The sequence below is a fragment of the Patagioenas fasciata genome, chromosome 3 (assembly GCF_037038585.1).
Source record: "Patagioenas fasciata isolate bPatFas1 chromosome 3, bPatFas1.hap1, whole genome shotgun sequence".
In the NCBI taxonomy this organism is placed as follows: domain Eukaryota; kingdom Metazoa; phylum Chordata; class Aves; order Columbiformes; family Columbidae; genus Patagioenas; species Patagioenas fasciata.
The window spans coordinates 31,347,437-31,635,794 of NC_092522.1; the positions used below are offsets into that span (position 1 = coordinate 31,347,437).

At 38.5% G+C, this 288,358-nt stretch overlaps 3 protein-coding genes across 10 annotated transcripts; 1 reads left to right on the top strand and 2 right to left on the bottom strand.

Annotated features, from left to right (window-relative positions):
* Positions 1–52,239: 52,239 nt before the first annotated feature.
* On the bottom strand, positions 52,240–62,551 carry COX7A2L (cytochrome c oxidase subunit 7A2 like). Of its 2 annotated transcripts, XM_065834962.2 has the most exons (3): positions 62,149–62,550; positions 54,225–54,359; positions 52,240–53,357 (listed from the first exon to the last, which is right to left on the bottom strand). In XM_065834962.2, the coding sequence occupies exons 1-3, from the start codon at positions 62,218–62,220 to the stop codon at positions 53,214–53,216; spliced, it is 351 nt and encodes a 116-aa protein (XP_065691034.1). In that variant the 5' UTR covers positions 62,221–62,550; the 3' UTR covers positions 52,240–53,213. The 2 variants fall into 2 exon arrangements, with proteins under 2 accessions (XP_065691034.1, XP_065691035.1); XM_065834963.2 differs by lacking the exon at positions 54,225–54,359 and having other exon boundaries at positions 62,149–62,551.
* Positions 62,552–78,231: 15,680 nt separating this feature from the next.
* On the bottom strand, positions 78,232–91,467 carry KCNG3 (potassium voltage-gated channel modifier subfamily G member 3). Of its 2 annotated transcripts, none has more exons than XM_065834845.2 (2): positions 90,728–91,467; positions 78,232–81,858 (listed from the first exon to the last, which is right to left on the bottom strand). In XM_065834845.2, exons 1-2 carry the CDS (start codon positions 91,348–91,350, stop codon positions 81,213–81,215), a joined length of 1,269 nt encoding a protein of 422 aa, XP_065690917.1. In that variant the 5' UTR covers positions 91,351–91,467; the 3' UTR covers positions 78,232–81,212. The 2 variants fall into 2 exon arrangements, with proteins under 2 accessions (XP_065690917.1, XP_065690916.1); XM_065834844.2 differs by having other exon boundaries at positions 90,695–91,467.
* Positions 91,468–110,194: 18,727 nt separating this feature from the next.
* MTA3 (metastasis associated 1 family member 3) lies at positions 110,195–241,482 on the top strand. 6 transcript variants are annotated; one of them, XM_071806051.1, is made up of 20 exons: positions 110,741–110,861; positions 113,047–113,114; positions 114,975–115,068; positions 132,834–132,960; positions 144,862–144,925; positions 146,121–146,238; positions 162,018–162,120; positions 171,369–171,468; positions 172,795–172,983; positions 178,421–178,495; positions 183,657–183,715; positions 185,286–185,410; positions 185,986–186,137; positions 186,645–186,867; positions 195,471–195,557; positions 201,041–201,187; positions 211,636–211,667; positions 218,956–219,110; positions 224,423–224,450; positions 237,091–237,210. In XM_071806051.1, the coding sequence occupies exons 1-20, from the start codon at positions 110,834–110,836 to the stop codon at positions 237,100–237,102; spliced, it is 1,986 nt and encodes a 661-aa protein (XP_071662152.1). In that variant the 5' UTR covers positions 110,741–110,833; the 3' UTR covers positions 237,103–237,210. The 6 variants fall into 6 exon arrangements, with proteins under 6 accessions (XP_071662153.1, XP_071662152.1, XP_065691455.1 ...); XM_071806052.1 differs by lacking the exons at positions 110,741–110,861; positions 224,423–224,450 and adding an exon at positions 110,195–110,442 and having other exon boundaries at positions 237,091–241,482; XM_065835383.2 differs by lacking the exon at positions 224,423–224,450 and having other exon boundaries at positions 237,091–241,482.
* Positions 241,483–288,358: the final 46,876 nt, after the last annotated feature.

A 288,358-nucleotide genomic window follows, 5' to 3' on the forward strand; every position in this document is an offset into this window, starting at 1 on the left:
CAAAAAGTTCTAAACATTCTGAAGGTTCTGAAAGATTATTCTTAAAAAGTCTGTAACTCCATTTGATTATCTTACTTCAAATGAAAGATACTGTCAGCAGATGTAAGCTGGTAGATAATAAGCAAGAGGAAAAGAATGCTGAAGCAATAATTAGGTAATTCACTTAGAGTAGAAAATTAAAATTAACAGAATGCTAAGTGAAATTAGAGAATTTCTGATTCACACTGATCCAGCACATTGACACAAACATCTTTGCTTCAGCCCTTTGACTGCCCTCAAGTATTTCCAAGTTCTCTTGCAAAACTGAAGCAGGAGCAAAGGCAGGACTGCCTGGCCTTGCAGTCTGACCAGAGCAGGCACAGTGGACACGGCCTCTGTCCAGCCATGAGCACAGGCTTGCCCCAACAGCTCCAAGGTGTCTCTTCTCCCAGAACCTGCCTCTCCTTAAAGTTGTTAAGAAAAAGGTCTCCTCTTCATGTAAAGCTGTATAATATTGAAGTAATTGAAATTGGTGTGTTAGGCCACTTGAGGCTTAAGAAAATCTAAATGATAATGAATTATTTCAAGCACCCAATTCTAAGTCAACCTAAAACCTCAAATGAACATCAAACAGAGAACAGGTTTCATTTAAAGTCTGTAATTTTAAAAGAAATTGGGTCTGCTTCTACATGGAATTTTTAGTATGGCTACTATTCTATGTGAGACTCTTTTCAGTGCACAGTAAACTCTCCAGTCCATGTACACTAGCGATTAAAATATCTATATTATGACAAAATGTGATCTCATGTCCTATTTGAGTGGTCAAGTTAAATTAGAGGCAATTAGGACTAATTTACCTTCTTCCTGAGATCACAAATGTGCAGATGAAAGCTCTGATTAGAGAGAAGGGAGTGTAACTTTATTTGATTTTTGACTTTGAATAGCTAATGTGTTCTTACCTTTGAAGATCTGAACTTCTAAAATGACAGCAAAATAATAAAAACATCAAAGTTAAATTGATTTTAAAGATTAAACGGATGAATTAAAGGAAAGAGGTATGGATTTTTTTTAAAGCAACTGGCAAGAACTATCTGTATTTCAAAATACCTCAATATCAAACCTTTTGTAATTATTCACTGTGGCATGAAATGCATGAAACAGAAGGAGGTTCCTACATTTTCAGGTCTCGCTCTTGTTATCTGAGGAAGCAAAATAACTTTCCACTTCTAACAGAGATCCCTGTAAACCAGTGGGAAATTCCTTCTAATCCTGTGTCCCTGAGGTGGATTGTATTTTATCTTAAACAATATTTTCAGTCTAATTTTTTTCAGCTTTAGACTTCATGGCTCTAGACTTGCAAGCATTTGTTCAGCAAGCAAAATAGAGACATAACCTTTGATCTCATTTTGAATACAATTTTAAACTTAGGGTTGTCATATTAAAATAATTGTTTCTATTTTTCTAAGGCAAATAATTCCTCAATGTAAAATTTATGTGTGTGTATACATATATATGATACGGTGCCCTAGTTCTGTAGCCAGAACACAATGAGAACTTCTAAATGTCAACTAACCAGAGACCAGAAAAATAATGTAATATTTATAAGTAAATCTGTCTCTTCACAGTGGAAAAAACCTGTCATAGAAGAAGAAAAACAAACAAACCAACCCCCCACAAACTTTAAAGAATGTCATAGTGTAGTATCTGAGCTAAATGGCAACTTTCTGCCTATTCATCAGGTTGGTTCTGTAAGGTGAAGGCATTTCTCTACATTCTTTTTTAAAAAAACAGATTTACTAGAATGGCCCAACCCTTAGGTCTCCAGGCACTCAGATGAACTGCTGATCTTTCTCAAATAGTTTTGGCTTGTGTCTTGCAAATTTTAAATCTGTCACCTCTGCCCAAGTGAAGCAATGAAGAGACAGAATAAAAAATAGGAAGGTTGATTGGCTTCAAATGGCATTGGCATGTAGCTAAAGAATCTGTCTTTGTGTAGGGAAAACTAACGAGTAAATATAATTTATTTTTCAAAAAGAAAAATAGTTTAATAACCCAAGCACTGATTTAACAGACATGTCTTTGAAAGGCACCAGTTTGGTCCATATGTTCCTTTATTTTAAGACAGGGCTGAAGGTGGACAGACTGATGCCAGTTCTTCTAAAGAGGTTCTTACTTGTTGTCCAGAGACTTATCTCAGCTCAAACTAATTCTTAAAATTTCTATTTTAGTATTATCATCTCATCTGGGTTGAGAACAGTCCTTACCTCTCCTATTGAAATCAGATCATTGTTAAGAAAGGAATGCAAGTTTAGGATTGAAGGATAGGTACCCAAATCAATTCTTTTACTTCTGTGCAAATATTGTTAAAAACAGTCAGCTTAGGTCCCTGCTTTAGAAGTGTACCTTTATCTCAGTCTTCCTAGCTTTGGGAAAAGTCTTTTCTTGTGAAAACACAGGTTATGTCTTTATATGCTTTTATGAGCTCAGTTTGGTCAAGCTTTCATGATGCTTCATCTGAGCTGGTTAAGACAATTTCTGCATATAGAGTCTCTAGATCTGTTGTTTCGAGATATTGTTGTTGTTGTTTTTCTGTTTACGAGTACAATTTGTATTAACTGTATGTCACACACACATAACGGGTGTGTTGTGCTTATAAATTGTTATCGGTTGTTACTAGATTGTACCTTGATTAGGAGTATCCCAAAATGTTAATAAAAATTCCTGCAATGTTATTACTGACTGTCTGGCCAGCTAGAAGCACCAAGACTGGTGTTACTGACAGGTATTTTGGCAAGTTGCTTTTCTCAGTCACAACACATTTATGTTATGTGAGAAATAATTAATATGCAGACAAAGATAAATGTAGTAACCAAATGAAATCACTTGTTTTCTACCCTAATATTGCTCAGAATCCAGTATCTCCCACCTACTGGTCTGGCAGCATCTGCCCTGAAGCATATTAGTTTAAAAAGAAAAGGAGTAATGAGGACATAAACAAACAAACAAAAAACCTACTGAATATATATGAAAAGAAGGAGGAGGTGTGTGATGTGTGCATTACAGACAGAGCAGAAAAGACGTGCCTTTCAGAGGTTTGAGGATCTTTTTCCTTTGAGGTACAACTTAATCAGTGTCATGTTATGTGCATAGCAATGAGTGCCTCCTAAGGGTCAAACACGGGGTCAAGAAAATATAAGAAATACTCAACTTCTCTTGACGTCAGTGAGACTTTAAGTACAAGATTTAGATTAATATATCCCTGAATTGGATGGTAAGTAGAAACAAGGGAACATTAGAGCTCAGATTATTTGCTCTTTGACCTCAAACTTATCCACTTGACACCAAAAGCATAAAGGGCATGAGTTTGGTTTGCCTTTTTATTCCCACCCCCCCCTTAAAAATGTACACCAGATGGTCTGACTCTCATCTTTGCAGTGCCTTTGAGAAGCTCATACAGAATCCAGGGGTTACTTAAGATGCGTGTTGGCTTCATTTAGATCTGGAGAGAGCCCTAATGCAAAATTAATGTGAACACTCCCACTGGATGGTCACCTGCTGACTTCTGGGATTGTAAGAAGCTGTGTTTGTGTGTACATAGAGCAGACGTGTAGCCTACTAGTTTTTAACCGTGTCTGTGAATTGCAAATATGTCTTCTGAGAATCGGGAAACTTGGAAAGAATGAGGTCATTGTGCATAATAAATCCCCCATATGCTTTACTTCTGCCCTGCAGCCCACAAGAGAAGCATTTCAGAGAGGGTTACTTCATAATTTACATTCCTATTGTCATGAAGCACAGATAGGCTCTGAGGAATGGCTTGTTCATTATAAGTGAGGGGACTGAAAAAAAAAAAAAAGATAAAACTGCCTGGAAAACAAATCTGAGGTTCATTAAATCAACCATATTTAAAGGGGGTGAGACCAGAGGTAAGGACGAAAGAAAACTTACATACTATGTATTTTTTACTGCCATACATAGCATCTTTGTGATAGCACAGGTGTTAAATTAGCCACAGGAGGGCTCTCCTGTTCTTCACTTGAAGAAATATATTAGTAGGAACTGTGAAAATTGCAGGGGAAAAGAATTTATATTCCAGTAATGTGAATATTGGGCATACTGCCCTGGTTCACAGGGCGTACTCTGCTTGCAAGTAAATATCATTTAAAATGTGGCATTAGCACAGTAAATGCATGCTTCACTTCTTCATACAAAAATAATCATTAAGATATTGTCACAAGATAACTACTTCTTGATCGAGCATGAAGTGGGGAGGACTCCAAGCTATAAAGAATGTCTCATGTAGCTGGGCACCAAGCACAGGCTGGTGTTTAGTCATGAGACAATGGTAATTACATACAGACATTTGTACCTCTGGCCCCTTGCCCACACCAGGATTAGCCACACGTTGACATCTGGATTTCTGCAGCCACCTGGGGCTGCGTCGCGGCTCAGCAACAGCCTGTTATAGGAAGTGTGAGGAAGAGCTCTGCGTGTTGGCAGCTCCTGCAGGATTTCTGCTTACCAGAGGCAGAAGGTCCCCAGGGGTGTTAACTTGCTGAAGTATCTGATTGCCTCACAGTCCTGCAATCTTGCAATAGCCTTAGGAAGCAGGCAAGAAATATTAATAACAGCCTCATTTAACCAGCAGAGAACTGAGCAACCAGATTCGAAGGGGGATTAGAGCACTCAAGTCCAGAGTCTTGATCCAAATCTTTTGCCTGTTCAGTCTTAGCAGCATCATCATCCTGACACCACCTAAATACACTGGAGGTCTCCATGTCTGCAATTCCAGAAATGCTGTAGGCTGTGCATATATCCCTAGTGGCCTCTGCCTGAAAAGCCAGGCTCTGTGAGCAATACAAAGTGGCATCCCTGACTTCCCAAATGGATTTGCAGGTCCAGGATCATCTATCCTGTTTAACTGTTAGAATTTTCAGTGTCTCAGTTTTGGCCTCTGATAGCCTGCTGCTTCTCAAAGATGACACAGAAAGGGTATAGGGGATAGCATATGTCAGAAATTTTTCTAACAAGCAGCTTGGAGGCTCCTAGTATTGCACTGGAGAGAATATATTTGATAGAAAACTAGTTGTGCACTTGACCTTAGAGCAAGAAAAAGGTTTTGGAGCTGCTCTGTTTAGCATATAGGAATAAATATTCTCACAAACAGTAGTTGCATATTTTCTGCACAAGTTTTGAGCTGCAATAGTTGTTGGACTGCAATTTTAATCCTCCATGGTAGCCCAGTGGCTACTAAGAACATTTGCCTGTGCATATGAGAGAATTTAGTTCACTTCTATCAGTCTCAGCTTTCTCTTCCTACAGACATTTATTCACGCCAGGATAAGTTTTGCTTTTGCTGAGTTTTGTTCTTGATATAGCATTTATTCTGGAAACTTTCACCATGTGGACAAGAACATAAAATTCAGGACTTAAAGATAAGCAAGATGGAATCTGTTTCTGTCAGCAGAAGTTAGAGCCGTCCTTTGGGTATCGGCTTCAAGTTCCGTTTGACTCTGCTCTGCTTTGTTAAAGGCTATGAAGAAGAAGAAAAAAAAAAAAAAAAAAGAATTATGTTTCTGCCTCAGCTGAATTTGCACAGGAAAGATGATCACTTTTCCTCAACAGCTCTCCTAGGCTTTTCCCTCGTTAGAAAACTTGCTGGAAGTTCTTGCTTCTGACTAGGGAAAGGAGTGCTTGGTTGGATATGAAACCTCTGGAGAGAGGAGATCATATGCAGTCCTGTGTTTCATTGTGTTGGCTGTTGTCTGGCTTCAGGGAGTTTCGTGCTCAGCGGCTTTCTTGTATCCCTATCTTTTGGAAAGTTTTGGTTTTTCTTGTCTTATACAGGAATGCTAGGTGCCTAGCTAGGGCACTACTCTTTACAGTTTAGCTTTGAAGCTCTTAGGTCTTTTGCTGGTTCAAGGCGTTAACATATGGGCATAGCATTAACATAGTAAGGCATTGCATCTGGTTTATAGCCATTTACCTAAGCCCTGCTTTGTGCCTCACACTCTTGCTATTCTCTTTCTTCCATATCTTTGCTTTGCTAACCAGAATGGAAATTACCTGTCCTGTATATCCCTTACGTTACAGTACACTTCAACAATTAATTCCCTAAAGATCAGAATCTGCAACATTGTCAGGTTTTAAAATGCCTTTTCCCAGAAAAAAGAGCTCATTTATTCTTAGGAGGCTAGTGTGGTAAATGCAAACTGCCCTAATGGTTTCCAAATATTGCTGAAGGACTGTTCTTCTGGTAATCTTGACATCAGAAAATGTCTGGATCAAAAAGATGCAGACTCCAGATCTTTTCATTCACTCTCCTTGTCAGGTAGCATAATTTTCACTTGTCAGTAAAAGTTGTATTAGTGATTTTTTTTTTCCCTCTTTCCATGTCAGTGCTCGTATGTTTGAAGTGTCAGCACTTCAAAGTCCTTGCTTTCAATAACTATTTTTGTTGCATTAGCCAAAGCTTTAACAACTTTTTTTCTCTACCTTTTCAGTTTCTGGTTTGCCTTAACAAGACTATCTATTGTATTTATTGCTGTACTAAATATTCAACTCTGATTCTGCACCTTTTCCAACATATTCATTTTTAACTTGTCTTTCATTATGTTATTTTCCTACATCCTAGTTGTTCAGTTGAGGTTCACATGCTTTAGTGTTAGCATTAGTCTTCCAAAGTAATCAGGTTTGGGCAATGTAAGATTAAAGGAAGGGGAAGGAGAGAATAGAAATGCTTCCTATCTTATTTAAAAGGAATAGGTATAGAATATGTTTCCTTTGCTACTACTGTTCTAACTTAATGACCTATGCAATATGATTTGCTCCTAAGTATTCCTCTGGTGCAGTTTTAGGCTATTGGATCGAAATAGTTATTGCCGCTGTCATACTCTTCTCTTTCAATTAATACATTTAGAGTTTCTGGCCATAGTCTTCTCTAAAATGACCTGACTACAAGTTTTAATAATGTGAGGAGGTTTGTGGATCTCAGTGATGAGGTGTTATTTTCTAACATTCCATTTGCTGTAGCCTAATTTTGACATTTAAGCTTTTTTGGTTTTATGGTACTGCAATGAAAACACCTGAAATTCTTGCTTAGTTTAACATAGTGCTAAAAAAAAAGCAGCAGATTATGTGCTGTTCTAGCTGTCTGGATAAACCCAAGGTCCATGAGACTGAAAACCATTTGGTGCTTAGATCACCTGCTGTTTGTGGTATGCCACACAAACATTTATTTCCCTCTGCATCACCTGCTTGCACTCAAAACAGTAGAAAAATAGAGCTGAAAAAAAGCTTGACAAGTTATAGAGTCTGCTCTCCCACAACACTTCTGACTGTATCATAAAGACTTCCCGTGATGGAGATCCTGATCCTGTCAAACCCACTTATTTCAGTGCTTTAGTATTCTTAGCATTAAAAACTCTTTCTGAAGTTCAATTAGCTCTTGTTGCACCTCAGGTCAATAATTTCTTGTCCTGCCTGCTACAAATATGGAGGATAAGCTGCTCTATTCCTTTTTTGAAGACTGCTAGCATAGTCCTCTTTTTCTTTGGAAGAAATGATCCTACTTCTTTCTTCCATTTTCTCATCGTCCTTTGAATACTTACCCTCCCCCACACACACACTCTCCACCCTTGACTGCAAGGGACTTTATTGTTCATTTGAAGTGGACACAGCAGTGGTAAGGATCTCTTCGGTTAATATTCCCCGACCTTTTCCTTGAAGATACTTAGTCACGTTTACCTGAATGTGGACTCCTCTTCAGCTTGAGATTCAGTGTCATCCATAGGAGACCTATGCCTAGCTTGTTGTTTTGCAACCAATTAGATCCATTTAAGTGCAAAAGCTTGCATTCATCCAGCTTTTCATGGTAGTTCTGAATTATAATTTTGTGTTTCAGCATCCTCCTAGTCATAACTGGCTTTGTCATCTACAGATTTGTTATCCATTTAGTATCTATTTCTTTCTATTGACAACATGGGGAACATAGCTCAGCCATAGCTGTCCAAATTGGAGATTTCTAAAGTCAGGCAAGGTTAATACTCACCTGGAAGTTGGAGAGTTAAATTTAACCCACATAGGAGTAACTGAGAGCACAGTTATTACTAAGTCAGTCAAAGTAAGAAATACACACCTAACCAACTCCTCCTCCCCAAAAAATCAGACAAAAAACTCCACATCAAAGTCGGTCGATTTTCTATGTTCTATCAAGTGAAGGCAAACACTTGGATAGATCTGAGAGGGTGCACTTTTCTTCTTTACATAAGAGCCAGCATTCTTGCAAAGGGTTGGGATGAGGGGGATGGACTGAGAAGATACTACAAACCATTATGCAGATCATGTGGATTGTCAGTTGCCAAGGCGAGACTTTCAGGTCGCTGAGCAATAGCAGCACAACTGCTACTCCTAGGTCCTTGTAGGTGCGCTGGTAGTACCGTATCAGGTACTTCAGCCTACACTTGTTTGGTGAGAAAGCCACCTCTCCCCCTGTGTTTCATTTTTCCAAACACGACATGAAGTTTCAGATTTCCTGCATAAATATTATATGAGCCTCAGAAATTATTTATAACCAGTGCATTTGAATTCAGAACCAGCCATAGAAATAAATGTCCAGTACTTCAGAGGCAGTTTTACTAGTAGCAAATACAGATTAAATATGCATTTTGCCAGTTTATCACCTCTCAAAAACATAAGGAAAAAAGTGATAAATGAAGTTATTAAGATCCAAGCCTGATATCAAAGTGCCTGAGGTTTGATTACTTGTAACTCTGCATAAGTAATCAAAAGGATGCGTACCAAAATAAAGACTCTCACTATGCCTCCATTAATAAATAGTGATTTTTGAATCTTATATTGATATGGGTGTTCGTAAAGATGATACATTGAGTAATTTGGAGGGAAAGAAGTAACCTGCAAACTACCTGTCCTCGAGCTGAGCCTGACAGTCCTCTGACTACATCAGTCCCTTGAAATGGATAAGGAATAAGCTCAAGAAAAATAATAAAAAGTGTATTTGACTGTGTATTTAAATTCTCTGCTGCTCTGCCAAGATCAGCAAGTAGCCTGCCAGACTGAGAACAAGCAAGTCATAGTGCTGCAGAAACTTTGCATTGTCCTAAAATCACTAAGGGCATCAAAATAGACCCTGGGGAAAACTCCTTGCATAAGAGAACAACCTTTTATTTTATTTTTAAATTTTTTTTTAGACTGTGGCAAAGAGGTTTTATTAGCAGGGAGAGCACCGGGGAGAAGGGAACAATAGGGACTGGGAGGTATTGTTTTGGGCTTTGAGGCTCTATAGGGCTATAAGAAGCAAAGTGTGATGCAGAGTGCTGAAATTGTTATAGATGGTGCCTGGAAAGCACTCTATATGTTCTGGTTATTATTATTCAAATGTAGCTTTATGGTTTTTCTGAGAAAAAGATTCAGGAACAAAATTGACAGTTTTGGCTCTTTGTTTCACATAAACAACTGAAAGGCACTAGTTTGCTCCATATTTTCTTGAAGAGGACTTATTGCAGGACATTTTTTAATTCTATTGGGATATGATTGTTTACAAAAATTAAAAATAAAAAATACTGCTGTCAAAGTATTACCCATTATTTAAATCTGCAAAGGCATTTCTGTTCTGTTCGAGAGTCAGATTCCAAGTACATTCATCTTTGGGCACAACATTAATTGTTAGTGCCAACCTGAAGGTTTCTGGGGCAAAATGATATATTTGAAACTACTCTGGAAAAAGAGAACAAATACTCTAAGTTAGAAAAATGATCTCACAGTTCAGAGAAAGAGAAGTATGAAAAGCTGATTCCAGGGTAGCCCTAGCCTTTACTTTTTAAAGTATTGCATGGCTGAGGAAGTATAAAGTGCACTTTGAGTAGCTCCAAACTATCTGCTTTCAGAATATATATGTTTCAAAATGCCGTGCTGTACGTCCTGTCCTGTGCTGTGTCTTTGAAGTGGCTATCTCAAATGCAGGTTCAGCGTTGAGGTAGCAGCTGAGAATATCTGTTCTGCCACCTGATGATATCTCTGGCCTGAGTCTGGAAAAGCATTCTCATCTCATCACACCAGAGGCTCAGTGCCCTTCAGGAGAGATGGCAGAAACCCAGACACAGTCCAGAGGGGAGAAATAACAATAGCCAGGTTTGAGGAAAACATAGATTCTGAAAAGAAGCTGAATACATTGCTATTATTTAATCTATATAAAAGCAGATTAATTGTAAAAGTCTTCTATAAAGACAGAAAGAGAGAATGAGTCACAGACTAATTCAGGTCGGGAAGGCCCTCAGGAGGTGTCTAGTCCAAGCTCTCCTGGAAAGCAGGGTCGGTGCTGAGTTCAGACCAGGTTGTTCAGGATTTTGAATCTCCAAGGAGGGGAAGTCCACAACCTCTTCTAGTCTTTAATGATCCTCATAGTGAAAATGTTATCTTGATGTCCAGCCAGAACCTCCCCTGTTCCAATTTATGACCACTGTCTCTCTTTAATTCGTGGCCACTATCTCCTGCCATGCACCTCAGTAAAGAGGCCAGCTCTGACTTCTCCATAACATTCCCCTAGTTTTTCAAAGGCTGCTATTAAGACCTTTTTAAGTGCAACTGGCTATTCTCACCATCCAAGATACATAAGACAAAAATAAAATAACAGGTTGCCAGTGGAAGGCTCAGGTTTAACAGAAGAATTCCCAGTAGTGAGCACAGAGATGCTGAGAATGGGGATGTCAGCAACGTCCTTTTGTCCTTGGAGGTTGTTAACAATAAATTAGAAAAATGTAGTTATCCATCCATGAGGTGGAAATGCCAGAGGATGGTCGACAATCCCTTAAGGTTCCCTGCAACCCTGTTTTCTGCTGTTTTGTTTCTATGCTAGAAGAGCATGTGAACACAAGCTCTCGTGCCAGCTGAGGGCCACAGAGCTATGTACATCATCAGACTGAGCCCTAAGTGCATAACAAATTTCAGCACTTATTAATATTTCAGAAAGTTATGAATGCCTGAAAGTCATCAGGGAAAGATAGTTATAATGGAAATGATGTTGTAGCCTGAATTATTGCAGTGTTAGCAGATGTCCATTCTGCTTATGTCCAGTCACCTGAGATAAAAAAAACTGAGTATGCTGCCTTTTTCTTTTCTTTTCTTTTTAGAGGTCAAGGATGGACCAACAATGGACCTTTAAAAATGTATTGCCTCTACTACCAGTCAAGCTTAATTATTTGTATTTAATAATTTTAATTTAATATTATTTGCCCGTGTGTCTAAATATCTACTTGGAAGAGATTGCTCATGATATTACTATAAATACAGTATTACTATGGATACTATAGGTGTGGAAACTGGGACTTAGATTATCAAGCATTATGTTATTAAAACAAGAAAGAGAAGTGTAGATTTGTTGACATGCCTTCCCAAAGCATCCATGCCATCCCAAAGTCTCCCCTGGAAACCAGTGAACCGAATTGCTCAGACCTCTCTCTTTACTAGTTACGTTCTCGAGGTGTGTGCACGAAAGCACTTGAAGGACTCCGAATTAGTGGCCACTTTTGGAAATTTTACCTTTCAATTACTCAATAGGAGGACACTTGACAAAGTTAGACCAGGATTAAGGGTAAGCCAGCCCTCAGCAGTCTGGCACATCCCTCACCAGTGGGGTAGCCTGCGCGGATGTCTGAAGCAGTATGAAAGCAGCATGCAGCAAAATATAAGCCGGGCATCGCTTTGTGTATCTTCAGACAGCAGGGACCCCTTTCTGACCTATTCAGTGTGCAACATTGTTCTTGTACTCTCTTTTTTTCTTTTCAAATCCTTCATCGTTCTTTTCACCATCTCCATTGTATTTTTACAAAGAAACATGTTTCCTTCAGCAAGGTTTTGATACCCAGCGGAAGACACCCACCTCTTCTCTGTAATCGTTTCTGCTCTGCTGCCACAACATGCTGATTGCAGAGAGGGCATTTCACTTCCATTATCGTTTAAATAAAATGAGAGGCTGGCTACATAGGGAATCCATTAGCCTTTAGCAGTCTAGTCACCATTAATTACAGTTTTTAGACTTCAGAAACCCGTGTCAAAATTCTCTATTTTTTTCAATGGAAAGCTATGTCTTTTAAATGCTGTCTTCTGTGCACTGTTCATTCCCAGTTCTGCTGCTCGAAACTCAGCAGCAACTCTTCTATGGTAAGTGAACATCTGTTTTTTTTTTTCAGTATGAGCCCAGAACAAAAACCTAAAGCAAAACCCTCATTAAGCAGAGTTGACTCCACAGGCAAGTCATTTGTTTAACAGTTTGCTGGTGTGAAGCGGAAAACACCTTGTAAAGCTGAAGCTTGTAATGTTATCTAAAAGACAAAGCTGTGAAGGAGAAAGTGAGGTGACAGAGGCAGTTTGGAAATGATGTTATTTCAATGTTTGAGGGTCTCCAGAGCAAAGTCTGAATTTGGGAGGGGAGCCTAGAAGGGGTGTTTATTGAAAATGGAAGCCTTTCAAATAGAAATGGGAATTTCACCGAAGACTTTTTAGTCAGCTGTCATTTTGTGTTAAGCTTAAAAGGAAAAAAATCACAAATACAATGCTTTGCATTTTTTTTTTAATCATTCCTACCATGCAGTTGAAGGAAATAATCTGTAAAAACCTCAATACTGCAGATTTGCCTCTTTATGGTCTGTTTTGAACGCAGCAGCTAAGGCCTCGGTGCTCTGCTTGCATGCGAGCAGAAGAAGAGGGAGGGAGACGCAGAATGCATGGCCTCTGCCACCCACCCTTCTGCCAGAACCGCTTGGAAAAGGGGGGCAGTGTTTGTAGAAAGGCTATATCCTCTTGGTTGGATGTGTTTGGGCAGGGAAAATCCTCCTGGCTTCCATCCCGGTTGAAGCAGCTCCCAGGGCAGCTTGGGGAGCACCGTCAGGAGGTTCTGCTCTCCCCAGGACCATTACACAGGGCCGGCAGGAGCAGGGGCTGCTGGCTGCCTCCCATCCCAATTCCTCCCACAGTACAAAGCGGTCGCAGAGGGGCGGGAACACAATGAAGCACAGGACAAATATAACACCCCTTTCTCCTCAAGAATCCTAAAGGGAAAAGTGCCAGGACGGTTTGGAAGTTGTGTTGTTGTTGTTGTTTGGGCTTTTGCTGTGTTTGTTTGTTTGTTTTTTTCCACTTTGGTGGTAATTCCCAGGTAGTAGTATCTAAAACCACAAATAATTGAATGTGGTGAGAAACGTTGTCCTTTCCTGGCAGCATATTAGTGTGTTAACTGATAGAGGCAAATAGTAGGAAGACTTGCTGGAGGGTATAAAGGGTTCAAATGAAATCCAGAGTACCAAAGCCATGAGAATTTCAGTGGGCTGATTCAGCATGAAATATGGACTGCAGAGAAGAACAAGAGTCACTGTACTGACATGTTGTCACCTCTTGCTCACCTATTTCATTTTTTCCTTTATAACAAAACAATTCTTTTGTTACATAATGAGAACACCTTCACTCAGGAGATAGTTGAGTGATGAAGTTAAGGGTCAGATATCTGCAACACTGTCTAAACACAAATTAGTTCAAAATAGTGAGTTATCTCCACGTTATACTTCATTTCCCACTGAAATAGTCTTAAACAATTGTTTGATCATGAAAATTCAAAACGGTGACAGAGTATCAGCGAAGAAGGAGTCCAAACCTCATTTGACTTGTGCAGAAAGCCATTGTGCTAGGGTTTAATATCCAAAATCTTATAAGCTGCTAAGTCTGGGGGATTTTAATGATCAGTCTTTGAAGACATTGCAGTGCTACTTTTCTTGATGCATTTCTGAAATGTGCTTAAAATGATAGGGTCTCTATCAGAGTTCAGTAAGAAAAAAATTAAATGAGAATGTAATGTGGCCATGCTGTGTCTGTATATGACCTAGTCCTCCCACATATAAGTTCCTAAACTTTGTGGGAATAAAGTATTTATGTACAGTGGGTGTTTAGCTGTGAGCATACTCTGTTCGAATTTCTGAAATTACTGATATGCTTAAATGTTTCAGTAGATCAGTACCTCTACCTTTATCAGTTTTTCTTTGATAATACCATATAAATAGCAGAAGAATGAAAAAGAATGGGTTTACATGTGTCAGTGCAGGGATAAATATAGCATCATTCAGGTGACTTCTCTTTATGACTCATCTTTAGTTAGAGTGACAATTATTTGAAAGTAATTTAACATAGTTTCATGAAAGGTGAATGGTATTTTTGCTTTAAGGGAACTGAATACAACACAGATTTTGCTAGCAATACGAATCTAACCTTCATTTTCTTTAGCTGCTCTTCTAGAGCAATTTCCTGTGAATCTATTAAGCTATAAGCAAGCTTTTATTGAACAGAGAAGCCTGCATTAAGGTAAGATTAACACAGTCCAATTTAAAAGGTTATTTGTTACCTAATGTGTCAACGTGCTTACAAAAAGTAGTTGTTCATTTTTTCATTTAATTATTACTATTAACATTCAAAATGAGTGTAAGCTTGCAATTTAGAAACACAAAAGATTACTTTCCTTGATCTGTACGGTCAGGCATCAAATCCTAATTACGGAGGTACTTCCCTCTAGTGGACAAGAAGATATTTCAATCAGAGTATTTTACAATCCCCTTTCCAAATTTGATCAGGATCTAGGGAAGAGCATGCCTTTGAAAAGGTAGGGAGCAGGAGTGGGGATGAGCAGTCCCTTCTCATCGGGGAGAGCAGGATGAGGAAGGAGATGTCTGAGAGACGGCTCGGAACCAGGGCTGCTGGTCACCGAAGGCAGGAATCGCAGGGTGCCACCGCTCGCAATTGCTACAGGAATAGTCAGGATAATCAACACAAAGCTGCCTGAGGGACTGCAGCAAGCTCTCCTGATGCTGTGAAAGTGGCTGAGTGATAAAACAGCAGGCAGGTTTCAACACTGATAAATGCAAAGTGTAGTGTACCTGAGTTAAACAAAGCAGGTGCAATAATAGGCTCTATATTATCTAATTGTCAGGGCAAGGTCCTGAAGTCACTGTGATCTTAATGTTTGTTCTCCAAAAACATCATCAGTGGTAGAAAAGGTAAACTAAATTTTAGAAACTTTTAGAAAAAGAATGGAATGAAAAAGAAATATCATGCCTATGTATGCAACACTTTTGAGATTATAGTCCCTCTGCCTTAAAGATTGAGAAGAATAATAGAAATATGGAGCATCTTCCACGTGAGAGACTAAAAAAAAAGCATAAAAACTAGAAATTAAATACAAGAGGACACTCCAGTCAGAAAAAGAGGCAGCTAGAAGAAGGTATACTGGAAGTATATCATATCATGAAAGTTAGGAAGAAGGTGAATAGGGCTTATTATTCCATTTCTCATCTCAGAGGGAAAAAGACATGTTCTAATATCCTCATTATCACAAAAGGTTGAGAGTATAAATAGCCTCCAGAAAGAGCTGACAGCTACTAGATACAACAGTCTCTTTGAAGCCTCTGTCTCAGAAAGCCCCTGAACTGCTGACTGTGAGAAGCTACTTGGGTTGGCCATGGGGAAAAACACTGTAAGGTTCTTCTGGTTCCATATACTCTTTTTATAAATACCTGACACTGGGTTGGGAGATTGGCGATTTTACATCTGTATGTGAAACACAGACAACCTCAGTCATCCTTACTGTACTGCATAAACCATAGGGTTTTGGTTTTTTTATAACCTATTCAAACATGTATATATCATTTGCATTTTGAGTTGATACATTTGCCATGTTACCAGTACTTGAGATTTTTATCACAAATCTTCCTTGCACGAGTTGGTTAGGTTTTTTTCCTGACGGTTCTAACCACAGGTGATTTTGCAGTTGAAAGCATAATTAAAGAAAAAAAAAAAAGAGAACAGAGATTAAAAAAATTCTAACTGCAGTTTGTGTAGAAAAGTTTCATAATGCGTACCCATTTCTTTGAAAAAGAGGGAGTAAACATTAAGGAAAAAACAGCATCAGTTGATTCCATTTTAAAAAAAGTCAGTAATCTTATGAGCTTTCCTTATTAATGTCTGGACTTGCCAGCATGCCTTTTTATAAAAAGCAATGGTAGTGAAATGTTTTAATTATATGCTATGTAAATCAGCATTAAAATCTTGGGTCCTTGTATATCTTGCAGGAATATGGTTTAAATTGTGTCTAGAAAGATAATGTAATTGGTTTCAAGGCAGTTTCTCTTAAGTATAATGTGCATGTTTAAAACTCAGCAGCATAATATACTTCTCTATACACCATGAGAATTTGTAATAGTGGCAGTAAATTAAACATCAGCATTTACCTTTCTTCCTTGATGGCTTAATCACCAAAGCCCAAGAGCTGCTTAACGTCCCTTTGATGAATCCTTAGAAGAAATAAGGAGCCAATAACCATAAGAGCCACATGCTGTACATAAGTATGTGTTGCACATCACTCAGACACCTTGTACACAAGAATATGCTACAACTCATTAAAGGAAAAACAGAAGCATGGCTGGAAAGCAGGGACATTTGTGACTGCTGAAGCATGGCAGTGAAAGGACCGAGGGCAGCTGGGCATAAGAAAGGGTCCATGCAAAAATAAAGTTGGAAATAGAACTTGGGGGACAAGGGAGGGAAACCACCATACATGAACACCTGCAGAACCATTCACAGCTCATTTATTTCTGTCTTACTGGAGTTTTAACAAATTTTTTGTTTGAGTACTTTAGAGTGAAATTTTCAGGTTCCCTTGTAAACAATTGTGCTTAGTCAAACATATTATTTTCCAGCATTTTCTTTGCTCAAAATGCTAAGCAGGTCATTTAACTAACAAGCTATTTCAAGGTTCAACCCGTATTTTTGGATGTGTACTTATTTTGTGAAAGCAGAAGGAAATTCATTATAAGATCTTTTGCTTTCTTTCCATTCTTTGCTCTGCCATTCCCATCTGGGAGGACAATGTTGAAACACTTGTGCTATTCGAGCAGATCTACTTTTTTCAAAAGTGGGAAAAGGTGGGGAAAGTCATAAAGAGTGTCTGACTCTGAATTATCCCCAAACCTTGAACTTTCCACTGTGTTGTACCTTGTTTCTTATAGCTTGTACACATTCCCAGATGAGGATATGAAAACACTACCTTTTCCACGGAAAAATCTAAACCATAGAATATTTCATTAAAATAATCCTCCGCTGTCATCAAGAGATGGCCCATAAAAGAGTTAGGTCCCCGATAAAAACAGGACCCTTAGGGCTTTTATATAATCCTCACATCTTTGCTCCATGCCAGAGAGCTTTCCTGGCTGGTGCTGTTCACTGGAAGACAATTTGCCTCTCAGGCATGGTTCTCTGATCAGCTGCAAGTCACAGTGAAATGTATGGGACGACCCAGAGCGCTGGTGAGCATTCTCTGTGCCCTGGCATATTGAACACTGCTGTTTACCAGCTCCTGCAGAATCACTCTTCATTCAAGCCAAGTTAAGATATGAGTAAAGAAAAATGTTTATTTCTAAAACAGCCAACCTGGATAGAGAAGTTTATCAAGACAAAGGAGGCAGAAATTAAAGATCTATCTTCAATCTACCTGTGTGGAGATCAAATCTGAGCTGCCTTGCTGTGCTGCTGGAGGTCTATCCCTAACCCAGGCTGTTGGGGACTCAGGTCTCTTGCGCACCTGCACGCTCAGTAAATGTGATCCCAAAACACACAGTCTTTTATCTCAAACCCTTTCCTTGGACTTCCATTCAGCCTCTTTTTCTCAAAGATTATTGATGTTTAACTTCTCTGGAAGCAATTTTGCCCTTCTGCCTTCTGTATTCTGAAAATGCTGATATGCCTTCAGCAGAATGGTTGTGATCTCTCGTACATGACTAAATTATTAGGAAATTTTTAACTTATAAATGGGAAAATATGAAAATCTCATTGAGAATTTTTTACATTGTACATACAAAGCTAATATTTTGTATTCATATGTTAACCAACCAAGTACTCTGATATAAAAATGTAAATATAGTTGATGTATGTAGCTCATTACTGGCTCTGGCTCTCATTCAAAAGCAGAAGCCTGAGTGACTCACTATTTTGAGGTGAGAGTGAGCTTGGGGCAACTGAATTCAAGCAATGAATTATTTACTTTATTCCTTAACAAAAATTGTTACCTCTGTGCCTGATGGATAGAGCCCACGCCATCTTGAAATCAACAAACATACCAGAAACTAAGAGTGTTGCATAATGTACTATCAGCATAAGGAACAGTATGCTTGTCAGAAGTAAAAATCACAATTAAAAAGATTTCAAGAAATAATATAATTATGCTTTGGAAATGTCAGTATAATCATTAGAACTAGGAACAATAAAGGCACGGTAGGATGATTTCTGCTCTGTCTGAATTAGCTAACTAATGCAGGAAGAACTAAGACTTTGCTCTTTAGCATCAGTAAGGGGAAAGAGGACATGAATCTGTCAATGCAGTATCCCTCACGAGGAGGACCAGCCAAGGTGCTTTTTCCATTGTTATACTCATATCCAAGCAATGAAATGTGCCAAGGCACAAAATGTCCTTTGCTTGGAACATCATCACGTTCTATGACAAGTCTAAGACAAGTTGGAAGAGAGAAGTTGAAGATGAGGTGTCAGTATGTTACTAATACTGTTCAGATCTATGAATCATTACCAACAGATGTAGAATAAGTGAAAAGTTTTCTGTAAATTACAACAGTGAAATTCAAGAGCCGCTCTAGTGGGTTTACTTTGGATTTCTATCCAAGTAGCTGATAGAGAAGTATGGTGCAAAGATGCTAAGCTTCTTAAGAAGCAATATTTCCAAAAGAAAAATAAATAAATAAATGAAAACCAGTAGTGAAGTAAACTTCACTAAAACTAATTTAATCATGTGCTTAGAGAAAACATAAGTATAGCTGTAATTGGGTTTTAGTGATCGATCTTTTTTCAAGACACTTGTAGGGCCCCAAACACGTATCAGTATTGTCACCCAAACCTTGTTGTTCAAAGCAACAAAAATCAGCACAGTTGTGCCCAACAGAGTTTGCCTTAACAGAAACTAGTGATGCACAGGAAGTAAACTTCATTTTGAGTAAGGTAAGAAAGGAAAGCATGTGAATTGTCTCCTTACATTGAAAATGCTTGAAATTAATTTGAAACAAGAATTCAAAATGCACAGTTTTTTGAACATTATAGTTATTTCCACGTAATCTATTAAATATATATTACTTTTTTACTACTGGATAATGGTGTGTTCTTCCCAGAATACATCTGAAACTTCATGAATAGACCTTATGCTGGAGAGAATGTCTCTAGAAGAACTAAATTGCGTATGACTGGCATTTTGTCTGACTCGCACAAAACATGCCCTCCACCTCCTCAGACAAACACAGCTGTGCCCTTTTAGGAATACATTGAAAATGAGGTATTTGAAGAAGTCTGTTTGGAAAAAAAAAAAAAAAAAAGTAGAAAAGAGCACACCTCTTTAGAACTCCGGACTGTATTTCATCTGTTTAATGCGGAAACTCTATACAGTACAGAAGAGGTCATTTGCCCAGGGGTGTTGGGACTGACTCTTTTTAAATTTTTTGTCTGACACTTATTTCTGGATCATCAGAACATTCCAGTTTCTGTGAAGCTACAGGACAAATTTGCCCCCTTCCAGTAAATGGAGCCTCTGATAATTCAATCATTAATTGCTTTGAGTGCTCCCTTTTTCCTCCAATTTCTGCTGTGTAATACCACCTTTGCCATAAAGCCTTTCATGTTGAAATTTCTGGTTGAGATGAAGGAAAAAACAAAGGAAAAGCAGAAAGAAGGTTCTTGGACAAGTCTTCTCAAGTGACCTGGCAGTTTAAGGAAACATTGCCATTATAAGAAATGAGCTGTGAAAAGTACAGCACACAAATATATGTGTGTGTGTATGTATGTATATACATATATATATGTATATATATAACCTAGATAGTGTAGGTGGCAGTCTGGTTCCAGCAGTTCAGCTGGATCTCTTGCCATGACTTCAGGTAGCTTCAAAGTTCCTTAAGCTTTATCCTTAGCTTTTTAAAATCTTATACCGTCTGTGTGCACGCTTATACATCTGTCTTTTCTGCAATTCCTAAATTTCTAGGTACAACCAACTAGCCAAATTCAGCAAAATACAAGGAATAAATCCTGGATGGTCACTAAAGCCAGCAGTATCCCCAGCTCTGGAGGCTGAATTACTGCTGGAGTTGCCCAGCCTAGGCTGCATTGCATTTGGTACTGGGTATAGTGATGGACAAAGTGTCAGGGTGTCAGGATAGGTTCTGCTTCCTGCCAGGTGGCTGCTTTTCCTCAACCAGAGCCAACACTCATGGAGATTGTCCTGGCCAGTGGCTCTTTTGATTTCAGCCATGAGAAAGTTCCAAAGAAGAGCTGAGAATACAAACAATTTTCAACCTGAGAAATACAAAAGAGAGAAGGCAAGTACAGTCATTGCTCCAAGACCGCAACTGAACAAATGGTTCTGATTTAGTCCCTTGTATAGATTTTTAATAGAACTTGCAATGTCAGTGCACTCCCAGGTCCAGAAAGTCCTTTATTTTGATCTTCTCTTCTGAAGTATCTTCTTGCCTGTTTTGAGTTCTTTTCTAGATTTCATTAGTTGATATAGTGTTTAATCTACATGCTGTGCACATTTTTTGATATGAATGTTTTTGGAGACTTGATTTTTCTTGCCTTGAATTATCAAATTTGACATATTTTTATGTAACTGCTTTTTTAACTTTATAGTTAATTAAACTCAGATGTTATGCTCTAACATAGAATTGCCATTTTCAAATACAATTTACTGTACTTTTTAAATATTAGCTTGCATAAATTTAGAAAAAGGGAGGGAAATTCTTCAATGTACTTCTTGAAAACATCTAAAAGTAGCATAGGGATTTAAAAGTACAAGTCATTTGACTTGGAATAGATTTTCTGCAGCTTTCTCCCTTTGGTGTGTGGTTTGGTGTGTTGTTCTGTTTTTCAATCTACTGCTATGTGTTTAATACATATTTTAAGATTGCTTGGAAAACAGCATTAGCCACTTTAATGAGGACTTTCATGATTTAGATGTCTGTGAGGCCGAAAAGATACTCAATGCTTATATGGATACTTTTATTCATTCTTTCTACATTAAATGCTGAAACTCATTTTGAGTCTTATTTGGCTGTTTGGTGGATTTCTTCCTTTACAAGTCTACTCATTTCAAGTTTTAATAGGTTTTTCAATTTAGATTAAGTAAGAACAAAGCCAAGGACTAAAGAGAGACAGCATTCTGAGTAGAATTTTCAAAACCTTTAAGCACAGGTCTACATGTAGTCACTCAAATATTTACAGTGTATGATGCGAGTATCTAGGTTACCCATATCATAATTCATGCACAATGCTGCTTTGGCAATGCAGAAACAAAATTTTTTAAAAAAGGAGTTACAGTGGACAGGTACCTATCCTGCATATGATCTGATATCTTAAAACTTGACTCAGTTTGTCCTGAGCTGGTAGTACATTAAGAACAAACTTGCCCTAGCTGTCAAATATTTTAATTCCACAAAAAATGAAGGGTTGCAGCCACTCAATGTAGCCAAGAGTTGATGTATTTGGGTAAAAAGCATTGATTTCCTTGGGTTTTGAATTGGATTCATATTATATTTTTTTCTCCAGGAAGAAAGGCAGGCATTTAGATTAAAAGTTAATGCTTGGACTAAAACACCAGATCTGCTAGAGCTTTTCCCCTAATGCGTAGGATTCGTAATTCCCTTTTACATATGCAGATGCATTTGTAATATATTTCATCAATTCCATATGAATATGTTTCAGAACAACTGTCAGTCCCAAAACTGTCCTATTATCTATGGAATATGCTCAAATACCATGGTGACAGCCACAGAATAAGAAACCTTGTTAGTTTTTTTCTCGTATTTCCCACGTACTCTTCCCAAACCAATAGAACATGGTTTTGCACAAAACTAATTTATCTTTGTGCAAGTGTTGTAGTACCCTGTAACAAGGGAAAGTCTGTCCTACATACTGCTTTTATGCAATAAGTTTATTGAATATTCTACACTTCCCTTGTGCCTTTGAAAGCAAGAACCAAACATAAAGCTCTAGTCCTTGAGAAAGAAATGTGCACAAGTTCAGATAAATGAGTTATGTTTGTGATATATTGCCCTTAGCCTGACGTGCAACTAGCAATTACTGTCAATGTATATTGCACACAAAAATCTGAATTACTTTCTTTCTGCCATTTCATGTCCTTCTTGATTTCCTCCCTCCCTCTTCCACTGGAAACTGCTACCTTTTCCTTTTAATTCCATATTCCACAACATGATTTATTTAGAATAAAGCCTTGTGTGTGATGACTGCTACCTCGTTAACTTCAGGAGCCCCTGGAGACAAAAAAGGTGGTTTCTCTGCCTACCTCAGAGCTGGGCCCTGGGAAATTATTGAGCCCTCCATGATCTGCAGCAAGAAAGGACAGTGCAACATACCAAGGAGCATCAAAAGGCAGAGATGTCCTCCTGGCCTCAGCCTCATCTTGATACAACCTCAGTGTGCACTGACACTGAGGTCATGCTGAAAGCAATAAGACTACATGAGCATAGTGTTACATCCCCTGCTAGAAAAACCTTTATGCACATTATTCCCAGTGCCCCGTTAGTGACGAAAAAAACTCTGAGCTGTGTTTCTGCCCCATTCCCCATTGTGCACTGTACACGACACTAAAATCATGTTTTCAAGAGTACAGTGTCAATTCTTCTTGAAGATGGCCATGTCTACATTAACAAACAGTACAGTGCAATAGGAGCAGATCTATGGAATAAAACAGTTGATGCTGTGAGTGCAGCACCCACCCTTATACATATTTGTAGAGATGGGGTGGTGGGTAGGGCACCCAAACCAATTCTTGCCTGGACCTGTGGGCTGGCTGCCTCAAAGTGGTTGAATTACAGTAGAGATGTTCCCTGGGCATGTCTTTCAGCTAAGCATGGATGTGGAAGGAGCCAGGTTTGCGTGCTCTGAGACAGTTTTGCAAGGTGAGCCACAGCACAAGAAATGGGTGTGGTGTGGACTGGAGATTTACTGCAAAAGATTGATGTAAATACGTGGACCTGCTGTCAGATCCTGCTTCAGCACCCACTTTAATAAAATTCAACATGTGGAATGTTAAAATCATCTGAAGGTATGATCAGTTAGCACCAGCGGATGAGTACTCTTAGAAATCTGTGTGTCCCCTAGTAGCTTAAATGGTCAGGAAAACTTAATTGCAATATTAGTGATCTGAATACACAGCCCTGAAATCTTAAGAATCTGGTCTGCAAAGGTTCTGGTTCAGCTGCTTATTTGTGAAATGCAGTGATGTGATTTACTGATGCCAGTTCTTAGACTTTTATTGCGAATCTTGTGATTTCAGCATCCTCTGTAAACTCCAGATCCAAGATTCATGAGACAAGCAGAAAATCTTCTCCCTCATGTATGAAGCAAGTTTCACAGCATACAGTTTTAAGGATGCTTGTAAGTGAATCCCATTAATTGAAAGGTATGTGTTCCAATTTTTAAGAATTCTTAAATAGCATTGCATGTTCTTCTACTTACTCTTTGTCTTTTTTGCTCTTTTGTGCGTTGACTAGCTCTCAATCTGATAAAGAGCTTACTAAAGAAGCTTAGCAGTTAGTAAGGGGTTGAATAACATTGCACTTTCCTGCCATTAGGCAGGAAGGATGAAGCAAACATTGTTTTTGTACTTTTTAGGAGGCAAACCTGACAAAGGCAGAGGTTTCTTTGATAAAATAACATTTCTTTGAAAAGCATGTACACGGTTTTATTTCCCTGTATACAGCTGAATAAACCAGCAGCAGATTTGTTTCTTTGACCACAGCTTGCATCTAATTGTGCACTTGGTCCACAGCTCTCTGTAAGCTCATCTTGAGTCTTTCAGAGCACTCACCTTTTTTGCTTCTGGGGTTTTCTGTCTTCAGTCTGCAATTTGCAAAACTAAGTAGAGAATGTCAACATCTATCCACACATTTACATACCTACAGAAGTAGTACACAATGCAATGTAAATTCCTGAGTGGCCTGGCATGCACATTTATATTTAATTCTTACACGCAACTGAGTTTTGATGTTAAAAGTTGGGTTGTTTCATAAAGGAGCTTATCTCTTTCTGTTCTTTTAAGCAGAAAAAACAGTTGTGCTCACTTGCTTTGATATATTTTCCCCAGTTCACAGTAAACAAAGTGAAACTCAAAATGTGAAGGTGTTTCTTCAGGTGCCTGAAAGGTAACAACCTTGTTTTGAAGGAGGTTTGCAGTATGAAACAAATTTAAACAACTGCTAAGGCTGTGAAAATATCAAAATGAAGTCATTTTGGCAGAAAGTGAAAGATGAACAGCTTTCATTTAGCACAAGAAGTCCCTAACCAATACTTTAAAGTGGTTTGCTAGATGGCACGTCTGTTTCACTCAGCAAAGACAGATTTTACCTGAATAACACAACTCCTCAATTATTTTTTTTTTTATTATTCTTAAGCTCTCTTCATGCCATGTATCAACAAAATCAGGGTGTCCGAGAACTCTTTTTTTAAGTCTGTAACTTGTAAAAGTAACATAGCAGCTCAGACTGCAAGGGAAACGTTAGATGATGCTTGAATTCTGTAAACTTCCACCTATCAAAAATCCAGATATGATCTTGTGATACATACACCTTGCAAGTGGATGCCTAGTTTTCTGAGTCAGAGGAACACTTTAATTATTTCAGTTACTAAAATTCTGTTACCTTGCTTGTCAAATTAACATCCTAACCATAGGCTTGACCTGCAAAATGATGAATCGTTTTACATTACATTTCATAATACATCAGTTCAGCTGTCTTCTCTGCAGTCACCTTCCCCCTCATGAAGTTTGTGCCAAAACATAAAACTAAATTTAAAAACGGAAACTTTCATTTAAAAATGCAATGTTAGAAATCTGAGAATTAATGTATCAGGGAAGAAGACAATTTAAAACAAGGAGTTATAGTGTGGCAGGGTGAGGACATGCCCTTTAACACAATAATTTCAATTTGTAATTAAAAATGGTTCAATATAAAACAAGCAGCTCTTGCACTATGGCAGAGGTTACACCGTAGAAGGAATTGTCCATGTTAAGTCTGAGCTGGATTTGAAGGCAGAGAAGGATGGGCAATGTAATAATTTACAGGACAATGTCTTACAGAAAGGTTTGGTAAATTTACATTTCCCAAAGCTTTCTGAGGAGTATCTGAAATGAAAGTTAAATAAAATGTAATGTTGTATAGCAAATGGTCCAGAAAAGTAGAGTCAGATTCCATAGTGGAGTAAGGTAAATCCAAATGAAGACATGAGTAGACAAGTTCTTCTGCTCTTGTTGCAACCTGTCAGTCATAAGCACATGGTTGTAATATATCTGTACCGTTTTCAGACTGGAAATACCAACTACAGGAGATCAAGATTTGGGGTTTATCTGCATCTGTCCATGAAGACATATCCTTAATTCTGGAAGAAATCAGTAATGAGCCTGTCAGAAACTCTTAGGTAAATTATATCCTCATAAAAATTCTATCTTCTGCATTATTTATTGCTAAGACAGCTAATGACCTTCCAACTTTCAGAAGCTTGTAGCTGCTTAGATGGAGCAAATGGTACAATTCATTTCTGTCCTGATTACATAGCTGGTGTCTCAAGGTTTGTCAGCAATACAGGTAAAGCTGAATTTTGCCATTCCAGGAAAGAGATGGCTGAGAGTGGATCAGGAACAGCTGTATCCTGGAAAGCCACTTGTGTTTGTACCACTTGCTACTCTAGCAAGAGCCACCACCTCTCATGACCAACCCTCTTCTTGCACAGCAGCAGTAGCCAGCCTGGCTGTCCAGGTGCTAGCAAAGGTGGTGTGGCCACACAGCTCCCTAGGGCATGCCATTGCCTTTTTTGGTGGATGGGAAGAAACACAAATTATGTTTGTATACACCATATTTGGCTTTCAGTAGAACAAAAGGACTGTCTTTAAAAATCCTGAGACTCTAGCACCAAATGTATTGTTATCCACTGGTAAAGAAATACAAGGGGTACTCATCCAGTACCTGGATGCTACCTTTGATGGTATAACTGTAGATGAAGAGTGACTTGTCTTTTACTGTAAGAGCTTTAAGCAGTACATATCACTAATATCACAATGTGTATGGTTAAGCTTTTTCTATTACTCTTCAATCCTCTTCTTAGATTGTGATCCTAAATATTTTTGATCTGACAGAGAGAAAAGTAATCTGTTTGGTATTTAAATTAAGTGGAAAATGTTCATAATCAAGCTATATAAATCTTGAAAGATAAACCCTCTTATAACAGTTTTCTCTCAGGTACAAAGATTGTATAAAGCTACTTCTGAAAGCCCATGGCGGATGGTATGGACCGGCCACACCTCCACTGTAATACAGGCTAGCGCCATGGGACAGAAATACATGAGGCACAGTGAGGTTGCATTGTAAGGATTATTATTACAAAATTATTAGTTGTAGTTACAAGATGTGTTTTGTTTTCCAAGAAGAACAGTGAAGATGAAATCCTGGATGCAGAGAATGCCAGAGCAAATTCCTGCAGACTCCATTCCATGATGTTTTCACACTAACCTGTTTTTTCCTCTGTGCTTCCCTCAATGAGTTTTCTCATACCCCACTTTTCTGAAGGGTTGTGGTGATGGACTGAAGATTTTGTTCACTAGCAGGGCTGTGCATTTCTTTCTGCCTAACATTATGAGTCTTAACGGGGTTCACAGTTCCAGGTTTGACCCTGAAGCTCCCCTGCACCCAGACCAGCTCTGACTGAAGCTGGCCAGCAGCCTCTGCCTAGGAAAAGCTTTCACATGCCTCCTACGACTTGCAGAGAGAGACTCAGATGCTGAAGCCCCGTCTTTAAGGAAGCACCCTTGTTCATCAGGGTTCACACCCAAAAATCTCCTTGTCAGGGTGCAGAGGGGACTGACAGCTCCCTGAGGCCAGCAGCACTGGCGGGTCCCCAGGGTGGCAGGACAGGGCCCGGCAGCCAGAGCCTCTCCTGTGTCCCACCATCTCAGCCAGTAGCAGGGCAGCCGAGGGCACTAGGGCAGCCCTGGGCATTGGGCACCTCCCTGGGGATAGGCACAGGCCCCACAGGCTGGGTCACAGGCCCATGGATGGGCATGGCTTGTGAGGGCCCACGGCTGAGCAGGGCAGGGCTGTGGGGAGCTGAAGACCAGCCCTGCTGCAGCATTGCTGGGGCAGGGGCTGACATGGGGTCCTGAGCTGTGGGTGGGTTAGGGGAGAATTGTCAGAGGACATGACAAAACCAAAATGAGAGCAGGACAGGAGGGACAAATTGAAGAACTGGGCAATCACCAACCGCATGAAGTTTAACACAAGCAAGTGCTGGATTTTGCACTTGGACACTGGAACCTTGGCTGTAACTACAGACTGGGAGACAAGATGCTGGAAAGCAGCTCTGCAGAGAGGGATCTGGGGCTTCTGGTTGACAGCAAGTTGAACATGAGCCAACAGTGCCCCTGGCAGCCATGTCCTGGGTGCATCCAGCACCCATGGCCAGCCGGGCAGGGAGGTGATTGTCCCGCTCTGCTCTGCACTGGTGCAGCCTCACCTGGAGCACTGGGTGCAGGTCTGAGTGTTACAGGATAAAAAAGATTTGAAGCTACTGGAGAGTGTCCAGAAGAGGGCTACGAAGTTGGTGAAGGATTTGGAAGGGAAGTGTATGAGGAACTGCTAAAGTGAGTTGGTTTGTTCAGCCTTGACAAGAAGAGACTAAGAGAAGACTTGATTGCAGTCTACAGTTTCCTCACAAGGGGAGAAGGAAGGGCAGGTGCTGAACTCTTCTCTTTAGTGACCAATGACAGAATCCAAGCGAATGGCAGAAAGATGTGCCAGGGGAGGTTTAGGTTGGACATGAGGAAAAGGTTCTTCACCCAGAGGGTGGTGGACACTGGAACAGGCTCCCCAGGGAGGTGTCATGGCCCCAAGCCTGACAGTGTTCAAGAAGACTGGACAACACCCTCAGACACATGGTGTGAACTGTGGACTTGTCATATGCAGGGACAGGAGTTGGATTCGATGATCCTGTGGGTCCCTTCCAACTCTGGACAACCTGTATTTTTCTGATTCTGTGACTCTTCACAGCCTCTGCTGACGGTGCTGCAGCTGCAGCAACGGCTGGGCCGAGGGAGGAGGAGGAGAAGGATTGCAGAGGGGCAGGGGCTGCCGGCGGCCGTGGAGTCTGTAAGCAGCAGGGACCACTGAGGAGAAGGGGTGGCCAGGCTGACTTTGTCTCATGCTGCTTGAGGTGTCTCTCCTGCAAACTTGTGATCAAGGTCATGAGTGAGGCAACTGTTCTTGCACAGAGAGATTTCAAGTCATTTCAATGTAACCTTGAAGGTATTTTCTATATAATAGAGAACAATCAAAATTTTAGAGCAAATATGCATTTTTCCATTGGCTTCAAAGGGCTATGAATCACACAGACAAATTCTTGTTAAAATGTTTCTGTCAATAAAGCAATATCCCTGAAATGGTCATATGTTTCCAATTATTCTTTCAGAGGTGATTTTCCCCCTTCTTCAGATAATTTTTCTCTGGCTGTGTTAGGTTTGCAATAACTTAGGAAATCACTAATGATCAAAATCAACAGAAAGTTTTATTCTGTCGTATAATTGCTCATTTAAAAACCCTGAAAGTTAAAAAGTTACTGAGCTGGGTATTCATTTCAATAAATATTTTATGGCAGCAACAGTAGCTGAAGATTATGGTAAATTAATATTTGCTCTTTAAAAAAAAAAAAAAAAAGTTAGACAAATCCTGCTAAAATTACAAGGAATTCTTCCATTTTCTTCATTCCAGGTGGCTTGATCAAGGCAACCCACTGAGCACTTCATTCTACACAAAGTAACGTTCAAAACAAGGCTATTTTTGGACTGTGTTTGTCTGAAACAGCAACATGACAATCTAACCACTGAGTTGAAAGAGTGAGGTAGTGTGATATTGGTTTTGCTTTTACTAGAGAGGACCCCAGGACCTGACTGAGGAGATGAGAAAAATTAATCCTGGTAGCTGGTTAGAGACACTCTCGGGCAAAATTTAAATTTACTGAGTAGTATGTGCTAGACAGAGACTGAGGAGACGTCATTCAGATTTCTTTGCTGCCTAGGCTATAGACCAGCCCCAGTACTTGCAGGGATTAGAGTACGGGCTTATTCAGTGTGCAGAATGGAGACTGTAGAGATTTTCAGACAGCTGCATCTGTGCAATACAATGCACCATTGGATAGAGAGACAGTTCAGGGTTTAAAGTGGCATTGCCACATCTGCCTGTGCCTGAGTTTGTACACCTCACCCCCCCCTAGCCCTTGCTGGATTGGATGCTTTGCCCCACACTCCAGTGCACAGCCTTTTGCAAAATGCAGAAAGGAGGGGAAGAACTGCAAGTTTCTCTGCTTTTGTTCTGATATGACTTGGTACAGCATAGCTGCTTTTCCTCAAATGATGCTAAGCAATGTCCTCTTTCTGTTAGGAGCTGTGCTGCTCCCTGGGAAGATATAAAAACAATGAGATCCTTGTTGCTGTAGCTCATGCAGCAGTATGAACTCTCATCTATTCCAACAGCATCTTCTGGGGGTGATGCATACTGTATATTATGTGGTATAGGCTTCTTGTGTAAATGATGTTCACTAAAACGAGGTATAAACACCTGTCCTATGGCTTTTGGCACATATATTTGTTGGTGTGTGCAAACTATGTCACTTGTCGCTGTCATCTGCTTGCTGTCATCTGAATATGTAAGCCATATTTATTATTAACACGGATCTAAAAATGTAATGCAAACACAATTAAATGTGTCAATGCTTTCACCTTGGCAGGAATTGCCCTTTTCTTCTGAAAGCTTCTGAGATGGGTCCTCTGCATGACTTTCACTGAGACAAGCACACAGTATACATTTAGACTTTGATAGATGCTTTGCTCAAAAGGTGGAGAAACAAAAAAAGCAAGAGATCAAAGCAGCACACAGAATCTTATAAGTTTTAATTAAGCATAAGCAGCTGCATCCTGTCTTCTCAGAGAAGTCCCTTCATTTGAGCTATGTAACATTAATGCTCACTGAATTGTAAAGCTCAAGGGAACTCCAGGCACAATTTGCAAGAGACAAACATTTGTTTTTCAGAAACAGATTCATTATCATTTGAAGTACTGGTTTAATCTAACCAGAGATCTTATGGGAATATCTTTGAAGAGTTCTGTCTCTGCAAATCAATTTAGTTTGTAAGAAAAGGAAATAAAATGACCAAAAAGGACCAGATTAGTATTGCAAAGAGAACTTTGATATTTCCTCAAGATGACAATGACATTTTACCTTTCAGAAAATCACCAGAAAAAAAAAATGTATCCTAAAAAGAATTTCAAACAATGGATTATTTTCTACCTCAGGGAGTGTTGAACAACATGACAATGGAGATGATTTTGGCCACAATCTCCCCAAGAGGGATTTGAACTTCTGTCTTTCCAACAAAACAATCTCAAAGTAGCTTAGAGCAGTACTAATAACAGCCAGATACTTCTCTAGAGACTCTGGGAACAGAAGCAGCACAGCCTCAGTGTAGCTCTAGTAATACAAGCGTGGCTTTGGAGTACATGCCCATACCCAGTTTCTGCTTGCACTTGCAAGAGCTTTTTGATGGAGTCTGTGCCTCCAGATATGTGGTAAAAAGTTGGGGTTTTTTTACACAAAACTACTCATATAGGACTAAATAAATCAAATGTTTATCAGATTGCTTGGTTCTGATTGATTTCTGAATTGTACTTGATACCAGAAATGAAACTGATTAAGAAGATACCTTAACATAAAAGGCTTGTACCATTGGAAAACCTCACCAGGGCTGAAACTTTCTAGAAACACAAACTAGTAGCCAGCTCACTATCTTCAATCAGTCTTCAGTCTTCAAATATAGCTGTTCCTGTAGTACTTCCATTTTTCATTTTCATTGCACACATTTAATCATTTTCAGTTTATTCAAAGGAAATTGCAAGAGATTCATGTTTGTTAGCACCTGCCTACACAGCATCAACACTTCAGGAGAGCAATGTGGCCACGCAGCAGCTCAGGATAACAAAGACAATTGGATTTTGCCAGCTGAGTCCATCAGTCATTACTTGTATTTGAAATGTTGTGTGATGTTATTATTGATAATTAATTCTTGTTAATATGTTTGGCTGAGAAAAGGAAGATGTGGAGTACAGCACCTCAAAGAGGACACAGCCTGAGCTGTCTGGAGAACACAGCCTGAGCTGTCTGGAACTGTTCAGTGTGTTATTCAGAGGTTCATGTTAGATACATGTTGACTGGTTAGCACTCAGGCAAATCCCTGTTAGACTTCCCAGCTGGAAGTCATTATTGGAGAGTACCAAACAAATTCAGATCCTATGACCAGCAATTAGACTGTCTATAATGTTCCTCAAAACTGTAAGCCTGTGCCTGGAGATACTTCTCACACCACAACGATAGATCTGAAGATCTTCCATTTCTTCATAAAACTGCCCTAATTATCCCTATAAAAAAGATTTTTTTTTTAATGCAATGAAAATGTCAGTGTGACTGGTGAACAAACCTTTGACCTGATATTATCCCTTTTTCGATGTCAGTTTAGCTGACAGAAATGTGAGCATGCCTACAGCTAATTGACAACCTAATTGTTGTCACTAGGCAGAATTGGCTAAAGGCAAAAATCTACCTACCTGTATAGGTACAGAAAGGCAGAAAGAGCAGCTGAAACTGGGTGTAAAACCATGATGACAACTTCTTTGCAAACTGTCTTTGAATAAGAACTTAAAAATGTGGTGTATTTCCATAAATATGATTTTGAAATGGCAAACAAATATAAAACATACTAGAATAAGAAAATCCTTGAAGAAAAAAATGGACTCTGAATATAGGGATTTTTAATGTTGTAAAAAGATAAAAGCTTAGAGAAGAGTTTGCACTTGTTTTTTTTAAAACCATTATCACTCTATCTCCCTAATATAATTACAAGAGTATCTAAGGAGGTCAAACATTTTCTGCAGAAGTCTTCATTTGGACTGCTGGTTCTTTAACTAGAATAAAAGATGGAAAATTATCAAATATAATAGCTGATTTTCTCTACAGATCCCTAAGCAGAAAAGAAAATCTTCTTCTGAGAGAAAAGGAACAAAAATCTATTTGAAATAAACTTAAAACTCAAACTATGGAATGAGTGTGAGTGAGTTGCAGGCCTGGTTGCTCATTTGTTTCTAACTTCATATGAAATTAGGTTGGTGATTTTCCTTTGGGTTTTGTTTGCTTTCTCACTTGAAAAAAATGTAAAGATGTATTAAATCTCTTGATCCAATAATCAGACACAACAGCATGCCCTTTAACATGTGTGCTTTACTTTTTCACAACAAAACATTTTAATAGTTTTCTTTTATAAGGGAATATCACTGAGCACAAATGATTCTCTCAGCCCTCAAAAGGGAAACTAGGCTTACTTAACTTGTCCTTTCAAACACAGGTGTGTTGCATCCCAAGTTATCTTCCAGATTGTTCTCAACAACATTGGCAATTCTCATACCCAAAACTGAATTGTGAAGTCTAGATTTTCACAGGATGTCTGTTGGGTAAAAAAATCAGTCTCTAAACCAGCTTACACCTCTAGGCAAGTTCTTTCATTTCTTAACGTTCAGGTTTCTGTCTAATGGCTATTTTTGCAATATTTCTGAATATTCACCTTTTATTCTTATAATGATGGAATTAGGGACCAGACAGAAACAAAGCTCATGTATGTTAAAGATTTGGCTAAAACACAGTATCTAGAAATTCTCATTCTTCAAAAGAGTGAAGACTTGAAATGGGAAGAATAGAAAATGATACATAAGGTGTACGTAAAGCAATCAATGGGACTGCAGCCATGGTAAGCTTGTTTTTCTGATGACTGCTTATCTTTTCTCTTCTCTTGAAAAAGGAGGATTTCACTGTGCTTTCAGAGGTTTTTTTCCTAATTTTTAGAGTAAGACTTTAAGGATTTTCTACCAGAGAGGAAAAAGAGTAGAAGAACAATACTGGGATTAATGAATTGCACCAGGAGCCAGTTAGCAAATAAATGCCAAATCAGCAGAGAGTGGAAAGTATCAGCTCAGTCTTGCCCTCACTAGTTGCTTGGGGATTGTTCTTGCTGCTGTTGCTCCTGCAGGAAATTTTCCTTGTTTTGATTCCCTGCTACGAGTCCTTCCTCAGCTCAGGAACTGCAGTGCTGTAACAGTTCAGCTGTTCTCAGAGGTAAGTGAAGACCTTCTGAGTAGAGATTGGTAGTTTCCAAGAGGTGATGGTGGTGACCAGCTACACCTCAGAGCCTGGAAGCACAAGAGGAGGCCCTCAGGTGAACATGACTGCGTTATGGGATCGCAGGACCTGGGTCTGCCAGTGCTCACCCAGAAAGCAGAGTTTAAAACTAAACATAACCCTGTCAAGGTAGGGCACGATACGTCTGTAGGATCAGATCTAAACAATTTTGAAAGCATCACAGTGGAAGATATGTTGTATGTTAGTCACTTGAAACTAGACTTGGAGAGCTGAAAAGCTGAATTTTGTCTGGAGACTGAGCATAGAGAGGGATTTTTGGATGAGCCAAAGTGAATTTTCATATCTCTATGAATAAAGGTATTAAAATTGTATTAGCTTTACAATATTCATACTGTGTGATATAGTGCTCCTGGAAAAAAAAAATGTTAATTGCTGACAGTTGTTCAGAGTGCATGAAATAATTAAAATGACAGCTAATTGGGGTGCTTCTTAAATTTAGCATTGATTTTGGCTAGAAGAAATAGGCTGTTGAGGTCATTCTGAAAGAAAGTATTGTAGTGTATTTTGATATTGCCTGTGTAAGACCAAAAATCTTGTGAAAACTCTGGATGCTTAATTTTGATAGGGTAGAAGTCTGGTAATCTTGTGCTGTTGAAGTGTATGTTATTTTCTTTAGTAAAACACATGGTGATGGAGGCCTTCTGTTACTGCAATTGTCAGTTACTGCAATTAAGGTGAATTTAATTGTTTCCAAATAAACTTTGCAACCATGGACAGGGAGACTGCTGTGGTACAGCAGATTTCTCCCCAGCAGAAGAGAATTTAGTTTCTTTAACATCTCTTTATACCTTCTGGAAAGCAAGCAGGGAGGGAGGAATGAAAATACTTTTTGTCTAAAATCTTGAGGGGCATCATATCTCCTTGACTTCACACAAGGTTCTCCCCTTCATAGTTTCTAGATTCAAATTATCCGTAGCAGACTCTGCATAGTTGTTGGTTATTCTGTTGCACTATTTTAAACGCAAAAATAAAACTTGGTATTCTGCTCACAAAATATTTTGAGGTATAATACCTCTGTGAGCTGGATTTCCTGGCTTAGGGGAGAAAAAGTAGACATTGCTAAAGAGTTCTTGGATCCTCTTTATGAAGCAACAGTTCCTGTAATGTTAGGTTTTTGGAGGGTTTGTTTGTCTGCTTGCTTGTTCTTTGTTGTTTGCTGTGGTATTGGGTTTTCCTATTTATTTTTATTATTATTATGTTGGTTGGCTAGAACATGAAGGCTTTTCCTTCAGTACTGACAACTTACAAAAACATGCCTATCAAGACTTCACTTTCCAAGCTGTAAGTAATTTGGTCTAGGTGTCTCACTGAATAATTACTCATGCCTTCTGGTATTTCATGAAGCTATTTAATCTCTTATTCCTTCAAACAGCAAAAGTTCCATAGTTGGCAGGTATCATTTTTAGCTTCTTTCATAGTGCAGAGATAACATTCACTTTGGGGCATGGTAATACCACCCTGCTCACTCATTAACTTCCCACTTATGTTCTCACACACTCCTTCAAAGTCATCATCTGGTTGTTTGTACTGAAGAAATTAATCCACAAAAAAAAAGAAAGTGTTTAATACTTATTTCAGATATTTCTTTGAATCTTTCTGGCTGTAGCTGCATTTCATGCTGTGACCTCGGGTGTCAGCTATTTCTCTGGCAGTGGTGTCGTAAGGCTGTAACAGAGACTGTTGTTCTGCACCCTTATACCTGCATGTTGGGTGAAACGGCCCTTTTTCTGAAGAATGTGGAATAAATGTTGCATGGGATCTGTAGAGATCTGAAGAGAGGTGACTCGTGCCTTCTCATGGGCTCCTTTTGGAAATACATGATGCAGCAGAAGCCACAAGCTTGCAGGATCTACTTTATTGCCCCACATGTACAGTGATTTGTACTTGGCCTGATAAGCAGGACAGAAACACCTAAGTCTGTGACCTTCTGTCTCTCCTTAGAAGTGGCCCTGAGGAAGAAGCATTTAGGTACAAGTAATTGCTATTCCTATGTGGCATTTTCTCACAGATGTAAAAATGGTGGCTTCTTTGCATTAGTCACAGCTTTTTCTGTTTGGGTACAGAAGTAAGTTATTATTTATGGTGAGTTTCTAAGTGACAAATAATACAAGTATTATTCTTCATGCCATTAATGAAGTTAATAATTTTGGTAATTTATTGTTAAAAACAAAGGAAACGGGACAAGACAATTTATTTCCCTCCAATCTATTACATAGCACAGTGGAGTAGTTGAGTATTTACCTACGAGAGGTTGAAGACCAAACCAGAGAGTGAGAACATGATGTGCCATTTGATAGAGCACTCACCTGGCAGAAGGTAGACCTCAGTCTTGGCTCCTGCTATGTAGTCTGTGCAAAGTGCAAGAGCATCAAGAAATCAGAAGCAAGCCACTGAGTACTCTCTGGCAGATACTTGAAGCGTTTCTTTGGAATATGAGAGGGTAAGGTAAGTTTGTAGGCAGGAAAGGTTTGATCCTGAACTACTCTGAGTATAGCCCTTCATCAATATGTGAGCATGTACTCTTATTGAGAAGGACTTGATGTGTTTATTTATATATATCTTTATAAGGACTTGATCAATATTTTTAAATATCTCAAGGGTGGATGTCAAGATGATGGGACCAGTGGTGCCCAACGATAGGATGAGGGGCAATGGGCACAGACTGAACCACAGGAGGTTCCATCTGAATATGAGGAAAAACTTCTTTACTCTGGGGGTGCCAGAGCCCTGGAACAGGCTGCCCAGAGAGGCTGTGGAGTCTCCTTCTCTGGAAACATTCAAAACCCACCTGGACACATTCCTGTGTGATCTGCTCTGGGTGAACCTGCTTTAACAGGTGGATTGGACTAGATGGTCTCCAGAGGTCCCTTCCAACCCCAGCCATTCTGTGATATTCCTTGTAGTGGGGGAAAAAAAAAGATGACTGGGTGGCCAGGCAGGAGAAGGATCCAAGGAAAAAGTAAGTTGGACAGAACTGAGCTAGGGGAAGACTGGAATTAGAGTAATAGAATATTGTAGGTTGGATGGGACCTCTGGAGATCATGTGGTGTAGCTTCATTCTCCAAGCAGGGTTCACTTCAGTGTTAGATAAGGTTGGTTCACCTAAGTGTCCTGTCTGGTATAACTGGACTCCGTCTAATCTGCTCTCTTTTACAAAACAAAATCTTAGAGGTTGTTGGAAAAAATATCTCCTGTGTTTACATTACATTGGTCTAGTTCAATAAAACATCATATGCCAGTTGTAAAGGTGACACTGAAGGAAGGTGCTTTAAGCTATGCTAAGGAGTAATAAAGAACTGCGAAACTAATCTAAGATTTGAAGACACAAATGATACATAATGAACCAACAGAGGAAGGTTAAGAGAGGGAGCACAACTCAGAGAAAACATCAGAGCAGAAAAGCTCAGCTGCTTAATAATTTTGCAGAGTTAGCAACAGCTAACATGGAACAGGAGGCACAGACAGCTTTGCAAATCTATCTTTTTTTTGTTTTTTTTTGTTTTTTTTTTAATTAAAGATCAGGAGATTATGGTGTTGGAAAGGGAAGGATTAGGATATCCAGAGATTGCTCCTGAAGTGGTTAGTGTGAAGATAAAAACTATAATGGATTATATGGTTCAGAGTGTAAGAGCTGGAAAATTGTAGTATGAAAACTGGAAGAAGTATTTTAAGGCAGTTAAAATAATGGTATTTCACTGGAAGCACAAACAAGTGTTCAATTTGAAGTCTATGAAGATGGAAGGAAACAGTATTTATAACTGTCAGCCTGAAGAAACCTCGAAGTGTTACGGTGCCTGTTCTCAGTGCTGTTTAGCTTTCAGAAAGAAAAATTATACCTTCATAAAGGGGGTTTGGTGCCTTTGAGAATGGTACATGGACAAAGTGTGTTTTCCTGCTTGCTCTCATCATCTTCTGGGAAGAGGAAATTAAATTATTGCAGCCTGAAAGGGCTCAGTTGATTTCTTCTTGCAGGTGGCCGGATGCCCTGGTCCAGGGGGCAAAGAACACAGCAGGGACCCATCCTCTGCTTTATTGAGTAACTTTCTAAGAAAACTGCAGATGATAGGGCTTTGCTGAACACTAGATCTGGATACAAAATTTGGATCTTAAACTGGGTAGGATGAGAAAAATGCTTGGTGGGGCAAGGTGAAACCACAATCACCTGTTAACTGAAAGAATCACTATGGTATCTGTGCATTTTATGCTGCATTTCATCACTGCATTTGGATTTCTGTATGCACTTGCTGTTTACATAGCAAGGGTAATATGGAGAACCCACAAGGCGAAGATGTGTCTGAAAACAATGTAGTTGCTGGGCACGAGAGGTCTGGCTGTGCCCACGTACCTCAGCTCGCACAGGGCTCTGGTGCAGAAACACAAGCGGAGGGGCCAGGAGGGGAGACCCAGCTGTTCACCGAGGGAGTGTGCAAGGTGTGTGCCCAAGCACAAAGAAAAGTAGATCAAGAAGGAAGCCAGGCTGACTGCAGGTCTGGATTCTGTTGATCTCAGATATGAATGTGTTTCTAATGTTTCAGGGTAGAGTTTCTTTAAATTTTGTAAATTATAACTCATTTTCTTCACGTAGCTAAGAGGTTTGCTGGGCTGGGTGTCTTTCTCTGACTGTTCAGATTCCAAGCTATGTATCATATTTCATATTGGAATATCTTGGAACTTTGTTGGGTATTTTTGTTTTGGTGGGGGTTTCTTTGGTCATTTCAATATTCTCTTGTCAGGATAAGGTATATTTTCTTCCTTTGTCTTTAGTTTTTGTCTTAACCATCTAGTGCTCATGTTTCTTAAATGCAGCCTTAGATAGCAATTTGTCATGTTCCAGCTCAAAAAAATAAGGATGAATAGGTAATTAAAAACTGAAATTAGACTGAAAATGTTTGTACAATCCTCTCCACAGATGCTCTTGCATAGTGGTACCCAATAGTTTTATGAACAGGACTCAGCTTTAACAAACAGATGTGAACATACATGTGCCTATTTTACTGATGTTAAAGACTAGAAATACAGGGGTTGAGTTGTTTAGCTGAAGTTGTTTTTGTCAATAGTCAGCAACAACCCAGTACTGTGAAGACAGAATAACAACACTAAGGAAGGAAATTAATGAGCAGTAATGTAGTCAGGATGAGGAAGGATCTAGAACACGCAAGTACCTGGCCTGATTACAGATGGAAAGAGGTCTGTTTAATTTGTAGATAAATTTAGAATAATGAGTCTTAGAGTGTAGACTACAGTGAAAGAATAGCTGCTAATTGGAAAGTTGTTGTTGAATGCTGAATAGGAGGATGACTGGCGAGCTAATTTAGAAATAAACCTAGAAGATTTCTGATTAAGGCTCAATGACAGAAAGGAAAGGACGTGAGGATAAGAAAGGCATTGAGGGTGAGCCAGAACCTTTTTTTTCACGTCTTGCAAATGCAGGATTAGCTTGAATTGCACTGAGACCACCTCCTTGTCCTGGCATTAGGAACTCCCCTGGTCCCAGCGGACAGCCACCCTCCATTTGCAGGTGAGTTTATAATCCTGTAGTTTGTGCTGAGGGATTGACAGTGAATTCGAGCCTCTGAAAGAAAAGCTGCAAAACCAAAGATATCTCTGCTCAGCGAATACTTTCACTACCTCAAGAAGATAAAATGCAAGTGTTACATGTCAGGAGTGGAAAGGAAGGCTTGGTAGTGAGAAGTGCTATGGTTTGAACTGATAAGATTCTAAACATCTCTGTGTGCAAGCAAATACTATCGCTACCATTTGGTGAAATTCTATTGGCAGGGAGGGATCTGGCAGCACTATGATGTGGTATTTCAGCTGCTTGATCCATGTCCAGAAGTGGGAGTTTGTGTGAATTTATCAGCCTGGCTAAAAACCAGTCTGCCAGCTATTGTCCCGCCTTGTCACTGGAACAGAATCATGCCCAGGGAGTGAGATGGTGGGACTGAGACTCATCATGCACTCCATGATCTCTCAAGGTAAAACAGTTCCCACATGGGGTGAGTTGAGGTTACCTCCTCTGCCTGCCCAACCTGGGACCAGGAGACACCCTTATTAGCCTCATGGTCCTGTTCAGAGTTTTGGGAGGAAGCCACAGTGCTCCCTTTTGAAGGCTGACCGACAGGAGGGGGTGTGACACAAGGCCTTTGCAGTCTCAATTCCCATTCCCTCCACATTCACTGAAAAAGAGAAATATTCAGTAGCACTCACAATCCTTATATTAGATGGAATGAACTGGGAGTTGTGTATATTGTCTATAACTGGAATTAGAAGAAGGTCAGATTGCAGGCTTGCCTTCCCCTTCATGGTGGGCATTGAAAACAGTCCAGGCTCAGTTTAGTAGAAGATGTCTTCCGTACTAAAGAGAAGTGCTAACTGCATGGCTTCTGAACATCAGCATCCTCGCTGATAGGAAGTGTCCCTTGTCCTGCTTCTTTCAGTATGTTCTGTTTAGAAAGCGATTCAGTGCTCCCTGTTGAGATGCAAGCTATCAACCCTGTGGTGGGAGAAAGGACATCTCATAGGCACCAAGGTTGAGATGGATGCTGCACAACTAGAGCTGTGGCACTCAACAGCTTGAAAAGAGAAATTTTGGATATCCTCTGTGTCTGAATCTGCAACCTGAAGCAACCAGGCCTCCTTGCTTCATCCCATGCCGTGTGTGGCAGCCATACCAGTCAAGAGAGTGCTCTGAGAACAAGTTTTGAAGGGCAGGAAAGGTAATTTCTCAGTAAAAATAGTTCATCCCAAACCTGAACCCCTTCACATAAGAGCAGAAACAGGCTAATATGGAGGGTGAAGAACAAAACAAGATGAAGTAGAAGTTTCATCTAGGAGAAGACATCTGGCTTGTAGCTGAGTCAGGAAAACATAGGGCACAACAATGCTGAAGGTCTTCCCTTACCCTAATTTCTTTGTGGAGCAGATGTTTGCAGTCCTCAATTGTGTTTCCAGGGACTGGAGGATTGTACTCTACTGTAACACTTCTACTGTTTTTAATACAATTAATGAACTAAAATCTTCTTAGTGGACATGGGCATCCCATGTGCCAGCCTAACAAAAAGCATTTCTGAGAATAAGGCAGAGGGACTACTGTGCTAGGGGAAACAGGGGAAAAAACACTTCACTGTGCCAGGTGCTCAGAGCCTGGTGGTTAAAGCTAAAACTTATAGCAACCTGCCTGGCTTCCCCCTGCAACTGCTCAAAGCCAGTTTCAGCACACAGCCCACTTCAGTTGCTTAGACCTTCATTTTCACAGGATTTGTTTCTCCCTTTGGGGAAAAGCCTAGTATGTACAGCTCTTCCTTTTTACCCTTTCCCCAGAAAAGGCTTTAACATAGATCTGAAAGCACCCTGAGAGGCTATAGGAAACTGACTTTATTTTTTTTTTTTTTTTTTTTTTTTTTTTTAGGGCAATATGCAACAGGCTTTGTGGATTCTACTCGTATACAGAATTAGTGTAATGATTTTTAATGAGACAACATATTATGATTAAAACACCAGCTGGTGAATGAGAGCAATGAAAGTATTAAAGGTTTTTATCTTCTGTGTATTGTGGGCTCATAGCTCACTAATATCACTAATAACCTTGGGACTTAGATTGCTAATAATAACGCTTCATGTTGCTAGGGAATGATGTTGCATGATACACGGTGAATGCTGTGTGGAGAGGATATGCCTAAGGCATGATGGCAACTTTTTGTTATTTTATGGAACACAAATATTGTTTGATGACCCACAAAATTGGATGTGGTTTACACTGTTTGTTGATGTTGCTTCTCCTGATTAAGTGATTAGCTAAACAGCATTTTACTGCACACCCATGTTTTCAGTATTGGTTGCTGATGCAATACTCTAGATGTAGTAGGATGCAGCAAGTAGGGTTCTCCAAAGCTCTGGCTGTTGTCTGCCACTGAATTGCTACATGCCTCAGTGAATTGTACCAGTTTGTACCTTTGTCTACAAAGATGAGGCTTACCAGCAAGTATTTTAGGGCAAAGCCCAGTTCTTGCTCCCTTTTTATACTGTGCAATTTCCATATTTAGGTGAGGCAAATACTAATTTTCAGGTCTGTGGGTTTTTTTTCATTCAGATATTTAATTAATATTGTTATCAGAAATGCACATTTACACTGCAGTAAAGAATTGCATATTGACTCCAGTGCTTCATTTAAAAAAAAAAAAAAAGTGTAGACCTTGCAGTACTGCTGTGCCTGGCAGAAGATGCAGCTGAATTACCGTACTCTGACAGATGGGGACAGGGAACAGGGGAGCACCCCAAAGAGGACAGTCATGCTTGCAAACCAACTTGGACACATCATTTGGGTCCAATGGACCATCTTAAGCTACATCAGCTACTACTCTTACTCCTACAGAGCATTAGTGTCTTGATGCACTGTCACCTCTTTGTTTTGGCCAAAGGACTCATTTGCAGCTCTGTCTTCTCTACCAAGGAACAAGGTTTATTGCAATGCAGTGAGTCAGTTAAGCAATATGTGAGTTAATCTACTCTCCATCTATCAGTACCCCACTGACAATGATTTAAACGTGTTCGTTGATCTCCTTTAAATTACAGAAAATTAAATTCCTGGAAACATCTTAAAATTGATGCCTTGACAGAGTAGAAAGCTGAGAGATTTGTACTCCCAGTGTCAGGAAAAGTGGCACAATTCAGCTGCTGCTTGTGATTTGTTTGGGCTAATTTGCCAGCTGCAATCTTGTCTGTCAGACTGTCAGTAGCTCCAGATTATCTGCATGTTGCCTATTACCTGATCAAAATATTAAAGAGGACCTAAGATAAGTGTTACCTCGAAGGGAAGGAAGAAAGTTGAGAAACCAGGACTAAAACAGAAGTGCTAATAGCTCTGGTGCACACAGAGCAGCTTGTCTTTAGTTTTACCTACATCCTTCCATGCTGCTCTGTGAACATGGCATGCTCTTTCACCTTTGGCTGGAAATATTCTCTCCTAAGTGGTTAATTAATACAGATTTATTCAAGTACATCACATGGATGAGGTTTTGACACAAGAAGAACCTCCAGAAAACAAAATGCTGGGCACAGCAAGACCACAAGGCAGGTAGGCATCATCTGTACAACTGTGTGTTGAAACAAATTAGTTCTTAGAGTTTGAAGATCAAAGCCTTATTGTTCACATGTTTCTGCTCCTCACTTTGGTGTTCTGCCTGCTCAAAACAGGTTCTGAGCTCTGCCCCTGGCCCTCCCCGCTCACGTTTTTCAAACAAGATAAATTTCTAAGGTCAGTCTTGAGCAAAGTCATCAGGTAATGCTGTCAAGTGCTGAATGCTTACTGTCTTCTTTGTGAAGCCGAACTGCAGGTGTCTGATAATCTAAAAGAATCCATGGTGTTCACCAGGGTGAAGGAGCAAGTCAGCGTTGGATAGGGACATTGATAGGGCTCATCACAAAATATTGCAGATTTTCAGTGAAGTTCCTATTACAATAATTAAGATATTTGAATGGAAGAAAACCAAAGAGAATATTTCATTTTGCCAGCCTTTTGTGTTTCACTTTCATAAGTCTCTATAAAACAGACTTTCATTTCTGTTTGGTCTTGATGCCTCATGTCCCTTTTAGGTGCTGAGAAATGTTTTTCTGAAGCCTGTGTTTCTTTCAAAGTGGCAGTCGATCTTGGCACAATCTTACATTGCACTAGTATTGGATTAAAAATATTTCAAAGATATGATTACTTTATTAAGTCTTCCATATATTTGGAATGGAGAAGGACAGGTCATCAATAAGGAAGAGATGAACATATTTACAAGAAACACTGCAACATTAACATTCAATAGCTATGGTAAAACACAGAGGTCAATGAATCAGAAATTATTTCTAAATAATTCTAGCTAGAAGAAGTAGTATAGTCACTTTAATTAATGAGTCTTAAGCACCAAACAGAAAACACTACTTTATGTTGTGTTAAACTCGAGTGTTCTGCATCATCAAAGTTCCACTGATTAGTAGAAATCAAATCATTTTAAAGTGTTCATCCACAGACCTTGTCATCTTGACGCCTATGATCTCAGCATATATTCATCTGAGAAACACTTGTAAACAAATACCCTCTTCACCGAGATGTCTGAACACCCTCGCTCACACGGAACTCTTAATGGTCTGTAATGGAAGGTCTGCCTTCTGCCATCCGCTCCTAGACCAATGTCTACATCGTAAATTTAATTATTTGTATTAGCCCTGATAAGAAGTAAAACTATTTGGATTATGACTTTGCATAATAGCTTGGACATTCTAGGGAAACATTGCAGGGAGATTCAGTGTCATAATTGATATAATTTCAGTTATTTGGATGTTGCTTTCAGTTTTGTCTTTATGAAGCAGAGTGTGGGTTTCAGCTCATGTATAGGAGTCTAGTTTTATTAAAATCTGTAACAGTTTACTGTAAAACCTCAGGTTTTTTTCTCCATACTTTTTTCTTACGGTCTTCATTATGCTAAATTAGCCTTAAAATTAGTCTCTGTCCTAATTTCCTATTATCTTTTGCTTTGTATGCTCTATTCTAGTGCGTGCACTCTAGTACTTTAGCCCTGTGAAGTATAAATGCACTTGTTAGAACATCATCAAGCCATTTACACTAGAGCCAGATGAATTTTATTCTGTTTTATTAAAAACCTTCTATTCAGGGAGTCAGTTTCTGTAGAAGCTAAATGATGCTCAAGCTTGAGTTAAAATCAGTGAATAGTTTCATCTGCACAAGGAGGAAAAAAACAGTAAGAAACAGTGCATGTGTTTCTGTGTGACGGTCTTATTCCAAAAGTTCTAGTGTTTCATGGGGTTTCTTTGTCATTTAAAGCTTCAGAAATACTATGTACTTTTCTTTTAAAGTTAATAACATCTGAAGGTTACATTACTTGAGATCAGAACACCTTGTTTCAAATTGAATGGACTGCTTTAAGATCAACTTGAAATAGAAACGCCCCAGAATTATTCTTCACCCTAGCTGGCCACTAAGCTAAAACATCATTGTCCTAAGCTTACTTTGAATGGACATAATAATATTTGGATATAATAAATAATTGCAGCATATAAGTGAGAACCGGGCCTCTTTATTTTTTTTTTTTTTTCCCCCCAAATTCCTCTTGTGCAAGCTACAAAATACATCTCAAGCTTTTTATTTCTGGACTGAAATAAATACCCTGCATAGTTACTTTCTAACAAAATGCTATTAATCAAGGATTAATAGAGTAAATCACATTTGATTTGTAACCAAAATGGTACAAATAGCTAGAAACAGAAGATCATTTTGCATTTGTCTTTTCTAAAAATGGAGCTATTGAAATTAATATTAGGATTTTCTTAATTTCTACAAAAATAAAAATGTATAGTGACAAAATGATGCTCTGTGGCTGTTCAGGCTGCCAGATCTGATGGTCTTGTCTGGCTCACAGAATGCAACTGCTCATCACAAACACAGCTGTGAAGTTGCTTATAATTTTTGGTGCCATCACTATTTAAAAATGCTGCTGTATCATATAACAGACTTTGTATGAGATAAAGGTGATTTCAGAGTAAACCTAAGAAATTAAATCCACTTTTGATTTATTCTAGTGTATCTGATCCTAAATAGTTCTTTGTTGCAAAAATTATAGCAAATATGCAATTATTTCTATAACAGATTCTGCAACTCTCATATACCACTCAAGTGAAATTCCAGCCAAAGTTCACACAGACTGTAACATTTGGCTTCAGTGGCATGGTTGGGTGCATTGTAATGAGTGCTATCAGTAAATCAAGAGAACTTTGATCAAAATCAAAAATTATAAATTGTATTATATACAAAATATAATGCAAAGCTTCAAGGAGCTCTGTATCTATAGAAATATGCTATGAAATAACTGTGAAAAACTTTCAGTCTTAATGGTACAAAACTAGTTCTTGCTCCTTCTACACGCTTAAGCAATGATAGATTTTTTTTTTGCATATTACTCTTGCACTCCTGATTTTCCCTGTTGGAGTAAAGAATAGAGTCTGAAAAACAAAACAAATTAAAACAAAGCTGTAGTGCCAGGAACAGACAAAGCATGTTTGTCTTTGTAGGTGCAGTCAAATCAGCACCCTAGGTTTATAAATTATTTGGTACTCAGTGTAGAGAAAAAACCAAAACACACAACAACAGCAGCAAAACTTGGTGATAGCTGTTGACAGTGTTTGGTAAATGGCAGACTGCGAGTTTACCATGTGCAGTGCTTGTATTAAATGCTCTGGTCTCATCACAGAAAATGGGGGGAGATTTAAAACCCAACAATGTCACCCATCTTGCAGACTCTAGGTTGTATTGTCTCTGCAGATGGGACAAAAAGAACTGCATTTGTTTCACCAGGCAGTTATGACAATGCAGATTTCTGTGGGATACCTTGGATGGCAAAATAATCATTTTAGTATAATTGCTCTAGAGTTTGATCTATACTTTGTGTCCTGTAAACTTTTCAGTCCCAAAAGAGCATCAAACTGGGTCACATATACTGTCACAAATTCACAGTTAGCACTTCCATTGACGTCAGCATGAGTCCCATGTCTGGAGCGGCAGAGATGCGGCTTATTACAAACTGCTTCAGAAGAAAGAAATTGCTCTCTGCTATTTGATTCTTCTGATTGGGAGAGATGGAATGTGAAAGGAATCTCAAGAGGAGAAAACTCTGTAGGGATTTCCTGTCATAATCTGTAAAAATGGACAGAAATTCTCCCAGGTCTTTTGGTTTGTCTGTTTTATTTTGTTTTTCCTAATGCCTCTTACCCTAACCTTGAATGTTTGTGTAACAGACCATTGTGACAAGAACATAAAGGACTTTCTTCTTTCACATGTGCCATTTCCACTTTGGCCTAGATTTCGCCATTAGGAATTAAACTTGGAGAGGTTGCTATGCAAACCTGAATCAACATAAATTCTGCTGACAAAATAGTGATGAGTATAGAAATACAGCCTGAAAATGAGTTTATACTTTGCCAGAAACAAGACTTGTTCCGATTCAGACCTAGGAGAGACAACGTTAAAATCCAAATGTAGACAGTGCAGTAACAGTTCAACTCTAAATTGTCTGGAGTGGATTTCAACAGGTTAGTTATATTATTTTTTTTTTAACTTCTTCTTTGCCTTCTGAAGACAAGTTTTGCTGGGTCTTCCATAGTTTAATTTCTTCAAGGCAGTGGTGCAAACCATGCAAAATGTTTGCTACAGGTTCTGGATTTTGTTTGTTTATTGTCACTCCTGGAAATATATTCTTCCTGAAACAAAACTGAAAAACAGAATTAAACCTGCAGGCCTTATGTATGTATATGTGCATATTAATTCTGAGAAAGAAGGGTCATAATTGCTCATTCATGCACTGAGTTCAGTAACTTTCAGGTGCTGTGGGTCTATGGGGCAGAGTGGAGGAGCTAGGGGGCGTGGTCAGCTGGAGAGGGGCGTGGCCAGGCTGCCTTCATCATTCTCTGAGTGGGCACTGCAGTTGTTTTTTCAAAAAAAAAAGCTGTTATTTGTTTCAAAATTCTGGGAAATAGCCCCAAGTCCTCCCTGCTTAAATATTTTTAAAAATTAAATTATTATTAGTAGTAGTAGTATTATCATTATCATTATTAAAAAGCCAAATTTGTTCCCGCTTAAATATTAATTTAGTAAATTATTGATAAATAGATTTTGCATGTTTTTTTTTTTCTCACAGCCCGTTGGTCAGTGAAAGTAAAAAAAAAAAATATGCCACGCACAGATGAGAAATTTCTTGAAGGGTGAGTGCCTCTTTCAATTATTCAAACATTTTAACATTGTCACACTTGAATATTTAACCATGATTACATTTTCTACATGTTGTAGTAGAGAGAGATCAGATACACGGCTTCTCTGCAGGCAGACCTGATGGGCAGTATGGATCAGGGTCTGCAAAGCTAGGAACTTGTCTGAACAAAGGTTCGAAGCCCTGTCTAGTGAGCCATTCTTCAGTGGCCACGGGGAGCTACTACACAGCTTCACAAAGCTCCAACTGAACTTCTGGGAAACCAGTAAGTCTCTGAGATTGCCAGAAATCATCCTTTTAGCCCATTTTTGAAGTACCTTTTTTTGAAAAGAGTGTAAGAAGGGCATGGTGCTGAAAGCAGTTTGATTGGTTTCTCCATGTCTTGGTGAGCCCACATGGACCCCAGCCTGCTGTACCGCAATATGGCGTTCTGCTCCTGCTCTGGTTTAATAAGAGCCTCAGTCGTGACTCCTGTTCATTCTGCTGGGTCGGGCTGCTGACAATCCCTGTGCTGAAGTGTGGGTTTTGTTACGCATATAAGCAGACTTGCTCAATCAGTTCCAATTAGAAAACTAACACATTTTCTTTCGGCTTATGCAAGAATAAACTTTAACAAGCAAGCACTTGCTCTTTACGCCAGAAAAACAGTATTTCATTGGTTTTGCTTTCTTAGCTACATGACAGGATCAAGTTGCTGGAATTGACACAACTTCTCCACTTCTCCAAACATGCTCTCCTTGCCTTCTTCCAAAGAAGTGCTCTTACAGTTCTAGTTGAAGCCACAATTTGCACTTTTGCCGTATTGTGAATTAGACAATGCTCAACCTTCTCTTGCGAGTAGGTAAGCGACTAAAATTACACAGATTATATTCCTTACAGTGTAACAAGAACAATGTTAAATGCTCAGGATGGTTTTGTGTGGAAGAATACGTGGCTTACGGTAGCAGGTTGCACCGAACTCTGCTACAGATGCTATCAGCTGTCTCTGCTCTGTGCCTCAGGTCAAAGTTTTGTAATGGACGTACATTATAACTAATGCTTAAATTTCTGATTTTGGGTGCTCAGTGATGAAATCGGAAAGGGATTTTAAGATGTTTGAGGTAGCACCACAACACAAGCAACTTGTAGCAAGATTGATGCATGTGACTGAATTGCAAGGAAGATATAAAAAGGGTATAATACACATTCGAGGTAACATGATTTGAATTTTAAGACTGTTGCAGGGAAGGAGTATTTCCTGTATCTCTCTGAAATACAGTTGGGTGCTTGCAAGCAGCAAGTCTTTTGATGCCCCCACATTTACACACCTGTATAAAAGCTTCTTCAACTACCTGCCCCTGTAGTAAGGGGTTCACCTGTGTCCCTGGAGTAGATGTGAGTTGTTGACAGGACCATATATTTCACAAAGGAGACTTCCAGCATTTGTTCCAACTTGCAGAATAGTAACACGTTACAAATGAATACTTTCTGATATGAATATTTTAGAAGTTCTCTTGAAGCACTTAGAAAGCAATTAGAAATTCATTTCTTCTGTGGCACAGATTATTTTTAAAGTGTTGTGGAAAACTCATGAAGCAAACCATAAAACTTTTCATGGTCTTCAATAGAAATGTGGGAGTGAGGGAGAAAAGTGATGGTGGTATGCAGCTGATGTAAAGCGAGGCAAAATACTTCTCCTTCCCTCCCACCCCCTTAGTTTTGTGGCACTGCATCCACTGGGCAGTCATTTAGAAAAATGTTTTAGCATGGGATATCGTCCCTCTTTGAAGCCAAAGGACAATGAATGCCTTCTTGTAGGCCAGATACAGGATTCCTGCAGCACACTGGGGTGGGGGGAAACACACTCTTGAATTTAACACTCTTGCATTTTGGGATATACAAATGAATTGGCTCCTCCTGTCTAGTGCCACACTCAAAAGCAGTCTGGGATCATAAAAGAAGCACCAGGAGATAAGATCTGGTGCTATGAGATGCCATACTGATACTTGATAGTGTACATCCTATTTTCTGATCCACAGGCATGCTTGCACCCCCTTTCAGAGCAAATACGCTTCTGCTTCTTAGCAATCTGTGCATCGCTTGCACTGCAGCTAACTGGAGTTGATTCAAATTAATAAAGTAATCTTTAATAAGCTAAGATGCAATTAGTACTGAATATGTAAAATACTTAAAAGGTTGTTTTTCATGCCTATTGCTAAAATTAATGCTTAGATTACAGAAAACTTCTTCCCAATTTCCATTTTGAAATACAGACCAAACTCTGGTTTCCTGTGAAACTTTTGACTGAGGCTAAGGGCTGTAGAGGGAAAGAGTATTCTGTGTCACAAAACACAAGTAGCTTGTAACCTTGTAACTTTTTTTTTTTTTTTTAGAATAGTTTAGCGTGATTTCTCCATGTAGCTTACCCAATACATGCACTTCTTTCTAATTGCGTAAAAGCATTTGGATTTCTTGAATTTTAAGATGTGCAGGTGTAACAGTTTGCGACAGGACTGGAAAAAGCTGATCTATGACTTTTCTGAAGCCTCTTGGAAGGCTTAAATTTGGAGGAAGGAGGATAAGGAGAGAGCAAGTGCTATGTTTGTATGTGTGAGGAAACATCTCCTAAAACATTCTCTTCAACTTTTTGATGTCTGCAAGATTAGATTCTCATTTTCCTTGTTTCTCTTGCTTTTATTCCTTACACTGCCTTTTAATTTGACAAGTTTTACTTTAAGGCAAGACCAATGAATTAAGGTCTTAGTATTGAAATAATCCCTATTGACAATCTAAAATGTTAAGGCAAAAGCCTGTTGAGATGGTATATGGTCATACTGACATACTGTGGAGGATCGTCTCCTTAACACTTACTTTGAAAGCAGCTGAAAGGCATACGTGCACACTACCAACGTCTTTTCAAGCACATTTACTCTCCTACTCCCACATAGAAAGCACAGAGGTAGATCTTATTTTAAAACCACTACAAAGATCTAACTATTGAATTCAGATTGCCGGACAGATCATTTAAGAAGGAAAATCACTGTCTCTCGACAATAGGATAATGCCATGGGGAACGGATGATGATATAATTTTGTTCTGAAGTATTGTAAATCTCAGCTGCTTCCCCTTCCAAGCCAGGCACCTTGGAGTCTGAGAACTTATTATAATTTATTTTCTACTGTACATTCAAGCCAAAACACTAGAGTATGCAAGCTATCACTGAAAAATGCATCCTGTTTTCTCAGGTTTTGGTACTGGTAGGTGCCATAATTTCTAGGACAAAACTGAGAGGGTCTTTAAAAAAAAAAAAAAAAAGGCAGAACATAATACACATATAATGGAGTTGTAGCAGCTAAGTCAGATTCTTACTCCTGGGAATGACAACTCAAAATATTGAGTAGCCTTTTCAACACTGCAATTCACTCCTGGTTTTCCTTGCTTAAGACTGTATTTAACATCAGGCCGGGCCAGACTACTCCTTTTACAGGTAAGGATGTTCTTGAAGGTTTAAAAAATAAGATTAGGTCTCTCTATCACAAACAATAATTCAAAACACTGGAACTCTCTTCAATCTCCATAGAAGTCCAGCATCCGAAATATTTTAAAATAGATATTCAACAGAGCTTTTTTCCTAGGAAGAAAAAGGATTTACCATGTTGTAAATTCTTTATGATTCTCAAAGCTAATTGAGAAAAGGGGCAAGATTTTGCTGCTGCAGCCCAGCCTAACCTTCTGGTTACAGCTTGTGAGCTTTCCTGTTCTTCAGAGCACTTTCTGTGAGAATATAGAAATGCAATCTCCTCTTTTGCTCGCAACTGGAGCCCTGCCCAACGGCTGCAGACAGGCAATGCCTTTTTGTTCTGTAACCTTCAAGCGAACCAGGGATGTGAATCTGACAAGCTGAAGCAGCATTCTCATCCTGTTTCAACCGGGTCAGTTTTTCTGAGAAAGGCAAAGTGAAAACAATTTTTCAAAATCTAACCACTGTGAAAGCAAAGGATTATCTAGTATCTGTTTTGTTGTTTGTTTTGTTTTGTTTTTTTTCAAAATATGATGGTGTTTTCCCTTTGGCATGTGTTTTTAACTACTGACAAAGAGCTGGAAAAAGCTAGACCCAGGGCAATAGGAAGACAATTCTGATACTTGTAGTTCCACCCATGACCTCTATAGCAATACATGAACCCAATTTCGCTATTTGAGTTCTCTTTAAGCAAGCTGGTCCTGAGTGATAAGTCTGCGGTTGTTCTTTCTGCAAGTACTTGGAAGAGTATTTCCACTGGTTAATGAGCTACAATTTAGTTACTTTATCCACACCTGCCTTAGCAACTAGCAAAGTTGTTATCCTCTATGTAAACTCTAAAATAGTTGTTTAAAAAAAAAATAATACCCAAAACCTAAGAGCATAGAAATTCTCTGAGCAAAACTCATCCTCATTAAAATCTACCTGTCAACTTTGTGTGCAAAGTATCCTTTATTAGAAGATTCTTGTAGGCAGTGCTTAATATATGAAATGCAGGGAAGACAGAAAGTAACCAACCATGCTGCTTTCTCTTCCTCTTTTTTTTTTTTTTTAAATTTCCTTTTTAACAGCCTACAGCACAAGATTCCTAGTGCCACAGAAGCATAGATTACTGAGGATAAAATATTTTATCAGTAGAGGCAACACAGCTTTCAGTTCCTGGATAACTCAATAATTCTCTGCTCTTCTTTGAGTCTTGCTGTCCTTACAATATTATTTTTCAGTGACTTAATCTCTCCCATATCAACATTGACTGAAACCCAAGATGACAGTACAAGCAGCTATTTTCTTTCCTATGGAACAGTAATAATGCTTTGATTTAACTTGACTGGAAAAAAATCAGAATGTTTTTAGTAAAAGATTGAAGAAATAGGAGTTTTAGGTTCCTTCATCAACTGTTTTCCTTATTCACGTGGAATACAATTTCTGCATGGTTCTGGGAGAGATGGATCTTTACAGAGGGCAGTGGCTTCATGCTTATCCAGAGCCTGGGTGACTAAGAGTGAATACCTGATGTTCACAGAGGAGGATATATCAAAATAGAGCATGATTTTTGTGAAGACTTGAGTGAAACTTGCAGTTCAAGGCTATGATATTACAAAGGGAAGAGGATGAATAAAGATTTTTATTAGCTTCTCTGTCTTCCACACAAACAGCAAAGGAAATGTGTATGTGTGTACATAGATATGTGCATACACTGAAAATAACACACAGCTGCGCTATGACAGGGACCTCTGAGAGAGGGTTTTAAGACGATAAACCTCTCAAAAAGATTACAGTAAGGTAACTGAATCAATTGTCTGATTTGAGATCTAGAAATTGAACCTGAACTGAAGTGTACCATTATGTTTTTTTTTTCACTACCAACCCAGCTGAAGTGGTCTGAAACTTTTGAGAGTTGCCTGATTTATTATTCTTGTAGTTATCTTTATTGCACAATACGACAGTTTGACAAATTAAAGTCCAAAAATTGCTGTAACTGCTGCTACAACACTGGTGCACTCTGCTGCATACAGTGATACTACGTTATGGAATAAAACCACTTTGAATACTCCATGGAGATAAGCCCTTTGTACTACCACCAGAAGTATAAATACTTAATAACATACCAGCATTTGGAAAAGTTTCACTGCCACCTGCTTATGTAAAATGAGCTGTGTGACAGAAGAAGGTTTCTAGTATGTTATAATAATTACAGAATTTGCTTCTACTGTTTTGGAAACCAGCAGCATCCTTCCACTAAGGAATGTGGAGCATAGCCCGCAAAGGATTTGTCCTGTCCTATCTGTAACATTGTTTAAGTTGGGGGACGGAAAGAAAGAAAAGCTTAACTTTCTCCAATTGCTCATACACTCCTGCAAGACAAAAAATGCAAAGCTACAACCGTATGTTAGAATGAAGTCTAAGTCTGTTTATATTGATTTCTAGATCACATTAGGCAACCAATTTAAAAACATTTTCTCCAATAAATTTGATTTGAATAATGAATGCTACATGATCACAGAATTACAGCAAGTGCAGAATGATACATGCAGGAGGTCCTTCAGAGAAGTGTCCTAAGTCCCATGAGTTGTGGTTTGTTTACTTTTGGTTTCTTGGTTGTGAGGCCATGTACAGTGCTATTAGACAGTAGATAGTCCCGCCTATAGTTAGAGCCATAGTGGTCCGATAAAGCAGCTTATCTGGAACTCCTCTTTTCAGGTGTACCGGCAGTCCATCTGCTTTCTGTGGAAGAGTTTAAAAAGAAAAAAAAAAAAAACAACAACAACAAAAAACAAGAAATTAACATCCACACCAAGGCCACAAGAACAAGCTACCTCAGGTAAATGAAGAGATTTCCATGAAGGAAATCTCCTGACAAATAGGCTATCTACAATCAAGTGTATTACATGTTTTTCATTTAGCAAGACAAATGCAAAAGCAAGTTAATTTTGTTAGTCAAAGTTGCTAAGTGCAGGCAGAAATAACATAACTTGAAATATTTCTAAAGAGGACCTGGATGGGAAAAGTGTCACTAACAAAAGAATGTGAAAAGATATGTATAAAAGGTTATTCACCGAGTCAGACTGACAAATTCCCAATGCAAGTGGCATGTAAGAGAGAAAAGGGTACATTTATACAAAGTACATCCTTGATTTTTTTTTTTAATTCTTAATTCATTCATTTTATGACAAGTCCTAGTACACTAACAAAATGTATTTGAAAACTTTACTGTGCTCTTCTTATGCTGCATTATAAACAGCTTCAGTAATATTCAAATTACTACACACAAACCAGCAATGATCTGCTTTAAGACATAGGCTTGGATTCCCAGAAAGAAATTGCTTCCAACACTCAAATACTACAACAAGCACCTTCTGAAGCCAGCAAAAAGACAATGCTACTGGACTTTCCATTTCTGTATCTATCATCTCCTATACAAGGCATATATACCTGGTAGTATAGTACAAGTGTACAGGTTATACTGTACTTAGCACTTTCTTGACTAGACTTCACAAAATTTGGTATTGTAGAATGACAAAAATAATTAGCCACATTAAAATAAAGATATGTCCCACTCTCATTTTAAGGTACGCTCAAAGTTGTTGTTACCTGAAAAAGTTTCTGTAGGTCTGGCACCTTGTTTTTACCCAAGAAAGAATCAGTTGCTGGTAAATCTGAAGCAAGCTTAGTTGTTGTCCCAAAAATCAGAGCTGGGGATTCAGTGGAAACTATTGGTTTGAGTCCCTGCATAAATAAAGATTAAAATATCAAGGTATATAACACTTGCAAACGCAGCAGTTGTCACATTAGGCAGGCACACTGCCAGTCATTACAAGGATACATTATGAAGATTTTTTTATCTGGTATGAAGACCTGTGACAATGAGCTAAAGAGACATTGTTGGCTTACTCATTTCTCAGCTACTTCAGGTCAGTGCTCAGCAAGAAGAATAGAAGCCTTTTCTTTCATTACATAAATTCATATCACAAGTTTTTTCTGTGCTGGTACTTGGTCCAAATTGCTGCTTGTTTTTTGCACATAGTCAGACTATCCAGGGCTCTATCCAAGTAATAGGTTTAGAAGCAGGGGGTCAAGCAGAGTGAGGAGACTATACTGAACTCTTCCTCCTGAATGATTTATAGCTACTGCTTGCATAACTGGACATTAAATAATATGGATGTATAGTCTGAAGAGGGGAAAAAAAAGGGTTAGGACCACTTGTTTAATACAAAATTAGCAAGTGGTGCTCAAGGACACTCCAGCAGCCCTGACATGGTGGATATTTTATGCAGGTGTGATTGCACCCTATAATTCACATGCTGCTGCAACTTTTCACCCCTCAATGTATTTCCCATGAGCAGCATAATTTCATTTCCTTTCACTTCAGGTAGTTGTACTCTACATTTGCCATAATTTAAAAATTACATAATCCAGTTCTATGGATAAGATTGAGTGTACAAAGTCAGAGCCATCATGAGGTGGTATCCTTGCTTTTATTTTTATAGTTAGATTTAACAGTTATGCCTGGGCACATGGCAGTGATGTTTTACATTATGGCTCCTGAAACAGCTGTATTTTTTTTCTAACTTGCCACGGAAATTAAAAGCACTGTAAAAGCAGGTTAATGCAAAAGATTTTCATCACAAACAGAAGCAGTAATTCTCTCTATGGGTCAAGGCTGCACTGAAATTCTAGTTTCTGTTCAAGGGACTAGTTGATGCATCTTGTATTTAAAAGAACTGCTTGAACAATATTTGGAGCTGGAAGCAGACTGGCACTCTTTTTCTCTTATGCTTGCCATAGACCAGACATGTTTTTTCTATATGTATATTCTCTGAATTCTCTGACACAATAGACACCTTTAGCAGAAAGGCTGGATTTCTCTGCATCCCAAAACAGCCTACGAAATGGTTATCAGGGCTCCATCCTGAAGACATGGGTCCAGCTTCCCACTTCTCTAGTGCCTGAATGAATTTAGAATCCCTTCATTACCTTCTTGGTTATGTTTTGAAAGACAGCAGCCAAAACTGGATTCTCCGACAACATTCCATAACTAGTGCCTTCCTATGAACAGGTTTGCGCAGAAGAAAAGTACTGAAGTATTAAAGACTAAGCAGTTCTGGTCACACCGGTAAGAAGGAAGCATCTAAGAAAGTGATATTAGCCAGGAGAAGTCCCTGGTTATATATTCAAAGCTAAGTACCAGCTACATCAAAATACTTGAAGAAAGCCATTTTGGACGTGTATTTTTGTCTACAAGAACTTTCAGTACTTTATTAGATTAGTCTTAAAAGGTTGGTGACTTGACAGACAGAACTATAGAACAGATGCTTATACCAAATGTGCAGGTGACTTTTCCTCCAAAGCTTTTCTTGCATTCTTGATTGTCAGCATTGCAGTAACAGGCATCTTTCACCGTCCTTTAAGCTTCCATATCTGAATCTCACTTTTGCATTCCTGAGGGCCAACTTTTTCAGAAGCAGCCTTTGAGCTCACTTCAACAGTTACTAGATCATGTCTATTCCTACTTGTTGTGTTCATGCCTGCTTTATTTCATGAGCTATCTGTAGTGTATAAAAACTGTAAATACTGAGAACTAGAGTAAGCTGCAAACTACTTCAAAGAGTTCCATGATAAACATACTTCTTTCATCAGTCCTAAATTCAGACAGGGAGCTTAAAAATGTGATTATCAGCCCCCACCATTTATTAGCTCTAAAACTCCTGCCTCTACAGGATACCATGTAGATGCAAGACACACTCTATGAATTACTATGAGGACAGTGAAATCAGTTGTGTTAACAACTATAAGTTATCACATACTTTTTCAGGTTTTAGAAATACATTCCTGTTCAGATAGTTATAAGATCTCTTCTGCTGAAGCAACAGGATATTCAAAGCTGTCTCAGGTCACTAATTTCATCATGAAATCAAATGAAACAATTTCAGAAAACTCATATAATCATCAGTGTACTCTTGTAAATTACTTCCAAAGCAGCATGACATCAGTTTGGAATATCAAATAGCAATTTAAATAAAAATCATTGATATGGTTCATTGGCATGAGGAAAGATTACAACAAAACACATGCTGCAGAACACAGACATTGCCTAACACTGACATTGCATTACTCAGGGTCCCTTGCTCCAATCAAGCTCAGCTAAACTATAAGTGTGTGGCTGTTCCAACTCAGTGCTTGTTGTGTTCATCAAGAGAAAGTGGCAAGTGCTTTATCTCACAGCCAGCTTCTTGCTAAGCTTAGTGTGCATGAAGAGAAATCCTCAGTACTACACGTAAGAATGTCAATACAGATCATTTTTAAGCAAGTCCTTAAAACACTTAAAACGACCCTGAATTGTCACTTGTATATGACATGACTAAAACTGCAGGTTTAGTTAATAACATCAGTGCCCCACTACGCTCAAGATGGTATGCAGGAATTAATGGCTCTACATACTTGACCTATGCTTCACAGGAAAATGTTTCACATTGATAATTCCTCTTCTAATATTAAGGGGTTAATCTTTTATTCCTAATCACATTAACAGGAATTTGTTCCAATTCTTGAACAAAGTACAACAGATCTACTGGTACAGAAGAGTCAACATCAGCTGATTGCATCAGCATGCTTACAGCAATGACTTCCTCAAATGCTGAAGTCCTCCATGAAAGGTCAGGACATGGAGCTAATGCAAAACAACACAATTCTCTGCCTAACCCCTCTGTAAACTGTGTTTGTTTTCCTGTCAGAGGTCTGAAGGTCTTAGAATGCAATCTATCTGTTGGTTGGCCAACATACTCAAAGTTGAAACAAACTTATGCCTTGCTAGAATGAATTCCCAAGCTAGATTTATATTTTTCTGACAGCACAAAACAGTTAAAGATTTGGAACACAATTTAATGGAGATAGCACCACGCTTAAGTTTTTAAATGTTAGGAGAATTGCTCAAGCAGATCAGAGAATGAGAAAGTAGAGAAAACTGAAGGACCAAAATTAAAAGGGGAAACAGGAAAATTAAGCTGAGAATTATTCTTTCAGAACATGTATCAAAGTAACTTTCACAAACTTGCTCAACCTAGACACTTCTAACCTAAATAGCAGATCCTTCATAGAAGAAGATACCTCACTGTGTGAGGTTAAATATATTTGTTATTTCTAACACAAGTATGCTTTCAGGTAGGATTACTAGAGGCTTTGTTTGTATTGGGATGACACATGCAAGTAAAAGTGATTTTGTATATATTTTAAGTATCATCTACAGCATAAAGGGTTAATCATTATAGTTTCTCAATGAACTCTAAAAAATTCGTAACAGCTAAAATCAAAAGATCTGTGGAGATTTTAAATAGCTACAAGCACAATAAGCTGTATCAAGTGAACATAGGGTAGTATGACTTGAATTCCTCCTAGGATCATGGTCAGCCTTTGAAGAACTAGGGAAAAGTTCATATAGTCATTCTCACCTGACAGCATTTTAAATTGGTCCCACTATTTGTACTTTAAACGTAAGCCAACTCTTTGAATTAATGGTTTTTATTGCATTTGTAATGGTTATGGCAGTCATTCTCCTCCTAAATACAAGCAGTAGTATGAGCTGAGAAGGTTCCCATTTATTCAAACAGGCTGAATTGTTCATACTACTTTACATAACTTTGTTAAATGAAAAATTAAGTCATCTAAGAATGCTAAGACTGAGGTGAAAAGAACAACACAGGTTTCAAACTAAGCAAATTTTTTTGTTAGTGTAAGTTGTTAGTTATGTTACTGTCAGCAAAATAATTTCTGAAATACATTTTGACTGATATTTTGCAAGCTCATAATAAGCTTAAATCTGCATCTGAACAACACTCCATTGGGAAGCATCAAAATGCAACAGTACAGAATAGAGTAAATTATGACACTGCATATTTTGTCAAGCAAAATTTGAACACGAGGATGTCATCATTTTGCCAGAAACATCAAGATAAATAGAAGCATAAAAAGCAAACCATTTCACATGCTGAGCTATGTTTTTATTAAATATATCAATGAAATCAAAAGGAAAAAAATTGCTTTGAACTTAACACCTACTTACGTGATTACTTTCTTATTTTAATCTCTAGTTATTTTTCCTTTTATATTTTAATCTCTATTGCAAACAGTTCTACCAGACTGATGCATCTGAATGTGTCATCTGGGACTAGAGTCAAACTACAAAAAAAAAAAAACAAAAAAACAAAAAAAACCCTACTAAACCTACCAAAAAGCTGGCCTAAGAATATTGGAAAAGGGGACTGAATGTACCTTTTAAAAATGCAGCTGTTCTATTGCACAGCATGTTTGCATGCCTAAGTTGAGGACTAAGCTGTGTGAATGGTGAAAGATAGTGTTTCCTTCATCAATATGAAAAAAAAAAATTATAAACCAAGACAATATTCATAAGATTGCTCTGAAATGCTCCTGCTTGAATACAATCTCATCTTCTCAATTACGTTCTCTCAAAAGTTAGGTTTTAACATTTCAGCGATGACACTGAAATGAAATATAACGCCCAATGATGACCTAATGAGAAATCACTACAATGTTCTAGAAGAAAAGTATTTGTTCCTTGGACATTCTCTTTCCTGTCTTGCAGAGGACAGAGGTGAGATCTATCTATTTTACCTATCTGCAATGATACCTGTATGTGAAGCCAGTTTTGCATGGAACCTTTACAAACTGATTTTGATATATAACACTACAGCATTTTAATCTACATGATGTCTAGAATTCAGAATGCATTATGCCTATCTGTATATAATGCAATATTCATACACACCTAATATTCATTAACAGAAAAGAGAATTCTGTAATCCCCTCTTATCTTGCTTTTGCCTTTTTAATCCCTAAAACATAAAGATGTACTTAAAACAGGGTGATTGTTGTAATGGATTCTGCTGAATAGAAAGGTAGCAGTATTCTACAACTTGGGCTTCAGCAGCCCAGAGTGTTATCTTTAGGGCAGCTTTACTCCAGGTGGTTATCAGAGCTTTCTGTATTCCTGTGTGGGGGCTTTTCTCTTAGGATCCTAAAAAGGATGCATCATTTGCATAAAAATAGTCACAATGACCTAGAGACTAACACATAATGTTCTAAGCTATACTTTTCCAGAAAGGAGGTACTTCACTGATGGAGGCAGGCTTGAAGTCCTCCCTGCCCATCCCACCAGTGGTAACCCCAGCCTTTGTTTTCCTCTACACAAATTAAGCGTCAATTAATTTTTATTCTTTTAATATAACTTTGTGTAGAAGAGGTAAGAAGCGCTCCAAACACCGCAATAGTGGCAAGAGTGTCTTCTAGCACAAGTGCCTGTTGGACATAATCTTAATGAACTGACATACTTTTAGACTAGAACATATTATTCATTGCACTGTCTTCCCTGTGCCCTGCACCCCAGCTCCCCAGTAGCCACTCAGGAAGTCTTCCAAAGAGTGATGCGGAATGAGGAGGATAAAAAGCTTGGGATAGAAATTGCCATATCAGAAAGTCACTGGTGTCAGTATTTACTCAAGATCATAGGTTAGGTGAGGATGGAAGGGCCCTCAAGCGCTCTTCAGTTCAAACCGACATGAAACCAGGTTGCTATGGGTTTTGTTTGGTCTCGCCTTGAAAGTCTCCAAGGATGGAGACTGTGCAGCCTCCCTGGACACCCGCTCCGCTGCCTGACTGTTCTCACCATGAATATGTCCTTCCTTTGATCCAGGTTGAACTTCTCTTGATGCAGCTTATGCCTGCTGTCTTTTGTCCTCCCACCATTCACTGTTGTGCAGAGCCTGCCTCCATCATCTTGATAACCTTCCTGTAGGTGCTGGCTGGTCTTAGGTTCCCCCTACACCTTCTCTTCTCCAGGCAAAACAAGTCCCATTTCCTCATCCTCTCCTCACAGGACAAGTGCTTTGCCTTCCTGATCATCCTGGTGACCTCTGCTGAACTTGCCCCAGTTGATCAAGAAAATTCCCATACTGAGGGGCCCACAACTGAATGCAGTACCTGGATGTGATACGCGATATAATGCGCAACTTTTATTTCATTTCTGTGTGTACACGTTTCTATTTTTTTTTTTTTTTTCTTAAAAGCCTCACGTCATATGAGGTAGGTTTGCTCTCTGGAGGCAGTTCGTCAGAAGGCTGAGGTTTTTTAAAAAAAAATCATTCTTCCAATCCTTAACCTCCATGTTGTGTTTTTTGTTGTTGTTTTGTTTGTTTTTTAATTACTAAACTGTCAAAACTTACGTTTTTCAAAGTTTACTCAGACTTGAACACAGCACACCACTCATGCTGCCTTCATCCTGTGACAGATTCACTTTAAAAATCTTCCTAGTATTACACAGGAATCTGCACTGATGCACATAAAAGAAAACAAGTTCTGTGATTTCTTTTTCCACTACTATGCAAGTCTTCAAGGCCTTGAAATACCCAACGTAATCAGGATCCATTCTCCTCTCCCAAAGAATTAACCATGTATTTTAACTATAAAGTATGGAAGTATAAGCCTGTTTAATGAAGTCTTTAACCTCTATACAACTAGTAAATAAGCCAGCAACATACAGAGGAAAGGCTGTTTTTAGTTCTGCTTTAAATAATCATAGAATGTCTTGCATTGGAAGGGACCCACAAGGCTCATCAAGTCCAAATCCTGTCCCTGCACATGACAACCCCCCACTTCACACGACGTGTCTGAGGGTGTTGTCCAGTCTCTTCTTGAACACTGCCAGGTCTGGGGTCATGACATCTCCCTGGGGAGCCTGTTCCAGAGTCCACCACCCTCTGGGTGAAGAACGTTTTCCTCATGTCCAACCTGAACCTCACCTGGCACATCTTCCTGACATTCCCTCAGGTTCTGTCATTGGTTGCTAAAGAGAAGAGTTCAGCACCTGCCCCTCTTCCCCCTGTGAGGAAGCTGTAGGCCACAATAAGGTCTCCCCTCAGACTCCTCCAAAGAGACTTCTACAGATGTGTGTCTTCTCTAATAAGGTTTTTAATGCTTTCGGTAATTAGTTCTTTGGCATGCATAAGACGGGAGGACTTGCTGCAGTGCTGCAATCTTAAAACACCACCAGCCCCCATTCTAACTCAGGGACGGTCCTTCATGATGAATTCCTGCTGGAGTACCCACTGCGCCCCAAAACTGAACCGAGAGCTGCCCCGCAGCGCGAAGCGCCTCGCCCAAGGTCACACGGCGGGCCCGGCTCGCCGAGAGCAGCGCGGGTGCGTGCGGGGGAGCGGCAAGATCCCTCCCCCGCGGAATCGCCGCCGCCGGGGAACCCTGAACCACCGGCGGGGGCCGTGGCCGGAGTAGCAGCCAAGCGCCCTCCGCCCGGGAACGCGCACCCACCCGCCGACTCCAGCTCCCCGCGGCCATGCCGCCACCGCGCGGTGCTCGGCCCCGCCGCCTCCCCTGCCTGAGGCTGCCCCGGCGGGAGAAGGCGGCGGGCCCGGTTCGGTTCAGCGGGCCCTGGAGAAGAGGACGGCGAAGGTCACGGCCGCGAGGGCGCCCAGCGCAGCGGCGCCGTTACCTGCGGGTTGTAGGCGGCGGAGGCCGCGGCCCCAACCAGCCGCTGCGTGACGCCGTTGAACTTGTAGTACATGGCGGGGCCCCGGCGCGCCCGCTCCCCACGGCCCACCGGTTGCGACGCGCCTCGCGGAAGGACCCCCAGACCGATTTTTTTCTTTTCTTTTTTTTTCCGACGGCCGAACGTGCAAGGACCCGCCGGCTCGCGGAGCACCCCACGAGCGCCTGCGGGCGGTGAACGAGGGAAGCCCTTAAAGGAGCGGCGTAAAAAAGAGGAAAAATCCGGCGAAACACACAAGTCGTTACTAAAGCAGTAGGACTGCGTCCCTCCCTCGAATGCCTGCCGCTCTCTAAGTGAGGCCGGCGGCAATTTTCAGTCAGGCAGAAGGCTGGCCCCTAAGAGGCTGAGCTATTGTGCGCATGCGCACCGCTGCCCCCCGAAGGACAACCGCAGCGGGATGCAGACTGACGGGTGCTCTGGAGGGGTGGGGTTTCCGTCAGCCAATCAACGCAAAGCGGGTACGAGACCCCGCCCCCGAGAGGGGCGTGGCCGGGGCGGCAGTGGGCGGTGCCGCACCTGACGGGTTTTAGGGCCGCGCTGCCGGTGACGCCTCGGGTTAGGTTGGATTCGTGTGTGGGCGTGTCCGGCTCGTTTTGTCTTTGTCTTCTTGAGGACTGGCGGCTCCGGCCGCTTTAGGCCACCGTCGAGGTGGTCACGGGTGTCTGGTCTAGGCACCTGTCCAGGCTGCAGCCGCTGGGCCCCGGCGGCTGGGAACTTGTGGCAGTACCGGTGGCTTGTTCTGGAGTGTTTGGGTTTTGGAGCACAAGTCTGATGAGGTGCAGCTGAGGGAACTGAGGCTGTTTATCTTGGAGAAAAGGAAGCTGAGGGGAGACCTTATCGATGTCTACAGCTACCTGAAAGGAGGTTGTAGTGTGGAGGGTGTTGGACTCTTCTCCCAGGTAACAAGTGATAGGATGCGAGGAAGTGACCTCAGTTTGTGCCAGTGGAGGTTTAGATTGGATATTACGAAAAAATTCTTCACAGAAAGGGTTGTCAGGCATTGGAACAGGCTGCCCAGGGAAGTGGTGGAGTCACCATCCCTGGAGGTGTTTAAAAGGTGCTTAGACAAGGTTCTTAGGAACATGGTTTTGTACTAGAGTTAGGTTAGATTATGGTTGGACTCAACAATCCTGAGGGTCTCTTCCAAATGAAATGATTCTGTGATTCTATGATAGACATAAAGGTGGGACAGCAGCAGTTTTGTGTTCCAGAACTTAATCTTTGTGTCCCTGCGTTATCAAATTATTTCCTTCTATGCCACCATCTTCTGGAAGCATCTGAAATCTATAATTTGTCTCATGAGATAAGGCTTTTGTTAAATGAAATCAGCATCGTGAATGAGCGGCATGTGATGCCCTGCTACTTCTGTGGTGAACTTAATCTTCTCCAGAAGTCTGGCAGCCTGAAGGTACGATGTGGCAGGGTTGTGTTGTGCTTACAGCTTGGCCTGTGGGCAATGAGTGCTAATTTGGCTTCTGTGCACACCTTGGGTCACAGGCAGTTGCAAAACGAGAGTTTCTTTTTGGTAATCCAGAGCATCCTGCTATTGCCAGAGTCTGACAGTGCAAATGCATAATTTGAGTTCACCCTGTGAAATGCCTGCTGTTGGTTAAGGTTAAACACAAGGATTATGTGTTGGTACTGTTTAATCGTTAATCATCCGCACCAGTTAGGAGTATTGCTTGTTAGGAGTCCCACATACAGTTTTGCAGATATACTTGCTATTAAAATGTCTGTGGTCATACAGTAAGTGAAAACTACTAAAATATACTTTGCTTATAAACTGGGGGAAAATCTAATCATAGGGGATGTTTCAGAAAGTAAAACACCCATATGAAAATATGTATGATATGGTTTCTTTACCCACTCATAATGCCTTCTACTTAGTTTTCAGAATTTGAGTTTGGTGGCAGCAAAATGGAGCCTTGAGTCTCCTTGGGTTTATTCCCTTTTGAACAGACATGTCCTACACAGGGTAGCCACTGCTTGGTAATGAGGAAAGCCCCTGCAAGCCCTGTGCGTCCCTTTACTCGTGAGAGCAGGGCTATGAATCCAAAGTGTAGGTGCTTGCTGCACCAGTTCTTTTCTGTGCTTGTTGCCCTGCAGACAGGTTTTCTTCTTGGTGAGACTTCAATTCCACAAGCGCTGTCTCTGCTGTCCTCTCATCAAGAGAAGCAGCTGGATACCTCATACGTGATACCCTGAGTTAAAGTTCTGACTCTGTGTTAGGAACGTTAACTTGAGAGGTTATGTTATTTACTTAGTAAGTAGGAAACATATGGTATTTTGTGAATGTTACAGGAAGAATTGTGAAATCCCCGTAGCTTTCAAGACTAGGCAGCATTAATGAACTGGAACATGTGCTGTGTAATTTATGGTAGAAAAGAATTTGCTGATCAGGTTTCTATTTATTTCTGAGAAAGCTAAACTGGAAGTATTGTTTGATTACAAATCTGCCTGTAATGCAGCAGAAGACTCTGAGCATGGGATGTACATATTCTTTTAGAGTGGAATGCTGTGAATCATGGCTAGGTTTGTGTGGAGGGAGTCCTCACCTATTGAAATCTGTGGGATCTGGCTCGTATTATAACTACTCTGGAGCCTTCCCTGCGCATATCTCTGCAGATGTGCTATAGCTCTTCTTGTCCAGGTCCTTCAGCAATTTTCCAGAAGAAATAAGTATGCCTGGCAAGCTCATTTACTAAGATATTTTATATCTTCTACTTTTTTTCCCAATATTAATACATGTTACAATCCCAGAGGAGCACTGTTTTTGTGACAGGTCATGCATGGAGATAACACCATTGTATAACTAGTCCTTGCTCCGCTGATACTTTTGAATTAAATTTTTGAAAAGTCATTCAATATCGGCTGAAAGCCACAGAAATGAAAGGTTTGTGCCCTGGAGCTCTGAGGTGGCTGTGAAAAATGTACAAATTTAGCCCCTTTTTCAGTTGATCAATTTAAGTCACGATGCTTAAAGGTAAACTGTGAAGCTTCGCTGCTGCAAGCTGTTGAAACAAAACCTAGGTGCTGTCTCTCTCCTGTTTTAGCTCACAAAATCAAAGATGGAGTATTGTTTACCTTGTGAGAGAGATGCACAGGAGGAGGAGGACATGAATAAAATTACATTTACAAATGAAGCTTTTGCTGTTTTTCTTTTAACACAGGAGCATGGGGACATTCCGTGAAAAGGGAAGTAGAATCAGAATAGTGTAAGGCCTTTCCTTTAAAGGAAGAAACTTGTTTGTGCCTTAGGCTTTTGGTCCATCTTTTGCTTTAGTCTCTAGACTTTTGCCAAGACTGCTTTGCTTATCAGACTTTCTGACATAATGGATAATCCAGCTGTACAATTTACTGTCATAGGAAGCAACTGCGGCAAAATAAGGCCGCTCACCCTAGCAGGGTTCAAAGAAAGACTGGGCATTTTTATGGGCCACAAAACTATGTGCAGTTAATGCAAAGTGTCCCAGAAGGAAAAGACTTCCTGCACTGGACTTGAAGCTGAGCTCTGGCTTTTAGACACTGAGACGAATAATTCACGGGGACTAGCAGTTCTACATCTGGTCTGTTAGGGATTTATATCTTCATCTGCAGTGTGGTATTGGCGGCAGCTAAAGACAGTACTATCGTATAGGCTATACTGTAGTTTATTCAATTTCTTCCAGATTGTTAAGATAACTGAGATCATATATGTAAGTTTGTTTATCATGGCTTGTTCCTGGAATAGCACTAGGGTTATGCTTTAAGATGAGTAGATTTCTAGGAGTGAATGAAAAAAGCAGAATACCTTGAACTTACTCTGCCTTTTTTTTTTTTTCCTTGTCATTGTTGTGAGTTTTGTGTATTTATTTTCTTTTTGAGGATAGAATAAATAAAAAACCAAGACCTTATTCTGTTGTTTAATGAACAAAACCTTCATATGCTGATCATTATTTCAGCACAGATGTCTGTAACTCAAACTCTGTGAATCTGCCCATGCAGCTCTGTTTTTGAATTGCTGAGAACAACTGTGTGGGTGGATTTAGAACATGAAATTACTGTATGCGCTTATGTTTTGTTTATGCAGTACTCATTTATAAGAGTACTAGACTGGATTTGCTTAATATTTGCTTTGTGTGTCTCTGTGTGCATATACATAATATATACAAACCTCCTAACTAGAAGATGATCACTAAGCATGAGCTCTATTAATGTAAGAGATTGTGATGCTGTAAACATGCTGCATTTGAATCACGTTATCAACTGAAAGAAATAAAGTCAGTCTATGCACAGAATAAGGTGGTGGTTACTTCTAAAACCTGTGCCTGAATTTATTGGTGCTTTGTTGCCCCAGTGTACTGATACAGCACAGGTGACCTTTGGAAATAGACTGCTATTGTCCACTAAGAGATTTCTCTGACAGACTTAACAATACAGAAAGTTAATAAAAATAGTTTTTCATTGTAAAACTGTTCATACAGTTACAGTATTAATATAAATTTAAGCAGAGTTTTTACTATATATCTTTCTTATAACAAAATTGGTCACTTTTTTTTTTTTCTGAAGGAGATGGGATTGAAGAGGCAGCCATTTATATCTTCTTTATGAATTTAGAAATAATGCCACATTTCACTTCTGTTGAATGGGCACTTTGTCTTGACATAAAGCTTTTACATGTGAAATACCTGATAGCAATAGTTACTTAATAGCAATAGCAATTTTGGCAATAGGGCCGTTGCGTGAAATGTAGTATGATGGGCATCAGGAATCTTTTTTTAAGGTGTTGATTTTTATTTGGGGTATCTACCTCTTGTATAGTTTTATTTCCAGGTTCTCAGGCAGAACTTGTCCAAGAAAGTAAATTAAGGAATAGGAAACTTGACAATCTAATTACTATAAAACCTAATGATTGCATATTACTTCTGGGGCAATAAGTTTTGCTTCTTATAGGCAGTTTATCTGCAGTTACATGTTACCTGTATAAAAGCAGAATGAAAACTGTGAAAGTAACAGTTTATTCGAGGTTAGCAATGAAGTATACTTTTATCCTCCGATCTCCAGATGTAGAAAACATTATAAGAACCTACAGTAAATTTTGCTTTCACTACATTTTAGCTTTGTTGTCTTTGATTTTTTTTCCTGCTTTTATTTTCAGCATTGCAGAAGTGAAGGTAAATTTTTCATCTAATTTAGACGTCAGTGTTGGCTGTCAGTAAAATAATTACATAAAAACCCTATTTATTCTACTTTTGAGAAAGTAATCTTGAAATCCCCAGGCACTATCTCTATGGCTTGTAACACTTCCCACTTTTGAAATGCTGTACTGGAAGGCTGGATACTTTGCCTCTTGCTGTTTACTTTGGTAGGGTCAACCACAGCTCGAAGTCTCTGTCTGCTTTCTGCTGTGACTTTTTTTTTTCTCTCAATGGGAGTACCTTATTCTTCCTGAACTTTTCCTTTAAGCATTATACAGCTACCAAAGTAAGTTTCCAAATAAAGTGAGCATTGTCTCTGGACATCTAGAGGTAATATGTGTCTGCAAGGTTGTCTGTTTTCACACTGCTACCAAGGTCTTCCTTTAGCACATCCTTCTCGCTCTCTAGGCTGTAAGTGTAATGTTTATTTTTCTCAGATCTATTGTAGCTACTGGGAGGATGATGCATTGTCCTTCTATTTCACTTCTCTTGGCAGCCTTTTCATATGCAAATCCACAGACTGGAGTCCAGAGGAAACCACATTCTCAGTCCAGTATTGTAACAAACTTCCCTGAATAAGGCAAGATTTATAGACAAAAAAACCCCTCCTCTGCACATGTGTTAGAGGAAATGTTATATACATTTGTATAGTGTGAAGCAGAGAGTATTGTGATGGGGTGAGGCAAGATCCCATGCAGGGATTCTCGGTATTAACAACTAAAATACAGTTGTCTTGGAAATGCACAGGGCAATTTATGCAGGTGGCTTGACTTGAATACCTGATTATTTTGCATTCTTGGTCCAACACCCACTTGTTAGTCATTCATACTTAATTTTAGTTATTTTCAGTTGCATTTCAGAACTTAGGCTTAATTTACCTTTTCCCAACAGTGACACTGACCCACGTTTACTCTAACAGCTCCTTGGCAAAAGCAATAATCAATGAACATGCAGGATTGCCAACACCAGCTGTTCAAAAATCATGAGCTTGGCTTTAATAATTGGTCACTTTATTCATGTTTTAGCACTTGATCATGTTTTACCTCTTCTCTCTCATGCCTCAGGGATATAAGGAACATGAAGAGATGAAAACGTTGTTTCACGTGATAGGTTTTTTAAACAACTATCATAGGTAATAAATTTTGAATGTTGTCAGCTTCTGGGTTGTGGTTTCCTGAAGGAGATCTTGAGTATTGAGGGTGGAGCTCTAACAAACATAGTGCAAAGTGACCTACAGGTGCATGCTGAGGCAATCCTCTTTGACAGAGTGCATGGGATCCGCGCTGTTCAGGACAAAGAAACAAGAATAACAGCAATTCTTCCACCAGGATCACTGTTTGCTAACAAGTCTTAAGGTGGTGCCATCAAGTAGCAGTACTTTACATCTAAGCATCTTTGTGACAGGACTAGACATGTCTTGTAAAATCTTTTGTTTCTGTTTTTAGCCAAGGATATTGTCTAGGAAGCAGAGCCAGAGTCATCTCCTGGTTTGTTCCTGGACACAGTTTTCCATGGGTAGGAAACTACTGCAACCTTTGCTGAGTCTCTAGGCTGAGCGTATCGGAAACCACGACCGTGCAGAGCACCGTGGCTGCTCAGCCAAGGTGTAACCTAGGAAAAGCCTGGACATGCTGCAACTCCAGTGAAATGTCTGCAGTTCTGGATCCACAAAGGTTAAAAACAACAGATCTCCAGTATGTCACAGAGGAGAAACTGAAATACAAGGAGCAAAAAGAATTTTCCTCTAGATGTACTCAACTAAGCTTTTAATCAGAAATCTGCTTTTGAAGTGAACCTCCAAGTTCTACCTGTGCTTTAGTTGGTATCACTGAGCAGGCTTGGAGCTCATAGGTGTGATATCTTTTTGGATGAAGCTGGACTTCCTGGTTGACTGTAAGATGCACTTAAAGAACAAACCTAATATGCTCCAGTTGCTAATGAGTGTTCAGACAATAGGACCAGACTAGAACTAGTGTGAAGTAACGCCCCTCCAGAATGTGTATGGTGTGGGTGTCTGGTCCTCAGTATCAGCTGTTTCATTCTGCATATCACTCCTCTTGTCTCTGCTGCTTCCCACAGTAGGCACAACCTGGTAATTTGTGGAAGACGGGATGTGAAGATGGATTTTCTAGATCCTAATGCCTGCCTAGAATCGCATTCACAGCTACTGCCTCTAAGCCTTTCGTCCAAGTACTGCCATGGGAAAAAGCCATTCAGAGCTGACTGAACTGTCTCCACACTCAGGCAGAAGGTCCAGCTTTGCCCAGATTTTGTCATCAGGCTGTACTCTAAGGGGTTTCTATTTGACTGGGTTTTTTTTGGTTTGTTTTTTTTTTTTTTAAGACATACTTAAATATAGTAATACTAATGTCAACTGTCTGGTTACTAGAGAAATCTTTCTCATAGAAAATATTCATGTTTTATGAATCATTTAGCACATCAAAGGTAACATAATAAAAATAGATTGCTGCTATGAAATCAGTGTCTCCTGCATTGAAAATAATGCATAGTTTTTACTACATTTATTTTTGAGGATCATGTTCAGCCAGAAGTAGGAACCATTACCCTGTGGTACCTTTACAAAACTGACAGTCTCCTAATTATCTTTCCTGCAGCATCCTATAGGCTCACTGGCATTCTATAAGCATGTAACTATTAAGGTTTAGTCTCTTTGTATGGTAGGGTAGATTAGATCTGTTTCAGGAAGTCTTGCAGGTTTTTTGATGCATTTCCCCTTTGTCTTGTCACATTATAAATGACAGTTGTGTTTTTTTTTTCTTCTTTTTTTAAAATACTCTGTCAGCTCTTGTATACCTGTTTGTGCCTTCTTACCGCCATCAGAACAGGGACACTGTAAAACTGGGAGTACAAGCAGATTAAAGAACTTACCTGCTTCCTTATCACAGCATTTCCCTGCACAGGAGAAAGAAGTTCAGAAGATTTGGTGACAGTGTGGGAAGACACTGATGAAGCCCAGAGCGAGGGGGAGAGGGAAGCTCAGTAGCAGCTCTGCAGAAAAAAAGGACTGAGGTGTGCTGGAGTGAATAGAGTAACAGCAGGGAAAACTGATGGGGACTGCTCCTGTGCCAAGTCAGTCCACACATGGAAGGATGGGATAGATGGAGAAGTAGGGAGCCCTCCAAGCCATGCTGCCTGCAACATCTGCCTCTGTGCTGGACAGGAGCCTGACAGAGCCTAGGGTTAGATCAGGGCTCTTCATGTTATGCTTTGCATTTCTATTTATAGGGGTGACCTGTGTGAGTGCATGGCTGTGTACATGGATGGAAGCGGAGTGATTCTGTTGCTGACTGCACTTAACATCTGAGCAAAAATCGTTGTTGAAAACATGTATTTTGACAATATCCTACCTCCTAAACATTTTTCACAGTAAGTTTTGCTGAACTGGATCTGGTTTCTTTGTCAGGTTTTCTGATGCCAGTTTTAACTGAGAGTTTCATTTGGCTCAATATAGAGGAGCCTGGGCTTTTTAATGGGAAAATCTGAGTTCTGTCTTCTGAGGGAGTATCAGAGCTTGCAGTACCATTGGTGGCACAGGCATGTTCATTTAAGAGTGCTATATCCGATTCTGCAGCCTGAGGGGACTGAAAAAGGGTGGTGAGGAGGTGTGGAAATGGAGATTTAGCACCAAGATTTTACTTGCTTTTTACTTTGCATACTCTTGATTGTTTCCTTTCCCCAATATAGTTTTCTTTTTAGATTCTGCAGTGTGGTGCTGATGTGATTCTGGTTTCCTGAAGGATTCCCTGTCTCCTCTAGACTACAGTATTTGTTGCTCACTGTTCAAAGGCAGAATAAAAACTTGCTTCTATGCATCCTCAGAATTGCTGGAGGCATGGCTTTGACCCCATTAAATTGCTTGTCCTATATCCAGTTGCCACCAAACAGACAGTATCGGATTGATATAATTTGAACCCACAAACTCAAGCTTCTTAGCAGCAGCTAAACACTTGCCTCATAGTGTAGAGATTACACTAAAATAATGGGAACCAAATTAGTCCAAGTTCTTTCCTTGCTTTCACTAGATTATTGAATTATATCATCATGTTTATAGTGCTTCAGGGAGAAATGAATTAGGAGTGAGATCTACACGCTTGCTTTACAAGGAAGTTTTATGGATAGAGACAAGGGAAGCATTCTCCAAATGCTATTAAAAAGATTTTACTTAAGATCCCATATATTTTCAGTGTAATCTAAGAGCTGACCTTGATTCACACATAAACCAATTTGAACTTTGGAACAATACCTACGTGTGTTCCCTTTTATTCCCTTTTGGGTGATTGCAGTCTTAAAGCTTAAAAAACTTTCTTAAAGCTAGTTAAAAAAATCATAAAATATGATTTGCACATTTGATAGATGAGGAGGAAATAAAAGACCTACTGAAGAATTTATGGATTATTTATGGCTACTGATAAATAACTGCAGATTTCTACAATGGACTTACCCAATCTTCCCTCTGAACTGTGACATGCAAGCTGAACATCTTTTGATGCAAGAGACCTGTTTCTCTCCTCTGAAAAGTAAAAATGCCTAATCAAGTACTATAGTGAAAATCTTCTTGCTCCAGTCTCCAAGACAATGGGTGGTGATTTAGCTGAACTTTTGTTCTATGCTCTTTTGAAAAGCAAAGTAGTACATATTGTTTGTAGTATATCCTGCTTTAAAACAATAGGAGAAAATGGATAAAGATGTTGCTTGAGAGCCCAAGTTATGGAGCTGGAGGCAGCAACATTTGCTGCATGTGTTGTCATCCTGAGAACATCGGGAGTTGGCTGACATGGTGCTGACCCCAACTTTAGCCTGTGCAAGCAGCAAAAGGTTGTGCTTAGTGTAGCAGCTACCATGATGAAAGGCGAGCGGAGGGATCCTCCATGCCGAGCTGGCACATTCCCATAGAAATTTCTAGTGGTCATCTCTGAAAGGAAAGGATGTAACCTTTGGGGAGGCTTTAAATCAAAGCCATCTGTCTGGTTTTGTGCATATTTAGAGTTGTAGCCTGGAGAATCCAGTCCCTGGGTCCCCATGGCGTGGATGCCTTGTGCTTTTTGGTAGTTGTTAGCGTCCAACAGAAGGGGAAGCAACTGCTGAGTGGCATGAGGTGGTGTCAGATTCTCTTTTATTCTGCTGACCTGAGAGACTGCGTCTGCAAGCAGACACATTCAGAAAACATTTAGAGGGAAGTAGTAAATCACAGATGCTGGCAATAGTTGTTGTCACAATGTGTAACCCAAAGAAGTGAGTGAAAGTTTTTAGCAATGTGGGCAGGTATCAGTTGGGATCGGTGGACTGGGGAACTGCTTTTTAGCACAGTTCCTTGAGGGGCAGGACGCTCAATTCATATAAGTGTGTGCCTATAAAAATGACAGTAGGACAGAAAAGAATGGGCAGAATGGGATGGCAGACAATGGACTGCCCCTGCAATTTCAGAAATACTTGGTGCTAGTGCAGAGGCCTGTCAGTGTGGCTAGCAGCAGAAAGAAAATGGGGCAGCTAGAAAAAGGGTACAAACTGAGGAGGAAAGGAGTAGGATGACGGAGGTATGGCAAAGGAAGCAAGCAGAGTGTGGCAGGACAGCAGCAGTGATGGAGAAGAGGGCTGAAAAGCGCAGCAAAGTCCTGTTGTTTCCAGTGTCTGAGAGTCATCTGCCTTCCATGATCTTACTTTTTGGTGAGTCACTTAGCAAGGACTTCACTGCTAGCTCAGAGCCTTTTGCATTGTTGGATTTACTATTTTAAACCTCTCTCTATTGCTCCACCCCATTTTCGTCTTTCATTAAATAATCTTCCACCTGCTCTGCAGTGTTCTTTCAGTTGACATGACAGTCCTGGACTCTGAGTAGGGATAAATCCCCAAAGCAGGGAAAAAAAAAAAAAGAAGTAGCAATTCCCCTTATGGATCTTAAACTGGGATCTTTAGTACTAGAGTGAAAGCCTACCACTTTCTAAGGCTGTTGGTTGCTTCTAGCATGATTCTATTGCATGCTGGTGGAAGTGGACCAGCCAGTGGAAATGTACTGTTCAAGCCAGTCCAGTTTGGTTTACAGTTTCTTGGTAGAAACACCAATTTAGAGTAATCAACCAATAAGTGAAGAAGTACAAATCTGTATCTCCAGCATCCCATTGGTGATTCAGCTGTTAGGTTCACTCATATTGGGAGGACTAGGTGGCCAAAGGTAGATGGGTGATCTCTACTGCAGAGTTGTGAGTGGATTTGAATGGTGCCAGAGTAAGGCTGTAGATGAAGGGTGGGATGTGGATGATTTAGGCTATTTTATGTTGCTTTGTAAAAGCTTAGCTTTTCATGACTGTTTCTTCCCAAAATATATGACATTTATTGTGGGGGAAGAGAGAACTTCTTATCCTACACTGAGACAGAGAAATATATTGATGTTTGTTCTTAGCTATCTAATCTGGAGTTGAACTGCATTTCAAATGTGAATGGGACAGTCTATATGAAGAGAAGTCAAAGGTAACAGCAGCCTCGGTTCCTGGAAGTTAATGTTTAACCTTAGAGCTCCTTGAGTGAGGATCAGGTGAAAGGAGAAAGGTCTAAGAAAACAAGATAGAGATACTGAAGATGGAGTCTGCTATAAAGAGGGAAGTAGATGAGCTTCATGGTTGCTGGTCCTGTCTTGAGGGTAACCTAGCATTTACATCCAAGACTTTGTCTTCCATAAGCCAGATGACAAACAGATTTTCTAAAACAAAGCAAAATTCATCTTAGCTGGCTTTTATTCACTGCTGGTTGCCTGACTCCCTTGAAGAAGATTTCTGGAGATCAAAAAGCTGCTGTGACCTATAGGCTTAATTTGTATCAAATGACCCAACAGGTACAGGCTAAAGACGCTGCACCCAAAGGCAGAGGTACTCAAGGAATACATATAAATTTGAGGGCTATAAGCAAGAATCTCTGATAGGAATCCACACTTCTAGATTTGTATTTATTTATTTTTTAATTTAAATAATTAATTTTGTTACTGATGCTTTTCAGTGGGGTTCTGCATTGCTATACTTAGTGTATACATTGTTGGCATTGTTTTTCTCTTTTATTCTTATAAGCCATCTACATAACAGCATCCTTATATAGCGTCAAGAATTCAAGATGCTATTCTAATAAATGGATCCACTTTTACTCATTCATACTCAAATAACATCAAACTCAAATATTAAACCCTAACAACAAAAGTCATGGTTAGAGGCTGTGCTGTCTTGGCACAGCCAGTACAGCTGACAAGGCCTTTAACAATGTAGGAAGACTGTCTTCTAAGTGCTGCGTTCTCAGGCAGCCTCTCTAAATTGAAGAGAAAAAAAGTACATATTTGAACACTTAGTACTTAAAAGTACCTCAGACTCAACAGATAAGCTACACTCACGCTACAGAGAAATGTCATGTTGTTTGATTGTACTGTTGTCTGCATACAGCTTTTGATTTGTGTATCAGTCTTGGATCATATGGTTTTGAGGAGCAGCACTGTGATTTGATTTGTGGCTGTGGAGCTCTTAGTACAACAGAAGCCTGGTTCTCACTGTAGTTCCTGGTTGCTACTTAGATATGGGTAGAAGAGCAGTGAAAACAGGGTCCAAGGGAAATAATTCCAATTTTTAACTTCTAGATTCCCTAGATTTTAATGAACTTCTTTACTGTTTTCTTTTTTAAATTCTTATGACCAAAAAAAAGGTATAAAATGTTCCTGGAGAAAGCAAGGATTGACCTTGTTTGGGGGGAATTCTATGTATTTACAGTTGCATCTCAGATTGCTAGGAAGTGCAAGTGCTGAGCATATCTGTAAAATAAGAAGTGTTAAAACATTTAAAAAAACCTTTCTGCTTCCAAAATATTTTAGAAGTTCTTTTAGAAAAACACTTATAAAATGTACTTATATGACTATGTGGGCACCTTCTTCATTTCTTCACTGATTTTATGTGAAGCTTTTAAAAATAATAAAATATGAGAAGTAGAAATGTTCATGACTTCTAAACAACAAGTCAGTTCATTTTCATAATAATGCTTTGGACTGGTGCCAGAATAGTTCATAATTCAGTGATCTCTTAAAATATTTAAACTTTTTTTTAAAAAAAAGAACATTAGTTGTGATTATTTTTGGAAGTTGTTCTGAAATGGCTGCCTTTAAAGAATCACCAGAGTGTCTTTCATCCATTCATAATAACGCAAGCATCGCACTGGTGAAACTTTTGGTTGTTTCGAAATTCCAGAACAAACACCATGTTGATGTGTTGGGTTTTCTTTTTAATATAAATACATTTCGGCGAACTTGAAGTCGAATTCAATCAATTTCCCCAGATTTAGTCTTATAATCTCTGAGAAATAATCTGTATGTTACATGTTACTTTTTAATTTTGTTTTGACAGTTCTGTTGTCCATAATTATAACAGATATTAAGTTACTGAAGAATAACCCTGTGTAGGTGTAACATTTTTTTCCTCAGATTAATTTCTGGATCAAATATTCACATTTCCTATTGAGTAAAACTCTTATGTTCTAAATATCAGACTTCTCAGCAGCCAAAAGATTGCTGAGGTGCAATGCCAATATGAATAGCCACAGAATTCATTTGTCGAAAAGAATACATTTTATAAACGTTTGTGTTTTGACCAGTAGTCCATGAAATATAGCAACAAGACCAGCATCTTTTATTATGTGATTTTATGCATCTAATTCTGCATTCACATCAAAAACCATTTATTACCTTTTCAAATTATATTATACATTTTTCTTTACAGATAAGCAAACAATATATAAAATTAATGTTCTACAAATTTATAAACCTTTGCGCTTGTGAAGAATAAAGGAGTCAGTCTAAAATGTGGAGTTGCAAACATTCACATGGTATTAATTTGACCAAAGATTTACATTCTTCTTCTGCGGCTCTTAAAATCTCTTGTCAAGCAGGTTGGCAGTCTTGGTTGCTCACTGTGCAGCCTTCTTGATGCTCAACCTCTCCTGTTGTCTGCAAAAGATGCTCCCTACTTTGTGTTGTGCTTCGCAGGCCCCACATCACATTAGTTTTTCACTATGGAACCAGCAATTCTTGTTTCTTCCATATGGGCTGGGGCAGCTCTTCAGCCCCTGTAAACTCTTACAGCTCTAGCAAGCTGGAAGACCTTTCTCACTAAGTCTATTTATTTTAAACAGGGATCTGTGTTATGTAGCAAATTTAACTAGCATCACACATACTGACCTGCATGCTTGCTTTTACAAACAAACAACAGAAAATGAGAATCGATTTCCATTTTTTTACAATTATAGTGAAAAAAAAAAAAAGCACAATATATGGGGTTTTTTTGCTATGCATAGCTTATTTAATCTTCCAGCAAATGTCTCCTCAGAAGCTCATTTGAAAGGATAATTCTAACATTTTCAAGGTAGTTCAAATGATCAAACTTTAATCAGTAGTTGTATCCTGAACCTCTTAGGTAGGACCAAATTGAGAGCCCAGCAGCTCTTGTTGTTTGTGCAGGTTCCCAGGAAACTGGCTGGTTTGGCTGCTGAATTCAGCTGGCTGCTGTGTGCATACAGCCACGTCCTGGCAGACCTTCAGATCTGGTAAGATTCTTACAGTTGTTACCCAAAGGGGAAGTGTTTTGAACCCAAAAGAACTTCAGTTTTATTTTGGAAATGAGAAGGTTGAACACTACAAAAACTGAAGACTGATTCCTTTATGGGCACAAACTGGCATATACAGTATGAAAATCCAGTACCTTTTCCTTTAAATACGTGGGTAGCAAGATGTGAATCTTATAGTTACAGGATTGTTATCTTCCTCAAATTTGCCTCTATGTACACCAGGATAAGCCATTGTACAGTAAGAATGAACATCACATATTTAAATGGCTGATCTCTTGTGCTAATAAAACTGTTTAAAATCATCAGTCAATCCAATTAATCTTTTTGTGTGTGTGTATATTCATCAAGACAATATCGTTTCCAAGTCTTGCATCAAGGGAAATGATAACCCTCCATTCTTTATGATTTTGGGGATGGTGCTTCATGTAGAACTGTAGAAGGAAAATACACCCTAGACAGCTTTCCATTCCAGTGATTTCATTAATGATCAAATGCTTTTAAATGGCACACAGTACCTGGAAGAATTGCAGCCAATATATGGTTCCCAATAGGTCAGTCCTAAGGACTGAACCTACCATATAATGTATGGTTAAGCTTTGTTGCCATCAAAACATACAACGGCAGTTCCATACTCCTTGGCATTGGTTTTAGTTTTAGATGAACTGAAAAGCTGGATCACAGTTATATAAGCTGTCTCCATTTATCCCCAGTTTTCTTCTAGTTGTATTTCATCTAATTTGTTCCAACTGTGAGTATTTCAAATACTGGAAGAGGTGCTGCTGATGAAATACTTTGTTGTATAAGGTTCAAGCTGGCACGGATTAGGGATGAGCTGGCTTGTCTTCACTTGGCTTTGAAATGCTGTATTTCGAAATACATCACTGCACCCCATGTCTGCATAAAGCATGGTTTCAAGTAAACTTCTAGTAAAACAGTTCCATCTGTTTAAAAGCATGCTTATTTTTCACTACACATATAACTACTTTTTTTTAAAGTTGCACTAAAAAAAACACTGGTCCGTTGCAAATAAGATGGCATCTGTTATTAGAAGTCAGGAACCCTATTTACTTAATATGAAATCATGTTTTAAGGCTACTGTTGAGATCACACTACTTCAACTTGGTTTCTAAGAAAACTAAAGTCTACACGCTGACAAACATACAACAATAAAAAAGAAAACAAACAAAACCATGAAAAAACCCAAACAAAAGACCCAAAACAAAACAAAAAAACCCCACCAACCAACCAACCAAACCCCAAAACCAAACAACAAAAACCAAAACCACAAACCACCCCAGTATCTCTCCTTAGTGGGCTTATATAGAGAGCAGTTTCAAAATAATATTTTATTGTAACTCAAATTGAAAAATACATTGGTTATTCTGTTCACATTTTGCCATATAAAAAGTGAACATAAACTGTTAATAAAAAAAAAAGTACAACTTAAGATCATCTCCACAGACTTATTCCTTTACACAATTATTTTCATTACATAATTTTTTTACACTGGGAAAGGATTCTTTAGCTGGAAAACACTTTATAAAGGAAGAAACATTTTGTTTGTATACCACATATACCCTAAATCCTTTAAAACTTCCTAACCTTAATTGCTTATACAAAATGATTCATGGTACAAATTGCTATTCATAAGTTATTATATGCCATCATTTCTATTTTTTCCTTTGTACAGGCATCTAAAAATTAGATTTATGGGTAATGCTGAAATGCCTTTTAATTTGTCTTGAAATCAAGACTGCAGCGTACTCTAAAGTATATTCACATTCTGTATGGATTTCAAACTATTGTCATTGTGATGACGGTTTGGGCGTCTTGAGGGAGGAGGGTTGTATCTCAGAGTATTGGTTTGGTTAAATACAGAACATAGACAAAAGACAAAGTTTCCCAAGCGTTAAAAACAGCGTAAGAAAATCTGTAGGGCTAAGTTCTTATGTGTTGGTTAACAGGGGGGGAGTTGGTTGGTTGTGTTTTTTTACCTATTTTTAATAGAAAAAAAAAAAAGGGGGAGGGGGTGTTTTTCTCGTAAAAAAACCAGTTTTGATTCTATCAACATGAACTTTTCATTAGAAGATGAAAACGTCATTTTCTCCAACAGCTGTGTTTGGATTTGAGTCTGAAATTTCAGTTTAGTCAAGGAGGAGATTTTTTGTGAGAAGAAAAAAAAGTTGTCTGACTATAATATATAATATATGCAGGATATATATAGGTACACATGCAGGAATACAGAGCCAGCATCTCCACTGGTGCGAAGTCACAACTTAGCTAACGAACATCAGCTGTGAATCTCACCTTAGACAGAAATTTTTGCTTATCTCATTTTCACCTCTCTGTGGAATGCTGGAGCCAGTTTCTGAATGACGTGGTTCTGATATAGAAGGAATAAATACAGTAGTACGGGCAACTACAGAGGAGCGAACCTGAACACCAGGATGCATCAGTGTCAAGAAACAGAGGTACGGCTGTAACATCACTTAATGATGTAGTCTTGAAAAACCATTGAAGGTAAAGTCAAGCTTGTCAGCAAGAAGTCTACTTAAATTCTTTTAAAGTCTTCAGAAAAAAAAAAAAAAAAAGCATTTGCAATGTAATTCTTTAAGGCTATGACCACTTAAAGTGATAATGAATTTTTCAGCTCTCAGGGTAGAGCCTTCAATGTACTGGTTACTGACCAATGTGGTACTTTCATTTGAGTGAGCAACTCCGGAGATGTGTTTTCTAGGTGGTACTCGTTTCGCTTCTAAAGCTTTTAACAAATACGTTTATAAAAGATGCTTCTACAGCACAGTAATAATAAATGCAGTATTTTCAGGCAAGCATACCAATTTCAACTATGCTGATGACTCTGTACCTTCCTGTTAATAAGAAAGCTCCCTGTTGATGTTTATTGGTAGCCAGATTTGCAAAGCTGCACCTTAATGTGTTTTAGTATCTAACTGCACATTTCTACGTAGCAGCCTTTCAGAATTATACTGAATGACGCTATTAAGCAGTACTACACAAGAAATGTAGCGAACAATATTTCAGAACCTAACTTGATTCATTTTAATTTTCTAGTTACATTGGAGAATATACCATTTTGCCAAGTACAACTCACACTTCTATGTTTTACTTTCTTTGGTATGCTCTGGGCTTTTTACAGTTGTTTTTAAAACTTTCATTAAATTGTATCCTTCTGTAAGGATTGCAGAATTTAAAGATCATGAAGAGTCTCATCGGACAGGGAACAGCTACTCCTGTTTTCCAGCACTTTCTCCAGACTGTTTCAAGTGATGGAGTATTATAATCTATGATATTTGTGTTTAATTAAATGAGGGGGAAAAAAAATCTGTGCTTATGAGTATGTAACTTCAGGTGGATGGACTTGAACTGACCATATGTAAACTTTGGATAGTTCCCCCACTAAACTACCAGAAAACATATTTATCAATGCCTGATTCTTTTATGCTGATCTTTATAAAGTACACCACTTGCATCTACTAACGATTTGGTTCCAGAAAATAAATTAATTGTGTCTAAGGAAGTCCTTGCTACAACATTCAGAGGTGTACTTCTTTGAATTATCAAATTCTGAGCAATGCCACTGACTTCACTGGTTTTCCTGAAGATTTGTGTGCTTCATCAAAGATCAGAATCAGGCCTCAAGACTTTTTGTCCTACAGACCTATATTCTTCATCTTTCCTGAGTTACAGAACCAGCTCTGCTGTGTTGCGAAGCTCAAAAGTAGCAGTAATTCTCCTTCGGTATCTAATTTGGTTGTCGGAGTTAAAAGCAGAGATAGTTCAGGCAAGGAGTTATTAATGCCTCTGTGGAGCATTTAGATTTTGAAATCTCTGAAAAACTTCTGCTACAGGTTGCTTAGAATGGTATAGGATGTCATTATGGGAATGACAGACCTCAGTGTTAAGCCCATTTTTTGTTCTGCTTATGTATGGAAAGGGAACCCAAAGACCAAACTGGTCTGGTTGAGGACTTCTGAATCCTCTTTTGTTAATTTTGTTCTCTCAAACTTGAAACCTGACTCCCTCTCCCTGCAAGGTGCCCAAGGCAGATGGCCATCCTTCCTGTCTGAATGGTGATGGGCTTTCTCCAGGCTGGCAAGAGTGTTGTTCCATAGGACCATCCAGTCAAGGAGGACACGTGAAGGGACCTTCCACCATTCTCGTCTAAGACAAAGCTTAGCAAGTAACTACAACAGAATGTAATTTTGGTCAATTTAAGAATTCGGCAGAAAGGCTTCTACTGTACCTAGCGGATCGGAACTTGAGCTCATGGTAACATTGCACAAAGCTGTGATAAATGAAAGTGATCGGCAAGGCTAATAAAACGATGCCACTAACCACACAAATTCCTCCAAGAATCCTTCCTGGTACAGTGATGGGACACATGTCACCATAACCAACCGTGGTCATCGAGATGATCACCCACCAGCAAGCAGCAGGAATGCTGGCATAATCCTTATTCTTTGTTCCCAAGTCCAGCCCATTTTCAAGAAGCTGGGAAAGTGCACTGAAAATTGCCATAGCAACACAGATAAAGACAAGTAGCATCACCATCTCTCTGTAACAACGCTTCAGAGTCAGACCAAGTGTTTGAAGGCCAATGAAATGACGAGCCAGTTTAATTACCCAAAAAATCCTCATCATTCTTAAGACCCTCAAGGTGACTCCAGCCCTCTGAAGCTGCGAATTTTCCCCTGTGAAAACTGTCATGAGAACAGAGATGTAGTAAGGAGTAATTGCCAGTAAATCAATGATGTTGAGAGGTCTTCTGACAAACTCACACTTGTTTTTGGAGACGATGAACCTCACAATGCATTCTGCAGTGAACCAGCCTATGCAGATAGCTTCAATTATCCTGTCAAAAGAAACAAAGTACAGCATTCATGTTCTGTGCAAAAGTTTTAGTGGATGTTTGGTTTGTTCACAGGTATTACCAAACTGACGCTCAGACCTTCACAAATGACAAACAGAAAGACACGCTATTCTTACCCTACGCATGTAGCACCAGATTTCAGCAATCAACCTGAGGATCTAGTGAGGAGTTTGAACTGATCATTGCTAAAAACTCACTCACTGATCATTTTCTTTGAATTATAGATTAATACTGGTCCTAACACTGGGAAAACATGCTTACAAAAACTGGAACTGTATAGGAAAGGGTATGCTGCCTGTGCCAACGGGTAATGTTACCTAGAACACTTTTTTTTTTTAAGCTGGTTGGATTTCAGGGGATTTTATTCATTTTTTGGTTTCTTTTAAATCTATGAGGCCTGATCCACTTGGGAATGCCAAGGACTGTGGATCAGTGAACTGGCCAGTTAGGAACAGCAAGGGGTAGAACCAGACTGCTAAACTAAAATGGCAGTGAAGATCGAGTAGGCAGAAATCAGCTTTTGCATTGGATAATTCATGCAAATTGGCTCTTCGGGAACCAAACTAAACCAGTCCGCCTGATTTGCATCCCAAACAGGGGCAGGCTTAGAACTATTTTCAGAACTCTATAGGTATTGCCACTAAATACAGATGACATTTTATTTTTCATCATTGGGTACACAAAGTAAAAAGATTCTGTCCTCCAATTTACCACTATGCTCTGCATTACTGATTTTTTTCTTTTGTTTTAAATGTAACTCCACCTACACTGTGTTGCAGCAAAAATGTCAAGATACCCAAAGCAATAGGCAAGATCATCTTGCCAAATACAAGTATGGCCTTAAGAAAAGAAATCCTGGAAGGTGATCTCAGTGTGTTCTAAGTATTTCCAAGTCCCAGTGCAGAGAATGAGACTTGAGAATATCTCAACTTGAAGCCAGTGGAAGGTAGAAACAGAAGATGAAAATGTTGCTCTAAGATTATTTAATAACTATTGTGCATGTAGTCTGAAATCTCCCATCTGAAAATAACCCTTTTCTTAAGAATTCCGGCTGTGCCTGCTTGCTTCCTTAATAGAGAATGTGAATGGGAGCCAATCTTTTCCTCTTTCCTTTGTTTATCCTTTTTCACCAATGGTTTGAGCAAAGAAAAAGCCAGTTGCCAATGCCTTCTCAATACCAATAGGTCTGAAACCCCACTGATGTGAGACTGGGGATTTGAAAATACTACATACAACCAGAGCTTTTTTGCTACTGCAGGAATCCTGACAAGGTAGTGTCTGTAGAACCGTAATGATTTGCAAGTAATAATCCCACTGTCATTTCAAACCTAAAATTTTGTTTCCCTAACACATTTTTTTACCAGTTACAAAATCTATTGTTATTATTAAGACAACTGCCTGTTAGAAAGACAATTTTCTTCTGTAACTTCTGTAATTATACTAATAGCTATAAGCTAACTTTCATAAAAGTTTCATACACTGAAGTTTTACTTATTTGATATTAATTTAATCTTATTTGTTCATTCACTTTAGTTTTACACTAAAAAATGGAGGAAACAGTAACAGTCAGTTGATCTAAGGTCATAAGGTACACTGTGACTCCAGCCACAGCAAATTTAAATGAACAGAAATTAATTATTTAAAGAAATAGTTATTCACATAAAATAAGACCTTGTTTTACCTTGTTTCATGACTAACCATGAAAATTCTGTAAGCAAGTGGCCTTTCTTCATAAAAGGTTTATAAAACACTTGTTCCTGTTGGCACCTTTTGATGGAAAGACCTATGCATTTCAAAAACAGCTTGCTCGTAAGTATTATGGGTTGTCTCAAAAATTAAACTTTTTTTTTAAAATACTAATGCTTCTTTTAATAATGACAGTGAGTGCCGACTACCTCATAAGTGGATTTAATTTATTTTTAGCTCAAATTTTTATGCTCAGATCGTGATGTCTTCCAAACAGAAGTCATGTATGGGATACATGAAAGTTATTTTATGAACATGGATTATGTTTCTTTATGTTAAAAACATAAAGAAAAAAATGTTACTGGGTAAGTTCTCTTAGACTTTTTTTACACATTATGAGGAAATATCTAAGACTTTCCCTAGAAAAATCAGGCAAACAGCAAGACCAAGGTAATGGGCACACTGATAAAGTCTGAATGTACTTACATGTTGGCTAGTTGAGATCTCATGTAATGATTAAAAGAGAAATTGCATCTGAGTAGAAAGTTGCAGCCAGGAATATTCAACAATTTCAACAAACTCGCTTTAATTACATTTTGCGAGATTTCTCTGTTAGGGTTGCCTGTGTCCTATAATATGGAACATTTAAATGAAAAAGCAATTCGCAGTTAGACAATTTAAAGCTTTTTCACTCTGCATTTCCTCCTGATGCCCTGATAATGTTGGAAATGTGATTCCTTGGTTTTGTCACGAATGAGGCAGGTTATCTCAGGGTTGAGCTTTAAGGAGGTTTGGTCCTGATCCTTGTGACTCAGAGGAAGACTTCTTTATGAATCAATGCTGATTCAGTGGTCCGGTATAACTTTGGGGAATAGTTGTGCAAGTGAAAACAAATGAAATGTGATCGATTCATTGTTTTACTCTGGCAGTTCCCAGCACAAGAGCTACTGTAAATCAGTCTACTTCAGTAGGAAGGACTGAAGAAGACTTGTAGTGTAGAATGGACTTGAAGTTAAGGAACATCACTGATGCAAAAATGACCAAGCAAGATCGAGACAGTAGGAGATGCATTACTGCCACTGCATTATATATTGCACTTTCATTTCTCCATTCATTACATCTATCCTTCCTCATCAATTATATGCATCCTGACTAGAGAGAAGATAATGAATAAGGGTGTCTCTTATTTTTTCCTTTCCTCTCCTTACTTCTAAGCCATTTTTCATTTTTTCTCTCTTGTCACTCCTTTTTGCCTGTGTAGATGGATTTTGGCAGTCCTGGCAAATCACGTAAAACCGCTTCAGTGAGAAGAACTAGAAATCTCTGGCCTGTTGGGAAATCTGGAGTGCTACATACTATATTTCCACTTTCCCCCTCCTTGTAGTGATTTGTCTTTATAGCTAACCTTGTTAATGGATAAATAGTGTCTAATAAGGAAAGCAAATTTAACAGCTAGTCCTCAAGAGAACTCAGAACTGAGTATGAAGCTAAAGACAAATAAAATGCATGCACTCAGAAGACTAAAATTACTGTTTCTTCTGTAATCAATTCTTCAAATATTTGCTGCATATTCACAGGACAGACTGCCTTTTATTGCTTACTCCTGAAATAATGCTGTATTAAAATCTATGACCATATAATTAAGTCATGAGCTTTATATGGTAAAATGCAGTACCTATTTTATAAACTTCCATCAGTTCAGCTTGAAAATAGTTGGTATTGAAAAATGAGAGGGGAAATTTAAAACAAACTCATGAAGTGTTTACTTAAGATTCCCCGCAAAATCTATAACTAATCAGTGAAAATACTAAGTCCTAATTTTTATTCAGTTACAGGTTATTTCTGCTCAAAGTTATTTTGTCCCAGACCTAGGCACATGAAAGAGGGTTTTTCTCCTAAAATTTTAAGCCTCTTGGTACTTAACAGTCTTTCAAGATTGCTCTAATGAGTCTTTTGTCCATAAATGGAAGACCAAGCCTTTGTGAGCCTAATTTCTACTGTAATCCCATCACTGTTCAATTTTCTGTTCCATCTGATAACTTCCTTTCAGAATAAGCTATTTTATGTGTAATAAATTAAACTACTTCGGAAATTTTTTCATTCACTAACAAGATTAGTTTGTTATTACTAAAAAAATCATATTCTGAATGTCTTAGAGTATTTCAACTTAGCATTATTCTTTGCTCCAGTATGCCAATTTGGATACTTTCAATATCCCCTGGTGAGCTGGCTGAAATCTAGCCAAAATATTTGTTAGTGACACTATTATCTATTAAGCTTGTAAATAAAACATGCACATCAACAGGACACATGAGGAAAACAGATGATATGATTAAAGACAGTATATGACAGCACTGATTCGTTAAATTGTTGCTAAAGCCTATTTCCATGTAACGTACATTAAACCTGAAAAATGTCCAGCCGGTAGCCAGAATGATCAAATTCCTGCTCAGGATGACTCCTAGTCATTTCAGCAAATGTCTTTTTTTTTTAATCCTTTTGAAATCAACAGGGTTTCTGTCTCACTATAAACTGCAGAGTAAGTGCCACGAAACAGCTCGTTTCCCTGCATTAAAAACCTTGCTGGCTTTTTCCACTCTGTCGCTGTTTGGGTAGCAGTAATGCGTTTTGACGCGTTAAACTCCGGTTTCCTATGTGGGAGGCTGTAATGACCCAGCACTCCCCAGGGAAGGGAAAAAATGCCTTTCACAGCTCTGGGAACACCTGGATATGAACATCTTAAGCCCTGGAGTCGTCAGCATCTTTGCCATATACTTGAACACGAGTGGCACCTGGTGAGCTCGCTAAGGTTCTCCTGTGGCCAGGCACCAATACACATCTGTTCTTTGTGTCATCTCTATTTCTCAAAAGGCTCATAAATTCATTAGAAGAATCCACATCTATGTTTTTAACTTAGGTCTGTAGTTCCATTCTTTACCCTCAGCCTGCTGTTTTACTGTTTTAACTTAGCAAAGATGTGGTGTTGAGGTTAGATCTTACCCAGGAAAGAAGTTTTGGTTTTTTGGATTGTTTTTGGTTTGTTTTTTTTTGGAACGCATGTTGGATGTGAGCATTCAGGTGTTCTGAAATCTCACCACTATAAAGGAATAATGATTTTTGTATGTCTAAATTAAGCTGATGTTTTGCAGAGATGAAAAGAAAACCCACTGGCAACGGTTGAGAGATACTGAACTTCCTGTGTTTATTTGCTTTTGCTTAAGAACACAGCAATCATATGGGCTTGATAACCGAGTGATTCTTTCAAATTTAATCATGATTAGTAAGTGGAAAAGGGGCAACAGTCCCTCCCCCAAGCTACTCGTATTTACCGTTAGAAAAATAGTTTAATGGCAGGTAGATAGAACTATGCTGGCAATAAGTCAGGCATCTTCAAATGACTTCCTATGACAAGCTTGAGAAGCTCTCCCCAAAAGAAAATGCTTTTGATCAGTTTATGGATGGGTCCTTGATCAGAGACTCGCCGTATGCAACTGCTGGCAGTGTTCAAAGGAGAGCAAAGATGACTTGAAATTGCCAGAAGCAGCAGAAGGGGATACAGGTGTCTGCTGTCTGCTCCTAAACTGTGCAAATCTGATGCAAATCTTTAGCTCTGATGAGTGAAACGTGCCAAGGCAGGGAAGAGAGCAAAAATCTTAAAATGTAAGAAATTTAATAACTCATCCTTCTTCCTAAGAATGGACCTGGGGAAGGCAATCCCTCTGCAAATCAGGGAATTATATTGTCAATGTCTGTGAGGTTTGTGAAATTCAGAGGTCAGATTCCACATCCCTCTCTCCTTAAAAAGGCTTACTCATGGAGTTCTCTGTTGCCCTCTAACAGGTGTTACTCCAGCAGCCATAGGCTGTTCACCCTTAGAGAGTGTGGTCAGCATGAAAAGTCATAACAACGTAATGGTTTCTGAGAAGGGTTTGGTGGACTCAATTCCTCTTCTGGTGAAGAGGTGTTCACACAAGAAAAATAAACACAGCTGGTATTAGCTGGCAGCCACAGTAACCATCACTGCAAACCTCATTAAAGAGGCTGATTTTGAACGTCACAGCGTTAGTGACCCACTCCCTCACATCTAGAGATGATGTTCAGCTCAGCTGGAGACACAGGGCCAGAGCTGTTTTCACTACAGCTGCCCAGAACGGACGTGGGGACAGTTACCACAGTTCAGCCACAGAACTTATCCATGTGGCACCTTTTTGAGCTGTAACATAACATCGAGGGAAGGACAGGGGTTTTTATTAAGCAGCATGTGAGAGACTAAAAATATCGAAGTTGCTAAATTTCATGAGGCAGTTCTCAGCTCTTCTAAGCAGTGGCTTATGCTGATCTGAATAGTCAGTTACATCAAAAATCTACAGCCTAAGGACTTCTAGATAAGCCCATTTCATTTTCATTTATAAAGCTTTTCAAATTATGATTTGAGAATAATGTAGCGTTTCATACTAGTAATTACAGTGCCATGTGAATCAAAACTCGCATACAGCATTAATGTCACAATCTCTCTTGACCAAAAATATATATATATATATATATATATCATGCTTGATAGAATTTCTTTATTTTGATGAGGACTCTTGGTTAATTAAAAAAAAAAAAAAAAGACAGAATTTGGCTTCAAACTGTATCAGAAACTAGTGGCCAGATTTTTAAAAGCCTTCTCACCTAAGATGGACAGTATTGCCAGAATACACCATCCCAGAGACTCCTGTGTAATTTCTGTGGTCAGACTTCCAAATAAGCCACTTAGCTACTTAGGTTTTGAAAACCTAACTCATGTTAAATGCAATAACTTTAAACAAATAAAACTATAAACAAATAAAAGGAAAAAAAAATCAAATGACAACTGGGCATGTTAGGTCAGATCTTATGGCATGTGTAAGTAGCCATAGCTAAACTAGATCACTCACGTAAAGGCAACAGTAGCTCACCCCTTTTTTTCCAGGCGTTTTAGTCATTATGCAGCACACACAATAAAGGAAGGAGTGGTTCTCCTAAGAGAACTAGGCCACCTTGGCAGGTGACCAGCTGTGGACAGAAAAGAACACATCGTATCTATTTTCCCTGTGCACATGGGTTAAGTCACACGTGAAATCAGCCAGCATGTATTGGTGTTTATATGTGGCAGATTTTTGCGAGAAGATGGTTAGAAACTCTTTGGCCACAACTTTTACTGTTATTTCTCTCTTTTTGTTGCAGCTCTATAACCAGTACTGAAGAAGCTCACCCTACTGTTGATAGCGGTCCTTCTAGTTTGAAAAGCAGCCTTCACTGCCCTGTGAAGTGTTTGGCTGCACTGTACCTTACAAGTATTTAGGAGCTTATCCTTCAAACAGTTGGTATAAAATATGCAATTGTTCAGAAGAGTAAAATTACGTGTGTATATAATACACACATGTTCTTGAAGACAGAGGCACTATGAAAGAAAAATTACACTTATACGCCTTGTTCCTCTGCAAGTTAAACTCTTTCAGGAAGAGAAAAATTGATGTTGACTCCCACACCATGCAGATGTGAACAAAGATACGGCCGATGTGGCTAATGCTGTGTTAGTGTTGCATCTATTTTTCCCCTGTCTATTGAGGATATCTGAGCAATTTGCTGACTTACAAAAAGATCACCCAGAGCATCCATACTTTGAAATAATCTTGCAAAGCTTAAGTAAGTCTTTTTAACTGGAAGAACCTCTAAGGACAACTTTTCACGTATCTAAATCTAAGCAGGAATCAACAGCTTCTCAATCTATATCTGCTTTCTTTTTGTTCATACAACTAATTCTTTGACTCAGCCAGAATGAGAAATACAAAAATACAATTCCATTAAGCTAATGGAAACTATGAAAATACTTTCCAAGGAATTAATTTGGCTACTAAGAGATAATATATCACATTCCGATTAACTCTATGGTAAAAGAGGGTGATTTCATAATGACACGGTTGCGATTTCACTGTAGGGCCCCTTTAGCAGAACAGAAGCTGAAAACTTTTTATTGAATATCCTATCTGTTTTAAAAGAAAGGAGAAGCTAGGAAATACAAGAAACATTTACTTCTGTCTTTATATCTCAGCCTTATTTATGAGAGAAATCCTACCAGAGTGGTCTTGATTCTGTTCTCTAGGGAACAAGAAAGAGAGGGAGAGAAAGGGAGAGAGAGAGAGAAAGCGTAATGATACTGAAGTCAGCAGAGTTGCATCAATGTAACCCAAAACTGAGGTCACAAAGAAGATGAAAAAGGGTTTGTTCTTATTAGTAATAAGTCTTGGATTGAACCTTACACCCCAGGCCCTGGTTTCTGCAACTGTTCTGCAATTTTTAGCGTGTTTACATACATTTTATCTAAAGGAAATGTAAACATCTGTTACATTCATACAATGGGGTGCATATATGATGCATTTGAAAAAGCATAATACACAGTCTGATCATCTCCTCTGTTCCCCACATAGAGAATCTGAGATGGAAAGAGGAACGGAGATAAGGCTGCTCCCACATACAAGATTTTACAAGATGAGAACTGTAACAGGCACTGGATCTGCTCCAGTAGAAGGACCTGTATGAATACACGCAGAGTACATACAGGACTGTATTCTTCCCAAAGGAAAAGAGAAGGGAATTGTATTCTTTTCCTTTAGGGTTTTAATTCCCCCTTTTCCACAATCGCAAGCCTTAATGTGATTTGTCGAGTGCTTGAACTTCTCTATGTGGGTAGGGAGTCCCGTGGCTCCTAAAAGGGGAGAAATAAGAGCTCCGAGATCCTGCAGAGGAGGAGGCACCCTCACACAGAAGAGGAGCCGTGTTCCGATGGCAGCTGCCCCGCTGCCGGGCTGCCCGACACGCCAGCCTGCCCCCGGCCCCGGGCTGCCCCCCGCGCCCCCAGCGCTGCCCGGCGCTCGGAGCCACAGGCGCCCGGGAGAGCCCGGTGGAAGCCAGAGCTGCAGAGCAGCGCCCGCTCCCCCGAGACATCCCCGTATCCCTCTCGGCTCCCCAGTTCAGGGCCAGGGGATTAAGGCGAGCAGGCGATCCCCGCCGGCGGCGTCTACAGCTATGGACCGTCAGGACAAGGGGCAGGACAGACTGGACGGGACACACGGGGAGCGGACAGCGGGAAAATAAAGGATCCTCCTACCCTGAGGGCTCCCTCACTGACTCTGCTGTGTACCTGCTCTGCTCCTCCATGCTGCGGTTCTCCGGCGCCCGCCACTCGGGCAGGGTGCTGGCGCACAGCACCACCATGGACACGATGACAAAGAGGATGGAGACGGTGGCCAGGACCTGTGCGGCCACGGAAGACGTGGGCTCCTCGAAAGTCCTCCTCATCCTCTCCAGCCACTTCCCGCCCTCGGCTCCCGGCGGCCGCCGGCCCTTGCCTTCGGGGCCGCTGGCCGCCTCCCCGGGCGGTTCCTCTGCCGAGTAGTAGGTGCACGTCTCGGACATGCGGTCGTCGAGGCGGCGCTGGCAGCAGTAGTCGAGGTGGGAGCCCTCCAGCCCCCAGTAGATCATCTCGTTGTAGAAGGAGAGCTCGCACATGTGCGGCACGAAGCGCAGGTGGCCGTGCCGCACGTACAGCATGATGAAGCCGAAAGCCTCCGAGTGCCGGTCGAAGAAGTATTCGTTCCGCTCCCGGTCGTAGTCGTCACACACCTCCAGCACGTCCTGCTCCGAGAGGCAGCCGTGCAGGCGGCTCACCCGCCGCAGCGGGAAATCCTTCAGCACCTCCCGGGAAAAGGAGTACCGGGTGCCCCCGACGTTCAACACCACCGAGGGGCCGCGGCCAAAGTTCATGGCTTGGGCGGGACGGAGGTGGGGAAGGGTGGGCAGGGCGGCGAGACGGGGGGCAGCGCGGGCGGTGGAGGCTGCCCCGGCTCCGGCTCCGCTCGCACCGCTGGCGGCTCCCGCTTGGCGACGGGGCGGGCGGAGAGGCGGGAAAGGCGCCGCTGCGGGCGCCCCAGCGGCCGCGCAGCAGACGGGGCGCGGCGGAGGCTGCGCGCCCCCCCCAGCGATGCCGCTCGCAGGTGCGGCCGCGGCCTCAGCGCCGGAGAGCGGGCAGCCCCGCGGGGCCCCGCCGGGGCGGGGGCACGGCCGCGGGCATAGTGGGGCTGGGGAGCTCCGCGCCCGGCGCCGCTCCCCTCCGCCGGTGCCGGCTGGCAGGCGGGCGGGAGGCGGTGCGGCGGGGCGGGGACATGCCTCTCCTCCCGCCCGCGCACATGGCGGGGCACAGCACAGCACAGCGCAGCGCGGGGGGCTGCTGCGGAGAGACCGCCCAGGGCCCGGCCCTCCGGGCAGGGGGCTTCGGCTGCAGCCGGGCAGAGCCCCTCCTCGCCCGCCCCGCCAGGCGGCACTTGGGCGAAGTTGTTCACCAAACCCAAGTAACACTTTGGGGGCGTTCCACCCCGCCTCAAATAAAAAACAAAGGTGAAAGTGAAGCGCTTGAGCTCGACACCACTCGCTTCCTGTTCAAGACAGCCGGCTGCCAGCGCCTGTCGCTCCCGTCTCATTTGTTTTCCACGGCCCTTCATGCCGGGGCGGCGGGCAGCTCCCGGGCCCCGGCATGGCTGGGTGGCGGGGGGCAGCCGCCGACCGCAGCGGCCGGACTTTCCTGCAAAACGCGGGTTTCTTTTCAAATCGCCCCCCCTCATGCACATCTGGCGAGGGAGACACTTCTCTTTTTCCTTCTCACATAGTGTATGGGAAGCAGGAAGAATCAGGTGCTTTAGGTAGAGCCTTTTTCCCTGCTGCTGCCCACCTCAGTGTCACGTCTGCGCTCCTGCAGCTCCCTACGTTCATGAGTCCTACACCATCAAACCAGTCGTGAGCTGGTACGACCCTGTCTGCTCTCTAAAGTTTCGATTTCATTTGGTTGCATTATGTACAGGGAGTTCCTCGTTTCCACTACTGGCTTTGTTTAACTGATATTTTTACCCGAATATGACAGTTGTCCAGGCTGGGGTATTTTTCTAGGCTTACTAACATCTGGAGAATCATGGGGTAAAATCAGCCAAGATACAGCTTTCCTTTTCAGTGAGGTGCTTCCAGTCGCAAATGTGCCTCCAGCTGTCAGGAGAAAGGGCAGGTGAGTATACCCTTTCAAAACCAATGCCAAAGATTTGTCACTCAAGTGCTGTGTCTGTAAAAGGACATCCAGGTTAAGCCAGTGTTCTACCACCCCCGTTCTTTGTCGCTCTGGATATATATATTTGTCTTTATGGGTTGGATTTGGGTTTTTTGTTGTTGTTCTTGTTGCTGCGATGTTACTTTTTCAGCTGAGATTTGTAAGGCACGTTTAGGTCTATCAAAATAAATGGATAGTCATCTAATTGTGTAGTAAAAATTGTTGTTTTAAAGGAGAATGCTATCAAGCGCTACTATTTTTAACCCTATTTGTCATCTTATAAAAAATACTTCGAGGGACATTCGAATAAATGTCCACGTTACGACGAAGAGAGTCCTGCAAGCTCTGCTGTGGTTGTTATCCCGTGTATCCACTAGAGGTCACGGTTACTCATCGTTCTCTGTTGATTTACGGAGATGACTAGAAACCCACCCAAACTACAATTACAAAATGTAGTAAAGCATAGACGGCAGCGTGTTGTTCCACAGTAAGGTCATTTTTGATCTCTGTTCAGTCATACTGGTGTTTGTTTTCATATGGCTGGAAAGGTTTTTCCTCCAGTAGCTGTGTTCAGTTAATGTCTCTTGGCTGCCTGTTAATTTTATAAGCAACAAGCACTGTTTTAAACCTCTTCACCTTTCTCTGATGTGTATGCTTCTGTATTTTGTTCTTTCAGGAACAATTACTAGAAGACCTGTTTTTTAAAAAAATAAATGAATAAATAAATAGCAACACCTGACTAGAACTCTGACAGTGATAATGAGTTATCCAGGTGCTTCTGGCTTCGCAATTTGTCATGCTTCCTGCTCCGTACATTTTAACCCCCTTCATTTATCTTATGGTGCTCACAGGGGAGTGCAGATAATGTGGCCTGAAGACATGCATTTACTAAATGTATAGAAATACGGGTTGGAGTTGTATGTTCTAGAAATCACTTCAAGATGACCAAAGATTTAAGTGCTGTGTTGCGAAGCTAGGAGAACAGGTAAAGTGCTGGGCTGACAGGACGTTTAATGTGCATCACTTGATGAAGCATTGCAGCTTGATTTGGTGCCTGTTTCTATTTCTGGTTTTCAGCTTCTTTTAACTGTAGAATGCAGTGATTTCCTCTTTCAAAATAACATTGTCAATTGTTCTATGTAAGCAAGGCAAACCTGACAACAGTGATGTTTTCTTTTCCTCTGTAGTCTGGCATGTTCAAGTTTAGTTATTTTAGTTGTAATTACTGACTTTCAATTGAGGAGATTTGTTCTAGTGAGCTGGTGTCAATAGCTGTAAACAATGCATTCTCACACCAGGAGCAGCAATTTACTGGGAACAAAACCTCAGATTTTAGACAGGATTTGTAATTTTCCAGTAGATGTTCTGATTTTTGGCATTTTGATATTGGTCACTCCATTAGTTGTGAAATACCTGGTTCATAGTACATTTGTGGTAATTCATGTTGTTTCATGAGTATTACTCAGAATTTACAAGTGTCAGTTCAGTGGTTGTTGTGATATATCTGTCTTATTTTCCAGGAAACTTCAGTGAGTATAACCTTCTTTTGTTGCTGTTGAATTTCGAATTCTTAAGAAATTTGAAAAGTAGGATGGGGAGCCTGAAAAAGATACAAGACTTTGTGTGGCTGCAAGCAAAACACTTGGTAATATATTAATAAAAAGATCTTTCTAAAGGCTACTGTGGAAATAAAGTGTGTTTGAAAGTTCCAGCTGTCCTGATTTGAAAGATGGTACCTAATTAGCAAAAAATAAGTGAGCCAATAAATCCATTTATATAGGTCAACATAGAAATTAGTGAAGAATGTTCAACCTATATGTTAAGTGGTAAATAATAAGGCATAAAGTGAATCTTTAGAAGGACTCAGCTGGTAATAAAACCACTATAAAAGCCTCTTTCAAGTAGGTAGTTGAGTTCAGGTGGTTGGAGGGTTGGTTTGGTTTTCTTTTGGGATCTGACCTGGAGATAAATGCTGGAAAATTGAATCAAAGCAATTACTCTTTTCCTGGTGTTAATAGTTGTTATCATTTGCTGCCCAGGAGGAACTTCACAATTAATAGTCATTATGTAAAAATAGCTTTCTTTGTATCAACATTCATTTTCATGGCTTGTACTGTGCTATTGCATCCTAGGGGTATTTAATGAACTTGAAATATTTTCTACAGTTTCCAAATCTTTCTGGACCCGTGCTGAGACCATTGCTCCCTGTTTTGAGTGCAGCTCTTTGTGTACTTTCAGAAAAGAGATTCTTTAGTTGCATTTTGTATGTGAACAAAGTGGTATAGTTTGTTGACAGGCGTTTTTCATAACTTGGGATGAGTTTCTGTTCCTACTGAGGTAGTTACTGAGTGCTGTTGACTTTAGTGCAGGTAAAATTGGCTTTTGGTGGGATGTCTTCTGTCAGGAATCTTGGTTATTTTATGACCACAACACATAGCTGTGGAGCAGGTTGCATTGATGGCAGACTTGTATACGCAGAACAAAAAGATATTCCTGCCCAGGGAGTATGCTGTATGTAACATGTAAAATTGTGGAGGGGAAAGCTCAGTGTTGTTTGGTATTAAACATACTGCATTTAGCAATATCGATCTTAGTCATTTGAGGAGCCAACACATAAAGAATATAATAAATGGTTGAAAAGGTTCTGCATGCACAGATGGACTATGGTTTGCATTGATCTTTAATTTAGATCTTGGGGGAAAAAATGGTTTCCAATAGATGTTTTTTCTTCAATCAAACTTCTCTGCACCAAAACCCCTCTATTGCATTGTGATTTGTGGGCTACATAGAAAACCTTGCAGAAGATGAACCACATATAATTACCAAACAGTCTAGTGACAGATGCAGTTTGGATTGTCAGTGGCACCTGACATAAGAGTACAAGCTCCCTTGTCACTAAAGCACTTATAAAAATCTGAATAATTTTGAATATGAATGTTTCTAAAAGTGGATGAATGACATTTAGTAGGGAACTGGGTATTCACATATATATACATGTGCAGAGAATACAATCTGTAGTTGACATTTGTGATAAGACTAACTTATTTCATGAAACGTGCTAACACTTTAGGAAATTTGGCAGTGAAGAATTAGGATTTGACACTGGACACCCACTATATTTGTAGGTCAGACTGCAAGCTGCTTTTTAATGTGAGAGAAAACTGCATTCTCTGTTGTCCTTCACCTCCATGTTGAGAAAATCCCAGCAAAGCTTTTTGTACCTAATGAGGGGCTAACTAATTATTACAGGTGATCATTGAATCAAATGAAGCCCTTTTGGACAGAGACTGTTATGAGCTGGGGTAAACCAGTTTTTTACATCTGAAGTCGAGGCAGGCAGATACAAAGCACGGAGAGAAGGACATTTCTTGCCTGAGGAAGGTGATTAGAAGAGTTGCTAATGGGGAATTCAAAGGCACAAACTTATTCTCACAGAAACACCACAGGAATGTGTTTTCATACCAGTGAGATCCTTTTCTAAGTGCCTACCAAGGGGATGGGAAACCGCAGAGAAGACAGAGGGAAATACTGAGATATGGAGAAGACGTGTGTGGGTGAATCCAAAGTATGCTGTCGAAACAGGAAGAAAACCAGGCCAAATAAATGCATATAAACATTATTTTGTCATGATTTTTTTTTTCATTAGCTAACAGAAAGAGTTACTGTTCTGCTTTTTTTGAAGGAATGTTTTTTTTTTTCCCTTGCATCCTCAGCAAAGTTGAGAGTTCACTTGCCTAAGCCTACATCAGTTAGTGGCACTTGATGTCCTCCACTGTCGTTGTTGTCCATCTGCTGCTCCAATAGCACCCAAGCTTTCTGAGTCCTGTCCACCTGCCTCCGTGGATGTCCTGGATGCCATACAGGAGACACTTCATAACTGTGTTTAGGTAACTGAATTGAGCCCTAGGCAGTGTTGAAGAACAAGATTGGAAACTTAGAAGGTGTGTTGGTTGGGACTTGGGGCAGACACGTGCCTGAGTGTCCAGTGAGTCACCTGTGGTCTTTGGGAAAGAAAATCAGACAGCTGGGACTCTGAAATTCCCACTGCTGGGGACCTCTGCAGAGCTATCAAAGGCAGCACACGTAGCCTTGTCTGCTTATTTAGAGGAGATTATAAGCCTGGAGGTCTAATTGGGTGAGACTTGACCACATAATGAGGTAGTGTCCCATGGGTAGTGGTTTTACTGGTTTTGTGAGGAAAAATATTCTTAAAAGAAGGTTCTGGAAACACTGGTTCATTTATTTTATTCCTTAGTGAGAAATAGTGTACTTTTCTCATTTTATATATTTAAGCACTCAGGAGAAGGAGAGTTAGAAACTGTCTTGCTATTACACTGCTCTAAGCCTCACACTTCAAAGGAAATAAAGTTAAATAAGGCATTTTTGAAAACCTTTTCACTTGTTTTCAGCTGAATAGGTGAAATATTACCTTCTCAAATGCTGAGTTGTTAACAACTGACTACTCCATTGTACTAAACTACAACAATTGATGTAGAATCAGGTCTTGTGTAACACTTGAGCATGAACAGTTCAGTCACTTTGACTCCTTACATACAGGTTCTTATTTTTAAAAAGAACTGTTTCTCTTTGACTTCTAGAAGAACTTGTAGGATTAGTCTAAGAAACTCTTCCTGTTGACTATACTGATTTATGAAAATGATGGAGCTTGCAAACATAGATTAATTTTAAAATATTTATGCACATGCTAAAGATGATGCTCAGGTTCTTAAAATACTAAATCTGAAATCAAATGCTCATGCAGTTAAAATTAATAAACCAGTAGTGTCTTGTGTTCTGATCCTCAGTGAAAATGAGATCAGCCCTCTCTGTAAAAATCTGCTTTTTCTGAGCCTCTCACAGCACTGGACAGTGCAGTGTGCTCATACCCTTCCTCAGGACACAGGCAGACCTGGTTCTGCAGCTCAACGAGGTGTTAAAACCTTTGCATTATCGGAGCTTCAGGAACAACTGGAGCATAGCTCCATTACCATTACAGGGAAGCCAATAAAGCCACTCCAGCCTGGGTTTATCGTGTAGGATGTTAAATGGCAGCTTGCCTTTCATGGCTGTGCAGAAATAAGCTAAAGATCCCTCAGTATTTCCTGTAACTTATCTGCAATATATTGGAGAGGGCTCTGGCTTCTGGCGAAAAGGTACCATGTGAGCAGTTCTATACAGGTCTCCCCAGGTGCCTACATAATCACTGTCAACATCTAAGCAAATTACGTAGATGTTCCCCGAGTTCATTGCTGTACCGCCGGCACCAGTGGGTATCTGCTTCCAGGAGCAGTAACTTCTCACCCCTTACACCAAACTGTTCCTTCGGAAATCATGCAAGAGACCAGATTATGTCCCAGAATTGGAAGTGAAAGTGATTATACCATTATCTCCATTACACAGCTAGAAATGTCTCTTGGAGACAAAATGAGTCTGTCTTTCTCTGCCTTCATTTTATGAAGGTATAATATTCCTCATGATGGTATTTTTTAACTGTGATTTCAAGATGTAATCACTGATGCTCTGGACCAGATACAAATACTTTCAATGAAATCCACCAGAATGATCCAGTAGATTGATCACCTCTTAACAAACATCTGAGAATCTGGTTCTTGAGATTAAAGAACTGCAAGAGAAAACATTTTTCTTTCTTTCACACTATAAAAATATACATTTTCACACTCTGAAAATATACATTTGTGTACTGTGCTGTATTGTTCCATAGTATAACTTACTATAGCTTCATTTTGTCCAATTGCTGGCTTCATTTTTTTAACACTTCTTCTTTTTTTTTTTTGTATTTCAACGCACTTTTGTTTCTCTGCTGACAACTGCGGATCCTACCTACATGCAGACCTGCCCCCACATTTTAAGTCAGATGTCACTAAAGTTGCAGTTCCTGAGTCATTTTATTGGAAAGCTGCAATATGTTCACTAATTGTTCATCTCCTGCTAATTATAGGAGGGGAAGGTGGACTCCCCACACTCCTCTTGGGGAGGGAGGAGTGGGATTCAGAGGAGGAGCTGCACAACTTTGCCATCAAGTTAGGACTGACTTGATACAGCAGAAAACCAAAATGTCACAACCTTGATGACAAACCGGATCTTTCCCAGAAATCCTGTCTGAGATACAAGTTATTAACGCTGTCTGCAGAGCTATGCAAATGTATTGTGATAAAGATCTTTGCTAAATTTTCAGCATGACTGGGTTTTTGCATGTTCAGCTCCCCATGCAGGTTTATAGATGTGCCTTTCAATTGTAAGAGACAGAATAAAATACATGGCTCATTTCAGATTCTAAAACATGTTTTCCTTTGATCCATGGGAGTTTGTTTCTTTTTTTGTTTGTTTTGTTTTGGGTTGTGGGATTGGTGTGGGGTTTTTTTTGTTTGTTTGTTGGGTTTTTTGTGTGTGTGTGTGTGTTGTTTTTGTTTCGATTTTTTTGTTTTGTTTGTTTATTGTTTCTTTGGTTTCTTTACTATTGCACAAACAAGGCAGAAGACATCAGTAATCTTGAAATGGTAGTAGTAAGAAATTTGTATCTGTCATTTTAGAGAAGCTCAACATCATTTAATGAGACACACCGCATTGTGTTGCACCTCAATTAATATATTACCGTGTTTTTCAAAGGTGGGGAAATTCTAGTAAAACCACAAAAGTTTACTTCATGAGGCACATAAACTTATGTCAAGGTTTGATTGTGGGGTGACAATAAACCATGGCAGATGTATTGTTAAGTCCCTCTCCCCTTCTAGCCCCTCCCTCTCCCCCCTTCCCACTAAGGACAGGTGATTGGGAGGGAAAGAAGGACCGAGAGAAGAGAGCTGGAAAAATTAAAAATGTTTTACTAATGTTACTGATAAAAATAGAGTAAATAATACAAAATATACAAAACCAATCTTGAAAGTCCCAGCAACTGCTCCAGCAGATGTAGGGCCGACACCCGAAGTCCTGGACTGGACTCTGCAGCCAACCGGAACTGGATTCAGTCTGTCGCTAGGCCTCAGTTCACAGGGACGACTCGCAAGGTCCTCTCCTAATGTTGGCCATAAGGAAAAGGGACGAGATCCTTGTGATCTCCCACTTTTACATGAAGTATCACGTGAATGGGATGGAATACTTAGTTGGTCAGTTTTTGGTCACCTGTTTCAGTTCCCTGCTCTCGCTGGACGTGCATCCATCCTTATCATATGACCTTGCATTCCATTGCTATGTCTACCAAAACATATATATGGCTTTCAGAAAAGTGCAGTTAGTAAAAAGACTTTAGCTGACGGGAAAATTCACTAGAAGAGGAACTTGTTTTTAACAAAACCAGAACACCTTAGCAGAAAGTCTCTGCCCATGGGCTGCAGCATTCTGGTATACCGCAGAGGCTGCAGGAGTGTCTTTCTGTCTGGGGGCTTTGCAGTTGTTGGGTTTTTTTGGTTTTGTTTTGTTAATTTTGTATAGTAGTCTTATGCTGAAGACTGCAAAACACGGCCTTAAGATCATGTTGCTTTCTTAATTTTCTGAAGGGTATTGTTATCAGATCACCAACACATTTTTCCCTTAGCAGGTTTAAATGTGACTCTCTTCTTTTTCCCTCTCTTTTTTAGAAATTTCATCTGTTAAAACATTTGTGCTGGCAAACAGATTTCAAACTGGGAACAGACATTTCATGTTTGCAGTGCCTTGTTTATTTGATTTCTTTCCTCTTGTAGTCATAGCTTTAATTCTGAGATCTGTCTTTAATGCACCAATTTATATTCCTGGCTTTCTGTGTCTTCTACCTAACACTTCTTGTAATTCAAATGTTAAAAATTATTTCTTCTTTATTCTTCAAAAGAGAAGAAGAATGAGGAAAAAAGAGCACTAAAAAGCCTCGAAAATGAACCAAAAACCCCCATAAACCTCCAAATCCCAAGTACTGATGAAAACATAGATTGAAATCCTGTGCTCTGGTTTCAAGGAGCTGTAATTGGGAGCCCTACTTTTGAGTGTCCTACTCAAGAAGTCATATGTTCACCCTCTATTCTTAGCCTCCAGCTTCTTGTGCCTCTTTCTAAAAAGAGGATGCTGAGGAGTTCCCCACTCAGCTTATAGAGCATTTTGGAGGGCTGTGGTCACCTATCTGAAGATGCAGACAGTTGCCATGGCCTGGGTCCCAGCAGAAATTAGGGATGTGCCTGGTGTTCTCTCTTATAATTTCCAGAGTTTATTTTGAAAATGTTTCTTACAGTCTCCTCATCAATCAAGGACAATGTTTCAGTGACTTCATAGAACATGAAAAATATTCCGCCTTTGCAAAATACATGAGCAGTTTGTCTAGTCATACAGCTGATTTTTACAGTCTCTTAGATTTCTGCTACTCTTGGTATCAATAGTGTTATTCTCAATTTATGGTGGTGTGAGTGAGAGCTAATTATGGCTCTGTATTTCTGAGTCTCTGTAGGCAAATAAAATAATACATTTTTGTGGATAATGATGGTCTGTCTAGTATTCCAGTATTCCCTGTATTTAAGGACTTTAGACAATAAATTTCATTGAAAGGAATGTGCATTGCACAAATTGTGACCATTTAGGTCAACTGGTTTGAGAGACTGATATTGTAAGAGAAAAATTGTTTCTTATAGACAAATCACTTGATACAACTGTTTACAGGTAGTAGATTCTTTGCCTGTTTGTTGACATAAAAGGAATCCTCCCTGCCTCTTACAACCAGAGAAATAATTCCATAGTAAAAAAAGAAAATAGCTTGTAGGTTCCTTAAACCTCACAGGACAAATTTCAGCCTAGCGTGAACTTTTACTGCCAAGTTATAAAACTTGGGACAGAGCCTGGTAATGGAAATAGTGATGCAGAAAAATTTACAGTTATGAATGGTGACATGATGGATTCTCTGTGCCTTAAAGTTTTGCACTTGGAGGGGATTGCAAGACTGGTGTGTCTGAAATACCTTTTGCTGTTCAGAACAGCAGACTCCAACAGAAAGTGAATTTTAATACACAATTCCAGAAAGATTATGAAGAGCTGTAGTTACTTTTGTCCTCTCTGGTGGGGAAATAATTTTGATGAAAGTGTAATGGTGTTTCTCGGTGTTTGTAGGAAACAGCTCATCCCCAAATATTGAAGTTTTTGAACTGTATACTGCATTTGGAAATGTACTTCAAATTTGTTAAGAACTAATACAGCAGAAAATATTCAGTCCTTGTGATACTTCCGTTGTAGAAATCCGTAGGTGAATAAGAAAGCTACTCAGCAGCACAGTTTGTCCCATAAAAAAGAGGCTGAAACTACAAGTTGATATTTTCATTTTTACATTTTGATGTATGAGAAAAACTGTAAAAGGCCTTTAATAATGACTGTTCACCTTTAAGGCACAATTGCTATTCAGTAGTCTACATCTTAAAGTTTTAAAAGTATAACTAGCATAAACTTAACATGCTTTATAGATGGTATTAAGCTGGCTAAAGAGCTGAGGTAAAACATCAGATTAAGTAGTGTAAACTCCATGATGTCTAGATTCCACCCTATAGAGGGCAATGCTATGCCCCTGCCCAAACACCTTCTCCTCCTGTTTCTCCCATCACAACAGATCACCATACTGTACTCAATGGTTTGTTATTCTCTTTTCTAAGCAGGAAATGTTGATAGCCAAATACACAATGACTCATGTTAAGAAGAAAATATTCTTCAATCATAAATAACATTCCTCATCCCAAAATGTTGGGCAACTACCAAAGAGGAACCAAATCAAAACACGAAATCTTAACGTATTCATTAAAAAGTGTCATATTCTGAAAGGCTTGACAGTCACTATGGCTAGGATACTTTTATTGCAATTTCCCATTCCCTGGAACAAGGTACTATTTTCAGCTGTTTTAATGAGAAGTCTGTAGGGAACTGATGCTATGAATAATTATTACAAGAACTTACACAGTATTCTCTGGCACTGCAAAGCTGGAGAGCCTTCTACCTGTACTGCACATCAAGTGTCTTCCAGTTGATGTTCATGAAAGCAGATAGCATTCAGCACCTGGGAATCACCAAACAGTGATGGGTTTGGATGTTGACCACTGCATATTCACAGACGCAGCCAGTCCTCAAAGGGATGTGAGTCTTCACTTGGGAAGAAGATGAGAACTACTGGAAGAGTAGATCTGAGAAATATGCATCAGCAGGCTGCTTCTGCCTCAGAGTAAATGTGATTTAGCAGCATAAGCTGTGTTTATTTTCTCTCTGTTGTCTTCTGGGCATATTAACATACACAGATGTTTGTACTTTGATCTGGCTGCTGATTGTTATTCTGGTGAAATTCAGGAACTGGCTTCAGTGAAAAGAGTTTTGAATAACTTGCTGCCTAGTTTTGGGGTTTTTTTGGTTGTGTGTTGGGGTTTGGGTTTGTTTCGTTGATTTTTGGTTTTTTTTGGGGGGGGGTGGTTTTTTCTTTTTTCCCTTCGTATTGCTGTTGATTCACATTAGTTAAACATTTACAGATCACTAAAAGGAAATTAGCTGTAACATTATGAAAGGAGTTATTCTGGTGTAGCTTACTCTTGTATTTAGAAGAATAGGAAAACAAGCACATTGTATGCATGTGACCCCAAGCCTCATTCCTTCTTTCTATGCACCATTAAATATTTTCTGAGTTGTATGGCAGAACCACTGAATCAAGGAAGCTGGGTTATTTCAAAGAGCATATTGTAAAAGATGCTGCTTTGGTCATATTCTTCCTGCAGAGCGAGAATTTGTGTTCTTCCCTAGCAGTTCTCCTCGTTGCCAATTCCCTAGATCAGAGTGGTGGGCTGGATAGCTTTGAGGAAGACGGGGGAATGGAAACATTTCATTTTGGCTCCGTGTGTTTGTTTGTCTTGGCTATATGCTGTACTCTTGTCTCCCATTGGAGCTTCATGAGGAGATTGATGCACCCTGCAATTTCTGTTCATATTGAAATATAAATGATAAGAATAACTTGTTTGTAAGTACATAAAATATTCCTTGGTATTCTAGACAATATTGTAGAATATTACAACTCACATGCTTGCAGACTGCTAATCTCAGGTATCCAGATTTTACAGTTTTCTATCCCTAGTTGTAACCAAGGCATAAACTGCAAAAGGGTCTAGTTGCAAAGGTTAAAGAATAGCTAGAGGCTCTTCTGATAAATGAGCCTGAAGAGCGTAGAGGCAAAAATCTTCACTTTTCCAGGGAGAAGAGTGAAACTTAGCAGACTGAGTGTGGACATATAGACCTATCAGACAGTAAAACTGGCATCTGTCTTCCCTATGAAGTAGACTTAACTGCAATAGTGGAGAGGTTTTTAGTGAATATGGGTGTAATATGGAGGTAATATGTTGAGGTTTCTCATTTGTGCATATTTGTTACGAATAGCCAAATTTGGTACAAATTTGCCTGTTTTTGTGTCTATTTTGGCACTAACAGCCATTATTAAAGAACTTGCAGGATGTGTCAGTTTGTACGACATCCAAAGTTAGGCTCCTTGCTATAGTTCTGTTTAGGAAACATGTAAAATCTCTTTTTCCCTTGTACACAGGGGTAGTACTCAGGGTATTCTGAGCACACAAGTGTTCTCTGTCAGTCTGTTGTGCGCTATGGGGAAAGAAGGTTTTCAAACTGTTTATTTCTTTGTGCCAGGCACAAGGCATAACTTATTTTAATTAAAGAAATAATAATTACAAAAATCCAAACAGCAACAAAAACACATGCTAGCTTTGCAAACAGGGAGCTCTCATTCTTACAATATTTCTTATGTCATCCCCTATTGCTTAGTGTGGTGACTCTACCTATCTGCAGCAATCTGGCTACCTAAAGGACATTACTTGTTCTTTTCCCTCATCCTGAGAAAATACTTCATACACTTCACTGACTTCAGTGATTGTCTCTAGGTAAAAGACTTGCTTAAGAGTGACTGCCAATACTTTCCAAAATAATAGTGTTACTACCATTCTGCAGAGTGCTGCTCCTCTTGCTCACCGGCACCCAGGATAATTTTGGAAGCAAGCAACTGTTATTCAGGCAAACTGACCTCCTCAGTCAGTTGTTAGAAATAAAGGTCACTTGACTGCTAAGTTAAATTCTCTGTGTGTAAGCAGGCATGATTCCCCAGATTTAAGAGGGGGGAAAGTGTGTGTGTGTATGTTTATATACCACTGATAAATGTGTCCCTGAAATTCACCCATCCATTGCAGAAATTAAGTTCCTCCTACTCACGCAACAATGAGCAATTGTTGCTGCACTGATATGGAGACATGCTACCTGCATAAAGAAATCCTTCTGATTTTTCAAAGCTTAAAGTGAAAGCAGTACTTGAGAATTTCAAGTCAAATGTGTAATGGAAGCACCAGGCAGTGTTCAGAGGCAGGGTAAGGCACTGAGGGTACATATGATCAATGAGTTGCACTTTGGTGTTGCTTGCCTGTAATCATTCAATCCCCAGAAAAACTGAACTGAACAGATGCTGAGTCCTCGACTTAAATTAATTCTGCTTAGATGAATGTACTGTACTCTACTTAAATATGTGTCATTAAGCACCTTTGGCAGCTTTTTAGCGGGTGTTTAGCACGGAAAATAGATCAGTTGAGAGAAAGAGAAAGATAAAGAGTAAATCCAGTGTGGTGTGTTCAATTGTGTTCAAGCCTGAACTGTGTTCAAGCCCCAAATGGCTTCATTTAGGAGTGCTGCAGATCTATGCAACGCTCCAGCATGCTTCCGGCTACTCTGATTTGCAACCTCGCTTATGTCAAAGGTAACAAAGGCAACTAATGATCTCACCTGAGTCCTACCAGAGTCAACCACAAAATCACGTTCACTTCAACAGAAGCAAAATGTGAACCTCAGTCTTCTCTAAAACTGGCAAACAGAATGGTGTACAACACCAAATCCTAGAGCTGTGGGCTCTTTCTTCATTACAATGGGAACTGCAAAATAAATTGGTAGCTGTAACAGAAGCGCTAGATGGGAAAATATTTTCTTTTTTAAAAATCCAATTAGAAAACGAGATCTTTACTCTGTTACTGAGATTATTACCAAAAACTGTGAGAGTTATGTCTGTGGAGTGGAAGAAATGCATTGCTTGCATATCTGCAGTAGATTAATAATAAACCCTACTTTACCATCCCTCCTTCCCTCTCTCCATCCAACCTGTATTCTTATTTCCATTTGCAACAGAATAGTTTTCATTAAGCAAATTCAGTCAGAACAAGGAGACAGGTATATACAGATCTGATTCATTTTGCACAAAAAAGGTCCTTAATTCAATTGTATAATTTATGGGAAATGAAAATATGTGTGGTGTCAACACAGTGCCATATGGTAGGCTATAGCATCTATCTGTATAATGGTATTATTGAAAAATCATTACCAAATATCTCTTTTTCACTACCCACTCAAATAATAACTTGTTGCCAGCCATAAGCACTATTTTTCTCTTCATGTTGATTTAGTGGCATTCTTACAACTTTAAGATTTGGATTGAACATCTAAATCTGAAGACTACTGATAATTTAGCAATTAACTTAGAGCTATTACTTAAATCAAATTTTATGAAAATAGTGACATATTTAACTAAGAGTCTCTTGAGAGATCTGACTCAGAGTCAATAAAAAGCCAACATTATTTCTAATGCCAAGAGAAAATGATTTTCTCTTGTGAGAGGGTTGGGATATTTTTTCTGATTTATAAAGAAGTTGATATGGAAGCATCTATTACAGATTGCACCTAGCCTCTGCTTCATAGAGCCAGCTAAATTTTTTTAATGCTTATGATAATGAATAATAATAATTGAATTTAATATATTAAATTAAAAAATACTTATGTAATGCCTGTTACAAAATGGAAGTTATCTAAGGCTTCTATAAATATGAGTATTGACATGGAAAAATGTTTTTCTTTGGTGACTAATTAAGTGATAGCAACATGAATTCTGTTGCTGTTACAAATTCATTAATGAGGTTTTGCAAGCTGTGGTGTGCCTTTGCATTAGTCAAAAAAAAAAAAGTGCCAAGCCAATCCAATCAATGTGCAGCTGTATTAGCTGGCATGTTTGTCCACACTAGATGAAAGTGACTTTGTACAGATTATATATTATTTTTGAACCTCAGGACAAGTCCATCAACTACTGAAGTTCTCTGTGGTGGTGAATTACTCTCAGTGTAAGTAGGAGTTTTGGCTGATAAGAAATTATCATTTGTAAAGTCCTTTGTGTTGTGCTTGGTGGCTTTTTTTGGTTGGTTGGGTTTTTTTAACCCTTTGCATGGGTTACATGCATGCAGCCTGTTTATTTGTTGTAGCAAAGTTTTACTAGCAAGGGAGCCATGTTGCCTTGATGTGAACTCAGAAACTTGAACTGCTTAACATTTCCTTGTGCTTCCAGATCACCGATGCCAAAAAGAAACTCTAGGCTCAGCCACTCTGAGTTAGGGAGGTCCTGCAAATATGGTCCAAGGATGGGAAAGTCTAAATGCCTTTTCCTTTCTGTTGCATCAGCACAAGGGTGAGTCTCCATGAAAGTTCTACAAGGAGCTGAGAACCTTTTACTATGCTTGAAGCAACTCTCTGCTCCATCCAATGCTTTTGTTCATTTCAATATGATGTTTCTACCTGTAAGATCCCAAAATATTCCATTCTTAAAGACACTTCTATCAATATGCTTTACTTTAGACCTCTGAACTGTTGGTTTAATCATTAAGTAATTTAGGAAGAAGATGTCTCTTTAGTACTGGTGTCTTTTGGGAGCAAGTTTGTAGGGTTTTATTGTTGTTGTTAGATTCAGGCTTTTATTACCCAGAGAAGATGCTGAGCTGGAAGTTTTGAAATTAAGTTCTCTGGACACAAAATAGGATGTTGTGTGACAGCTGCAAGGGAAGGTCCCTTATTCTGCCACTTTCTGGGGTGATAAGGTTGTCAGAGCTTTTTGAAACTTTCATCTTGGCTCTGCAATAGTGGGAAAAAGGTCATGAGTTTTTATGTCTGCAAGAATCCTTGAAGATTTGTCCTAAAATCACTAAACTAATGTGAACAGCCAAAGTTCTGCCACTGGCTAAACGTGACATTTGGTCTCTGAAAAGACAGGGAATTAAAAATGAAAATTCAGGAATAAAATTCTCTGATAGCACATTGTCATTCCCTTTGTCCAATTGATTCCGCACATGAGTAAGAAGCCTTGAATTGCCTACAAAGTGAAATTTTTGTATTATCCCTATTTAAAAAAACAACTGTATTTTATCATTGCATTTTTTTAATACAGTAAGAAAATTGTATAGCTCAAGTTAGCTTAATGGGTTTTTAATATACACGCTTCAGATGCATCTAATGATGCTGAAGTGGAAAAGGCAATAAAGAGGGTGCAGCCTGGACAAGTCAATAGGCACTGTATTGTTAATAGAATGGAAGGTCCCCAGGCAGCCCTGCTCTCAGTGTCTCATCGCCATTGCTTTCAGTACTGCTGATGTAGCTCACACGGGCCAGAGGGTGAGCCTGGACCTGAACTGCTCTGTGCTTTACAATTATCCGTTACACTCTGTTCTTTCCTTCTTGGCTATTGTTTGGAGGAGTATGATGAGAAATGATGGGCTGTTTGGGATGGCACAACAAAAAAAGTTGTGAAATTATATTTTCAGGTAATCTGTGTCTCTAATAGGAATAATCTATTTTGCAGCTTCAAGTTGGCACAGAAATGTGGTTTATTTCGAACAACACAAGGAATTTGAGTCTGTAGCTGAATACAGTTCATTTACCAGGTTAAGACAAAGATCTCATCTGATTTTTTTTTCCTCCCTCAACAATGCTGTGGTTGAAACTACAGTTTTCCATTATATTTAATCTAGAAAACTGAAGATGTTTACATAACTTTAATTTTTTCCATTCTGTGCACTGAGATAGCACAGAAAATCCACTGTATCCAAGTTTTTGTATACATTACACAAAAGTAAACTGTACTGCCAGTCCTGCAACTCAGTACTCAACCGAGTTGGGTAGTTGTGCCCACTACCTCCTTCAGCTTGCTGCAGCAGTGACTTAGAATTATGCAAATACAGCAGCATGACACTGTACAGTATCAGGTTGTGCTGTTTGTGGCTATACGAATTGTGTTAGTGTGAATAGTAAGGTCCAGTGATTCAGTACTAAGGTATATAAATGTCATTCTTTATTTATCTGCTTTGTGATGTGTGCCTTAGATGGGCAACTATAAATTAAGTCGGGGTTTCTTTTACTGTTTTCAGGCTGTCAACCTGAAGGGGCAGGCTGGAACCATGGGCTTTCCCAGGCTGCTCTCTCACGTTTTTGAGAGGTTAATTCTGTATCATCGGGAGCTGCCTTCCTTTTCCCACAGGCCATGCCTTCGGAGGATGGAAGCAGAGTCTGTTTCTATTGAAATTCCTTCCTTGCTGGATGAGGGTACCTTGTAAGCTTCAAACTGTGGGAAATTCCTCTAACGTCGCAGTGCAGACTTAAGCCTTGGAGGCATTTTGTTTCATTGATAATGACTGTGACAAGCCAACTGTTTGAATTAACTGTTCTCTCACCTTGAAAGTTTAACCTGCTTCACTTACCAAACACTAAACCACAAGAGTAAAAATAACACTCCATTTAACTTCAAGCTATTTGTATTTTAGGTCTCTGCTAAGGAAGTGGTATTGTGCCTCTAGAAATAACCAGCTGGATAGAGCTGTTACTTCCCAAGGAGTATCTGCAGACTTTCTTTTCAGCTCCCACAGATGTTCCTGTTGGGATGCAAAACAGAAGATTTCTGATTTTTCCTTTTGATGCACAAATGTGGTGCTGTTTATTGAAGAAGACTAAATCACTGAGTATCATATGCCAGCTTCACATATTTCAGGAATGTGGTACTCAGTTGCCTGCTTGACACAAAGTAGTCATTCGGGAAATTAAAAGTGCCCTAAAAGTGGAAGAAATTTAACCTAATCGTCCCAGATTCACTTAAAAGGGTAAAGGGAAGAGAGCATAGTGTCATTTGACACACCAGGGAAGCTCATCCTCCTTCTAATCAACATGTTCCCCTGCAGCTCAGGACGAAGTCAAATGTTAGCTCGGTAATGCCCAAGCTGCAAGCACAAAAATCCAGGACACGAAACAAATAATATATCATCACCTTCTTTGCAAAAAAAAAAAAAAAAAAAAAGATAAAAAGCATTTCTCTCCCAAGGAACCATTCCACAGCAGGATCCATTTGTTTGTAAAGCGTACAGATTATTTGCTATGGTGTGAACTTTGTATAAACACGGGGAAATGGCTTCGCTTTACATCAATATTGATGGCTCTTGAAGCGCCCCTCTCATCAGATGATTTGTAAGCATCTCCATCAACGCTTCCTGACTCCGAGATGAGCTGCTAGATTTATCTTTATCCTGCCGGGGATGCTTTCTGCTGCCTGTTCGAGCAAGCTGGCTTCTCCGGGAGCTCTGGTACCCGGGGTGCCCCGGAGCCGGGCTGGTTCCCCCCGGCCCCGTCCTGCGAACAAAAGAGCCGCCAAATCGACCATCAACAGGTGCTGCGCACACTTGTGAGAAACTTTCTGTGTGTTATTACCCGGAGTTACCTAGGCGGGGAGATGCCTCGGCTGCAGCGGACAAAGCGGCGCCGGGGGGAAGCAACCATTAAAAACAAAAAATCCAGCGGGGCCCGAAGAGGAGATGGGAAGAAGGGGGTGACAGCCGCTCCCGCCAGCGCGGCACCCCCGAGTTTTGCGACAAAGCAGCGGGAGCCCGCAAAATGTGGCGGCCTTGGAGGCCGGCGGTGGCCGTGAGGTGAGGCACTTCGCTCTGCCCCCGCGGGGAGCGGGACCAGGGGGTCGCGCACCCCAACCTCCGCCCCAAGCGCCGTGCGCAGCCCCGGCCCCAGGCCCCGCTGGAGCCGCCCCACCTGCGGCCGGGCCTCCGACCCGCCCCGGGGCCGGTGCGCGGGGGGGGAGGGGAAAGCGGCGGGGGGCGGTTGTTTAACCCTTTCCCCGCCGGGCGGCTCCGGAAGCGGCCGAGGCGACGGCGGCCCCGGGAGGCGCGGCGCTGTCCTGTGCCCGGGCGGGGAGGGGTGGCGCAGGGTGGGGGCGAGCGCGAGGCGGGGGGGGGCCGCGGGAGCCGCTCCCTCCGTGCCCGGCCCGGCAGAGACGGTGGGAGGAGGAGGAGGGCGCAGAGCGCAGACATGGCGGCCAACATGTACCGAGTGGGAGGTATGTGGGGACGGGGCAGTGCTCGCCCGGTGCCGGGGGACCCTGCGCCCGGCAGCAGGGTCGGGAGTCAGCCCGGGGGCGCCGCCGAGCCGCGGGCTGTGCGCCCCGTACTGGGACCTGCGCGCCCCGCGCCGGGGTGCGGAGAGGCGCACCGGCCCCTGTGCCTGCCGCGGCCCGCGCTATGGCCCCGAGCGGGGCGGCCAGGCCCGGGCAGGCAGCACAAGGCGGTAGCCAGCCCCGGCAAAGGGGCCGCCGGGCCCTCCGCGGAGCGGAGGACGCAGGTTCGTTCCCCGCCAGCCCTGTGCGCCGGGTGGGAGGCCGGCCCCCACCGCCGAGGAGAAGGGCAGCGCCGCCCTCCGCGGGGAAGGGGGGAGCGGCGCAGCTGGCTTCCTGCCCCCTTACAGCGGCGCGGGCTGGGCATGGCCTCTCTTCGCGCCTCGGCGAAGGGGCCGCCTGGCGGACCCCCGGCCCCGCCACCCGCCGAGCCGGCGCAGCGAGCTGCTCCGCTTGCGAGGCGAACGAGGGGCGATCTACCGGGGCCACGCGTCCCCGACCCAGGGGCCTGCCTTGGCCCGGCCCTGCTGCGGCCTGGTGGGCCCGGGCGGCGTGGTGCGGGCAGCCGGCGCCCGCCCCAAGGGGCGCCCGGCGGCGCTTCCCCCCGAGCCGACCCCCGCGCCCTTCCTTGGTCGGCAAAGTTTCGCCATGTCTTCCTTCATTTCCCGGGGATAAATAATAAATCCGCCTGTGTAACCAGGGGATTTCTGTCAGCTTTCTTGCTGACCGACGTGACCCAGAGGAGTGCGCGGATACGTGACTGCTTGGCATAGGGAGGCACTTGGGCGGTAAAAAGCACAGCGAGCGTTCATCTCCCAACCCCTCAGCCTGTCGAAATAGACACCGATAACTTCGCATTGCCCTCCCTCACGGGGTGAGCATGGCTGTGTTCCTGGTGCTGTGGCTCAGGTGCACCGCTCAAAGTTGGGTTTTCAGTACTTGGTGCTCAAAAATGGCTTGTCTCTTCCTCCTCCTCTCTCCTCGGCAGCCTGAGGTGAGAGGTAGGATGCGAGGGAATGAGGAGTGGTAGTAGTTAGTTACAGTCTACTTCTGTTTTGATCCACACACATGGTCCATTTGCATGCTCCTTCACTAGGTGGTATAGGTTGTAATCCTGTCAGCTTTACTCGTTAATGTAGCCCTTCTCTGAGCAGCACTGTTGAAATCTGGGTAGGGTTTGCTTCTTCAGTCATCACTTCTCTTTTTTTTTTGTTGTTGTTGTTGTAATTTTAATAAGCAATTTTGAACAATGTTTAGCGATCATATTCCTTCTTTAGAGCCAAATGAGCTCCCTGATTCTCTTTTTTCACTGTAGCCTAGTGTCAAAGCACTGCGGAAGAGTTTTATACCTCATTAAGGTCCCCCCACCCAATTTTCTTAAATAAAGTTTGTGTGGTGTGGAGTCAGATACCAAACATAAAGTGTGGTTAGCATTTGATGGACACTTTTTCATTTGACAAAAACAAGTTTTGAGAAAACTATTGAAGGAAATGTGCTGCATGTTACATGGGAGTAGCTTTCAGGATATGAGCAAACTTCCATATGCTCTGTGGAAATATTTTCATAATCGTGATGCTATAAGAGATTTTGTCCTGGAAGAACCTCGCTAACCTCATGACTGTTACTGCTTAATATAGTCTGCATGTTACTGGACAGAGACAGCAAAAAAAGCAAGTGTCGTAAAATGTACATTACTTATTTGGACAACTGTACTGTCACAGCACCTGATAATAAATGTGAGGTAGCATATTTTACAGATATATTTATCTCCATAACATCGAAACTCACTAAAGTGCTTAATTCTTAAATCTTCCCTCATCAATTGTGAGAAACTACAGCTTTTATATCAAGATTTATGAAGTGTGTGGATTGCTGAATTACAATGTTAGCTCCAGCACAAGGTGTTCGTTTCAGCATGATTGTTAAAGCTTGTGTAGTGCAGTTACAACCAGATTTTAGGAACAAATTACATTAAATCTCAGTATAGAAATAATTCACCGTTTTACCATTTACTAAAAAATCTTGGCTTTTTATCAACTTCTAGATTTAGAAGAAAATTTTTGCACTAATAATGATATGCTTTTACATAGTATGTTTTGATATTTTAATATCTTTCCTTTTTTCATTGCAGATTATGTTTATTTTGAAAATTCTTCCAGCAATCCATATCTCATTAGGAGAATTGAAGAACTTAACAAAGTACGCAAGTATCTAAGATTCTTGATTAACCTTTGACAACAGCCAGTGCACTCTTCAAAAACTGAGAATGATTTTAATCCCATGAGAATTTATTTGGGTAGAATTTTCTGGTGTGGTGTTTTTATTTTTATTTTCATTTTTGAAATTTGCTCTGTGTTTTGTGTATGTTTCAGTTACTGAAATCTTGCTATGTGATTGACATACTGTAATTTTGCCTTGTTATCTAGTGAAACACCCAGTTGATGATTTCTGGTAAATAGGAGTACTCTGCTGTAAAAAAAATTCCAATCCAGTCTTATGAATCCTTGAGGAAAGGAATTAATTTAGTTCTGTATATGGTGATGGCACAGTTGAATCCATGTGGAATGATAGTGGTCATGCCATGTGTCTGCTTCTGGATGTATGTGTAAAGAGCTAGTAGGTATCAGTGAGACTTTGTAGTGATCAAATAACAGCATATGGTTATTGCTCTGCTTATTGGCAGCTGTGAATGAAGGATGGGCTTTTGGATAGAAATAGAGACAGTATTCTCTGTCTTTATTCTGATTGTGTTTTTGTAAAGAATGGAGACTTCAGTGTGTCATTTTAGGGAAAGCACAATTACTTTCCTTTGTTCTTGTACTACCAAGAGTGGCGTGGGATTGTTAAATTTTCTTTTTAGCATGATGTATTTTTACTGCTCCATCAAGCAATATTAAAACTTACTGATACATTATGTGTAAAGTTAATGATCAAAATGCCTGTTGTGATGTAAATAATGATAAAGGTTTTGTTGTTGTTGTTGTTTTTCCTGTGGCTAGAAAGTAAATTAAAAAATTGGTGACCTGCAAACAGTTTTCTTTTTATTGATGGAACATAACACAACTCCATAGCAGACATCAACCACATTGCCTATTAGTGCTGTCTGACACAACATCCACTGAGCTTCTGCATGGCAAATCACTTTTGGACTTTTATTGGAGAAGAATATTTTTTTATTTACAGTAATTGAAGTGATTCCAATCATGTTCTAAATGTAATGTTTATTATCTTTAAACTGCATTGCTATAATTTAATCTTGTTTATGCATGTTAGAGCAGTGAAGTATTGATTTCCCTCCCCCCCCCCAAAGAGAGTTTCAAGGATATAGTCCAGATATCATAATTGTGAATTATGTGCTTTCATGTGTTAAAGACGTTCAGCAAAAATGGAGATGTTATGCAAACATGTAATGAAATGCTTTGGTTATTATTTTACTGCAGATAAGATGCTTTCTTTTTTGCTAAGAAACTTAAAACATGATACTCTTCATTGCCATATCTTGAATTTTAAATAAGTAACTCCAGGTAATTAACTAATCTTGTACTTTATGTGATGAGAAAGAGGGGACAGTTCTTCAAATATTAGTGGATTCTTTATGTTATCAAGCTGAAGAGTGTCATCCCTGTAATGAGTCATGAAAACAGGTCTGAACTAAAGAGCTCTTTCATGAGCTGCAGAGAGATTTCAAATAAATCATGTTATATTAAATATGAATCTGAAAAAAATGCCATACATTTCTAAAGCTGAGTTGCAAAGAAGTCTTCAGAAGCTTCTGATATTTGTTAAGGATTCTTATGTTAACATGATACTGGTATTACATTTCTAACCAGCTGAATAATATATCAATTCTTAGGACTATATAAGAAATTATTTTATTGGATCAGAAATTGATACTGGCCTGCATCAGGAAGTTTTTTCTTGAACAATTCTGTTGATTTCAACCTGACTGATCGTGTGAGAACTACTAATGTAAGGGAAAATTGGAAACAGAAGGCATTTAATTTGTATTGCTCAGCTGAGAAAGGATACATTCTCACTTGATTCATCTTTCTTTTGTAGACTGCCAATGGAAACGTGGAAGCAAAAGTGGTGTGTTTTTACAGGCGAAGAGACATTTCCAACAGCCTTATAATGCTTGCAGATAAGCATGCTAGTAAGTAGATTGTATAGGGTGTTTTTTCTTTCTATCAAAGCCTGTTCAGTTTCTGCAGCTGCTTAAAATCGCATTTCTTTGGCATGAGGGATATGTATTTATACTAGGTATTAATTAATATCCAGTTAGATGCTTAACATTATCTGATACTGGCTATGTTCCTAGTAGTTGCTTCCAGGACTTAAGTTAAGCTGTATTAAAGTGATTGAAATCTCCATTTGGAGGGAAGAAAAAAAAAGGAATTTTTTCAGCTATGTTTCTTTTTTATATCAAAACGAAGTCTTTGGTGTAAGTCGATTTAAGCTTAACAGCTTTCGTGAAGATTTGATTTGACTTCTTTTGAGTTAGGCACAAACGTGTTGCTTATTGTAAACAATGAAAATGTAAAATAGCTGTTATGTGCATTTGTGATAATTGTAGATATTAATCAGTAAAATATTGTAAGTATCATCTCATTAGTTTTTCAGAAAAGCAACAAGTGGTAATAGGGAAAAAGTCCTATTTTTGTCATGAACTTAACTTTTTCTGGTAGCTACCATTCCATCTACAACTGAAATACCTTTTTTTTTTTGGTAACTTGATAATTAAAAAGGTCATTCTGGAAATAAATTCAGAACCTAAAAAACTGAGTTGTTTGAGAAAATAGTTATTTGCAAAACACTTCACTCATGTTGGTAAATAAATGAAGTGTTAAAAAGTAAACATCTGGTAAATTTCTTGCCATATACTATTAAATAACATTTTGATTATAAATGATACTTGAAATTTCAGAATTAACATGTGAATAAGTGATGTATGGATTATATGTCTCAGTTCTGTAATTTATTGGGATGAATTTCTTTAAAGACATTACCCAGTGCCATATTTTGTGTGCAGATATATGATGGAGTAATGTAAAATTCTGGTAATTTTACTCATACAGGTACTTGTTAGTGAAGAGAAATAACCACATTTTGGCTTTTGTTTTGTTCTGTCATTGGTCCTAGAGAAGTGCGGGTGCTTTGAGTATGTAGTGTGAAGTACTAGCTTGGTTTTTAAAGAAAAAAGATACATCTTGCATGTGTTCTAAGGGAATGATTTATTTAAATGTTTTTCCTAACATAATAAGGTACGCTTTATAATTATTGGTGATCTAGTTTATGGTAGTCTGCCCTCACAATCGTTATAGTCTTTTGAGTTCTTCCATATGAAATGTATATAAATGTAAACTTCTTGTGAGCTTCACTAAGCTTTCCAGAACTTTTTTTTGGTTTGTTTTTCATGTCTAATGGAGGGGGCAGAGAAGGATGAAAAGGGTAACAGCTTGCTGGAAATAGACTTGCTTTTGTTTTTGTTTTTTTTTTTTAAATTTAAGTTTGATTTTTAAAACAAGAATACTTGTACATTTTTTGGGGGGTTGGCTTATTTTTCAGAAAAGGGTGAGTTAGTTTTGTGGGCATCATTCAACATGGAAAAGTGAATAAGATTTTTCTGTTTCTTTTGTGAGTTTTCGATTGCCATTTTGTCAGCACTTTGGTATAAAGGACTTGTTGACGGTCTGTTGCTCTTCCACTATAGCATGCTAGGGTTTCGTTTGGTGTCAGTAGAAGTACCGTGGAATCTTCCATCACGTTTTCACTATTGGGGTTCTCTTGCTGTTTTCTAGCAAGCAAATAGAGATGTAATTTCTAGCTGATTCAGCAAGCATCTTTAGGATGCCTCTGTCTCACAGGTCATAAGTCTTCTAACTCATTGTTCTTATGAATTAGGTTTCTCTGTGGACGTTTTCTTTGTACATAATATTTTCTTTCTGACCAATCTGTAGAATCTGTGCAGCTGAGTTATTTTATGAAGCATATTATAGTTATAGGGGACATAGTGAAGCACATAGTGAAGGATTGCTCGCCTGGATCTTCATACAGCTCATACAGCAGATGTAGTTAAATGTCAAATCAATTTAAATGTTTTGATTCTGGAATACCACAGTGTACTGTTTAAAAATATGATGTACGTAAACAAAATATTTGTATATTTATGAATTGAATGTTTGGGAAATGTTTTATATAGCTAAAAATGTTGGTGCTTCAACACTTCTACCTAGTTTATTATAAAATGAATCCTAAAATAAGTGAGTTTCTTATGGAATGGAAATTCTAGTTCGGTCACTGCTTACTCCAGCATACATGTCTAGAGTAGTCTTTTAAGTGTAAGATCTGTTTGAATTTTTCTAAAAATGTTTTGTATGGCTAGCAATTATTCTTTTTTTATTTCTGATAGAGAAAACTGTCCTGGCTAATGTACTTCTGAAGATTTTGGCTAGTGGGGATTAGGATGTTTTGGGTAACACTTTGGTTTCTGAAGGTTGCATTTTGTGACATAGGTATGGTCCCATTAATAAGAGAAGAAAACAGCTTTGTAAGAAAATATTTTGCAACTTTAAGAACAAATTTTCAATAACTTGAAAAAGTTTCGAAACAGTTTTAAAGAATAATGGAATTAAGCACATATGTGACGTTATCACTGGCAGAGTCAATATACTGTTTTTTTGAGGGGGGCACTGTACTAGTTCTGCACCGGCACTGGGTTTAGGTTACAGTGAAGGGCTCAACTTCTGTATTTCCTTCTTTTGTAGTAGATTTATGCACTATGACTTTCTTGAAGCTGAGTAAAGCAGCCTGAGGGCATGATACCATTTTTTACAGTTTTAAATCCTTTATCTGGTCATGTGCTCTCTTGTAATAATATGTCTGAAGTCATTTGCTTATTGCAGCTCTTGAAACAACTTTTGCCTAGTCAGCCACCTGGGGAGGAGATTAAAAAAATTCCTGTTGTCAGAGGCCTCTGTCTTCTGATTTATTAAGAAAACTTACTTTGACTTAGGCATGCTGAGCACCTGACCAAATGCTCAGAATTTTTCTGGGCCTATGATAAAGCACATGTACTACGTATTTTTTTCTCATTAGCAAAATTGATGCCCTTGTGAATGAGACAGGAGTCAGCTTAAAAAAAAATCTGAGGCATGTTGTTTCAGTGACTGAGAGATCAAAGGTAAAACTGAGTTTTTCTACATTACAGAACCTGTAGTCAACGTTTTTTTCAGTCTCAGTTGCTCTTTGTAGGGATCATGGACTTCTCATAGTCACACTTTTTTTAGGACTTTTCTTAGTCTTCAGCTCTTGGACACTCATGTTTCATATCACAGTGCTTTGCAAAATCGTGTCTCTGCTACAGATTTTTTTGTACTCAATAGATTTATAGGAACAAAGGAAGAGTCTCACTAGTGATCTAGCGATTCCTGTTGAACAGTTGGGAGTCCGTGCTCTGTTCTGGCCTTCTTATCGCACTGATGGGTTGTGATCAGAAGCCAAGAATTCTCTCTGTTGTATCTGTAAAGTGATGCTCTTATTAAAAGTTCTTGTCAAGGTTGGTAAAGGCTATTTAATACATCAATACCTATTTATTTATATGTCCTACTAAATATCTCAAAGCACCTTACAAATGAAAGCAAAGAGTTTATTTTGTATATTGATATCAAGAGTGTTTGAACAGTCCTGGATCTTACGAAGCAGTTTTGCTGCTGTTGAACTCTTTTATATAAAGATGCTTTGTATTTGTGGGGAAAAAAACAACCAAACCACCAAAACAAAAAAACACTGAACAAAACCAAAAAACCTCACAAAACCAACAAAAAAAAACCCACCACAAACCAACGGAGTTATTTTGCATATTGTCAGCCTACATTAGCATCATAATACTTGTCACATGCATCCAAGAGAATGAAGCTATGCATCTTCCATCTGATTTTTGGGAAGTGTTTTGTTCCAATAGAGCAATAAGTAGTGTAGAAGATGGCAAGAAAATGAGATTAACTTGAGAAGTATTGTTTAATATATTTAATAGTAATGCAGATTACTCAGTAATATTCCCAGAGATAGATAAAAATGAAGTGTGAATTCCTTTCATATGTCATCAGATTTTTTAATATTTGGTTGCCTTTGCATGGTGGCATTCTTAATACTTGATTCTAGGAAAATCACACGAGAGTTTTTCCTTTCATCTTCAACAACTGAAGGAATACAACTTAGAAAGTTCAATTTTTCAGTATTTTTCTCAAGTGTACATAGAACTAAAACAAGAACAGGGCAATTCAGATATTCATTGTGTAAGAAAATATTACGTGTGTGTGGGGATTAAATAGAGAACTCTAGAGTAAACCACCTGAATGCTTTGTGCTCAGTGTTCTTTTATTCACATACTTGAGTATAATTCAAAACATTTAGAATTACTGGGTTATTTTTGTCCAGTCAGATGGTAACACAACCAAAAACTTGGTGTTGTGTTTGTTGTTGTTGTGTTTCTTTTTCGTCATAGTAGTTCGTGTACATCAAACTAAAAGGCTGTTATTCAGAAAGGATACAATGTTTATTTAATCAGTCTATTTCCTGAAAACTTGTTTTAAGGTGAGAGACTCTTTCTGTTACTTTTTATGCCAAGACATTGTATGATTTAAGTATCCTTTGACTGCAGATTTTATTTGAAAACCTTAAATTGTTTTTTTTTTTTTTTTAAAGTTACATTAGTTCCCTTGAATGCCTCTTGACTCCATAGCCTGTGTTTAGTGAGTAGCACCTTTGATCAAATGAGTGTGAGAGACGGGTGTTAATTCTTCCCTTGCATATGGTCTATTTTCTCCACCTTCTTAATTTTAAAGGTTGAAATATTTATTTATTTTTTTTTTTTACATGGTGAATGCTTATATTGTTGTATCCTACATCCCACTTCTAGGGAATGAATTAAGACAGTTTGTTCACTCTGCTGGTAGTGCTAGTAGAGATTGACATCCATCCTACAGGAAAGGATGTTCAGACACACATGGAGTTCTTAGTTACTCTTTCTAGGGAATTGAAGTTAAAAGAGCTACCTGTTCAGCAGGTGATCCTTTGAATGAAAAGGTTGTCATAGAATTGCATTGGTCTTGATACAAGTAAAACAGAAACAAAAGCTTTTGGGTCTTACTTATGGTCAAGTGTGTGCAAAAAAGAAAGAAGTCTTTACAGCTTGAGAGTTCAATTTATTTGCTCCTCTTACAGTAGTGTGTAAGTGGCTCTTCTATGGAATTTAGTGGCTTTCTGAAGGTTTTCTGTTAGATTGCCATTCATTTTTTAATTATACTAGGTGAGGCAACCTCTTTCCTGCTTTCTGTTAAGAAAACTGATCTGTTGATACCACGCTATGACAAAGGATACTGTTTTGCTGGATGTTAAACAGGAGGGAAAGGAGCGGAGGAGTGGGAAGGCAGAGCTGGGAATCAAAGGCAGGAGAATCTCATGGAGCATTTATAAGGAAGAAGGCAGCTAGGCTGCTAGGTATGCCGGAGGGGTGGGTGAGTAGACTGGTGTGACTGGTTCGGTGAGATGTTACCTTCTTAATCTCAAGGCTTCTGTAAATATAAACTAGTGTTTGTTTGCAGCTCAATGTCACTGGCCCTGTCATCTGTGTCCGCTTGCCCTCCCCACCATCCCAGTGCGTACCCAAGAATTAGGAGAAAATTATTTTTGTCCTGACATATTTGACCTCTTTTCTTTGAGGAGAAGACAAGTCTTTCAGAAGTCCACATCTGTGAGCAAGCCATCAGAATACTCCTGGGTTTGCTTTGAAGATGGGGTGGTGAACAGAGACAAAAACACATGTAGTAAGCCAGGAATGTTTAGGAGAATGAGTTTGCTTGAGACGGGAATTTTACACATTATACTTATTTACAGTCAACTGATAGAGATGTATAAACTAAGCACTAACAAATTCTAGTATGTTATGTTGCTTCTGGGGATCCTGAAGTCTCTGATGTGGGTGAGGCATTTAAGGATGATACAGATAACAAATTCTTTAAGCAGTGGTGGAGTAACTTTTATGCTAAGGTATTTTTTTATTAGTGTAACTATCGCTTTCATTGAAAATGAGCTGGAGGAGTAGGGGCTTTTTGTCAGGAAGACATGACCTTTTTGATCTCCTGAGACAAGGGAACATGAAGTTTTCCTCCATTTGCCCAAGAGAATGCTTTCAGTTGTAATTTATTTGTAGAGGGGGAAAAATTCATAACTTCCTGAAATAGAGCAAGCCTTGTCCAAAACTGCATCCTTTTCGCCAAGGAGAAACTTGTCTCAAGGCTCCCAATTATCCTGTCCAAGGGCACTTAGAGTAGGCTCGTAATTTATGTGTTTTGTTCATTTGATTTTTGTGCAAGAACTACAAACTTGCGATTTTTTTTTTTTGCCTTCAACAGTGAAAGCAATAAAGAAGCAGTAATGAGGAGCTTTTTGCTTCTGACAATATCCGAGCCTTCTTTTAGTGAATGACATTTTAGAATTAGTAGTTAACTGTAGTGTGTATTGTCTCATTAACAAGTTTACTGTCAGCTTTAACTACCTTGTGGAGTTATTAACTGCTGTGGCCATTCAGACTTTCTTTGGTGCAGAATGTTGTGTTAGATTGTGAACGTTAATGATCTTCTCTTCATGGAGTGAATGGATTTCCAACTAAGTTCATACTTTTAGGAGTTCTTAGCTCTGATGGAAAACTTTCGTAAATACATATTTTTCACCTGAGTATATATGATCTGTGTTTGGGTATGTAGGGTTATGCACATATAAAATACTGTCCAGTCTACGCAGTTAGTTTGTGTAACTGCGTGAACTGGTACTTCATCTTTTGACCTCTTAAGAATGAATTTATAATTTTGGGCATTCGTACTTGGACTTTTTTTCTAAGTTCAAAAATCTTATTTTCTGAACACAGAATTTAAAAGGCTTGAACACATTCTGCCCATCTCTATGAATGTAAAAACAACTGAAAATCTGAATTAACACTGAGTTTGCTGTAGAGTGTGATGCTGCGAAATATCAATTTGTATTTATGCTTAAAGCTGTTTAATAGATATCTGAAATTCAGCTTTTGTTTTTATTACTTAAATTACTGAAATTATTTATTTAGCATATTTCCTCAGTAGAGAAGGGAGTCAGTGGGGTACATAAGAAGGTGACACTTTTTTGAGCTCTATTTACAAAATAAATTCTTCACATTTGAGTTGTTGAAAGGAGACGACATTTATGGAAACCTGCCTGGGCGTTGTGCGTTCTCTGTTTCTCTGTGTTCCGTAGGATTCATTTCCCAATGTACAGGATTAAACGTGTGCATCGGTATTGCCGTACTTCTTTTTCTGGGCTTCTTTTGATTTGTAGAAAGCACATAACTGGTGTCTTTTAGCTGTTAACTTTTTTTTTTGCCTCTTGAACGTTTGTTAATTGTGCGGGCCAATGATCCTACACTGTTTTCCTGATGAGCTACAAAATACTAGTAACATTTAAATTGATATTACTGATCATAATTTTTTGTCTCATGAAGACAAATAGGATGTTTCACACCTCCAAGATTTCTATAATCTCAGTCCTACTTTTTTTTTCTTGGCTCATAAATTTAAGTGACTCTTCCCACTTTCTTCCCAGTGTACCCACAGTGCACCACAGCACCTGAGGCATAAATTTTAGTCTACGAAAACATTGCTAGGTTATCTCTATCTGTAAAGCTGCAATAAAAGATACATTTTACATCTTCAAAGAATTCTCTGATAGTCTAATTGAATCAGTAGTTTGCATCATTTACAAATCTGAATGATGTAAATTCACTGTTAATATAGAATGACTTTTTTCCCATCGTACAGTGACAGTTAAATGTATGAATTTGGAATCAGGCCTGATGGGGCTTACAGGCAATAATTCTTGAATATCTGTATCATGCAGTGGAATGAAGTCTGGAATAGTTGTCCTCAGTAACCCTCATGCGTGCCTGCAACTTCACGCATGATGACAGAGATGGATCTTACTCACTTTGGTTTGAAAGCGCTGAGTGAGAAAGATCATAGTGCTTCCTACCCAAGCTGATTCATGCACTGCTCAGGATATATATGGCGAAGGCATTATGGAAAAAGTAGAATTAGCAGATAAGATTAATATGTGTAGTACTTCTGTGGTTTGTCTGTAAACTCTTTTTCTGTTAAATACACCCTGCATAAATAACAGGATATGGACTCGAAGTTACCATATATATTGAGTTTGACATGCCACAAACTACATAGGATATCAGAGTGGGTGGCTGGAATGGGTCTGCTGTTTGGAAATGTGATTTGTCTGTTGGAACAATACTTTGTTTTTCCCCTCAGCTACTGTTTGAAACCCTATCTGAGCAAGGGAAGATTTGTAGTGTGAACCTGGTTTTTATTCTGACTTTGATGTGCTGCAGAAGTGCTTTTGCAAGGATCCTTGCTAACGCAGAATACATCACTCCTATGAGCAAAACAAGTCTGAGTAGTAAAAAGTGCAATTTTTTTTTTTAGTGAAAGCCTGTTGTACAGTACCGAATTCCTAAAAGGCTTTGGGGAGCTAAGTAGTTCGTTTTGACTTTTACCCACTGTCTGAATCCAGAACTTGTTTGCAGGTTTCTCACAATACATAAGATGACTTCCCTGTGCAGATTGCATAGTTGTTGGGCTATGTATAGAGCACTTTGTATGCATACATCCAGAGGTTATGTAAGTACATGTGCATTTTCTGCTTGTACAACAGGTTAAGCATATATCAAGAAACAGCAAAACTAAATTAGTAATTTTCCCATTTTTGATATGCTGAGTGACAGATTTTCATCTGTCTGTTCTTGTTTCTGTGAGAGATTGTGACAGTGATATGTAACGCTGAAGAGACTTCTGTTTCAGTTTCCTGTATCGAAAGTGCGGTCTTGTTTTGGCTTAAGCCAGTGCAGAAATTGTTAGTGTTGGCAGGGTCAGTGACCTGTAACCTAGTCCTACAGGGTACTGTGGCCCTTTGCTATGTGACAGTTCCTTTAGGCCAGACCCTTTGAGTGATGCTGCTGTCAGGAGTGAAATCCTGATGGTATTATTCTTGGTAGGGCCTCAAGGGGCCAAGGACTCAGTTGCCAAGTATCATACAAGAAAAAGGGCTTTGATACATGCACAGCTTTCATATTTATATTTGCCTTCAAAGGGTGACTAGCTTGATATACTTTCATAATGCTCTTCCCTCCTTTTATGTTTTTAATTCTTTTCTTAATAAGAGGGAAAAAAAAAAAAGCTGGGATCAGAATAGCGAACATTTGACATGTATGAAGTGAATAAACTATGATTTTTGATATTTTGATACTGTAGCAAATGTGGTATTTGAATGTGTTGTCTACAAACCAAAGCACTGAGAGTAAAAGAAAAGCTTTGCTTTACTTGACCTTTGTTTCCACTTAGTCAAAAAAAATGACAAAGATGGCATATGTATTAAAGATTTGACTAGTTAATACAATAGGATTTTTATTCTTATGCTGGTTGGTTGGTTTGTTTTTTCCACTGGCATCAGAATTGATAAACAAAACAGTGTTAATAATTCCAAATTGATACATATATTCATATCTCTTTATACTTTTCTCAGTTCGTATGTATAGTTCCCATTAATTAGAGTCTTAAGATCCTTTTACATGCATCAAGAAAATTATATATCCTGGAAGATAAATCTCTAATGTAGCTGAAGATGGAAAAAAAGGAATTTTTAAGTCTTACACAGACTATCAGAGTGAATGAACTCCTCTTTCTGCTTGTCTTGTCAGGTCTGTGAACAGAAAAGCTTTCTTACCGTGCTGGCATTGAGCAGACATTATCTTGGATAACATTCTTCTCATTTTACAATCCTGCACATAGAGCTTTAATGTATTTTGGTTAAATTTACTCATGAACAGATTATATAAATATTTTTCTTTTTTTCCTGGTTCTTCTTTCCTCCCTGGTGGTGGTGGTGGGGGAATCAAACAAAATACAGCCCTTCTGGAAGTAGATACTGTACAAGATAAAGAAGTTGTATTTTATAAGCAGAATCATATGCCATTCTGAGTAGGGGTAGGAAAGTGCTTGTACAATCTGTGCCTTTTTGTCTCTGCCAACAATTTTGAAATGCTGTTTACCTGCTATGGAGGATGTGAGTTGTATGTTAGAAAAGCAGTTTAGATCTCTGAAGCTCTGTATTTATCATTGTCACACAGTGAAAGAAAATCATAGAATCGTTTTGGTTGTCAAAGACCTATAATATAATGAAGTCCGGCCGTTAACCTGACACTGTCAAGTCCACCATTAAACCATGTCGCTAAGCACCACATCTGTGTGTCTTTTAAACGCCCCTAGGGATGGTGACTCAACCACTTCCCTGGACTGCCTGTTCCAATGTCTGACAACCCTTTCACCCTTACCTCTGATGCCAGTGTAGATCTTAATGTGGATTCTGAGTTCTTACAGAAAAGAGAGTTTTTGTGTGTGTGTGTGTGTTCTTAGTTCTCTACATGCCTCCCCTCCGGCTTTAGTTAATATTTACATTGCATTTTCTTAAAGATAGGCTACTATGTAACTTGTTAGCTAGATCAGGTGCACTCATTGCCTCTTCTAAAGGAAAGATCATCATGTTTTAGCAAGAAATTATGAGCAGGAGGCCTGTATGGAAACAGTGAATATCCAAGTGATGGGAAAAGTTAATAGCATCAGTTTCATGAAAATAGGAGAGACAAATCTCTGTGTTCTCAAACACAGGTCTTAAAATCATTCATGCAAGGCATTGTTGCAGGTAGCCTTTGTATTTCTTGAGCTAGATGATAGATTTTAAAAAATGATTTATTAGGTGGTGTCAGGCTCACCATGTGTGCTGCTGCTCTGTGGGTTGGTCAACCAGCCTGGGTTTGAGGGTAGAACAAGAACTTTCCACTTTCCCACCACATCTCTAAACATATTTATGCTTTGGAAAAATTATTAATTGGCTTCTGATTCAGCTGATGAGCTTGATACCAGTAATTAGACATTGAAAATATTAATCATAATTTAAATAGCTGTGTCGGTGGCACAGTTTTGAGTCTGCCACTTGTGGCTACTAACGAGCTGCTTAAAGAAACACTGCGCAGGACTGTTGCCCCAAGTGTGCTGCAACAGGTTACCACAGTTTGTACAGGTGTACACGTGACCAAACACATTTTGAGCCCTGTAACAGGATATTTTCTTATTTGGAAGAGTTTACATTTGAATAGGTGAGACAGAAAGTGAGTAAGAGGGAGAGAGAGAGGGGAAAACTATAGTTGAGATTTATAGGTACAGAACTGCCTGCTCCTTCACCATTGCCTTCATGTTACTGTTTTCATGCTTCTGTGGGACTCTTCTGTAGTGTTGCTGTAAATTAGTTTGCAGTTCTGAATCATAGGGTTAAAAACTAGTGTGCTTACTCTTGCGTTTATTTATGTCACATTTAATTTATTAGGATTTATTTACTAGTGTAGCACATCATTACTCATACTACTTATGAAGGTAATCCTTCCCTGCCTTCCACCCACAACCTGCTTGCTCTCAAAAATCTCCATAACCAGTTACCCAAAATACCCATCCATCAACTTCTGGAAGGTGAAGTTTTCCAGTAATGAAAACTGTGACAGTTGTCAGTAATTATTTTTGCTATAGGCCTGTGATAAACATGAGATAGTTACCTGGTTGACTATAACTTACTGTCTCAAAAAAACCCTTTTGTATGATTTAAGAAATAATTTTTATTATTGGAGAGAAGGTATGACATATTAGCTCCTAATGATTGTGCAGTGTAATTATTTCTTTATGACCTCCTTTAGAAAAATAATGATGAGGTAGTGTAGGAGGATCACCTGGATAATTGTGTAAGAAAGCTGGGTAACCCCTTAGAGACCATGTGTATATCCGTGCTGTCCAATAGAAATTAAAAGTATACCTGTTCTCTGTAAGCACAACTAATCAGTCTTTTTTTCTTCTACCTGCAGAATTGCTCAGATTCACAATTTAGATGGTAATGTGCTATCTATTATAAATTGCTTGTAATCCATGCAAATGGTGCTTTAGATTTCTAATCCTATCTGACAGTAACGACAGATATCAAATTGATGTTAGATGTTGTAACAGCCATCTCAACATTGTACCAACAGCCGTGGTGTAAGTAGAGCTAATTAATTCAGCTTTGATAAACACTTTCTGAGTCAAATTGACAATATAACCACACATAGTCTAACTCACAAATTGATTAAACTGCTTTACTACAGCACTAGGGGGTTAAATATCACAACTGAGTACAACATGTGTGGCAAGAAGCCTCATGCAGATGAGCAAATCGGCCAACTGCTCACTTAAGACAGTGCTTCATTCCCAGTCTGAATAAAGTTGTTCAGATGGTAGGACTTAATGTTTATCTTTTGTACTCATTTTGGCAGTAAATAGATTTATTCCCTCTTCCCCAAAATCTGTATTTATAATTCTTACTGCTGTAGCATCTCGCTGCCAAATGTGCTTGATGTTTTTGCCACAACAAGCTAAGCTTAAGAGAGACTTATGCACAGCCATCTTCCCTTTGATGTGTGTGGTAAACTTGCTGCTCTTCAGCATTCTCAGCTTTTTATCTCTGGGTTTTAAAATACGTTGGTGATACCTATGATGTGTATGGTTTTTGGGCTGAATGTAGAAGTAGTTATGCAGCAAAGGAAAAAGGTTTAGAAACTCTTCTGAAAGTAAGTCTTAGTGATGTTCTTCGAACTGAAATTTATGCTGATGTAATACAATTTTAAAGGTGTTTTAACAAACTTAGTGCAACTGCTGTAACTTCACAAATCGCTGTAGTGATTTAAGTCTCTCCATTTAAGCTTGCATAAACGAGATGCAGCTAAGCTGAGGTAGGGTTTTAAAATTAAAGGCAATGAAGTTTAAGTTAATGCACCTCAGTTTTTGTTTACACTGCTGATTCAATTTAGCATTGGTCTGTGCTACTGTTGGAAGAAGTGGTCTTGTTTTTTCTTCTGTCTTCCCAGTTTAGGTTTCTCACTCCTGCTTTTCTATTTTGTGCCGTCACTAGCGCTTTTGGTAGGCACACCAGGCCAAGGAATTGGAATTGATCTGGGGACAACTAGGCAAATAAAAAACTAATTGCATGGTCTGAGTCAGAGTGTGGTGGTTAAGGGCTCATACTGAGTGCAGAGTCCCACGGGGATCTATATGGGTCCTGCCTTTATCAGTGACAGGAGCAAGCAATGTGGTACAACCTTACTGTATTTGCAGGTGACACTACGCTGGGGGGATGACCAGGTGATACGCTTAAGGGAAGGGCTGGTAGTCAGGAATTCCTAGAAAGCAGGAGGAATTTGAATATTGAGAACTTGAAGATACTCTGCAGGGACAAATTCCAGGTCTTGCACCTGGAAGGAAGAGCCCCTGGCAGGGTTACAGGCTGAGGACAGAGGGGCTTGGGGGAGCAGCTCTGCAGGAGAGGCCCTGGGGCTGCTTGCACACAGCACCTCCCTGGCAAGCAGCCAGCAGCATCCTGGACTGTATCACCAGGCAGGTAACCAGTAGATTGAGGCAAGTGATTATCCCCCCCCCGATTGTTCAACACTGCTTGCATCACATCTAGGTACTGCATCCAGTTTTAGGCACCTGATACAGAAAAGCTGCTGATAACTTGGAGCAAGTTCAGCAGAGGCCACCATGATGGGCACTTGCCCTGCCAGGAGAGGCTGCAGGAATTGAGCCTGTTCAGCTTGGAGAAGAAGCGGACTCCCCGTGCCTATGGGGAAGTTATAGAGAAGATGGAGTTGGACTCTTTGCAGTGACTAAATTGAAACAGGAGTGATTCAGATTAGATATAAGATTTCACCATGGTTGGGTTGCTGGAGAGATTATGGGATGTCTGTCCTCAGAGGTGTTCAAGACCCAAGTGAATAAAATGTTAAGTAACCTGGGGTGACCTCACAGCTGAGCCTCCTTTGAGGAGGAATTTGTACTGGAGACTCCTGAGGCCCCTTCCAGCCTGAATTACTCTCCGTTTCCATGATTCTGTGATCCAGCCAACCTCGAGCTGAAAATAACACTGTGAACAGTTTGGTGGCAATAGAGGGACAGTTTTCTTCTTCCTTTAAAGATTTATTGCTCCTCCCTGAAGATAGCCTTCAGTATTTAAACTAATCTCTCTTACTTTCTGTTGCAGCAGACAAGGGCAGCACGTGGTGGGTTATTTTGACTTAGTTAAGGAAAAGTAATATGTTAGAAGTATTTAACTTGCTTACCAGCTGATGCTTAACTATAGAGTGGTTTGATTTGCATTTAAACCTTGAAGTGTCTTTCAGGATTTTTATTTTTAGCTATTTTTAAACAATTTTTTTATTAAATGGGTGCATTGTGTGTCTAAAGGCTTGCCCTCAGTTTAGTTTGATTTTTACTTGTAAAAACAAACGGTTCTTCATAGTGGTGAGTTTGAGTCATCTCATTACTTAACTATAAACAAAGACACTGTATACAGAGTTTAGGTGGCATGGACAATTGCATCTTCTTTTCACACTCACTAACACACCATTTTCTAACAGTGAATCCCAAAAATTAAATGGAAGAAGGAAAAAAAAGAGTTAATCATGTTTTTAAGGTGGTGGTGCATATGTAAAATGAGTGAGGGTTACTGTTTATTCCCAGTATTGGTTACCTGATTGAGTCACTTAAGTCTTACTTACATCAGAGGAAAAAAGGGAAAGGGCCTGCAGCACTGCCACTGAAAGTAGCAACAGATCACTCTAGTTTTCGGGATCCAAGTAAGCATTTACAGTTGCTGGTCAGAAAACGCATGTATAATAAATAGACCTACAGCTTTAAAAGCTCGCTGAAGATGCCTGCTTTTGCTCTCCAGGATTTTTCTTTTAAATAATGAAATACTTCTTGTAAACCAGGAAAAGTACTACCAAACAGCATTATCTTAAACCTCACCCAAGGCCTAAAGGGAATTGTGTAATTTTCAAAAACTGATTGTATTTGTCTTTGTAGTGATACCTAAGACTTTCAAAATATTTTTAAGCTGAACAATTTGAAATTGTGTTTTGTTTTCTCTCTAATCTTGGAACAGTGAGGCCTATGGGTGTCATCACCATATTGCTCCATTAAAATGTTTGCTCACTCTGAGCCATTGCTTTATTTCTCTTCCTGAGTGCTGAAAATGTGCTTAGCTTAGTGCTTTTTTATGATTTCCTGTAGGTACTTTCCATTTCACTCCTTTTGACAGGAATATTCTCTCCTTGGAAAGTTGAATTTCACAATCTGAGTCAAAAAGGTGAAGAGACCACTAAAAGTACTGAAAGTTCTTCACCACTTCTCATAGGTGTTAAGGCCTGATCTGTGCAAAAACCTGGTTTGAAAGCAGCTATCTAAAGGTTTGTTCAGGTGGAGAATTCACTGTATTGCCATAAAGCAAATCATTTTTGTATTTGCCATCAAGCAAATTCAGTTTTCTCACTTCTTTATGCTCTCCAGTGTTTTCTTCCGTGGTACAGGTTTGTGTAACTACTGGGGAAAACTGTTACTTAATACTAATCATACTGTTAGGATTTTTATTTTAATATTATAAAATTACCCTGATGATAAATTATATTGTGTTAAGAACTCTTCTGTGTCTGGTCATGGTTTGTTCTAGTTACTGAACTTGTCAGATCAGTGTGAATAAAACATACATGTTTTATTTCTAAAACTCCAGAAAAAAAGTTATATTGTTTCATGTTTAGGTGTAGAGTGTTTCCAGAGGTGTGTGTAGGAGACATTTAATTTCAGCTTCAGACTCTTAGATCAACAGTTTCTTGTTATACGTAAGATTAACACGATAAATATATGATTAAAGTTGTGGGCTTTTGTGAAATTATTTAAATTGAAATTCTTAGTCTGGGGGAACTTCTAAGATATTTGAACATAGGTGTCTAAAGCCATTTTAAACTCTCTGGAATATAATCTCTGGCTACCTGCAGCCACTTTAAAATGACACAGGTTTTCCCATGTTTTGTGCCATATCTGCAGTCACATGTTTTGGATATGTCAATCTGAAATGGCCCCAGACACCACTGTTTGGATGCCTACATTTTTTTTCTAATGGATTGCTTTATGTCAGCTGTTTTCAGATGGTTATAACGCAATACAAATATAGCTTGTGATGGTCATTTTCTGTAATGAATAATAGCTACTAATTGCCTTAAACATAAGCCCTTTTAACTTTAATTTCTATTTTTTAATTAATTACTTAAAACTGCTTTGCCTTTGCACAGATTTTTTTTAAGCTTTATTTATTGTTAGTATTATAGATGCCAGAATAATTCTGAACTGAGTTGTGGTCTGACTTGAACCTGTACCTGTGTCAGGTGAGGCTGGGGCAGGTGTCTTGTTTACATTTTTGGTTTTCTTATTGTATCTGCCCACAAAACATGTTAAAACAAGGAAGGTGACTGGGGAATCTACAACAAGCTAGACTTAAGTTGTATGGAATTGGGTTTGAAGAAGTTCGTTATATCAGAGTGCATTGCTTTATCACTTTTTTGGAAAGAACTATTAGAAGTGGAATCAGCTGCACACAGGAATGATTAAAAAAAAAAAAAAAAGAAAGAAAATGAAGTGTTGCATTTGGAGAGGACTGTGGTTGCCATGAGGATACAAGCAGGCTTCATTTTGAGAAAGTGTCTGTAGGTTGTTTGTAAAAATGGTTATGGTTGCAAGAGTGGATGACATGATCTCTTGTAGGTAGTTACATGAAATACCACCTAGTGCTGAGGTTTCATTTTTTAATTTCTGAGACATATTTTGTAAAGTACGCTTGGTTTTGCAGCTGATGGATAATGTAGCAGTTAGAAAATTGCCAAATGTAGGAGAAGTTTTAAAGTGCCTGTATTTTTTCATACAGTATTTGTGGAGACTTTTTGTCTTTTCTGGGAAGCTAGGGGAAGTGTAGATTCAAGTTCTGCATGTCCCAAGAATCCACTAGGAAGGTAGATTTCAGCCATGAAGATCCCAGGGTAGCCATTTTACAGAGCCTGTCATCTTGTGGCATGTTAGGAACCACTGTAAACTTTGCTCTTTAACCCTGTATGTGACACTTTCTAGTATCCGCTTTTGTTTCTTTCTTTATGTTCTCAGTTTACAGTTGCTTTAAATCTTTAAAAGGGAATTATTTCCTTTGTTTTATCATAATGAGGTAATATGAGAGGATTTCAGAGTAGCTATAAAGGAGAGTTTTCAGCTGAAAAGATCCTTTAAAAAGAACTGTATAATTTACAGTTTGCTGTTATAGATGCTGTCTTCTAGATTAAATAGTTCAGTCTTGCTTAAGATCTGAAATTATTTTTATTTAAATATGTAAGTAAGCTGTGTTGTCAGTATCTAATAAGGTCAACATAATAGAAGGCTTTTTCGGTGTTTTTAGACTCTGATTTGGCAGTCTTAAACTGCAGTTGTGTTTCAGTAAATTTCTGTTCATAGAAAGTATGCTTTTTCCTAGGACTTCTGTAGAAGTTTTAGTAGTACCAATATCAGCAGCAGGAATTGTAAGCCAGAACTGATCAGGAAGCAAGAGGCACCTCCAGAGGGGGGAAAAAAAAAATAGATGAAAGAAGATGAAAAAGAGGAATGAGTAATGTTCTCAGGATTGTTCTTACAGCCGTGTGAAAGACGTTGGCGCATAGTACAGTAGGAGAGGAGCATCATCTTTTAGAGAGTTTCAGTAGAAGGTATACAGTTCAAAATACTTAATATTCTGTCGAGTTATGTAAACTGTAGTCTTGTTAAACTCATCTTTTTGAAATACAAAGGGAGGTTGCTAAGGGTGGGGGGGATGTCAAGTGAAATGGCTGCAATGATGTTATGCAACAGAGTTAATTTCAACCTACGCTCTGCTTCTCTGCAGAAGAAGTTGAAGAAGAGTCTGAAACTACGATTGAGGTTGATTTGACGGATAAGCAGAAACATCAGTTGAAGCACAGAGAGCTCTTCCTTTCTCGCCAGTATGAGTCCCTTCCAGCAACACATATCAGGTAAGAAGTAGTATATAATTTATATGTGTATTCTGTTGGGGTGGGTTGCCTGGCAGTAGCCCACCTGCTTGAACACTTCAGCCTTTATCTTGCAAAAAGAGGTGATTGATCACAGCTGAGTTGTGCCAAGTTGTCTCATGAACTCCTGTGGAACTGCCTTAAGTTTTTCCTCTGTTACTTCGTGTCTGAGCCTTGGAAGGGACAAGAGTCTGAGAGCTCTGGCTCGCCAATCAGAGAATCACTTGATAATGTAGTGTAAAGTCAGTCTGTCCCTACTTTGGAAGAGTTGTTTTATTAATTCTTCTGCTGGCCGGAGGAACTTTCACCATTTTGTCTGCCTAGGGAAACCACAGGTGGGTTTGGAAAGGAGGCAGCGACTCAGTGGTCAGATCTGCAACTTAGGGCTGCATGCATTTAAAAATAAAATTACTCCAACTTTAGTAAATTTGAAGAAGTCATGATTGACTTTGACTAAGTGTTGCAGAAGCATTTCAAGTACTGTATTAAATTGCCCTAATGCTAATGTAGGAAGAAGCTTGCTAAAGCTTAAAAAGGGTTTGTTGGCTTCTTTTTGTAAATGATGCAAGTGCTTGTGTCATCTCCTATTTAAGCAAATTCTTTTTGGGTGGAGGGGGGTGTGGATGATGTATCTAGAAATGGAAAATGAACACAGTGACAGTAGGGCGTGTAGTAAGTGTAAAACAAGGGCTCTTACATTGCATTCTGAAGGAATTTTGTTTTCTCGTTACAGCCAGCTCCTCTCAGTCATTTCAGATCACAAATGACTCGAAGCTACCAAAAACCAAAGTGTATATGCTCCAATAGGAGAAACACTTTGTGTCTGTGTATTTTTCTCTCTCATTGGCGAATGTGTGGCTTATCTTTCTCACTCCCAACATAAAACCTGGAAGCTGGAAATTTTTGTATTAATTTTCTGTGCTTGATTCAGCTACTTGTTCTCTGACTTTGAAAAAGTAATTTAACTGTCAAACCTCTGCTTCTCCAACTATAGCATAGAGATAATAATCCTGAGCAGTTTCTTTTACTTACTTTGACATTTAGATATCGAAATAAGGTGTTCTCTTCGTAGAGAGAAGATTACATGGAACTATTGTAAATGTCTTCTCACCTCACAACTCAGGGAGCAAATACAATAGAGGTTCTCCAGTACACACTTCACAAAGAAGCCAGAAAAACACGTGAATTCGTAGTTCATGCAGCATCGTACAGCAGGCAAATGCAGAGTGATGACTTGCATCTTCTTTTCAGAACAGAGAAATGCTGTAGGGCTGTGCTGTCACGTGTTACTAGGGCCTCTACCAGACGAATTCTGGAACAAGCTGTGTGTGGTCTAGTGACATTTTAACAATCATAACTGTATTTTAACAAGACGGAAAATACACAGCAAAGTATTCTTCATTTAGCTTTTTAACTTATTATTGTTCAGATTCTGTGATTCTCAGTTGTTTTCATAACTGTTATTAATTAGCTTGTCCTGTGAAAGGGGATAGAAATGTTGTGAAGGTGGTAGTCCTCCAACGTTTTCCCATCAGTACTACAGAATATCCAAGAGTGTAGATTCCATAGCCTCTCTGGCTGTTTGTTTCACTGTTTGACCACCATAATGGTGATTTTTTTTTTTTTTTCCTGTAATCTAACTGGGATTTCCCTTGTTGAAACTTACTGTTCACTGCCTCCTGGTCTATTGTTGTGCTTCTCTGAAAGAAGCCCGGCTCCATCTTATTTATACGTGTTTTCATTAAGTAATGGAAGACAGCAGTAGGATATCTCTCTGTAGTTGTCACACCTTAAGAGTGAACAAATCCAGTTTAGTATCACCTGCAGATTTGCCAAGTGTGTATTCAGTTGACTTGTTCAGGTTGTTAATAAAGATGTTGGCTCTGGTATCAGCACGAGGGATGCCCTCAGTAACCAACTGGACTTTGCACCGCTCACTGCAACCTTTTTAGCCTGGTGGTCCAGCTATTTTTTTTTCCCCAACCTATTATCTACTCATCTAGTCCTTATGTTACCAGTCTGGTTAAAGGACACTATTGGACACTCTTCAGACTTAGGTAAAGTCAGGGTAGATAACATTCACGGCTGTCACTGGTCTACCAAGCCATTCATCTTCATATGGAAAGCTAGCAGATAGGCATGCAATAGAAGTCTGAGCAGCTTCATTCTGTGGACCTTTGCTCTTACCACCTGCAGCTTTAGTCCCTAGAGAGAAGCAATTGGATTTACAGGAGAAAATAAATGGTACAATGGAATAGAGTGGAAAATGGAGATAAGTTCTCTCAAGAGTGAGAATACAAAAGCAAAGTCCCTGTGGAAGGAAGAGGAGAAAGCTAAAGGTGATTTTACGAGAAGGGAGGAGGCTGAACCATCTATAGTTGGTTTTGGCAGTTACAGATCTTTTACTGGCATCTTCAGATAAGAAAAGAAACTGAGTTTCCTTGCCTTTCTGCTTGTAAGTTAAGGGAATAAAATAATCTTATCTTTCATGGTATGTTTTTATATAATTTTTACTAATTTATTGCTTTTGTCTTATTTTCTTAACTTTACTCCTTTTGTTTTTTTAAACATAAAATTACAGCCCACTTCCTGCTTGAAAAACCCTATGGTTTATTCTAATTCACAGCTACAAAGACCATAACGCCTCATGTATACACCTGGTGCCACTATTTTATAGTTGAGAGGCCTAGAAGTTGTTTTAGCAGTTTAGATTTGTTTGATGTGCAAGTCTAATTTTGAAGCTCTTTTGTCTGTATTGTTGAATTTCAAATAATTCTGATGTAATTTGTTGGGTTTTGAATTGCTGAAATGCGGTTTCATTCCTTATTCTCATACTTCCTATTTTTGCTATATATATTACATGTAACTCTCTTGAGCTATAATTTGTTTTATTAGAAATATTGGATTTTTTTAGATTTCATTCTGTTTCCCCTTTATATTAGCTGTCACTATGCCATTTTAGTAGCTTCAGGAAGTGGTTTAAGTTTTGGCACCAAAAAAACTGCTAGATTTAGAAAAGAATTAGAGGCAGGTAGTGTAGTAGTAATTAAACATGTCAGCAGTGCCTTGTGGATGCAGTGTTCCTGCAGTGGAATGTGTTTGAGAAGGTGAAATTGCCCAACATCATTCTGGAGAGCTGGCTTGTGGTACAGTACAAGCTGAGCTACTAGTCTGGGTCTCCGAGACAAGACTTTTGTCAAGTTACAAGTGAAACAGGTCCCTCCCCTGTCTGCTCAAATGTGTAAGGGTAGTAGCACCCCTCCAGTGGATTATCTCCTTCCTTCCTAATCCCTGGATGACACAGATGCAGTTTTGCTGGGCACTGTGATCCCCAAATGTCCCTGTAACAGCTTAGTTCTTGTTTGCTAATAACAGCGTTTCAGTCTTGGGGTTGTGGTTTTTGTGTTGAATTACCATTATTTTGTTTTTTGAAGTGTTTGGAAAGCATACGTAATCCAAGCATTCTCTGATGTTGTAATAAAAGCAGGTATGAATCTTTTGGGCTGCTCTATACTGCAATAAAATCACTCCATAAAAAAAAAAGCTGTAACTCACTTATGCAAAGTAAGAAGAGGCTTGTATACAGACTGTTTGACTAAATTCCAACCGACTTGAGAATAGAGGAGGGTTTCAAAGAGTGGTGGCCAATTTTGAAGGTAAAGAGAATTTCAGATATATGTATTTGATTGCTGTCATGTTGGTGATTTAGTTGGTTGATACAGTTGTGTGAGTTTCTGTTAAGGTTAAAGAATAAAGTACTGCTTTGTCAAAATTCTTTCTTAGTTGCAGCAGGGTGACAAATATTTATCTTGAGTAAATAAAGTGAAATTTGCTAAATTACTTCTCTTCAACAATCTTTCTGGTGAGTTAGAGTTTAAATACAAGTTTTTAAGGATCCATTCCCACGCAGAAAGGACTTAATGAGCCTTTTAAAGATCAGGATTGCATATGATCATTTTATTAAAAGCTGATTAATGTGATTGAGGAGAAGGTAAATATTTTTGCCAAATACCTGCACTTGTGTGACATTAAAGAGCTCCGAAGTAGTCTGAATGTGAGAAGAGTGATTTAATTTTTATCAAAAAGCTTGGAGTCTCTGCATACTTTTACATGTAAGCGTACAAAAATGTGTACATAAACTTCTAAAGTATCGAAGCTGTAAGAATCTTTGTTTCTCTCAGTTCTGAAATTGTACTGTGTATTACTTTAAAACCTTTTTTACTATCATTCCCCCCCCCGCTTTCTGACATCATTCTGATCACTAATGCTCTCCAGAACACTATTTTTTTTTAATGTGTTTGGTTGTTTGGGGTTTTTTGTGTTTGTTTGTCTGGTTTTGTGTGTTTTTTTTTTTTTTCCTTTTGCTTTGTTTGTTGGTGTTTGTTTGTTTTTTAAAGTATCCCCTAGCTCCTGGGCAAACTAAAGTAACTTTGGTTGGTACCACTTTGTAGATATATTGGAAAAAGTAGCATAAGGATGTGCAGTTCATAAAAAATATGTAGTGCTTACAAACTGCCTGTAAGATTTTGAATTTTTAAGATGCATAATAAATGGCTCAGTTTTATCATACAACTTTCTTCATGCTGTGCTTACTCCTCCATGATCTCATTGGGACTCACTAATATTGCTACTTCAAGTAACTAAGGCGTAGAGAAAGATAGATACAGATATAGTTATATATTTTTTTTCCCCCCCCTAAATGTGGCATGCCTTCATTTACAACACATTAAGTGATCTGGCAGGTCAGTTTCTAGAAGAAATATTGTGACTTTTTAAGGCATGGACCCTTAGGATTTAGTGATATTACCTCAGGATTTTGAGTTTTGTCATTCTTGGCGATTGAGAAGTTTCTGGCATATGGGGATGTGTGTGTATGTACATGAGATACAAATTTTAGCTAGCTTCTGAAAGCTTACTGTGAGCCTTATAAACCTGATTCGTTTCCTGGCATAAATCAGGCTGGGTAAGAAGTGAATCTACTTTGCATAGGCCTGTACTTACAGATGATTTGGATCATTAAGAAAGGAGTGCTTCCTTTCTCTGGATTGAGTTTATGTGGAGCAAAGGGACTTTCAAAGCATGTCTTTTTTTCTTTCTCCCAGTAGAATTCAGACAATTCTTACAGGAATTAAGATCAAAATTCAGTCTAGGCCAGAATTTTGTTTTCAGATTTGGTCAACAGCCAGTACTAGTAACTATATAAGAAAAATGGTATTTATCAGTAGAAGTACAGAGTGATGTACATTGCTTTTGAGCTGGGCAACCTTGTAATGTCACACTGAAAAATCAGTCCTAAGCAGCCTCCTGTGTTTTTGTTCAATACACATGCATTGCTGCTGCCGCTAAAAGCTTTTTTTTTTTTTTTACTTTTTAGCATGAATTAATCCCCAGAGGAAAAATATCCATTACTTGAATTTCTTACAATAGTTTATAGCAAATATAGATACAGTTATGCTTGTTTTGAGATATCAAAACATGTAGTTTTACTGTGCCCAGACCAAGAAAACATTTAACTCTCTCCGTGGCTCTCAGTGGAGTTTTCTTTCTACTCAGTTTTCTTGCAGACCCTCTTCAGCTACAGAACACAATATTTAGTCAGTAATATAGACTGAAACAGTATTAGTGCAAATTCATTTTTAAGTGATAATGTGTTAAAGCTTGGTTCAAATGTATGTTCGTTGATCCATACATTTACCTCTTAACACTTTCTACAATGATTAAGGTAAGATCTTCTGATAGAGTTGTTAAATGCTTTGGCTCTTCAGCTAGACGTAGTAGTTCAAACATACAAACTGTGTAAATTGTTACTGAACGCAAAGTCATCTTTAATTTTGTCGTTTTTAAGTTTTTTTCATGTTGGGAATGCTTTGTCCTGTTTAGATTGTGACTTAGAGAACAATGGTGAGAACTCTATAAAAGTTGGAACCTTAAGACTGTGCAAAAAAATTTGAACGTTATCTAGAACCTGCTTTTAAATCCATGTCAGTTGTGTGTGATTGCTCTGAGAGACTGCCTTTAAATCTTACCCATTTGGAGCTCTCAAAATCGGCACTCCAGCTGTAATTAAGATTAAAACTCTGAATTTTTTGACTGAAAGCCACGTGCTGCATAAAAAGCCTGGGCCATCCATATGATCTGTGCATATGTTATGTGCCAGGCATGTACTGGTTCATTTAGATGCACATAAATCAATTTGCTGTGCATTCTGGTTTTAATTTTATTTGATCAAGAGTGTGTTAATCATGTAGTGCCCATTTTATTGATCTATCTTTTGGCCACAGATACACAGTCTAGTACTGTTTGGGAGGTTGGTATCGTTTTGTTGGAGGCACAGATCCCAGTAGTATTCACCTATCAAGTGTGTTTTGTTTGTTGTTTTTTTTTTTTTTTTCTTCTCCCTCGTGTTCGAGATGGCTCTGTAAATGAGCAGAGCCAATCTCAAGCCAATTAAGTGTGAATCAATATAATGCAGATCTTTCTTCTGTCAATTTTAGATATTGATTGAATATTTTAAAAGTCAGACTCCAGTTAGGGGTTTGCTGCAGACTTAAATCTCTATGATGATGCTTTTATTTTCTTGTTTTTAGACTTGCACAATAGTTTGCTTCCAAGTTGTAAATATCTTTGCAATCAGGAGAACTTGGAAGTTGCTCTAAAGACTGTGATATGTGTCTGTCGGCATCATTCTGTGCCCCTTAAATTGTACTTAAAAGTAAAATGCACAAAAGTACTCTTAGTATTGGTTTCCAATAAGTGGGGAATCAATTTCACATAATTAGCAGAAGCTCTTTGGGCTCCACAGTGTGGAGTTTGGTGATCATCATTGCAATTTAGGCTGCTTATAAGGGATCAAGACTTGGCTCAAAGTGGTTGTTTGATTGGAAATCTTCAAAACACTTTCCGTTTTAAGACAGTTCAGGAAAAACCTTTTTTATTTAAGGTAGCTCTCTCTTCCTCTACTCAATATCTGCACCTTTTTTCCCTCCCTTTCTCTTCATGCCAAATGCTGGAAAGATTAGTGTTGAGTTCTGCTCCTCCATAAAACCTTTCTAACCCTCTCTATTATGCACCTTCTTTTTAGTTTAATCTCTGATTGTCTTTGAGTAACAGCATATGCTGAAATCAAATCAGATTTTCCTCACAAGCATGAGGTTTAATATTTCCTAATATTATCTCCTGTTATTTTATTCTCAGACTATCTAGCTAGTGACTCACACTTCTGTGTTCCAGCTCTCTACTGAGAGAACAACATTTCTTGATGAAGATAAGTAAGAGACAAGTGATATATCTGTACAGAATTACCCGATGTCATTCTGTCATATTCAGGAGGGCAATGAATAATTGCTAACAGCAGAATTTCAAAGTATGTGGGGCCATGCCTACGTATATCATTTTCTTTTTTTCAACCTGTATCTGAATGACCAATGCATATCAAGTTGCGTTGACTTGGTGGGAACCCAGAGCAATGAGTTCTGAGAGTTCTGCTCCCACTGCATCAACCTCACGCGGGTTACATCCACTTTACAATAGGAGACGTACATAGAAGGGTACCAGACCCACAAGGTTGCCTTTTCCACTCCTGTGTTTCCTCCTGGTTAATAGGCACTAAGCGTTTTGTTTCTTTTGTCATTTCTTTCTATAATTTTTTTACATACCTCTTGTCCTAAGAAATACTTATTAAAATCAGATTTGTATTTTGGGGGCTGTCTTACTCATCTGGTGAAAACATGAAGAAATAGCCTTAAAGAGTAGCAGAATAGCAATTGTAGTGCTGGTTTAAAAGTAGGGATTGTGCCAAAACAAACAAGGACTTTAAAAGATCAAGACAGTTACTGTTAATTTCGAATCATTTCGGTAGTTTTAAGAGGTCAGTGTTCGAATTAGTGTTTTGAATATGGTAAAGATTTGAAACTATATTTTTGATTAAGAGAAAATTTATCGAAGGACAATTACCCAGACAGTACAAGCACGAAGTCTGTTTGTTTGTTTGCTTTTCCCCCACCTGCCACCCCAGATATGCATTAAGTATATTTTCTGGAGAATTTGGGTTTTTTTTGCTCTAGCATGTTTAACCAGGCTATATTGTAATCTCTTAATAATATTGTCTTGGTACCACTTTTTTTGCGCAGCTTAAATTTTTGAGCTGGTTACCATCATCTTGTGGCTTTGTTGGAATAAGTTAGTAAGAGAAGTCTTCTTGTACTTATCTGTTCTAAATAGTGATTACTGTCATGGTCTTATCCACGCATTGTATCCACACATGTTTTTTCATTCCTCCACTGACATCTCCTATAGAGTATTAATTTTCAGTAGCTCCTTATTGAACTGTCCAAGACATTCTAATCTGTGAGTGTGCCACAAAGCTGCTATTTATTTTCTAGTTTTCTTTTTAGTTTCCTTTCTTTTGTTCCACAGTAAAAAAAAAAAAAGGGGGGTGGTGGTGGTGCAAAAAGTGGGGTTTTTTTGGAGGTAGTATTTTAGAGTATTTTTGTGGAAAGTGTTTGAGTCTTATTTCTGTGTTGTAGCAACAGCACTTCACTGTAGTATGGAAGTAGATTGTAGAGGTGGAGAAATAAGTTGTTAGGTGTCCCTTGGCTGAGGAGTGTGAATTATCAGGAATTGTCAACCTGCTGGTGGAGTCACCTGAAAGACATAAAAAAAATTTACAAGTAGACAAGAGCTTTTAATGAATGGGAGCAAAGGAAGATGTGAAAACAGCTTTCACATGGTTAATACTTTAAAGAAGGAAAAAAGATACGAGTTGTAGCTCTGGTTCCTGGGACAGGGGAAGCAATTCAATCCCGAGTGGTTTATATGAGAGAGGCTGGTAGTACCATGAGCATATATATAGGCAAGCTTTGTTGTCTGCTGTTACTGCAGTACCTCTAAATTACTTTTTATTGCTGGCTGATGTAGTGCTATAGCAAGTTTTGTTGGTATTGTTGTCACTTCAATGGAAGAACTTTTTATTTGTGATGGGTTTAAATACAAAGTACATCTAGGAACAGAAAGAATTCTGAAGGGATAATTTTGTCTCATCAGAATTAAATTGTAAGTGAAGGCATTATAACTAACTTTTTTTTGGTTGTGGTTATTTGTACTTTGCTGAGATATCTGCAATGTATTAGGTACATACAAGATAAATTTTGGCTACTTCTATAGGAAGTAAAAATAATTTTTCTGAATATTTTTAATTTGAAAAACAAAAGGTCAAAACCAGATATATAATCTTAACATCGCAAAACTTCCAGAAATCCTAGTGTTTTTGCAAGGAGAACATAACTTTATTTTGGTGTGTAACTGATCTTACAAGCTGGTGCATATTCTCTTTCACTTGTCTCTGTAGGTAGCTAGCTCACCCTTTTTCTCCTATTAGATTAGTGAGATTTTTTTTTTTCTCGTTTCTTGTTATTTGATATAGCTCCATCTATCCCAATTATCTGAAATTGTTTAAAAACATTAACGAGTGAAGTTCCAGAACACTGTGAGGAGGAGAAAATTATGTTTAAATTTGAAGAAGCTCTGTGTTATCAGATACATTCCTCAGAACTCCAGGTTTTATTGTAATGTGGTTTAAACCACATCAACTTTCTCTCCAGGATATTTTGAATATTAGTATTGGAAGAAAGGGTGAGGAGTGCAGTGGTGGTTGGAGAATATTTAGGAACATATCACTGCAAAACTGTATTCACTTAAATTATTTCCTAGGCATCCATGACTGAGAGATGCCAGAGACAGTGTAACCCAGTAGATCGTTTACAACAGCCTGAGAGGATTTTCCTCTGTTGGGGAAAAAAGAGGAGCTGTCTAAATGGTAGGATTTTATGTGTTTGGTAAAGATTCTAAATAACTTGTAGTAATTCTTTGAGGTTTCTAGATTATAGAAACTGGTAACTGTAATACTGAGAACTTTTTCTAATTTTGACTCTGTGTAGTTTACCTGTTGTCAAATGCCTTTTTTTTTTAATTTTTTTTCCCCATTTTAGCAGGGTATCTACTACTCTATGCCTAGTATTGTCTTTTTTTGAGACTATAGTTCATGCATGTGAGATACATATGCATATAAAATGTTACTTATGTAGCATTAGCCATTAGATGGTTAAAATGCTGTACAAAGAATATAGCATCGAATAGGCATTTACTCACTTAGAAGACTAGTGCTGGGGGGATTAATCTTAATGAAATTTATTACATTACCAGCACTAAGGTATAAAATCAGTCAATAAAATACTCTTGCAGTTGCAATGACAGTGAAGTAATGCCTCTGCAATAATTGGAGTTAATTAAGGGTGGACTGTAGTGGAGAGAGAGCACACTAGGAGTATATCGAACAGAAGCAAACTGGAAAGGTGAACTCTTGTTTATCCTGTAACGCTAAAAAAAAAATTCATTCAAATGAAGTTGACAAACTGACTTAATGATACAAAATACAACTAATTTTTAAAAGTGAATGTTCTGGAATTATCAAGGCCAAAAGCTTCAGAAAACTTTCAAATACATGGTTTGCTGTAGGGAAGGTTTCGTAATTCTCTGGTGCAGGAGTCTTGCCTGCTGTTTTTATTGTGTTCAGCTTTTTCACCCTCATCTTCCCACTATTTCTCTGTGTTGGTGATGGTGTTCGTGAAAATCCATAGTTTAAGAGAAATTCAGGAGGTTGTATACTGCAGATTTAATGAGTAGTTTAATCCCATTTCCTATGATGTGCAGTGGTGATGAATAAGACATTAGCTGAGTACCTTTGCTTAATGATCAGCTGTTAACAATTGGCATTTAATCCTTCGTGTTGAGTTTAACAGTCAACTGCTTTGATATGTAGGGTGCATTTTTCAGTAACATCTTTGTGTTGTCTTAAAATCAAGGAGGTCTCTGTAAATAATTATCTTTTCTGTATTTGTGTCCTGTTGTGTTCCGTGAGAGAAGGGTGTTTTGAACAGGGATCCTGTAGCCATAAGGCCACTGGAACCTCCTGGTAACTGCTGACTAAATTGATATAACCTGAATTAAACTTAGGTGCATGAAATACAAGGTGATGTATTTAAGGGGCAATAAATATATATTATTATAAAATGGTAGTTCAGTTGAAAAGGATAGCTTAAAAATGCCAGCTGCTAGCAAGATGATTCAGCACACTTAACATTTTTCATCCACATCTATATGTGTTTCTTTAAAATACCATGTGTTAAAATAGTTCTGCAGATTATTTGCAGAAAAGTCAGAGGAATTTGAGGCCAGAGGACTGTTGGGGGAGAAGGGGATGGGAGAGAAGGGGTTGGGGCAGAGGGTTCAAACTCCCATTGCATTATCTCCGTGTGTTGTACATGGACAGATCTTTACCAGTGTTGGAGAACGGGATTCTTTCTGCTGACTGTGGACATTGTAGCGTGGCCATAGAAGAAATGTATACAATTCCATGATTAATTATTATAAATAATTTCATTCAGAAATAAAAAGTACTTCTACAGGCCATTGGTAAAACCTTACACTGTTTGTAGTTTGGATTATTTGTTTTCAAATGAGGCACTGAGCTTACTGGAAGCGAGTCACTTGGAGGTGATGTTTCATTCACACAGGCCTTTTTATTAATTGTGTGTGCATTTATGGTGTGCCATAGTATCTCTTATTCCTTCATTGCTTCACTGTTTCTGAAACTGCTTCACAGTTTTGCAGAATTCTCATGTATTTGAGTGCTTGGATCAGTACAGTCGTTCATTTTGTGCTGTAATGTTAATTTTGGTAGCTTAAAATATGGCAAAGTACATTTCATTAGATTTTTAATGTAAAAGCTTAAAGTATGTCTGGATCATTTTCTTGCAAATAACTTTTGGATTTAAAAAAAGATTAGAACTTTATGTGAAGTAACAGTTCTCTCTTATGTTTGTGTAGGGGAAAATGCAGCGTTGCACTTCTGAATGAGACAGAATCTGTGCTGTCATATCTGGAGAAAGAGGTAATGTGTGACTTCTACTTGTCTAAATAGCAAGATGAGTTTGTGTTTTCTTACAACTTTATTTTTAATAAATGGACAAGCAATGCTTTGAAAATATTTTCTTAAATGCTAAGTTAGAAAAGGTAGTGTTACAAACACGGATTTTAAAAGTATTATTGGATAAAAACTTATTCGATGCTCTTAAATAATGGGTTTGTTATGAATATGGTTATATTTGGAAAATAATCAATTTGAAGTAATTCATATAATGTCTTAGAAAAATATACAGGCTTTTTTCTGTAGCAGGTATTTAAGAGGGAATTCACATGGCTGCTTTTTTTTCCCCTTATTATTTTCCTTTTTAAAATTTGTTCTTTTTTTTTTTTTCCTAGAGGTGTTGTAGAAAAAAAGAATCTTCTGTTATCAGTGGACAGGGGGAGGAAGAGAGACTCCTGTAGAGGGCAACTTAGCATAGGATTTTAATTTAAGGGCTCTGAATTATTGTATTGAAGGTATCTCCTCACCTTTAATTTCCTGTGGAAGGAACCTAGGTGCTTAATCCTACCAGAGGGGAAGAAAATTCCTCAATAATTTGGAAGATAATTGCATTGCAATATACCTTTCAAAATAAATGTATTTTTCTTTTGAATGTCTTAATATAACATCAGGCAGACACTGTGTTTTAGCTGAAATTAACATGTCTTTATTTTTTCAATTTCTACACCCAACCCATTGATAACCGATAAAAGTGTTTCTGAAAACAAGACTTGCTGTGTACTTCAGGTGACTGTACCAGACAGTACCAGCACTATTTTTGTGTAAGCCCTTTTCAGACACTGATAGCATTTTATACTTTTTGAGACTAATTTATAATGCAATATCAGTATGGTAGAGATACTTAGGAGAGGGAATGTGTTAAGTTCAGAAAGCAGTTAACATGAATGCTTTTCAAATCAATTATATACTTTTGTGTATGAATCTTTTTGCTATTGCTCTGTTCTGAAATAACTCCTAGTAATGAGAGAAGCTTCAGTTAACCATTTAAAATTACTCATGAAACATCTGCATTATTTAAGGATTAATGTACCAAACCTGTGCCTTGTAAAAGTGTGCAAGGGGAGGGTTACTTTAGTTATTTCTAAATGGAAGATGATACAGACTTATGAACCTAATTTTAAAAATCATTATGCCGTTGCAAATGTGTGTTCTTTTTTAGGATACGTTTTTTTATTCGTTGGTGTATGATCCATCACTGAAAACGCTTTTAGCAGACAAGGGAGAAATCAGAGTGGGCCCTAGATATCAAGCAGATGTGCCGGACATGCTTGTGGAAGGTAAATATATGATCTTTGATTAGTCAAAAAAAAAAAAAATCCTTATCTTGCATTATTATTTATGGCTGACTTTCTGAACTAAACTAATCAGCATAGAGACAGAGAAAGTAAAATAATAGGTCTTAGGAAATTGACTGATACCAGTAGATATTATGAAGAAAAAAGGGATACTTGAGTAGCTGTTAGAAGACATTGTCTGTTTCAAGTTTGTGCATAACACGATTTAGACATTCAGTGTTTGTTTAACCCTCATGGAAAGATGTTGAGGAGAAACCTATTTTGTAGAATAATAACACTGTAACAAAATAATTGAAAAATGTATTCTTTCTCTTTTTTCCCTTTTAAAACAGGCTCTGCATAGAGATTGTGTGTCTCTGTGTCTTATTTTAAAATACTGGCTTCTGTCAAAGCACTTGTCTGTTTTGTAGTAGGACTGAAACAAGTGTTTCAAGCCTTTGCATATCTTTAAAATCACTGATATTTTAAAATTTTATTATTTATAATCTGGCACAACTACCTGTGCCTTAGTCTTTTGTTACATAGAAACTTTATTATTTTAAACAAAATTTCAAGTACAGTATTTATTTAGTGTTTGGATGTTATTTAAGAGGCATGAGAAACTGTCTTATGTTTGCAATTATATTTACTTAGTAAATTTTAAAATGAGCTGATTTTGTCAGTGAAATGTGCACTCTACATTGAGTGCTAACAAAAGTTGCCTGAATCATATCTAGACATACTGTTTTCAGGAATCTTGGTGTTTATTCCTTATGAAGAAAAGATTATGTGACAGGGATGTCACTCTCACTAAGTCAAAGGGATTCTGAATGCCACAGAGATGTATTTTTGTAACATTAAATGGTGTGTTTTCCATTCATCATGGTCTGTTTTTTTTCTGCTATACTTTTTCTTTCATACAAAACAAGCAGTATTTCTACAAAGCTTATTTAATAAACTCTATAAAACAAGAATGATTAGATTTTTGGAAATGGCAGATTATTTTACAGTGGATGACATTTAGTAGCTCACCTGCATTACTATTCTGACTTTTATTAACCAGAAATAAACTATAGGAAGTCTTCTCCAGATTTGTTTATAAGGCGTACAACTTGTTTCAGAACAAGTTTATGACTAGAATATGATACACTGCCAACCTTGCTGTCATGGGGAAACAAAGAACTATGTAGACGTTCATATGCTCAAGAGGAGAACTTCCCAGAGGACTAAGAGAAAATGACTGTCTCAATGTGTGTATCAAGTAGCCAGGAAGTATTGATGTGCTTCTGAAGGAGCTGATTGAATTGTTGGGTTTTCCGGGTGAGCTGGGTTTTTCTGCCAGGCAGGAAGTCTTTTCCGACCAAATCCTGCTACTTAAATTACTTGAGAGCGCCTAATTATGGAATAGTGAATACTAGATAGAAAATAAACGTGTGGGTTTTTTTTCTCCCCATGGAAATTTTACTTATTTAATTTTGTTCTACCGTTAAATCCCATATTTATTAAAAGTTAAATTACTAAGTTCTTCTGCAGCTTAGCTTTCTGAGTTAAATCCCTGAGTGGATGATCTTTCCCTTACGTCCTGAAGTCAGGATCTTATTGTGTGTTTACTGTCTTGTTTTTCTCACTCCCCAGTAATCCCCGAAGTGCAGTAAATGATGCACTCTTCTTGCTGTCTTTAGTAGGCGGTAATAGTCCATCAGTTATTAAGGTTCAGAAACACCAAGTTGCCCACAAAACAGATATCTGAGGGTATACAGAGAACTTCTTCAGCAATTTAGTTGGATTAATCTGCACTTATTTCCAGAGGCTGGTGGAAAAAAAGTATTTGGTTTTAGGAGGATAAAAATATCTGAATTATTATGGTTTTGACTGATTTTTATCTAAAGGTTTCCGTAACCTTCTGACCTTCAAGAAAAATAAAAAGATGATTAAGTTGTTCCTCTGTCTTTATATAAGCTGATGACCTCAAAGTTAATCCATTCACTGTCAAGCCTTTCCATTCATTAAAACAAATCTAACAGTGTTTAAAATTAATAAACTAAAATAGATATATTTGGAAAATATGGGATTGTGTGGAGATTTCTGCATTTTGGAATAAATTTTTCAGCCTATAGTCTTAAAAGTGGCTAATGATCTGTGTATCCAAATTAGTGTGCCATAATGCATCACTATGACTTAAGCCTAGAGCGATCACCTTAAATTAAAGAATTTAGACAACTTTGGGTCAGTTAGGCATCACTTGAGGAAAATTAGGTTTTATGTCATCTGATATTATATAATTAAATAGAAAGCATTACTAACTATTCACATTTTGGACAAGTTTTTGACACCAATATTAATGTAAAGGAAAAATACCTTTTTGAAAGTTGTTGGTAGGCATATTTTATGTTTACAGAAAATCCTCAAACTAATTTTTTTAAAAAAAGGTTTAAAAAAATTGAATATTCACGCACCATCAGTTACTTTATTTTAAAAGTTACTGGCATATAAATCCAATTAAGATGACTGAAAACATGCCAGTTCAGATTAGATTTCAGAAGACCAGTCACAAAATGGCTAAAAAATTGAAAAGTTCTTCGAACTGTGAAAGTCCTTCCACATTTTCTCTGAACATTAAATTACTTTGATGTAAACACACTGACATATTCTAGTAGATAAAAAATTCAGATTGCTTGCATTTTCTGTATAGTGTGATAATTTATGTTCTATCTGAATAGACAACTGTGTGGTTTGGGGTTTTTTTAGCGTTTGGAGAGCTGCAAGCATATTTTGGTGGGAATAGGTGTTTGCGTTTTGGTGTTGTGTGGGTTTTTTTTGTGTGTGTGTGTGTTTGGTTTTTTTTGTTTGTTTGTTTTTTGTTTTGTTTTTTTGTTTGTTTGTTTTTTCCTTGCACTGATACTCCAAAATCCAGTGCTTAGATCAAACTTTGGGTAATACAGTGTACTTTCTTCACCCCATCTTGCCCTGTGGGTAAATTGGATAACTTTATATTCCTCTTCAATTTTTGAAATTAAAACAATGTTTTCTTTCTAAAAGACTAAAAATTTTACTAAAATCAAGAGACTCGATGATCCTGATGGTCTCTCCCATCCAAAATGATTCTATGATGCTTCTATTGTAGATAACTCTTTTCCACTTTCAGATACAGTGAATCATAAATACTTTACACAGAGTAAACAAATATAGACAAAGTTTATATCCGGCTGAAAATGCCTAAGCTTTGTTTATCTATGCTGCTTTTGTTTATAGTGGTTTAACTAAATCACTTGGATTACACGGTTAGTGAAGATGGTAACTTCAGAAAAAGACCCAACTAGATTTTGTTCAGCAGCCTCTTACAACTTTTGATATGAGAATCTTTGGCAGTAAAACTCTGATCCAGGTTGTCAGATTCAAATGATACTATGGTTGTGTTAAACACTTTCTTCTCCCCTCAGTGCCAAGTGCTCCTGTCTTTCTAGACTGTAGTTCAAAGATTTTGAGAATCTTTTTAGTTGCTCTTATTACACTGGAGAACAGGAGGTTATATTCTACAGTATTGCCTTAACTTCTGTCTAGTATGATGCCAAAGAAGGTAGTTTTTTCTGCTTCTAACAACACGTTCTCCAGTGCCTTATTCTGTGAACATAGCAGTTGTTTATTTTCATAGCAGTTGTTTATTTTCAAGTTTGTTGCCAGTGTGGGGTAACATTCTGCTCCTCTACACAAAGCAAGAATGAAAAGGTTTATCTCAGAGAACCAAAGCATGTATTTGGACAAAGAGTGTCTGGTTTCAGACATCCTTACTCCGCAGTCCAGGAGCAAGGTACGTGCTTCTCTGCATGCGGGGTACAGAAGCCGCTGTCTGCTTCATCCATGTACTGTATTTGATCAGCAACTTATAAAATATGTCTCTAGTAACTTAAAAAACCCAAAAAACCGAAAAACCAAAAAACAAAACAACAACAACAACAAAAAACACACAACAAAGTAAAACTCCTCAAACAAACAACAAAAACCCCAAATACAGTTTTGCTTTGGGCAAGTTATTATCATCATTGTTATTTGGTTAAAAGGCATACTTTTATAAATTGTTCTGAAGATCAGATTGCTATCACGTTTAACTAATAGATGTAATTTAGTCCTGTTTTGTGTACAGAGGAGTGTAAATATGGGGAAGGTCAGGGAAATTGCTCTGAAGCAAATCAATTTAGATACTTGGTAGACTTTTATGGAATGTTGATCCTTCTATATCTCACAACTTGATCTATTTAAAACCAACTGTTTTTAAATTCTGGAATTTCAACCAGTATTTCTCAGCAGTGGGACAACTGATGCAGTGACAAGTTGTGTTACATGGTTGGCTGGAAAGCAGAGAATGAGGGAGAGAGAAGTACCATTGTGGTGTTAGGAATGTAAAAGAATAATGAAGTAGAATAATGCTTAAGAATGGGAGTAACTGGTGTTGTGTTGTGTGTGGTTTTTTTTTTTTTTTTCCCTCTGCAGGATTTCTTGTAATGCATTAAAGAAATTGTTTTTCTCATAGGCCTGCACTAGCCTTTCTGCCTCATGCCTAGTATTGGACATATAATTGTATTTGTCACAGAGTAAAATGCATGACTGCTAAGCTAAACAAATACAGTCAAAGTGTTGTTAAAGGTAGGGCAGCCAAGTGTCCAAAATAACCTCAGTGACCAAATCAGTAATTTCTTAAGTAATGGCTTACTTTTTATTTATTCATAGGATTGTGAATCAGGTGGAAAGACTGGGACAAAGGCAACAAAGGTCAATAATTGTTCCCCTGTCTGTTAAAGCTTCTAAAGCAAAGGGTATTTTCTAAATAAACCTAATTAAGAACTTAATCATTACTGTGTTCTGGTTGTGATATGTAAATCTGGTGAAACTATTTGGAGTAGTTCTTTGACTGAAAAAGCCCCACAATCACACAAAAAATACTAAATTGTATTTTCAAGAAAACTAATAAAATTTAGAATAACACTCTCCTGTGATAGTAAAGGAAATGAGAGAATAAGTGTGTTTTGTTTAAATGCATTTTCTGATGTTAGAGTTGCTTGGTCAAGCAATAATGTATGTACGTTTTGTGTACCAGGATTTGGCAGAAGAGTGCTTTGTTGGGCGGTGTAAAACGTTTTCACGTTGAAATCGGCATTTTCAAGAAAACTTTGCCCACCAGTGTAAGAATGATCATGTTGAATCAGACCATCAGCTATTTATCCATGTAGGTCTCTTGTGGTTTCCTATTTCTCTTAAAACTTATTTAAAACCTATTAGGAATCCAGCTTCCTTATCTCTAATCTCTTTGCAGAACTTCAGTAAGTATGTGAGGTTTGATTTTTCTTCATAAAAGGTGTGCCGGCCTATCTGCAGTGTATCTTTGTTGCAATTTCTGCTAATTTGGTTAGTGTAGCTGTGAGCCTTGACAGTGCTTAATTGTCCACATTATCCCTTTAGCCCAAATACCCTCCTTCGCAGCTTAGGTAACACAAATGGATTTGCATTTGCATGTCAGTATTAATAGCCATTGCATCCTTGGCTTCCTTGAGAGGATGCTTGACCGAACTCCAATAACTCGTTAATGTTAATTTTGTACATTTGTTCTGTACCCTGTCCTACAGATGCTTCATTATGAGGTAGATCTTTAAGTGTCTCATGAATCATGTGAACCTCTTCAGTTTTGTCCAGTAATCACAAACACAGAGAATTAATTTGATTTCTCTGCTGAAGTTAACTTGAATTTCTCTTATTCACTCCCTTTTCAAACAGATCATCTTGACAAGGTGTTAGACCCTTAGGTAGTTCATAGACCTTTTGAGCCTCTTGATTATCTGAGAAAACTTCAGTCACATCTAGATAGTGCATCTAGGTCTAGGTCCTCCAATATGAGAAAGATATTAACAGACTGAAGTAAGTTCAGTGGAGGCCATCACACTTTTGGGGCTAGAGCACTTGCCGTGCAAGGACGAGCTGAGGGAATTTTGTTTGTTCAACCTGGAGGAGAGGTCACTTCAAGTGGGGGACCAACAGCAGCCTCCCAGTGACTGGGGGGAGGTTGTTGAAAAGACAGAATGGTTCTTGACAGTTGTGTGTAGTGGGAAGATGAAATGAAAGAGAGCAAGCCAGAAATCAGATGTTCAGAATAGCCATGAGCAGATTTTTTTTTTTTCCCCTGTGAGGATGCCCAGGTGGTGGAGCAGTACCCAGGGAGGTTGTGTCATCTCTGTCCTTAGAGGTTTTTTGAGACCAAAGCGATAAAGCTCTGGTCTGACCTCACAGCTGAGCCCCGCTTTGAGAAGATGTTTGGGCTGGAAACCTCCTGCGATCCCTCCCAACTTGAAATGATCCTGCTGTGGTGTTCCAGCTTAACAACCTACTGACAAAATTCAGCCCACGGTCATCTTCTTTTGTCCTGGGGAAGTGCTTCTTTATCTGTAGGGATGTAGTTGGGACTGGAAGTTTACCTCTAATTAAACAAGCATATGAGTGAACAGTCATTTAATCAAAACACCTATGCTTCAAAGGTAAGCTTAGGCTGCATCTTTTTCTGTGCTTACATACAAACATTTTGCATTAAGAAAAGCTGCAAGAGAAACCTCAAACTGCTACTTAGTCACCTTCCCTCCATTGATGATGCTGGGTGATGATAAGTTCCAGTTGTTGCTATTAGCATGCTCAGTTTCAGATGACTTGTCCATAAAGGCTTGAGACAATATGTTGAGCTTTTAGCAAATCTCAGTCTAAAAATAAAAGGAACACTTGAAGATTAGGAAGTGCAAACACTAATGTTAAGCTAACAGCATTAATAACTACCAAAAAGTCTTCAGTATCATTAGATTATAATACTTCAATAGAAGAAAAAGTATATAATGTATGCATAGTATGATGCAGTTAACAGAGCAACTACTAAGCTTTACAAATGTCGTTTCTCTGTTGTAGAAAACGTGGGTTAATTTCTGAGATATGGCACAAAACCACCAGCTAGAAAGAAGATTGTAGAGGGGTTTAACTCTGAACTTTCTCTACCTGTCTAGTGTTCAGGTGGTTGAAGAGTGTCTTTTGGCACACAAGGATTCTCAGTGTGTATTATACCTGGGTACCATCACAGTGGTGGCTGATTGCAGCTATCAGTGTGCACATGCTTACCTGAACAGTGGAAGGTGCCTGGTAAGAATGTTTTACTGCTAATTAATTGCCCGTGTGTAGCAGCAGCTTCTGTCAGCTCATCGGGTTCTGCTCATGGTGCTTGCTGTAAGGACACTGAGTGCTGAGCAGGTCACCTGGAGCTCGACATCGCTGAGCAAAAGGGGCATGTCAGAGTGAGAAATGTGCTTATGGATTCATGAAGGGTTAGGGTTGATTGACAGATGGTGTGAAATGAGATTTTAGTCTCTGTGCACAGGTATATGGCAACAGACGAACATCAAGAGGTTGACAGGTGTGGTGCGGAATGATTAGGTTGGAAAGGTTTATTTAGAGAACTGGCTGCTGTTACCAAGTATCACACAGAATCACAGAATGTCAGGGTTTGGAAGGGACCTTGAGAGATCATCCAGTCCAATCCCCCTGCCAGAGCAGGAACACCCAGATGAGGTTACACAGGAATGTGTCCAGGCGGGTTTTGAATGTCTCCAGAGACGGAGACTCCACAGTCTCCCTGAGCAGCCTGTTCCAGTGCTCTGGCACCCTCAGTGAGAAGAAGTTCCTTCTCGTATTTAAGTGGAACCTCCTGTGTTCCAGGTTGTATCCATTGCCCCTTGTCCTATCATTGTTTGCCACCGAGAAGAGCCTGGCTCCATCCTTCGACACTTACGCTTTACATATTTATAAATATTAATGAGGTCACCCCTCAGTCTCCTCCAAGCTAAGGAGACCCAGACTGCTAGTCCTGATTGAGTACTGCCATCAGCAATGGCAAACTGTTTGCAAATGCCTGTTTTAATTATCCTGGAGGACTGATTTCAATTAGAGTCACTGTTAGGGTGATACCTGTGTATTGCTGCATGGAATTCTTCTCATGCTAATGGTCCCATCCCAGCTGCAGTCTCATTCCTAGCCCAGTGCTGGTTATTCTTCTTTCTAGGTTTAAAAGAAGACTACTGTGTTCTGCTCCATAAAGAATTCCCCAAGAATCTGACAGTTAGGTACTCTCTGGCTGTTTAAAGCAGTACAAAGAGTTTGGAGTTGGCAAGGAAGAGAACTACCCCCTAACTAAGCCCTAACTAAGACACAGAGAGGAAGAGGAATTAGTGTCTCTGAAATGAATGAAGAAGTAGCCTGTAGGAAAGACATTCTGTTCAAAGCTTTTTTTTTTTTTTTTTTTTTTTTAGTAAATAAAATTATAAATTATATTCAAAGTATCTGTATAAAAGCCCAGAGTCCCTCTTGCACATCTGAAAACAACCAGAAAGCACTTAAAAGCACCACTTGCTGTGCAGTTGGTTCCATTTCTTGAAGGCAAGACATTGTAGAATTAATGGAGTTCAAGTAGCTGAGTGCTTAATAAGAAGAAGGGGAGCGGTTGGGGAAATTTAAGCGGTACATTTTCAGTGATGTTCAGAGAACTTGTATCCAAGACTTCCAAAACTTTTCTCCATTTTGAAAAAGAACGAAATGATTCCTCTAGAGGTATTTCCTAATGTCTTCTCTGTTGTTTTACTTCTTACTGCAATTCAGCTGTAAAAACACATTTTTTTTAACAGACCGGACACATCAGATAGGAACTATTAAACTCAAGAGTTCAAACCTGTTTATGAATATTGCAATTCCAGAATTTTAAGTTTAAAAATTAGTACAACTAAAGATATAAATAAGAAACTTATCTACTCACTGGTTGGATTTTTAACATTGGGAAACTACAGGATACCTAGACTTAGTGTATTGTATTTTCTGCTTCTTTAGCTGCTTCCCATATATACTGAAGTTTTGTTTTCATTTAATAAATGAAAAATAAGTTTTAGAATAATGGAACCCAGTTGTGATCTCATGGGAAGGGATCTGTTCTGTTATTTCATAGTATATAATATTCCCATTTATTGGAAGAACCACTGCATTTGAAAATCACCCTCACTTGCCAGCGATGCTGTTTGAGTGGCAGTTATATGGGTTGTTCTGCTGGGGGATTGTTGGTCTTTTTTTTCCTGCTGTCTCTGCCCCAAATCATAACAGCAGCTCTGCATTTCTCAAGTTTGCTGTATACTGGAAGAGAAATCAGCTGGAGTTTTGGTCTCCATAACAAGAGTTTTGCATTTTCTTGGTGTCTTTAGCTTCTTGAGGAGACTGAGGCATTTGTTCTCATTCTTAAGTTTGTTATGAACCTCCTATTTTTCAACAACTTGAAGGAAAAGGTTAAAGTAGCTGTCTTCTCTTTTGCCTTCTGGTTGCAGAGCAACACAAATGGTTCGTGCTGTGTTGTTGGTGTGGAAGGTTGTGTATAATAGTTGTCGGAAAAATTTCTTTGCTAATAATAGCTGTGGAGCCTTGGCTGAGGTTGTTCAAATACTAAATGAGTTCTGTCTGGTAGTCAGTCTTAGAAAGGATATAGTTATTTATTGTGTACCGTGTATGCGCTTATTATCCCAAATAATGTATTGCATTGAGTGCTCAAATTGCTTTTCAAGCAGTGACATCTTAGAGTTTAATTGGCCTTGCTTTTTTTTTTCTACCTCAGTAACTTTGCCTAAATGGACTTATTGTAAGTTCACATTTTTGTTTCCTTTGCTGTTTTACTGTAAGTCTGATTTGCTTTTAAGTTAATTCTATAGAAGATGAAAAACACCAGATGAAGATGAGATGTGTTTTTACACTTGAATAAGTCAAATACATTTAATTGTAAAGAAAAAGTTATTCTCTAAATTATACATTTCATTTAAATTTATGCAAACGAACAGCCTATTTATCTTCAGAATTGTGTAGTCAAGGGGAATTTGTACATTCGTAACATTAGGTTTATGTAAAAAAAAATTGCAGGAATAGAGATTTCATTTTAATTTAGTTGGCTTTTTTTAAAGAATACAATGCCGTTACATTATGGTATCTCTCTTTCCAAAACAAGTATTTTAAATATTGCTAATATTCATGTGCATTATAGTATTGTTATTTTTTTATACACAGAATCATTTTCACTATGCTTTCCTGAAAACTCCATTTACCTCACATATTGTTGTTTCAGGAATTCAGAAAACCTGTTGCAGTCTTTCTGTATTCAGATTGGAATACGGCCTAGACCATTGCACGGTGTCTACCAACCAAAAGAATAATGTAAAATGGGGACAAGGGGCAGGGAATCCTGGTGCAAGTCAACTTGTACGGGTTTATTCACAGATATGAAAGGGAGTACAAGAAACTAATTCTAAAATAAAGGTGGATTTCGTGTATCTGTTCATCAGTTGAATATTTGTTCTCGCCTTTGAACCGAAGATGACCTTGTAGTTTTATGCAATATATTAATTTAGGTCATTGCCTTTAGAATGGCTATAAAAAGCTAAAATGAAAGGGCTCACTTTTTATTTGATTTCTGTAACAGTGGGGATTCTACCTAATGTGATTTAACATAAAGACTATAAAGTGAGGAATGGTCTGTTCTTAGGACATGATGTCTCCATGTTCTCTGATCCGTGAAAGCTCCTTTCTTCATACTGTTCTGCAGGGTTTTAAGGAAGAGGTAACCTAATTTCTTCCTTTCTTCCACCACTGGACATGCCCGCAACCCAGCCATTCTTGATGCAGCATTAAGGAGAAGTTGGTCATTACTGTGTGGTTACAGTTTAGTTTGTTCTGAGCCCAACTGTAATTCTTCCTGTTTATTTCTAGGAATTTAGAACATGATTAGTTAAAGCTCTTTTGAGTGGTTCGTGAGGTCTTATCTTTTGATCATCAGTGTTTGATTTATTAGTATTGCAAGGCTGATGAGCACTGAGAGAGCCCTGAGGTCACTGAAGCTGGAGATGGTTTTAATTCCAAAGGGATTTTTTAAGTGAAGAATAACTGATTTTTTAAAATAGACTAGAGCTCTAGAGGATAGGAGGTGATTGGACTATGCATATTTTATTACTTTAGAAAATGCTCAGTAGCAGTTTAAATTGCTGTAGACAAGTAAAGGGATTGTATCACCTGATATCTTTAATTTGTAGTCTCTACATGGAGTCTATATAGGCTGCTTTTCTTTTCTGGTCTCCACACATGCATTATGTTCATAAATTGAGTTTTACCATAAGATTTGTGTAAATATACAACTAGTTATCTGAATGACTAATTGAAATATTAAATATACATGTTGGGTAAGCTGAGGGTGGGAGGATCAGGTCATTCTACAGTAGAATGGCAAACAAATAATTTTCCTTTTGCCTACAATTCTAAAATAATCTAAGTTTTCTCATGTTGCTTTAATCAGAGCAGTTATTTGCATGTAATTCAGTTTTATTTTTTGCAGAGTTGAGTGTAAGTTTTTGAACTTTTTTTCTGGATATTTTTTGACTATCGGTACTGACAAATCATAAAAAAATAAAAAATAAGTAATAAACATTCAATGTCTGCAGAGCTTTTATAGTGGGAAGGGTTGTAATTTCTGTTAAGACCAACAGTCAGCTGACTGTTTACAGTGAATTCAGTTTATGCAGTTGAACTTAGTGTCAGTAGATGAAGTTTTTACAGCCATCTGAAATATGTTTTTCCTCCTGTACTCAATGTAAAACTACTTTTCCTAGTGGCAATTACTTTGGCATTTTGTAACTGGCTTTCTCAGTTAAGCTGTACGTCATCCCCCCCATCACTTTTTTGCCAAAAGCTGTCTGGTGTTTTCTCATAATTAACCTCTGTGTATGAATGTATAATTCATATTATACAGAGTGAATATGCTGACTGTTTTAGAAAGGAACTAATGAGCTTTTCATTGGAGGAGAAAGCTCAGATTTTACTTTAGACATGCTCAGTGTGTGGAACTTAGGCAGTCTGAGAAAATCCAATGTGATGTTATTTTTCTCATCTATAATTTTGAGGAAAAGTTTCCAGACAAGCAGTCTAAATAGCAATATGAGAAATTGGTCCATGAATTGAAACCTCATTTTCAGTGATTAGTTGCTTATTTTTTTACAATGCTGTATACCGTATGAAACTATGTTCAAAAAGACATTTAGGATTATCTGCAGTTAGTATACTGCCAAAGAGTTCTGGCAAAAATCTGTTAAACGCTGTGTCTTTTAACTCTGACCCCATATTTCGGTAACAGAGTTGTCATTGTGTTGGATGCTGAGTTGGACTCAGGGAGGATAAAAACTGATACGTATCTCTCTTCCACATCCTTGCAGTGTAGCTAAGATACATTCCTGGTTTACAGGTATAAAACTGAAACATGAAGGCACTGAATTTACTACTTAGATACATGCTAAGCGTTAAGGATATAAGCATCTATAAAGGGCCTTCATGTTTATGTGCTTAGGTATCTAGTGATCTGGGTAATTAATGTATGAGTCAAAACTCCTGGCTGATTTCAAGAGATGGTATTAAGGCCTGAATTAATTTCCACAGTAGGAGGAACTCTGCAACACGAACTGTTGGTCTGGTCTCTAGCTGCTGTCCATGGATGTGTCTGCCTTCTTACTATGACCAAAAAATTGCAACCACAGATTTTCTGTCTGATGTGATTAGGAATCCAGCAGCTGCTACCTCTGTTTTGCATACTGTGTGAGATGGGTTCACTCAGAAAGCCGAGCACTGCAGGTGTTTAGGTTATATGTTTGGATTGGAGTGACTGCTAAATTACTTGTTTAAAAGGGAAATCAAACGATTATATTGAAAGATAGTGAAAATTACGCAAAATACAAAACGAGGAAATTTTAGCTGACAAGTGGAGTCACTAAAAACCATTCTCCTGACTATTTTTCAGTCAACTGCCTCATCAACTGTTTCTCATTAAAAGCAGAATTTGCATTGTTTCCCTGAAAACAAACAAACAAAAACAAATCTAACTTCTATAGATTTTATATTTCAGTTTCTTAAAAGGATACACTATTGCAGCATTGTTAGATATGTGTGAAATTAAAAGAATCACACTCTAGGAAAATGATGCAATTTACTTTCTTTTAGTTGGATATGTTATAAGAAGGCTGAATGTAATGTACTAATTATCTTGGGGGTGTTTATCTGCAGGAAGTAAAGTCTAAAAGACTAAGTAGATCTTTAATTTCTTGCAGTTCATCTTAATTGCATGCTGTTAAAAATTGTATTTGGTTTACTTTTGTTTTGTAAATTTTTCTTACAGCTGTTTTCTGGGAGGCAGATCATGCTTTCTTTTGTTTAAAATGACTGAGATCTGGAATGTTTTAAAAAAAAAAAAACACAAACAACGTTTTCCTTTTTATTAAAAGCGAACCATGAGAAGTAAGGCATCGAATGATTGATGAGGAGAAAACCAGGCATATTTCTGGCCGTATACTAATGTTTTCCAGTAAAATTAATATTCAGGATTAGATTGATTGCAATAAAATGATAAGCAGTGCTCGAAATGAATTGGATACGTTGGTATGTCATAGCAGCCGTTCAAAAAATCGCTTATCGCCTCTAAGAAGCTGTAATTGATGTGTTGGTGGTGACGAGGGAAGGTAACACATAAATAACACTTCTCAGATGCAACAGTGAAAATGTACAAAGGAAAACTTCCTGATTTGTTTGGGTGCTGGAGTCTGCAGTATAAGGAATAAATCATGTATCTTCTGGAAACCTCTCTGTCCACCATTGTTGCAGGAATATATAATATTGCAAATATTATGTGTGTTTAGTTTATTTTGGTATGGATATTCCATTACTCATGTTCTGTTTATGTCTACTGCCATTGTAAAATATTGTTTGGCAAGATTTCAGATTTTTCTTTATCAGAGTTACAACAACATTTTTTAGTAGCAATTCCTCAATTACCTCTAATTGAAGACAGACATGTAGTATTGCAATTTTATTCATCTTTTTGTGAACTTGATTCAGGAAAGTGACCTGTTTTGGTTGGGTACTTGGGCTGTGCTTGTATGATGTCTCTTTATGAGAAGAGTGCCCTGCCTGAGTGTTGTTATTATTGTCAGGACGTGATGTCCTGAAACAGTTAACATTAAAGATACTTAAAAACTGCATATTAACAGATTGAAATGAAGTGCTCAGAGATTATTTATAAAATGTAGAACATCACCCACAATGTGTCTGCCGCAGATGGAAAAGATGAATGTATTGACAAGTGTAGTCCATTGAATAAGTTTGTAGACCTAAAATCCTACCCGAGGTTGCCAGAAATGAAGTTTGTCTCTAGTACTGGATGTGAATTAGCTTAAACAGAAGCAGAAGTCCCATTAGGCAGGCAATTCTTTGTCGCCTGCATATCAGAGGAAAGTAACTTTGTTTTCCTGAGAATGGGACTGTGAGATTTCTTCCTGAAACATCAACCAGACAGCATGGTGCGGTTTCTAACGTGTATTTGGTAGGGATAAATATGTACCACATATTCATTTCCTTCCAGAATGAATGTGTGGGAGAAATATGCCATATATGATCAGATTTCAGAAGAGCCAGTGTGTGGTTTGCAGGCTGTTTCCCAACTCTCAAGTATACAGGTTATTTCATGTCTTGATGATACCGTGCATGTTTAGGCTGGCTGTTTTCCTTAAGCCGTAAGAAATAGCACAGACTAAAGTCATCTTCAGAGAGGTACCTACACAGCCCAGATTTTCAAAGGAAATGCAATGGCTGTAGTAGCTCATCAAAGAGACAAGTACTGGCAGCCAGCTAAACACTGGAGTATTTCACGTGTTCACCTAAGGAAGAACATGCTTGTATTCTAGAATACCAAGTAAAGACAATGATTTTAACTTTGCTCTTGCCATCAGTTGTGGCCACAGATGTGTTGGCCACATCCCACAGGTAAATCTTCTCATACTAGTAGAATATGTGATGCCTACGTAATCAGCCTCTGTAATGTTTCTCATTTTGCAGGAGAAGTTATTGGTGTAGTAGTCAAGCCAAGACTTAGGCTTCAATATGAACGTGAATCATTGCAGCGTCTTCACACTTGGCTGTTCTTTCAAGCAGTACAAATACCATACTCTTTTAGTAATGAATAGATGGCAAATTAAATTTTGGAAACTGCCACCCTTGTTTCAGCCATGTGCATGTATGCAGATTCCTCTGTTCAGACAAATGGAGTTGGGAAATGATGATGGAGTACGTAGTCACTTTCTCGTGCTGTAGCTTTATATATTATTTTATAAGAGGATATAACTAGTCAACATACACAGCAGTTTTAATAGTACATTTGTGTTAACGTTACAGATAAGGTAGTGGCTGAGAGCAATAAGTGAAAAAAATAATTAAATGTAGTAGACGGCATTTTTTCCATAATGGTTTTTATTTTGGAGCCATACAATACAAATGATATAGAATTTAATTGCTAAAGCTGGTTAAGGGTAAAGTTAATTTTAATATGGCTTAAGTGAAACAGTAAGTTTAACATAGTTGAGAAACACTTTAAAGAAACCACTGGTTGCTTAAATTATGTTTTAAAGTTTATAATCACATTTTATTAACGGTCTTTGATACTATGCTTCCTTAAATTGAAATTCTGATACTAAGGGAAGATATTTATTTTACCGATGCTGCATTATAGAATTTAAATGGATAATTGCAGATTGTTAAATACTGTGTGTGTATGTTTAAAAATGTACAAATGTCTCTTTTAAACATAGTACAAGAAATACACAGAGAAAAACATTGTAAGTAATAAGTGTTTTGTCCCATCTACCTTTTGACAGGAGAATTAGATGACAGAGAACAGGCAAAGCTGGAAGTTAAAGTATGGGATCCAGATAGCCCCCTTACTGACCGTCAGATTGACCAGTTTTTAGTTGTAGCACGGTAAGATTAAAATCCTCTAATAAAAAAAATTTCATTTCCTACTGACTATTTATCCCCCTATATCATGTTACTCAACTTGTTTGCCATTTTGTGAGCCCTTGTCTTTCCCACAGTTAGCTAAAAGAAAATCAGACCATAACATTCTGCGTATTTATTGAAGCTACCAATACAGACGAGAGGAAAAGAGAGTGAGTTTTGGAATAATGCTACACTCCCTGTATTTCAGGTTGCAATAGAATTTGATACTTTAAATGTAGACATCAGTCTGTTTTCCCCTCAGAGTAAATAAAACATGATTTCAGTGCTAATGTTTCAGTCCTGTACTATAGCTCTTTGAATTTCATGGTGTAAAATAAAAGTTAAGAGTAGAAATAAAGAAAACGTTAACAAAGAATGGACGCAAAACTTGCACAATTTGCATTTAAACTGAATAATGTGCAATGCAGTTATTTTGGGTGAATGTTGAAATAAAAGTTTTGAAGTGGTCTATTTCATTAGTGAAAAAAATCTGGCCGGCTCAATTTTATAAATTGACATGATAAAGCACATTTATGAAAGGAACATCAAAGCTCTTGGAATTCATAAAAAACTTTAAAAATAATTTCTCAAGAAAAAAGACACTTTCTATACTCTGTAGACTTGTCACTGAATAACAACTCTACACTCATAAGATACAGCATGTTTTGCTTGTCTGGTAATTCACAATTATAAATATAGTACAAAGGTACTGTTCTAATGATGGCAGAGAACTTCTAATCACAGCTAATGTAGGAATTTTATGCTGAAGCACTTAATCTCCTGTATTCGCTGTAACCTGGTTGCAGAGCTTAGTCTCAAATCTTCTTGGGCAAATAATCCTTTACCTTCTTTCCAGGTTTTGTTGTTTATTCTTTCTCTCTTTTGAATAAAGCATTTCAGGAAGGAAATAGGGTGAAGTTACTCTATATTTTCTAGCTTATGCGTATGGTGAAATGGGTTGCTGATCTGTTGTTTTACAGTTCAGATGCTGATCCACCTGGGTTTCTTCTTTCTCCCCCACTTTGTACTGCTGTATCCTTACTATACAGTGGTAAAAAATTACTGTCCCTGTTGTACTTACAAGTGAGCCAGGGGGTTATAGGTGTGAACATGTGTCTGTTCAGAAGATGCCTGGTAGATACTCCATAGAACAGAACCCATAAAACGGGGCAACTTCTATCACCAGCAGTATAATACCTGGACATGTCTGTGCAGACTGTTATGGGGTGCCCTAAAAATACCATCTGCCTGAAGATTATATGCATTTTTGGAGAGTTCATTCATTGCCTTTGCATCCCTTCACTCCCCATCTTGCAGCCACTCTGGGGAGCTGAGGTAGTACACCGTGAAGTGTCCCCAGAGGGGTGTACCAGTATGCAGTCTGCTGGGAAGTGACAGAGAATAAATGACATTTTTAGAGAAAAACACTCTTCTCTCTACTTATTTAAGTCATCTGGTGCAATGCTGTGCCCTGGCTAAGACTGCATTTGTTTAGAAGTTGGTAAATGTCTGTAAATAAAGTTTCTGTTATGCTGGGAATGGGTCTTGGTCATAGCTGACTAGTTGCAGCTATCCGAGATCTTGTGGTAGGCAATCACTAACGGCCTTCTGTAATCAGATGTTACTCGAGTCCCACTTTATTGATGTTCTTCCACAAAACTCTGTTTTTGTATGCTGTTTTTAAACTGACAAACTCTTTTGAAGCTCCTCTACGCTTGTACTCACAGGCTGTAAGCTCAAATTTCAGTTGTACTCAGTACTTCTGAGACAGATTTTTACCAATTCCTAGAGATCATGATCAGGGCAGCTATAAATTCAGTATGTTGTGTGCTTGCAGGTAAATACTTGCATTATACTGGACCATTAAAAGCTGTTTGAGTGCCAGCGGAGTTGATGTAAACTGTGCTCACACATTCAGATGTCTCTCTCTGCTGGCCTAACTGCAGTTCCCTCGACGTTGACTGTGCCCGTTGGGTTTGCAGTGAGAATGACATTTCTCTGGTTACTGGAAGTTACGTTTAGTTTCGCCACTTTGAAATTCTGGCAATAAGAACTTTTTCCTAAATACACTCCTGTATGTGATTTTGATTAAGTGTGTGTATGCTATCTTTATATGAAGTTTCAAAAGCATTTTCACATGACTTTTTTTACATGCTGCATCAAAGGCATTGACTGTTTCTTCTCAGTTTCTTCAGTCTGCTCTGGCTGAAGGAAAAGTTGCTTTTGTCCTTATAGGCTTTAGCTTTTTCAGTCACACAAACATGCTTTGTTGGTTCTTTAGAATGTGTTCAAATGCTCTCGTTTGCTATTTGTGTTGCCCATTTTCAAGAATATTTATATTTGGCCTCAGGCATGTGGCTTTCCCTATCTTAGCAGGTTTATTTACTGTTTCAGGAATGAGATGCCTTTTTTCTAGGTTTATGTGCTGGGTCAGTCTGGGCCTGTCACTAAGCCCTAGTGTGCAATAATTTGCTGGGTATGACTGTGGAAGGATGTGCCTGTCGTGTCCAGAAACTGGAGGTAGCAGTGCCAAAAAAATCCATGGAGATCTTGGAAACAGTGTAAGAGTGCTTGAGTAGAAAGATCCTTAACCTTGAGCTCTCAGAGTAGTCTTGTTTGACTCTGTGGATTCACAAATCTTGAAAGTACTTTTTTGCTACTATAGAAGCATAATTTGGGTAAGGGTTCTTGCTTAACATAGCAAAAGCATCTGTTAGGAGAGGCTTGAGGCATCAGACTAATGCATTCTGGTTTTGAGTTGTTTTTTGGGTAACATGCTGTCATTTATACTCTGGCAGTGAGAATTCCAACACCATTTTCTGCTCTGTTCGAATAAGATATGGCTTCATCAACTGATTTTTGTTCTGTCATATGTATTGGCAACAGTTGTTCTGTGTCTTCTGACTTCCAAGAACAGGGCTCTGAGAAGCCACACCAGCAGTTTAGTTCTGTCCACATTGGCAAATAGTACAGTACAGTAGATGTAGATTTGTAGAGTTGAAATGTTTGGTGCTGAAGACCTACCATCCACACTATGCACATTTTGAGCGGTTTTATTTTTAGGCTAGCTCTAATCTGATCCTGTGGACTAAATAACTGCAGTTTATGTTCTACACGGTACCTTCTGATGTTGGTTAAAGTGCAGTAGACAAAGTTGCTCTGCAGCTTCATTGCTAATATGGACTAAAAGACTGGTATAGGTACACTGTGTTTTCTCCAGTCATTGGTGTTTGTCATTCCTAATACTTCATTCTCTTGTGAGATCTCATGTTCTTGTTCTAACTCTGGTCAAAGTTGCATAGTATTAGGAAAGAGAAACTTTTCTATTGTGTGTATAATGTAATAGTCTTGCCTATTTTTTTGGTTTTAAATGTGTCAAGGAGCCAAAAATGTTCCTGGCCAGACTCAGTGTGGTAGGAGTTGTGCAGTCCAGTCTGGACAGATGCTAAGAGTTGTAGATGTGACCCTTTTTTTTTTTTTTTTTTTTCCCCATTTTCTATCTGTCTGCTGATTTGGACTATAATTCATTACCTGCTAAGTTTTTAGTACATTCTAGGTCCAGTTATGTACTTTATGATGCAGTGAAATAGCTAAGAAGTTAGTTAATTTATTCTGCTTCATCTAACGAGATTATCAACATAGTCTTCTGGAAGGATTATATCTCTAAATGAAGCTATTTTCCAGACATTGTAGTCCCAGCTAAATTCCAACTAAAACAGAGTTTTGAAGACTAATTAAAATAGCCTTTAAGAATTGCATCTCTACCTTAACATTTTGTTCCTTGATTTCTTTGAAATTAAAATGGCATTGCAATACCTCTGGCTAACATAATGTGTATTTCTCAGAGAAGAGTGGAAAGTCATGTGTTAGTTATTTTGAATTAGAGCGTGATCCTTGCTGTGTTATTTCCACTTTTTCATTTTCTCCAGGATGGTGATTATATTAATTTTGTGTTGCTACTATTGATTTGATTAGAAGTGCTCATGGTATATGGAGGTGTATTTGTTACATGAATTTACCTTACAGTGAGGAAGGGAACACAATGCAGCTCCAACTAGCAGTGTATCTTTCTATCATCTTGAAGAAAAGAATACACTCGTCAACTGAGAACAGTATGTAAACACATTGTAAAATGTGCTCGATACTCTATTCTTGCAAGAAAATTCAGTGTAGTCAGTGGCAATAGACAGGATTCTCAAAGCTCATCAATAAAAATAAATACATAAAAGTCACTAGTTTGAAAGCTATGATGTTATTGTGCCTCTGCATTCTCTTTAGGTGGTGAGAAGTAAGAGGAGTTGGAGTTCGTTAAAGAGGTAATGACATTTAGTGACAGAATTTCAATGTAAAATTATGCAGTAAAGATGGTGAAAAATCTTGATGTCAGTGCTACACTAGCAAAAGTAGCTGTTCACTAGCAAGGTGAATTACAGCATCTAGTGGTAAGCAGATGGTTTGGAAATAAAAAATAAAAATACTTTCACATGAAGTTTACTATGAGTATGAAAAATGCTACGTTTCTGTGTGTCTACCATGCTTGGAAAATACACATTTATTTCTTTGTGCATTTTGTGTTACTGTATTTCTTCTTGACCAAATTCATTTATTTTCTTTTCTTTTTTTCTTGATGAATTCTATCGCACTATATAGAAAAAAGTTCTGCAGTAGCGTTTTCATGGACCTACTTTTTAGGGGCTGTAATTCTCTTCTCCAACCGTGAATTGCAGGATGGGAGTACAGATGATCACTTAAATCATACCCTGTGAATTAAACTACTTGTATATATCAGATTCTATTTTTGTTGAATAATAAAGATTTTATGTATGTTCCATTTCTGTTAATATAGTAATGAAATTGAAGGTTACTTGTGATGTGTAGGGGACATAACATGTAATGCCGCCCCTTACCCCTAACTTGGAGAGTCTTTCAGAGAAAGAATAGTTGCAGGTGACTTCTCATGCTTATCATGTCATCTCCCTTTGCACTCTAAATATCTGAAGTGATGATAATGAAGCATAGCACTGTACGGACAGTTGCTTAGAAATGCAAGGAAAATTTGTTTTGTGGAACTCACTTTGCCGTAAATGTTCTTCATGTCAGACTTCTACATTATCCAGTAGTAAAAATCTCAGGGGGATTTTCAGCTTTAATTAATATGCTGGTGATATGTGTCTCCACTGAAGAATTATTTTTTCTTTTTTCCAGGATTTTAAGTGTCACAAGACTCTCTTAAGGAGCAATCAGATATTAATTGACTGTTTGTAAAATGCAATTATTGATAGCAGTCTAAGAAGTCATCTTTTAGGATGGGTTCCAACTCACAGTGAAGGGGAACGTTGGTGTAATAATAAAGAACACAAAAAACCTTCCTAATATGTAGGAAACCACCGAAGATCCATTTAGTTGTTTTCCTCACAGATGTTAACTCTGAGGTGAGACGTAGGTCTCATTCGTTTGCAATATGTGGGAAAAATTGTGAGTTTGTGGATTCATATATGCAAAGAGGTGCTTCACATTAAACAGATTTGTCCAGAGTATTACCCACTACTCATCTGGTATCACTGAAACAGAGGAACGAGGTATACAAGTGAATGATTTTTATAATAAATATCCTTGGGTTAAAAATGATATCTGTCTTAGCTGGAGAAAATTTTGAGAATACAGGGTAGAAGAAAACAGAGTTACTGGTCTGAATGCAGAAATTTCTGCATGTGATTTGGTGCTGGACCACTGTTGCTTCTGGGGAGACGAGTGACTGTTTTCATCCTCATGTATAATTGCAGTGGTTCCAGATTTTCTTTGGTAAATAATGGCCCTTTTCAGAACTAGAGACTGATAAGCAATTAAATCTTTAGAAATGTGTTATGACAGTCTCTTGTGTTTATTGCTTCATAATTTCATTGGCTACCAATACTAATCTTATGCAAAAAAAATGAACAATTACTTCCTTTAATGTCTTAGACTTGAGTTATAAGAAATGTGGAACAATGTATTTTCTGTGTTCGATACCTAATCTGACATTTTGCCTGAATGAAGGGCACACTGGCACAACAAAATGATGATGAGCTACTCCATCCCTACAGAGTTCACTGTCAGGTTTTTTGGGGCACAGATATCGCTGAGTTTTGCTGAATTAGTGGATTTATTCGATCATCTTAGATCCTGGTAGCGGATTATCTTGATTTGTTTTATGTTTGTACGGTTGTCAGTTGCAGTCTCTAAGTCCTTGAGAGAACGTTCTTGGCTCTGGTCTTTGAGATAATTACAACAAGGAAAACCTAATTAAGGTAATTTGGTCTAGCCCTTAAAGCTCTTATACCCGCTTGCTGATACAGCCTGTGCAGGGTTGTCTCTCTGCTGATATCACCAATGGTTTATCATTCTCGTCCATCTCTCTGCCACCTGTGTAATTCACTGTCTGCCTGCCTTTTGGCTGTGGTGTATTTTGGGAGGCATGAGGAGTGTTGGTTTCTCTTTGAAATCTCAATACTTTATTTACTCACTGAATAACTAATTTGTGACTAGCTGGCTGTGTGAGTTTATTGCTGTTATTACTGAATTAAATATAGATTCCATTAAAAATTTACAGCTATTCTTTGGATTCTACCAACTTAATGGAACATTTACGTTAAAGAGTCTGCTTAAAAGAAAAAAATTAGTAGTTAGGGTCTGACTGTTCAGCCTGCAGTGGTTTAGTACTGAATTCTATTTTGGTAGCAGGTAGTTGAAGTCAGTAGTGTGTCTTCTGGGAAAACGCATTGGTTAGTTATTTGGGTTTTCATTTTAACGTTTTAAAAATAATTACTTAGTAGTATTAGAAAAAAATCATACAAAAAAATGACAAAGGAAATGTTTGACCTTTTAATCAATGTGTTCCTCATACCCGTATTCTAATTGAATAAACACAAAAGTTAAGGTATTTTAATGGTTTCTAAAGTTAATATTGAATTTGGATTTGGCTTGCATAGCTAGGTTATACATGGCCCTACATATCACTGTTAAGTTTTGAGACTAGTTACTATTCAACAGCCAAATGCTCTAGCATTCCTACACTTACTTGCATTGTCTGAAAAATTCCCTGTATTTCACAGGTTTCCAGGGAAAGGTAAAATGTAAGTTGTGTTGATTTCAAGATACAACCACTGAACAGACACTCTTCTGTCCCCGCCTCAAAATGGCACACTGCCCACATCTTGTGGTGGTTCTTATTTCTTTTGCGCTCTCATACCCCACGCTCCAGCACATTCCTCTCCTACTCAGTGCAGCACTGGAAGCGATGTCTACTAGTGCATCAATTCTTACCTCTTTGCCACTTACTCCAAATAAATCTAGCTTTATATTGTGTCTTAATTTTGACTTCACATATTGTGAACGTAATTCACATATGGTTGGGCTCTGAAGTCAGCCTAAAAAGTTTGAAGGCAGCTTAATGTGTTAGAGCACTGTAATTTCCATAGCATACTCTGATTTTATTTGAGAGGTGTGGCCAAAATAAAATAGTGTTAATTATGCAAAAGGAAGATAAGAAGCTAGTAGGTAGCAGCAGAAGGGATATGCAGTCACACCACATGCTGCTTTCCTGGTTTGAACAGCAGTGACAGAAGGATTCCAGGAAAGACTGTCTAGCTACAGCCCTTACCAATGCCAACATGTTTAGAGGGCTTGACTGACTATCAGGAAACGTGTTCACAATAGAACCGTATTCTTGGGACTGATTTGTGAACCAGTACTGTTTTATGTACTGCCAAACTTTAAAAAAGAAAATAGAACATGTGTTTCTGTGTTATTCTCACATATTTGTCATCTCTGCAAAGAGGGAATAAAGGTTGTGGAACAACATTTGAATATAACTTTTTTGTTCCGATCTAGAAATTTTAGCAGTTAATATCTGGAGTTGATCTGCTGTTGAGTCTTAACTGTGTCTTACAAGTTTTTGACAGAGAGTACTGAAACATACATTCAGTATTAAGTGTTTTGAGAGTCAAGATAAAATTGCAATAACAGATGTTATTACCAGTTTCTCCATGACCAGTGATGTACCTTAGTGAGTTAAACTCTTGGTACACGTCACATTATTGTTGAATATTGGGGTTAGAGTAAACAGTAAGGTGGCACATTCTGTGTGTTGATCTTTGTCAATGACATTCCTCATTGGTGTAATTCTACACTGAGAACTTGTGTGAAATGCTGAATAAGACTCCAGTCCTTTAGTCTAGAGGCTTACACTATATTAAAAATTTTAGATGAGTAATTGGATCTTTGAATTTAGAAGGACTTATGTTGTAACTGCAACAAATAGTTTTTGCTGATATCATAGTGACGTGATGCACCTCAAGAGTCATTATGCAACTCAGGGTGCAGGAGCAGCTTCTGTCCTAATAATTAATAATCTTCTCATGTGTCACTGAATCTTTTGTTATTTCCTCTATGATAGGCAGAGCCTAGTCAAATTCTCTTAGGCATCTTTCCCTTCACCATGTGTGCTATATTTTAGATGTGCTTCCAAGAAAAGTTTGTGGTTTAGAACAGTCACTGTCACACTAATTCTTCATCTCTATTTCTTATCTTTTGTTGCTCTGATGAGTCTAATAAATGCCTTGTACAATACATCAAAAAAGGTACAAGAAAAAGGTAGAAGTTTGGAGAAAAATGTGTCCAGTTCAATGATGCCATGTTTTTCATTATTACATAAAACCTGTGACAAAAATATAGTTCTAGAGATACTTAATAGTAAATTAATATGCTTTCTTTGCCTTATTAATGGAAGTAGTGGACCTGCATTACTGAAGTAACCAAAATGTTATTTATTTCCTCATAGGAACACAGTGAACCGCCTTTCTAAATTGTGATTTGCTAAACTGTATTTTACCTTTTTAATTTTAAAAATAATAGTCACGGTTGCAAAACCCAAACTGAGTAAGGTCTTTGGCTTCAGAATTAATATAAAGTTGACACATCAATATTCTCTTGAATATCTTTTGTTTCCATGCTGTTTTTTTTATAGGTAGGTGGTTACTTCTGGGGGGAGAAGGTCAGAATTTTTACTGCAGTGCTTGGTGATTTGTCCTTATCAAATTGTCCTTTATTAGCAAAGATTTGATATCTTAAGAGTAACAGTATGTGATTTGTATTTTTAAAATAATGCTTTTATAGATATGACATAGAATATGGTACTAAAAATTAGATTTAATCTTTCTGTGCATTTACTGTCTGCTGTTTCTCTTTCATAGAGCGGTTGGCACGTTCGCTCGAGCCCTGGACTGCAGTAGTTCTGTCAGGCAACCAAGCTTACACATGAGTGCAGCTGCTGCTTCACGAGACATCACACTGGTAGGTGGCTTCTTAGAAACCCTACAGCTCTTTTTACATCTGTGAATTCAACAATACCTATTACCCTGTCGTCTGGATATCTGTTTTCCTTTAGATACCTGTGTGCTCCTTTAGGTGCCTGTGTGTATTGTAGATAATCCTGTGTGTTTTCTGAGTGTTGGTGTTTGTAAAATTGATAAATTTACAAAGACATTAGCAGTAGTTGCTTATTATTTTAAGTATTTGTATACAGAATCATGAAGGTGATAGTTAATGCTAAAGTAGATCTGCTGCTCGTCATATACTTGATTATTTGAACTAGAGGACACTCAATGAAGCTAACAGATCAGTTTAAAATAGTTACAGTACTGCCTTATATCTGTAGAGCTCCTGCAATTTAGTTACACGAAACTTTGTGAGAATGGACAATATCAGCAAGTTAAATAAGAGGTTAGAAAAGTTATGCATCATGGGTCCATAAGGAGGTACTGAGGAGACGAGGGAGGGGTGTATTGTCCAACATTCCTAATTCCCAAGATTTGTAGATGCTAGTGAATGAAATGCGAATTTACCTCAGACTGTGGTTGGACTTGCATATTTTATTTAAGTAACATCCCTGTTTCACACTCCCTGATACGACCTTACCAACACAATTCTGCTCACATTAGATGCTTGGGTTTGGTTTTGTTTTTTTCCAGCGAAATGATTATTTAGTTTAAGATTTTTCATTTTATGAAGATTTCGTTGGATTAAGAATTTCTAATAAATCCCACACATCGTGCATCCGTCTTCCTGTGTTCAGTGATTAATAAAATAGATTCATCCTTATAGCAATTTCTTCTTGTTTGAAAGTGTATGTGCAGTGCTGCTAATAAAGGAATACATTTAGTGTTTGAATTCCATATAAATGTTTCTCCATTGCAAATGATCCATTAAGTTCCATTACGCTTAGTGAAAGACGTGTCTTATAATGAGGCACCAGAGGAGCCCCCTGCCATGGTTCAGTTATTGTGTCTGTCTGTTCTCATATTCCTATCCCCTCAGCTTTTTCAAACCCTTCTCTCTTGCTCTTTGGCAAAGTACTTCCTTCTAAGTTAAGAAAAGACGTATTTGTCATTATAGTAGTTATTCTTTCAGATATTCCCATGTTAATTGGGAGCATATTTGGAGCAGCAGTTAAAGTACCAGTTCCACAGCAGAAAGCATATGGTATCAGGTTAGATTCTAAATTTAGCATTGGTTCTGGCTTCTAGCATGGCTTATAGAAAATAAGACATTGAATTTGCATTAACCAAAATGGACTGCTGTCTATTTAAACAAATTTTATTATCTCCTTCTCTTTACTAGTTTCATGCAATGGATACGCTGCATAAACACAACTATGATTTGAGCAGTGCCATCAGTGTTCTAGTGCCAGTTGGAGGGCCTGTCTTGTGCAGAGATGAAATGGAAGAGTGGTCAGCATCAGAAGCTAGTTTATTTGAAGAGGCATTGGAAAAGTATGGCAAGGACTTTAATGACATTCGACAAGACTTTGTAAGTATGAAAGTGGTAACATTTTTTTGTTACTGTGTTTTTGCATGGGTGAGCGTAACTGCTTTCTGTAGGTTTAGAAGGTTGGCTAGTGGAGAAATCTTTGTAGCTGATATACGTAATAAACATACATAGACAATTTATCTGGATGAAGGTTGATATGCTTTCTTGTTCAGTGCCATTCTTTGGAGAGATGTTGACAGAAGATAATTTGTTTAATGGTATAATACAGGTAAGATGTCTCATGCTGATGTGTTTTGATAAGGATTTTACGAGCATCTGAAAATGTTTCAGTAGCTTTTCAGAACTTTTCCACAATTTCCAGTGAAATTCATTAGCAGCTACATGGCTGACTCCCCTGAGTGTTTTTGAGAAAGCTGGGGTTTCCTTCTATGGTTAGCAGAGGGAAATTTATATTCAGATAGCTTTTAAAGTGCACTACAGGGAGTCATTTTGAGATATTAAGTATTTTGGCACTTTTCAAAAAGTAAAGGAAGTGTTTTCCAATATGTTCTAACTACCCTGGTTTTGGTACTGAAGTATCAGACTATAGGGCAGCAAAGCTTTAATTTGTTGAATTCTAATGCAGAGTAATTAAAAGCAATAGATTCTAACACTGATTGCTGGAACTGCTAGTAATTTGACTGCAATTTTTTTGCACATTTCTTGAAGAGCCTCTTTCTTTCAAGGAAAAAAGATTTCCTCTGTTATACTAAGTTCAGATTGGGTTTTGTGAAAAGGTTTGGATTTGAGTCAAAGGAATGCCGTTATTTAACACTGAAGTCGATTGAAACATTTTCACGAGAGCTCATTCTGCCTGACTCAGAGCTCAGATTTTTTTTTCTTTGCAGATGTTACTGATGATCTCTGTGACAGGAATGTGTTGTTGTATGGTAAATGTAGAAGTCCCTCCAAGACCGAGTGCGGGACGGTGGGAGGAGGCTCAGCACTGTGCTAAGCTATCTTGTCTTCACTTTGACAGTTCCGAAATGGAATAGATAATTGAATGAACTTGGGAAGGGAAGGCTATTGTTTTTCTGAAGGACTGACATTTTAACAGGTGTATTAGATCTGTGTGCTATTTTTGAAATTCCCAGGGAAGAAAATGTTCACTGTATTCATCACATAATGTTAAAAATTGCATCATGGATGAAACAGATCTGTTAAGTTCAAGAAAATATGATTGCAAAAGAATATTTTATGGAGTTTAAGAACTGAAATCCTAATGTAATTTACAATTCCTTATAATTTCTCATACAGATAAATGGTCCTTAGCTGTAATTGTACAATAGTTCAATAGCTGTGTCTTCTAACTAAATGTTTCCTAATACATGGTATTTGGCTTGTCAAAATGCCCAAAGCGTATATTACAGATTCTATTGGCTGTTTACAAGTAGATTCCTAACACAGTTAGTGAGCAAGTACGCCTAAGCCTTGTCTCTAAGATTTATGTAGTGTTTTTATTTTCTGTATAATTTCTGTGTTATGTTACATGTAATTCTGTTGATATTCATACATTAAAGTGATACAGTGGAGTAATGTGTTGCAGGAATCACTTATGTGTTTGCACTGATGAAATGCTAGACGCTTGAGTGAGTCTATTAGGAGCAGTTTAAAATGTTCAAATTTTATCTCAGGTAAACTCCTGACACCCTCCCTTTTTCACTGAATCTTCCTTCCCAAAATACAGATATTTTCCCTTGCTTTCTTCCCAGAGTGAAAGACACACACGTCTAGAGGTAGGGTTGCGTAGCCTACCGAGGGTACATTAATGATGAGTCAGGGTGCAGCAGAAATGGATGTGGGCCACTAATCAATGGTAGTCTCAGTTAGAATAGGGATAGTGTCTAAGCTTAGTCACTTTCTTTTTACCTTTGGAAGAGTGGCATGTCGTTTTTAAAACCTTGTGAGAAGAACATTTATTTTACATATGAATTTAGATGGTAACTTAGTGCACACAGTCTTGATCTAATTCTATGTAATCTGAAATATTTCAGCTATATTAAGCATTGTGTAATCTTGGGATATCTTAATTTCTCCAGAGTAAAATTTGTGTACTCACTTGGTATGTAGTGTTCTAAAAGTATAGGGATTTGAAAAAAAATATTTGGTTTTAAGTAATCATCTAAAATAGTCCTTCAAGATTTAGGTCATGGATACATGAAAAATTTCTGCAGGGTGAGGTAGGTGTAAATACATAGCATTCGAGAAACAATTTTCTATAAGAATATGTTTGTTTATTTATTATCAGTGGCTAGTCATTGAAAACTAAGTACTCTTACATGCGTTGTAAGAGCATGGACAGAGAAGCTAATGCACTGGTAGTGTACGCGCTGACTTGTTCGGGTGTCCACGTAGGATCTAACTACTCCTCCATTTATACAGTCCTAAAATTACATCTGGCCCTTTGAAGGCAACCACGAGGCTGATGTGGCCTCTGGTGAAAATGAGTTGGACACCCCTGATCTAGTGATAAAACTAAGCTTTATGATTCACGAGACTAAACCAGAGCCTAAGCAGTCCCGCAGTGGTGCTACAGTACAGGCAGGGCTGTCATGCTGCATGGTACAAAGTGGTTGGTAGCCCTGGCCTGAAGCAGAAGGGTTGTGTAGTACCTGCTTAAATCTTCCTAAGCCAGAGGAGCTGCCTTTCTGAATCAGCCAGGATTTGCAAGGCACAACAGCTGCAATTGCAGCCCTTACCTGATAGTTATCTAAAGGGCAGGTTCATTTACTTTCCCAGCAATTAGAAAGAACTAGCACTATTTGACATTCAGTGTGCAGCTCAATCATTAAGCTATAAACATTAAATATTAGTGAGCAAGACAATTATTATAAATTAAATGGTGTAAGGGAGTTTACCTTTCCTTTTAATAGACAGAAGCAGCTCATTTGTTTTCAGATTACCAGTCTAGCCTTTAAATAATGGTTTTCATCACCTGTTGACTCATCAGCTGTTGTGGGAGCTCATTTGTTGAGATTCTGCTGTCTTTAAGAACCTATGCGAATCCTAATCAACCTAAAATTTTAGTTTAATTAAATTTACTTGATATACTTGAATTACTTCACATCCCAGGGTGGTAGAATGGGAAAAGACTGAATATTTTATGTTCTCCAAATATAACTCTTTTTTCGTAATTGTATTAGACAGCTGTTATGCTTGTTAATTCTTTGGGTTTTGTTATCAACAGTTTTCGCAAATTTATAACTGTTAAATTTTGCATATGGCAGGAAAGGCCTTGGGAATCGGACTTGAACTGTTCATGGAAAACAGGAGGAACTGTTTTCCAACTTCAGAAGATTGTGGAGACATGCCTTAAAATTACCATATTCATTTTAATATACTTGATAATCCTCAGTTTTTCGTGCTGATCTGATTTGAGTGGTTCATTTTTTACCCAGATTGCTGCAGAGCAAACGCTTTCGGGATTTAGGCATCACTTCAGCATGGGGCTGAAGGAAAAGGAAAAATAGATTGTGTTTACTAAAGAAACCAAAAATTCCTTCTCTCGATTTTTGTACTACTCATACCTCTCTGCTAATTTTCTCTCACAAAAATGCCATGCAGCTGCTCATTTATACTTCTTTCAATTAGTGTTTAATAACACTTTGTCATGAGAGTACATTATTCTGTGGCAGTTCACAACTTCTCTGGCAGTTGAGAGCAATCTGTGGAAAATTCACATGCCCCTACAGTGTTTCGTCCTTTTAGTAAACAGAATACAGGATAGTCATGCTCAGTCTATCAAACAGGTTTTCTGGGTTGTGGATCCAAGTGTAGAAGGATTTTGGTTATCCAGTCCAACCACCTTAATTACCCTCCTTGAATTGTGGATGCCTACTGAGTATATGAACATACGGGTGTCACAATCATAGTTAAAACAGATTGAAGTATTTTCTAGAGAAATATCAAATATAATCTGTAGCTTGAATGTGTTAATAAGTGTTCAGGAAGGAAAATGAACATGGAGAAGCTAAAATATACTAATTGACAATGACAGTTAGTTGGGGTGACAGTGTTTCACCTGGATGCCAGGAAGAAAATGGAGCTAGAGACAGAAGTAGCTCATCACCTCACACCAGACACGTGTTTCTGTCCTTTTCTTGATCTTTTCTTGGGTGCATTTCTCTTAAGACGTAGCTTACCTGAGAAAATAAAAAGATTTTAGGAAACCAGATGTGTTGTTATCTATTGCAATATCAGCTTATGCATTTGTTACGCTGCTGCATGTTAAAAGTGAAAGAACAAAACTGCTGTTGTTTTCACCCGGGATTTACACAGTGTAGTACACGGCCTCAAAAAAGAATTCACAGCTGGGTATAGACCCGAATCCCAGCTCCTGAAAGGTTGAGGTGGGAGCAAGACCCAGTTCCTCTAAATGTCTGCAAGAAAGCAGCTTGAAAATCTGCCTGTGAGCTCCTACTTGTTGGCAGAAGCAGCTTGGTACAGTTTGTTCCTCTGGTGCTTTCAGGAACCTATTGTTTTGGCTTAGGCCATGGAGAAAGTCCCAAAGTGGAGTGAATAAGGTTGGAAAGATAATGTTACCACTTCTGTATTTTCTTAGACTTCTTAAAAATCAGCCTTGTTTCTGCGGAGTAGAGAATATTAGCTTTAATACATGCCTCTAGAAAAAAACATGAACAAAATAGTAGCATTTTTCCAGGTTATTAAGAAAAATTGCATGAATTTTGTAAGAAAATTGCTAACTTAAATGATAGGAAGAATTTAAGGAGTTAAATAGTTTTCTCCCTTAAACTTAGGCTAATAGAGCTTTACCAATGAACATGTGCACCCTAAATAATTATGATAATAATAATAATCATCACTGAGTTTGCACAGAGGTTTTTGCGAAATATTGTCAGTGTTATTCTTGTTGCTCAAGATAGAATTAATCTCAAGCATCCTTTTGTTTCTTGTTTAATGGTCAAGACTATGCAGAGGTTTATGCAAAACCAGTGGTATTGAATGAGCAGCTGAGTTGTTATGGGACTTGAAAAACTGTGAACTGAGTACAGTAACCATTGTATTTTTTTAAGATCATGAGACTCGAATACGGTCTTGTCAAGATGATTTATTTTAGTCCTGATGTTGTTCTCCATCTGATACGCTTAGTAATAGAGATATTACCCTCTGTGTTTCCTGATGGAAATCTGGATTCTGTTTTGATCATTTTGTTTAACCATATGGCTTAAACAGAACAAATTACATTTGTAGTTGGATGTGTAATGTTGTTGTAATTCTGCATCTTTGTTAACTGTAAGGAAAGATTGTCTGTTATTAATAGTAATATGTATTTGTGTATGGATTTTAGTGTAGAGATTTAATATATTCACATTTTAGAATTCATGTATCAACTATACTTGATTTTAACATGCGTTTAATAAAATGTGGACATTGAAGTTTCTTGGAACCACTTTAATTTATAACAAATGTTTTTCAGCTCCCTTGGAAGTCACTGACTAGCATCATTGAGTATTATTACATGTGGAAAACCACTGACAGATATGTACAACAGGTAATTTAATGACAATTTCAGCATGAACCAGTCTGCCATGTTCTTAAAAAATGTGAGCTTGTTAAAGCATAATAATCCCTGTTCTTAAAAAGGAATGTGGTGGGAGGCCTATGATAATATTTTAGGCTGTAGACCAGTGGTTTTGTGCTGTTCACAGGGTGCCTTGTCAAATCCTCTGATGCCTACTGTACATTGCATGGCTGTGAAGGACTTTTCAAGCCATTTCTATTATATACTGGTTTGTAGTGATGTGATTCCTGGGTCTGACTGCTGCACGGGGTAAGAAGGAAATGGGCTGCAGAGCAAACGCTTTCAGCATTTAGGCATTGCTTCAGCATGGGGCTGAAGGAAAAGGAAAAATAGATTGTATTAGAGTAGCTGCTAGTGTTATGAATCTTTTATGGACACTCCATGATAGAACATTACCTTGGTATTATCAGGATTTAAAAACAAAATTGAGAACATTCTGCACGCCATGGATGGATTTATCTTTTCTGATTAAGTGTTCAGTGGTTTGGGTTGCTCTGGAGCAGAAGTGTCATAAGATTGTATTGGATACAATGAGATATTTTAAGCAGATTTAGGCAAAATTTCGATGTTGGTGCTTTTTATATATTGCACTCTTTATGTATTTACTTCCTGATTTAGATATATAAAGTATTTTAAAATACTCCATATTAATTTATGATTTAGCATTTAAGTTTGTAAATCCGTTAGTTGCTACATAATTAGTGGAGAAGTTATGTACAGCATGCTGAAAATAAATTCTTTGCAGTAATGTTTACAGCTGTGTTAGATACTTCGTTGGAATTGTTCCAGATTTTGTTGCAGTGTGTCAGAAGGATAATTGCTTCACCTTGTTCTTGTTTATTTGTAATGGTTTCCACATCATCTTGTTAGGGTATGAAAAGTGAGGGGAAAAAGTCTTTCACCACATAGTAGAGTCTTGGACTATCACTAGGATGTTTTAGTTCTGTGGATAATGCAAATAGAAAATAACATGCTGTGTATTAAAGCTTGCTCTTCTGGATTTGTTTCCATTTATTTCACTTTCAACACTTCTTTAGCACTGTTATGTTTTAGCCTAGAAAGGTATTGGGAGCAGAGATTTGCTGTGCTGTTTTTAAGGATTGAGCAAAGGATTATCTTGAAGATGAGATAAAAAGATTTTATTGATACTGAAAACCATGGAGTAAGGATAAATTGAAGTGTAAATTGACTTCTGTCAACACTGTGAGGTTGCTCAGAGACTGATCTTGTTTCCTGTGAATCTTTTTCTGAAAAACTTGCTCTGGAGTGGTTGGTAAAAGACTGAAACTCCCTTCCTTCTTTAAGGCTTCACTGTGATTCCTTTGCTACAATGATCAAGGTGTATTGAGTTAGTGTATGCTTTTGCAGGCTTAGGTTTTTAGCCTCACATGCAAGAAAAACACATAGGTTTTTTTTGTTATCTGCAACTTGAATACTCTTATAAATGCCTGTGTTTTACCTGTATTAATAACTAATTTAGAACATCCTAACTCAGAACATGGCAATACACCACAGGATTTAATGCTTTAGACATGTTCTTTCAGAGTCAAGCATGGTCATCAATAACAAAACCAGTGTAGGCCAAATACCTCATTTCTGTAATCCTTCCTAACAAGAGATGAGAGCTTCATCCTGCCCTTGTTTAGTTTGTTCTGGAATGGTAACAATAATATAGTTCAGAAAAAACTACATCTGTAGGCTTTTTAGCCCACCAGAACAAGCACTGAATTGAATGCATTTCAGGGAGAAAGTATGTTCAGTAAGAAAGTGGCAATTTCAGAGTCATTCTTCTCTAAATATCATCCTTGAAGGGTAGGACAGCTTGGGGGAATGGGAAGACAAAAAGGTTGACGTACATACTTGAATCTTATGCATAAAATACAGTCTCTGAATTCTACATTGGTGTGATTTAATATGAAAATTTGCTCTTTATCGCTATTTCTTTGTGTGAATTGGCTGCATTGTGTCAGGCGTAAGAAAGGTTTCCTTACCATAATTGCTACTAAATGTTATTCTTGCTTGGTAGCTGAAGGTGGTGATTTGATTTAATGGCAGTGGAGATGCTGCTGCTACCTTCACTTCAGAGCATGTTCCTTTCCAGCCAAGGTGAAAGCAAATAGACACATTAAGGTTCTCAGCCTGTGCTGAACCTGTCTAGCAAAACTAATTCAGTCCTTGAGTAATCATTCTTGGCCATATGGCATTTCTCATGACCACTACATTATATAGTGTTTGAGGAACGCCGGGCAGCTCGTTGCACTGAGTGAAATGTATTCTCATTATTTGTGGTGTTCTCCTTAAGAATTTGATTCAATGCAAAAAGACTTTTATTGAGACTTCGCAACAGAGAAACGGAGAATATGTGTATGGCTGTGCTGCAACAATATATTACAGTTCTTTCTCATTTATTTATTTCCACTGTTGAAAATAGCACTAACATAGGCAAATGGTAATTTCTTGGGATATTTGTCAGTTGATGTTCATAACAAAAGTGCCTATAGAGAAATAATATTCAGTTTCACAGGTAGTTGATTAAAAGTAGTAGAGACCTGGTGAAAAGCTGAGTTAGTGTAGCTGAACCTCCCCTACAGTGCAGTCTGGAAGACTTGTTTGAAATGGTTACTGTTTAAGATCAGATGTAATTGTTTGTTTGGTTGTTTTTTTGTGAGTTTCTTTTGGTTGTTTTTGAGCTTGTGTTTGTTTTTTTTTTGTTTGAGGTTTTTGTTTGTTTTTCAGGGAAAGCATCGCCTCTCTCTGATGCTTTGCATCTTGTCTGAACTTAATCAGTTTCAACTTGCAGCCTTTAGAGTTTACCAGTTTTCAGCCTCCGGTTTTCGACAGGCAGAGGTTTCTTCTCAGAAGTTGCAACTATTTGTTGATAGTTTTGTTTCTGCATCCTTTCTTCTCTCTCAGTACTTAGAAGTTGATAGGTCAGTGTGAATTCAAGCTGTAACATTGTTGCTTTTAGAGAGCAACATTAACCATAGTTTTAGTGCATAAAAATACAGCTTATACTGAAATGCTACTGTCTGATTATTTTGTAGAAGGCAGTATATGATTCACTTTAGTAAACAAAGGAAAAAAGCGATTGCTAAAATTGCATTTCTTACAACCCCATGCCGGTATTAAAAGTACGCTAGAATTTAATTAATGTGTTTAGTCACTTCTCACTGATACTGCCATCAGGGCTTAATAACAGCTTCTTACAAATACCTTTACATTATGACAGTGCTCCAAGGTTCCTTTCCTCATTTCTTTCCCTTTATTGCATTTTTCTCTTTTGCTCTGATCTTGCTAGATGTGGAGTGAGATTTATTTGTTCTTTTTGTAGAATGATACCGGTTTGTTATGAATCTCTGTGGAATTTATGTTGCTTGAGTCTCTCATTGCATTTTCAGTTTGAAAACAAATTCTGTATTGTTTGGTATAATATGAAAAGGAAAAAGAAACAGTTGTGGCAAGCCTGTGGCCCAAAGCTGTTAAGTGGAAAGAGTTCACTGTTGAGAGCTCTTCTGCTTGGGCTGTGGAATGTTCTTGGATTGAAAACTATCAGTTCATGAGACCTGGGGTATGCTGCTGCTGTTCTTTCTCCTTGTTCTTGTAAAAACTGACTTAGGGAGGCAGAGCATAACTGTGTTTGCAGTTTTGCTATGGGCCTGTTGAAGGTAATGCAGTGCCACCAAGCATGGTGCTGGGGAAAGAGGTGTCTGTGAACAGCAAAAACCTGTAATAACCAAAAGAACCCCACCAATCCTATCTTGGAAGTAGGTGGAAAAGGGCTCTCATATTCCATTGGAATTAACTTGTGGTGGCATGGACTTCTTAGGAGTTTATTTGTCATAGATTCCTCCTCAAATATGCTTTTTTAAAATTTAAATTAGAATTATGGTGATGAATGGCACAGAGGCCATTTTCTGAAAAGGAAAAGAGCAGTAGTTTACATGAGGAGGCTTTACTTAGACTACTCGACCAGTAAATCTGATTAACCCTGTAACTCACCCTGTGCCTCAGGGGAGAGAGTCCCAGAGTAGAGTCTTTTGATGATACTTTTCTCAAGGTGGGAAATATCTTCCTGGATTGTGAGCCTTCCAAAGATTGGACAGCAGAAAAGAGGAGTATAGCAGAGAAGAGAATTGGCTGCTGTAGGAGAAATGGAGGACTGAAACACCTGATAAAGGGGGAATCTTGAGAGACAGGCACTTAGTGTTGATTTATTATTGCTGCATATCAGTGTCACCCTGTGTTTTTTTCCTCATGTGTAACAAAATTGACTGAATTTCAACTCCTTTTCACCCCCCTCGCATTTTCTTTTTCTTTCCTTCAAATGAACAGAACTAATGCCTTAAGTACAGGAAGAGTAGATAAATAATCTTTATTCTTCGTCTTTTACATACAGACAAATGTTTCAGATAAACAGCAGACTTCTGATCTCTCTGTTTCTTGTGCCACCGCCAAAAAAATGTCATCTTAGTTACTTCTATGACATATAGCAATAACTAAACCCCCCTAAGATTTTAGAAGTGTTTAATACTACCTTGAGTGCAACATGTTTTGGGTTATGAGTATGAAGAAGGTAATAATGTAGTAAATTCATAGACTATCTTAATAGTAGTGTCGCTGTCCTGCGACTGCTGTGGTCCTGAGCTACAGTTTTAATGGCACTTAATGTTTAGTTATTTTTGTCAGTGGGCTTTACTGTTCTGCTCCCTTATAGTGTTTATGAAATACCAGCCTCAGGTGGGACAGAGCACACAAGTGTTGAATTACAGGACTGATGGAGGAGCTCATTGTGTGCAATTTTGCTCATTTGTTTTTTTCTTATTCTGCAGTTAGAGTTAGCCACAGTGTTCTACGTGTTTATGTAGATGTAGTTTATGTGAATTGTAGTTGTCATTTTTACAGTTTTGTTGTCATGTTTGAGGCCTGTGAATTTTACTGGGGAGGACAGTATACTATAACCTCAAACTAATAATAAAAACAGAGAACTTGTTTTTCATGGTTTTCATCTTGTAGATTTCTACACTTGTTTTGGAGGCTCTTGTGGAATCACAGAAATAAAGTTGAATTGTGTGCAGTTTTGTGAAACCTTGTACTTGAAAATAATAAAATATTGTGTTAATTTTTCAACTAGAAACGTCTGAAAGCAGCTGAAGCAGAAAGTAAATTGAAACAAGTGTACATCCCTACCTAGTGAGTATAACAATAGTCTTTTTTTTTTAATAATGTACAAGAAAACAAGATATAATCTGTCTCTTTTATATTCATAATTTCCTCAAGATTATGGAAGAGAAAGGATTAGAGGTGACATTCTTTTAAGTTTTCTGTGGGTATATTCAATTTACATACATGTGAATTTCCCATTTTATGAGTGTTTGTATAAAAGACGACCAGAATACCAAATGAAATACTTTGCAAATCCACTGTTGTCTTTTTGATGACTTGTATAAACTGCATACAATAGAGCTTCATTTCCATATTTCATACAGCCTTTTCTCCTAGCCAGATTTAATAATACCAGTAGCAGACTGTTAAATTCAGTCTTCTAATCTAATCTCCAAAAAAAGTGAGTTTTAAAGCCCAAGTCTCTAATAAATGGCACCTTTTCAAAAACGCTGAACACTCTTAAGAATGTTTCTTGACCCCCTTAGGGAAGTGGCTGCTTTAGGAAAACTCGATAATGCTCAGACTTTACATAATGCTTTTTCAATTTAATTTCCTTGGTCTGTGTGGACAGTTCAGAATATCTGCCTTTATGTTCACAGTAGAGACTAGTTCTATTGGATAACAAAACCTGTTTTGAAATGTAGGATTTTTGCCTTTTTTGATCTTTCGTAATGTCTGTCTTTTGCCTTCATGTCAAGACAAAATCCATAGTCAATAGTAAGAGGGTAGGACTTCTCAAAAACTGTTCCATCTGGGACACTCATAAGCAAATGGATTGCTAATGCTCCACTTCAAGACTGATTTTATTGTATTTGAAATCTGAGTAGGATTGATTCTCAGAGCTGAATACCTTTTTGAATTTGAAAAAAAAAACAAGATTCTGTCCTCAATACCAGAAAATCCCTTTCAATTAATGGTTTCTCTGGAAGGTAACTAAGCAACAGATCATAACGTGGGAGACTTAATAGTGTCTCAATCCCTCCTCCTCTACCTTGTGTCCAAGGTACTTGATAAAGAGTATTGGGAAATTGTAAAAGTGTCTTTCACTGGAAGGAGAAGATAGGAGATGGACTTGATGGCATTTGGAGTACAGACTTGATACAGCAAAGGTTTCTTCAAGTTAGTCATTTTATCTAATCTTGAATATATTTTATGCTATGTAAAATACAGAATAATCATCTTAGGAATCAATGTATCCAGCCTTGCACTGTATTGTGAGTATAGCTTGTCAAAGGAGTAATCAACACCCACGAAGTTGGAGCTTTGGAAATACTATACTTAACCTAGTGTGGAGTATATTAATTCTCTGTGAATTAATTGACATTAAAGTCACTGAAGTATTAGTAGGTAAATTAATCATCATAATAATATAACAAAAAAAAAAATCCAAGAACAGTTCTTCAGCCTTCTCTTTACATAGCAAATCTCTTATGGTGCTGAAAGTACTAGAAGAGCATAAAAAATTGTCTTGTTGTCTAGAGCAGTTTTTACAGGTGTGGTCACCACACATCAAAATTCCAAAATTAGGTGGTTTGTTTTCATCTTGAATAACAGGTTAGTAGAATCTTTAAATATTTTTATTTTATTTTCTTTAAAGCAATAAACCAAATCCCAATCAAATATCCAGTAACAATGGGAAACCTGCTGCAGTCAATGGAGCAATGGGAGCCTCTTACCAAGCGCAGGCCTCTCTAATAGGTCGAGCTTGTGAAAGTTGCTATAGTAAGTATTTAAAAAAAAAATAAGTAGTATCTTAAATTACTAATATTTTTTTTTTTAATATTATGACCTTTTTAAAAAAAAAAATGTATGTACTTCTGTTTGCATGCCTAAAATAGAGGATGATTTTCAATTATTTGTGTGGAAGAAATAACTTTTAAGTTAGAGCTGGCTTCAGCATGTTTATTGAATCCACTTTAATTTGGGGTGGTGTTGATGGTGTGTGTTTGTTTTGCTTTGTTTTTTTTTTTTTTTTCCTTTTGTTTGTTTGGGGTTTTTTTGTTGGTGTTTTCCTTTTTTTAATTTTAGTCCCCTGGAAGAAAATGTCACCTTGACGATACAAAGTCACTCATTTGAAATTAAGTAGGGGAGTATTTTGGAATTTCCATTTGGACTGGACTTTTGGAGTGCTGTTTTTTTAAAAAATAAGCTAAACATCCATGTCTTTATTTTTGATATGTGAAATATATTGAATATCCATATAGTGCTTTTAGGGAATAGCGTCTATTACAGCATTTGGAATTATTATGTTGAATGTAGCATGCACCACTTTAGCTGTGCTTTTCTTTCCTCCTTAGCTCCACAGTCTCACCAGTGGTATTCTTGGGGTCCTCCTAATATGCAATGCAGATTGTGTGCATCTTGCTGGATTTATTGGAAGAAATACGGTGGCCTGAAAATGCCCACGCAGACAGATGAAGATAAACTCTCTTCCAACCAACCTACAGAGGTACGATTATGTAGATAAGACTTCCTAAACCAAAGTGTGGTGTTTTCACAAGACTATTGTGACTTTAATATTTTAATGGAATGGGTTTTTCATGTATGTGTTCAACTTTGGCGTTGCAAAACTTATTAACTTACTAACCTTTTTCCTGTCTTAAGTAGAACTGCACAGTGTGCAAGTCCTACCGTGTCTTTATATGGCCAAGTCTTAGATAAAAAAGCATCCACTACATGCATTTTTGGTGGACAAATGTTTTCTTGTTGATGAAATGGTGTGTTATCTATAAAACACGAATATGGCTATACTGTGTCTTGTGTAGAATCACATTATATATCCACTCACAATAGAGGTCTCTACTGTGTTATGCAGCTTCTTACATAAGCCCCAGGGCTTTGCATAGTGCTTATACGTATTATTTGCATAACCTTGTGAATTTAACCAAATCCTCTCTTTTTCAATGCTGTAATTCGGACGTTTTATGATTTTGTTTGTTTTTGTCTTATTTTGTAGGAATCCCATGTTAGAACTCACATGTCCCGACAGGCCACACAGGGAACTCCAGTTCGTAACACTGGAAGTCCAAAGTCAGCAGTGAAAACACGTCAAGCTTTCTTTCTTCACACAACGTATTGGACAAAACTGGCCCGTCAGGTCTGCAAAAATACCCTCCGGCTGCGGCAGGCAGCAAGACGTCCCTTTGCCCCTATTAACTTTGCTGCCATTAAGGCAGAATGTAAGATGTTTTTTTAATTCTTAGTTCTGAGTGTTGTGCTTCCCACCCATTTTTGTCTTTTAATTTTATTTTCTTTTTCAATAAACATTTCTTGTCTATATGCTTTTGCTTTTCATTTTTTTCATTTGTTCAGCATGTCACCAACACATTGGATGAAGTCTGGCTGCCTTGAACAGATTTCAGGCTGGGGGAACATTTCGGTGAATTACAAGGGGAGAACTAGTAACTCATTCACTTAGAAAATTGTCATTAAAAAAAAAATCAGGGACAGGGAGGTGAAATCAATGGTGTGACAAAAACCGTGCTTCCTACTAGGCATTGTGAAAGAAGCTCACTTTTATATTGTTCATTTATTCTTTCGCTGAACAGAAAGTACAGATCTGTACACGTTTAACTTTTTATCAGTGGCATTGGTCAAGGAATAAGGAACCAGGGATACATAAGAATTTAAATCTGGCCTGTAACACCACCCATTATTACTGTGGTGATAGCTGTGTTTATTATTTCATCATGGTTGCGTCATTGTTTGTTTGTTTATTTTCTGTCTCTTCCCGTTTTTAATTTTAGTTTTAAACAAAAATCTATAGTATGCGTTCTCTTTTTGTAGCCAAAATATAAAGAACGGGTAAATTCACTAGTAGTATGACAAAAGGTTATGAGTTGTTGTAGATAGCAACGGTAAGACTGTGTGTATAGGTGTGTAAATTCTGCTGCAAAGTCCCTGAATATTCCAACAGGTTTTGCATCTGCACAGAGCACGTTGTGTTACTGCTGGCGCTGTTTTGTTGTTTCCTGGTCTCCCATAGAGGCCGTTCTCAGAGCAGATGCTTGGTATTCCAAAATGAGCCGTGCTGGCTCATGGTGCCGTCAATTGTATTAGAATTGAAGACACCTTTTTAGAATATTAGATGTTGGGTTTATAACTATGTTTAACTAGATTAACGCTAAATGTTTTCCCAGCATATTTAACTGGGTTGCTGATGATGTCAGGGTTAATTGTAAGAAATTTACTCCCCAGAGGCTTAAAATCTGGTTTTGAGTCATTATTTTCCCCTTATGTACTTTAATACCAGCCAGTCTTCATATACACGCCGTTCATCTACTTCTGCAGTCATCCAGAATTTGTTGAATATTTTTCTTTGTTGTCCTTGTCATACCTATGTAGTTGTCTTATTGGCCATTTTCTTTCTTCTTTCAAAGATAAGCAAGGCAGGAGCAACTTTCAGATTTAAGGAAACCATATGTCCATAATGTGAATAAAATGGATTTCATAGAAGAAATGTGTCTAAGGCTGGACTAGGATTATGTTTTTAATCCAATAGTACAAAGTAACAGTTATTTTCTGAGAAGAAAGCATTATACCTTTTATGTAATTGGCACTGATTTCTGCTGAATCATGGAGGAAAATTAATTTTTAAAGTTCACTTGAATCTTTTTATTCATATCCCTGTTTCGTCTCACTCGCTGCAGTAACTCAGTTTGGAAGAAGATGAAGCTTTCGTTTAAGGAAGAAAAAAAGTTTTATCAAACCGTTAATCTTCATACTAGAGCAAGTGTTATATACACAGTTGAACATTAAAACAAAGGAGTGATATGCTGCACTTTTCAGCTGGAAGTAGTCATTCTTGTATTAGACTGACAGTGCTGTGAGCACTTCCTCTTTACTCCTTTGAATGAAAAAATGCCACATCAGGTTAACATCAAGAGTAGAAAGATACTTTTTTTTTTTTTCCTGCCTTTTGTTACTCTTTTTACATAAAGCAAACTCTGTACCTTGCAATTTTGTCTTTTTGAATGCTGATGCTTCCTGATTACATAACGTAGACTGGGGGAGACAGAAAGGAAGATTCACAGTTGTCAGTGCTTTTTGAACACATTTAAATTATTTTATAATTCTGGAAACCAGATGATAACCTCATTTAAGAAATCTAACTCATGTTTCCCTTTGTGTACACACATACACACACATATCTACACACACATATGCACATGTTCTGTTTCTGGCAACGTCTCTCTCTGTGGAATCACACAGTGCTCTTGCCTGCATCATCATTGTCATGTTCTTACTCTAGTAGCACCTAATAAGTAAGTACATAAAGAAATTGTTTTCTGGTTTTGTTCATGTACTTATATCTGGTGACCTGCATTCAGTGTGCTCTGTAGATTTTGTTGTAACTAAACAGTGACTCTCTTCCTGAATGGCTTGAATCTTTTTCTAAGGATAACCTGATGGAAGTAATTTTTACTTTTAATTTTTTTTTTTAAATGGGATATTTAATGAACAGTAATGATTTTGTATGTTGAATACCACTGAACAGTTACAAGATTGAATGAAAGATCTGTGGTTGGTGTTACGAAAGTTACGGTCGTACTTAGATAACAACCTGGCCAGAGTAGCAGGTTACCCATGATGTGATGTGGCGTGAGGTGGTTAGGATACCCATGAGCTCATTTAGAATTTGTTTTCCATGTTGGTGTGCTGAAACCTGAATTTAATGACTGCTTAGATGTTTTGTCAGACTCGCCTGACGCTTTGTGTGTGCCAAATCAGTGCTTGAGAAGGTAACTGCATTTCACAACTGTATTGCAGCAGGCACTGTACCAACACTCAGAAACCATAAGATCTGAAGACAGAAGGAAGGTAGAGCACTTAACCCAGCAGCGTACCAGGTTTTACGCCTTCTTAGTCTTAGGCAATTTGTTGAAGTGCCAGGTTGTAAATGAAACTAATTCCCAGTTCTGAGACAGAAAGTCTGAACAAGCCAGTCAGAGCTTGCTCATAAAATAAATTGATTTTTGCATTCCACCTGAACTCATCTGCAGATACTTCGTCTTGTAGGAGCGTGGAAGCCTCTCAAGATGCTAATCTCTGGCCCAACCATCTTTTAGGTGAAACCAGATTTCAGAAAGAGCTTTTTTTTTATGATTGTAATTCCACCCACATCATCTCATGATATTTGTCTCATCAGCAAACCATATAGGATGACCCCTGCTTGGATGCCAGCAGGGGGTACTGGAGATGATGCATTTGCACCCCAGTTCCCTCTGGGGATGGCCTCCAGAAGGTTGAGAAGGCATGGCATCTCCTGCTAGGAGCACAATCAAGCACGGACACCTCAAACTTTGTTTTGCCTGAAGATAATAGATGTGCTGGAGTTGTTGACAATAAACATAACCGATGGGTTTTCAGGAATAATTAGAACTGGCTAAACTGTTTCAATAAGAGGAAATACCCATGCTCTAAATGAGGCAAAATGCGTTCTTTTTAGTTTGAATATATTAGACATGTTTTTTAGAAACTTCAGCAAAACTATCCTGTCTATGGAAGGTCTCTTAATTAGGGGAAACCAAAGTGGGTGTTCTGCCAGTGACCATATGGAGAAGGATTTGATCTGTTTCCGGTTTATACAAGCATGTTGATATGAGCCCCGTGCATCTGTGAACCTCATCACTTCAGCACAGGAATGTTTTGAGGGATTTTTTTTTTTTCTCCTGTTCAGATACAGTTTTGCCAATATAGTTATATGCATTAATTATAATAATTAAAATTTGGATAACTGTACTCCATCTATGTAGACATGATTGTCAGAATGTTTTCAGTGGATGGTAATATACCTGTATAATATATATACAGGTATCTGGAAATGTGTGTATTGTTCATGATCAAAACTTAACATGCCTTTGAATATGCAGATTTAACAAGAAGTTTGGTACACAGTACTTGCTTGTTACAACTGGTTTGATAAAACAAAGACAATGAAAATTCAGTAGACTGCAAAGATCTTGTTACTGATCTACCTTGGTAAGCATACAGCCTGTGTTTTACTGACATCAAACTATATGTCCATCTGAAGTGAGTAACATTCACAAGTACTGAGTTACAAATAACTTCTTTATTCTTGATTTTGATAGCTCTGGAAGATCTTTTGGATGCATCGAGGATGAAAATACTTTCTCTGCTTTCACTCATTGTCTTTGAATATAATTTGTGCTAAATTCTAGTGGCCAGTAAAACAAGAACACACTAGATTGTTTTTCAGAGTTTCTAAGAACAGAATTCAGAGAATTGCAGAGCACAATAGATCCATTAGATAATCTGAATTTTTGATAGAGATATGATGGAATATCAAAGAGAAATAACTCCCCAATAAGAGTCTTCACTCTTTATAAAGATCTACAAATCTAGATTTAAAAAAAAGATATAATTAAAAAAAACTTTCAAATCTAAAAGAACAAACCTCATTTGCTATCATCTTCTTAATAGCATTCCTGATTTTATTGACTTGTGTAATATCCACAGCAGTCATCACTTTTCTAGGTTAAGAACTTGGTTTAAAACCTCATAAAAAATCTCTTTCGCGCTCGGGTTTGTAATGTTCCCTGTAGTTTTGCTGATTGTGCTGTTTACTTGTTAGGGTTATGGTGCCCCAGATTACGTGTACATGAAGATACGGCTTTCCCATCATTTTAGAGAGGGTCACGTGAGGTGTTGCTTTTTCATCCTATCATCATCATTTCTAGTAGTCAGATTCTAATTTCTTTTTAAGTGGCTGCTCTTGAGTATTGTTTAGATGTTTTTTAGAAAGCTGTTGGCACTCCATAAATTCTCTTATTTGTGGTGGTGGTTTAGCACTCATCATTGTATCTGCATGTTACAGTCATTTTACCCCTTAAGAATTAATATACATTTGCTGTTTGATCGTGCTGATATCCTTTGCAATCATTTTTACCTTCGATTACTCTCAGTAATTTCTTATCAGGAAACTCTTAACTCCCTAATCACCTCTTTTCCTGATCTTTCATATGTTGACCAGAACAGATCCTTTGACAATTTTACAGACAAATTGATTTTAATCAGGTGATAATCCCTGGACAAAAACTTCTCTTTCACCCTGTTACAGCTAGACAGCCATGGTCTTTGGTAACAGTTTCACAGAATCACAGAATGTTAGGGATTGGAAGGGACCTCAAAACATCACCTAGTCTAATTCCCCACTGGAGCAGGAACACCCAGATGAGGTTACACAGGAAGGTGTCCAGGTGGGTTTTGAATTCCTCCAGAGAAGGAGACTCCACAACCTCCCTGGGCAGCTTGTTCCAGTGTTCTGTCATCCTCATTGAGAAAAAGTGTTTTTTCTTGTCCAAAAAATACCTGTCTCCAAGAATGCAGACTCCACAGCTTCTCTGGACACCTGTTCCAGTGTCTGATGGGCTTCACAGTAAATAACCATATATCTAAGCAGAATTTCCCATCACCCAGCTTGTACCTGTTGCCACAGACAGCAACAATATGACTACCTACCGGGGAGGTGTCACGGCCCCAAGCTTGACAGTGTTCAAGAAGAGACTGGACAACACCCTCAGGCACACAGTGTGAACTGTGGGGTTGTCATACGCAGCGACAGGAGTGTGACTCGATCCTTTTGAGTCCCTTCCAGCTCAGGACATCCTATGATTCTGTGATTCCCTCCTCATGTACCTCTGAGCAGCGTCTCGCTCGGTTTCCTCTCTGCTTTGCTGTGATGCAGTTACAGGTGGCAGTCGGGTCTCCCCATGTCCTTCTCATCTCCAGGCTGACCAGGCCCATTTCCGTAGGCCCCTGCATGTGTGTCCTGTACTCCATCCCCAACCAGATGGGTGACTCCGGGAGCTGGGCTTGCTCCGGTATGTCCCTGTCTCTTGTGGTGGGGATCCCAGAACCCAGCGCAGGGTCCGTATGTGGTTTTGGGAGGGCAGAGGGGAAGGGCTGCTCCCTCGCCCTGCTGCCTGCCCTCAGGCCAGGATGTCCAACCTGGAGTGGTCTGTCTTGCTGCAAGGACACACTGTGGCATAATGTGAACACATTAAACATGTTTTCCCTTGACAAGGTCATTTTTGGCTCCCTTGATGTTTGCGTATTTAACTGTTCTTCTCTATTAATAGTTCACCCCTTTTGCCAGTCTGCAGACCTGCTTACTGAAGAATGTTATCACGTTTGCTGTGGTTTTGTTCCCTTGAACCGAGAGCAGTTTAAGAGTTAGTTAAACACCAGTAGCGTGTGTGCTCAGCAGTTTCTGTTTGGATGCATTCCACCTACTCCTGGTAACTTGTTTTTATTCATTAACCAGTTTGTTTTGAAATATTTCCTATGGACACTTAGGTATGACACTGTTCTCACACTCTACTCGTAAAAGGATTTGGGAAGTGAACCTCATGTGCAGTGAACACTGATGCAGAGGATTAATTCAGCTTCTCTGCCATGCCTTCATCTTCCTTGTGCGTTTTCCTCATACCTTTATCATCTCATATTGCTACAGGCACTAGCACACTTTCTCCCTTCGAAATGTTTAAAAAAATACACTGTCAAATATAATACTCAAATTATTGGATTTTAATATTTTTTTCCTCATAGCTGTTTCTCCACTGTTTCACTGATCTCACTGAGAATTTTAGCATTTACATGTAAGCCCATATTTGATTTTAGGACTTGGTTTTAGTTTTGTTTTTGCCAAATTTGTACCTAAATTTCATTCAATGTTTTTACACTTGAGCGTGATGCATGATCTAACTTTTGTGTTTTTCTGTATGTAGTGCATAAAGATCATAATCTTTATGATACTTTTTATAGGTGTACTATATTGTGGATTGAAGTTTGCTGCTGTTAAACATATTTAACTACTTTAATAGATAGGTGTGCTTTGGAATACCCACATAGTACCTTAGGTGAACATACTTTGCCTCAGGCATGGCAACTGTGTTCTCTTTGCAGTCTGTATTCTCAGTCAGTATATGAATATCTTGGCATGATTCAATGTCGTTTTTTACAGTGAAGACATAGATGGAAATTTTTTTTCATAATTACTTCTTAGACGATGCTTTGCTGTTCCCAGAGTAACTATAAAATACATGCTGTGTAGTCTGTGCTTATTTTACTAAGGGAGACTGTGGAGACACACCGTTCTACTCTGTGACTTAAAATATTTCAAGCATTGTGGAATATTAAAAATATTCTGGGCACCAGGTTCAGTGCATTTTTTTTTTTCGATGAGAACAGTATATTTTATTATTAAGATAAAATAATAAAGTACTTCATGTATACAGCATCAGGGCTTTGGAACCTTTGGGCTGCCCAGATACCAGCCGGCACTTCCAGAATTTCAAGTAGATTTCTTAATATATTGAAGTAAGTTGTGCATTGTCTGATCCATTGAGACACCTGTGAGCGTACTGAAATACTTCAGTCATTGCTGATTTTGTGACCTACATGATTTTTGCGCAGAGCTAGATAAAATAAACGAAGAGAATGCATTGTAAATAGTTCCATATAGTGTCTTACCTTCTTCGTATGACTGTGTACTCCATCTTGCTTGCAGGAATGAAGCAAGCCCGAGCATTTTGGTAACACATAAGGTGGAGACAAAGTAGAATCACAATTACTATACTCTGTTTGTAATACTTACCTCCTGTAAAGCTTGTTAGAAAATGCAGTTCTGCATGTGCATCTGTGAAACCTATACAAAGAAAGGTGTACATATAGGCATGTATATGTGGGAAGTAATTCTATGTGAGAGAACTCTAGATCTACACAATCAACATATGAACATAGTTTTGTACAACAGGGAAAACCTATGTTCTAGGGATACTGGAAGCTCTATATGGGGATTACTTATGTGCCTTGGAAGACAGATAAGCAAATTGTTCTGAGTAGTTTAAAAAAAAGAGAAGATGGTACAGTTCTGGTAGTCTGGAAACGATTTACTGAAACCTGGTAAATTTTAGTGAATTTTTGCCTTAGGTCGACTGACTGCGCTATCTACGCCTGAACCTCTTCATAGGAACACTTTTGTGTGTAGAGCATTCAAACAGGTTCTCTGCTTGTGTATTCGCAGTACCTTTAAAGGTGTGAGTTTGCAGTTGTAGCATCAAATTTGAGGTGGTTACTGACCTGCTTGTTTTCATTTACTTTGTAGGAAGTTACAATCTTTGAGACCTTTGAGCTCTGTCATACTTGTTTACAATTGACAACTTTGTTCAAAAGTTTATGGTAAAGGGTTGTTTGGTTTGGTTGTTGGTGATTTTTTGTTGGGTTTTGGTTTTTTTAAGCTTCATGTTCCCATGATAGCCCACATGTTCTGTGTTGCTTATTAAGAAATATATGGATCACCATATCATGAGAGCAAGACATGACAAATCAGTGGTCCCAACTTTAAATCCTTCTTACCTCCATTACCTCATTTCAAGGCAGACAAGCTTGTAGAAAGCAATGAAGAATTCAGTGTGGATTATTTTTAATAGTTGGAGGAGCTTTTATTTTAGTACTCATGTTTTCATCTGTGTTTCATTTGCCTAGCTGTCTCCAAAAAAGCCTTTTTAAGCAAAAATTGCAATAAAATTTGTGTTACAATCTGCATTAACTTTTAAAAACCAACATGACATCACTTGCATGAGGACACGGCCTGCCTTTAAATAGCCGTCGTTATTAGCGCTGATGAAAAAAAGAACATGTGCTAAAAGGAAAAAAATACATTTGTGGCAAAAATGCAAATCAGAAACTGGTTGGTGCATCCTAATTATATTTGACATGGTAAATATTTAAACTGAGTTTTATTCTTTAAAATTCTCAGATGCAGATCGACACTTTGAACTTGCTGGAAATCCTCTGAAGATAAAAAGCACCAGAAAACCACTGTCGTGTATCATTGGCTATTTAGGTGCGTATCCAGAGAATAACAAACCAAACGAATGTTCACCGTGTACTGATACTAAAAAATTCTATATGCATAGAATGAGAGACTTATGCTTTTAGTAACAAGAAAACTAAAATTAATAGAAATTCTGGTCTGCTGTCAGTTGCGAAACTGCATGATTGGACTTGCAAGATGTAGGCTGAAGGCCTTCTGATACTGGTTTAAAATGGCAGAGTGAAAACTGATGTAATTTAGAACATGAAAAATAGACTGGTAGTCTAAATTTTTAAAAAAGGCACTCAAAGGAGAGATTCTCAGTATGCTCAGTGCTGCTCTACTGTGCCCCTGGAATCTATTTGTAATACTTCTACGTATTTAAAAGGAGGAGACCTCAGTCACACTAAGACACTGTTCTTTTAATTTGATGGCAGAGTTTTAAAAGATACGGTGAAATCTCTGCTGAAATCACAGCCAAGACGATGATGAACTCACCTAAGATAAGGGAGAGAGGAGAAATTTTAGTAATTGTGATTCCTTATTAAAAAAATTAAAATTGTCCTCTTTGCAAGGAACCACTACTGACCATTAAATATTTACACAGTCATAAGAGCTGAGATACCCCAGAGGCTTTTTATTAGTCCTCAAATATAGAAATGAAACCATTGATCAGAGAAGCAGTGAATAATTCTGAACTCTATTAATGCCATTCGTCAGAAGTGAAGCTGAGGGTAGAAGTCAGTCTAGATGTTTTGCTCAAAAGTTCAATCAACGTGAGGATTTTTTTTTATACTAGAGCGAAGCAAACAATAATAGTTTATTGACTTACTGAAATAGAATTCAGCTATTAATGAGCTGTACTGTTCTTCCAGAACATCAATTTTAACAAAATCCAAACTTCGAAAAGTGGGTAATGAAGAATTATAGCCACTCTCACTGAGTTTTGATTCCTTGTGCCCTGGAGTTTAAGAAAAAAGCCAGTGATAATTTCCTGTGGGCATCCCAGCTGTGTTTGTTGTGTACATTGTCATTCTGGTGAAGGAGGAGAGGACTGCTTTGATTGACCCGGTGGGGCTGTGGTTGCAAGGGGACAATCTGGCAGGAGGCAGATGGTTCATCGGGCTGACTCCGTCTGTACAGTCAAAGGAAGAAATGGCAACAGGTGTAATCTTGGAAGATAGCACATGTTTTTAGTGCCATGTTATTTAGCAAGCGAGGGGTTGTCTTGATACTTCTGGGAGCATAAGTCTGTAGGTTTGTTGGAAGTGAAAGGATGAACAGTGTCAGATAGCGTTATGTCTACTTGGGTGAAGGTTTTGTAGGAGATTACAGTGCTAAAATATACCAGATATCTGTAGAGTCCACTTCCCATGCTGTCAAATGCTAAGCAAAGTTATCTTACTACGGTTGAAGGTAAATAGTATGTGTTGCAGGAATATGAAGTGTAGCCAGCGTAGTTACAGACGTGCATCTGAATGAGCTATGTAAGGATGGCTAGAAAATATTTTTTTGTTTGCTATCTGACTTGGTGGGGTTTTCAATTTAGTTCATGATGTTTTTTTATTTGTTCGGAATGTTTGTTTGCATGTTCCAGTGAATAAGTAGTGCTTGCATTACTTTTTCTTACAAAATTTAGTATTAACTCTAATTTTGTAGCTTATACAGGAGGCATTTTGTTGTTTGAAATTTCTTCCATGCAGTTCCCACAGACATTTACTGTAATATAGTTAACTGTGCCTCCCAGGGTGCTGCTGTTCTCAGCCCTGTTGGTAAGGCAGAGAGGATTTTGGTGCCCTGCACATCCTCGGTCATTGTGTCCCTTTATCCCTGTTCTGCTTTTTGGCTGTCGGTTCCACAGATGAGGTAGGTTCAGCATTAAAAACAGTCACTGTCCTGCAGGGATCTGGGGATAATCCCCTCTAGTGTCTTCTGTCATTGCTGTGCTTACTGAGCAAACCACCTAAGGTGAACCCGTGGCTAATTACATGCCCTATATTGGGGGTGTCAGACTCATTTTCACCGGGGGCCACATCAGCCTCACAGTTGCCTTCAAAGGGCCAAGAGTAATTTTAGGACCGTGTAAATGTAGGAGTAATTACATCCAAGATGCTTACTTAAGGCACTCAGTAGGAGACTTCTTTTTTTTTTTCTTGGGTTATTATTATAATTTTTTTTTAACCTAGTGACATTAATTGAAATGGAAGACATTTTTAGAGTTGTTATTGCTATTTACCTGTTTGAGGCTGCAACCTGGTCTTATAAAAAAGAGGTTCCTAATATGTAGTTCAGGTTTCTTACTCATGTTTGATTTTTATTTCAGAAATTATTATACAGTCTGAATCTGGCTGAATGGTTATTTGTTGTTTAACTGAAAGGGATAGGGTTATCTGGATGTTACAGTTAGATTTCTGAATTAGCAGAAAGTGCTGGTGGCTAGAGGATTTTCAGTGAAGTACTGAGCAATGGTAATAGCAGGAATTAAAAGATCCATAATTACTATTATGCCATAATACTGTAATATGATGGGATTGTCAGGGAGTCAGGAAGGACTCAACCCATTGAGAAGTGGTCCTAGCTGTTTAAGTTCCTTTCTGGAACTTAAAAGGGGAGCTTGGTCTTGCTACCTTCCTTTACCGCAGAAAGAGGAAAGACAGCCTTTGAGGTAAACTAATGGGGGATTAGTAGCGTCCATGCTGAAGAAAAGTTGAAGGAAGGAAATGCTTCTTTCTAGAACTCTTCACTCATCCTGAAAATATAAAATTACATTTCCTATACACTGTAGATGGCAGGGTTTTAAGTGTTCTCAGATGTTGATCCAGCTGCTGGGATTATTGTGGATGTTGCTGGAGGTCTTTGGCAAATAAGGTGATATTTTCTTGGTATTAGACCTGAAAATTAATAATTTCTTTCGGAAAATTGGAGCAGATTGCCAAATGAGCCTTTTGGAATCCAAAATTCAATCAGCAAACGCAACAAACCTTTCTATTTCAGCCTAAAGTTTTGTTTCAGCAGTCAGTAGTGCTCATAACATTAAGCATGCTTCTGTTCCCATTTCAGTAAAGAAGCAAAATAGGCATTTGTTCTCCATAACATGAAAAAAGGGCCATGCCAGGTAATCCGTTGGGAGCTTAGTGTTCCTAAACTCTTTTATTTGAAAAAGCAGATGAGTACTGTGGTGAATGGTAGTAAAAAGCTCTCATCTGAAGTGGTGAGAAGATCGGTAACATCAAACTAGCCTTGACATGCACACACAAATCTACAGGACTGCTCTCAGGCAATTTAGCTGCGCCCTATTTCTGTGTTATTCTAATGCTGGCCCAGTGCGTTGCCCTACTCCACTCTTTCTAATCTGACCCTCTTGAAACATCTTGGATGAGGGTGTTCATGCTTTGAGACTATGGTTGCAAGCTCTGACCAAAGCAGTGGTAACAATTAAGCAAAGTCTTTTCAAATATGAAAGTCATTGGCATTGTCTCCTCCTGGCATGCGGTTCCCAGTACAGCTTGACCGGGTCATTGTGGCTGTCCTGCTCCTTTCCACCTGTGTGGACACTAATTAAAGTGTTTGACTGGTACCACCTTTCTATTTCTGCCTTTTAAAGGTTGTCGTGACTGTTATGGTGGCACCCCCAGCCCTCCCTGCAGCCATGGCTGGTCCCCAGTTGCGGTGCAGGATTTGGCACCTGCAGGCTGTGTATGAAGGCTTGTGAGGCAGTGAGAGCCTGAGGCCAGTCCGGTGAGCGCTTGCGTGTCAGGGTCCCTTGGTGTTTCTGAAAGAGGAAAAGTTCTGCTGTTGCAGGAGGCTTTGTGCAATGGTTTCTGTTTCTCCTGTGTGATAGTTGTGAATAGCAGTGGATGGAGGGCCTCCTCCTTGGGTACCTGGCCTCATCTAAAATGATTTTGCATGTTCCCAGCATCTGTGCTTTATTTTATAAACAGAAGAGCAGAAAGAAGCACTCTTTGGGAGGTGCAAACCCGGGCTACAAATGAGAAAGAACTTAATTTTTGTCTACTGATCGTACTCTGGAGGAGACTGAGGGGAGACCTTATTGGCAGCTATGGCTTCCTCACAAGAGGAGGAGGAGGGGGGACAGGCGCTGATCTCTTCTCTCTGGAGACCAACAACAGAACCCGAGGGGATGTCAGGAAGATGTGCCAGGGGAGATTCAGGTTGGACATTAGGAAAAGGTTCTTCCCCCAGAGGGTGGTGGACACTGGAACAGGCTCCCCAGGGAGGTGTCACAGCCCCAAGCCTGACAGTGTTCAAGAAGAGACTGTACAGCACCCTCAGACACATGGAGTGAACTGTGGAGTTGTCACATGCAAGGACAGGAGTTGGACTCGATGATCCTTGTGGCTCCCTTCCAATTCAGGACATTCTATGATTCTGCTCCCCTTGGACAGCTGACTCTCCAGATCCATCTCCCAGCCCCTCTGCCCTCATGGTCTCAGTCCAGAGGTCTCTTCTGCTCCATGGGGAAATCAGGTGTCTGGCCAAAATTGGGCTGCGAACGCCTCACAGCCTGTGCAATGCTGGGATGCAGTGCCCCGCAGCTGTGTTGGAGGGATGGGCACCTTTGTCCAGGCGGCCTGGCTTCCCTCACAAATTCAGGTCTGTCCAAGGACATACACAGTGGTGACATTTTGAACCCAAATATGTGATAGGAGTAAGTAATTCAGCAAGTTCCTGGTGAAGGACAAGCAGACTCTGCTAAGGCTTCTTTTTCTTGGTTTTATCTGAGAAATTTCCATACAATGATATCAACTTTTGGCAAATATGGCAGCTACTACCCTGAAGTGTGCTGGCCAGAAGCATTTCACTGCCTCTTACCTTTCTTCCTCCTCCAAAATAATACTGCCTCGTGAACTGTATTAGATACTTGGGGTTATTTGAAACCCCCCCATAATGATTCTGCGTGGGAGTCTGGCAGTACCTGGAGAACTGAACTTAATGATTTTAAGGAACACTCTTAATGATTTTTCTATTCCTGCTGAAGTTTTGAGGTAGTTTCAGCTTCAGAGCCCTTCTGTGGTCAACTCCCTGGTCATTTGTGTTTGGGAAGATCCTTCAGAGCTTGTTATTGTGACAAAAAATTGAATAGCTTGAGGCATTGAGGTGATTTCCCTATTGTAAAATGCTTTTATTTTCTTGCTGAAGATCTACAGGTGTGTAGCTGCAATACAAACCTCCAAAGGGCAGGAAAATGTAAACATAGACCTTTTTCAGATTGATTTGTATTATCTCTTCAATCTCTGAAATCCTTACGCATCTACACCATACTATCAAAGCTGGGCAATCTAAAGGGAAATAGAGGTTTTTCTTGGGGGAACTGTAGGTATGAAGACATGCACCAATTGTTATTCAAGCTCCTGTAAACACTCTCATGCTGAAGAAAATTTCACTGAAAATACAAATGTAAATTTAATATGTTGAATAGGCTATTTTATTTATTTATTTATTTATTTAAAATCAAGTATTTACAATCTCTCTCTCTCTTTTGTCTCAAACAGAGATTCATCCTGCAGTGAAACCCAATGTAATCAGGTCAACACCAAGCCTTCAAAGTCCAAGTGCAAAACGACTGCTTGCCCCTCCCAATCACTCTTCACTAAGTATTTTGGGAAAAAGAAACTACAGCCATCATAATGGTCTTGATGGTATGTGAAGGATTATAGAAGGAATATTCTTTAAGTCTCTGAATTGCAAAACTTTCTGTGGACCTGAGATGACATTAAATAAGGGGGTACAGACAGACAGAAATGTAAGATATGGAAAGCATATTTATAACATTGATCCTTATTGCAGTGAATGGTGATGTTTATTCATTGAACATGGAAATAGCAATGCAACCTTTTACAAAAACTACTTTTACCATTTTTCTTACTAATCGTGGTATAAAAGAACAAGAAAAAAAACCAAATTTAGTGAAGGCTGAGATGCAACAAATGCTTTATTTTGATTTATTGCATTGCATTTTTATTTTAAGAAATATTTTGCAGAGATATGCAAGACCATTTGAATCACTCTGTGTGAAATTACTTGATACATAGATAAATTGCTAAATACTGGACCTGCTAGTTTACAGCCAATCTTTTGGCTAATGTGTAAATTCTAGACACAGCCTAGTCCATATTCTCAACACTGTGATTGGTAATAGAGGGAAAATAGCTCTTGATATCTTGGATCCCAAGACCGGTGTCGCAGGGTCAGTTGAAACAGTGAGCAGTCCTGGCACTAGAGACTGATGGAAGGTGGGAGCTCCTTAGAAAAGCGACTGTCCCTGCATTTATACCAGTGCAGAGGAGGTGGGAAAGGTTGTGTCACAGAAGTACAGGGGAGGCTCTTCCTGCACATGTGCAGCACCAGAGGTGATGTTTAAACCTGATGTATGCAGCCACTTCATTACAGTATGGTACAAATGGAGAGCAGATACGAACCTGCGCAAAAAGAAAAAAAAGAGGATGGAAATTTGTATCTCAAATACTCTTTTATTTTGAGAAGTGACTCTGTACTACATTTTTTTTTTAAATACATTTTAAATTATTACCAAAATAAAGATTTTCAACTGGAACTGTGAACAATTTTACCTCGTGCCCAAATAAGAGGAGAATCCAACAGGATGTCATTTGTTTGCACATAAAAGAAATACCTGTGTTCCTGAACTCTCCTTTTGTGAGATGTAACTTCTGTAAACCATTAGCTTATTTGTTCTGTATTGGAGTAAGGTTGTTGAGATTAGAAATCTGAAAGAAGTTAGGCTCTGAAATAGACTGTTTAGGACATGATCTCCATGAAAGAGGTGGCTGTTTTCATACTTCACAGAATAGGTTGAGGTAGAAATGAGGAGGACTCTCCTTTTAGACAAGCTAACAGAAATAGTATTCCAAATACAGGAAGGAGAACATGATCTGTTATCCGTCATCTTCTCATAATGGTTGTGTTTCTCTGTCGTTGCCAATGCTATTTGTATCTTGCAGTGAAAAGATCTGCTGTACAGTTAATAATGCTTAAATAGAAATCACTGCATAATGTGACAAAAAGTGGACATTTAGTGTCCAGAGAAGAGAGGATGGTTTGGTATTCTGCTCAATGTGCAAACAGCCGCTGCACTGTAGGCAGATGATGTGCGTGGCAACACGAGCTGTTGGGTGGACCAAGATGGAAACCAAGTGACTCTTTACTTAGATAAAAAGATGATGCCGTTGATTGGCATAGCCATAAATGCTGAATTTCCACGGCAGCTTTTGAGCTTGAAGTTCTGCAGGGATGGTCTGGTTCTTAATGAGTGGGAGGGTGAACGAGTACTGGCCATTAGACTGAAGTCCCCACAGGAGCTTTAAGTGATGAACGACTTTCACCTGGAAATAACGATGATGTTACATTTCTACTGCAGAGAGGGCTGTAGCAACAAGTTCAAGGGAAATATTGTTATTATAGTGTTCCTATAAGGAGGCATGCTTGGAAGTATTTATGTATTTTCTTCTACTTAGTATGTGTATTCCAAGTGAAGAGTTTATAAAACCAGTCATTACCCACACTGATTAGTTTGTATCAAACAGTCAGCTAACTGTGTTAAGGCAATTTGCACAAAGGAATATCTAATTTGAAAAATTAGCATTGAGAACTGAAAGTCATTGCTTTTGGAGATAACAATTTCTGCTTATCTATTTTCTGGGAAAACATAACCTTCTGGAAAGCATATATCCGAAAGAACTGAAATCTGTATTTTGTTAGTGTAAAAATAGCTATTTTAGTATTTAAAAGGGTCTATTTCAGTTCTTATGCTAGCTCTTGTCTTTAATTAAAGCTTGCAAAGTGTAAATAAACTGCAACGAAAAAGCAACAAACGAGTAGTAATGATACTCAATAGCATAGATCCTCTGTTCCTTTTGACTTAAAAACTATTTCCTTTGATATTTACCATTTAACCCCTTCTCTGATTATTGGTAAATATCAAATACATTTTGGGGCTGTAATTTTCCAGCTTCTTTGCAGTACGCAGCCAAAGCTCCGTGACCAGATCAACTTGGGAAGTGGTGGTTTCTGTGTAATTGCACAGACCACAGTGTGCTAGTTGTGCAATGAAAGGTTTTGCCAACCTCTAGAGTTTTTTGTTACTATAAATGTACTAAAAAGCTCTTCTGGTTCCTAAATACTATTGATCGTTGCAGGGCTTATTGCATTTTGTCAATTAACGGTATGCAGAAAGCCAGCTATGCAGATGATCTGTTCTGTCTTTCAATCAATGCTTTGATGAAATGAACAAACAAAAAGGAGCACAGTGGGCTTATATTAAGTCTTGCTGTTTTATTAATGTTATTTACATAAGAAATGTCTGCATGTTCAGGTTGTTTTGTTTTTGTGTTTTTTTTTCAACACTACTACAAATTTGTCATAAACATGCCATATAAGTGTGTTAATTTAAGATATACAATAATTTACAGCATTCAAGTAAATGTCACTGAGACTTGTGTAAATGTATATTTAGACTGGCATATTTAAAGTCAGTCTTACTGCCTTGGTGAGTTGAGTGCCATATTTTGACAGAATTTGTTATTAACAAAATAATAATTATTGTCTCAGAAATAAAGCAGTGTAATAAGGAAATGGCACTTCTTTATGCCTGTACAGGGGCGTGGGGGAAGATTTTGAGAAACATCATTAATATTTGGTTTAATGCTTTTAAGAGCATAAACAAGAACATTATTATTTCTTAGGGAGTTATGTTGGTTTGAGTCTTGATTTTGGCCAATGCCACCCAAGTTTCCCTTTCATTTTTGCACATATGAACAGTCTTTCATTTCTGAGTTCTGTTGCTCTTTATGGTGAATGATGAGGGAGCTCATTTATCTCTTCATAAATGGTGCGGTTTGTGCCCTGATATCTTGCTATTAACTGAGCTGTTTGCCAGTCACTGGTGGCTGAGAGATGTAGCTGTATCCATGAAACAATGGGTAAGGCAGACACATAAATAAAATTGCACTGCTTATGCATTGTTTATTGCAACTGGACAGAGGGAAGATCTTGTAGTTGTTTGTGTCATTTATTGCAGGAGGAAGACATTTTCTGAGTGGTCTTAGAAAAGTGGTTTACATTTTTATTTTCAGACAACAGTAAATCTTGCATTCTGTAGGAGGAATGAAAAATGCCAGAAAGTTTGGGGTTTTTTTTCAGTCTGGAAAAAAATTGCAGTGCTTTAGGGAGTTTTTGTGTAATATGCGTGTTGGTGCTTTTAGCTATTCTGAGATGCAGAATTTCCATCGTTGCTGAAAATAAAGTCAACACAAGATATTTAACTGGTTCTCAGCAGTGAAGACAGCCTCTTTCAAAGCGGAAAACTCTTGTCTTCAGAAAATCACGGCATTGCAGAATGTTACGTGTATCCAGATTATGACTGGAGTTGACAATGGGAAGATCTAGGTGTGACTGTAAAGTGCTTTGTAGATTTTTTTTAACCTGATCTTTTAATTACAGTGTCTGAAATTATTCTGAGCAATTACATTCATCTACAAGCCGCTTAACTGTGAGCAACCGTACATCTAAGTAGTCAAGTTTCACGTCAGGCTATTGTTTTGGCAGGGTGAGTAATGATAATTTTCCGTATAATATTTGGAAAGATCAGGTAAAGGTATTTTACATGAAAATAATCTCTTGTCATCTGGCAGGCATTTCCTTACTTTTACATGCATCATAACCAGAATATCCACAGGATACCCAAGATATTAATGTCACTAATGAGCAACAGAAATCAGTCTGTACCCATTGATACCATTTCCATGACTTGTGGGCAGAAATGACAGGACAGATTGTTCACATCTGGAGACTTCAGTCAACAGCCCTGACCCTCCTCCTCTCTTCCCCTGCCCAGACCTTTCCTGCTGTATTTCAGGCTGAGGTGTTCTGATGCCTTCAAGAGGATTCTTTTAACAGTGAGATTTCTGGAAGTGGTTGTATCTAAGAAGGAGACAGCTATTTTGGGGCCCGTTTTCCTAGGAACCTGCACATCTCTGGCACATCAAGATGAGAAAGTTGACATAAGCAATTGACAAAGGGAGAAAGACCTCAAAAAATGTACCTTCTCTCATAGATGCTATTTTGGTCAACCCTTCTCTCTCTGGTTATGACTAATAGCATTGGCTATTGAGGAGATAAACAAGGAAGAAAGCCTTGTATTTCGTTCCTGTTTTCCCAGGGGAATTCGAAACTCCCCTTGGACAAACACGTGAAAATAAACATAACCTAACTGACAAGCAGGGAAGACAGGAGCCTTTCCTGCCCCAAATTTTCTTGAAACAGAGTAAACAATTCTAATACGTGCTTCATTATGACTAACTTCATGTAACCCTATATGAAAGTACATGTGAGTGACGAAGTTTTCACTCTAGGATGGAATATCTCAGCAGAGGGAGTTGTTTTTTTCCTTGAAGATGTCTGGTCGTTGTTGTCACAACACTATTTTTCAGTAGAGATGGAAATGTTCTACTGTGGTAGCAGGCTAGCATCATGAAACACATACCAGAAAACATCTGGCACTCCATTACTTTAAAAACTAAACCTTAAATTTTCTCTTACATAGTAATAAACTGTAAACCTACCTAAATTGTTATAAAACCTCTTTTACATACCAGTGATTTCCAGCTGAAAGAGGAGAGATGAGACACGTTAAATAAGCTATGGGAATCCACTTTTACTGTTTGTTCCTTGCTGAAACACGAAGTGTGATTAATATTGAATTGTTTATACCCACTCTTTCCAAACGTGAGAAATAAAAGTTATCTATTGTTCCACAGTTTTTCCTCTGAAATTTACTTTGGGCATGCACATCCTTTGTATAGCCAGCAAATGTTTTGAAATGTTTTGCTACAGATCTCTTACTGAAATGTGTGCACTGATGTTGATGGAAATGTGAGCATGGAAAGCAGATCTCTCTGGGAAAACTGGTGTTGTGTTACTGTTATCTACTGGAGAAGTGAAGGACTATAAAAAGGGTGTTTATGACTCTTAGTTTTATCCCAATATGTATTACTCGGAGTGTTTATTCATGCCATGATATGAAAAGCTTTATAGTAAGAGCTTCATCGTGCCTTTCTGTATAAAGTTGTTAGCGCCATTTTTGACCCTCAGGGGATGAACCAAACAACTTTTTTACCTTTAATTTTTGCAACTTGCACAAGAGTAGCCAATTTCTTTTGTCTTTAGTAGCAAACTAAAATGCTCTAAAGCTTGCATTTCTGTGGTCAGTATATCCACTTGTTTTTGCAAGGCTACAAATGATGGTACTGGAGATGATGAACCAATGACAATCTCCAGAGCAACCAGATTATGTACCTGGAAAATTACGCAGTCCTTAATTAGCCCAGGGCGTACCGCTGACATTGTCAGTCATTTACAGAAATAAGTTACTGCGTCTCATGTTTGCATGTCTCAAACCATTTTTTTTTCTGTTTAAATTTTTGAGTCATAAACCAATGTTCTTCCTTTAGTTAGTTACAGTGAGCTGATGATTTCCCCCCTCCACAGTTTGGTCTTCATCCTTCCACCCACAGTAATGCAAGTGACATTGTGGCTTAACATGAAAAATAGTCAGCAAGGAGGAAAATATTGAAATCTGTGTTCTTTTTGTCCAAAAAATAGAAGAGAAATATTTTTGCCCAGTATTTATTAAAGTAGATAAAATTATTTATTATCTTTTAATGATAAATGTGTGGTCATCATTTGCCTACATTGAATTCACATTACAATTATCTTCCAAGTATTTGAAGTTCTTTGATTAAAAATAAAAGAACGTCTTTCCATGCTGTCCGAAGTCTTCTGAAACTGCAGAGTATTTTTTCAGTGGATAAAGGTAAGCGGTGTGACTTTTGTGTGATGGATTTGGTTACATGAGAACCTAGGAGGAGCAAAACCATTTCTGCAAACACGTTTCCTTGAATTTCCTCTGAGAAGCAACTGTTCTTAAACATGAGCATAGCGTACCACTGTGTTGCGGGCTTTTAAAATATAGAAAATGATTGCTTTTCTTTTGCAAAAGTAAAAAGAATATATCCATTCAACTGTAGTTCTCAGACCTATTGCATCTTCTGAAATGCGAGTTATTTCCAAGGGTGGAAGTAACCTAGAAACTGAATAGGGGCTTTTTACTTTTTTTCCCTTCTTTCAAAAATGTATCTTTGGACTTAAAAGGCTGTTTTGTGTACATTTTTTTCAGGAAAAAAACACAAAGCTAGAATTGCAATCATACTTTGATGCACCACTTTGAGTGTGCCAGACATCACTTCCACTTTGTTGTGCTAAGGAAACAAATGCTTATGAAAATATTACAGCATTTTATCTTTGTATTCACCAGTGTAACACATGCTTCTGATAAGTCTGATAACAACAGGGGTTAGAATGAGAGAGATATGTGGGATTTCATATGGAGGAAAGGGGACTGCATGCTGTACGGCCCTATTTTTGTTGCTGAATCAGTGTCTCTTTTTTTAGATACAGGTAATGCGTAGACATGAAGTTGCAGCAGCACTGGCCTTTCTAATTAGCAGAATAAATCAGCTCTTAAAACAGCAAACAATAAGAACAACACTATAATTAAGTTAGCATTTAAAACACAATACCAGAGCCTAATTCCTGAAATCACTACTTTCCCCTGGTAATATTTTAAAGAATTAAAGTTACAGAAAGAGAATCCTGTCTGTTGGGTAACAGTATTAGCAGCGTATTACCTCGTGAATTACGTGTTCTGGATTCGGGATCTGGAGTTGATACTTGGAAGTGCTTCTGTGTGTGATTACTGTCAAATAGGTTGATTATTTTTTGGAAGCTGTGATTGCAGAGCAATAGTTCTTAATTTTAGTATGTAATGCAATAGGGGAAGCACCTTCAAAAACTGCTTAGGCAGTATAACTGGAAAGATGTTGCGGCTGGGAAAAATGCTCCATGATAATTTTGTACTATTTTGTGCTTTTTGCTTTTCTCATCTGTATGTTGTTTCTCCAGTGTTTCAAATTTCTGTTTTGGAAGATTAAGGGTCTTTCTTAAATTAAGTCAAACTCAGTATGATTATAAGATATATATATATTTATATGTATATATATAATTTTTTTAATGATACTTTTGAAGTAACATCTAATGTCACTTGTCCTAGTGCTACAAACTGTGTTTATATATATATATTCATAACCCAAGTGGAAAAGAAATAATGATAGTCTTCCTTTCCCAGCTTATTTCATAAGGTTCTCCATCCTGAGTGAAAAGGTTCTTTATAGTCTTATGCACCATGATAAGCTGAGAGTGTTACTAGCATTAAACACCTCTGCTATTGACTGTCTGACTTTATTTTCCACGTGTCTAAATGACATTATCTTGAAGCATATTTATTCTGGAAGGTTTAGAAAACAGCACCTTTCACCCACTGGTATTGTTGGTGGCTCCATTAATATAAAAGAGAAGGGTGAATATCAGATAACTAAATTTCCAATCAGCAGGCTGATTAAATAATAGTATGTATAAACACAACACATGAACAGCTGGAAAAGGACTGGAGTGTTAAGGATGTGGTTTCTGTCCTGACTTGAAGAACCCTGAAGGTAAAAAAAAAAAAATTAATATGTTGCTTGGGGATAATATGTAAACTTGAAATAATTCTGTAGTTGGCACCACGCTTTAGCAGTGGACTTTTTCTGATTTAACCTTAAATGGTTTTACAGTGGGAAATTTTATAATCTTCTAGTGCCCGTAAACAGGGAGAAACACTTGATTGATTAGTATGGTTGATAAAGCAACTTTTAATGTGACAAAATTTCTTTTTACGACCTGCTCATTTCTTTTTGGGTTCAAAAAAACATGTTGTAGAAAGAGTATACAAGCATCCTAGGCTGCCATTGGTCTATCAGTTTCTTCACAATAATGAACTTCTACACATCTTGGCAGTACTGAAGTTGCATTTACTTTGATTTACTCGCATCACATCACCAAGACCTGTTGTTAGTGATGTTGTCTGACCATTTCTGTCTAAAGTGGAGTAATCTGCGTCACTGGTGCTTCATCAGCCATAAGGGGAGAATCATTCTGTATCCTGGAGTTTCCTTTCTACTGAAGAAGTGCAGGTTATTGCCTTGCAGAAAATCATTTGCCTTCAAGAACTCATTTATAAACCAAGTGTCCACTGGTGCCTGTTTCACTGAAATTCAAGCCCGATTATTTAAATCTAATTCATTCTAAAACTGAAAATTCAAAGTTTTGACGTTTGTGGTTTAACTAAGCTCTGTTGCCCTCAAGCTGACATTGGAGGTTGCATGGGTGTGCGGACCTTTTGTAAAACACACCATTTTGAATGCTGTGTGACTGCCTTTGTAATTGGAAACACGGCCTTTCTTCCTTAGTTGCCTTAATTAAAAGCAAAGTTTTCCACAGAATTGGCTGATGTGTGTTCATGCATAAACATTGGTCAGAATCCTGCCAGTTCAGGGTGTAATTATTTTCTGGAAGAAATCACTGTCTCCTCAGTTCTAAAACCTGAATATTTGAGTATCAGAGTATGTAAGAGTTTAAATTGAGTAACAATGACTCTTTAATTAGCAGCCTCTGCTAGATCCTAGAATCTTTTGGCTATGTCTACTTATTAAACTGTTCTTTCTTTAGCTTTTTATTTATGGATATGCTTGGCTGTTTCTAAAAGATGTTTATCAACTTAGATGATATTTCAGTATCTGCAGCAATAAAAATTAAGAAAAAGATATGCAAAAAACAGATAATGTTTTTATTGAATGATATAACACAGGGATATTACTCTACAAATATAACACCTTTCTTCACTTCTTTGCTTGGCTTTATTAATGGGTCATCAATATGGTAATATTTTAGACTTTACAGCTGTTGGCATTGCATTAAGAATGTCTGTAAAGTGTTCTTCAAAAATACGTTATTTAACAACCTCCAGGTACATGTGATGGTTTCTCAGTTCCCTTTAGGGAGATATTATCTTTTTCATTTGTCTGTGGAACTGAGAGGGTGACTTTGGGGCAATTGTGACTGAGCAAAGTGGTGGCTCTACCTCCATGAATGCAGTCTCTGTGTTTTCTCAGGAACAGTCTGGTCCTAAAACGTTATTTCACTGGGATGTCAAAAAAATAAACATACTTGTAATAACAAAAATAACTTCACTGTGAAGATAAAAATTGATCAGAATATAGAGTTCTTCACTCTGCTGTGATCTTTTCTTACTTTGTAAGAGTGCCAAATATACTCAGGTATCAGGAAACAGTAGACTGTCACAGTATTTAATTTTTATACTACCAGTTTAAAACTTGCCTGAAGGGCTGGTGACCCAAATATATTTTTATATAAGGTAATTTTTTGTGTGGGAAAAAAAGAGAAGAAAAGGCAACTGGGAGAAAAGCCCACAACTAAAATATTGGTGGTTTTAGGTAGGTTTTCACATTATAGAACATATATCAATTGGAAATTATTGATACCTGTATTGATATATTTTTAATTAGATTTTATTAAGGATGAAGACTTCTATAAATGTTCTTTAAATACAACGGTGAGTGAAGCTGACTGATACCTGATTTATCATATAGGAGAGAATAATTAAGATTTCAGGTTGTTACGCTTCTCAATATACTCTGTCAATTTCAAACTGAGAATCAATCTCAAAATTTCTCAGGAAAAGGATTGTCTAATTTTATAAAGCTTTTTGAAATGGGAATAGTAATGGAATTATGCTGATACTATTTGTATTTTTTTCTGCAGAGCTAATCCTCCATGTTAAATGATGCCATATGTTAAAATCAAAATGAAAAAAAAAAAGACTTCTTGAAACATGAATTATGAATTACTTCCATTTTTATATTTTCTTGCAGAAGAGGATAATTAAGCAAAAGGAACGAGTGCAGTTAACAGCATACTATAGTGTGCCATATGTTTTCAGGACTAGTGATGTCTCTCATGCTCGTTTCCTGAGAAATCTTTCTCATCTCTGTATTTCTGATACATTTGTTGTGGTACCTGAACAGCAGCAGCTTAACCTTCAGGCTGAGCATCAGAAAATAGGGCTTTTATGGATAAATGCAATACTCTAATATGCTGTGGTTCTTTTGTTTTCCAGAATCATCCAGCCATACAACAAGAACAATAATGGTAAGTACAGAAGAGATTATAGGTCTTGATCTATCTATAGATATGATTTTTTTGCTTTGAAAACAGAGCTTAAGAAGTACAAGCGCTGTCAGTTTGAATACGTGAAAAATCCAGTTACAATTCTGTGTGTTATATGTTTAAGTGATTTTTGATTATTTCAAATCAGTGCTGAAAAAATCTCTAGCATTGTATGTGTATCACCTGTGCCAAACCACATTTAAAGTTCAAAACAATAGCTGAGTAATTTCTTGCATCATGTTCCTGTGTGGTTGGTTTGTGACTTTACCTTGAAATTTCGGGTTCCAGAAACAGAGAAATGTTTAAACGGACAGATACATCTCCAAAAATGAGATTAAAAAGTTTTATGTATAAAACTGTCATGGACTTAATGTCCATCTTGGGTTTTTATACCATGAGAAATTTTATTAGTCTCTTTCTGTTTTGAACTCTTAATAAAAGTTAGACAAGGAGTGAAAAAAATTTCACATAGATAAAATGTTTCTCTGACTGGGAATGATTCATACCTATCCTGTAGATATTTGGAGGAAGGGCTCTTCACTTTTGGAAGAAGAGCAATTCTTGAGGCAAGTTTTGAAATTTTAGAATAGAACCCCCCCAAAAATGATGTGAGCTTGTTATTTTTCATTCCTACAGTTTTCAGGCTGTCCCTTCAAGTTTATTATCTCTTCCGTATGTAGAGCATTTGTGTAAATTCCCACACAGATAATTGATTCCACAGCAGACAACGGGTAAATTTAGTTCATTGCCTTTGACATCAGTTGTCAATAATAGTCCAGTGCAAATGAAAAATGAAGAAGGACTACAGATCACAACATTTCGAAATAGTAGAGATATGTCTGGCAAAAGTGATGTTTTCTACTTGATGTGATATAATCCTTCTTTGTCATGAATTTGGTTTACATAGACCTATTTCAAAATAAGATGCTTAGAGTTATTTGACTGTATTCCTCTGCTGTAAAATTTTGGAAAGAATTGAAAATTTTTTCAGTGTTTCTTTCCAGTTCTGCATAGGTGTCAGGAAATGAGCTCGAGATTAATGTTAAAGTTGGTGAAAAATTACCCTTCATTTCCCTTTGTGTTTTTTCCTATTAATTTTACTCTGAAGACATTTTTTTCAGTCTCTCTTTTCCATTAATATATCAGAACAGCTCTAAAAACTGACCCAAAGAAATGGGGATTTTACCTCTATACATTTCTCCTCACACCAAAACATGGCCAAACTTTAAAGAAAGGTTTTAAATCACTTGAGTTCTCAAAGTTCCTGTGTTGTGAACCTCTGCAGACCTCTCTGCTGACAACTCAGACTGCTCAGACTGATGTTCTGCAGTCAAAGAAATGTGCAGTAATTGTCCATTGCACTTAAATAAAGTACAATTAAAAATAGGTTTTCTGTTCAGACAGTGTGAAAAGGTTATAGCAATATTCACTGCAATTAAACATAACTGAATGTGCCATGGAAAATTTCTTACCCTCCGATGAGTAGGCAGAGTATGTCAGTCAACCCAGAAAATATACTATTCAGTGCATTAGAAACAGTGTGAGATTATCTATTCAATACAGACATAGTAAAGCAATACTGCTGAGATCAGTTTTTCAATTACCACTGCAATAAATAATTACTCTGAAATAAAGTCCCCTTTATCTGGCTGATTATGGTTAATATTATAACAGATAAAAAGTTAAAGCATCTTCAGTCAATCAGGATGTGAGAGATATAGCACTAAATCTATATACTGCCTCAGACCCTGTAGTGTAAAAAAGCTTTTGTCTTGCCAAGGCAAAGTATTTGAAGTTGCATTTGTAGGTGGTGAATTAACATAAGGCATTAAATGTGATCCTGTCTCCAAAGATTCAGATTTATGTTAAAATCAAAGCCAATGAGGAATATAGTGTACTTTCCTAAGGAAAAAAGTGCTGCAGTTTATTTGAGAACATTACAAGAATTCTTCTTTGTTATTTAAATACAATGGTGCTTCCCAATTTTTTGTTTCAGATATCTGTTCATAAAACCAAAAAACTAGAAAATGTTTTAAGGGTCTCTGTGAGGGGAGGGTGAGGAAGGGGATCCTCTGTGTGTAAACCACAAAATACATTTCTTCTTATTCTGTGGATAGATGCCTAGATTAGTCATTCATTTCCAATTTACTCATTTACAGAAATAAATATTTGCTTCAAAATGCTACTTTTAAAAACATGGTTTATTCAGACATTGTATAGCTTTTGTGTAACTTCCATGAAACACAGAGGCTATGAACATTGTAGTATTATAGCCATGATGCTTAGGAAAGTCAACTATTGGGATTTTGTTGGTTTGGTGTGGGGTTTTTTTGTGGTGTGTTTTTTTGTTTGTTTGTTTGTTTGTTTGTTTGTGTTTGGTTGGTTGGTTGGTTGGTTGGTTTTTTTGTGTTTGTTTTTTTTTTGTGTGTGTGTGTGCATGTGAGTGTTGTTTTTTCTTTTTTTTTCTTCCACAGAAAAGTCAGTGACTTGGATTTTCAGTGTTAGATCTATTCTATGTGTTTTGTGAAAGGTTTAATAGCAAATCAGGAGGTTCAAAAGTAATACTTGTGTTGTCTATTTGGTTTATTTCTTGTCCGTGATCCATTGTTTGATTTTTTTTTTTTTTTTTCTAGTAGCCTTCAGGTTTCTTAAATGAAATTCTATACCCAAAATTAATGTGTGCTGCATGCGAGTATCCACGTTTGTGACCGCATGCTGTGTGGAGACTCTGTTTTGTAGTTTTTGCATTCATTTCAAATCTCTATGAATAAGTAAACTAAACCAGTCCCAAGCCTTGATGCTTATTAGAGATATAATGCTAGTGCCTTTGCAAATAAGAATATTTCAGGTATGGCAGAACAGAATCAATACCCAATTTAACTTAACTAGTTCTACACTCATTTTTACACCATTTCCTGTATAATTCCGTCAAGGCAAAATATATTGAAACAATGAATATGGATTATTACCAACCCTCTGTGTATGTCTGATTTCTTCTAGTGATTTCTCCTCCCTCCACCCCATGTAGTAGATTGCTTTGCTTGGCTTGATTTATTTTAAGATGCAACAAAAATTTTAAAAATGCTAATTTAGGGCAGTGGGGATTTTTTTTGTTTATGAAAGGATGGGCAAAACATAAGAGATCATAAATTCAAGTCCACTTAGGAATTTATGATAATCCAGTTAAACATTCTTTCAGCCACAGGATAAACATTCATCATGAACTTTTACACTTGCAATGCCTTTTGGTGTTATGTATTTATTTCAAAGCTGGATGGCTTTTCAGAATCTTCAGTGGCTCTCAGTGAATAAATGTTTGGCCACTTATATGCCAGTAAAAGTTGAGAAACTTATAGACAAGAACCTCAACTGTGATTTGAGATCAGAGTCCCACTTCTGAGTTTGAACAAGATTGCTCTCTTGAACTTACAACATGCGTCTTAATGTCCTTGTGCTGGAAGTTCCTCGGGGAGTTGGGGAGGATAGGAGATTTACCCTCCCTAATAATGATGCCCTTTAAGGTGTTTGTGGGGTATCTTTATAGGTGTCTTTGGAGTAGTACCCAAACTTTGCTGGGTTGGTAGCTGCTGCTATGGGACATATCACATGCCTAGTGATGCTACACAGCTAATTCCTCTGTTGCCCAAATACAGCACAGCCTTAAGCCTAGTGCACCTTATATTGAAAGACCTGGATTTACTTACAGTTAAGCAACTGATTGAATTAGTAACCCTGTGCTGCTGCTTCCGGAAGATTTGAGAGAGAGAAACATATTCTTATGTAGTTTCTCCATGAAAGGGGCTATTGCACTGATTGAACGTTGGAGTTGTCCACTGGGAAAGGAGTGTGTGTGCAGATGGGAAATCCATGCCCCTGCCAGGTAAGTTTTGATGAGCAGCACTTGCAAACAGCTCTCAAAAACTGAGCTGTGTACCAGCCTGTGAGAGCAGTACCTGAGAATGGTGTCCCAAGATAAGTGTTTTACCAGGGGACAGGCGAAGCTATGAAGGCATTATGACAAATGGTCTTCCCATAAACTCCTCCTTGTTGAAGATCTCAAAAAGATTGCCTTTGGTCTCAGAGATCTCTGAGGGTGTGTTCAAGCCATGGCATAGAGACCTCCTGCTTGACAGGTGAAACTCTTCCCAGAGCTAACTCTGTGCTGGCTTAAATATTTGTGTTCTTTGTTGGATGTAACATTGCCCAAACCAGAGCTCCCTTAGCCTGGCGAGGTGTTTCTTTCAGGTTCACTCCAATATAGGTTTTCTCATGATGTCTTTTTGAGTGTGGAAAAATTTTGTCCTAGAGATACGAGAGATCTCAGTGAATGTACCCAGGTTAAGATGAGGATAAACTTGGGAGAAGGGAGTCACTCAGCACAGGAGGATTTATCCAACACAGAGTTAGCAAACCCTGGGTAGAGCTCCTGCTGCTCAGATGCTGTTCTGTGATCTCCTGCTGGTGTGTGAACTTTTAATACCAGTCAAAACACCAGCTGCTAATGGCACATGCCAGTGTTGTGATGGAATTATTGGAGCTTTCTGCATGAAGGGCTTCTGTGGTAGTACAGGTAGTATTCCTGGGACTTTCGTAACCTTTTTAGCATAGCTATGTGTTAGAGGGGAAAAATTTAAAATAATAATAATGATTAAACAAAAAAAGAAGTATTGTGTCTGAATGTTCATTTTGCTCTTGGTGTTGATATTAGTATTACAGTGTCATTGAATGCTCATATTCATATGCAGTAGTAAATATATTTTTTGAGAGGAACTAATGAGCTGATTTTCTACTCAAGAACTTCAATTGTTTTGATTAACTAGAAATTAAAGATAATACAGTCCCTAGCACAGACTGGAGAACAATGATCTTTTTTTCTCTTGTCCTTAAGTGAAATGTAATTAATATTTTCAAATAGCTTGAAAGGGCAGGAGGAGAAGGGAAATAAAAGAGAAAATTCTAAGTGATATGATGCAACAGAAATGAAATTATATTGTAACCATTGCACTGTTTTCTCTAATGTTATCTCTTGCCTTGAATAAGAGGTAGAGTCTAATAAAAGTAGACAAAGCAGAAGTTCATAACTAGTAACAAAATCTGTCTCTGCCAGGGGAAGAAAGTATTATTAAAAAAACACATACTTTTTCCATTAGGCTTAACTGTTCTTTGGAGTTTATGCCATAGGAAAACCACTTTTTGTACCTAATACGTTTCCTGAACATTTTTTGCTTACGCGTGGTGCAATGAATAAAGGAAACATACAGTGGTGTATTAGAAAGCAGCCTGGGTAAATGTATAAACCATTGTATTTGATAATTTAAACCCAATTCTGACTGGAGAATCATAGCAAAAAATTGCTCTTCAAGTCCTTGAATGTTCCTCTGTAATGTATGGTACTGGCAATTGTCGGGTAAAAATAAGTAGTGCAAAACTTGATGTAAGGCAGTGTTTTCCTCGCATAAATTCTTACTTTTTGAGCACTATCCACTTTGTACACTGAGATCATCAGTAAAATACCTTTATAAATTTCTAATTTCATCCAAACTGTGTATTTTATTCTGAATTACTTCTAAATAACAACTGAATTACTTCTAGTAGAATATCCTTTAGTTACTCCTCCTCACCAAAGCCAATACAAAAAATATGTGAAAACCAAACTGCATTCTAGACATAAAATGAAATTATGGAAAAAAAGAGGCAAATATTTAGGAGGACTACCAAGACGGATTTACAACCCTATGTGTAACAACTGCATTCACCATAAACCTTGTTTGTCTCTAAGGCATAGGAAAATAGGTTAGCTCTGAGAAAGCTATATGTGATTCACTCAGATTTGATGTCTTGTTGCTCTTGTTTGGTTTTGTTACATCAGATCTAAGGAATCGTACAGAAGATTGTTCAGTTATTTGCACTAAAGTAATGAACACTGGAATTTTTTATCAAATGCATTAAATTTGTCCTACTGGAGGGAGCAAATGATGTGGATTGGTGTGTGTTGAAAGTTGTGGCCTAATGTGAATGTAATACATCTGAATATGAGTGCAAGAATTATGCAGAAGAAATTAGGCCTTTGTTTTGTTTTGGTTTTGGCTGCTAGGTTTTTATGACATGATTTAAGAGATAGTTTTGCATTCTGTTCTACTCATCTTTGTGCATGTTACCGCCCCCTCCTTACTTGGTGACTGTGGAATTGGTCCCCTGATTAGAGGGTACTCCTGTGAACATGCAGCATTGTGCACATTTTAGGAATACTGCAAAAATACTGTCAGTAATGTGGATTACTGGTATTATTTCACCAATAAAATAGTACTTCTTCCTAAGAAAACATGATGTTGAATCCATGTCGGAGAAAGTAAGCAAGCTTTAATCTTTGCATAGTATCTTCCAACATGTGTGTTTTAATTAAATAGGGTTATTAGTTAGTCCTGCAGATAATCAGTTATGTGGGAAACAAGATCCGAATTTCCAAGATTAATGTATTTGTTGTGGGATGTTCTTTCTTCTGACATGTTACCTATAGATGATGTAGAAAACATTATTTTCACTCCTTTTCATATATCAGAAGGCAACTTCTCTCATTAGATCTGAGTACTTGATCTCATTCCAGGTAAAGGCTTAGTGGAAAATCAATGCATTGGTTTATGTTTAATGCTATCTGTATTAAAATGAATGCAGGCATATTGGAGTTAGCTCTAATATATAATGACTGGTGAGTAAACCTAAGAACCATGGTACCAGCAAGGTGATAGAAACCTTTGTTATCCTGCTTCCATTTAGGTTAACAGCAGGATCAAACCACTTGTTTTATTCAGTGACTTTTATTTAAAAATTAAGACAGGCGGAGTAAGGATCTATGAAATGAGAACTATGGATTTTAAAAAATTAGATTAATGCCATACTTAGATGAAGAAACAAGTTTCATGTCTCATTGGGTGAGATGCTTAGTTTTTGCTCAGGAAATGTGAATTCTCTCCTAAAATCAACAGGTTTATTTTGTGGAACTGCTTAGTTTATGACACTGATTCATACCTCAATTTCTCTTTGTATAAAATAGCATTAGCAACAGTTCATTATGTTTTTAAAGAGCTTTAAGGCCTGTGGATAAAAAATGTCAGTGCGCACAACGTGTTATCTGAGCCCCAAGTACTAGTTGAGAAGACTAGCTGTTTCTTGAGAAGAGTGCTGAGTTGTAGGCTGCCCCTTACAGCAGAATTAGTTAACAGAATTATGCTTATTCTCAGGCAAATATCTTTCCCTTTTATTATGATTTCAGCATGCTGCTCCCCATGTTCACATGACTAATGGTAAGGCCTTGCAGGCCAGTGCAAGTGCCATTAAGACAAGCACCATTCCAGTGATCAAGAGACAGAGGCAAAATTGGCTTGATGCTTCAGATGATGGTTTCTTTATAGCTACAGAAGAGACCAGGTAAGAGAAAATAAATTTAAGCAGGGAACGAGGCTTCGCTGCATACATGTCATTGATCCACTATTTGAATAACAGGTTTTGACATTATTGTTCAAGGTTGTATTACAGTAAAGCGCAATCAAAACATATGTCCAACTTGACACCTCTTGCATACTAATGATATCAGTATTTCACTAATTGGACTTATTCAGTCAGAGCTACTTCTCTGTGGCAAAGATTAGAACTTTTTAGTTGTTACTAATTGTAGCCCATATACAATGAAGTTTAAGGCACTTCTGATCCCTCACCGAAACATAAATGCATCCACATCATACGTTATACTCTAAAATTTTTAGAATTAGAAAATATATAGTGCACAACAGAGAAATTTATAGCAGATAAGCGTCTTTTCCAGGCTAGAAATTGATTTCCTTTAGAAGCAATTAAGATGGTCATATTTTCAGTCTTTCATTTACAGATTAATTGGTAAAATTTAATGAGCGTTTACTTTTCCCAGTAGAGCTCGATGTCACAGAAGAGTCACTAGTTTCCTGGAGGCCCCTCTGTTCTTTTCTTCCCCTGTTAAGATCTGGCCATTCCCTGATTTAATTCAGACTAAGACAAGGAGTTACAGTCTGTTTTTGTAAAATGTGGTTGCTGGGCCTGTTATTTAAAAAACATTAAAATCTTGCTAAGCCAGGGGATTATTACAGCAAGTAACATCAGACTGCTCAACACTTCTGCAATTATTTCATAAGCCTAGAAAAGCTGGTAGTTGAACAAAAACAAATAATAAAATGAAGAAAGAGAAAGAACATAGGTAAATTTAGAACTAACAGAGGAAAATGTGCATATTTAGTCCCATTTATGGTAGATTCAGCTAGGAGAGACAAAATACTAGTATGTGACAATTTGGTGGTTATTTAAGATCAATTAAATACAGCACTTCATTTTTCTTTTTGTATGAGCAATGAGACAATTCAGAGAGTGGTAGTAGGATGATGAGCTCTTAGGCTTCTGCTATCTATCCCAGATTGATAGCATTCACTATTTTGAGAGGTGTTTGATGAAAAGAGCTTAGTAGTATCAGATTAATCCCTAGTGACTATGCCCTCAAAGTGAGACTGGTAACCTTTCAAAGTTTTACAGAGAAGTGCCTGTCAGGGGATGAGATTAGTCCCACTCTGACAGTGCTTGTCTCTCCCCACTGATCTCAGAGGTAGCCCAGACAACTACTACAACTAGATGTTTAGATTCCAGGTGATTGAACTATGGTGACCTGAATCCTGCTTTTGCAAAACACTCATCTGTGCCAGCCCTGCCTGTTCCCATCCTGGGACACCTCCCTCCCCACTCCTGTGGCTGTGGGCACCACAATCCAGGCCAGGTGGCAAGGCAGAACAAACCCTGGTGTCCTGCTCCGGACCTCCGGTGGTAGTAAACGAGGGGCTCAGGTAACATTTGAAGTCTCTTGGTATGGGGAACATAGGGCAGTTAGTCCTTATTGACACTTCTTCAAACAGGGAAAGGCCTGAAGATGTTGTGCCTGAAGATGTCACAGTGGCTGGCGTTGAAGAAGCACAGCAGGGAACACTCAAGGACTGGTGAGGTTTGAGCCCCCCAGTACCTGTCCCCAGTCTGACCAGAGCTAACCTTGTAGGTTCAGTGCTGGTACATATCCATCCACCTTCCTTCTGTGGAGCAACACAGCAGGAGTAGTAGCTCTTCACTAGCATTAATCTTTAAACTGTAACCAGTGAGGGACAGCAGCCTTTTATTCTTTGAAACTTTGTTTCACATGAGATCTGGTCCTTCTTGCTCACAGAGATTTTCCTTTTTTTTTTTTTTCCCCTCTCCCTGTCATCATCCCATCCCCATTAATTCCTTCCCTACCTCAGGTGGTTTTCTCCTTTCCAAATTTTTCTTTTGATCCTGTCCACCTTTTCTCCAAGATCATTTAGAATAAATGGTCTAGCTCATTTTCCTCTCAGCCCTTGTTTGCCTCCAGCCTTTACAGCTTGAAGTGGAAAGCACTGCCTGGTTTCTCCTGCTAGGAATGCACTAACACCCAAGAAAACAATTAAATGCTCTTCACTTTAGTCCCTGACAGCCAGCCTGTCCTGTGATAGTTCATGGAGCTGAGCATGGCCATGACACAGTTGAATGCAATATAATTGCAATGGGAGGAGATGTTTGTGAAAAAGCAGCGAACAATTTATCTGCTCCTGCCACAGAAAGGAAGAAAAAAAAAAACAAAAAAGAAGAAACTAGTTGCCAGTTTGCAGCCTTTTAGGTGTTTAAATACATTCTGAACACAGCTCAGAAGTATTCATCCTGTATAAGTCAAGATAACAAATCATTCTTTAGGGCACTTGGTTTGTACTGTGTCAGGATCTAGTCTGTTTTATCGTGTGTATTTGTTCATTAAAGATGCATGTAAGACAGACACATATAATCATAGAATGGTTTGGGTTGGCAGAGACCTCCAAAGATCATCTCTTCCATCTCCTCCACTGTGACCAGGGACATCTTCAACTAGATCAGGTTGCTCAGAGCCCCATCCAGCCTGGCCTTGAATGTCTCCAGAGATGGGGCATCTACCACCACTCTGGGCAACCCCATTTGATGTTTCACCACCATCATCATAAATAATTTCTTCCTTATATCTAGTCTAAATCTCCCCTCCTTTAGTTTAAAACCATCACCCTTTGTCCTATCACAACAGGCCCTGCTAAAAAGTCTGTCCCCATCTTTCTTGTAGGCCCCTTTTAAGTACTCAAAGGCACAATAATGTCTCCCCAGAGCCCTCCCTTCTCCAGGCTGAACAACCCCAACTCTCTCAGCCTGTCCTCCCAGCAGAGCTGTTCCAGCCCTCTGATCATTTCTGTGGCCTCCTCTGGACCCTCTCCAACAGGTCCATGTCTTTCCTGTACTGAGGGCTCCAGAGCTGGACACAGAACTCCAGGTGGGGTCTCACCAGAGCAGAGCAGAGGGGCAGAATCACCTCCCTCAACCTGCTGGCCATGCTCCTTGTGATGCAGCCCAAGATACAACTGGCCTTCTGGGCTGCAAGCACACATTGCTGGCTCATGTCCAGTCTTTCATCCATCAGTATCCCCAAGTCCTTCACTGCCGGGCTGCTCTCAATCCCTTCATCCCCCAGCCTGTATGGATACCGGTGCTTGCCCCAACACATACTGATTACAGCAAAAGTAAAAATATTTTTTTAGTATGATTACAGCCTGCAAAAAGGAAATTATTTTTTAGTATAATGTTTTGTTTACAACAGTCCATGATAATTTTCATTTTTCCATCCTAACACATTTTTGTTTGTGCAATGAATTAAGGTTTAAGATGCATATTTCCATAAAATATCCAGTAGGGAGTCTAGAGGGTAAATTTTCTCAGCTAAAAAAAAATATACTACAATATTTGGTTGAGAAAGAAAATGTACTATTGCTGCTAAACTAAATAAGGTGCCAGTGTATTTCATGCTAACCAAGCCAAAGATGCATAACACAAGCATTCTGAAATTTATTATCAATAGATAAGATGATTATATGTATTAATGCCTATAGCTCTATTTAAGAAGGTATTTTAAAATAAATTACCATCCTTCCCCCTCTGAATTTAAGCACCAGTCATATTTCCGTAAAGTTAAATATTGCTCACAGATTCCAGATATTTCTAGTGATGAACAAGTAGGGAGCTAAATATTCAGAGCAGTGAAAATAATTGCAGAAAAAGTTAGCATGAGCATATATATCATCAAAACAAAATGACTGGAGTTTACTTCTGAAGTTCAACACACTTTAGATGCTGATCTGCTCTTCAGAGTAGAACAGGAATGTACTTTAAATCCATTGTAATGTGCATCCTCATACATTTCAGATTTTTTTTTTTTTTAAGGTGTAGCTATTTAAAAGCAGTTTGCTCGGCATAATTCCCATTTGCATTGCCCTCTCTCCAGGCCCAGCAGCCTCTGCACAGCTGGGCTGCACGTTATTGGATGCTGAGCCACAGTTGTTACGACCCCTGGCCAGTTTGGGGAAGGGACAGAGTGAGTTTGCATCTGCCAACACACTAGTGCCGTGAATGAATCACCCATATGAATTTCTTGATTGATCTATACCTATATGGAGAGATCTCCTCTTCTTGAATATCTACCAGCATGCTCAGTGAATTATGCTGAGGAATACAGAGGTCCCCAGTTTTGCTGTTTTGTCTGTGGTGACAGGCTGCACTCCATGCAAAAACCTTCCTTGTGCCTGTGTGAGTCCACCTCACTTGGGATTTCCACAGCTCTGTTCAGTCACAGGCTCAAAGCAGGGATTAATCGAGGCAGGAAACCAGGTGACAGTTCAAGAACACTTACCTTCACATTACATCATAATTTTAGGTTCACCTTTGCTGGACTCAAAATTTTTGTATTTCCCTTTACTCTTACCCTTTTTGAATGAAAAAGGAATTCTCATTCCCTACTGTGAAATAACTTGCTCAAGATTTTATTCCAAAGTGCAAATCTGTTTATGCAATTCGTTGAAAAATCACTCTTTAAAGAACCTTACATTTATCACTACTCACCAAGGGAGACTCCTTGCTGCTTTTTAATTTACTTAGATATTAACTGCTAGGATTCTCTTAGCACTAGGTACATGCTTTAGGATCAACCAAAAGTCTCATAACTAGAAAAGAACTTTATTCAGAATGTTGTACTAAATCACCTTTGCTATAAGGAAGCTTTTTTGAGTTTTATTCCCATTTCATTGACAAGCTGTAATGTGGATTCTTTTGTTGGCCCTGTTAGAGGTTCATGCAGAAAATTACTATATTATGTGAAATTAAATTCTTTATACTGAATCACCATTCTGGGAGTTAAAAAATAATTGAAAAAATGGGATAGTTCATATTATGGTCTCCAGAAGTCTCATGAAAATGTAAAATATCAGCTTAATATCTGTTGAGTTATGTAAGACATAATCATAATCTATGAATAAAATTATTAATATTGCTGTTGGATATAAAGGGAAATGTATCTATTGATTAAAACTTTTACCAGTTCTAGGTATGGAGTGTGCATACAGTTCCTATACACGCACTCTGTCCATAGGAGAACACAAGTGCATGCTAATGATCATGCTTGTATAGGGACAGCTAAAACACTGTGTGGAAAATGAAATTTCTTTTTCAGCGTTTGCATTATAAGAAATGTGTGGAAATGTTTGGCTGAATGGGTTATAGCAGCAGATTCCATATGCTTTCCCTTCATGGGCCAGAAAGCATATTTGCATATAGAACTGCAGTTGAATGACTCGATGCTTGTTTCCTTTCAGTGCTGAAGCAGTTAGAAACCTTCTCACGGTAAGTGCAACTCCATTGGGAATGAGTTAACTGCAACTGCTAAAATTAGAACATGATCTTTAGCTGTTACCAGCAGACATTGCTTCCTTTTTGCCAATAAAATGATTTGAGAGGCATCCCTGTGGCAGGATTGTATAGGCAATTTTCATATCTTTCACTTTATGTTCTCTCTCCAAAAGAAAAAGCATCCCTTGATTTGCTGAGGCGCTAGGTTAAGGGTATCACAATTGCTGTGATAATTACCTGATGGCATTCATTTTATTTCTGCATGTCTTGTGGCACACACAGAAAGCTCAAAAACAAACTTGCATGTTGAGAAAGAAGAGAATGTGAGGCTGACAACCATCTTTGGCAAAATCCTGGGTCTTCCCTTGCTGTCAGTGGTCTGGTTCTCTTGCAGAAGTCGGGGAGAGCAATACTGGTTCTCACAGCCCTGCCAGCTCCTGCATATACCACTAGCACTCTCTGCAGCGTAGCTTGCTCTGTGTAAACCCTAACCTGTACTTTTAAAAACAAGCTGAAAACTCAGGTGAACCAAACCCTTCTAAGTATCACCAGTCTTGAGAGTTGTGATTGACCTGCCCTTGACCCTTCTCCCTCCCACATGTGTTTTATACGATGAGTAGACATGGTCGGGCACAGTGTTTGAGTTACCACTTGTGGCCTGTTTACTGTGAGCAAGGGGAGAAGTGGAGGAGAAATTTAGAGCACATAGCTGCAAGTCTAGATCAGAGTTGCAGCACTAACTGCTCTGCTCCTTCTTCCTATGCACATATATAGTTAATGTGACAGAAACCTTCATAAGTATGTTTTAGGTATGTTTATTTTTTTTTTCCCAGTTGTCCCCAGCTGTGCAAAAAAATTGTTCACCAAAAAAAGTATTTTTAATATACACTCAGGGATGACCTCTGCTTTTCATAAAGATGAGGCAGTTTGATTTTCATTGGGATCCTGGTTTTGAATTTCACCATACTTGGATCCAGAGCACAGTGCATTTTCATTTCTTACCTGCATGGCATTGTGGCCATTAGACCCCGACCCTGTAACCGGCTGCATGAAGACACCTGGCTGCACCCTGGGAGCACCAGCTGCAAGCCTGAGAATGTGATGCACCAGCTTCTACCCTGTAACCAAAAAATCAGCCTCTAAGGATGTGATTTTCTGGTTCCTTTACTTCTGCTGTATTATATAGTTGTCATACATCTTGAAAAGCAGTGATCACAGAATATATCACTTAAAATTGTATCAAATCCTCATTGATAGGATTGCAAATATCTTATTGATTGGCTGCAGCTGAGTATAGATGAGCTGACAACCATTTCAATCACTGTGACAATAGTGTATATGGGGAGCCCGGGGAGGAATTTGGGAAGGAACTGTCCTTACTGCAATTCATGAGCGCTCCAGCTTGGCTGGCTACTACTCAAAGATGTTACATAGTAATGAGAATTAAAATCCATAGTCTAATAGTTCCTGGGAGCTATCATTTTGACCTTATTTAGTGCGGACTGTTCATGAATGCTACGCATTGTTCACACTTCTTCCTTGACCTGTAGCTGAGGTGCTGTGATACAGAATTGCAGCCAGCAATACGGAAACTAGATCATAATCTCTTGCCATTTGTTCCTCATTGAGCAGCTTTCGTGGAACTACGGATATTTTCTTTCACATGACTACTACATGAGTTTTTCCTCTGGCTCCTTTTACAGTACCTACTAAGTCAAGCTAACACTACTGTGATAATGCACAAGTTTGCTTGTAAAAGCAGGATCATTCCGTGAAGCTAAAATCAACTCATTTGAAGAATGTGATTTTTTTTTTTTTAAACTTATGAAAGGAATAATATATATAAAGATGGAAAACATGCATGTAACAAAACCCAAGGTTCAGTGTAAGTTGTGCCGTTAGTTATGGCTGATAGATTTGAAGACTGTATGGTATTAAGAGTTTTGCTTCATCAGTCTTCAGAACAAATGAAACACAACCATTCTGGTTTGGAGCGATGTATTAATCTTCTCACAGTTTACGATGAGCTTTAAGTGACATTGCAGTAAGCTACTCACCCTGTTTAAAGCTACATGGGAAGGGAGAAGTGTTGCAGTGGTTGGAATGCTTACCTAGGGCTTGGGAAAATGTGAATCAGTTCCCTGCTCCCTCACAGACTTCCCGTGAGACCTCAAGCAGGTCTTTTGCGTCCATATCTCCAAGCATTTTGATGCCAAAGTCCTCGTATCAAAATCAACAAGATGCCTAAATACTTTCTTTGCCGAAGATTTGAAGGCAATTGTCTATGTACCCTCTGTTAATTGCCTGGAGAATCAAAGAGCACTTTCTTCTTTCATGGGTCTGTTGTACATGGGACAATTCAGAAGCCTTACAGGGGATCTGCTTTTAGAGAAAGAAGATTTTATTACCTTTAATGGTAATAAAATCTCACGGAAATGCCACCCATAGTAGTCTAGAAGCTACTGACTGAAACTGAGTGATGTGTTAGTTTCAGAGTTGTCTCCACTGATTAGCAGGTGAAAATTAATTAGCGCACAGCTTCAGTGATGACCGCAGGGAGACTGAGGCTAAAAACAGATGGTTGGAAATGACCTACTTACTGCTGCCTGAGAAGTCACACCATTGGATCTTGTAAAATGATCTTGTCTGATCCTACCCTGTTGTGAGCAGAAATTCAAATATGCTGCCTCTCTATGGGGGCTTAGAACCTGAAGTATATTTTTGCACTTGCATCTTAGTAGGAGCTTTAATATGGTTAATTCACAGGATTTGGCTAAAGAGACACATTTAGAGGTGTTACTCAACCACTTGCAGTCTTCTCTGCTCCCTTTGATGAAAGTCATTTTACATTCAGACAGTAGCTGCACAAGTAGCCAGAGCATTGTACATTTGGGAAGGGAAATATAATTTCTGAAATGAGACTTTTTGCAAAATTTTATTGTCTTAGGAAACCTGGGGGGAGGGAAGAACTTAATTGAAACACTGGGATAATAGTAAGTGCATTAAGGATTGTCTTAAACACAGGTGTTGGTGGAGAAGCTCCTGTATAAATACTTAACTCTTCCATAAATCTTGTTCGCTTTGTTAGACCTTCCAGAGCCAATTCAGCAAAGCTCTTGAGTGCATGCCTGACTCCCACTGAATACAGTCTGTCAGCAAAAGTACATCATGTAGTCAGTAAAATGCCTTAGATGTCAGATGTTAAATTGAAATCTCATACAATTCTTTTAAGCTGTTTTCTTACGGTTCTTGACAAATTTTGAATTTCCTGCAGTATGGTTGGCCATTTCAAAAGGTTTTCCTTCAGAAGCTGTCTTTTGTGTTTGTGCAGAGGATTTGATGTAGCTGAACCCAATCCTTTTTACAGGATGTTTTCACTGAAAGTCTTGGGGCTTAGTTTTTTGTTAGCTTCCTGCTCAGTTTTTTTCCTAAATCCACATCCCCAGTGGGAATGTGTCATCTTGTAAGATTTGGTTGTCTTTTACTGTGGTAGTTAAAACCAATTTGGTTTTGAACAAGAAGAAATTTTTCTATGAAGAAATATCTGTATGGGAAGCCAGTTTCTCTTTTGAAGCCTTTGGAAACAGACAAAATAACAATAAAAATGCTAAATTGTCAGACCAGCAGAATCTTCTGTGTATTCAAGTATCCGAGAAAAGGTAAAGACAAGATTAATTATACAATTGTTACCTATAGCAAGGGTAGAGTAGCACTAGTTTAGGACTAAATATGCCTCAAGCACATAGCTGTTGATGATTGTAATCCTCAAACACCGCACAATATCAGTCTTCAGTTATCTTTTTCCAATTTTAGTGCCATGTGAACAATAGTAATTTTAGTGTAAACTGAGCACAGGCATAAGAATTATTTCATCTGAAGGCAGAGGGATACGCAGCAATAATGTGCATGTAGATACAGAAACTAGGGAAGTCCCGTGGTGAACAAACTGTTGCTAAAGTTAAATGGCAAAGATGATGATAAAACTATACAGTGGTGAACATGTTCAAAAACATGTCAGCAATCCTCACAGTCTTAAAATTCACACACAACTGCCCACTAACTTTCATTTATAAGTTGTTGTGTATTGGATTCTTCATTTACATTACAGGACTAATTCTGAGTTATGTCTTGGTGGATGTATTTAATAATTTATTCTTATTATATTCCCCTATTGTTTCTGGTTTTATTTTGTTTTGTTTTTTGTGTTTTGGTGGGTTTGTTTTGTTGGGGGGGGGGGGGGGTGGTGTTTGGTTTTGGGTTTTTTGTGTTGGTTGGTTGTTTTTTTTTTTTAACTCATTAAGGTCTTTTAAATGCATGACCCTCTGGCATTAATATAAATAAGGCTGTGGAAAAACAAATGTTATGTGGTCTCTTTTTGTGAATAAGCTTGCATAAGTAACTACCTAGGCATTTAAATGTAGAATATAATGACTGAGATTCTGAAAGCCAATCACAGAGATAACAGTTCTTGTCAGACATCTAAGGAGATGTTTGGCTGTTTGTTTTCCTTACTTGTGTTATGGATAGCGGCTCAAACATTTACCTGACAAAATACAATGAAAGCATTGTTAGTGGAAAAAGCACAGATCCGAACGTTAAAATTCCTACATTGCCTCTGTTGTTTGATGATACCAGACAAGTAATTTAACCTCTGAGTAGCTCCACCTTTTTGTCTGTAAAATTGAATGATATTGATGTATGCCTATGCTTAAGGATGCTGTACAGTTTTTAATTAAGCAGTCCAGCAAGTGCTATGAGATGCTGATATGAAAAGCGGTGACTGTAGGAGTGAAGAGCAGGATGAGCATCAGAAAATGAACTCTAATAGACCTTTGGTAACACGAATATTAAATATATATATATATATATCTGTATCTATATATATATATATATATATATATATATCTCCAATCTTTGAAATGAAGCTGGCCTTAGAAAATAGCATCAAATAATTCTGTGGCAAAGCTTTCTCTGTTGATGCCACAGTGCAGATTTCTAATCCATATTCTGCATCTGAGCTTCTGTGTGCAGAGTAAGTGCCGATTATGCAAGAGATCGATGGTGTGGAGCAGAGCCCCAGGGGAATGTTTTGTGAGGGAACTTTTGTTCTCCAGCTGTTTCTGGTAAGACTGATTAATTTTGGTTTTCAGCTGTTGCTTAATAGCAAGTAGCCAGAAAGCCAACAAGCTCCTGCAAATATACTCTATGTGTACCTGTATTATTCCAGGAAAAGTATATGCATAATTGATAAAGAGGAAAAATGTTGTCAATTTTTGAGCCTCAGATAGTATTATAAGCAGTAATACAGCATCCAGGCTGAAAATCTCAGATGAAACCTACTTTGAAGTAATCAAACAGGGTAAGGAAAGAGAGAGGGAAAGAAAGAGAGAGAGAGAGAGAAAGAAAAGATGAACTAATGGAAAGCCATACAAAAAAGTTTCTTATCCTAATAAATAAAATGCTGAAGTAGTTAAGATGGGGTGTTTGAAGTGTGTCAGAGTTGGAAAGAGCAACAGAAATAAATTATCTTCTCCCCTCACCCCACCCCCGGAACATATAATGGAAAGGTTTCTGTTATCTTGGACTTAAATAACCATATTTAGTTAGGAAAATATTTTTGAAAGTTTTCAACACAGTATTTAATGTTGTTGGGGAAATGCCACTAAATACTTAGAGCCCAAGGCGAGAAACAGAACTTGTGTATTCTGAACGTTTTCGTCATCTTAAAGACTGGGATAATGCTTGAATTTTGAATTAATATGGAAGATGTCTGGGGACTAGTTGGAAGCAACGTTGTGTTCCACTCTTAGTCAGCTCTGATGCACATTCTCTCCAATTTCTTGCTGGTCTTAGGAAAAAAAATTAATGCTGCCATGTGGTTAATATTTTCATGCAATAACACGTGACGTTTAATCAGTATAGAGAGTCGCCATCCTTCTGCAGGATAGCTAGATGCTAATAAAAATCCCTACTGGTAGAGGATAAAGTTATGGAGTGTAGGAGTTCACCCACACCCTGCTGATACAGTTAGGAAGAATAAAGGGTTTGCTTTGAGATCTTCTGGCATTTGCGAGCTGTAGGAAGCTTTCTGGCTCCTTGGATTCCCAGGGTGCCTACGTATTGACATATCTGCAGTGATCTTGTGTGTGCGTTCATGGGGAGGAGAGGTTAAGCAACTCTTTCTTTGGCAGAGCAGGCTTAATGCCTTGCAACCTCTCAAGTCGATGGTAACTAGAGAGAGGCTAATGAATTTCAGATAAGGTGCAGAGCAGCTGTCCCATAGCTCAGGTTATGCGTCTGTTGAAGCCTGAGCCACTGGGTTTGTTTTTCTTTAAGGAGTATGAATAATTTACTCTTTACCCATTCCACCGAGCTACCTTTGCTGGGACTTATTGGTTGTAATCCACTGTACAAAGATGGACACTGTGGTGAAGTGCCATGAATCCAAAGACAGACCTTTCTCCCTTCCTTTCGTTGAGCTCTATGGTGTCCATAATTCCTACCAACTTGATCAAGGTTGTATTTTTTTCTTTAAACTGTGTGTACCACAAATCAGTCTGGTGGGGGTCTCCACGCTGCTGGTTTCTGTGAGAAATCAGCGTTGCACTGAAACTGGAGTGTAATCATTTCTGTCCTGGCCATCTGCAGTAGGTGACTTTAGTCTCTTGGTGGTACGTACCAAGCTCACAGAGGAACTGGGAGGATAACTTCATTGCTGTTTGTTAAGATTTAGATTCAGTCATCATATGATGACTGCTGTAAGACAGCACTTCTTGAATTTCTTCTCTCCGAGCATCCTAAACCATTTTAAAAAATTAATGAAATATGCCATTTTCAGGGAAAATGAAAGCATGAAAAAACCTGTTGAACGAGGTGATTTTTCCAAAAGCCATGGCAATTGTTTGCAATAAAACTGGATATAAATAATTTCAATAATGGGTTAGGTTCTAGGCACTCTAAAAATGCACACAAAGAGATGGTTTCTGCTCTGAGGAGATTTTGATCTCAGTAGATTTTAAATCAGCAGCAGGTAAAAAGACACGGGTAGCTCATGCCATGCAACAAATCAGATGTGACACAGTTATAGAAGTCTGTGCTTTAAACACTTCACCTAGATTTTTCCTCCCTGTAAAGAAAACACTCAAAAACCCTTTATTTATTTCTTCATATACATATATATATATATATACACACATATATACACATAGTAGCTATAAGCTGTTGTTCTGAAACACAAAACGTCAGAGAAACCCTCAAGGTGGTGCAATGCTTGAAAATACTATATTAAGCTGCTTAGGAAGATCTGACACTGTAATTTGTAACTGGTGTATCTGTAAATTATTGTTCACAGAGAACAGTTTTTCTCCATAAATATTTATACTAAATTGGAAGATAAACACCAGCAAAGGAAAACATTTCCTTGCTAGGAGGAGAAAAATAAGACAAGCTCTTAAAACATTTAAATGATGCTGGCATGTCTGCAGCAGCATCTCTTTAATCTTATAAAGGTTGTACCACTCTATCGGCCATCTGTATGAGTTTTATAATGCAACTAAGTGGCTCATGGCAACTGCTTTCTCATAGTCCAATGCTTATTAAAACACTTCCAATTTGTTTTATAAATGAAAATTTCACAAAGGAGCTTAATTTTAAAAAGTGTATGAGTGTCAACCCACTTCAGCCTTCCTCCTAGTTTCTGTCATTTTGAAATTAGATTAAAACTTTAATGGAATATGGGTAAGCTTTGGCTCAAAGTCCTGAGGAAAAAAAAAAAACCTGTCTAAACCAGCAAGCCACATAGTTAAATAAAATACTTCTCATTTCCACACAGGTAGAAATGTAGGAAGTGCTGGGAGTCATTCAGTCTCTTTGTAACCTGTCAGGTTTCTAAGGATCTGTGCCTACAACTTCATTTCAGTTAAATTCTCTTTGAGCAGACTCAGCATTGCATACATTTCTGCCTTCCACTTTGCTTAAAAGCCTGTTCAAATTAATAGAAAGCCTATCAGCCTCCTAAGATAGTTCCCCACCTTGTAATTTAATCCACCGAATAGTTACAGTGTACCTCTGGGTACAACAAGCCCTCAGAGAAATGAGTGATAATTAGGTCTAATAACCCCCAAGGAATGATAGTTATTTTTTAAATAGTTGTTTTTCCTAACTGGCCTTGAGCTTGCACTGAAAATTTACATTGCATGAAACTTATATTGCCCTGGAGCAGCAGCAACTTCACTAATCTTTTGTCTGGAAGACTTTTTTCAGTTTAGCTTTTCTCTCTGAATGTCTCCATTGTTAGACTGGCTGCAAATTTCGCAGACTGCAAAATCCTGCCTTGTTGTAGTTAATGTGTAGAACTCCACATCCTCCCAGGGTCCGCTGTATTTTGTACACCTGACACATTTAAGTTGTTGTTTACAATTGCCAAGTCCTACCAGAATACTTCACCCCAGTCTAGAGACTTGGGTGGAATTTTGGCTACAATTGTCCAGGGGATCAGTTCTCTTACGCCTGCTTGCTGACCTGTGCATATTCTTTGTGCTACCAACAATAAATGGGTAACAATAACATTTCCACAGTACTAGGTCTTTGTATATAAGGATGTTTCTCAAATGGCATCAGTCTAAGATAGACTCAGGCAAAAAAAAATCAAACTAATTTTGGTAGACCATGAGACATATTATAACACTATGCCCTTCAGCTTAAAACTCTGCAGCCAGATTTGTATTAGGTCCTTAATATATTTTTAGTGGAATCAGCATCAAAAGCACTTCTGGATCTCGATATTTAAGAAGGGTTATGGGCATCTCAAAAGTGTGTGTGTGTTGGGGGCAATTCCCCTTCATAGGAAAATTTTGTTTCTTTCAAAATAAGGTTTGTCACCTGCTAAAATGTCAGTGGGCCTTTCATGCAATTAATTTTTCTCACAGTAAAAAACTTCTGCCATAACTTGAATTTCTTTAGTATTACTTCGGAAGTACTGTTGGTATAGCTGAGTAGACCAAAGTTACTCTAGTCATCACAACTCTGAGTCTAATGCAGAGGAGGTGAGACAGATGCATAACAGTTTATATATAGAAGCAGTAACAGACACATATATATGATACAAAGAGAGCTAAAGCAAGTAATGCCTTTAATTCCTATTACAAAAGGCTTGAAAAACACATTGTTGGTTAACATCAATGGAAGGTTGCGTTTCTTTATTTTATTCAAGTTTAAAAATTGCTGCTGTTTCAATGTGTGGCATAATTAGAACAGGGAAGTTTTGAGTCAGCTTTTACAAATGACAAATTTTGATAGCAACTATCCTATTACTGAGAGATCTGGCCATAACAGAGTATATAGCATTGTGCTTAACTTCACCAGGTGGTTAGTTACATGGAATTCACTTAGATCCTGAGAAGGGGTTGGTTCATTGAGATTATTTGCCTGAATAAATTTAGGCGTACCTTAAATACCCTATGCAGCCTAACTATTATTTCTACCCAGTAAGTTGTAGTCTGTGTATGAAACCTGCAAAGAGAAGCTAGACCTTAATAGTGTATGGTACGTGTGCACATTTCCATATTTCCCTGAATAGGTGCCAGAGGTCTTACGTAGCTTTATCTGCAGTTACTAATTGAAGTTTCATGCAGACATAAAGAATTTGTCTTATTCTGACATTAGCAGCAGTGCATCACATTTGACAAAAAAATGAGCACAGTGGGCTTTATATACCAATCACCTATTAAAAGTTTGATTCATTCTCATACCTTTGGTCTCAGGAGGGCTAGAAGTAGGATACAAAGGCTTTAAAATACTTTTTAATTCGCATTTCAAATGAAGTCTGTAATGCATCATACTTCAAGCACTAGTTCAAAAGTCAAAGGAAAAATCAGGGGAAAATTGCAATTACTCTTTCATAACAACTGCAAAGGATGTTATCAATGCTACAGTTATTAAAGCCATTTATTGCCATCACCGAATAAAAGCTTTATGTAATTAGAACATATGGCTGGTATTAACTGAAAAAGGGACAGGAAATTGAACATTAAAGGTGAGTCTGCTCTTAATTCACTGTATTGTTGGGGGAGGGAGGATAGTGTGTTGAAGTGCTCGGAGTGAAAGAGCCACCGACAGCCTTATCTTTGAATTTCCCGTCTTTCATCAGCTTCTATTACAACCTGCATGTTAAAGTGTTAAAAAAGACTCTGAAGCATTACAGAACCTGATCAGTGCCTCTCAAACAGCTTGACTGTATTTAGATGCTAAATTCTGTAGTGTAAAGAATCAGCTCCATCCACCCTTTGTATTTTTTGTCATAAAAAGAATAGTTTTGGCTTTTAGTGAAATGGTTGTTTTAAATATTATGTTTAATGAAGTCAGTGGAAATTTCCTTTCTTGCAATTTTATTTCTGAAAGGCTACGCCCCAGAGAACTAATTTCTAGAAGCATTTTCTGTTGAAATAGAAGTGCTGGTTTGTCTTTTTAGAGTGCATGCCAGATTAGTTCTTCTGACAGTCTATATTGAGCTGCTTTTGCTTATGCTACCTGAAGAGTAGACTCTTTTTGTGGTTTACTTGATGTAATGTTGATGATGACTGCTTTTTTGTTCTGCCTTTTTTCGTTCTAGTTTTGAACTTGTATTTGGTGAGAATAACTACCTCTTTGGACTTTACTGTCCTTACACAATAATCACACATTGTAATCTCAAATACTTTCCTGTCCTTACATATAGTGTTAGCTGCAAATTGCTTTCCTGAGTAGGAACTTCTTGGCAGTTTATGAAGTTGCCTTATTAAAAATTCAGAAGGGCGGACTATTATCTAACACTTTTTAAACTCAGATATTCTCAAACGATTAATGACTGTGTATTCAGTAAATAAATACAGAGTTTTGCAAAGAAATATGTCAAAAGGGATCCAGTTACTTAAGATTTTGCTGGAATGATCCCCATTATTAATCAGTGTGGGTAACGGCTATTGTCTATTCCTATGAATTTACAAAACCTATCTGTCTCATTATTTTAGAAATGCATGTTTCTATCAGTCTCAGGTTATATTTCTATGATCTTACTGTACTAGAAGGTATGCAATATCTTGTCAGTCAGTTTAGTATCTTCTTAGGCCTAATTTAAAATGACCATGTAAAGTAAGTTTGTGTCTCTGTGAGATTGTGTGAAAAGCCTAAACTTAACTTTCTGGCAATTCCTTTTCTTCTGTTCTGCTTATTACTGAATGGTGCTAAATCCTAATTTGGGATTCCAGGCCCTGAGACGCTCATGACATCCTTCTTTCAAGCATCTAAAATGAGTAATTCTCTGAACCTTTTAAATATATTAACCAAAATAGATGTATATTTCAGGGTCCCTTTAGCCTCTAAAAGCACAGTATATTCTCCTGATTCTGGCTTTTTGTTTTGTCTTTGATTATGTTATCTTTTGTGGTCCAGTTACTTGACTGGAAGCTTATATTCCTGCAACTAAACCAGTAACTAAATATCTGTTTGAAATTTCATGTGTAAATTTTTATTTTAGTATTCCATAGATTTTATTTTAAGCTGATGCTGTATGTTCAGTGTCACATGCCAACATTTTTCAGTTTCAGTGTTAACAACCCATTAAGTGAAAGGGACAAATAACTTCTTGAGTTACCATCTCAAAGCCTTGATGCAGGTAGACACATCATCATGTTGTAGTTTGCAGTCAGGTCACATTTTCAGCTTGAAAGTTTAAATTAGCCTGTTCTTATTTAGCGTTCGAGGCCCCACTTTCATTCATTTCCATAAGCTCAAAATCTCTGTAATTTATAAAACTATAGAAATGAAAGCTAGGCTTCTGGACTTGAGTGAATTCAGAAAAGAGGTAATTTTCCAGTAACATCTAATATTCAAGACTCTGCCCATGAAGATGGTTCTTTACATACTCTGTGTGTGTCATTTCTGTGTTTTCTGTTACTCTACCCTGGATACACTCAGCATTGTGGTTATTGATTTATAATAGTAGAGAGACAGAGCAGTTGGAACATAACAAAGCTTTTTGTTTCAGAATCAACTATCCTTGGATGTATAAGATTACAATATAAACAACATGATTGCCTGTAGTCAATATGTTTGATTTATCATCTGAAAGTCTAAAATTATGGTGAATTTACAGCACCTGGAAGGCACTAGTACAAAAAGCCCAGAGATTTGGATCATGCGTTATCTGCAGAATTGATACAGTGCCAATAACAATTGCTCCCAGCCCACCACTTTTACAGAGGTAACATGTTCACTTGAGTGCCAATGAGGTTCTTTCTTCTGTGGTCCTTCGTGCCTGTACTGAGAAGTTCCCATGGAGGGATTCCCCATTTTAGCATTCTGGCCTAAGACTTCGTGTAATTGAACCTTGTTGGCCAAATATTGTCTAACACCGACTCACTTTTCACTGAGCAATTGTCAGTTACTAGTTGGAGACAACTGTAAATCATCAGTTGATGGACAGGGCTCACTCTTGTTGAGTCTAAGTCTCTTTTCCATGAACTAGCCTTCCTGCTCTGGTAAGAGTATTTGTTACATTTGTTATTGGCTCTTGAACAGTCTTCTGTTAAAGACTGAGATTTATCTCTTCTGTTGTTTCTCTCTTTCTTCCCCTCCTTTCCTCTTTCTCTCCATACAGAAAAATCCGTAAGAAGTTCACCAGATCACAGCTGAAGAGAGCTTCCAGAACACCTTGTTCTCCGATCATTGCCAAGACAAAGTTTCTCATGAATAATAGGCAGGCACAAACAGACCCAGGAACCATCATGCACTGACGACATAACAGCATCAGCACCATAATCATGTCAGAATCATGTTTAATTGTGAATGCAGATACAACCGGACCTTCCACATCTTCGAGACAGAAACAATGTATGGACAGATTGTGGCTGGGTTCTGTGTTCTGGGCACGATCCAACAGCAGCCCTTGTTTTCCCTCCTCTCTGCAGGGGCTACTTCTGGTTAACTGTGCAAGTCTATCCCAGATTGTCCTGCTGTTCCCTCCATTCCCAGTCATCGGCATTGGCTGGTCAAGGAGGAACTGTTTGCACTGACCACACTGAAGAGAGTATGGATGCAGAGTCCACCCACCACATTTGTCTATGCCTTCTAGTGGCTTGTTACAAAAATATGCAGCTTGCAAATCTATTGCAGTGTCCTTAAAGTGGGATTAAGCCTTGAGGGCCTTGCATTTTCAAAAACAACTGCAGTCTTGGGATGTTCATATTTTTCAGTACTGGCTTGAGTCACTTTGGATTTGATTTTCTGAACTGCTGAGCATCCAGACCCTGAAATGAGGACAGGAGTTGTTTAGCAGTTCTGAAATTAGACTGAATTAAGAAGTGCCCATGATTAGTGTCCAGTTTTCAAAATGCTGGCCATGTTAGCTTTGGTTAAAATCCTGGAAAGTATGTGTGGCAGTGAACATCCAACTGGACTAGTTGCATGTGTAGGAACTGGTCCCATTGTGTATATATTTGCAAGCATCTACCTATTTATTTGGGTATTTTTTGCATTTCTTGAAGCCTATTCTAATAGTGAAAACCAGCAGAACACCATTCCCAGGAAAACATGAAGAAATAGAGTATTTTCAATTAGAAATGTCTCTCTACAAAGTAATTTCTACATTTTGATATGTCTGGATAAAAAGATGTCTTGCAGAATGCTTTGAAGTTCATAATTGTAAGGCTACAGGTGGATACTTACCATGGAGAGATGATGTGCCTTTTGAAACTACTTGTAGGAAACTTGTCAGTCCCTGTGAAGGTGGGAATGGCAACAGAGGCAGGTCTTTTTTCTACTCAGGTACTTACAGGTGAACAATCTCTGCCCTGCTTTGAAATCGAAGGCAACCAATGTGTAGCACTTCTGTGTAAACCTAATTGGGATATGTGGATTCTATGAGGCAAGTTGTGTGTCCTTCAATAGGTTGTGTTTCCATATGGCTTTTTAAGAGGTAATCAGACACTAAATGCATCACAGTAGGCTGAGATGAGCTGCAAGACTTCTTTTTTCTATCTCTTTACTAGGTAGCTCTAACAGTATAGTATAGGTGTGAGGTTTTCCTCCAGCTGTGGATGTGCACTCAGCTCCGTGGTTGAAAAGACAGATGTAAGTGGTGTCTCATACCTCTGGGTGATTCCCAGAAAATCCTTTTTCCCCAATGCGCTGTATGGTTTCAGCCTGAAAGAGCATCTGTAATCTCAGCCTATAACTAGCCATGCTTTCCCTCTAGGATTTTGAGTTCTTGGGATAGTGATGCAGATGCTTCTTCAAAAAGAAGAAAGCACGTTGACCTCCTTAAGGGACTTGCTGATCATCTGGAGTGATGGATCCAGGTCTTGTACACTGTCTTTCACCAGCAAGAGAAGGATGAATATGAAGGAGAGATTATGACATGAAGTGCTCCTAGTAGTACCCTGAGCACCTTGGTGAATGTTGCTGAATTGGACTCAATTAGAGAAGACCTGGGATTCATCTGCTTACAGTTCTTTCCAGTAGCTGCTGCAGCGTGCAGCCCTAGGAGTCTTTCATAGCCACAGGATCTGTTTTTCCCTCACAGCAGGAGGGCTTTTTATCAGATAACTGAGCAGAGACAACCTATTCTTATTAGTAAGAATTGCCTTTATTAACTACGACATATGGAAACACCTTCTGTATAATAGCTTCCTCACCCATTAAAATAAAGAAAACATGATTATTCAGCAATTTGGTTGACTGAAAGCATGAAAAACATGAAGAGAAAGAGCTTTGTCTCCCTCAGGCATCAGTGAAATCACATACAGCAGACTCATTTTCAAAGTGTCATTAGGTGTAAGGTGGTGGATTTTTTTATCCTGCCTTATTATGCTTGTACTCAAATTGTTTCTTTTCTTGTCAGTGTGTGACAGTGTCTAGCCAGTATTTTGTAAAATCTCTGTGTGTTTCTGCTTTTGACAAAAGTGTTAGTGTCTGTAATTGTCTGATGTGAAGTCATTTTTTTTTCCCATCTCCCTCTCCTCAGAGGGAAAGAAGGTAATGCAACTCCGTTATGCTGTCAGCTGCCTGATACTGTTCTCTTTTGCACCAAATAGCCAAGGTAAGGAAGAATCCTCCTTTGCAGCTTCAAGCCGAGGTGCTTCATGTGGAGGCACTGGAAATAATGCTGTGCCCCTGCCTGGCAGAGTCATTCCGCAGGTTGCAGTAGCTGGACCCTTGGGGTGGGTAAGACACAGAGGAGACTGCTGGAATAACTTCTGCTCTGTCTTTGAACTGTTTCGCATGCAGCTGCACAGAGACTTTCCCTCCCCTGAAATGCACAGTGCACAGAGAAACTGCGCGCCACGTATCGCACGTTTGTCTTTACCTGCTCTCTCTCCATCTTACCTTTCCTGCAAGGTGGACACAGGATTTAACTGTGAATTTCAGCCGAAAGCATTGACAGAAGATTAGCTGAAGACACATTCCTGCTGGGTTTGGGCATAAAACAAATAATTTTTTGTAGAAATTGTGATGCTCCTTACCACAGTGTGATGCAGTTCCATGCTTGCTGTTGAGTTAAACATTTTTCCACTGGCTGTGGGCAAAGATGGCACACTCCTGTGGAAACTGGAACAGTATATCCACAGCAAATCATAGCTCAGTACTGTTTTTGTCAAGCTTCCCAAGATAGTTATTTTAAAACTAGCTAGCATGTATCAACCATCAACAATGACACTGAGTGTAAACATAAACCTCAGAAGCAAGGACAAGAAGTATGGTACTTACCATGGATGTGAGCAAGAGAATCTAGGCAGCATGAGCACTGCATTTGCAATATGATTTGTTTTCCAGTTAGCTAAAGAAGAAATTATCTGAAAATCTGCCTCTCCTCTTAACAAATATGGGGCTAGAAAACCACACAAAATGTATAATCTTTTTATGTCCAGCAGTCTCATATAAAAAGCAGGAAGATTGTCTTAATGTTTAAAATGTCTGTGTTGCCAATTTCAACTATATAGCTATTCTGCTCTCTTGGAATATTTTGTATATTGTTTTCAGATCATTTTTACAGGCCACTATTTAGTGATGGAAGCTTTAGTTCTGTAGGATAGAACAATGAGGCTTTGAAATACTTGAGACTGCTTGAAATGTGTTGGTGACATGAAAACATCTTTTAAAACAGTGTTGTGATTAAGGGCAAATATAGCCTTAATTTCTGTAGTCCAAACCTTGCAGCTTGTTATGAAAACGTGTGTATTGAAACAGAAATGAAGGACAGATAATCAGTAGAAATAGTGAAATGGAATCTGCACTTACAGAAGGTACACTTTTTATTAATCTAAACTAAGATTTATTTATTTTTTTTAACAAATATAATTTCAGCACAGCTACTTTCCTAATTATGAAATCTTAAAATGGAATGGCTGCATTGTAGTTTCTGATATAGTCACAGCACAACATGCCACAGCCTTGCGCAGAGAACAATTATAGTCCTTCAGATATATCGCAAAGTACGACATAGTGGACACAGTGTCTTTATGTATGTGTACTGCTATGCTAATGGAAGTGTTAGAATCCTTTGTAAATTTCAGCAAAATAATATTCATTTTTATTTTTTGTCTTGAAGGTCCTTTATATAAACCTGTGTCTTCATAAGCCAGAGTGGGTGTCAAGAGATTTGAGTTTATATAACTGCACAGTGGAATTTTTTGGAGTAAGTCAGGACTTTTTTTATTCAAATGTTGCATGTTGAGGGAGGAAAACTAATTTTGGAATACATGGGTTTTGGATAAGAGTTTTAGGTTGTACTATATAGTGATCAGCAAATTTGCAGAATGTGCTCCTGTTGCTCATAAAGATTTAACAGTTGGTATTGAATTACAGTATTGATTAAATAAAAAAGAGAAGCATTAAAGAGAAGTGGTTTTAAAATTCTGTTGTTTAGACTAAAAGTTGATTTCTCAAGGGAATGGTCAAACTGGGAAGCTCAATGTTGAGTGTTTAAGGATGTGGAGCAACTTAGAATGAAACAGTACTATTTAATTTGCATTAAAGTGTCTTTGTGTACAAACTTTGTGACTCTTGGCCCTTTTTGCAGGAAACTAAATTTCTGTATTGACACTGTCATCCAATTTTACATTAGACTACTGAAGAACCAAGACACTGAAAATTGTTGAGCTGTTTAAACTACACTAAAGACACAAGCAGATGAAAGGAGGATGAGGAAAGAAGACTCAAAAATCAGGGAGACAGAGATGAGGTATTGGTCACTGCATTGGAACACTAGAAAAATTCTTATGATTGAACTGAATCCAGGCAAAAGGACTCATAGTCCACAAAAAAATACTGGAAGTTAGAGTGCATTGCAGTCTCCAGTGCACTGGCCCATCTAAACCTTGCAGGTCAGCATTAGTGTTAAAAACCTTGTCTGTTCAATTGGTAGCACATGGAACTGGTGGCTTCTATGTGGATACGGAATATAATCTGAATTGCCTTCCTTACGAACATTTGAAGTAATTTTCCCAAATAAATTGAACTTTTTTTGCAGAGAAGGATAATCATACAAAGGGCTTCTGAACAGAAGTAATGGCTGCTACTTTGCAGGTTCGTTCAAGGCAACTCTTTCCATCTCCTAATTTGCCCATCTCTCCTGGGGAAGGCAGGATTTATGTGGATCCATGCTGCTTGGTCCACAGACTAACTTTTCTTTCAAGTGTGTGCATTAGAATGGATTATCTTCTCCCCCTGCCCTAAAGAGGCCTGTGCAGATTCCAGTTAGAAAAACTCAAGTTTTTCTGTCCCGTTTGGGTTTTTTTGGCAAGATGCATCACATTTCCTGATCCTTTTGGGTGAGGAGCATCGATACCAAGGAGGCAATCATCTCTAGATGCATTCCTTTGCTGGGGAAGATGAGGAAGTGGTCAGCTCTTTAACCAGGCTTACAAGGAACCTCAGTCAAAAAGGTGGAGGTTCAAGATACTCAGCACTTTCAAAGTAGGACTGTAAAGCCTTTCTGTTATCTGTTTGAACTATGTACTTGTGGGACCACTTTACTATCTTAATACTTGAGTTGACTACAAAGGTATTGCTCATACATACAAACCTTCAGCAATGAAAGGACATAAACTTAGTGTTTTTCTTTCCCTTGCACTAGCAACCAGAAAAACAACAACAACAAAACAATGGAACAACAACAAAAAACACACAAAAAAAACCCCACCGAAGGCTGTGCTGTGTACTTAAAAGCAGAAGTGATTGGAGAGGACATTTTACTATGTTCTGCTTTGGTCCTTGGTATATGCAGAACTTTCATAAAGCACTGTAAATGCAGAACATACTTTCTGTGAGACTGGTTTGATTGTTTTATACAATAGAAAGCTAGCAGGCAAGTGACTACTACCAATTCAGTTTAATGCAAAAGCCCTACGTGGGCTTTAGGACCCTGTTATATTAACAGCCACTTGTTCACTGGTTACCACTGTGGCAAGACCAAAACTTCTTCAAATATGCATTATCTGTGTATATATTAAATGTGTCTTCCTTTGTTGAAATTAAAACTCTTTATTACTCATTTAAATTATGATAAAACCTAGGCTTCAGGGCAAAGCATTGTCTCTCACCAATAATTTTTGAAATACGTACTCAATGTCTGCTTTGCATAGCTGGGATGTTCCTTAAGCACTAGAATTGGCACAAGTATTATGTGATGCAGACATTTGTTTTCAAGTGGCTTAATAGAGTCTTGTAAGGAACAAAATCTCCTTCAGGATGTAAATCTTAGTCTGTACTGCTTTGGGCAATAGAATGGGAGGAAAAGGATTAGAGCCAGATTTCGATGCTGGAGGAGTATGATGACTCCCTACTTTGTTTGTAGGGGTTTTCCCCCGCCCCGCTTGCTAGCTGTGTTATTACTTTAGAGATTTGCTCCTCAGTTATCTCAATCAATAGCTTCCTTAATGTGGAGGAAGCAGTTCATGTCAGTTTTGGGTTGCAAGTGACTCTTTCTCTACTATATTCTGCTTGGGCACATAAAAGAACATTCTGTACAATAATACCAAAGAAAAAGAACGTCACAAGGATTTCTGTGAAGCTGTGAAGTAAATGACGAGTGTATGACCTTAAACTAGAATGGCAGCCCAACAGGGCACTGAACATGATTTTCTGTTATAACATGGGTACAACTGTCCATGACTGAAGGATCATTCTTTCAAGCAGTGCTTTCTGTTCCAGTTTTCTGGACATTGCACTTGCTTTTGCTATATTCATCAAACTCCTTCATTTGTGCCATTCACTCTGCCCGGTAGTCACATACCGGAAAAAGGAACCACTCCTACCTAAATTTTTCTATAAGGTAAGTTATTGGGGCAGATGCAATAAAAATTTAGAGACTGTAATAATATAAGATGAATGGCTCTGTTTTTGTTTTATTTCCTTCATTGAGATGAGCACTTAAAGTCTGCATCATTTTTTTTCTCAAAATCTTAATTTTTCTCCAGTCAACAACAACAACAAAAAGCAAACCAAACAAAACAAACCCTAGCCAAACCCACAGAAGCACAATAGGTTTTTTCCCCAAAAAAGTTTCCAGAGTTGGGAGCACTGCTCCATGCAGGGAACTGAACTGCTTTGGCAGGAGATCAGTCTAGAATTCCAATAGAATTTTAATCTCTTTTTCAGACAGTGAATCTAGGAAGAGTTACACTGAATGCCTTTGATCCTTAGAATACGCATTTAATCCATAATCCATAAGGCAGTCGTGTTGCACGGTCTGCTTGCAGGAGCTTGACTCTATCCAAGCTGTTTCTTAATCCTGCCCAATTGTTTATTTTCACTGTTAGTAAGTGCAGTATTAATGGGCCTTTTCAAGTGAACTAGACTCCATCCTGCAATTTGTATATGCACAGTTAAGGCATGGTTAAGTATCTTCCCCTTTTTTATGGTCTCTGCTTGCTCTCCTGCTTCCTGTACGTGTTTGGAGGGCATGATGCTGCTCCCCTTCTCCAGGTGTGTGGGTTTGGCTCAGTTGCTGCTGAATGCCTGGGAGAAGGAAAGACTGGATCACTGCTGACTGTCCCTCTGTGCAGACTGCATATGGGACGCTACAAACCACTCCGATGTTCCGTATTCTAAAACGGTAAGTATGGGGACAGCCTGTCTGGCTGGTGCTGCTGTCACCCCTGGCGTGATAGTGTCATCTTATTGTCACTGCTGCCTTTTGGACTGTAATAAATGGTTCAGAGTGACTGAGCCCTCTGGAGAAGCTCCCATTCCACTACTGCATAACTGGAACACACTGCCAGCCCTCTTATTTAACTGCATATTTGGACCCTAATGGCATAATTGGATCCACTCCCCTTCTAAGTAGCTTCACCAGTGCTCAGGCATCTTAATCCTGCCATGTTCCATTTACTTTGCTTCCTTGACCCTTGAATTTTAACTCACTTTTCAGAATGATGTAAAGGAAGATTATAATTAACATGCTATAAGCATCTGTAAGTTTTTACTCCCTCCCTGCTGCTTCATTTTCCAGCTTAAGACCATTTTTATTCCATTACTTTTATCTTCCTTTCCATTGGTCTTCATATGCTCAGATCTTACTTGATATATGACACAGTCATCAAAATCACAAATTTGTACCTATTGGGATGACTGCAGTGAACATCTGACATGGGCTTATATAGCTCAATAAGCCTAGATGGCATATTGGCCAAATCATTAGAATTCAAGTCCAGATTAATATTTTAAACCTGCCCAGTTTCTCGGGTATTTGGAGCCACTGGTTTTGTATTGTCCCTTCCAAAGACTGGGGCTTGCTGCAGACTTGCAATCTCATGTTTGGCTTTTAAAGCCTTCCTTAAGGCTTAGAGGAGTTCTGCACTAGCATTTGGCTTGGCTGTACCTATTACACATGCCTTGCCAGCCTGTAATTAAACCTGCTGAGTAGCTTTCTTCTGTTTACTGCTTGTGTGGATTAAATTTGAAAGATTTCAGTAGAAGAATATAAATGAAATGGCTGCCTAGCTCTGGGTTTTCTCCATCTTTCCTTGCTGCACTAATAAGAATCAATTGCAGTTGCTTATTATTTTTAAATAGCAGTTAATTTGAGAAAATCTGATTCAGTAGCTCTTTTCATTTTGCTGATTTGATTTCAGCCTCTGCCCATCTGGCCAACCTACGTATACTGTTCTAAAACCAGTGTGTAAACTCATTGGTGCACATCGCCAAAGTCACAGACACTCAGCCTGACAACCCAGCCAACTGCTGTCTGCAACAGTGTGCTTTGACCCTCTGTCTTCTTATGGGTAAAATCCTCAATGAAAGGGGGCTTTGCTCTGCAATTCATTCTCTCTTGTGCCTGGGAGAGAATCAGACTAGCCAAAACTCTCCCATTTTACCATTCAGTTCAAAACAGGAGACAAGATATAAGACTGTGGAGTTGCATAGACGGAGAAATTATTTCCTGAGCAGATCAGTTTATCCTGTCTGGGGATGTTCTGGAAGAATCCCATGCTGACCGTAAGAATGGCAGAATTAATCTCTGTGAAGTTGTGTGACACTTCTAGAAATGGCCTTCTGGTCAAATTCCTGCATCTGTGCAAATCCTCTTGAAGGCAACAAAGAATCCTGAAGTAGGATTGTAGGCTAAGCTGTAGGCTCTTTAGGTTAGGGCTAATATCCTCCTGTAATTATTAAAAAATGCTTTTTTAGGTTTATAGCTTTATGGCAATGTCTGTGATATTTTTTAAAAATATATTCAAGAGCTGGGAGTAGATATAGGGTCTTCTTAGCGATGAACACAGGAGAGGTTGTCACTAGTTCCTACGGAAGAGGTGTGCTGTTATCTGATGTAAGGAAGAAAAAGATGTATTATTCTTCTCTGAATAAAGAAGTGGGTGAGAGTTACTAGCTTCTAATGGTCTCCCCACATTTAAATCCATTGTGATTTCTGTTCACAGCTTTTTAAATGCTTTTCACTTCATTGCAAAAAATACGATAATACACTGAAAGGTACAGGATGGCTGTATGTGATGAAACATTGCTTTTTTCATTATACACACACAGAGAAGTTGAAATGTTATTTGTAAAGGATAAAGGTGAACTTTGCTTATGATTTTATGAACTACTTTATTGCACAGTTCTTTTTGTGCAAACAACACTTGACACTCTCTTGCCTTTTGTTATTTCCAACAGATTGGAGTCATTTGTTTTTTAATGCTGAACTGTGACAGAGCAGCAGGTGTTGGATAAAAAGAATCAAGACCACTGTTGGGTTTTGTGCAAATATTTAGGGGTATTTGTGAAGTACTGTAAAATTCGATTAGATTTACTTCCTACCTCATTTTCCCTAGACCATTGATTTGCAATTCTGGAATAATTTGCCATCATTTTTCCAAAACTGGAGCTGGTAGCTGGACTGGGCTGAGGCTGTGGGGTTGGTGTTCACTTTGTAAACAGCCATGCTGGCTGAAGATGTCACCCTGGAACAGCTGATTGGTACTAGTTGTCTGCTGGGAAGTTCTGCCCACTCTCAGCAGAGAGAATAATGTGGACTCTGCTGTTTTCTGCTTCAAAGTTAGCCGGAAAGATAGGCTTAACAGTATGGTATTTTATGAAATGAAAGAGGATTCACGTGAATCTGCTAACAAAGAGGGACAGGAGTAGAGGAGAACCTCTGATGGCCATAGAAGAAAAATAGGTCAGTAGCATGTTCAGCTGCACAGCTCGATCTGGAAGAGGACATCTGTCCACAGCCCAAGTTAGCCTCTGGGTTTGCCTAAGGAATTATTAACTTTGCAGAAATAAATACCTTTCCATGAGGAGCTACTAAGGTAGAAAAGTGGAAAAGATCTCAAATTAATCAGCGTAATGTTATCAGCCAGATTCAAGCATTTATATATTTCTAAGTAATTAAACGTCTGCATGTATCTTTTCCTGTGACCAGTCCAGCTCCTCACCAATTTTGTGTTCTCATCCGTGTCTGATTGTGACCAATCATGTTCAATCACTGCCAATTCAGGAGGGTCTATCAGTCTTCAGCTGGGGCTGGACACCTATTAACAGCGTCAGACTCTGAATTGCTTAGTCCTTTCTGCGATGCTTTGAAAAGAGCCTGATTTGCTCAGAAATTAGACTGCAGCTAAGATAAAGGTCAGTGACATACTTGGTACAGTTTGTCTGTTTGAAATGTCAAATAATATGATAACTTTTCCGTAAACTAATAGGTTAATCCAATATGATCACTGAGAGAGAAATAATTCTATTCTCAAATGTTTCCACAAGCCAGTACTGTCATGAACACAGATCTTGAATTTCTGATGGCTGGTGAAATGTATTTCCATGTACCTTGTACTTATATTCCTGCAATTCATTCAGCTCTCAATAATGCAAGATGCTATACGTGACTGCAAAAATTTAATAAATATGCAACTAAAAATCAGTAGTGATTATGAACAAAACCAGTGAAATACAATTTTAGGAAAATGCGTGATGATCAGCAGTCAGGAAGACGGTTGGGTAGATAGGCAGTTTTTCCTGATTTCTTGTTATAAGTACTGCAAAGGAAGAACATGTATTTTGGCCGTCTCATGAAAAGTTTATCGAAGTTGCCACTCATTTTTTAACTTTAGCACCATCTAGCGTGCATGATAAAAATTATTTTAAAAATAAGTAGAAGACCAGTTCATTATGGCATTTAGCAGTGCAAGTGCTGACACTTTTTCAGTGTCAAAAGGAAACAAGCACATCAGAGTTTAAGTCCTGCTGACTTTCAGTAAAACAAGCTTCAAGTGACATACATTCTTGTGAACCCCCTCTCTCTTTTTATTTGTGCCTTACGTATACACTTGCTTGCATTTAAAATTACAAGAAATGAAATGCAGAAAAACTAAATGTATCTATTTACAAGCAGGTTAAAAATACAAAAATAAAAAGTCAACAGCTGTTCAGCTGTTTGGTTTTTTTTTTTTTTCCCCAAATGCAAATACATATTTGTATATTCATGAGACTATAAATGTGGAGTCCTGCACATTGCTGGAAGTTGATGCTGTCTGCTCCACCAAAACTGTAGCTTTCAGCTAAATGTATCTTGGCAGATGTTCTCTAGATCTTGCCCAGACTTGGAACACAGTCAGAGATGTATTTCTTTCCTGTGTGCCTGTATCAGACTGGAGTGCATTATGAGAAGTTCAGCCTGCTGTTACTTTTCCTATTGGCATTGCTCCGTGCAGCTTGTGCTCCATGGCACGCATCAGGAGAGGCACAGCCATTATTACCGCTGCTAATGAACTTCATGCTGTTGCTTGCAATACATTTTGCTTGCACCTATATTGCAAAGTCCCTCGTGCCGCAACTTCTGCCCTCTTTCTAGTCACCTCACATTCCTCAGTATAACAAGATTTAGAATGGCTGCTGGGGAGTGTTGCTCATTTTCACGCATCCATCACCGGTTACGGTTCTTCCTTTTGCTACAAGATTTCCTGTGATGAGGGAAAGATCTCCTGCTCCCATGTGTACTTCTGGCTTCTGAGTAGTTTTAAAATAAGAGGAGATCAAACCCTACAGTTTGATTTTTTTTTTTTTTTTAAAGCTTATGGTTTGTTCACCAAGTGAATTATAGGAAGTGGAAGGCAAAGGAAGGGGATGTTACCAAGACTTTTTTAAGCTTTGGGCTTGAGATCCTGTTGATTTTTTTTTTTTTTTCCTGATGTTATTTAATGAAACAGAGGCTGCCTATGCAGACAAGACAGTATTATTTTAAGCCCTGAAATGAAAGTCAAAGCTGGAAAAACTAAGCCCAGGATATTAACTTCTTAAAGGATCATGGAAAGAAAAAAGCTTATTTGGGGCATTTCTCAGTTCAAGCAAGGCAAGAGGGTTCTGGGAATGGACATCCCTGGTCTCAACAGGCCCATGTGCTCTGGCAAACTTAAGAGTTCCTTGCTCTGATACCGTGTTTCTGTGTGACCTAGGTCTAATCTGAATTCAGATCAATAGCTGCAAACTTTAATGCTTAATAGCTGTATTTGGATAGAGCTTTTGAACTTGACCTATCATTTGCTGACTCACTACCCAGACAGCTAGTCTCCAGTGCAACACAAACCGCAAACTCTTCATGTCAAGTGAATTTTTAGAATATCTTGTCCAGATAATAAGTGATAAAAGCTACATTACAGTGAGTGACCCTGTCGCCCACAGGGCTTTGAAAATTGTTGATCATGTTGCATGTGCGAGAGTTGTACGCCGTATGATCTAGGGGACAGATTTAGTAAACGCTTGTTTCAGGGGGATCCTCTGGTGGGAATTACCTTCTCCATCCACAATACTTTTCTCTTTCTTTGGACTACTCTAAGACTGTGCAGGGTGAGGTCAGCTCTATAGACAGAAGAAGTTATCCCTTTCTAGCCATTTGATACAGCCTAAGAGTGAGATACCAGATGGAAAATACACTGGACTAGAAAGAAAGGGATAGCTCAGTGTAAATTCAGGTGAGATGACAGAAAAATTGACAATGCAAACATTAATGAAAATAACTTTTTTTCAAAATGTTAAAGTTAGATCCCCTATTCTTATTAGTGTTGTGTTTACTGTCTGGTAGTTCTGTGACATTTATTTCAGTTCAGATTGTAATATCAATACTGTTGAATGATCCATTACAGACTAATTCAGTTTTTCTTTTGGAAAGGAATATCTTGCTGCAAACCAGATGTTGTGTCTGATCTGAACTTTCATGAGTAAACTGATTATAGAAACGTAACACAAATGTGTACTTTATCAGAGGCTCAAAAGTGGACAGAAACTGTTTATTCTCCCTTAGCTGGAAATGTGTTGAAGAGAGCAACAGTGATTTACAAAGACTGCAAAATTATCACTCTTCAACATTACTCCCCCCACCACACACACATAACAAAAGACTTGCAGCCTCCTACATCACTAAGGTTTGATTTCAATTCCAGTCTTACCAAAGGTCAGGCAGAGTTGTGGATTTACAGTACGCAGCATAGAAAATGCCGCCAACCTAAGGGTTAAGCCTGTTGCTTCTAGCACTACTGGAATTGTTTTGCTTACCTGAAGCACACAGAGTGAAGAGAATTCATGGTGCAGTCTCTTGGAAAGCTCCGCTTCAGTGGTTCTCCATTTCTTTGTGTAATTTCTAAAAAGTTCAGCATTTAATTCCTAGGTGTTTTAATAGTTCTTGCACAGTTAGCTATTAAAGGCATTTGCATGGAAAAGAACGGCTTCCCATTAGTGTTTTACTAGCACTACAGGATTTCGGAATCTCACAGAGGATTTGGCTTTAGCATTTGGAATACAGTTTGAGAGCTTTGCCACTCTACCTTTTCTTCCTGGAATAAGCAAAGTTGTGTTTTTTGATGGAATTGTTAAATGGAGTCTCTATTTTGCAAGCAGAGATAGCGTTCTTTTCTTTTAAGGGTATGATTTTAAAAGCTCCTAGATTTGGCTTATCTCCTTTCTTTTTCAACAGTAGTTTTGTAATACTTGAAGACTGTTACGTCTCCCGCAAACACTCATTGGTCTCCACCCCCTCTAAGAGTTTCTTTAAACGGCAAAATCTAACAGATGGGTGAAGCAGCTTGGGCCATCGTATTACGTGGGACGAGGAGGAGACATCTGACATCCCAGCATGAATTGTGGTCTGAAGCCAAGCAGAGTTAACACCACAGAGCTCACAGTCTACGTAGCCACTTACAGTGCTGGGGCAAGGGTCTGTGCTTCAGTGCTTGTGACTAGTCACATACCAAATATTAAAATGGAAACAAATTTGTAAGGGCAGTAAATGAAGAAGAGAGTTGCTGGTCTGATGCCAGCAAATGGGGAAATCTGAACACCAGGACTCCACGCTTCCTACCAGCACAACTGAAATGGCTTTGAGAGAGGTATCCTCAGAGGCACAGCATAAGTCTGTCAAAATTTTGTCATTTTTCTGTCATTTCATTCAGTGGAAAAAAATAGCAACTAGTCCTATTCCCTGACCTAGTTATCTGTCTGTGTGCCACTGGAATACCGCCTGTGAAGGTGAGGAACAGGCTGAGCTCGCTGTATTCCCATCTTACCAGATATTCATTACATGTTGATATCTCATGAAAGAAGACAGAGCGCCTGACTGAACAAATGGGTTATCTGCATTTCTAGTTTTCATATACATATATGTATATATACACATATATAGTTCATATATGTATATATATATATTTTTTTTTAAAACTCCAGGGACATAAAATCTTCAAATGTTGTGGGTTTTTTTTTTGACCATAAGTGAATAATTCTTTGTGCCAGAGTCAGACAGCCACACACCTGAATGTTTACATTTCCTCACTCTACTATTAACTCCTGAGAGCAGCTCCCAAGAACACTTAAAATCTTGTTGATCTTATAAACATGAAACACCCAGCCTTGGGATAATTAGTTAGTTTGACAGGGAGAGTTTATATAATGACTCTAAAAAGGAAAATTAAGACCAAATGAGAAAGAAGCAAACTAACATCTGACTGCGGTTATATTGAAGAGCCTCCTTTATAGAGTATTCCAACTGTTATTTTTCATATAGATCTATTGCATATTGTACTTTCTGGAGTAAATGGTTTAGATTGTGTTAATCCCTTCCCTGTTTGTGTCTGGTCATTAATGTGACTGATTTTTTTTTTTAAATCTATATGTGTTATTCCTTCAGGAAAATAGAAATAGACAAAAACTCCTGTTCAAATATATGTGTTGTTCGTTGTTCTGTTTAGGGGCTCAGTACAGCCAGCAATTCTGTAACCCAACAGTGGAATTATGCTTTACAGTATCTTCCCTGCCTGCAAGCCTAGCATGGGATTTCAGACTGATACAGTCTCATCTAGAAATACTCAGTGCATGATTTAAGATTCTTCTTCATTAGTGGGCACAAGGGTAGCCTGAGATGGCCTAAGTAGTTCCTTTTAGAGAGTGTGTTTACTGCTCTGAGTAGTTGCTGATGAGCCATCACAATTTAAAACCCAGCCCGTGAAAGTAATCTGACCTTAGTACTCATTTTTCTAAATATTTTGGACTAATAGCTGTGATTCAGTATCTGCTGTATGACCAGTTGGTTTGTTCTTGCAGCAGGAGGTGATGCACCTGTTACTGTTTTGCTCGAAAGTTATGTTATTTCAGCTGGTAGCAGAGTAACTGGAAATTGTCCTTATGCAGGGTCGTCTTTTCCTCATGTTGTCATTTTTTCCTATTAATTCAGTGCGACCCCTAAGATACTGTGCTACATGTGTTAAGCGTGGTTTCTGGGGTGGACGTGCAAAACAGGACATGGCGGAAGGAATCACCTGCCAGAGAAGGATGTGTAAAGGCAGTCCAAAGAGGCATCTGCTTTGGTCTCCTTGTATTTGGAGTCTGAATGGTCATTTAATGTACATGTAAGAGTCTCCCCCAAGCTGTCCCCAACCAACACAGCTCATGTGGAGGGTGTGCACCTTGGTCGAGGCAAAACTCCCAGTGATTACAATGGGGATTAGATCCTGTGCTTCCTTGTATCCACAAGGTAGAGTAAAAGGCCTCACTCTAGGCTGTCACCTGGGAATGGGGCTTCTCTAAAACCCACCATAATGTATTCAAGGTGTTTTACTAAGAGTATTTCCCCTTGAACGATGCCTGTTAGAAACCAAAAAAATACTTAAGGAAAGACAGGACTAAATGGCTACCAGTTTTCAATAGATAATGCCCCAGTCAGATTTTAAATGATCCAAACCCTAGGTCCTTTGTCAGGAACTAAATAAAATCAATCTGGATTTGGCTGCTTAAAACAGCTCCTGCCTCTGTATATTTTTCAGCATAGAGATTTTTCAGACTCCATTTTATACCATTACACTTGTCTATCATGTCAGATCCACAGCTAACCCTCAGCAGCTGTAAATCAATACATCTCTTTAATTTCAATGTTAATGTGTTTCCTATTCACTACCTGAAGATGACACCAAGAATCTACTGACTTCCTCATCTGGGTTGTATTCTGTATTTCTAGTTAGATACCTGTAGTGGCTCTAGTTTTCCTTCTGCTTTGAATTTTTGGTCTAGGTTTATTTACTAGATTAAATTTGTATTTTAATACATTCATCCTATTCTAGCACATTACTGTGAAGTAGCTTACTCAATCAGAAAGCACAGTAGTATTTTTTAATGATAAAAGGAGAAAACATGAAATCTCCATCATAAAATGTCCTGTTTTCAGAATTACTGCCTGGGAGTAATTGGTACATTTCTGGGCCATCCTATACTCCAAGTTTCACTTTGTTTGTTTGTTTGTTTGTTTTTCATCCAGCATCTTCAGATGGCAGCAGACAGTGATGAAAGACCGGTGCGTGGTGCTGTGTAGCTTTGTGTTTTATGTTCCCTTGCACAGGTGTAGCTAAAAATCTGGAACATGTCCTTATATTTCCACAAGAGCAAACAATTGCAAGGTGTTACTTTAAGCCCTCTGGTTTATCGCTTCCTCTAGAGAACATTTGGAGCCAGGCATGTTTTCTCTGTGATCTCATGGTCCTACTAAAGCTTTTTAAAAATCCAGAGATTATGGTTCAAATACATTTTTCCATCTATTCAAAGCTCACTCAAATTTGTATTTTCTTGTATTTTGCATTACAAAAGCAGTATCTCGGTAAGTGTTTGCATATGTAACTCCTGCTGTGTGTTACTAGGGGTGAATATTCGCTTTGTGCTCTTACCTTTTAGCGGTTGTGCATGTAGTTCTCCTTATGAAAAGAAAGCTCTTCTGAAGAGGCTCAACTCATTTTTCACCTCATCCAGAAATCAATGTGTCTTAAACTACGTAATTCTGTTCAAGGCTTTCAGAGGTGGAGATGCCAGCTGTAAAGGGCTTTGTCTTCCCTTCCCAAGTGCTTACTCAAGATACACTCTCACCACTAAGAAATGGCAAGTGTTACTTAAAATAACTACCATAGCTGCAGGTAGTGATCTCTGCACTTTTCAAAACTGGATTATAGATACTCTCACAGCCACTTAGGAACCTTCTGGTAGATGGTAAGAGAGGTTTTTGAGAAAGATGGGTAAAACATCTTCCTGGGGTCTCTTTTGTCGTGAATAATTACGATACTGTACAGCCATAGTCAAGAAAGGAGCACTAGGATCTCTCTGTATCCCTTTCATTGTTTTATCTTTAGGACAAAATCCTTTCCAAAAGCATAACAGAGGAGAAGTCTCACTTGCTGACTGTAAACTCGAAACTTCTGAACGAGGCAGGTGGCCACTGACAGTATCTGAGTCACGATGCAGCGCTCGCTGTGCAGTGTGATGTGCAGTGTCACGGGGTGACTGTCATGCTCATGGAAGAGGAAACAAGGAAATCTGATTTCAGTGAACAGGAAAGGGACTGAACCTCCAGCTCCTTGAAAAGAATTCTCTTTAGTAATCCATTTCAATTTAAAATGAAGTTAGTTGATTTACTGTTGTCAAAATCATGCTTCCTGAAGTGATGTATCTCCTTGGGTGAGCAGAAAGAAACCAGCCGTTTGCAATGCCTGTCATCTTGAAGAACACACAACATTAATAATGTCTTCATCACAGCATAGACTGCGTGGCAAAAACATACTCAAGGACTGAAAAATAGGGGGAAATGGGAGTAAATTGTAACGCGATCTCATGATAGTTTGTGGATAATTTGCAATGGATGGAATATAACCTTGTTCTCAGTAGACTCTTCTGAAGTTTCAAAATTATGGTTTTGATGAGGTTAAAATATGAATGATATTTTTGTCTACATGAAATCAGTGACGTTGTTGGACAAGGTGGGGAATAAATGTGAATAGTTGGTTATGTCTTGCATGAAAATATAGCTTTTGGCACTTTGTCTGTATTCATAGGAGAGGGTTACCAGCTGCTTGTAAAGGCTTCTCATCTAAGTGTGCTTATTAATGACTTAATTTTTATCTCTTTCTGAGAGCATGAGGGTTTGTAGGACTGCCTGTTGCAGTTGATTCTATTTTATCTCTTTTTGATGTTTGCATATGGCACAGGAGAGTGATAAGGGAATTAATAAATACAGATTAACACAGATTGACTGTGGTTGGAGTTTCTAATCAGAGAGTAGATGAGGTGCTCTGGTGTAATTCCATTGGACAGATTGGATCATCTCCTCCTTTCCCTAGAGGGGACAGGTCATCAGGATTCCTTGTGTTAAGGAAGAGAGGGCAATATCTCTACTGAAGACATCAAGTGTCATATCTGCTCAGACTGCATCAGTAACCTAATATCTGAACAAGGCATAAATATCAATTAGGACAAAAAAGGAGAAGTTGAACTGAAATTAAGTTGTAGTATCCTACTCAGTAAAATAGCTATGGTTTGCATTAACACTTTATATTAGCATTTTGTGTTATCATTTATCACAGGAGGGCTGAGGTTGGATGGGAATTCTGGAGGCCGTCTTGACCAAATGTCTGCTCAAGCAGGGCTACCTACAGCCAGTTGCCAAGGATCACATCCAGACAACTTTTGAATATGTCTGAGGATGGAAACTCTACAACCTCTCTGGGCAACCTGTGCCAGTGCTCAGTCACCCTCACTGTAAAAAGTGTTTCCCGATGTTCATAGGGAACCTCCTCTGTTTCAGTTTGTGCCTATTGCTTGTTGTCCTGTAACTGGACATTTACTGAAATGAGCCTGGCTCCATCATCTGTGCATCCCGCCGTCCTCTGCCCCCTCCCTTCCCCTCTCCCCAGTATTTGTATATATAGTGATAAGAACTACCCTGAGTCTTCTCTAGGTTAAACAGTCTTAGTGCAGCTGGTTATTCTGCTTCACCCTAAAGGAAGATTATTAGCTATTAGACAGTTTCTAGATGCTCGGTCAGTAGCTGTGATCAAGAAGAATGAAAAATCTTTTTCCAGGTCTTGATGTGAGTGTTGTTGATATGGCAAATTTGAATTGACAGGGCAGGTGGGGCAAGGACTTGTGACATTTCTTAGCAAATGGAAAGAAGTCACCTGAAATGACTTTTGGGTAAATGACAAAAATTGTTAGGGATTTTACCAAACCAAAGAGAGACTGAGAACAGATCGTGCTGTTTCCCTTTGCTCTGTTAAGAAGAGCATGGTGGAGACATGCTGCGGTGGGACAAGTGTGATGTGGTAATCACCAAAGATTGGTTATAGAATATAATATTGTATTTCGTGAGTATATGGGAAATTTAAATAAATTTATCTTTTTTTTTTTTTTTTTTTTACAGAGATATTCTTGTTTTTCAAGACCAGTAAGGCTGGAGTAGTGATGTGCTTTGTGCATTTAACCTGTATGGCTTGTTAGGTCCAAATAAACAGTTCCTGGTAGCTGGGGTCTCTATGCTTCCTTGGACCTTCACAGGTCTGACAAAGAGAGGGGCTGCACTCCTACCAGTCCTGGTGTATTTTCCAGGGAGCAACCCTTCTGCCTCAGCTGTCAGAGAGAAGTCCAGGCAGGACATCTCATGCTGCCCGTTTGTGGCACATGGAGCAGCTGCTCATCCTGTGGCCCGTCTGCCGGTGACACATCTGTGCAGTCAGAGAGAGTTGGCTCTGGGAAAGAGCTGCTGTGCCTTGCAGCTAGAGCTGGCTTTGGCAGCCGCTCAAGAGTTCTGCATGAATTTTGACTGTGCCTTTACACCAAAATATTCTGTATTGCAGTGGAATTGTGCTGGTGTCATGTAAAGGAGAACAGCATCTGCTTCCCACTTGCTTTCAAATGGGTTTTTAAATGAAGATGTCAGGTAGGGTATATTGCAAACTATTCCACACAGGTGTAACAATCCTGATGTGTGAGTGCTGTTGCATACAATGAATTAAAGAGAAAGATTTTCGTGAACTTCTTTCTGTGTTTTCTGGGAACTAACTTTTAGGTCACATGGGTCCCAAACTAGTTAAGAAATTGTGTTGTAAAAGACATTGGACAAATTTTTATATACATATATATATATTTTTTTTTTCCCAGTGTTTTCTTATTCTACTGTTGTTTAAAACTTGAGGATATAAGTCACATGAAATTGTTGGGGAGTAGTTAATCCATTATACGATACATCAAATGAAATGTCAAAAGAGATATTTTTCAGTGACACATGAGTAGCCAAAAAAAACCAGTAAGGTAAATATGCAAAGTTGGATAACTTTATGCAAGGCTCCAGGCTATATTTGCCACTGCTGCTGAATTTGCTGCAATTCATTTGGATTGATGGTTTTTAATTAAATTTGGAGTTTAGTTTGTTTTTTTAGAAAATACTAAAAAAAAAATCTAAGAGGAAAGCAACAAAAATGGACATAGACTGTCTACAAGCCGCATCAGGGGAAAAAAATAAACCTCTTTCTTTGCCAGCATTTGAGATAGTGGAGAAAGGAATTAATTAATAGGTACTCTGGAAATCACCTTTGTTCATAGATGTGTAAGGGGCAAACAGTGTAACTTCAAGGATGCGACACACAGTGATTGACAACCTGCTTGCCATCTCCTTCTCCACTTCCTACATTTTGCATGGGAAAATTGGAGAGAAGCGGTAATGATCAGGCTCACTTCTCCTACAGGTATTCAGCTGTTTTCCTAGTAATGTGAAACCAACCCCATTTATTTCTTGATCTCAGAAGATGTCTGTATCATAAATGTGAAAGAATGGGCTTCCAAAACAAAACCAGACTGTAGGGGGAAAAAAAAAAAAAAAGAAAGAAAAAAAGGAAAGAAAGAAAAAAATATTCATTTAGGGGTTGTCTGTAACTCAGGAAAACGGTAAAATTTTTGGTTTGAAATTCAAAGAAAAAAGTGCCTTTCACATGATATTAGCCAGGAGTTTACAAGCTTGAGCTCAAGCATGTCATTAGAAATATAGTTGTCACAATTTGCAAGATCTCACCATATCTTATTGCTAATCCTCCTCAAAAAAGAAAAGCAGATAAAAAGCTAATGAGATAAAAATATTAAATTCAACAATCCCATCAAATTTTCTGCTTTTCTGAGATTTCAATCTAGAGATTTTACGTGGTCTTAAACTTGGTCCCAGGAAATAGCACAGGCCTGAAGTAGAAGGAAGCACTTAATTTCACATGGTTTGATTCTGATATTTGAACAATTTGCCCTCATCTTTAGACATACAATGCATATCTTTTAAGTTGGTTGATCAAGACTATGAGGTCTTTGGGGCAAAGGCTTTTGTAAAAATTCCTTTTTTGAGTATTCTGTAGGGACCTATGGTAGTATTAAATATGTAAGAAGAACAAATCCACACATTACATTGCAGAATTTTTATTAAGTAATGATCACTCTGCATGAATATCTTTGTCTTAATGTAATGAACACCTTATTTCCTTTATTATTGGCTACATTTAAATGGTTAAGCATTTTTAACAAGAAGTATAAATATCTGAAAATCAATACGCAAGAAATACTTTGGAGATAAAGTATTTGAGGCCAAACTGATGATGTTTATTATTGGTAAGTACCAATAAATGTTTCTGTTACATTGATTGGGAACATTCTCCTACCAGAAACATAGAAGCATGGAAGTATGCTGCTGCTCTGAGGCAAAGACTATTTATTTTCTGTGCTGGAGATCTTCTCTCGCCACATGACATGTTAGTATTGTGTCCAAATCAATTATTCCATATAGTGACAGTAAAGATGTAGTAACGGTTCTGTCACAGCAGGAATATTTCCCGCTTTGAAAATGAATGTCTTGTCCTTGCCATTTTGTTGAACATGTGAGGGAGACCATTTATTATTGAAAAACTCAACATAATCCCTTCACTAAATTACGGGCGCTTTATTTAAAGACAGCTTTCATTCAGAAGAGTTTGTTTGGCAAGCAAGGAGTGGCTTGTCCTGGCAAAGTGCTGAGATATACATGCAGACTTTGCTCTCAACATTTTGCCTTTTTTTTTTTTTTTCCCCCTTTTAAGCGTGTATATATCTGTGTTCTGTCTTATTGCAAGAAAATTAAAATTTAAACATATGAAACAGGAAAATAAAAGCTTTTCTTTTAATATTAATTGCAGCAGCAAACAAAAATTCAAATCCTCAAACAGTTCATTATATTTCTGTCTGAGGTGCCTTCCAACCTGAATTATCCCATATATTTTAATTTTAAAGTATTTAAAGTCACTTTTAATTAAAAGTAGAATAAAGTATTAAGTAACCCCTTCCACACAAAGCTTATTTTATTTTGGGAAATAGTTACACCTGCCTTATTGCTGAAATGGAGGTAATTTTCAAGAGTATATGCTGTATTTGCAGGCTCTGATGCAAATAGGCTCCTGTATCCTGAAATAAACTTAACCAGATGATATTTGCAGTTACAGATATGTAATTTAAAGGCATTGACCGTGGAAAAATTGAAAGCATTCTGTTGCTGTAAGAAATACAGGCTCAGTGAGAGCCATGCGTAACTGGACTCTTCATCTGATGAGGCATCTAGGAGCACTCAGAGCTGATGACTGGGATGCACATGTTGTGGGGCACGATAGTGTAATATATGAAAATGGAAAGGAAAGGCAGCAGGAAACGTGGCATCTCAGCACCTTGTCAGCCCACGGCTTCCAGCTGGGAGCAGCTTTGATGGCAGGGAGCCCTGAAATGGCTGCCTAGGAATGGTGACCCTGAAATGGCCACCTAGGAATGGCCTCCCTGAAATGACCACCCTCCAGGAGAGCTGGTGTGTGGCTGAGCTTGCTGGAGGTGGGTCACTCGGGATGGCCACTCTGGGTCTCGGCAGCCACTGTTCATGACTCCGTGCTCAGAGAGAAGCATCAGTGCTGTGGTGACATCTCCAGAGCTGGTGACAGACATTTTCTGGGTATGCTACAGGTATACATGGTTTATAATGGGTTTTTCAGTAACACTGGTAACCCTTCCTGCTCTGGGGCCCTGATTTAGGAGAAAGCCTTTAAAAATCTGATGCACTTACAGTCACTATAAGAATTTCAGCCTGGCTTTTCCTGCATCAAGATAATAGACCTCATAGACCTCATGGGCTGCCAAAGGAAATGAGCAGCACTTCATGCCTTATGTCCTGGCCCATAACAAATCACTCTCCGAAATCCATTACAAACTAGTCAAGAAGGGGCTGTTACTTCAGGAAAATGTTCTGTAATGCAGACAATTTCATTCCTCTGCCTGGAATGGAAAAAGTGGCCTTTCCAGTGCATCACACCATAAGAGCTGGGCTCTTTACCACATTAGAGACCCGTCCTGTAGCATATTACATAGCTGACTTCTTTTGCAAGAAGAACAACTAATGAAACTCTTGTAAAACAAAACAAAAAAAAAATCAGAATTGACTTACACTTCTTAAATACCCTCCAGGCTCAGTAAAAATCATGGCTTTTTTTCAAAAAGCATTCAGCTCTCTAAAACCTGAGGGAATGCGTGAGGCATATTCTCAAGTTTCTCTGCTCTCTCCATTCCCTTAGAAAAGTTTGTTAAATTTTTCATATAATCCGTGAACTCTGAGCATCAAAAATTTACTCACTGTAGTAATCAAGACATGAGAACTGATGTTCTGCTGATAATTTTCTTCCTGCATAGTAGTTTTGGGTCAACTATAGAAAGTACATAAATAGTTAAGAGAAAAGAGGGTATGTAAGTGGGTATGTAAGGTAGAAGAAGCAATGAAAAGCATTTTTTCTAGTCAGCTTTCTTCCCCCCCGCTCCCCCCCCTTAGCCTCTGCAAAATGCATACTTACAGAATATGCTATTTTCTGTGGCTGACTTATGACAAAGCTTTGAATTAATAGTTTGGTAATCTATTATAAGAACCATTTTAGAACTAGTTATGAACAATGTTGTTCAAACATTTCAAATTCAGTAAACATTCAGAAGGAACAATAATAATCATTGTAGATGGCAAGCAGAGACCTAACTGGCTTTGAATGCAAACCTGCAGTTTATGCACCCATTTTGTTTGCTCAGTGTTCATCTCTCAGAAGTTCTTGCAACCCAGATGCATGCAATTAATCTCACAGAAATCAATGAAATTGTATGTGGTAGTGTGAGGAAAAAAATATGATCCTTTTCAAGTAGGTAGCTATTCCACTTAATAAAGTTCCTTGCTTATGTTTTTCTTGCTTCTACATTTCAAAGGCTTCTGAATACTATTTGCTTCAACAGTTGGTCTGCGCGTCACTCTGCCCGCACAGTGTCAGAGGAAGCTGTGGGCAATATACTGCTCTGAAATCCAGCCTTCCCAACAGAAACAGAAACACTGTGGCATCCTGAATGCAAAGTTAAATAGGTAAATAATTTACCTAACCAATGTAGCTGTTTGTGTTTACACCTGTTTACATTTTTTAGTCAATATTGCTATTTTGTAGGAAAAGTGGTTTTGTGACAAAACAAATCTTTTCACATCTCACTTGAGTCTGTTATTTTCCTTCAAAAATACAAGTAGTTGAATATGACCGTATGATCATAAGACATATAATTTAAAATGATCAAAAGACATATAATTCAAACATTCTGCTGCAGTGCATCATGGGAATCATGGTTGTCTTCCTGGATTGTAAAACTGGGCTCTCAAGCTCAATCAAATTGTTCTTGATTGTGCCCTGACCACAGACTCCTATGATATACCTGCCTTCCCTCAATGTTCTCTCATGATGCAAAAGATTATGTTGTACCACTGAAAATGTAGTGCAGCCTAGAAGGCAAATCTGTGAGGGAAACGAGTAATATGAAATATTAGAACTACAACTCCTCTGCATCTCCCAGTTTCTTTTCTTCTGAATTAATTTTTGCTGTTAGGTTCCCTTTTTGGGGGGTGAGAGGGGTGATGTGGAGCAGAAATAATTCCTTATAAAAATTCTGGTAGCTCTTTTTCGTTATTTTTCATGTTTGTTAACATTTTTCTGGGAAAAGTCCTTTTTCTTTTCCTACCAGCTCATTTAGTCAGGAACTTAGTATTCGTGATTAATAATGAAGCTGTGTGACATGTTGTATTATGAATCTGTGTTACTGTTTTAGTTCTTTGAGTCAACAAATGAACCTTTAAAAGTGCCTTACACTTGAAACAAAAAATGTAATCTCCTTATGTGTCTCAGCCATGGATCCAGAATTCATTTCTGTGAATATTCCTTTGAACAAAATGTCAAACATATGGATATTTTAAAAAGGAAACAAAAACGGGTGGTAAAAACATTAAATCACATTTCTAATTAGAAGCCAATTGAATGTCTTTATTGATGTTAATGCTACTTACACAGTTGCACTGGCAAATATTTATTTTTAAAACGGTGACTAATCTGTGTTTTTTCAGGGAACTGGCTTGAAAGTTGTATTTAATACTGATAAAAAGGATACAACTCTGTCTAAACTGGGGTTGTGAACATGAACTCCAGGTTCACATGTACATGCTGGACTTTTGCCTCAGTTCTTTCTTCCATGTGGGAAGGAAATCTGGTCATGAGAGGTGGAAAGGAGCTGTGGTTCAGGCCACTGAGCTTTATGTCCCATGGAAAATACTTGGGGTTTGCTGGGTAAGATGTATAAATTAGATAACCTGGCAGCTGCATAGCTGTAATAAGCATAGAAGGTGAATACCTAGTAAAAATTACATGACAAGTATTTCTCAGAGAATCTATGGTCTGATTTATATTCCTGGAAGTAATTTTTTTAATATCTCCCAAAAGCTACAAATTACTAATACACAGAAAATCTGCAGGTGGGTCATTTGCAAGAAGGTAAAATTGTTAAGAAGTGCTTCAGTTGGTGTAGCGTCTCACTGATGCTTGATGAGTTAGGCCAGCACAGTCAGCTGAAAGGCAGTCTGATGAACCGAAATCTGTAAGTACTGGTTTCTTATCCCAGCAGGATTCCCAGCTCTGAATTAGTAGTCTCTTTAGGTTGTGCTGGTTTTATCCTGGCTAGTCTTTGGAGACAGGTCTTTTTCTGGTATCATGTGAGCTGTAGAGACTTAGAAATGTGTGAACTGTATACTATAAGAAGCTCATCAGGATCTGCCCACATTCCCCGATAAAGCAAATGTCACAATGGCACTTGAGAGGAGAAAGCTGGAAATATGTGCCAGTGGAAAAGAAAAAAAACCCCAAACCTAAAGCCAAGCAGTAAACGCTGCCTGTAGAATAGCAGTAGCATGCTTTAGTAATATATGCAATAGTCATCATTTCCAGATTAAAGAGGAAAAGTTATTTGTTGGGTGTCAGGATGATCAATGGATTGTTTTTACATTACATCAACACAGCTTTTTTCAATACGTTGCAGCATTGAATCAACATGTTACAGTTCCTGAATGCAACCCTAAAGGGAAAAAGAGTTGTTAGACCAGCAGCAAGAACCAATATTTTTCTTATCTATGGCACTTTCAATTATTGCAATGAATAGGTGCCCTGAAAATATATTCACCAAAAGCTGGCTTCTACTGTGTACTCTGAGAGGGATGTTGAAAAGCTCTCCTGATGCCTGTTCCAGATGAGGATTTGTCTCTTTTCTTGGTACATGCAAATTGTCTCAGGGTTGCACAGGATTCTCTTATTGAAAGGATGTAAGCGGTAAAGTCAACAGCAGTAGAGATTATGTCAGAGGATCATAGAAAAGCAGTTTGGAAAGGACCTTAAATATTGGAAAGGACCTCTGGAGGGCATCTGGTCCAATGCCCACTCAAAGCAGGACCAAATTAGAAAAGATTTCTCGGGGCATTGTCCAGTGAGGTTCACATAGGAACTTGCTTTTGGAACAGGTGGATCATCTGCTATTTAATGGTTTGCACAGGCACTCTGAATAGAATCTGGATGTTTAAGGTGTATCTAGACAAGAGGAGCTGAGCTCTGTCCTGAGCACGTTGTGGAAACATCTTTGTTCAGATTTCCTGGTTTGCTTCTATGAATGATTCTGCCATGAGGAGGAGGGACTGTCAGAGGGAAGATCAAGAGGAAAAGGGCCCAGGTTGGCTGTCGCTGTACCTTCATGGCCATGCTTTGGTCCACAGTTGAGTATAATGAGTTATAGCTAAAAAGGAAATGCAAACAAGAACTGAGTGTATTGAGCCTTGGCATGGGCTGTGGATCAACACGTTATACAAGCGCATTATTTGAAACTGCTGGGAAGATAGACAGTGATATATTATCTCTGTGCACTGATTTGATTGGCAGCCTGTGCCAAACCCTGGCTATAAAACCCTCTAGTAATTAAGGTCAAGGGAAATATTGCTATTCAGACATCCAACACTGCATAGAAGAAGGAGAGCCCAAGGTGAAACTGTTACTTGTTGGTGCTGAGCCACTGAGCAGAGCCTGATGCTGGATCTGGTCGCAGTGGGTGTTGTGCTTCACAGAATCACAGAATGGTTGGGGTTGGAAGGGACCTCTGGAGATCATCTCGTCCAACTCACCTGTTAAAGCAGGTTCAGCCAGAGCAGATCACACAGAAATGTGTCCAGGCGGGTTTGAATGTCTCCAGAGAAGGAGACTCCACAGCCTCTTTGGACATCCTGTTGCAGTGCTGCTCTGTCATCCTCAAAGAGGTTTCTCCTCATGTTTAGATGGAACCTCCTGTGTTTCAGTCTGTGCCCATTACCCCCATCCTATTTTTGGGCACCACTGAAAGGAGTCTGGTCCCATCCTCTTGACACCTACCCTGGAGATATTTATAAGCATTGATGAGATCCCCTCTCAGCCTTTACTTCTCCAGGCTGAACAGACCCAGCTCCCTCAGTCTCTCCTCATAAGAAAGGTGCTCTAGGCCCCTCATCATCTTTGTAGCTCTCCCACTGGACTCCCTCTTTCAGGGAAGGCTGAGCTAAGACACTCAGGTGGTCTTGGTTTGCATGTGTGAGTGTAAAGCTTTTCCAGCCAAAGCTTATCCTTGGTCCGTTTATTAAGTTGAGTTTAGCAGTGTCACATTGCCTGGTGTTCCTTTTCTATGTGACACTGGTAGACATCTGAATCTCAGAATGACAAGTCCACATGTCACTGGCTCGCATGCACTCAGGCTCAGGAGATGGGAAGTGCTATTTGGCTGTAAATCTAGTGTCTGAGATGCTGAGACTGTTTCTCTGGGGAGGGTTACCTTTGCTGCAACCGATGGCCCTGTACTCCCTCTGTATTCTGTGGATCAGTAGCTGCCAGTGCAGCTTTTCGGCTGCTGTAACACATGGCAGGGTGCTCACAGATGAGCAGATGTAGATTAGCTGAAAACTACTTTTGCATGCAACAAAAGCACACATCTGCACCCCCTGGTCGAAGAAGCAGACTGCTTGCAAAGATGTAATTTTAACAGCAGCTGAACTTGCATACCAGAAATCTTTCTTCTTTTCTCAGTTAAGTAAAAAGCTTATAATTAATTTAAAACTCTGAGGATTGTGTTGCAGATAAAAGTCTTTATTCTTTCTGGTTTTTGAGTCTTGCATTCATAGCATTAGGTCAAAAGAATGCAAAGCAAGTGTAAGACATTTCAAAACAGATTGCTAACTAGACAGAAATATTTTCCATTATTGTTCTAGATTAATAAATGTTGCAAAAAAACATCTATGCAATTTTCCTCATTTCTTGACCAAGACCAATGACTGTATCTGGTTCATCCCTTTGCAGGAAAAAAATGTAGGCATATCCTTAAGAAGCATTGACTCTTGTGACAGTCTGATTCAGGGTAGTAATCTGTAGACACAGGAAAACTACTTCACGCTGAATATGTTGAGTGAGTTTCAATTTTGCAGTTACACGTAACTATAGAGAACAGACATTGTTAGCACATGAGGAATAATAACCCATTCAGTGAGGAAAACATATTTGGACTGGTGTTTGGCGAAGACCTCTCACAGCATACAAGAATTGCAATAAACCCCATCAGTGGCTGCCAAACTTTTTGAAACAATGCCCACTGCATCTCACTCTGTACCAGCCAACAGGCAAAAATACAAAGATGGCATACTGGAGAGGTTCCTAAGAGTTTAAAATACTTCTTGAAATTTGTATCAGAAGATTCCATACCATCAGTTGTACTTTGGTTAACTTCATGCTGCTGTGTAGCATACAAGATAACAGCAAATGAAAACAGTGCTTGGTTCTCTCTGCTTAGTGTCTGCTACCGAAAATATCATGAGATTAAATTAAATATTGCGGTGCTATTGCTGTAGACCAAAAAGAAGGGGCTAATTCCACACACCAGTGAAGGGCTTGAGGAACTCAGCTGTGGCTCTGAAGATGTGCAAGGTATGAAATGACCCATAAAAACCCAATGTGCTTTAATCAGGATTTTAAACAGCTACTCCCTTTAAAGCACTGGGCCTGATTCTAATCTCATGATATCAGCATAAGGTAGATTTCATTCATTTGGAAGAAGATCAGATCAGCCTTTTGTAGCAATATGGCATAGCCTTTCCTTCTGGAATTTTTAAATTAAAATTGAGGCTTGATGGTAATTCTGAATATATCTGCAATAAGCCTCTCTTATAAGAATTACTGGTTATCTGCTACCTCTCTCCATCTAGCAGCCTGTCAAAGAACTAATTTTACAATAACCCCTTAAAGCATCAATGCTTATTAAAAAGGAAAGAAAAAAAAACAGAGTTAAATTATTTTTTCATGACTGTTGGAAGAACATGTAGAAGTATGAAGTTCATCTTGCCATCCCTAGCCATCAAGTTTGCTTATTTAGATCTAGGATAAGCAGGTGAAAACTGTATTTCTCCTGCTGTTGGCATTTGTTTTGGTAATGCTTTCAGCCACACAGCTATTGCCTGCACTATGATAGCTTAGAAATTTGAAATTAACTTCGAACCTTGGCCAGTTTCATAACTGATATAGCGTGACATCTCTCCTTTGGCTTTGTGATGTCAGCTGTCACTAAAGGAGGAGATGACACATGACTTTTAATGGTTTTGAAGTCAAGAAGGCTTCAGACTTATGAAAAATCTAACCATTGTGACCTTTAAGTGAAGCATGTGAGAATTCTGATTTAACACCAGGTTGATACTGAGTTCATACCAGGTCAATCAACACGAACAGAACAGAACTGCTGCTTTAGGAAAACACTGTGAAACCATAGCTGAATCAGATAGTGGTACCAATAAAAATATACTCCCAGGTTATTTTCTTCATGATTCAAAGAAGATAACTTACAACATGATATATACTTCCTAAGGGAACCTGCTCTTGCTATTTAGCCATTTTCTCAAGATTAAGTGATAATGTAACAAATGGGTTTACACCTGACTTCTCGCTAACTGCTATTCAGTACATTGTTCGTGCATTGTTCATTCTGCGCTGGATATAAAGAGAAGCAAATTTGGATTAAGAATTTTGGCTTGATTCTAGATTGTGATTAGTCAAGTTATGGAACATTGGTAACCAAGGCAGTATTTACACTACGAGAAGTGTGTTTCTGATCTTAGTATTGGAGTGTCATTCTGGAGTGGTACCATGACTTCAAACTCCTGTTCCTCTTTTTTCTACCTGTGCTCCATCTGTTCACTTCTGCTCTCACTTTATTATTCTGTCTTCCACTTCATACCTCAGTGCCTCTTTTGATACATGTCCTGTGCTTGGACCAGCCTTTCATTTTGTATGTTAGACACGTAAACTGCGTTACTGAAAATGGTTCTCAAAACCTATTTCTCATACCTTGGTGTTCATCTCATACTTCAACTTCATAAATGATATTCTGACTTCATTGAAGATAGTTGAAAAACTCCCATTGGCTTCCTGAGAGACAGGTTTAATTTTCTGCATCTGAATTTGTCAAAGAAAGATTGAAAAGTATTTGGGGCAGAGACAACTGGATAAATTTCCAGTTTCTGTGGTGGTACACTGGCCAGATTTTTAATTTGTTAAAGTGCTTAGCTCTTCTAAAAAGAATTTTCCACTCCCATTAAATGGAAGCTGAGTCCCTCTGAGACTGGGACTTCAGGGGAAATAACATTTACATTCTTATTCACCCTACCTATTATCAGAGATTTAGCTAAGGTCTCCATATCAAGAACTGAATAATGCTAGATTTTCTCTGTAATCGGTAGGTGGAGAGAAGCAACCTAAGGAAACAAGTCTACTTCTCTACCACATGTATCACCCTCTGGATGTGCTGCTGTCTCTCTAGTGACTGCAGTGGTGTTTGTGCTGACTACACTCCAAATTTGGGCGACTCAGATTTCATCTGAAACCCTAATGTCCCAGAAGATCAGACAAAACATTAGCTGAATCCATACGAAATTAAGTTAAGCCAATTCAAAACACTGAGGCCACTTGACTTGCCCAAAGTTTACCTGCTGGAAAAAGACTGTAAATGTTAGCCAAGGATTCCCTCATGCTTCTCTTTCTTGAAATTCTGAGCCATGATGCCTCATTGTATCCAAACATACACATATCCATGATGCCGTATTGTATCCAAAGCCAAAAAATCATAAAATCATAGAATAGTTTGGGTTGGAAGGGACATTCAAAGGTCATCTAGTCCAACACTTCTGCAATGAGCAGGGACATATCTTCAACTGGATCCGGTTGCCCGCTTTTAATTTAATAAATAAAAATAAGGAGTAACAGAGGGATGCAAACACAATTCTGAAGTAGTTCTACTGTTATAACATTAATACTTTGAGAGACTGCAGTCTTTGTTCTACATTTCTTGCTGAACTCATTTTTGTCTGCTACAGAAGTCTCTCTAAATTGGTGTAACTTTTTTTTCCTTTTTTTTTTTTTTCTCCTTTTTTTTAAAATCTATTTATGAACCCTGGTCTTTAAAATCAATACACACCTGTTCGGACACATTGTTTAGGTATGTAAAACCAACTGAAGCATGGAATAAGGTGACAACAATGCCAGCAGTTTTTGTAATGCTTTCCACAGTGCCAATCAGAACAAACAGAAAAACAGAAAAGAAGCAGCCAATATATACAACAATGAACAAATAACAATGCCTCTTAGGACTTCATAGCTCTTTGGACTGTGTTCTTTTCAGCCAACTGATCCAGTTTGAAGATAATGCAAAAAATTCTGAAGAAAGTACCTAAAAAGCAAAAAAGAAATCAAGAACAATTTGCCATACAACGGCTGATTTTATCTTACTCATCAGGTATGGCATTTTGACAAGATTTGTCATAATGAAAAACTTTCATGGCAATGACATGGAGGTTCAGCAGCACAGCAGTAATCCAGACTGCAACGGCTGTTTTTACAACACAAAGTATCGATATTATATTCAACTGGTGGTGCAGATGAACCACTTTAAATAACCAATCTAATGTGATGATAGCAAGAAATACAATACTCCCTGTCCTGTTCACTGTCAACATGAATAGATTAAAACTGCAGGGAAGTTATTTGAAAATCCAATATCCTCTTTTCAGGTTGTACTGCATATGAAATGGCAGACTAATCATCAGTAAGAAATCAGCAACAATTATACTCAATAGATATATGGTGCTTGGTCTCCAGCTATTCCTATAAAAGCTCAAAAGATGCTCAAAGAAATTCTACTGCCAGGCACAGGGTCAAGAATTATCAAAAATGTATAACGTCCACTTGTCATTTTAATAATTGCTGCAGTTCTGGAGCTTTGCCTGGCTTCATCATCATAGCTGTTGTTGTTGTTGCTGCTCAAATCCTACTACCCACAGTCAGTTGGTAAATTGAGCTGTTTTATAGCCAAGAGTCTGTGAAGTGAGCTGCAGAGGAAGTACAGTGAAGTTTCAAGAGATGGTATATTTATATGCAAATCGTGAGTCATAGTATGATGGACTCTTTCAAACTGTTGAGAGGGGTGACTAGTGAAATATTTGCTCAGATAAAGCATTGCCACCACATGCAGAACCTGGCTGTACTGTTTGTAGGTCTGCAGCAAAACCATGTGTACACTAAACCCATTAATTTTGTTCTTGGTTTTGTTCCATCTCATTCAGTGAGAACTAGTCCAACACCAACAAATGGTTTCCTTTATTCAGGATACTAAATCTGTAGATCAGTGTTCATTAGTCAACAAGTGCAGTGTAATTGTCAGAGTCACATTTGTCAAAGTGTTGAGGCATACAGCTTCCTTTTGAAGTACATTAATGCCCATTAGTGTTTGTATGTGTCTGTTCAGTAGTTTCTTTCTATGAGTGCCATCAACAGTTGTATCAGAAGGAAGGAACTCTGTAGCTAAGCAGCCAGGTAAGAGAGAAAGATTCCTTGTGTTTCCTCATCAGATGTACCAGACCATTCCCTGAAACAAAACATTAAAAGTTGTAATGTGTTTTAAAATTTTAAATTGTCACTAATTAAATCTATTCTTTTCACTTTGTCCATTAAAATAATAGATTCCCAGGGAATCTTTCTAAACTGTTCACTTTATTCTCTTTGTTCTGTTGGGTGGCAGAGACCATTTGCCTAGATATGGTCTTATCTCCAAACAGTTCAATTTAATTGTGAACTGGGGCAAAGACTTAAGATTTACAGGAAGTCTAGACATAGCTGAAGCTATCTATTAGACATTGGTTTCACAGGCATATCTGTACCTTGTAAAATCATGCATTCTTTTGCATTAATTTCAGGTATGTTTCTTCTGGAATATCCCCTTTTTCTTGAGTTATCAGAGGAAATAAATAAGAAAAGGGTTCTTTCTTTTCAAAGCATTTATCACAGTACTTCTTACTAATTTCATCTGTGATGTGAAGAATTATGTTTTTTTTAAATTATGTAATATCACAACTATCTGAAAAACAGAACAAATTCTTAAATAGAAACAAATCATTCTGAAATAGAAAAGAATTTGACATGTTGATTTTTGTCATATAATGTGAATTAAGGCCTCTGTTTTGAAGAAGAGAGTAAGAAAATGATGGTTTGACCTTTACAAAACCTTTCCACAGTTCTCTAGGATGTTCAGAACACCCAAAGCTGGTTAGTTTGATACCTTAACAGCTGTGAAAAAACAGGGACAGAGGTTCTTAGGCTTCTTCATCATGGGAGGTACCCCATGATTTACCCTCCGTGCTGCCCATCTAGGAGTCCAGGAGGCCTATATTGGCAAATACCTATGAAGCTGCACATGAGACGAGCAAGCAACATGCAGGCTATTGACCAGATGTCAACAACGCTACACCCGTGTCACTTTGCTCTCCACCTCCAGATCGCCCTTCATGTGGGAAAACAGCATTTAGAAGACAACAATTTGCCAGCCCTTTCTTCCTAGAGCTACATTTTTGTGCTCTTGTCCATTTAATTTTGCACCTTTCACTAGTCATCCTATTAAAGATCGTAACACAGTTTTGTGAGAATCCTTCATTAGAACCTTTATAAATTACAGTGTTTTTCTAGTGTCTTGTCAATGATGTTTTGAAGGTGGGAATTTGCTCTCCGTTATCTTTGTTATACAATGTTATGCGTGCCAGGTCCATGCCATGCCCCTAAGGTAGCTGGAGCTCTGTGCTTTTCTATGGATTAAATTCCTGAGATACTTTTGAGATTCAGTGGAAGGAAATTGCTCAGTAAATTTGAAGTATAGTAGTATATTTGTATGGTAGTACATTTGACATAACAACAACAGAAAGATTAAACTGAATGATTTCTTAGCATAACCCATGCCTAAAATGTACAGCAGCATTTGTCTTTCATGGCACATGTCAGAACTGTTACAGAAGTTATTTGCTAATAGAAAAGTTTGCTTCATCCTGCAAAGGTTTATCAAGTTTAACAGGATGGTTTCATCTGCAGCGGTTCTGACTTTCCTTGAACTGTTGTTGTCTCAGTATATTTTAGATATATAGTGCTATGTTAATTCACTCTGATGTTCTGGAGACTCTGCCTGCAGAACTGCCAGTGGAGGTGCTGGGGAGACTTTGCCTCATGAGCCTGTTTGGCCTCTAAACTAGCGAAATTAATTTAAGCTCGAATTTGATTTATGTAGTTATTAATCCTATGAGAGTTACTGTAACTCTTTTATTGAGTTAAAGGAGCTGGAGAATGGGGGCAGAAGCCATAGGGAGAAGTAAAAATAACAGTAATGTCTTGCACTTTCATGGCATGGCTGATTTCTTGCCACATTTTCTATTGAATACTTTATTTTGGGCAACACAGAAATTGAGCAGTGCCGTTCCTAGTCATGTGAGCTTTATGATTTGATACACTCTTTTAATGGCAAGATTGCTTTTTTTCATTCAACCACACCAACATAAGCCCATGAAAACTTAACTCCAAACCACCTTGAGGGCTGTGAGCACAAATAAAATTGTCTCTGTTTTGGGTTTTTTTTTGCATTTTAATTGCTTCTCCACTTTGAATTAGTTTGTTTAGATGATGAATTGGAAAGATAAAGGCTTTTTATTATTTTTTTTTTTAGACAGTTATGCTTTGCCACCAAAAGATAATATTTATATTTTGGATAAAAAAATATGTATAGCCTGAAATTTTCACAGATTTCACTTCTAGAAACCTCTTGCACTGTTCTTATCACCTGCTACTGCTGGACCATGCAACGTGACAGATGTCTGACATGTCTAGTTGTTTAGCTGGGCTGTGTCTGGTACGTGACTCCTCCTGTGCTTGTGCTCAGAGTAAAGTTGGGTTAGGCTTCAATTGCTTGTATTTTGTGAGGGAGAGGACAGACGGGAGTTTTATGTTTTCCTTGGCGGTTTAGGGAGTGAGGTTGTTTGGTTGGTGTTTATTTGTTTGTTTGTTTCTTTTGGTGGTTGTTGTTGTTTTATTTTTTTTTGATATTCTGATTTCTTTGGTCTTGCAACATAGTTTCCTCTGTGTTGTTTGTGCCCACCTGATGTCCTGCTTCAGAGCTCTATCTGCAAGAGACCACAAAAGAGGTCATTGCAGGAAGATCTGTCTCAGCTGAATGTCTCCAGAGAAGGAGAGAATTTCAGGAATGTCACTGAAGGTAGAGAGGCAATGGCTGCTTTTCCTGAGTTGGGCCTGCCAGAAGAGGTTGGGCCCTTGCTGTAGTTTGACATCTCTGCCTACCTGCTGCCAAAATGCACTTGAATACTTGTACTACTTAGATATTGTAAGAGTACAGGACACACAACTGTGTTCAACTGCATTTCAACTGCAATTGCCTCAGAATGGAAGGTGGCTTTTTGTTCCTATGTGTGCTTTTGGACTGTGGGTTGGAGCCCATGCTTTCCAAATGCAGTGACCGAGCACTTGCACGTCCTGTCTGGCTTTGCTGCACCCCTAGCCCTTCCTGCCCATGCAGACCCTCCGAGTACTTTGTTGTTTTTACTGCGCTTTTGCTTGAGAAAGGAGACATGATTATTGGACTGTGGCTCAGCTGTACATAAACACTGTTTAGTTTTTGTTCCATTATTACAACTGTTTACACTAATTGAATTTTTAATAAAAGCCCAAGCAATTCACACAGCAGGTTTACTTTGAGGTTAGTCACAGTCTGAGGTCATCATGGCTTTCACAGGCAATTTTGCATCTTTTTTATTTGTTCCCTGCTGTTTTGTTTTGCTTTGTTTTCTATAGGTGCCCAAGAGACAAATAATTGTGTATTTTCTTCTGCAATTACTTTGTTTGTGGAGGGATTATAGACCCTTCTGATCATTCCAGTGCTTCCTCAGTGAGTCCCTCCTCAGATCATTGTGGTGAAAGCAGTATAATGTGCTTTTCTAACTGCTGGCTTGCTGATTGCTGGTTGTAGTCTATTTTCTGTTTTCTGCTATTCATTTTACCCGTAATTCCATTGATTTTTCTAACTCCCCTTTCTAAATTAGACTTTGGCTAATGCAGACTTCTCAAGCCTCTTCTCTTTTCTTCTGCCCTGTGAGACTCTGAGCACTAATCAGTGTAAGAGACTTGACAGGTTCTTATTTCTTTTAAGTGCTCCTTCCTAACAGAGTATCACACAAAAGCTATTAGACAAAATGCCATATTCTTCTTTCTTTTTTTTTTTTTAATTTATTTTCCAGAGGGAGAAACAAGAGTGAGGCATGGGCAAGTATCTGGAATTCCCAGAACACAAAGCGGTTCCTAGGGCAGAAGACCCTTGCCAGCATTTAGCTCCCTGTGTCTGCACCGTCCTGAGCCCTGTGCACATCTCAGGGCTGTGGCTTGTGCACTCCCACCATTGTTTATCTGCACAGAAATTCCTGGAGCATCTCTGGAAGTTCACCTTGACTTTTACAAGGCCTTCAGCTGGTCTATACGTGTCTATGGGTTTCCTGGCCCTGTATATCACAGCAAACTATCGGGTGCCCCTGAATATGCTTTCTCATTATTTATTAGATGGTTACTTTTTGTTATCCCTACCTCAGCTTGAGAAAGCTCAGTGTTACTACTTCAGTTTCTCTAAATATTTATGTATTTAGCTGTGCTGTGTTGTCTCTCTAGATACCAGCAGACTCCAAATCATGTGCTTCAGCGTTTGAGCTGCCAAATACTGATAGATGGTAGGCAGGAAGACATTAAAGCATAGTCTTGTAACAGTCCTTCTGATACTGCAGTATACAACCGCTTACTGAAAATCATTATCTTCCTGTAACAGTATCTTCGTGTATTGGTGGGAAAAAAAAAAAAAGTAAATAACCACTGATGAATTTTCACAAGTACCTTATACTGAAGGTTTAGTTTGCACAGAGTTTTTTTTCTGGCACAGAATTTTTTCCTGGGTATGAATTTTAAAAAATCTTCCCTTCCAATTCAGTTATTCCTGGTGAAGCATTCTTTGAATGAGATTGCACTGGTACAATTTAATTAGCTTCTCATATTGTAATTAGTCCACAATAATGCTGTGATTGCATCAATAGTAACGGATATAAATAAAGCAATTTTTCTATGCACAGGCAAGCCCTAAAAGATGTATTTCCCCTAACATTTAATATCATTGAAGATCCTGATACTGTTTGGAGAACATTAAAGGAAGCTAGATTAACTATTTTATCTTAAAAATAGTCCTACTGTCTTTCCTTATGTGCCATGAAATAGGCTAGCTGATGTTAATAAAATCCTTCTATCTCAGCTTATGAAATTACTTTTTTTTGACTATAAGTCCTGAATATATGAAAAACTTTTAGCCCTCCAAACCCAAATTCCAGTTAATTCCACTTCAGTACTATAAAATAAAAAAAGAATATTATAGAGGTAGAAAGGAGATAAATAATTTGAATTTTACAAATATACTTCAAACTCCCTATTTTCTGATTAAAAAAATAGTTTTTTAAATAATGTCTTTATTTAGTGGGCTGTATGCAGACAGAAGAGCTCATTAGAAATACATTTTCTGCACATCAAGGTTATGCCTGAACTACCTTTTCCACATTTAGGGAAAATTTAAAAGCTGTGATTGTCTGAATTGTGTAATACTTTGACAACAGCAGGTTTTTATAGACTTCATTTATTCTTTTTCTAAAGAATAATTGAGACCTTTGGCTCAGGACTCTTTTTGAACAAGCTTATTTGCATTCCTATCTCTTCTCCCAGGATTTATGCTTCTCCTAACATCATATTCTTGCTTATAAGAACCTTTTTTCCAAGGCACTCTGACATCTGTGTTGTGGCGTAGCATGTTTGGATGTTCAATACAATACTGGACATTTGAATATCAGTATTATGTACAATGATCCTCATAGCAAATCTGTGCAGAGTTTTGAAGTAAAAGAAATATATTCTAACATACTGTAGAATATGCAACTAGGTAAGTCTGGTGGAAGGTCCTCATAGTTTCAGGCAGATTCTTGCAAATGTTTCTTTATGATGATTTATAATGATATGGGGCCTGCATGTTCTTTGCTCCTAATGTATGATTGATAGCAGTATGGTTTCAGCTGCTGCTTGTGGCAGAATGTAGATCTGTAGGTCTTACAATCCCAGCTGCAGCTTTGCTTTCCATTTCTGTTGAATCAAGCACTTCAATGGGCCTGTGGTACTGGAAAACAGATGCAGCCAAAAAAGAGCTGTAGCATAACCTGGTCTTTTTTTTTGTTTGATTACTTTGTTTTTTTTTTTTCTTTTTTGAATCTGGCTTTCAGTTGTGTGTCTAATCTGTGCCTTCATGTTGCACCTTGTGATCTGATAACCCTGCACACTTTCCCCTCCCACACACCTTTGCACTCCAGTTCCTCCACTGCTCTATCTGGCATTAGTCCCTGTAATTAAAATTTATAAATATCCAACACAAATGAGAAAGGGAAAATATATTTCAGTGGAGATGGGCTATTGAATGTATAATGGTGTCATGAACTTTCAGCCTCTGACGTTGGATTCTTGTGCCATATGGGAAAAGCAGCATAGCAACATAACTGCTACTCCTAATTATATAATATAAATGTCAAGCTTGTTAAAAATTCAAGGATTACAGACTGCCAGAAGAAACTCTCTCTTCTGTAGACTGAAGCTTTTTGGGAACTGAATCTGAAGTAAAGCACTTACCCTCTTGTGATCTCATCAGCCTATTTCTTAAACAGCACGGAAATGGACAGAAAAAGGCATTTTTGTAAGGGGTGAGATAATTTCTTGATTTCATCTCTGAAAAATTTTCAAGATAAAACAAAAATTCAAGTATACACAAATGTTCAAATTAAGATTAGAAAAGTTAACAAATATTGACTGTTTAAGCATTAGCAATGTTATAAAGTACATTCATACAGATGGGCGTAACCCACTGACCTTTTGGCTGCAGCAATGTAAAAAAAAGACTTAGAAATTATTAGCTGAGCATTTAGCAAATTATTATAAATTATTTCTGAAAAGATCTAGTAGGTATTATTTTTATAATTTTGCTATAATTCCTACTGGAAGTAATAAGAAATACTATGCCTGTAGTAAAAGGCTGTTAGTATTCATGGATCTTACAAGCTTAAAAGCACAAAGAACCAGAAAGGAAATAGTCTTATCTCTGCTGCACAGCAGAGAACCGAAAGTTGTGCCAATGTTATAAGGAAAATCTCTGGCAAAACTGATCACCTGTTAAGTGGACTCTCAGAGAACTTCAGAACTCCTTGTAGAATCATACATGAAAAGCCAGGTAGGTGTTTGCATTGATTCATATTGATTCCGAACGGCTTTTAAGTTATTCACAATCAACTTAATAGCTGCCAAAGTGACTGTTTGGTAAATAGTGACAAATGATTTGGATGTGTTAAGAAACATGTTTTTTTTAATGAAACTGCAGTTCAAAGGCTATTTCATATAGTTATGCAGAATAAAATTGCCTGCAAAAACACTTTACAGAAAAAAGTTACTTAAATGACATTTTTTCTTTATATATAAATGGTTAAGGCAATTCCTACAGCACCTTTATTATCTAATATGACTTGATTTAAAGCCAGAAAACATAGAAGTCAAATTTCTGATTTGACCATGTGACAGAGAACACACATATGTTGTATTTAGAATTGGCAAAGGCTCATCTTGGTGAGGAGTGCTGTAAATTACTTTTGATTAAAAAAATCAGCAGAGGAAGTGAAAAGTCATTACTACCAGTACAAGAACAATAAAACATTAATGCTCTGTGTAAAGAATGATGGGTAGTTGAGAAGCTGATTTGTAAAAGTCACCAGTACCACAGGGCATGAGTTTATTAAGAGTAGAAAAGAGGCAGAGTAGAAAAAAGAGCTTATACTTTCATCAACAGAAATGGAAAACAAACAGCTCAATATTTGTAGGCTTCTTTCAATGGAATTTTGCTTTGAGGGTAATTTCCTCTGCAAAAACCCCCAAAGACACAAATAAATAAATGGCCAACCCCAGAGTGGGATGAGCTATGAGCCATGCAAACAGACAGGAGAAACAGGGCTCTAGGTTTGGAAGCTGTTGGTGGCTGGGATCAGTGGCCTCATCTAATTCTGCACAGGCACTGTGTAAATTTTGCTGCCTTACGGGGGGTCCTGAGCAGTCATGCGTTACACGAACTGATAATACATTTCTCACCATCCCTGGAGGTGTTTAAAAGATGCTTAGACAAGGTTCTTAGGGATGTCGTTTAGTGCTAGAGTTAGGTTGTGTTTGGACTTGGTGATCCTGAGGGTGTCTCTTCCAACTGAAATGGTGATTGTATGATTCTATGATTCTCTGCTCAGGAGAGAAGTAAAAGGCTCAACAACTTCAGTGAAAAACATTGGCTAAAAGTGATGAGTTGACCAGACCTTAATGATCTCAGAAACAGCCGACACTAATAGTGTCTAGCATCTTAGCTGAAAATTCAGGATGCATCCTAGCTGAAAGTCCGAGGGTCTCATAGGCATGAAATATCTTCTGCTTTGAGAGATGAGCCACACAGATAAGAAGTCACAGAGATGCTGGCGACTGCATATATTTCTGTGTACTGTTTCCACTGTTGGTCTAGAATAGGAAACTTTCTTGAGAGAAGTCCATGTCCAAAATTATACTGTTGAAAGCTGCCAAACTGACAGTCTTCATACTACTGGCAGAGGTAACATACGTTTCTTATTCTATCTAGCCAGTGTGCCTATATTTAACTCTGATCTAAAAGCACTGAAACACAGTGCAAGAAGGATATTTTATCCTCTTGCTCATTTGTGGTTTACTGCAAGATGCTGAGCTTTTCTGGGAGCTGGTGGGAGTCTTTAACTCCCACTAGTTTTGCTGAAAATTTGGCTTAAATATTTCACAAGAATGCCTGCCATTCTGTGGAGACAAACCCTGAGTCCTTCACCTCTTCTCTGAGATTTTATAAAACATTTCACTCCAAGATGATCAAAGGCATTGATATAACTATTGAACAGAGGTTTCCAGGTATCTAACTGTTTAGTTAACTTCCCTCACAGTAAGTTTATTTCTGAGCCTTTCAGTGATTTGATTTAATATAAAAGTAGGGTTAAATCTAAAAATACTTTCGTTGCCTGATAGGGGAAAAAAACCCATCACTTAGCTTTGGAAAAGCCTCACACTCAGAAGCCCATTCCCTCTTTGACCTGAGAGCAAGTATAATTTCTAAGAGTGCATATGACTCTTTCTGCCTGTCATATGTATGGTAACTGTATATGAGGACTTCATACTTCAATACTGTTTACAGTTCTTGTTTGTGGAGTTTTATGAGTTTATATTGAGGAGTATTCATTATTGTAATTTGTCTTCCAGGAGTCTTGATATTCAATATACATCAAATTTTTACAGCTTTTGGATTAGAGGCGTCTCTTTTTAAAAAACTAAGTATTTTAAAAATGTAAATGTGTGATAAATGTCTCAACTTGAAGAATAATGTAATAATCATGTTTATTAGACAGCAAACCAAATAAAATGAGACTTGAGGAGAAGAGGTGCAGTGTTTGCCTAGATTAAGCATGATCTGTGCTCTAGACAGTAGAAATACAAGGAACAAATTAGTGGTAGCAAGGAACAAATTAGCACTATTAGCTCTGCAGAAATTAGCTTTCTCTTTGTGTAGTAAAGGAAACATTGGTATCATGTAGAAAACAACTACCACATTAGTATAGTTTTCAAACCCTTTAAACAGTAGACAAAATGTATAAGGAGTTAATCTGGTCAATACAGTGTTCTTGTGTAATAAAAATATTAACACACAACACTTTTTTTTGTTGTTGTTGCTTACAACAGTAGTTGTAAGATAGAGATAGTTACATTGCTGTTGTAAACATGATTGTCTGAGCATCCAGGAGATAAAGGTGATGTAGGGAAGGTGATGTCTTTCCTTGGACCTGTACACCAGGTGGACAGGCAACAAAAATACGTTTGACTGTTCTGGTTGTACCCTGGTATATTGCTAGATTAAATAAAACAATGTGAATTGCACATGGGATTAATTTCTTCTTCACAGCCTTTCTCACCAGACTTTCAGTCGCAACACCGTGGGTATTCACATAGCTTGCTTGATGGTTCCTCATTCTTCAGCTCCCACCATTGGGTCCAGCCACAATTTTTACTGGGGTTTTAATTCCAATTTACAGTATTAATAACACTCAACTGACAGATTTTAAATGTTTTTCTCATGGAAGGAGCTAAGTCAAACTGGTTTTTGTCTAGTTTTAGCTTTTTTTCCTAAGAAATCCGACATCTCTAAAGCCTCACTCCTTTGCTACAGTATCACTTGTGCCTTTGTATCCCATTCATAGCAATCAGAGATCTAACTAAATTCTTATGTGTCTCTTATAGGTAGGGAGGGATAGGTAAGAAAGAAAAAGAGATAGTACTGTACATTGTCTGTTCTTCTAAACAAATTATGTTGCCTTGGTGTTACCAACAGCTGCAAGTTGCTGTTTCCTTACAGGACCAGTGGTTATCATCATTGCAAAAAGAGATGACGAAGGGTATGTCTGTATTGTCATGTAACACAGCTTCCTGACCTGTTTCCTGGTTTCCTGATTATACACACTTGCTGATATGTTAGTTCACTCCCCAGCTCTCTTCTGAATTGAACTAATCTGTCTGCGTTTGTAATTCAGCACACAGGAACATAACAGCAGACTGAAATGGGTGGTACTGAAGATGCTCATCTCTCTTATGTTTGTGTGCCACCAGTGTTAAGAAGCGTGTCATGGGCTGCTGTGACCAGCTGTGACCGGCTTGCTGGCATTCCTGCTGACATGAAAGCTTGCCTCTCTCTCATCTTGCACAGGATTATGTTGTGGTGTGCTCTGCCTTTGATGTGCCATGGCAAGCAATCCACTGTTGCACCCCATACCATGATGTTCTTAGGGTCACAGGCATATGACATGGGCCCCAGGCAAGAGGTGTGCTTGGCACACCCAGTAGTTTATGAATGTGGCTAGTCCTATATAGAGGGAGAGGAATGTGGACAGAAGGAAATGAGAGAAGGGCCCTGTGTTTGGTCTGAGGACAGCAAATCACTGCCTTGAGTGGAAGACTTTGAAGAGGAAGCAGCATTTGTCTGTGATGCTCTAATAAAAGATATGCTCTCTATAAACCGCAGTTCTCATTGAAAGGAAGGACATCTTTTATGGGAAACTGTAAAACTCTCATGATTGTAGGCAGGTCTGATGATTAATTTTTTAAGTCCTGTTCTCATGGTGCCTGGGATGTTCTGAAACCTGGCTGTTTAAGCAGTCAGTCTTTTGCAAGTTTGGCAATCTTATCTGTGGTGTGCTCTTATCTCCTCTCAGCTGTTTTTTCTCACTTAAGAGGGAACTCTGCCTACTCAGGGAACGCAGAGTCTCTTTACAGGACAGTATAGGAAATCCACTACAGCATGTTGTATGGCGAGTTAAAGTTCATTGGTAGTAATTCTTGCTGAAGGAACAGCTACTGCGTGCTTGGAATCCAGAACAGTAACTTCCAACACCTACAAAATACACTCCACACACTGAGGCAATTTATAGTCTATGATGCTGATTGGAGGAGGAGTGTGGTGGTAAAATTATTAATATTGAAGATTGAGCGGTCTGGCTAAGATGCAACTTTTACTTAAAGAACTTTCCTTTCAACTAAAAGCTAGCAGTTTGTGGGTGTTTCCAACTGCCTGCTTCTGAGCTAAGCAAATACTGGGTGTGCTGTTCCTATAGGTGTCCCAAAGAGACATCTCTCCATATTGTCATGTTGTTTACAGTTTGATTCCTTAGGAACATGGCAGTTAGCAAGTGACTTAAGTTCATTCCTCCCAAGGATGAATACCTGGCTTTGTTAACATTGAAGTGATTGTTTTTCCTCACCTCTCATTTTTTTCTGAAACAGTGATATAGGTTGGGTCTCTGCAAACACTTGGCAAAGAACTGGGGAGCAGAAGGAAAGATGCTGTCCCAGTGTTCATAGTTAATAAAGCTTCTGTCTGACCTGTCCTAAATTGTACCTGCATTATGATGCACTTGTAGTCCGCAGATTCTCCAACACAAGTTAATTGTCACGTCCTGAGATGGCAAAATTTGAGTCAGATAGGTTGGCTAAGGTATAAGGTAGGGACTACACACACACCACTATGCAGGCACACTCTGTGGCCAGATATCCAGAACATTAATTTCTTTTCATACATCAGCTGGAAGAAAAATGCTGAAAGGGTCTCAGGAAAGGAACCTGGAGCGCAGACAGGGATTCTTTCAGGTGCATGCTATTTTTCATTGCGACACTTGGACACCATAGAAGTCCCAGAATACCCACTATTCCGTGGACTTTAGCAATAATGAATGTCTTGCTATGGAAGCCAAAGAAATTGGTGTCAGATAGGACAGTAGTACAAAATGTGAGCCCATTTGTCTGTGTGATTAATGGAATGAGCAACTTCCAGAATACAAACGGAGTTAAGGACACCTTTCCAGACCCTGTGGAATATGCACTTACACAGAGGTGCAAAAAAGGCTAAGAATTCATATAGCTACTGCTGTTACCTGGGAAATATCAATAGAAAGTGCCAGGTGGTTAAGCAGGAGATCTGATCCGTGCATCTTTTACATGAACAGAACCAAAAGCCAAAGGATCCAATAAGTCCAGCTTTGTCAAATTCTTTGTAGAAGCACGGGAGGGAAAAATATTAGTGGTAAACTAGGTGATAATAAATTTTTCTGTATTGAGTCACTCAGTTTCCAGTTAATTGATTTAATTACACAGAGTTAAACAAAAAACAACTTGCCTGGTCACCCACGAGGAGGCAGATGAGTAATTTTGCAAATGGTCCATGTCTCAAATGATATTTATAAAATAATTGTCCTCTGAAGCCAAGACCCTGCCCCACAAACCCGATTATCTTCCATGACTGTTCAACAGCAGCTGACTCTAAAAACTGTTCCCACTTAAAAATATGGGAAAATTCTTGATCTGTTTTAATCTGATTTTTGTTCAGTGATACTGAGATACTTTCCCCAAAGTCCTCCATGGAAATGAAGTACACAGCTTTTTGTGGCCCTTTTCAGAAATGTTTTTCTTTTGTTATGATGATAGAGACCACCACTAAGATAAAATTAGTGAACTTTGTCCAATGACTATCGATAGACCTTTCATCCAAAGCTGTCTTTCTGCATGTAGCACACATCTGGGGGCAAAGCACACCCATCCCACTCTCCTCCAGGCTGAACCACAATTTCTCTCATTTTACCATTCCTTGCTGAACACAAAACACGTTATCAAAACCAAAGTCCTTTATCTCTCAAATCTGTGATCCTGAGGCACAGGTGGAATGCTGGATTTATTAGCATGTTGCTCTGGCACGTGGTGTTGAACAACTGTTTCTATGGCTTTAAGGAGACTCTTTACTCTTAGACTATTTTAAAATAGCAGATATATTTAACTGAATTTTGGTATCATGTTGTCATCTCAGTTGCTGAAACTTCCGTAGAACACTGTAGAGGAAATGTGTTCTCTATGACGCTGTTAATTTGGGTACATACTGAATGTGGCTTCCAGAATAGCACTGTCACTTACCTGCTAGGATGCCACTAGGGCATCCCACGCTGGTGTCTAGGGCTTGGAAACTTACAGCTCTCTTAAACATTTAGCTACATTTTTCAAGTTACTGGAAAGGGAACATCTATTCATAGTTATGGCACTATGATATTCTTCTATATTTACCATTAATATTTGCTCTCTTCAGCTTTCTTTTTGGCCATGTAGGAACCAGTGAAAAGGCCTCTTCTGAGAGCAACCATCATGGCAATGTAATTATTTTCAGTGAGGTTTTTTTGGCCCTCTTTCTTCATCACTGTTACCCTTTTTTATTTTCTTCTTCACACATTGTCTTCAGTCTGTGCTTGCTTTTTTGTATTTCTGTTCAGCCTTGAGTATCATGAACTATTCCCACTGAAAATGTTTCTGGTTACCTTTCACAAATGAGTGACAAGCATGAACACAGGACTGTTGGTTGTACTTCATTGTCTTCAGTAGTGCCCTGAGAGGCAAGACCTGTAACACAGACCTCAGTGATCTCTTCTGCCTGAGACTGAAGAGCGTTTGTGTGACTTGAAGAAGAAGGTCTGTTGAGAGAGGGCAGAGTTATTGTATTTAAATGGTGGAGGGAGATTTGCCTTTAGCCTAAATAGAGTGATTTCTTGCCTGGCTACAAATTTCCTGTTTTCTTCCTTCCAGAGACTGCAGTCTTTTCCTGCCTGAAAAGAAAAGCAAGCTTACGAAAGACAGAGTAAAGTTGGAAAGCCTAACTCTTCAATGACAACAAAAATGCTTAAAGATCTGGACAGCAGTGCTGGATATCTGTTGTTTCTGTGATAGTGCATCATGATAGTACAGGAATTTTGGTCCATCCTTGAAGGATGCCTAGTCATTATTGTGCTGTCTTTTATCAGTAGAGACTGTGGCAACAAAAATATACCGTTATGAATTTGATTTGAATGAGAGACAAAAAAATGTCCCTCTAGAAATCCTGCAGAAGGCCTATGTCTTTTTGCTGTCTTTTAAGATTTGGTTTGAAAACTTCTGGCCTTCTAAGCAGTAATTACTTCCATTGAGGAAGTACACACATTCTGCTACTCATGCTAATTACTGATAAGAAAAACACAGGAGAGCTCAATGATGAAACATGTTTCAGGCACTTGTCTTTCTTTTACTAAGCCAAGTTCTGCAAAGCTGGCAGCAGTTACAAAGAGTGCCTTCTGTAATCATCCCCCCTCACTGCAACTGAAAAATTCCTCCTCTTCTTTCCATCAAAAAATAACAAGGCAGTGGCTCATGTCTTGTCAAAATGGGCTTCACATGCTGTGTGTACTGACCGTCCGGCAGGTAGTTAGGCAAGAGACCACGTAGATGAATAAGAAAAGGAAAAATTGCCTTATTTCTTCAACTTTGCTACTCACTGTGAAGACTGAGGGAACAGATGCTGTTATAAATACAAGGAAAGGGAAGGAGCAACAGCTTGGCTGGATTATGGTCTTGGACGCTAGACACCCAGTTTGTCATCTTAATTCTAATAGCCAGGATTGCCAGCTCTTCTTCAGTCATATGATACTTGGCAGTGAGACAGTGAGGGAGGAATAAATCCCAGCATATTTCCTGCTTCCTAGATGGCTCTAGCTCTTCAGATAATGCTGTAAAGTTAGTAAATGAGGTGGATTAATCATTAAAGTAGATGGATAAAAAATGGAAATCTTAAATACTTTGTTATTTTTACAAAATATTATTTTATAATCAATTTTGTGATTAGGATTTTCTAAATTTCTGAAAGTAGCAATATTGACTGTGAAGGGGTAAACAAATTTTTGCAGAAAGCAACTGGTTCCACCTGAGGTAATAGACATTGTATGAGATACAACAAAACATCTGTAAATGTGTCCTTTGTTTAGGAAATGTATTCTGATACAACTTCCTGTATTGAAACCAACATCAATTTCCCTAATTTTACCTGGTTTTACTTTGGATTTATGTTAAGAAAGTGTTGAGCCAAATAGTGAGGCCAAAATTGGAAAATTTACATCTTACTCTATGTCAGAGAAGATGCCTAAAATATTTTAAAATGTAGGCATTGTTAATATTTGCAGAAGTGTGGCCAAGGGTGAAGATTCTTGTCTGCAATGTACATGGTTTTAGAATACCTTTAAAAAGAAGGCTAAATTTCCCTCTGAGGGATGAAACAGTAATTTATGTCTTCTCAGGCTTCAATGACAGAAGTAGAAAACTTCTGCTGAGTTTGATTATAATTCAGCATTAACACTGGCTGTCCTTTGACCACTTTGAGGTCATTTTCATTTAAGATTCTTGACTTTTGCTTGGTAATGCTGGATAAAAACAGCTCTCTTCTTGCCTTTTATAACATCTTTGGTATCTGTATCGGGGTGAATAGGGTCAGATCTTTCTAATTTGTAGTCTCCATTTGGAGAATAACAAAAAGAATAAGCACCTGATATAGAGACAGTGCTTTATTTATCTCAGTTGTTCTTAAACCCAACATTAATGTGTAGAATTAGCCTGTGTCTAGTTATGTATTCTCCCCGCTCCAAAACTGATACAGACAAGTTTTAAAAATATTAAAATACAATTTTTGTTTTTTAAAAAAGCATAAGAGGTTGTGGGAATCTTTGGAAGGTGCTTTGCTTTGAGAAGTCAAGCACATAAACTTTATATGAAGACTCATTAAAAGTATTTCTTCGATCTTAGTGGAGAAAGTATTAATGTCACATACTAATAAGAAGACCTAGACTTTGACTTTTTTGCAGGGTGGTTGTTGTCGGGGCGTGTAACTAGCTATTGCCTACCTTCCTCCTGAGATGTAGTACTCAAAACTGGAAGCAAGACTTTGCCTGCAGTCTTGAGTCCCCCATAGACTGGGAGGTCATCCTTCAGGAGTTTGTGCATCTTGATACAGTCTGTTCTTTCCTTTCTAATGCCCTGCTCATAATTAATTTTCATCTTGTGACCCACAGTAACCTCCAAATGTTTTTCAGGAGAACATTCACATAGCAAGTTGTTGCCCGTATTTTTATGCAGTTGATTTTTTTGTGCTTATGTGTGTTACAGTTCTCCCCATAGTATTTCACTCTATTTTTATTAAAACTTTCTACAAAAATAATATCAAGAAAGTTTTGAATCCTACATCTCTCCTCCAGGATACTGCAATTCTACCTGGTTTGGGATTCTGTGTGTTTTAAATTTGTATGAAGTCTATTGCATCATCCAGATTACTGTGACTAGACAGCACTGAATGTAAGACCATTTTGCTAACAAGCAGCTAACAATTCTCTGCAGTGTTTTGGTCAACTAGTTTTGAGTATCGCTTGGAGTTCAGCTGGAGTATTTTCACCTTTCTTGATTTGCTTCTCGTCTATATGAGCCAGTGTCCAGGGCTTTAGTGGGGTCAAGATATGATAGGTACAATTTCTCCTTTATTTGCCTTGTTTCTAGAAGGAAATTAGATTGGCTCAACCCAATGTTAGTTGTTAACCCATTTAAGCAATTGTAGACTTACACAGTATATGTAATTTTGTAGAAAATTTACTAGTTTGGTACACTGGTCTATGCTGGGTAATGGGAGACTAATAAGATATAAAAAGTTTTTTTTTTAAAAAAACAGAGATATCCATATACCATACATAGCATCAGCAAGACCCAAAGATCAAACAAGCTGGACTGTTCCTGGTCAAACTAGGGGGAAGTCAAAGGTATGTATTGAAATATAAAACATCTGGATAATTTTCTTTGCTTCTATTGAAATATTCTTTAGAATAGTAAATGAGAACTAACAAGAATTGGAAAGAAGATACTTTCAGGAAGCTCAGTGGAGGTTTTTCAAAATCACATAATATCTGCAAGTTGCAAATCTAAATTGTGGTGAAACAATCCATATTTATTTAAGTGGATTCAGTAGCCAAGATTGGACTATAGAAGTGTTTTGACATAGTGTGATGTGAGAAGGGGAGAACTCTAGATACATATGTTCTGTTATTCTTATGTTTATATGGCTTACTAATTCTAAGAAATAATAATATCAAGTCGAACAAATACGCAGAAAAAAGTGGGACAGCCAGTCATCCTTGGAGAAGACAGTGAGTTTTAAAATGATATGGTAGTGCCACTTCAGAACCTTACCACAGGAACAATTAAGTATCACAGGTTTTCAAAAAGACTTTCTATTATATCCATTTCTAGCAGAAATGAACTGCTTAAAGAAATCAAAGTTTTTATTAAAAGCTGAAAAAAGTACTCTAGCCCTTGTCATTGTTGAGACAAAAGGAAATGTAAACTTACTTCAGAATAAGGCCTGAGACCTAAGGAGAATAAAATTAAACTGTTAAGAAATTGGAATAAAAATCAAGATGGCGCTTGACCTACTAGTCTTTGAGTATAGAGGGAGTTATAATACTGAAAGGCACTGCTAAACCTAAGCTTATTGTGTTAGGTTAGCAGTGCAAAGAAAGACCAGACCACAGAGAGCCATATAGCAAATAGATGATATGTAGAGAACGATTAAAGAGAAGGTAATGTGGTATTGATCACTAAAATGGTTATCCAATAAATCTAACTCAATCTCTTTTAGAGGCATAAATATTAAGGGGGATAAAAATCTATTTGTGTGTGAGGGTAACAGACCAAGAAGCAATGAGCAGCATGAGCTGATGATGAAGGAAAAATCATGTACGATAAACTTGATTAATATTTTGGAGATTGAATTACAGATGGCTGCAATGGAACAGATGTAAT

Bases quoted from the DNA above. Each gene is read 5' to 3' on its own strand.
- COX7A2L (XM_065834962.2), bottom strand. From the start codon at position 62,220: ATGTACTACAAGTTCAACGGCGTCACGCAGCGGCTGGTTGGGGCCGCG. The intron at 54,360-62,148 runs GTAACGGCGCCG...TTATTTATGCAG, and splicing joins CCGCCGCCTACAACCCGCAG to GGACTCAAACCAATAGTTTC. The intron at 53,358-54,224 runs GTAACAACAACT...ACTCTTCCACAG, and splicing joins ACCTACAGAAACTTTTTCAG to AAAGCAGATGGACTGCCGGT.
- MTA3 (XM_065835383.2), top strand. From the start codon at position 110,834: ATGGCGGCCAACATGTACCGAGTGGGAG. The intron at 113,115-114,974 runs GTACGCAAGTAT...TTTCTTTTGTAG, and splicing joins GAATTGAAGAACTTAACAAA to ACTGCCAATGGAAACGTGGA. The intron at 195,558-201,040 runs GTGCGTATCCAG...TGTCTCAAACAG, and splicing joins GTGTATCATTGGCTATTTAG to AGATTCATCCTGCAGTGAAA.
- KCNG3 (XM_065834844.2), bottom strand. From the start codon at position 91,350: ATGAACTTTGGCCGCGGCCCCTCGGTGGTGTTGAACGTCGGGGGCACC. The intron at 81,859-90,694 runs GTAGGAGGATCC...TTCTTTTGACAG, and splicing joins TCAGTGAGGGAGCCCTCAGG to GATAATTGAAGCTATCTGCA.